We start from the raw sequence: 288,358 nt of genomic DNA on the forward strand, positions 1-288,358 counted from the left end.
AAATACTATGACAGTTAACTCAGAATTTTGCAGCTTTTTTTGGCTTTCTATCAAATCATTAATATTATTTTAACATAGCATTTCTCTGCCATTGTGTAAAAATGAAAATGTACCACATGTTGAAACAGACTGATATTTACATTTTCTTGGGAATCTCTGTAGATTTGCATTTAAATTGTTTTCCCATCTTAATTTCACATTGTAATGAATTTATCCTAGGGGTTTTAATTAATAGCTTTAACAGTGTTATCATTTAGGGGGAAAATATTTCTTAACACTTTCGAAAGAAAACATTACCTGAAATACAGTACACGTCTCATAGTACATTAATCTCTAATGCTTTCATAGTAGATTTATTCATATTGAACTTCAATTTGCATACAGCTTTGAGAATGGAAAATCTTTATTATGTGAGATGACTCCATCCCACTGAATGACCCTGTAGTTTTCTAATATGAGGGCAGCAAAAATGACTCTTCTCCACATCCTCCCCCCCACCAAAAGATCCACATTATGAGAGTTAGTGGTGCCACTGACTGGGGGCACTTGCCTCTAACTAGGTACCTGATTGGGCTAAAAAACAGCCAATGGGTCAGTGTTGTCATTTGATCATGCCTCTTCCACAAGAGTCTCACAACGCAGTCTATATTAGTTTGCATGAAAATAGTCCCCTGTTAAAAATCTTAGAATAGAATGTCAGCTGTATGGAGTTGTTCTCGGCTTGTTTTGAACTTACCATGAGATGTGACTTTTGCTAAGCAGTTTGTATCCGCTATTGCACTGACTGTAAGCTCTGTGCATTGGCGGTTCTCCATGCCGTCTCTTCAGACTTATTTGCTGTTTGCTTTACCATCATTCCATTTTCTCTTTTTCATGTTATTCATTCTAACACTCATACTCTCAACTCATCCTCAAGGGGAGTTAGAGGCTTATAGTTTACCTTATCCAGAGGATTTCTTTCAGCATGCTTCCAATAGTTGGCTCTGTGACAGTACTTCCCATAAGGCTTTATGGGAATATGACATAACTGGAATATGTTTTATGCTGCCTGTGCCATGTAACATATCTCTGTAAAGGTTATGGTCTACTATATCTATTCATCCTATTTGTACACATATATAATTTTGTACTTGAGAATATTGGCTGTATACTTGCTTGATTTCTAAGTAAGCTTTGTGAGGCATTTGGTCAGCTTCTTTAGGAAGGAATTCACAAGGTTATGTACCTGATCAGGAAGCACTTGGGGAACAATGCATCTTGGAATACTCCAATCCACATAAGAAGTCTTCCTGGAGATGTACAAGATACCGTGTGGACAATGGCTTCTGCCTGTAAAGACTGTGAGTCATGCATGGACATGTGACTTGCCCAGGTAACTACAGAACTCCATCTTGGAGCTGGACTTTGCATAGGAGTGAGGAGGAGGTCTCCACCTACAAGAGAAAGTCTATTTAAACCCCTGGGAGACCCCTCCATTTTGTTTTCAGCTGGCTAAAGAGGGAGCCACTCGACCACCAGGATACTTGGAAGAAACTGGAACAAAGGGGTGTGAATGATTGCTGGACCCAGGCTAAAAGGAGATTAGTCTGTAAAAGGGAGCATTCTGGAACTGGTGAGGATCTTATCTGTGTTCAGTTTGATTAGACATAGATTTGCGCATTTTACTTTATTTTGCGCGGTGACTTACTTTGTTCTGTCTGTTACTACTTGGAACCACTTAAATCCTACTTTCTGTATTTAATAAAATCACTTTTTACTTATTAATTAACTCAGAGTGTGTATTAATACCTGGGGGGAGCAAACAACTGTGCATCTCTCTCTATCAGTGTTATAGAGGGCGAACAATTTATGAGTTTACCCTGCATAAGCTTTATACAGGGTAAAACGGATTTATTTCGGTTTAGACCCCATTGGGAGTTGGGCATCTGAGTGCTAAAGACAAGCACACTTCAGTGAGCTGTTTACAGGTAAACTTGCAGCTTTAGGGCAAGTAATTCAGACCCTGGGTCTTTGTTGGAGCAGATGGGCGTGTCTGGCTCAGCAAGACAGAGTGCTGGATTCCTGAGCTGTCAGGGAAAACAGGAGCAGAGTTAGTCTTGGCACAACAGTTGGCAGCTGATGGGTTTCTGTGATCCAACCCATCACAGGCTCACTTTCCTCCTTCTCTTTGTCACTATTTTCAGAAAGGGCTGCAGACTACTTAGGTGCAGAGGTATAACAGTTTTTGTTGAGGCACAGTGAAAATTATTGTGCTTGCCTGGACAAAGCACAAAGTAGAAATGGAAAATAATCACCAAGTTTATTGTTTAAAACAGAGTTTGTTGCTTTGAAAGCAGAGCTTCCCTAGTTGACAACCACTCTGTCTCCTGCTAGCCTCTGAGACCTAGGCCTTACTTTATGTGAACCTTTTCTAAGGTGCTTGCTGTTCCTATCAATATGTAATTTGTTATAACAAAATAACTTGTAAAGAGTAAATTTAAGGCATGCTGTTTATTTCATAGGCAGAAACATTGGCAATTTTAAAAAAATCCCTTTTTCAAAACACAAAAGTGTCTCAACATTAAGAATTAATTAGTTATAACAACGAATCTTGAAAACTTGGTCAAAGTCTAACATCAGTATCGGGCAAATTAGTTGAAACAATAGTAAAGAATAACATTGTCAGACATATAGAAGAACATAAATTGTTGGGCAAAAGTCAACATGGTTTCTGTAAAAGGAAATCATGTCTTACTAATCTATTAGAGTTCTTCGAAGGGGTCAACAAACATGTGGACAAGGGGGATCCAGTGGACATAGTGTACTTGGATTTCCAGAAAGCCTTTGACAAGGTCCCTCACCAAAGGCTCTTACATAAATTAAGTTGTCCTGGGATAAGAGGGAAGATCCTTTCATGGATTGAGAACTGGTTAAAAGACAGGGAACAAAGGTTAGGAATAAATGGTAAATTCTCAGAATGGAGAGGGGTAACTAGTCCAGATAATTTATGAATAAGTTGAATAGGATTGGTCAGTCCTAGGACCAATCCTATTCAACTTATTCATAAATTATCTGGAGAAAGGGGTAAACAGTGAGATGGCAGAGTTTGCAGATGATACTAAACTGCTCAAGACCAAAGCAGACTCTGAAGAACTTCAAAAAGATCTCACAAAACTAAGTGATTGGGCAACAAAATGGCAAATGAAATTTAATGTGGATAAATGTAAAGTAATGCACATTGGAAAAAATAACCCCAACTATACAATCAATACGATGGGGGCTAATTTAGCTACAACTAATCAGGAGAGACAGCTTGGAGTCATCGTGGATTGTTCTCTGAAGACGTCCACACAGTGTGCAGTGGCAGTCAAAAAAGCAAACAGGATGTTAGGAATCATTAAAAAAGGGATAGAGAATAAGACGGAGACTATCTTATTTCCCTTATATAAATCCATGGTATGCCCACATCTTGAATACAGCATACAGATGTGGTCTCCTCATCTCAGAAAAGATATACTGGCATTAGAAAAGGTTCAGAGAAGGGCAACTAAAATGATTAGGTGTTTGGAATGGGTCCCATATGAGGAGAGATTAAAGAGGCTAGGACTTTTCAGCTTGGAAAAGAGGAAACTAAGGGGAGATATGACATAGGTATATAAAATCATGAGTGGTGTGGAGAAAGTAAATGAGGAAAAGTTATTTACTTGTTCCCATAATATAAGAACTAGGGGCCACCAAGTGAAATGAATGGGCAGCAGGTTTAAAACAAATAAAAGGAAGTTCTTCTTCACACAGCACACAGTCAACCAGTGGAACTCCTTGCTTGAAGAGGTTGTGAAGGCTAGGACTGTAACAGGCTTTAAAAGAGAACGAGATAAATTGGAGGTTAAGTCCATTAATGGCTATTAGCCAGGATGGGTAAAGAATGGTGTCCCTAGACTCCATTTGTCAGAGGATGGAAATGGATAGCAGGAGAGAGATCACTTGATCATTACCTGTTAGGTTCACTCCCTCTGGGGCACCTGGCATTGGCCACTGTTGGTAGATGGACCTTTGCTCTGACCCATTATGGCCTTTCTTATGTTCTTAAAGTTTGATCAAATGTGCCTTAAATTACAAAGTGAAAATGATATGGTCGCTGTTCTGACATGTTTTAATGAATTCAAACAATATGTGGGGGAAAACATTTGGGCTGATAATTTGTATACAAAGTGATATCCTGATGTCCTTTGAAGTGGTGGGATATTTGTTTCTGACTTTCTAAGTTTATAACAAAGCTTTAACTACAGCATTACATTGTACAGCAGCAAGTGCAGACACACATACAAGTTGCGGGCCTGATCATGTAAGTGCTCTACATGTGGAACTTAGGGTTGCCAGGCATCTGGTTTTCAACTGAAACGTCCAGTCAAAAAGATACCCTGGTGGCTCTGGTCAGCACTGCTGACCGGGCTGCTAAAAGTCAGGTCAGTGGCACCCTGCCTGCCCTGGCTATGTGTAGCTCCCGGAAGTGGCCGGCATGTCCGGCTCCCATGGTGCAGGGGTGGATATGAGAGCACCAGCTCTGCAGCTCCCATTGGCTGGGAACCACTTAGGAGCCAGAGGGACATGCTGGCTGCTTCCGGGAGCTGCCTGAGGTAAGTGCCACCCAGAGCCCGCACCCCGAACCTGCTCCCACACCCCAACCCTCTGCCCCAGGTGAGAATCCCCTCCCGCACCCAAATTCCCTCCCGGAGCCTGCACCCCACACTCCCTCCTGCACCTCTGCCCCAGCCCTGAGCCCCTTCCTGCACCCCAAACCTATCATCCCCGGCCCCACCAGCCAGAGCCTTCACCCCCTCCTGCACCCCAACCCCCTGTCCCAGCGTGGTGAAAGTGAGTGAGGATGGTGGAGAGCAAGTGATGGAGGGAGGGGGGATGGAGTGAGCGGGGGTGAGGTCTTGGAGAAGGGCTGGGGCAGGGGCGGGCCCTTGGGGAAGCGGGAGGGGTGATATTTGGTTTTGTGCGATTAAAAAGTTGGCAAACCTAGTCCAACTCACTGAAATCAATAAGAGTTCTGCACACAGAGTACTACAGGACCAGCCTGTGTGTGTGTCCACTGTTCTGGTAGCTGCACACACCCTATACCTTATTATCTAGTAGTTTAAAGAAGCTGAAATTTAAGATAAAACAAAACTTACTACCAAGTGCTGCCCGTCTTTTAACCTTTATCAACACTAACTTTGAATATTTTTACAGCCTCTTTGGTGCAAATGTCTTTGTTTAACTAACAGTCTATTTTATTACATTCAAAAATGTACTTGTGAAAAAGAAAGTGTGTTGTGTTGCTGTTGTAGCTCGAATAATTCCATTATTTAACACTTTTCAGTGGCTGATTTTCTCTTTACATTTAATACAGTTCTGTCTCCTAGTTACAAGTATTTCAAGAGCATAAACACCAGAGGAGAGAAGCTGTATGCAATGGTCCTATGGGGGTATATAGCTAGAAGTAATGGGATGAAGATGGGCAAAGAAGACATTTCCTAACAGTACACTGATGTGTGGAAGAGTCTGAAGGGAACTGGTCCCATTGTTTGAGTAATTTAAAATTATACTAGAGAAAATGCCTAGGGAATTACACCAAATTGCAGGGAACAGTCCTGCATTGGTAGGAAGCTGGCCAAAATAACTTAATAGGTGTTTGCTGGGTTTGTTTTCTGTGATTCTCTGAGGGGTTTATAATAGTTACCTACATGTCCTAAAACTTTTTGCCCTTTCTCTGTTGCAGAAACAGTTGGCTTGGTGGGTATATTTAGGGTCTGCCCTTTGTTTGCTTTGTGATTTTTATCTTATGGGATAGATGCCCAGAGAACTGGATGGACCCCTATAGAATTTTAGAAATTTTAAGAAATACATATACTCTAGTATTGTGTATGCTAGTACTAGTTATGAAGCATTTTAGTAATATTTTTCTTAATATTTCTCTTGTAATTTTAATGGTAGCACAATTGTATACAATTATATATATATATATAGAGAGAGAGAGAGAGAGAGAGAGAGAGAAAGACATGGGGAATCAGTTCAGGGACTCCACAGACACTGTGGGGTTTTGTATCAGAATTACTGTATAAAGGGAACTGTATTTCTTTTAATCCAGCTGCAGTTGCTTCAAGATATTCAAAGATACCTACCTCTAACTGAACTTTTGGAAAATATATAGAAGATGTGAAGTATAGTCTTGTAAAGTAATATTGAAGTTCATATGTCATGTGAGAGTGGAAAAAATGTCATTTGAAGCAACTGTAAAGCCTGCAGCAAGAAGCTAGTTTACTGATGAAGTCAAACAGCTGAGAGCAGCTGTGAGATATTATACTAGATTTTAAGGTTTAAATACTTTTATTAATGCTGTAGAAATATTTTGCTAACCATTACAAACTAGAACATTTTATAAGTCATCAGTTTATACTAATTTTTTAATGTCAGAAATCCAAGTTTTTAAAGAACCCTTTTATTTTATAGAAAGCATTTGGATGGTACAAACAGTGTCTCTTCCAACTGTTACAGCCCATTTGGAGACAAACTACCCAATATGCAAATCAACTTTGGGAGGTCTCAGTGATCCCCTTGTTCACACTTGGCGGCAGCGGCCACAAGGGCCTATTCGTGTAGCTGAGAATAGCTGGAATGCAACAGCACTATGGCCATGCCCTCTCCTCTGACCATGGTCTCTGTAACAGAAGTTATGGGAGAGGTTTTGCAGAATAACTTCGACAGTGCTGTGCCAGCGGGGGAACCACCTTATGCTGAAGTGATTCTTTGGGGTCCAGTTCCATCAGCTTTATGGTCCCTTTATATTGCTGGAGCCGTGTGAAGGGAATGGAATGGAGAATCAGGCCCATAATTGTAATTTATTTTGTGAATTACGTGCATGATGATCAGTCCCTAAAACATGATGGAGCTACATGCTTGATCCCCATTATGAAAAGAAAATTTAAGTGAATGGGAAAAAATTAATTGAAAACTGTTACTGTTATTTACATAGTCCACACTGAGGGGATGCTTCTTTTGTCCATAGAAAACCCGTCTCCATATTTTCAGCTGAGTTTCCTGGGGGATTAATCAGTAAGGCACTGTACTTTAAAAGAAGCTGATATTTTGCTACATTCTGACAGCCAGGAGGAAGTGTGCGCAGAGAAGAAAATTGTGCTATAGCAAACACATTCCAACCATTCCTTCACCCACCATTCTCCTGTTTCATGGAGTGAACTAAAAGAGAGCAAAGGAATAAAATATGTTTAGAGGAGACAGTGCCAACAGAGTTCACATCATGACACGTTTGCTGTGCAATGGAAACAGTGGCAAAATGTTGTCCTGTTCTGTCAAGCTGGGGGGACAGGACGGGGTATCTTCATTTTGCAAATTAGCCTTTGGGTTAGTCCTCTAAGTCCATAAGGATCACAGATATTGACTCCACAGCAAATGGAAGAAATAATCTCCTTGCCTCCCGTTCTGCACAGCTCCCTTTTCTGACCCCTTCTTGCTCTCCTCTGCTGAGGTAACACAGTCCAAAGAAAGTTTGGTTCCAAGAGCAGAGGTGCTAGAACATTACCTGGAGGTGAGGCAACTTCCTCCATCACTAAGGAGTCCTTGGATTGCTTTTTGGAGGATTGGGGAACTTTAGAATTCTTCTTCAGTTGATAATACTATTCAGCCAGGAAAAAATCCCCAGATATACCCTTTAGCCTGACTGCTGTATGTATGACAATCAGGATGTGTGGACCTGTTGAAGGGGTAGTGGGTGACAGCAAAAAGCCAGGTCTGATGTTTCACACTGCTGGCAAGGGAGAACTTCCTTTCTGCAGAGAAAAACAGCTTCCAATAGCTTTATTTCCCAGGACTGTAATGGTGATTCCAAGAGTCAGCACCTGCAGAAGCAACTTCTTTTTGAAAAGTGTCCTGTCAATGACAATTTTCCATAATACCTGCTGAATGTAAGTGCATTTTTTGTTTTTGGATAGCAAGAAGCAGTATTCATGGGTGAAAACTCTTACTCACTTACACTAATGCAAACACATACAAAACCAAATGCTAAAATGTGATTTGTTTTTAGTCTTCTCAAAACCAGGCTTAAACCTGAAATTTCCTGTTTTGCAGCTGGTGCAACATTTGTGTCTATCTTCCTGCTGAGATAGAAAGCAAAAGAAGCTTTTCTTTCTTTTTCTAAATGCTACCTCAGTTTAGTGTCTCACACGTGTTCTTAGGTGGATTCATAATGAGGCTGTTCTGTATATATAATGCAAACATTTTTACCAAATCTTGTGAAATATAGCAGATTGCAAATGAATATGGCTCAGCAGGAGAATGGGGAAAGACTAACTTGCATTTATTTAGACACCCTTTCAAACTACTTTGTCACTTTCTTATCTTTGTACAGTTTCCCATGTTGCAGTGGTGAAATAGACATCTGCTTGTGGGTGAAATGAGTAAGCAGAGTGTGGACTTTACTCATTTGCTCTTATTGGGTTTTTTTTTTTTTTTTTTTTTACAAAGTGCTGCCTGCAAAATTGCTTCTTGTAGGTAAACCATATTTACTTTTGTCTCTCCCTACCCCAAGTTGGGGCCTTCCCCTCCCCACATTCTTGTTTTCAACTATGCTGTATTTAAGTAAATGGATGCTCTGTTGGATGACTACTAATGGTGACAGTTGTGAAGGTTTCAAGCATTTTACCACGTGGTATCATTCTCATAGCTGTCATTGCTGTCTTGGAATTTATTTTCAGTGCTGAGAGCGTTTTAGCCATGTGACAGGCAGCACTTTTACAGAAATTGCTAAAGCATGAGTTTTGTATTCAGTTTTCCTCTGCACTCTGATAGAGACATGACAACATGTTCTATCTTTTCAAACCTAACAGGGACTTTCTTTACCCTGTGAATTCAGAGGCGGTCACTGTAAGGGTGTATGGATATATGCTTCACTTTTGACAACTCTGAGGTACTATATTAAGGAGAACAGATTTTTCTGGTTAGAAGATTGCCCTTTGAGAGCAGTCAGTTCTAGATAGCAGAAGATGGCCACTTTTCAGATTCCTCCTTCTTTTAGAGAAGACCATCTATGCTGGGGTATTCAGTCCTCTCAGGATGTAGCTCTGCACAGTGAATCAGAACAGTATCACTGCATACCTTTGTGGGAAAAAATGCTAAAAAATATCTTCAATTCTGCAATTTCCTCACATAGGCCAGGATGTTTGATCACCATATATAACAGTGAAATTACTCTGCTTTTAAAAGACATGGGCCCAGATTCTTCTGTGACTTACACTTGTATTATGCAAATATAGCTTTGCTGAGTTCAATGTAGTTAATCCTGGTTTACCTCTATGTAAGACAGAAGAAACTCAAACCCATTATAAGCCACATAAAAGGGTTACTTTTCTATCCAGATATAGTAGTTTTGCTCAAGTTCTTCTTTTTCAATGCTGAGCAGAGTCCTCTTCAGTAAGACTATTTCATAGTCATTGGAGCTCTGTTCAGGGGTCCAGAATTCAATTATTTCATCACTATGTCTCACATTCTGGATTTTCTGGAAGGACTCTCAGTGAAAGGTAGGAAACAGTGGTGATTTTAAATCCTTTTCTTTCATTCACCTTCTCTTTTCCCCTAGAATTTTAAGGGGCATTATTTCATTCTGTTGGGCACTGGTACTACATGCATGTCATACAAATTTCTTTTGAGCCTCATGTTGGCATGGAAACTTGGACCTTAATTTCTCTTCCAAAGTCTGTTATTTGTGATCAATTGGATTATGTGTATTTTTTCTTTTCTCCTGGCCTTTTATAGTGCTATTGAAAGGACTTAGATGAAGGACTTAAAGCCCCTTCATTCCATCCCTGTTGTAGAATAAGTTCTCTCTTGTCTTAAGGAACTGATTTGTCTGATTTATTTTCCCTCAGGAAACCGTCCATAGTTTCCTAAAGTAAGGTAATATTTTCTTTGATGTACAGAGCTGTGTAGGATAGAATTACACAACATAAATTTATTGCTTAGTTGCTGGAGGGAATTTAGTAACCAATTATTCTTAAAAATGCAGTATGCATGTTTGTTATTGCACTCTCAGTTTAACTCAAATTTCATTTTTTCTTGACTACTAAATCCTAGTATCATTCCAATTCAGGGATAATAAGCTAAGTAATAGGTGCAGTTACCTTTGAGAAATTAGCCCAGCACTTATATGCAATTTGTGATTTATTCTGTATTCCTATGAAGTAGACATTTACGTAATAGTGCATGTAAACATTCATAATAATTCCATAATATCTACAATACAAGGTACATGTCCTAAGTACATGAAGGAAGGGGATGTGAAGGCTGCCTAGTCTAGGGTACATGCATAGGATGTGAAATCAGACTTGGTGTGTGAACTTGGGCAAGCTATTTAACTTCCCTGAGCCTGGGTTTACCTGTTTGTAAAATGGAGATAACACTAATCTACCTCACAGTGTGTTTTGAAACTTACAAGGATACTGCTAATCAGTTAAAAGTAATTTTTGTAGTTTTTGTGACATTTCCTGTTTTTTTAAATTGTTTTTACTCTCATGTTGCTGAGTGAAGGACACACACAAGTAGGAGGAACTGGCTAAATAAGGGATAGAATCTAGTGACACAGAGGCCCAGTGGTGGTTCACTACTCTGTATTAGCAACTTTTGTCAGGCCTGACATACTCACTACACCTAATGCGTTGGTCTCATAATGTGTATCTAAAAGGTGTCATGTAAGGTATTATATACAAACTGGTAACACACTGGTCCCAAAAAATCATGGTGTGGTGTATGTACAGGGTGTGTATAAAGGTTTATAAATATGTGCTAGAAATATGTTATTAAAATGTGTGCCTGGTAGGACATAAGGCACCCCACCCCAGGCAAAAGAATGTGCTTCTGCCTGCTTGAATGTATCTCTGATATAAGTTAGGCAAGGTGTAACCAAAAGCAAAGGAAAGCACATAGACATGCAAGGTAAACAATGCCATTAGGTGAGCAAGTGGGGAAGGATGAATACTTAATCTCAACAGGGGATGAAGACTGCACCCCCAACGAGCCTTCCTGACTCTTGAAGCAGGCTCAATGAACTTTGAGACAACAGCATGGCATCTACACCCCAGCAGGAGAGAGAAGCTTGATCTGGGTTTACTTTTCAAATAGTAAATTTCAGAGGTTTACTGGGCTATAAAGACAGGGGATCTGAACCTCAAATGATAAGCAATTGAATCAACTGACTGTATAAAATATAACTGTATTATAAAAGTGTATTAAGTAAGGTTTTTTTATGAAAGTCTGTGACATGCTGCTAATGAATATCATTGTGAAATGTATGCATTAACATTATATAAGGAATTGTAGATACTTACTGATAATATGCTGTAAAGTCACAGGGAGAAACAGATTCATTACCTGTCTCCAGTGTAAACAAAGCATTATGCAGGGGGGATGGGAAGTCAACAAGAAGGGAAGAACAGCAGGAAGCCTCCCTGCCTCTTATAACAGGTCAATGAACTTTGGGAGATATAAGGAGACACAGAAAACCATTTTGGTATCCATCACTTCAGATATTAAAGGGGCCAGAGCTTTTGAAATCACAGAATATTGGATCCTTCAACTAAGCGGGGTTCAACTGAGTTTAGGTAAGAAACCTGCTTAGGCAAAGATTGTAACTTGCTGAAATTAAGTTTTTGTCTTAGAAGTATATTTTCTATCTTTATTCCTTGTACTTTACAGCACTTAATCCTATGCCTATTGCTAAATAAATTTGTTTTACTTTCACTATAAACCAATACAGTGCTGTGATTGAAATAGGAGTGTTTGACAAATCCCAGCTAAATTAGTGAGCTGTGGTGTAGTGTCTTTTTAAAGGACCAATGAATTTAACTTTAGTGGTCAGTGAGAGGGCTGGACCCTGCAGAGAGATGGTTTTCCTGAAATTCGAGTGGGGTTTTTGGGGCCACCCTACAAAGAGTAACTGGGCAGAGGAAGTCAAGGTGTGACCTGCATGCTTGTATGCTTGCTGCTGTTTCAGGACTGTGAGCTACAGCAGCATAGCATTGAAGGCATCCAGAGTTGCAGGGCAGGCAGTGACACAATCCCTTCACTGGTCTGTGTTGAATCCTAAAGCATCCCAATTCAACCACCATTACTCACTTTGAGTAGCATCTCACTCCTCAAGCAATGCAGCTGAAACGACTGGAACTATTTGAGGTGAAAGGAACTACTCAGTCAGAGTGAAGATACAGAATTTGACCCTGACTGACTTTGCAAGGAAAACAGAACTACACTCCTCTGATGGTTAGAAACCTTTGTCTAATTTCAAGCCTACTGTTGTTGATGGCCAGTTTATATCCATTTGTTCTTGTGTCCACAATGGCACTTAAATAACTCCTCTCCCTCCCTGGTATTTATCTCTCTGATGTATTTATAGAGAGCAACCATATCTACCCTCAGCCTTCTTTTGATTAGGTTTAACAAGGCAAGCGTTTTGAGTCTCCTCTCATAAGGTAGATTTTCAGTTCCTCTGATCATCCAAATAGCCCTTCTCTGCACTTGTTCCAGTTTGAATTCATCTTTCTGAAACGTGGGAGACCAGAATTGCACACAGTATTCCAGAGGAGGTCTTGCCAGTGCCCTGTATAATGGTACTAGCACTTTCCTATCTCTACTGGAAATACCTCACCTGATGCATCCTAGGACTGTATTAGGCTTTTTCATGGCTACATCACACTGACAGCTCAGAGTCATCCTGTGATCAATATCATAAACCAAGGTCTTTCTCCTCCTCTGTCTCTTCCAGCTGATAAGTCCCTAGCTTATAGCTAAAATTCTTGTTGTTGGTCCCTAAGTGCATGACCTTGCACTTTGCACTATTAAATTTCATCTAATTTCTATTACTCCAGTTTTCAAGGTTGTCTAGATCTGCTTATATGATATTCTGGTCTTCCTCTGTATTGGGAATACAGAACTTTATGTCATCTGCAAATTTTATTAGCACAATTTCACTTTTGTGCCAAGATCATTAATAAAAACATTAAATAAGACTGGTCCCAAGACTGATCCCTGAGAAACTCCACTGATAGCCTTCCTCCAGCCTGACAGTTCACTTTGCAATATGACCCATTGTAGTCTCCCCTTTAACCAGTTCCTTATCCACCCTTCAATTTGCTTATTAATCCCCATCTTCTCCAATTTAACTAATAATTTCCCATGTGGAACTGTATAAAATGACTTACTGACATCCTTGAAAGGTTGCCTAATCCTATTAGAGTAACATCTAGTCTGTCTACCAATGCGATAGTGCTTGGAAAATATATATGCACACTCCCAAATTCACGAATAGACATATGATTTTATATATGAGATGCCTTTGTTTAGCTCCCCTTTTGAGAAGGCATGAAAGATATGACCTGTAGAAATAGGTTGCATGAAACTATAGAGTACATTTAGGCCAAAATTTTCAGAAATGGATACCAAAAGCTAGGATGGTAAGTAAATGATTTGATTTCAAAGGTGGTGAACAATTCATATTAACTTCATTGGAAACACCCTTAAAATTGGTGCTTCAATATGAATTTAGGATCATAATTTGATATACCCACTATTGAAAATTTTGGGCTTGGTGAGATTCCTTCTGAAATTTTCTGCAGTTTTGCTTGACCTGTTTTTGCTCCCATAACATTTCAAGAAAAAGGTAATTTGGCTGTGAAAAAATGCAAATTGCACTTAAAAACAACCCAGTGAAATCAATTTCACGCACAATTGGGCTTGTTTTAGCAAAAATATTTCATGGAAGTGTCACCACTTATGGATTCACAATGAAATGTGCAAATTCTTTAAAGCTCAAGTATTTTAAATTTCATTCTGAATATTTCACACATCTCTAGAGAGTGCTTTATCCAGTTGAATCTTGTGCACACTATTATAGAATGTTGGAGTAAGCAGGACATGTTTGGGTGTGTGTGTAAATCTTTAGAAAGATTGTGAAGTGGTTGTTCAGAAGATTTAAATTTAGCCAGGAAGGTTAGGGACTTCTACAGGCCACTGGAGGAATACTAAGTGTGTGTGTGTCATTAATACTTTCTTCTGTTCATGAGCAGATTATAGCTATGTGAACACTCTCTAGATATGACGAATTGCCATTCTAGTGTTTGATTGGGAGTTTCTGCCAAGCTATATTGTCTGGGGGAATGGAAAATGATGAGGTGGTGTCACTTAGTGTCAACTAGGCTGTATGTGTGAAAGTGTTTGCCAGAGTTGAATGCACTTTTGGTTCATTTGGGATGGAGAAAACAATTTGGCACTGCTAAATTCATTGACGTAATCTGAATCAAGAAAAATATATGCACATGTAAGGAGTCTTTCATAAGATTGTTAGTTTGGTCTGTAACTGGCTGAGTAGTATCTAAAAATATCTGTTCGCTGTACCATGCAATGACTTTTTTCTTTAAACACTTGGATTTCAGATGAACTTGAAGGGCTTTAAGAGTATGTAAATTAGATGGTAAACAAAGCTAGCAAGCTATCAAAATTTCAATGTATTGCTGAATGTCTTTTTGGGGCCTGAAGCAGGATATTGTAGCAAACATGAATCATAAAGGCTGTACGTTGGATCAGAAGGGAAATCCGTGGAGAAATTGCTAACTTTATGAGTTTCAGAGGTGGTTTTGTGGTCAGCCCTGACGCAGTGGATACTGAGTGTTCAGCGTATATTAGCCAGATGGTGTACTTATACGAGACATACTGTAAGTAGTTGTAACCTTAAGCCATGTAGAGGTGCAGAAAGTAGTGGAAGCTTTTGTTTAATAGGTCAGTGGTAGGGAGATGTGACCAAGTAAGGAATTCTGCCTGTGGAGCTCAGACCTCACCAGAAATAATCGCAGAATAGGGTGTTAACCCTGTTTGGACAACTCAGGAAAAATCCTTCTGTGCAGCTGGATTGATCTCATTCTTAGCCATACATGCCTGAGAGCACTGAGTAATCTTCTATATGAACTAGGATTTTATTTCCAATGGGCTATTATTTCTCCAGTCAAAACAGATGTTCTCACAAGTTAAGCCACTGATAATAATTTTATTTAACCCCATGCCTTGGTCTTTAGCTATGGGATCCCAGTAGAGTTAAGAATATATTGGTCACTATATAAATATGTTGGTTGTGGGCCAGATTACCAAAGAAACAGTTGTGTGTTCACATTGGGATACTAAAGTTCACACTAACGTGCTCACTCAGAGAAAACTAATTTTGAAGACCTTGTGTAAAAATCTGAAAATACTTTAAAAAAGCATGTATGCACTTTCTCACAGCCTTAGATGCAGGACGATAGGAGGTGTCCGCATATTGCTACACACGGTTATCCAATTGGGATGAGGGCAGTCTAGCCTAATGGTCAGAGCAGGCATCAGGAACCAAGCACTAGGATCAGAGCTAGAATCAGTGGTTGGAAGCCAGAGCTAAAGGTCAGACCAGAGGGCAGGAACTGGATACCAGAACCAAGGATCAAGCCACAGTCATTTGTCAGAAGCCAAAGCCACAGGCCAAGCCAGAGATCAGGAACTGGAGCGAGCAGGATATCAGGCAAGCAGAGGTTCAAGATAAGAGGGTGAGGCAGGAACACAGCAACGCTAGAGCAAACACACTAGTAGGCACAAACATTAGGCAGCCAGCAAACTGCTTGTTTAAGAGCCAGCCTGCTGGCTCCTCCAGCTACTCAGGAAATCTGCTGCAGGCCAGCTGTACTGATGCATTTGCCTGGAGATTAGCTCTGTAGCAGGCCCTGATTCCTAATACTCATATTTTGCTGGATGCCTGCAGGTCTTGTGCTATGTTTGGTTGTAGGAACACGGGACTTAGCTCCACTTGATTGCTAGGTGCATTCATTGTACTAGATACTTGCAAGGTTTGTGCTGTGATATTGGCTGCACACCCAGTTTTATAGCGCAAACTCTGCAGACACCTAGTACAATGCAGGCATTTATCAGCTTGCAGGCACCTAAAATCCCCCTGGCTATAAATCATGTGTGTGGCCATTAGGGGCACACATGGGAAAATTCATGCCTTATAGTAGGCCTAATGAGTACTTTCCACACCTGAGTGCCCATCATCTTAGGTTCACAGGAGCTTGTGGCAATTCCATTATTATTTTTATTACAGTAATGTCAGAGGCTTCACACAGGAGCTGGGTTCTATTGTGCTAAGTGCTGTACAAATACAGAGTAAAGGATGGTTTGTGGTCCAGTGTGTTAGCATATAATAACTCGTATCAAAAGTTAACTATGTAATACGTATCCAGCATGTATAGGAGGAATTCAAGCTGCAGCAGTCTGGTCACACTTGCAAAGTGACAGGATGGCATCTTCTATTGCCATTGGACCTATGGTGGTGAGGAGAGAGCAGTATGGTAAGGGAGATCCCAAGAAGCAGCCACATTTCAGTGATGAATACATTGACAAGTAAATGAATACATTGATGATGTCTCACCCTAGCAAAGCTAATATAATAATTAGTTCTCCTGAGCAGGGCAACTAGGAGTTAATCTCTGTATGTGGATGTGGCTGACTGTAACAATGTCTTCCATGTTTCCCTGGAATTCTCATGTGGGCTGGACACTCATGTCTGGGGTGATGTTGACTGCTATAGGCAGAATATACCTCAGCTGGCTCTGTCTGTACTCGTCCCCTAGCAGGTCCTCACAGAGGTGATTGATCATGTGTGACTATCCAGGCGGTACCTCTGGAATACCAGCATCTTTAATATGTTCATGTAACTAAAGCATGGTCTGTTAGCCTTGTTCCCAGGGTACAAGCATTTCCTTTTCCTTTTTCTCATCTGAATCAGTACCAACAGATGTAGTATTTTGGCTTGTAGCAATGACTGCTCACTTTCTGCTCCTTCTCTTCTGGTTCTTCACCTTCTCTTCTTCCTATTCTCCCCAGCACTTCTGTCCTCTCCCCACCCCCGTCTCCTCTCCACCAAATTCAAATAGCATATGAGTCTCATTTCAGATGATGCCACCTATGTATGTCAGTGGCTGACCAGGCAGCCTATAGGAGGCTCACACTAACAAACTCCACCTAGCCTACCTCCACTGTATGTGTGTGTGTGTATCTATCTCATACTGTGTGCTACATCAGGTGCATGTGCCTGTCTTTTAGGCCATCCTTGGAACGTATCCCATACATTTGTGCCCAACTTTCTCACACTTGTGCTTTGGGCATGTCTAAACTTCCCTTCTTAATACTGTGCGTACATGCCTTCTCTTTATGCACCCATTTTCCCATGTGCAGCTGGATTTGTACATGTAAGATAAATGAGCTTCCAGGGTAGTATTGAGGTTGTTTTTAATGGAAGGGAGGGACTTACTCCTTTACTGTCGGTGCACTCTGCTATTTTGGATAAACTGTGCTAAAGAGAACTTTAGCCACATTTACAGACCCACAAATTAAATAGCATGAAATACTGTAAATTGGAGATGGGAGAGAAAAACAGGAAGGAAATTTGAGAACTTGGAGGCTAATCTTTTGGTTACAGTGGCATTAATACAAGAACAGAAGAGGGAAGTTTGGTCATAAAAATGTTTTTTTTGAGGTAGGAGGGGGTTGTTAGTCTGTCACATTGTTTCTTTGTGGGAATCCCCAGTGACTTGACTTCCTGGACTGAAAATAGTAGTTTATATTCTTGGTGGTGGAAAGCTAGTATTTGTCCTTAAGGTGGATTATACCATTACAGGCTTAAAGCCATGTGAAATAAGATGATGGACCTGAGTGTAAAATCATGAACTTCTGCTAAAAAAGTATAATGATTTATGCTTATTTCCAACTCTCAAAGGGCTCAATCCAACTCCCATTAAACTACATAGAAAGATCCCCATTGATTTCAGTGTGATTTGGAGCAGACCCAGAGTCATTGTAAATCATGTAGTTGCTTTCCCAGCTGAAATAATATTTCAGTAAATGTCAGCAAAGGGATGGCTTGCCGGCATCTAAAGAACTAGTGAATACAATGGTCTGTTTCTGAAAGTTCTCTGTCTCTCAAACAATGTGTTTAAGTTTATCTAACATGCACATGCTCTACAGGCTACAGGGCCACTTGTTGTTTTGTCTTTAATTAAAAAAATTACACACATGTGCTATCATCTCAGTGTAACATTTTCCATTAAGACTTCACTTAACAATGGATTTTATAATCCTGGCAGGAAAATCACAGTAAAACATCTTACATATTGAGGCTATTGTTATCTCTAACACCAGATGTCCTCTAAAACAGTTCATATACAATTAAATCTGCTCTACAAAGAGGGTTTCAGCAGCCTTCAGAGTAAGTTCAATGAAATCGCAAGACCCCTAATCTTCAGTGAACAGAATTAATATGCATAGGGCTTGTTCATGGAGCAAAATGGTCATATACTTCCTATCTTTCTTTGCCCAAAATACTACTTTTACTGTGGTTCACATGGACTGCTCTGCTTTAAAAAGCTTTTTATAGTCATTCCAAATATCTCAGAAGTGAAAACTGACAGTAACATTCTTACAAGCCTAAACCAGAGCCCCCTTGAGAAACAAAATTTCACTTAACAGCAGCCTATAAAACACCATATGATGGCATCAACCATCCATCATCTAGATGGGATCCTGTTTCAGAAACAGTTTAATCTCTTAGAAATGAGATCCATTCCATCTCTACCCTTAATCTTCCACCTAATGGATAGCTGTGACCTCCTACATGGCATAGCAAAGAATTAAAATTCATAGCAATCATTTTTGCTGTGTATGCCAGCAATATATGCACAGGTATGAGATTATTTATTAACAGATATAAGAAAATCATTTAAATATTTCAAACAAAAATTAACATTTTAAAAATGCATGAAAAGTGATTACAGTATTTAATCTTACCAGAGGCATTTAGTTACAAGTATAGAAAGGTCTTTTTCTCTTGACTCTCTGAAGGTGCTAGATTTCTAAAAGGCAGCTCATTTTACTAAGATGGAAATAAAATACTGGGCCAAATCCTGCAGCCCTTTCTTAGTTTTTATTTCAATGGGAATTTTGCTTGATTGCCCAATACATGGGCATTTGCACTGTCTCTAGAATTTTTTTTCAATCTTGAAGTATACAGGGCCTGTAAAGTCCATCCTTTAATAACTTCTTATTTTGGGGAAAATCTATCAATGTAAAGGATAATCTCATCTAATAGTTAAATAGTAAGATTCTAGCCCTTTCCTTGAGAAGCTAGTGTTGAAAATAGAAACTAATCACTACTGTTGAAAGCGTGTCACTGATTTTGCAGGAAGTATTGCTAGGCTCAAGCCAAGGGCTCAGCAAAACAAGCTGGGCCTAGGGGGCGCAGGCGGCTAGGGCTGAGGCCAGGGCGCCTGCGGAGGACACGCGGCCGCCTGCGGGCGAGCGGGGCCGGAGCCGCGGCCGACGACCTGCGAGGGGGCGCCGCGCCCGCGCGCCGCGCCGGCTCCGCGGCTCGCGCTCGGCGCGGCGCGCACTGCGGCGCGCCGCCGAACCGTCCGCCGCGAGGTCACGGAGGTCCGCTGTTCCGGGCGAGCCGTGGTCCCGGCTCGTGCAAGCATGCGGTCGGCTGCCTGGTCCGTCCCGCCCGTCGCCCCCCCGTGGAGCTCAAACGGGGAGAGAAGGAGGAAGAGGGAACCGCGGAGAGGGGGAGAAGCGGGCGGGCGCACACCGCGCTGCCTGGGGCAGCCTGATTTCTAGAGCCGCCCCTGGCCAGGCTAATTTGTTTCTGGGAAAGGTGGTAGAGTTGGGTGGGGTCATTGTGTTGTCCAAGATCCACTAACTATGATACTGTAGCCTTGGCTCTGCTTTTGGAGATGCTGATCTTACAAAAGGTGTGCTGATGTATAGTCTACCTATATTTAAGTTTCTTGTGCGATATCACAGTGGTGTCTAGGTTGGGTGTATCACAGAGCAAGACTGTATTCCATGAGTCTGTTTCCAAGCACCAGTGGTTTATTTTTTATTTGCATTTCAGTAGTGCCAAATACACCATCAGTATCAGGGATTGTGCTAGGTACTGGATAAACAGGTAGGAAGACATAACCCTTGCCCCTAAGAGATTACACTCCAATCTAAAACAAGTTGCCGTGAATAAGTATAACAAACAATAAGAGGGAAGTTAAGTAGAGGATGAAGGCAATGCTAATCTGATTGCAGTTATGTAGGCTAGGTGACATGACAACCTGATGGCCTGTCGCTGTTTTTGCCTCTGACCTAACTGTCAATCATTGGCTGATTTCTTGTAGGCATCACATCAGCAGTGGGTCTTGAGGAGGGATTTGAAGGCGGTGTAGCTTGAGTCCTGAAGGTCTATATGTTTGTTGTGACATCTTAAGAGCATTTTTTGGTTTCTTTCAATTTGGCAATTCAGAAGTAAAGCCATCTGCAAAGAGAAAAAGGACAGAAAATTCACATCAGAGAATATTATTCACTTCACTTAGGCACAGCTGGCAGACTCTACTCAGGAGGTTTAGCACGGAGACTCTGTAATAACCTACCATATTTGGAGATCTCATATCAGGCCAGGAGGAAACAACTTCCCTCACGACTACCTACACATAACCTGTCTGTGGGCAGTACATTTCTGTAGTTTCATTCCTTTAAACGACATGGGCAAGCTCATGCCTTTTAACTGAAGGAGCTGTATGGGCAGAGGTGCTTGCGATGGAAGTTACAGTTGTACCGTGGTACCAAAGGTGCTTGAGACCTGCAGTATAGTGAAGGGGACAGAGTTATGTCTTGTTGCCAGAGGTTCTTGAGTCTTGTGTTACAGCAGACAGGATACAGAAAGAGAGACATGCCAGAGGTTCCCAGGGGCTGAGTTACAGTGCAGAGAATGTCTCAGTGCTAGAGGTCCTGGAGTGGTGCCAGCAAGATGTCCAGTTACAGGCTTACATGGCTTAAGGGAAGCCCTGGCATCAGACTGTGAGGTGCTCTTTGCTGTTGCTCTGAAGTGGATAAGTATGTTCCCTAGCTGGCTGAAGCAGAGTCACTAGCTGGCAGACCATGTCTCCTTCTAGATTTGATGCATGATCCAGCATGTGAGCTGGTCTTCCCTCTCATTCCATTTCTAGAGAGATTGGCTGCATGAGAGTGAGAGGAGAGGCTCACTCAATTTTCTGACTCCTTTGCGGGGAGGGATAGCTCTGTGGTTTGAGCATTGGCTTGCTAAACCCAGGGTTGTGAGTTCAATCCTTGAGGGGGCCATTTAGGGATTGGGGCAAAAATCTGTCTGGGGATTGGTCCTGCTTTGAGCAGGGGGTTGGACTAGATGACCTCCTGAGGTCCCTTCCAACTCTGATATTCTATGAAAACTGTCAGTGCAGCACAAGGAAGAATATAGCCCAGCAAGTAAATTCCTGTTTCACAGGGAGCTTTACATACTGTGGCCTGGTTATCAGGGCTTGGGCTGATTTTGAAAGTGTGACTAGTGATAAAACTCTACTTAATATTCCAACCACCTGATACAGGTTTAAAAACATGAAAATATTATCTAGCCAATCCCTGACATCCCTGTACATACTGATGGTTTGTTTAAAACAACAAGAATGGCAGTTATAACTAGTTATTATATTCCCCCCATCTGAGAGTTGGACACAAGTGTAGATAAAGTCCACCCCATAATCCTGTCAATCATAGACTTCATGGAATTTAAGGCCAGAAGGGACCATTGGATCATATAATCTGACCCTCTTGTATAACACAGGCCATTATATTTCAACCACATATTTTTCTACTGAGTTAGACAAAAGCAATTCAGCCTTTAGGAGATTAAACTGCTGCGTGCCACAAACTGAAAACAGGAGAGACTGAAGTGCACTAGTGCCCAAGGCCCCTGCAAAGGCATGAAACTGATTAGGTGAGATATGACCAGATGATCCTAACATGCACCCCACAACCCAGGCTGCAGAGGAAGGTAGAAAAACCCATGGTCTCTACCAGTCTGACCTGGGGGAAAATTCCTTCATGACCCCAAATCTGGCAATCAGCTTGACCCTGAGCATGTGAACAAGAACCAGCCAGGTATCTAAGAAAGATGATTGTCCATATCACTTCAGAGTACTGGTCCACGCCATCTGGTGAACATTCTCCAGCTGTGGCCCATCTCTGATTCTTCAGAAAAGGGAGGGGAAAAAATCAGAATACATCTGGCCAATTTTGCACTGGAGAAAAAAATTCCTTCCTGACCCCTGCAGGCACCTGGATGAAGCCCTTGGGCATGAGATTTGATTATAGTCATTGTTTTAATGCTGAGCTGCAAATGTTAGTGTATGGAAAGCAATACTTTTCTCCCCTAGCCCATGAATAAAGAGGTTAACAGGCAGACTCAGATTCACAGATTCCAAAGCCAGAAGGGATCACTCATGACCATCCAGCTCAGTCCCCACCCTTGGCCACAGAATTTCTCCCAGAAGCTGGATTAAAGATATTTAATCTCATTTTAAAAGACTACAAAAGCAATGCTGAATCCACCACCTCCCCCAGTAAACTGTTTTAATGTTTGATTACCATGACTGCTAGGAAATTTGCTACTTATTTCAAAGCTGAATTTGTCCAACTTCAGCTTCCACCCATTGGATCTTGTTATGCCTGTGTCAGCAAGGTTGAAAACCACCCACTATAAAATCTCTTTTCCACGCGTAAGTGCCAATACACAGTGATAACGTCACTTCAGAACCTTCTTTTTGATAAACTGAATAAGCTGAGCTCCTCAAGTCTCACATCCAACCCTGGATCATTTTTTATAGTCTTTGTGGTGGGGTGACAATTCACCAGCGCAGTGCCTCCTGCTGGTCATCCTGGGAATTAGCTCTTCCAGCCCAGAGCGCCCTCTGCAGGCCAGTGTCTCACCTGCTGCTAGCCCCCTGTGTCCCTCCTGGACCCCGCTGCCCCTCTATATCAGGGTTCTGCCCCAGGAGTAACCCACAATCTGGGTCTCCCCTCCCAGGGGAACCCCAAACCCTCTATCCCCTCCTTGCCTCAGTGGCAACTGCCAGTCATCATCTAGCCCCTGCTTACTGGGGCAGACTGCAGTCTGTCACCCACTCATCATTGGCAAGGGGGTTAGGACCTGCTGCCTTTGCCTATCTCTGGGCTGCCCCTCTGAAGCCCCAGTACCTTTTCATAGGCCCTTTTCAAGGCCTGCAGTCTGGGGTTTTACTAGGCTGGAGCTCCTCAGCTCCCTCTGCCCTTCCCCAGCATGCTCCACCTCAGGTACCCTTCTCAGCTCCCAGGCAGCCGGGTACTTCTCTCTCAGAAGCTAGAAAGAGACTCTTTCTGGCTTCTGGCCCACAGCCCTCTTATAAGGGTCAGCTGGGCCCTGATTAAGCTGGCCACAGCTGTGGCTGCTTTCCCAACCAGTCTACCTTCACAGCTGCAGCCCTCTCCAGGGCTGCTTTTAATTCCTTTTCTTCAGGCCTGGCATAGCCGCCCCACCACAGTCCTCCTTTGAACTCTCTTCAGTATTTTCCACATCCTTCTTGAAGTGTGGATACCAGAACTGACACAGTATGCTCTTAGCAGTCTTACCAATGCTGTATAAAGAGGCAAAATCATGTTCTTACTTCTACTTGATATTCCCCTTTTTATACATCTAGGATCACATTAGACCTGTTTACCAAAGCATTGCACTGAAGGCTCAAGTTAAGGACCCCAAAGTCCTTCTCAGAGTCACTGCATTCCAAGACAGGCTGTCATCCTGCAGGTATAACTGCATTCTTTGTTTCCAGATGTATTACCCTGCATTTGACTGTTTTAAGACATTTTGTTGGTCTGTGTCCATTTAACCAGGTGATTCAGATCACTCTGAAACAGTAACCTGTCCTCCTCGTTATTTACTACCCAGTCTGTGTCATCTATACAATTTGCCAGCAAAGATTTTTTATAATCATTTAGATTGTTGGAGAAAAAGTTAAATAACTTTGGACCAATAACAGATCCTTGGAGGATCTTGCTAGAAATGGTCTCACTCATCGATATCTCCCCATTAACAAATACATTTTGAGATCTTCAGTGAGTCAGTTTTTAATCCATCCAATATGTGCCTGGTTAATTTGACATAATGCAAGTTTTTTAAACAAAATGTCATATGGTACTAAGTCAAATGCCTTGGAGAAATCCAAGTATACTTTCTCAATACAGCTGCTTTATCAACTAGACCCATAATCCTGTAAAAAAAGACAACATCAACTTTCTATAAAATAATTTTGACTAGCATTCATTATATTTTTAGCCTCTAATTCTTTGTTGATATTCCCTAATTAACTGTTCCATTACTTTATCCAGGATCTAAGTAAGGCTAACTAGTCTGTAGTTTCCTCAGTCATCCCTTTCACCTCTTTTAAATATTGGAACTACATTGGTGGTGCTCCAATCCTTGGAATTTCTCTTGTATTCCAAGATTTGTTTAAAATTAACAACAAAGAGCTCCTCAGATAGCTCCTTTGGGACTCTTGGATATAAGTTAACGGGGCCTATTGATTTTAAAATTTTAAATTTTAGCATATGCTGCCTCACCCTCGCCATTGTTAAAAATGGTCAAATTTCTTTTCCTTCACACCATCAGATGAGATGGATACATTTTCCTGCTTAATTCCAAATATAGAACAGAAATGTGTGTTGAATATTTCTACATCACTATTTACAAGTTTACTATCTGCGTTCAGCAGTAGACCTATATTTGACCTAGGCCTTTTTTGTTCCTGATATGTTTTAAAAATGCCTTCTTATTGTCTTTAACTGTACCGGGCACTTATATTTTATTGATTCTGTTAGCTTCCCTTATCAGTCACCTACATTTTTTAACTTATATTCATTGCCATTTACATCCCCTTTTTTCCATCTGTATATATTGATTCTTTTATGTTTTAGCACCTCTTCTACATCTCTTTTTAACCAGGATCGTTTCTTGCCTACTGTAACTATTTTCACGTCTGTGGAATCACGGCTTTTGGATGTCCCTGACCACAACAGTTCTGGTTAAAATTTTCCCCTTTAAATTTATGTTCCCAGTCAGTTATGACAACAGTTGCTTTAAGCTGTGGAAAATTGACCCTGTTAAAGTTCCAAATATACCTATTACTGGCTGGTGCCATATTCTGTTTGCACAAAGTAAATGTAACTAGATCATGATCACTGATACCAAGGCAGCTGCCAACTTTTAGGTCTGCAGTTAACTCCTTGTTGTCTGTTAGAATTTTCTTATCCTCTCTCCTCAGTTTGCCACTCTCTCTCTCTGGCACTCAGCACCACCTGTGAGGATATTCCCATTAATACATCTCCATTCATTATATGTCCAGAGTTACTCATACAGCACTATCAGAATCCTCCTCCTGCAAAACACAAATGATTTATTTCTGAGATGGCCTGAAGAATAAGTCTCAGGGTCTCGAAGGGATGGGAGTATAAGTCTGAATAAAATAACTGACCCAAACCTTCACTCAAATCTTGAAAAGAGCCTGAACCAAGCATTCTTTGAACTTTGGATAACTTAATTTCTTCTAATATTCTTAATTATTGTTTGAGATTCTGCAGTTCCTTTTTCCAGATGGGTCTAGAATCCAGAATATCACGTATAGTGAAGGATATCTTCAGCCTGCATAGAAGAGGGAGTGGATAGCAGCCTTTGATGAGACCTTGTTCTTGTGAGCGTTCCATCCTTTCTTCCTTCTGCTTTCATGCACATAGGCATACAGAGCAGAAGTAAGGGACAGATTGTGTGGGATGGGGAGAGGGAAAGAAAGAGAGAGAGGAGGTGATGATGAACATGGGATCTGAAATGAATGAGGGGGAAGGAGAAGGTATAAGGCAGCAGATAGAATGAAGGAATGGACAGAGTGGAATTAAAAAGGAATGAGGAAACTGTACTGACAGATTTTAAGCTTCAGCTCAGCCAGTAATTTATTTTGTACACAGAAAGAGAGAAGGAAGGAGAAAAACAGAGACAGGGGAGGGAAAGAGGGATGAGAAGTAGCTCTTTCCCCACTGGCTGGAAAGATGCTGAAGAGTCCTGGCTGCAGTAGCAGGAAAAGAACCATGCAAGTCCTCCTTCTGGCCAGAAGGCAGGAAGCTGGCCGCACAGGAAATTGGCTCACAGTGGCCCTGCTCTGTATGCCATCTGGAAAAAAGAGTGGAGGAATTTATTGTTTACACCGCAGATAAAAGCATTCAAATTTGGATGGAGCTTTCTAAGTCTGAGGACAATGGAGAATATCTTGAAAGGACAAACACAGCTCCATCTCTGCTTGAATTTTAGTTGGTGACTCTGAATGGAGATGGTGGCTTCAGGCTCCACCTGTACACTGGACTGATATCGTTCTTGGCAGCACTGGGACAACGGGCCCATTGTTGGTGGAGATAATTGATGCTTCTTTGTCTGAGGATAGGATGCCAGGTTTTCTCAAAGAGCTGTTGGCAATGTACCTCCTCAAGAAATGTCTCTGACTGTTGATGACCAAAAAATATATAGACCAGTATCATATCTCATAATCTGGGAAAATCATTCAGAATGTTTGGTCAAACAGCTTTGGTAATATTTGCCTTCTTTACAGTTCCTTGCTCTTAGTTGCTCTGGGTTTTGATCTGGCTATGGGAGTGAAAATGCACTAATACCCTTAATCAGTAATATTCTCCAGGCTATGGACAAAGACAATATGTCCATTCTGATCTTGTTAAATTTGCTGTCTTTTTTCATGAAGTTGAACATGAGGCATTATTGACATATCTTCAGTCCCTTTTAGCAGTGAATGGAACTGTTTTGAAGTGACTTTTCTCCTTCTGGCACAAGAGGACTCAAAGGGTGTTTTTTTAGACAAGTATTCATGCACCTCTAGGCATTATTATATAGTGTACTGCAGTGTTCTGCCTGAGATACGGGATATAGCACCTGCAATATGTGGCTGGTACCTTGTTGTATATCTCCATTATGACTGACCCCCTTGGTACGTGGAGCTGACAGCCGTGTTTGTTAGAGACTGGGTGATCAAAGTCACCTGGCTGAGGCTCAATCCAGCTAAGATTGAGATTGTTAGTAAGTTTTGGGAAGAAACCGGAAGAATTACTTAGAGTTACATCAATCACGACATTGATGATAGATGTCTGTTATTTGGAAGTCATGTTTGCAGCTTAGGGGTCTGTGGCAGTTGCAGTGAAGAGCACACTTTTCTGACTGCTCCTACAAAGGCAAAAGCTCTTATTGTACTTGTCCATGCCCTTATTACCTCTAAATTAGACTAATGTGATACACTGTTTGGAGCTGCATGTAGGGACCATTTGGAATATAAAGTTGGTTCAGGATTCAGAACTTGCTTATTAAGGAAATTTTTTTGTTAACTTATAACACCTGTGCTCCACAAGCTGCAGTAATAGCCTGTAGCATGGTGGGTGCAACTCAAGATGGTGTCTATTACCTTTAAAGCACTAAATGGTTTGGATCTGGGTTACCTGGGTTACCTCTCTTTAATCCATGCTATCACAGTTGCAATCAACAGAAGTGCAAACAGAGTGGAATATAGAAGCAAGGGAGCTACCATATTTACCTGTGGGAGCTCCTCTCCTCTGGAATGTGCTCCCTGCTCTTGTCTGCCAGAATCTGGAACTGTTAACTTTCCAGACACTTGGCAAGGCTCCTTCTTTTTAATGGGAATTTAGGAAGGAGACAGGATCAGGATAGGTGTTAATTTGTTAATGGTATTATATTAGATTTATGTGGCGTAAGTAACCCTGCTAATTTAGACATAATCGATACAATATTAAGAACGTTGGTGGTAGCAGGTGACCCATCTACACGTGGGCATTGACGCTACTAACACAAGTATACAGTGGCCAAGGGTCCAGTCCTACAGACCTGATGTAGGAGTAGTTTGCGTGGACTTCAATGTGAGTTTTACCTGCAGAAGGGCTTCAGGATTAGGACAGATCCCAAATTTAGATTTTTTACAACTTTCAGTTGAATTTCACCGTATCCTTAATTCTGCTATAGGAAATTATCTCTACTGCAGAATAAGCACTGACCATTTTCAGAACTTCAGTGCTATTGCAGCAAACCTGCCTTTTGCCAAAAATATTGCTTATATGATTTTGTTTGTCTCCAAAAACTATGAAAAAGGACTTTGTGGGGATGTCTAAGGGCAAGTCTACACTACAAAATTAAGTCGATTTAAGTTACCTTAACATACAGCCACCACAGTAATTGAACTGCTTTTGCATGTCCACACTACTCTCCTTGTGCCAGCGGTACACATCCTCAACAGGAGTGCTTGCACCAATTTAATTGTCAGAGCAGGGCATTGTGGGACAGCTTTTATAAGGCAGCAACAGTTGATGTAAACCCTGGCTTCAGGAATCCAGCTGTCATCCCTGGGCAGTGGGGTTCCAACTGTCAGTCCCGGGTGGCGGGGCTCCAGCTGTCAGCCCGGCAGGGCTCCATCTGCCAGCCCAGGCAGGGCTCCGGATATCAGCCAGGCAGTCCGGGTGGCAACAGGTGATATAAGCAAGACAGTGGTTATGCGGACACAGCGTCAACTATATCAACTTAACCGCTACACCTCTCATGGAGGTGGAGTTATTAAGTCAGTGTAGTGGATGACTTACATCGGCAGGAACGACATTGTAGTGTAGACACTTACAGAGTTAGGTCAATGTAAGCTGTTTTATGTCATCCTAACTCTGTAGTGTAGACCAGGGCTAAGAGTCAAAGAAGTTCTTGCTGTCATCACACAAGCCATAAGTAGAGTGCTTCTTTCATGAGTACACTATTGCTTGGCGTGAAATGGGCTGTTTAGGATTTTAAGAGCCAAATGTAAATGTGCTTAATGAGCCACAAGGGAACTGGGGCATGGCTGCAGAAAAAAGGCTTTTAGCAGCAGATGCAGACAAAAGTATTGGATTTCAGTCTACAGAAAAGTCAAAGACAAAGAGAAAGGAGGTTGTGGCCCTGTATGGGGGAGGTATCAGAATTTAGAAACCTAAACAGCTGTAGCCTGTTTATGTACTTTAATTCATTATTTGAGAAGAATAAATTGAATAAAAATAACCAAAGGCATATATAATAAATTCTTTAAAAAATCAGTAACTGTCCAAGAGTCTCTGAGAAAGGAAACAAGGGAACTTTGTGATAGTTTAGGATTACAAGACATTTAAAAATTTTTTTTAAAATGTATTGAAAGATTCAGTTTAGTCAGCATGGTAGGTAAGTTCTCTTCAGCAGTCAAGAAATGTTCTTTAGCTCTCTGCTCATAAAGATGAGGGCTAGTTCAGACATTTTAAGGCATCAGAAATCTGGGTGAAATTTACTATTCATTGCTTAGAGCCTGAATCTGGGAGACTTCCTGCTATTGACAACTATTTCAATTACTGATCTTCCTGGTTGGGTCAGCACTTTTTTTGTTAGAGAGATAAAAAGTGGCATATTTCTGAATTTTAACAATGCTGGTATTTGATATTGACATAAAGGGAAGTGAAAAATCACCCATATAATGTTTTTTTTATTGCCTTCACTAAGTCAACAACTCTGTGCAATTCAGATGGTTTAAATTCTGCAACAGCTGAATTTCCAGTGCTGGTGATCCACCTTTAAGATGGGATATAAATCTGAGGTCTTTCTGACTGATTATATTTATTTAAGATTCCAAAGCAATTTTGTAATGTTAGCCCCAGTATTCTCTTGTCCAAATTCCACTACAGGCAATTATGTCATGCCCGTCTAAAATTTCTCTTATGGATTCCACTGGATACATTACTTTTCTTTACCAAATTATTTTGTAGAGCTGCTGGTAAAATGTGTATTTCTATCTACCTCAGAGTGGCTACATTCCAGTGTTGGAGTGGATTTATGTTGATGAGCCAGGCCCCAGTTATATTTTTATTGTTATTTGCATTATTATTCATATTTGGGTAGCACCAAGAGACCCCAGTGAGTATTCTCTCCCCACACCTCTCATTGTTCTAGGCACTGTATAAACCCACAGAAATTCATGGTTCCTGGCCCAAAGAACTCACAGTATACCTGGAAACAAAAGAGAACAAGTGAAAATAATAAACCAAAAGAAGGGGATGTTAGGATGAGGGTAAAAAGTAAAGAGATCACACAGTTATATAGCTTACTATGTACATCTTCACTAGTTCAAGTTATTTGATTTTTTTTTATATTAAAAATTTCAGCTATGCCCAGCTGATGTTCAAGCTAGTCATTGTTGGTTGACTTCCTTCTGGTAGGGTTCACAGCAGAAGTGGGTTTTGAAGAGTGACTTGAAGGAGAGGGTAGTGGCTTTATGGATTACTTCAGGGAGTGCATTCCATGCAGGAGGGTGAATGTAAAAAAAAAATCACCACAATATTTATGGAAAAGTAAGGGATGAGAGTGAGGACAAGTGATATCCAGAGGTAGTGGGGGTAATATAGTCACTGGAGAAAGTGGAGGGATTAGAAGAAGAAAACAGGTAAAGAACCTTGTTGTGACAGAAAAAGGGTGGTGGTGGGGGGTAGGTTTTAAAACAGAGTCAAAGGTGGGGAATAGATGGCTGTGAATGTGGGTGTCAATGAGAATAGCGATGCTTGATCAGAAAAATAATATAACTGGAGGGGAACACATTTATAGTAAAATCCATGTGTCCATGAGGTTTTCTCCGAAGGTGTTCAGCTTCACATTAACAGGTGTGCGAGAAGCAGATATTGAGGTAAGCAGAGTTTAGGGTTCTTGGAACAGACTTTATGGGGGAAACAAGGGAAATAGGAGTCCAAGGTGGCTGACAGGGGTGGCTTTAGGTATTTTGCCGCCCCAAGCACGGCAGGCAGGCTGCCTTAGGCGGCTTGCCTGCAGGAGGTCCCCAGTCCCGCGGATTCAGCGGCACGCCTGCGGGAGGTCCGCTGAAGCTGCAGGACCAGCGGACCCTCCGTAGGCATGCCGCCGAAGTCAGCCTGCCTGCCGCCCTCACGGCGATCGGAAGAGCGCCCCAGGTGGCTTGCCACCCCAGACATGCGCTTGGCGTGCTGGTGCCTGGAGCCGCCCCTGGTGGCAGAGAGAGTGGAATGGAATGAATTTTCAATTGAATCTATAGAGGAGATGACAGTGGGGAGGCTAATAATGGCAGAAAAGCTGACGCCATTGATGGAGTGGAGACCATAGAAAGGTTGGGTGGTGGGTTGTATGTGAGCAAAGCCTGAAGCAGGTGAGGTAGTGGCTGTTACATCAGCTCTTAACAGTGGTCACATCGGTTATGTCTAAACGGCAATTAAAAGCCCATGGCTGGCCTGTACCAGCTGACTCCGGTTCGTGAGGCTTGGGCTTAGGGGATGTTTAATTGCAGTGTAAACTTTTGAGCTCAGGCTGGAACCCGGGCTGCAGGACCCGGTGAGGTGGGAGAGTCCCACAGATCAGGCTGGAGCCTGGTTTCGAATGTCTACCCTGCAATTATGCAGTCTCTTAGCCCGAGCCCCACAAGCCCAACCCACAGGTGTCTAAGTGCAGTGTAGACATACCCAGAGAGAGCAGTGTTTAGTGAAGACAAGGCCAAATGAATGGCCATCATACTAAGTGAGAGAACTGATTCAGGGCTGAACAGCAAAATGAGGAGGTAAGTAGAGCTGGGTGAAGTTTTTTGACCAAAAATTTTCTGGTGAAAAAATGCAGTTTTGGGCCAACAGAAACATTGTGTGAATTCATGTTGAATTCACTGAATTGTTTCAGTTGAAAAATCAAAAACACTAAAAAAATCAAAACATTTTATTTTTGAAACAAAACGTTTGGATTTTTCATTTTGAAATGGCTTATTGCTTTGAAATTCCATCAGTTTTATTTTTTAAAAAGTTTAAAAATTGCTCAAAATCAAAATGAAACATTTCATTTGACCTCAAACAAATTTTATTTCTGATTTTTTTAATTGCCAGCAAACTGAAAAAAATCTGTTATTCATACAGCGGTAGCAGTTAAGGGCAGGCTGGATAGGATGTTGGTGTGGAAGCTGAATTGACATATATGCAATATAGTATTATTACTGGTAATAACGGTCCATGTGAGTTTGATTTGAATAGTGTAAAGGTATCGTGATAAATGCCCTATGTTTTTATGTCTGCCTAGCTCTCTGTTTTCTATAGGGCCCACTGTCCTAGTAGCTAAGCCCTTACTAAGGTAAGAGTTTCAAGCTTTCATTATCCGTAGTGTGGCTATTCTTCCTTCACCTCAAGCTTGATTAATGTGCCAGTTTGTGACATTAACAGAATTCATTAAATTCTGGGTAGCTATGTGAACATAACATCTATTGGTAAGAAATTATAGGTGAACAAGCGCTTTTCCATGTATACTTATGTCAGTTGCTTTTTTTTAAAAAAGCAAACAGACAACTGCATTATTGCTGTGAGATGAATAATATATGGAGATGACTGAATGCCAGGCAAATGTGACTAGTTTAGACACAGTGAGTCTGATTCACCATTGTGTCACTTCATTTTTATTCTGGTTTAAATATGGAGAGACCATTGGTGTAAAATTGGAGTAACATAGGAGTCAGTCAGGCCTCTTTACTTTTGAAAAAATTATTGCTTATTGTTTTGTGAAGTCATGGTAATATTATAGCCCAGTAGCAGATGTGTTAGATAGCATCCAGCAGTCATTGTTTAATCAACTTTCAGAAATGAAACTTATATAAATATTGTTCCTTTTGTGCCTATGTAGATAAAATATTTAGGGCAGAACCCTTGTTCCCCTGTATATCTGTAAAATGCCTTGCATACTGTTAGACCATACAATTAATTAGGGTTGCTAGATGTCCAGTTTTTGACCGGAACACCCAGTCGAAAAGCGACCCTGTCGGCTCTGGTCAGTACTGCTGACCAGGCCGTTAAAAGTCCAGTTGGCGGCGCAGCAGGGCTAAGGCAGGCTCCCTGCCTGCCGTGGCTCCATGCGGCTCCCAAAAGCAGTGACATGTCCCTGCAGACCCTAGGCACAGGGGTAGCCAGGGGCCTCTGTGCGCCAAATCCGCAGCTCTCATTAGCCAGGAAGCATGGCCAATGGGAGCTGCAGGGCGGCACATGTGGACAGGGCAGTGTGCAGAGCCACTTGACCACGCCTCTGCCTAGGAGCCAGAAAGGGGGACATGCCACTGCTTCCGGAAGCTCCTGAGGTAAGTGCCACCAGGAGCCTGCACCTCTCACCCCCTTCCCTGCCCCAACCTCCTGCCCCAGCCATGATCCCCTTCCTGCCCTCCAAACCCCTCAGTCCCAGCCCAGAGCACCTTCCTGAACCCCAAACCTCTCAACCCTTGCCCCACCCCAGAGCCCGCACCCCCAGCCAGAACCCTCACCCACCCCCTGCGCCACAACCCCCTGCCCCAGCCCTGATCCCCCCTGTTGCCCTCCAACCCCCTTGGTCCCAGCCCAGAGCCCCCTCCTGCACCCCAAACCCCTCATCCCCGGCCCTACCCCAGAGCCGGCACCCCCGCCAGAGCCCTCACCCCCTCCTGTATCCCTCCCTCCTGAGCCAGCTTGGTGAAAATGAGTGAGTGATTGAGGGTGGGGAGAACGAGCAACAGAGGGAGGGGGATGGAGTGAGTGGGGGTGTGGCCTCAGAGAATGGGCGTGGCCTCAGAGGTGGAGCAGGGGTCAGGGCAAGGGTAGAATTTGTGTGAGTAGAAATTTGCCAATCCTAGCATTAATATAACCTGATAGGCCTTATGGGCCATATTCTCTTTGGAATACTTATGTAGTGGAAAGGGAACAATCTGTTTCTAGGCTCCTTGTTAGGGATGGAGCATGTGGGCATCCCCAGGAGACATTGTCCCAGGGTAACTGGCTCCTACTCCATTCTCTCCACAGCCCTAATACTGTGTCAGAGATAAGTAGGAGGAGTGGCCGGAGTGTTTGGTGGTCTGACTGCTCAGATGGTGGACTGTCCTTTAGAGACAGTAGCTGGCCCAGTGGGCACAAATTACAACGATCCCCAGGCTGCTCTAACCTCTGCCAGAGCCAGTTGTGTGGCAGAGAATGAGGGAAACATAACAGAGTAATGCCCTTCCCCTCCCTGTGCTGAGAGAATGCTGAACATAACAGAAACTCTGGTGCTCCATTTGTTAGTTTTGAACAGGAAAATGCACTTCTGCAAAACATAACGTTTTAAACCTGTCAAAAAAACCTCTGACTATTGTCTTTCTAACAGATGGATTGGAAATTATATTTGCTGTTTATTTCCTCAACATATCAATATGTGAGAAGCCAGTATAAATTATGATTTGATTGCAAATAAACAAACCCACGCCTAAGCAATAGGGTAAACATTGTTGCTTTTTCTTTCGCGTATGATATTATGTGAATTTAGATGACTGATGTTTCTATTTCCACCAATTATCTTTAAATAACAGAATTCCAAGCATCGTGTTACAGTACATTTATGCTTATAGCTTAAAAGGTGCTGTTGAACAACTTTAGTAATCGCATTTCTGTACCAGTAACTATTCAGATCACTTTGTCATAGAAATATTGTTTCTACTATTAAAGTTATTTCAAGTAAGAAGACACTTGAAAAGCATCTGTAAAACTGTCTCCATTCATATTCTTTGAAATAAAACATGGTGAACTCAGACCACAAGAAATGTAAGTGGTGCCATTTTATGTTTATAACAAGTTAGTCCTCATATCAGCAGAACCATTATTCTTCTTTTCAGATGGGCAAGTTAATTAGGACACAGGGCTTTGTGATCAAGATGCATTTTTCTAGACTAATCATGACCAGCCATATGCATGTGCTACAGTTTCTCAATATCAAGCCTTGTTAAAATGAGAACAGGAGAAACAAGGGAATGTAAAAACATTAATTGAATACACTCCCAGAATTGCTCATTTAACCTAGCATAGTGCATTTTATCAATGTGATGTTTATATTTGGTTCTCTTTCAATACTAAGAGCTGGAATGTACTTGTCTGGCAAGACAGCAAGTCTCTGTGAGCCCTCTTAACCACTCATACCGTAAAGGTACGTGCACTCGTCCTTGTTGGGTTTTAAGCTGAGGGATCTCATCTCTTGCTTCTTCTTCCTTCCACTGCCACTCTCTCCAGGTCCTCCTAGTTCTTGCTTGTTGCTGGCTACTTACTTTTGAGCATGCAGTAGCTGCCTAGCTCTGTTACTCATGTTACCCTCTGTCCATGGCTGCAGATGCTTTACTGAGTCAATGTCCACTTCTACTTCCTAGAATGATGCAGAGGGTGGAGTAGTGGAGGCTAGACAAGCCTCTTAAGAAGCTCAGGGTTGGCTCACCTGTTATCCCCAGTAGATGCAAACTGTATATTTTCCTTTCTCTCTATTGCCAAGTGCCACATGCAAACCCATTGAAACTGGATAGTCCAGGGTAGTTTTAAGTGTTACTATGGACAAATACAAGACCTGCTTAGAAACAATATGTTCTTATTTCAGCCTGTTTGGTCAGGACTTTTAAGACTAAGTAGCCACACTGCTTTCTTAAGAAACTGCCTACAAAGTCGATAACAAAAACCAGGCTCAGTTTGGGCCATCAGGAAATAGGACATTTTATTGGTTGATCAGTCTCTGGAATGGGCTGCAGGAATCTGACACAATCCAAGCCAGCAGACCTGGTGCTGATTAACAGAATGCACTGACAACTTGCTCTCTCTGGCTCAAGACAGAAGGAAATGAGCAGAGCCTACACAGGCAGTGCCCTCCTTCCTCCAGTTGGCTCATCAGCTTTAAGCCACCACCAAGGACAGACTCTAATGGCACCTCCTCTCCTACCTCTCATGGAGTTATATCTTGTGTAAAGGGGAGGAGATGCCCATGTGATAAATTGTAGAACCATGTTTTAAAATGATTTTATCATGCACCTTTGACCACCTCCTCATCCCTTTCTCTACCAGTGCATCTCCTTTGGCACTACTTCTAGCATTCCAGCCTTTTGAAAAGCTTCTAACAGCTGCTGTTTAAATCAAAATCTGATAGAAACATGTTTGCTCTTCCCCCCTGAAATATGGAATTGCCCCTCTGAAATGTCACTGGTCTGAAATGCAAGATAGGCAATATTCAGTCCTTCACCAGTGACGTGTCCTGGGTGTAATAGCAGGATTAGATACTGAAGCTTTGTACCACTGGAATTGTGGAAATTCACAGCTTATAAATGGGAGACATAGCACTTGCTTCTAGGTCTGGAATGTCTCAAGATATTGGACTTCAAAGCTATGACATTTTTATGTCCAGAAAGCTATTTTGGGTCACGTTTTAAATGGATTCGTGTTATTTTTTTCTCTCCCTTAATTTCCATACTGTTGGACTCATGCTACCTAGGGGCCTGTTATTTTAGAGAAGTTGATGCCCCACAGCTGCTGTTGACTTCACTTGGCATTCTGGTTGCTCAGCACTTCTAAAAATCAGTATACAAGGCATGTCACTCTACCAGTGGAGGAATAACAAAATAGTCCCAATAAAAATTGTTAAAACTTTCTATAACATTCCTAAAAAAGTTATTTTCTGCGATATGTAGCACATACCAATACTGTAGTGATACTCTAGTGCGGTATAGAGGCTTTTATGGATGCTCATTTGAGATGACCTGCATAACTCACTCATGGCTTCACCACATATGAGTATTGTGCTCATTCCAGACTCATGTCAATAAGATGTCTGTGCCACACAACTATGTGCGCGCATGTGTATGTATATATACACATAGAGACAGTGGTGCTGGAACAATTTTTATAGTGGGGATGCTGAAGGCGGAAACCATGTGTTTGGGATGTTATTACTACTTCAAGCCTGGGGGCGTGGCAGCACCCCTAGTTCTAGCACCTATGCACACACTGCACAACCTTTACAAGAATATGAGTTTGTTTTGGCACCTATCAGTCAAAATCCTGTTGGGCCGATTTCAGAAAAGTTATGTGGCTTCTATAGTGGGAAACTTTGAAAAATTCTGCTTTGATTGTGCCAAGTCAGCTGTGGTGATTTGTTTTTGCTTTTGCTGTTTTGGGCCCCTAGGAAACAGTAGTGTTGTCAAGCATGAGTAATGGACCCTCAAAATCAAGTACCAATAACTTAATTTCCAAATACAAATCAGTTTATTCAAGTTAATTCAACATCTCTCTGACAGATGAAGAGTTTGAGCAAGTCTTGGGGAGAAGACTGTTGTGCTGAAACCAGAAGTTGATGTTGTTTTCCATGATCACATGCTAACATCTAGTTATAACCAGGATAGATTTGTTTTCTAAAGTAGCATTTTGAAACTGTTTTCTTTTAGAATATATCACTACAGCTGTTGTCAGATAAGTCTGAATTCTGGTAATTGGTGTGTGCCAAAGAGAAGTGGACAGTTATTTCAAAGCTTTCTGTTCAGACTATTACATTGCTAGAAATAACAATTGTTGCAAACTGATGCATAATTTAGTAAGTATGCCATGCATACTTTTATTTGAACATAGCCTTTGAAATATAAAACTGAATTCAGACCATCAAGAAATGTCAGGCATGCCAACTGATGTTTACAGCAACATAGTGTACATGTACTTCACATATGACTTTGTGATATTTTATGAAATAGCTGTCAAGTATCATAGTTAACTCTGATATTACACATATGAATTCATTATTTTTAACTTCTGTTGCACTGTTTAAATAGGCAAGTAATACAAATAATTGTTTGCATGCTTGATTCACACCTCAGGGATGTAGGGCTGAGGCCTTTATTATTAAGGAAGAGGGTTTTCTCTCTCTCTAATAGTATAAAATCTAAAAGAGTAAATAACAAATTAAAGAGACTATTTTGTTCCATAGTATATTTTATCAACTGTGGGATATGTATTTTCCTTCAAATTTCTAGCAGATTTTGAAGAAAAAAAAGTAAACATTCTGTGGACCAAATTCTCTATTTGTATTGCAAACCATTTTGGGGGGAAATATTTGTGTCATGGCTGTGGACACAGCAGTCCCTGCACATGTTGCTGTATTAGAGTAACATAGGCACTACCATAAGCACCTACCATATTGCACAGTTTCTGACACAGAGCAGGTGCAGGTGCTTGGAAAATTGCCAGAAGAACACAGTAGGTCTTGAATCATATTTTGGTGTGATTTAGTACATAAAATGACATTTTTCTATTCAATTACAAGAGCAACAAAAATTTACACTTTGTCTCCATAGTGGAATGTCAGGTTTGTTTGTGATGTTATTTAAGATATTTTATGTATCTAGATACATCTCATTTACAATATGAAGATCCAATGATTTGTTCTAATAATTGGGTCTGTTCTGAGAGAGGATTCATATGTGTCTCCTTATGTTTCTCGAAATGCCCTGGCGGACTATAGCAATAATGCACCTCTGTGCCTGTCTCTGGTTTCAGAATCCTGGCATTTATTATGGTGAGCACCATCATTACAGGGTAGCAGTGCTGGATGAAGTAAGTCACTTCTTTGTTATTATTGTATGTAACTGACAAATGTTATTCATTTTTATTATGTGTTGCAGGTTCAATCCTGAAGTGATCGCTCAGCTCAAACAGCTATTGATGCCAGTGGAACTGCAGCCCTGTTCTTAGAGTAAGTTGTAGTTTTCTTCTCTCCCCTGTATTCTTCCCACAGGACCATCCGATAGGTATTTTCCAAGCCTGGATATGGAGGGAGCAGTACCTCTGGAGCTTTGTCTTCACTGACAAAAAAAAGAAGTGTTTTTACCATGGGATAAAAACTGGCACTGAACTGGGACCTAAGAGACCTGGATTTTATTCCTAGCTCTGTTACTGGCTTACTGGGTGACCTTAGAAAAGTCATTTTCTCTCTGTGCCTCAGTTTCCCCTTATGTAATCTCCGTTTGAAAAGTACTTTGAGAGCTAGTGATGAAAAGTGCTATATAAGTGCTAGATATTATATTATTTAAAGAGTTTAAGATCTCTGGGGATTGGACTGTGACTTCCTTTGGACTGTAGAGCATGTCTAGCACATTATGGGCCCTATAAGGAACAACAACAAAAAATAATAATAGTGGAGATGGGAGGATGAGCCATACCAGAAAAGCAGCAACAACTGTGGCTTTCCACCCAAACTAGCAGGATGCACTGGTTAGAGTTAGCCAAAAGAGTTCAGCTTGCAAAAACAAAACAAACAACCCCTCCCCCATCTCCCCCCCAATATTTGGAAGGATTCAAACACTGTTGAAACATTAAAATTTCCTAATAACATTTTTTGAAAAATTTCACTTGGAATAGACCTCACTCTTTTGTTTTCCCCCCTCACTGGAAAAAGGGCAAGAAAGTATAAAAATGAGAAGCGGGGGGGGGGGGGGGGCGGGGAAGGGGGGGGGGAAAGAGCTAACTCATCCTTATGTTTCATTTGTTAATAAGCATGATACAAATCCCACAGGCATCTGGGCCTCCTAGTGTATGTCCACAGTGCAGCTGAGAGCGAGCCTACCAGCCCTGGTAGACAGGTTGGCACAAGTGGGACTCGAGGTAAAAAATAGCACTGTGGACCTTACATCTTGGAATGTTGGGAATCATCAAGAAAGGGATAGATAATAAGACAGAAAATATTATATTGCCTCTATATAAATCTATGCTACACCCTCACCTTGAATACTGTGTGCAGATGTGGTCGCCCCATCTCAAAAAAGATATATAGGAATTGGAAAAGGTTCAGAAAAGGGCAACAAAAATGATTAGGGGTATAGAATGGCTTCCGTATGAGGAGAGATTAATAAGACTGGGACTTTTCAGCTTGGAAAAGAGGCGACTAAGGGGGGTTATGATAGAAGTCTATAAAATCATGAGTGGTATAGAGAAAGTAAATAAGAAAGTGTTATTCACTCCTTCTTATAATACAAGAACAAGGGGTCACCAAATGAAATTAATAGGTAGCAGGTTTAAAACAAACACAAGAATGTATTTTTTCACACAACGCACTGTCAACCTCTGGAACTCCTTGCCAGAGGGTGTTGTGAAGGCCAATACTATAATGGAGTTCAGAAGGGAGCTAGATTCATGGAAGATAGGTCCATCAATGGCTATTAGCCAGGATGGGTGGGAATGGTGTCCCTAGCCTCTGTTTGCCAGAAGCTAGGATTGGGGGACAGGGCATGGATCACTTGATGATAACCTGTCTGTTCATTCCCTTGGGGCCACTGTCAGAGGACAGGATACTGGGCTTGATGGACCTTTGGTCTGACCCAGAATGGCTGTTCTTATGTTATGTTCTTATGGCAGCTCAAACTCTCAAGCTCACCTCTGGGTCTGAGTGTGGGTGGCTAGTCCGAGTCTCTGACAGAGCTGCAACAACCATTCTTCTATTTTTAGCATGTTAGCTTGAGCTCCACTAGCATCAGTCAGTCTACCCGAGCTGGAAGGCTTGCTCCCAACTGTGGCATAGACATATCCGTAGACTCCTCAATGAAGTGTTTGTATTCAGAGGATTTAATTCAGGCTTTCTGGGAAGGAGGTGGTGATGCGAGTTCTTCAGTCCCCGACCAATACCTTTACAAAAAACATGAGCCTCCTCTATATTTTCTATTGTATAAGAGAGCAACCAATAGTCTAGGTACAGAGAGCTGCACCCATATCCTGTATGTTCAGGATGGAGTCTAATGAGCCACACCTGCCACAATGAGCCATCTGTAATTAACCTGCAGCATTGCAACACATGTTAAGAGAGCTGGGCCCACAGGAGAATCATGACACTCTGCTACATGAAGATATAAAGTTATGCACGTGCACATGGAGGCTAAGCTGAGATGATGGAAAATGAGGTCCAAAATCTTCAAGCAACCTTTAATAAATTCTGTGAGTTTCATCATCATCGTTGCCTCCCATACATTCCCTCTTACTGTTTTGGGTATTGATATTGGCCATATTATTGTGTGCATATTTATAATTTAAAAAGCAACACATTTTAAGTGGTATACTACATATCATGTAATTATGTTTCATATGCACATTGTTTAATTAATTAGAGCTGATGCTAAATTTTTCTCCCTTCTCCAGCTGCAACTAATGTTGCTGTTAGAATTTGGGATTGGATGTTGTGCAAGCTGCTTAATAGTTCTTCATGATCTTTATGCCACATGAGCTGGATAAAACAGGATCTCCATATTAGCTCTTGAATATGCAAAAAGCTTGTCTCTTGGGTATAGTACCTCCTGAAGGCCTGTATAGAAAATATATATTACATTAACTGCAATGGAATCAAATACAATGTATGTGCTTATACTTTGCAATTACTTTAGATAGACAAGATTCAGAATCCCCAGACCATTGTCTGTAACTATCATTTAAGTTTCGTCAATGTTTCTGTGTGCGGCTGACCAGTTTGTTTATACACCTGCCCTTTGTAACACAATCAATTTGCTTTTCATTTTGTTCTCCTGTAACTAACGACCATAGTTACATTGGTAGGTGCCTGTCTGGCCTTGATACGTGTAACAAAGAGTAAGATTAAAGGGCTAGATTTTTAAAGGTATTTAGACTCCTAAAGCACCAAGTGGGATTTCCAAGAATAACTAGGCACCTAAGTCCCATTAATCAATTCCCACTAGGCACCTGTCTGCATTTATAGATACCTAAATATCTTTTAAAATGTGTCCCTAAGAATAGGGGCAAGGAGAAGGCAAAAGGGGTGGCTAAAAGCAAAAGCAAAGACAAAAGCAAAGCTACGCAAGGAGATTTGCTGGCTGATTAGTCTGTACGTGTCTGTCAACAAAAAAGGGGTGGGAATGAAGTTACAGTAGTTCTAGACAAGTCTTGAGTTGGCAGGTATGACCGATAAGAATCTTTTCTGGTGAGGTCTGGTAGATGATTACAGATCTGGGTGTGTTAGTGCTTTGGAGAAATTTTTGAAAGAAGGCTGTCTGGTATCCTGATATTGAGCTATCCAAATGCAAAGGAACCTCTGGGGGAAAGAAATCTGCTTGGGAAGGCTTGTCAACATGTACAATATTGTGCAGACTGTCCACATATGCTTGATACCTCAGTTTTGCCAACTCGTAATTTTATTGTGATAATAAATATTTGGTATTTTTCTTAAAGTCCCAGTTCCCAGTCATGTTGTGCAAGAATTTCAGCTTTCCTTTAAACAAACAAAAAAAGTTTCTAGTCCTCAAGGTTACAGAGAAAAACTTGAAAATGTGAGCATTAAAGGTCCCCAAACCAAAAGGCAAATAAAAAGAACCCAATATTTATTATAATTTAAAGTCTCAGGATTTGTAAGCCAGTCTCATGAGTTTTGGGGGCTCAGCTTATGATTTTTGAATGTTGAAGGTTGGTAACAGAGGATGTGCAGAGATTGGAAATTCTGTTTCATGAAGGATTTCTAATTTGGCTTCATTCTGAATCTGAGCAAAAACACTGAAGTTCTCAAAGGAAAATTTGGGGGGAAGGGGAGATTTGGATTGTTCAATACAAAATAAGAAAATTCAAAACAAAAAAATCAGCATCTAAGGCCAGAAGAGACCATTAGACCATCTAGTCTGATCTCCTATATATCACAAGCCCAGTTAAATTGCACCCAGTTATCCCAAATTGAGTCCAATAACCAGTAAGGCATTCAATCTTGATGTGTAGAAATCAAGAGATTGAGAATCCACATTTTGGTTAGTAGTTTGTTCCAATGGTTAATCACCCACACTGTTAAAAATGTGTACCTTATTTCCAATTTGAATTTGTCTGGCTTCAGCTTCCAGTCTATGGTTCTTGTTATGCCTTTTTTTGCTAGATTATAGCTCTTTAATTCTCAGTAGTGTTTCATTCAGAAAATGTCAGAATAGGTGTCAAGTTGTCTAGAGTAGCTTATGAACATGAATACTAACCTCAGGGCAGACTGTTACAAACCAGGGCACAAACCCCAAACTGCTTCTGTGTTCTATAGTTAGATTTCACCAACCATCAAGTGGGAATTTATCAAGCACTATAACTGCCTTTCACATGGAATCACAGACAGTCCCTTGGTGTACTCTGTTCTATCTTGCCACTGAGGCAAGCTTGCCTTTGTGATAGATGGTCTCTTACACCAAAAATGACAATATTCAGGTTTCTCCCAGTCCCAAAGGATCAGTCACTTACCCCAGGTCAATTGCACCTTAAATCTTGCATCAAAGACAATGTTTGTAGTCCTATATTAAACTGTCTAAAGATTTATTAACTAAGAAAAGTAAGAAAGTTATTTACAAGGTTAAAGCTGTTAAACACACACACATCAATGAGTTACAGTTTTAGGTTCCAAACAGTAATAGAGGCTGCAGTAAGATGCAAATTCTATAAGTCCTCTAAGGCTAACCCAGGCCAAACAGCTGGGGGATCCCTGTTTGCCTAGAAAACTTTGCCCCTCAGAGTTCAAGCAGCAGAGAGAGAGTAATTTCATTTTGACAAAGATTTTTATTCCCTTGGTGGGACAAGGGCTTGTGCACATCTCCTCTTCATGGGTGTTGGGGGAGCAATCAACAAAGTGTTTTGTCCACTGATGTTCCACAATGGCTTGTCTGGTGTCTATGGACCTTCTTTCGTTGGAGAGGAGATGATACCTCCCACAGGTGCTGGCTTCAAATTTTCCATGGGGGTGTTCAACCTCTGCTCAGCCTCAGGCCCCACCTCCCAACACCACCCCTTCCCCCCCAAGTCCACATCCCCGCCCTGCCTCTTCCCACCCTTGCCCCCACTCACACTCCACCCCTTCCCCCAGTGTCCCACCCCTGCCCTGCCTCTTCCCACCCGTACTCTGCCCGCGCCCCATCCTCCCTCCCAGAGCCTCCTGCATGCTGCAGAACAGCTGTTCCATGGCATGCAGGATTGGCGGGGGCTGCTGGCGGACGGGAGTGGGGGAAGGAAGGGAACTTGGCTGCTGGTGGGTGCTAAGTACCCACTAATTTTTTTCCTTGGGTGTTCCAGGGCTGGAGCACCCATGGAGTCGATGCCTATGACACTTTCTTGTCATTTCACACTTGGTAGTGCTTCTCTCCTGACTCTGTTTATAGTTTCAGAGCAAACACTTTTACAGTTACCAACCAAAAACATCATTACTACCTTGGAAGTGCATATTCAGATGGAAATGATGCTGTCAATTTCTCCAATCAACTCTTGTTTGTAATACTAATACCTAAATGTGGCCACAAAATAGCCATTTAGATTGAGTCTGGTATATGCAGATTATACTATGCTTCTCTTTAATTAACATTCATATATGCTTTTAAATACTCTAAGCACTTTGTTACTCACCATGTTCCTGCTTCGATAATGTGAGGAAGTGGTCTTATCAATACAATATAGTATATATGATTCCCTATGGACTGTGTTCCTATTAATATCTTCTGTCTGGGACAAATGAGAAGACACATTTTAGAGCTAAGCAGATGGTTGAACTAACCCAAGGCTGCGTGCCTGATTTGGGAGAACTGTATATGCTTGTTACATTCTCTAGCTCTCCTTGGAACCAATGTCAAAAAATCTGGTTTGAAAAATTGGGTATGTGTCCCCAACCCTTTACTAGGATGTGAAGACAAAGAATGCCTGGTCTATTAGGCTGATTCTCTGTGAATGTATTTGTCTCCATTCATTGCTATGGATCATACTGCTGATACAGTAGGGTGGTCAATTATCTTTATCCTGTTAAAGCAGGATGTCCACCTGGAAAAAACAATAAGCTAAAACTAGCCTGAAGCAGTTAACTAATCAATTGCCAATCAGAGGCGTGAAACCATTCTGCTGGTTGTTAGACAATAATTACAAAATGCATCCCATTCAGTGCACAAACTATTAGAAACTGAAGCCCCCAGGATAAAAGCTTGAGTTTTCTTCTAATATTCGAAATTAAGATTCCAGCTGTGATTAAAATACAAAACAAACTTTCCCTCACAGAGAATGTCAGAGTCCTGGAGGCACTGAAAAACCTATGGCATGTATACAGGGGAGCAAGAGAGAGAAAATCTCTACCATCTACTGCACTATCTGTCCCCCAATAAAAAGGTGCCAAAATTTCATGCTGCAGTAACAACTATTGGGGGGGGGGGAAGAGAGGGAAGGGTAGGAAGAAGTAGAAATCCTTAAAATCACAAAGGAGGCAAATGTCAAGTTACTGTAACTTTCAGACCTAACAATTCTGCTAGTACCCTTGCAATTATTTAAGTGTAATTTGAGTGCGTGTTTGTTTAGAAATAAATATAATCCAGGAGATTATCTGGCATTTACTAGAGGAAAGCATTTCAGTCTCAGGTAATATGTATTTTAAAAATTGCCCCAGAAGCATGCATATTATAACCTTGCCAGGATAGAACTATCTAATCTCTTGGGTAAATAAATATATCTTTCCATAGCTTAGGTCCTGATCCCTCAAACTCTTACACACATGCGTAGTTTCACTGGTTAAGGCTTGGTGAGATCTTATTTACTTATACTTGAGATAGTAGATTCTGTAAAGAACTAAATTAAAGCCATTTTTAACTGTATGAGCGAAGAGTTTTTAAATGAGTGACTGTATAGGCTTGACTGTTCCAAAATAATAGTTCATTATTATATTTCATACATTTTGAAAACTTTTTTTGAAATTAAAAATTTAAACCCTTTTGAACTTCTATTTGAGGCTAAACCTTGTAAGCCAAATTTCAACTCAGGCAAATATTTATTATCAAACCTCTGACTCCCTGGGCTGGCTGAGGAGTCTGGAGGTCCTGGGGGCCCCACTTCTGTGGCAGTCTTCAGAGACCCACATTTATAAAAATCATAGAGGAATCTTGGACAATAGCAGGCTGGGCCAAGGAGACAATATTTTCTGGAAACCCCCTTAAAAATCATGATTTTTGACACTGAAGTCATGGCTGTGACAAACATACAGACTTGTTCATGATTCATGCACTCCACTCAAAATGGGAAGTATCAGAGTAGCCTGATTTAGTAACTTTTCTTTATTTCCCCCTAATTCCAGATTCCTAATTTAACAAGTCTCCTTCAAAGGAAAGTTTCTATAATACAAAAGTATAATTGTTTGTCTGTATCTAACATTTTACTTTTGGTGGGTCTATCATTTGCTTCCCCTTCAGTTTCCTATAATATTGCCAAACAGGGAGGAAAATCTTTTTTATATATACAAAAAATCTTCAGCAATCACAAAAATTCATTTATATCTATCACATATACTGTGCATCTCTCTCATCACACCATAGCACTGTGTACTTATACCTTTTACTGCAAAATGGGACTAACCTAATTTCACTCTGTCTTCTGTTGGCAGTCTCAAAGTTACATAAATGTAATCTTGCTCACTCTTGCCATTCCAGAATGATATAAGGCAACCAATCTGTCAAGAGTAACAAGATTGTCTTTAAACGCAGTGTCTTACTTTCATTTGCCCATCCACCAGCAGTTATAAAGTGATATAATAAATTTCAAATTGCATTCAATCCAGGGTCTCAATGTACTCATATTTCCCCTTCACTGGTAACAAAATGTACTGAGATTTGACTCCATTAGTTCTTGCTTTCCAAAAGTTTTACCATGCTGTCTTACACATCCATGATTCTAGCCTGGAGCTGCAGTAGATTCACAGTCCTACCATGTATCCTCCATATCTTCCAGCTCCATACTGCTGGGGCTATTGAGGTGAAGAGTAATCTAAAAGCTGCTGCTGTCATTTGCCTTGCTGAACTGAATGGACTGGACAGTGGATTGTAACCCACAGTCCGGTGTAAGGGGCAGTGTGAAGCTGCACCCCCTCAAGAGGAGCACTGGACAAATAGGGTCAGGATTTGACACAGTTAAAATCAGTGGCAAAACTCCTTTTGAATTCTATAGGGCCAAAATGTTAATCCCTGTGCCAAAGGCAGGCACAGCGTCTCTGGGACTGCTCCTTTCTTATGCAAGTGAACAGTCTAAGAAGATGGAGCTGATTTGCTCCCTCATTGTGTGCTGGGCTCTGCACTGGCCTGTAGAACAGGAAATAGATGTGTGTGAGAGTACCAGAGCCTCATCCCTTTTTGCCATTCTTCTCCACCTCCTTTCTGGCATTCCTCTCTGCAGGGAGAGCAGGAGTGAGCAGTTCCTCATGCATTTATTGCATTTTACAATGTGTGTTTTAAATGTTAGTGTATTTTACTTCTTGTTATGCATCAGCCCAAGTGCTGGGATGCTTCAGAAATAGAACTCATATAACTGACCCTGTTAACTAATTTTCTCTTTCCCCCAGAGGTCTACTCCCTACTCAGTCCATACACCCCAGCAGTACATCTTATCTGTTTTTTTGCCTCTGTTGTTCTTTTGCAACTTAAAAATATTTCAACATTTTTCTAAAAAGCCAAAGATTACCTTCCTACATATTATATTCTTCTCTAAAGATATGCTTTTGATGCACATTTGAGAAGGTAATCTCAGTGGGGTTTCATGCAATTAAATTCAAAGTAGCAGTGGGGATCTTTTAGTGAAAATATATTTTACCATGAAATCAAGTAGCCTAACCAAATCATTTAATAGGAACCATCACTGTTCTCATTCTGTTGATGTAAATTAATGTGTATTTTGAAGTTGGGAGGTTCCTTTCCCATGTAAACTAATGTTCATTAGAGAGTTATAAAATGAAACATATTCCTGGTTAATAATTGGTAACCCTCATTTAAAAATCCTATGTTATTAAGGCCAACAGTTTAAGTTAATAATATTGGTCCTCCTGTATGCTGAATAGGCCAAAGTATTACAATTACATCTTTCTTTTAGAGAAATCTGAGTACAATAAATGAAAATATGCCTGATTTTAAATAATGATTAAATTCCATTGAGCTTTGCTTGTAAATTGTTTTGCAAAGTCTGATTTATTTTGATTCTTTGCCAAAACTAAATTGTATCCAAACCTATTAGTGGTAACACTGCAGTGAGCATAATAGTGCTAATCATAAAAGGCTAATCTAAGCATGGACTAATGGATGCATCAAAGGAATATTTATTAATTGGGCCAAATTCTGCTCTCACTTACAAAGTGCAGCTCCATTGAAATCAACAGACTTGCACATCAGAATAGAATTTGGGCATCTCTAGATAACTAATCTGTTAGATTCATATAAACGGGCAGTAGAATATTTTTGGTAGTTACATTTGGTAGGGAGGAAAATAATGTTACACCTTTTTGATCTGAATGACTAGCCAACTAGTGAGAGTCAGGTATTGGATGTAGTTTTGTTTATTTACAAATTCCTGTTTCCCTGAACACAGAAAGAATCAAACCGTGGAAAATAGTGCCCTTGCTTGCAGGTCCAAACCTCTTTCAATGAGTACCCTGACCCCAAACTTCTCTCTTGGCAACTCCCATGGCCAGAGCCGTGCACAGTGCTTCCAGGGTGTGTATGGTGCTCTCTTTTCTGTCTGCCTCTATGGTGCTTGAGTGTGCTGCTTGTTTCATGCACATACCCTTAGTCAAACAATGCCCAGCCAGACCCATGCTCACATTGTTCAAATTCCTGAGTGGCCTTGGATATACTTTTGTTTTGGTCAGAGACATGAACCTGTGCTTGGTGTGTAGGCCACTTAACTGTTTCAGCCACCTGATTAAACTGGCTTCCTTACATTTATCCTGACCTATAACAACAAGGCTTAACCCAACCAATAACAATGAACAATGTGCAAAAGCGGATGTAAGAAAGTTACTCCTGACAATGGCAGACTGATTTTTTTCAGCCAGTTCTATGGGGTTCAGGCCTTTGCATTTTCAGTGCAGTGCCATAATCTGCCTGCACTTTGTAGCATTCCATCTGCTGAAAGTTTCTTTTGGAAGGATGTTTTGACCCTTGATGCCTTATTAAGGGTAGGTCCATACTTACCGCGCGGGTCGACGCGGTGAGTTTGACTTCTCGGAGTTTGAACTATCGCGTCTAATCAAGACGCGATAGTTCGAACTTGCCACGCGCTCCGGTCGACTCCAGAACTCCACCACCACGAACGGCGGTGGCGGAGTCGACCTTGGAGCTGCGGAGTTTGACCCCACTGCGTCTGGACGGGTAAGTCAGTCGAACTAAGGTAGTTCGACTTCAGCTACGCTATTCGCATACCTTAGTTCGACACCCCCCCCTCCCCCCGTAGTGTAGACCAGGCCTAAGAGGTTGATACTCTTGCCCTCTCTTACTATATGTAGTTTCCAGTGTGAGAAGGCTCCTGCCTCCTGCTTTTTCATTTGGATCTGGAGTCTAAAGCTGCCTGCTTTTAGTGCCGTGCGAAATAGTGGAAAACTCATAACGCTAAATCTGACTATCTTTCAAATTCTGTGCAGCTTTGCAAACATTCATATAAAGCTTTTTCACGTCAGATGACTAGCTGAAAAGTCAAATTTCAAACAACTTCTTGTGTTGTGTTAAGATTCAAGCTGGGAGTGGCCCTTATATGGAGGAAGTAGAATGGCTGAGGTCACATGACATTTCTCAAGGCTGAACTTTACTCCATTTGTTCAGGAGTAATTTTAATATGTTTTCTCAGAGCTTATTTGTGTGTGCCCTCTTTAAGCCAGTGAGAAAAAAAATTAGGGCAAAAATGACTGCTGGCACAACTATTTCTGCCTTGTAGTGTAGCATCTATCTAAGGCCGATACATGTCTGTAATGAGTATATCTGTATCAAAGCTGGGTAATGTGTAACTTAGTGGTTTGGCCAGGAGGCCTAAGAACTGGGGGCTTTGTATACTTTGAGATGAATTCTTACTGCTGCTGTAGCCCCTTAACTAGCAAGGGGAGAACTTCCCTGGTGCTGGCACTGGATAGATGTGTCTCAGAAGCCCCTTGGTAAAGGGTCCCCTGTTTTTTGCATATAACTCTTGTTTCAGACCTGACAAACTTACTACACAAAACACATGTTCTGCAGGATATTTATCCATAGGGATAACATGAAGTTATCTACAGAAAGCTCATAACTTATCAAGACTCATAGTCATTGTGAGGTGTGTGTAAGGATAATATTACAGAAATAATGTAACTATGTTGAAAGTATGCTGTATGGTCTTGGAGTAAAACTTAGCCAGCAGGAGATATTATGTCTCGGTGCTGGCCCACTCAAGCAGGAGGGAGTTGTCACCCTTTGAGGTACAAAGAAGGATCTCCATAGCTTCTGCTTATTTGCTCAAAACTCCCTGCAAAGCTTTACAGACATTGTGCACTGTGTGGAGTGTTTTTGTGATTGGTGTTCAGCTCGTTCTGCCTGATCCAGAGGTAAAGAGAAGAACTCGGAACAACTTGTGGACGCCGGTAGAACTACATGGGGCTCTAGAGCATCATACTGAGTATTACTGACAGAAAGAAAATAAAAGTATTTTAAAATGCTGCATCATAAGTCAGATATCATCTGTCAGGCTATAATAACCTGAGTATAGTGATCATCAATAAGACTAGTCATTCTTAATAGTGCACATAAAATGTGTCTAGTTCTCCCTTGCTAGTCAAAGCTTAATAGGCTAAAGTAAATATACAAGCATTAAATGTTACTAATAATTTGTAATGCTCTTTAGAATCCAGCTGAAGTCAATAGTGATGGAAAGTCTGCAATTTTGAGAGGAAGAGGAACAGTGTGAAAATTATAGGCACAGACTGCTCCCCAAAAAGTTATCTGTGCTTCTGAATGAAATTTGAGACACTAGATAATTTACCCAGTGCAATGCATAAAGCTTACTAATGGTTATTCTCATGGATTTGCAAAATACAAAAGGCTTTAGGTTAAAGGAATTGTATGAATCATTTATGAGATACTATCTACTGACATGGATTGGTTCCATCTGTTATTATACAAATAATAATGCTCAGCAATTACATATATGCTTTACAGTTTTTCAGTGTGCTGCAGAAACATTAATCTAGGACCTAGCCTATAATATATTTTGAAAGAGTTTGTAACGTGGTTTGGGCTCATCCATATCGGTTTAAATAATTTTAGCAGGAAATATGTTGCAACAGTTTTTAAACTGGTTCGACAAATTCCTTCCAGCCTAAGAGAGACAGATCCTTTGTGAAGACAGTCACAGAATGAGTTTTCTTTTTTCTGATGTTAATTAAAACATTGTTTCAGGTGTTGGTGGAAAATATAGATGTAAAGGCAGGTGTTAATTACCATATGAATAAGAGGTATCTTTCTTGGTACAGTACAAAGTAGTTTTAGCTCACTCATGTAGTGTTTTGTGTTTTACAAGCAGCTCATTGATTGAAGTCCAATATTGGGCTATTGTAATACAAATTGTGTTCTGATCCATATCTGTTAGATTTCCCTAGCTGTAGGGTCATGTTACCTGAGAAAGAATAATTTCCCCCTCTGTCCAGAATGAAATTGAATCTGTGAAGCAGTCAACCATTCTTTCATAAGGGATGCCTCAGACACAGGCCAGCCCACCTAATTTAATGAGCTTACAGTTTTCAGTTTCAGTATTTCATTGAACAATTTTTGAAAAAACGGAGAAATACTTTCAATTTCCCTTTAATGCCAATTAGCTTTTATTTATTTGTTTTTGAATTGCTGGAAAGTGACCATTTCCCCTCCACCTCTGCCCAAAGTCTTATGATAAATGTGGTTTATTAAATGGCTATCACCACCATTTCATTTTGTGTATGTCTATATATCATATGAGTGTGTGTATATCAAATGTATATTAGTTATTACATATTGGTGTGCATATAGACATATATATAATACATAACAAGTGTGTTTTTGTGTACATATGTATGTAGTAAAGTCTTGTAGTATGTTTTTTTTCCATTGTAATATGTGTCTTTGAAAGTATGCTACTGCTTTGTAAACCTGTTTATCTGCATACGTCATAGATTAGACATGGGGTTTACAGTAAGAACTGATTTAAGCAAGTGACATTAATTCCATTAATTTATATGCCCACAAAGTAACATATGCATTGCCATATTTGAATGGGACAGGCTGCAACTTTTGCACTACAAAATATTTGGCTTAGAAATGTTTCATTTATTAACCTGTTATTTCATAAAAGAAAGGTTTGAATACAACTAGAAGCTCTCCTCTACCAAAGCAAGGTACAATTTCCATGCATGATATTTTGTTAGTTTTTATATAATGATCTGTTAGTTAAGCAGAGAGAAAGCAAACAAAAAAAAATCCCAATCTTCCAAAGTAAAAGGTGGATGCCACTAAGGGTATATCTGCACTAGAAACCTGAGCTGACCTATGTTAGGTCGACTTACAGCCACTGCAGTGAGTACAGTGGTGGTGCATGTCCCCCAGGGCTTATCAACAGGGGCGGCTCTAGACATTTTGCCGCCCCAAGCACGGAGGGTCCGCTGGTCCCGCGGCTTCGGCGGACCTCCCGCAGGCGTGCCTACAGGAGGTCCGCTGAAGCCACGGGACCAGCGGACTGTCCGCAGGCACGCCTGCGGGAGGTCCACCGAAGCTGCGGGACCAGTGGACCCTCCGCAGGCAAGCCGCCAAAGGCACCCTGCCTGCCGCCCTAGCGGCGACCAGCAGAGCACCCAGGCACACGCTTGGAGCGCTGGTGCCTGGAACCACCCCTGCTTATCAATCCGGCTCCCAGCTGTGATTGACAAGACAGAGGATGCAAGGGATGCAGTGTCTGCACAGATGCTGCATCGCCCTAATTACACCGAGATAAGCCTTATACCTCTCGTGGAGGAGGAGTTATGATGTCGATGAAGTAGGGCACTTATATCGGTAACAAGAAGGCTGATAGTGTAGACACTGACATAATTAGGTCGACATAAGCTGCCCTATGTTAGCCTAGCTGTATAGTGTAGACCAGCCCTAATAGTCAAACACTGATAATTGCTGTGAAACAGAGCAACAAGTTCAGGTTTTTCATCAGTTCTGACTCCACCTGTTTAATAATTTATGGCCTGGAAAGCAGCTATCTAGTGACATTATCCCAAGAATTTGTTTTAGTGTTATAATTTACTTGTAGAGAGAGATTAACATTTTTGAATTGATATACTTTGCAACTTCCTGATGTTCCTTGGTTGGCTGTCTAATCTTGCCATGCTTAATCCTGTTCAACCCTGACTACTATTCTGATGTGTTCCCTTGATGTCATTGCTACCACTCTGCTGCTCCCTGCTAGTTCTCTCTTCATTGCTGCTGTATCGTCTTCATGTAACTTTCTACTTTGTTGATGTCTTCAATGGTTGCCCCTCTGATTTATGGTATAGGGCAGATGCGGTGTAACAAAATTAATATAACTCTACTTATATATGCCAGTAGAACCACTCAGTGGCAGTGGCCTTAAATGTTAGTTTATTATTTGTTAGGCTGCAGTGTCTCTGTCTATTCTCAGATGCTAAATTGCAGCGTAGAAGGAAATATTTCCCACAAGACATTTTCTCCCTCAAAAGCACAATGTGAGCTACAGACATCTCTAACTAAGTATGGATAGACACCAGACATTGGCTTCCTAAATATAGGTGGCTGATGACAAGCATCTTAACCACTAGAGGCAGCAGTGGAAGGAGATAGCCCCTACCTCTTGAAAATCTTCATAATTTTTGTAGCATTAGATAATTTAACTCTTATTTATTGAGATGTTGATCCTTGTTTGGGATTTCATTTCATGCAAAATACATACAATAAAACGATGGGTGCTTCAGCAGTTTGAGCCTGGTTGATTCAGATAAATATAATACGAGTACTTGGAGTATTTTTTTGTGCATTAAACATACACAAAAGGTGAGCAGAGTGGAGAAGATTCTTCTACATGGCTGAATGCCAGAAAAACTCAGAGCAGTCATTTCTGTGTCAACATTCAACTGGATGAATGCCGCTTACAGTTTACAGGGCGAGGGCACTTCTCATCATAGGCATGAACCATGCTGAGAAATTCTAAACAACAGAAATGAGACATCTTCCAGGATAATCCTATCTTAATATTTCCTGATGTAATAAGGCAGACATGGAGTAGATGACAGAGATTTTGTCTTTCCAGGGAGAAATTTACCAAGACTGGATCTGTAACAGCTTTCATTTTTGCTTAATAAATTCTAGCTATTTCAAAATCTGTATTTACTAGCTATGAAGAAGGAAAAAGCCAACAGTGGTTTCTTTGGCATCCATACCAAATACTTAGATATTGAATTAGACCTTGATTTAGCAAGATACTTAGGCATCTGCTTAATGTTAAGCATATGTTAGTCCTATCAGTGGGAGAACTCACATGCTTAAAGTACCTTGCTAAATTGGGAATTTAGACTTTACAAAGAATTATTTTACATCTCATCTGGAATGAATTATACTTTTTTTTTGGTTTAAGGTTTCTAACAAATGAGAACTTTTAACTAGAATTAATCCCATCTCTGAATGGTCTTGTAAATTTGGCAGCAATAACTGCATACAAACTCAAAAGGAATAAGCAGCTTGGCTCCATTTCTGCAGCAGGAGGTTGGGAGGTGGAACAGGAAACCAAAGACACTCTCCACCAACCCCTTTCAAACACAGAAACTTCTGAAAAGTTAGTTCTTTAAGTATGGGATGTAGCCACAGGAATCATTTTGTTAATTCTCTCCAAAACTGGTAGGCTGGACCTATGTATAGAGGTGTGATAATTGGACCCAAGAATCAGTAAAATTTGGGAGCTAGGAGGGAAGAGAAAGGGCAAAAAATTGAAAAATGCTAAGGCCAACTCTGAGCCCATATCCTGGTGATGGAAACAAAGCACCGCATCCTTCTGAGCAGATACAAGACTACTGCCAGCTCAGCCATACTGAAATAGCCATCTTTCAGTTTCCTTTCTATCATGCATTAGAGCTGGAATATTACTAGTATTTTGAGGAACAGCAAGAGATGTTTCCTCCTTTCTTGAATTACTTTTGAGACATCAGTCTGATGAGTGGAGATAGATTCCAGGGCAATTATCCATATTTGTTTAATGGCTGGAGCATTCAGTTATTCTATGTAATTTTAAAGGACAACCAGTTTTATTTCATAAGAAAAAAATCAAGGCAGACTCTCTAGTTTTATAACTAGAGACTACAAAGGTTTATAACTCTGTACTACAAAGGACAATAGTGTAGTGTTGTCTGAAATGTGCCTAACACATTTAGTGCTACATAAATAAGTAATAGCAGTCCCTGGCATCATGGTATTTTCAGACAAGCAAACTGTTCCAAGGGCCAACCTTGTTACATAATTTTGTTGCTTTTCTCTCCAAATGTCTTGCCTAAGCTCCAGTTTGCTAATCTTCATTTTTGTGTTGTTTCTATAGAGAAGTGTTGAAAAGGCACGTTTTGCTCTGTCCTGGCAGATACATTTAAGTTCTAGTAGTACTGGTAGCACCATGTTCTTTTACATCATTTTTTTCTGCCTTGCTGAAGTGGGAGGTATTCATACTTCATCTTGTGGTATACAGGAAGTATCCTTTGAAAGGAAGGTTTGTACTCTAGGGCCAGAATTTTCAAAATGTAAGTACTTAAAGCTAGGCACTTAAATCTATATTCAACCCCCTAAACAACTGACTTGATTTTCAGAGCGGCTGAACATTCCATAGGAATTGTGAGTGCTCTTTGCCTCCTTTAAAAACTTCTCCTTAAGCTTGAAAACTTTGGTCCCGAGTTCTACAGTGCCCGGCCCCATCTCTTTCTGAGGAAATGGTCCTGGACTCTTGCTTCTCATCTGGGATCTGAGCAAGTTCCAGAGCTTCATAATATTACAAATATTAATGAAGTACTCAATACAAATGCTGTTTGTGTAGAATACTTAAGTAACCGGCTGTGTAATATAACAGGAAGAGATCCAGAGCTGAGAAGCAGCAGAGCATAATAAATTAGGTTGTTTGTCTTGCAATAATGGAATGATAATTGTGATAATTTCAGAAGTCACTATCATTCTGCAGCATGAAGCCTTCCGTTAGCATCCTATTGTTTAAATATGTATGTGATATCTGAGAGTGACTTCTTGCTGAACAAAACTAAGCACAGCTACTGGCAGTGCTAGTTGGAAACTCCTTTATTACACCTGATGAAACTAAAAAACCCAAATGCTTGGATTAAGTCTCACTTGTTGCGGGGCTGCATGTTGTTCATGCAGCAAGTCTTGTCATGGGGAGGGGAAAGTCTGTTAATAGACAAAACCTTTTCAAAGTGTTTGGTCTGGGTTGGCAGACATGGGGCCCTTTGGAGTTTGTGTTTTTAATGACTTGTAAAGTATCTAGTAAAATAGTTATAGAAATATAAACATAGTTAATGACTAATGAGAAAATAATCTGAGGTTGCCATGGCTTTTCCCTTTCTATATTCCTCTGGCATGAGCACAGAATATGATTTAATTGGGTTATCTAATTTTGCCTTATTAACCACCCCACACTGTTCTGTCATAAGAGTTTTGCTTCACCTGTTCCCATTATCACTGAATGATAGCAAATATAATACACATGCCCTGAGGCGCCTTGTCTGCATATGGGAAAGTGCCTAAATGACTTAGGCTTTTTCTAAGTGTTGTTATTTTCTAGAGCGACTTAGATGGTTTTGAAAACTCTAAATAAGTAAGAGTCTTGAAATGATACTGTTTCACTTTTAAAAAGGTGTATGTGGACTTTCCCAAGTTGGGATTGATTCTAAATTGATTCCAAAACTTGCATTGAGTTTGTTATAAGTGCGATTAATCATGATTAAAAATTAATTTTAATTGCGATTAATTTTTTTGAGTTAATCGCGTGAGTTAACTGTGATTGATAGCCCTAATTAGGATTAAAAGCATTTTAGAATTTATTTATAAAAAATATTTGTCATAGGTTCTATGCATGGTAAACATCTGATTAAAGAAGAGTTTCCTTTAATACATGATTCCTGTAAATTACAATGTTATTTAAGTGCCAATATGTTCTAGGAGTCTTGAAATATCATATCTGCATTGTGATGGGTTCCCCCCGGGGTACTACCTGGAACCGGGGTACCACTGAGCCACCTGACCCACCAACCTGGGCTCCCTCTGACATTGTACTGCTATGACAAGCTGCAAAGCCCACCAGTCTGCACTTTCACCAGCATTCATACAGCTAGGGACACACCCAGCTACAGTTACATGCAGGGCAGGCTCTCTAACAACCAGCTTCCCAGCCTGGGACCCCAGAGCAGTACTGGTCAAATCTGGCCAGTATATGGATTTAATACCCGGTCCGCCTCTCCCTCAGTGTGAAGAGAGCAATGCACACTTGTGGCAACCAAGCAGAATTTTCCCCAACCACTCCAGTCAAAGATCACTGGTTTAGATTAAAACAAAAACAAGTTAATTAACTGTAAGAGATTTTAATGGATAGCAAACAGATCAAAACAGATTACCTAGCAAATAAACAAAAACTGCAAGCTAAGCTTAATATACTAGATAGCTTGGATATGAATTAGCAGACTTTCACATAGAAAACCTCTGAGTTAATATTTAACACCATTATAAATGCTGGATGCAAAACAGGGTTTAAGGTGGAGGCTGAAAACTCGCAACCCGTCATGTAATAACCTCGTGACCCCCTGCAGGGTCCTGACCCCCAGTTTGAGAACCCCTGTCCTAAGGCATGTTGGCTTCCCTAATGGCTCATTGCCCTGAACAGGCCTTTCCAACCAGCTATCTAGACTGAAAGCATCTTGTCTAGTGGGCGTTACCCAGGTCTAACTATATTTGAAGTACAGATACATAGTCAGTATTTATAATTTCAGATACAAAAATGATACATCCATACAAATAGGATAATCATATTCAGGAAATCATAACTTTTTCAATGACACCTCACTTGATTTATCTTGTACAAAATGCATCATATATCATAATAATATCACTATGAATAATATAGGGTGCAGTGTTACATGCATAACAGACTGCTCATCTAAGTGTAATTATCATACACTCCACCAGCCTTGTTTAAACTCCAAGCTTACAGACAACTTCCTCCCTAGCAGGCAAAAACCAAATACCAGTGATCAACTTGTTCATCTCATTCTGCATGCTATACATTTCTTATTGTTACCAATAATTGATTAGATGAACAGAGAGCACTTTCCCCCTGTTTGATAATTATTTGCAAGCCAGTACAAAGTTCCGTGAATATATACAGTGTTCACTTAATAATTCAGGCAAACAAATTTCAGCCTGGAGGTTTGTCCTCTTTGACTCTTCTGTGCTACATGACCAGTCACACATCTCACGTACCTAGCTGGATGTCTGTATCTTTTAAAATGAGTGACTAAAGAATAGTAAACACTCTTGCATGCACACAAACAAGAATATTCATACACAAACAATGTGAGTATTTATACAAAAAATAGTCAAAAACCTGTTTGTGTGAATATTTGTCAGTCATTATTAGTAAGGAGTTCAAACATGTTGAAGTGAATGTGAGTTTGGAATTTGAAGAAGAAGAAGAAGAAGAAGAGCCCAGACACTGATTGTACAGCATTCAACAAGCCTGAATACCTTTTGGCTGCCTGCTCTGAACTGCCATAGCTATTGCTGGCATACTGTGACTGCCTCAAGCCATGACAGCCAACGATGATAGACTAGCTAGCGGAGTATCTTTAAACAAATCTTCTATTAATGATGATTCCCCAGGGAACGTTGTATAATGAGAGAAAATGCTTTCCTTTGAACAGTTTTCCTTGAACCAGTTGTTTCTGAAAGCTTTTTGCAGATGCTTGGATCATGCTTTTTCAGGAATTAGAGACACAGGAGAAAAAGGGCAGGATTTCCAGAATTTGTTTGTGATTAGCAAGACTGAAAGGAAAGTTAGCTTTAGTAGTGCATCAACTGTGGCAGCAACTATGTGACTTTAGCTTGCTGATAAAAATCATGGCAGTCTGCAATGGACACTAAACTCAGGAATTATCCCAGTAATCTGGCTGCCTGTCACTTTCACGGCCTTTTTCTAATGTTTTTTACAATGTTGCCTGACACTTTTATTAGAAATGTAACAGATTTTCTTTGGAAACAATTTACAAAATACAGTGTTCATCCTGACATTCATATGACATATGCTGTGACCAGGGGTGAAAGTAATTTAAAGGATTTACCGGTACGCCGGAGTCCTGGGCGGGGATGTGGCCTCAGCTGGAAGAGGTGGGGCCTTTCAAGATTTAAAGGCCCTGGGGCTGCAGCTGTGGCTGGGAGCCCCAGGGCCTTTAAATCACCCTGGAGCTCCCAGCTGCAGAGGCAGCTGGGAGTCCCAGGCAGGGACGGCTCTAGCAATTTCGCTGCCCCAAGTACGGCGGCACGCCGCGGGGGGCGCTCTGCCGGTCGCTGATCCCGCAGCTCCGGTGGACCTCCTGCAGGCGTGCCTGCGGATGCTCCACCGAAGCTGCGGGACCAGCGGACCCTCGGCACGCCTGCGGGAGGTCCACTGGAGCCGCCTGCCGCCCTCCCGGCGACCGGCAGAGCGCCCCCCGCGGCATGCCGCCCCAAGCACGCGCTTGGGGTGCTGGGGCCTGGAGCCGCCCCTGGTCCCAGGGCTCAGGGGCGAATTAAAGGGCCCAGGGCTCCGGCCGCCGTGGAGCTCCGGGTCCTTTAAATCACCGCAGGAGCCCGGCTGCCGGAGCTCTGGCAGCACTTTAAAGGGCCCGGGACTCCCCGTAGCAGCAGGAGCCCTGGGCCCTTTAAATCACCGCCACGGAAGCCAGTCCAATCCGGCACGGTGCACGGGCTCTTGCCGGTATGCCATACCGTACTGGCTTACTTTCACCTCTGGCTGTGACCTTCCGTGGGGATCTGTTAGATTAGGACACAACAAAGGCATCTTTCTTGTGTTTGTCTGAGATCACTTGAATGAGTTTTCTCTGGAGGGGAAATCCCCAAGTTCTACAGGTCCTGGGCAGAAGCTCTTATCTCATTTCCTGCAAAAGAGCCAATGAATACAACAAGTATTATTCTCTGGAGAGCAGGCTGTAGTAATTTCTCTCTTGATAACAGTCAATGATAGTGCTGAGTATAGATAAAATAGATGTTCCGCAGTATGTTTAGGTTCAAAAGAGTATTAAGACAGCTGCTTGAGGTAATTAGAAAGTTGCATTAGTGCTACTAAAAGAATTAACTGAAAGAATCAAGAATGAAATATCCCTAGGAGAGCACACATCAGTGAGGATAACTAGAAAGTCTGATGAAAGAAAGCAGATATTCCTAAGAGAATTGCTCGAGATATGTAAAAAATAGAAGCCCATGTTGAATTCCATTTGAGTTATAAGTTGTCAAATAACTGTAGATCCAACATGAGATCATAGGACACTGACATGAGTATAAAAACTTCACACTTAATAGTATCCCATGAAAGGATTTCAGTGCATACCCTGCCTTAAGAGGGCTTGGCTAATTTTGCACCTAAACTCTGCAAGAGCAATAATTAGTTTTTATTGCAGTATTTTTTTCTTTACCATTCTGAAAGGATTATCTAACTAGAATATTAAATAATATTTTTGTGATGTGTAATTAAAATAGATCATCATAGTTTGCAAATGGCTTAATAGCAATTTTTCATACCATTTTAATTGATATTACAATTGAATCATTAAGATAATTATGAATAAAACCGCACTTTTATGGATTAAATTGGATTAAATCCCATTTGGGGGAATTCTAGTTTCCATGAAAGACTTTTTAGAGGCAGCTGCAGTGTAGGCAGGTGCTGAGTAAGCTTCGTCATACAGGTCTGCCAACAGATCTCTCTTCAGACCTGTAACCATCTTGCTATTCAAGTCTTGGGTCTCTTCTGAACTGAAGCTGCCAACTGTAATAAATTCTGTTGTGATTTTATGATATGGACAAATATGTAATGGACACTCTAAACTGAGAACGCTAAGCTCATTTCATTTGTGAGAAGCCTGATTTGAACCAGGTCCTTGAGTAGTGAGAGACTAGTGAGGGAATTCTTAGTATTTCATTGTGCATTTTACCTGCTTTAATTTCTATACAATAGACTTCAGTCTGCATGGATTAAAAAGAAATGATAAAGGTTCATTAGCTTTTACATTGCTGAGACAGGGAGGGAGGGAACCAGAAACTGAACACATGACTAAGTAAAAGTCCTGCCAACATGTATGGCATATTTATCTACTAGATTTTTTCTATCAGGCCATAGAGCATACATTGTTATGTGTCACCAGACTATTACTGAAAATTAGAAATTCTAAAAAACAAATCTAAAAAGCAGATTCTTACATGGTTAGGGAACGAAAATCTAGACATGCCTGGTCTTTCATGGTATCCTGTGTTTATTCTGGACAAAATGCCCCCAAACAATGCATATATTATGAAGAACACACTCTTGCTCCTTCTGATGGCTGCTGACCATATTATCCTGTCCTATATAAATGAGGAATGTTGTCTATTACATGTTCAGGTAAATTTGCCTTCTCTACATCCTTGCACCATGTATTAGCATACAGAGGTCTACTTTTGCTGTGAGTATCGTCTCAGTTACAGTGAACCTTGTTGTTTCAGCTCTCTTGTGATGTTGAAGTAATGGAGAGAGAAAAAAGGTAAATCAGAAGGATGATGCTCATTATTGCCTTCAGGATTCTCTCACAGCCATTTCAAAACAATGCTGGCTAAGTACCACTGCTTTCTCATTTATTTGAAGAATTCTGTGTCAGAGTTGTGCTTAATGACACAAAAATTCAAAGAATCAGAAAGTCAGAGTGGACAATGGCATTAGAATAAGTAATAAGGGGGTTCAATAATGAGGCAATTTAGGAAGGTAAAGGGAGACTTAATGGATGTAAGTATAGTGAGGCAAGGACTAATATACCTAGTCAGGTAATAGTCTCTCTCTCTCTCTCTCTCTCTCTCTCTCTCTCTCTCTCTCACACACACACACACACACACACACACACACACACACACACACACACACACACACACACACACACACACGCAGAGTGATGGAGATAAAAGAGAAGGGACTGAGAATGACATTGGAAAAATGGAGAGGGAGAAAGAGAAAAAGATATTAACAATGAAGAAATACAGGCAAGGTGGAAAGGAAGGAAGTGCTCAGAGAAAGCAATTTCTTAGCAAGTTTTTTTTGGAAATAAAGACATGTTGCATGAGACGAGGACATGATCTATCTCCTCTGCCATTCAATTCAGCTTGCAAACTGACTCTTCATTGATGTAAATTAACACATTTTATTTTATTTCACCAAATGTTTTTAAACAGCATCTGTCCTAGGTCAGAACTGCTTATATACAAACATTTAAAATATGCACAGGCAGAACAAAAAAATCTAAAATATGATGACAGGCCTGAGAGAATGAACCCCTAAGTCACAATATATAAATTGCCCAACCAGATAACCTCCAACTGAACACCCCAAATCCCTTAATCTACCACTTCAGCAAAAGCCTAGGGAAACTGATATGCCTTGCAGGATTTTTTTTTTTAAGGTCAATGAATTTGGGCTGTGCTGGCCAGTGGCCAGTCAGTGGGAAAGCTACTCTCTGGCGCCTCTTAGGCAGGAAGGCTCCTCTGCCCATTGTGAGTGACTGCAGGTGTGTCACTGGGCCTCATGGGATATGATATTGAAGGCATTTGCTAGATCTAAAAAAAATCACCATGGACTCTTAATCCTCATTCATCACTAGGAGGAGATCACATGCCACATTTGATCAGTTTGTTGCGTGACATTGGCAATAATCAACAAACGTCTCAAAATCACTGGCTCTTAATTTGTGCACGTCTCCTATCAGTATGTCCATTAAAACATATAAATCGTTGCCAAATGCCAACATTTATAATGGAACAAAGCTCCAAACCCTAATTACAGACAAAGCAAATTATCCCTTCCTGTAAAGGTAAGGAAACCAGATCCTATACTTACCTCCCCTCCACAGTCAGGACTCTACACACCTCCTCCTACACAATCATGGTCCCTAACATAGTTTCCCCCTATGATTAACTTTTTCTCCCCCTTTCTGCATTTCCTTCTTGATTCTCATTCTACTCCCTCCATTCTCTGCCATTCTTTGTCCTTCAATTTCTTTTGTGATGGGGTGTCAGAACTTCTCTTTTCCCTCCAGGTGGTGGGAGGGTAGGAGGAGAGGAAGGTGGAGAGGGGACTCCTGACCGGATACCTCTTTTCACATCAGCTACTACTGCTCCTGCCCTCCTGGCCTCAAAACTCCCCAGATTCACTTGCTTGGTGAATTTCACCATTTCACCATTCATTGAGAAGAGAGGAGGAAGAGGGGGTGAGGATAGGTTCATCCTTAAGCTGTAAGGAGGGACATGTTCTCTCTCCTCCTAACAGAGCAGGGACAGCTGTACTGCCTGTGATCTAAACTTTAACCCTGATATTATGGGTTAAAAATAGCATAATGGGAAAAACTGAAGAGAGTTTGAGAAGTCTCCATTGGGAATTTTTGCAGCAGGAACAAACTAGGAAATGAGCCTGTGTTTGAAGAGGTGTGGTTTTTGTTTACACGCTTGAGGATTAGATGAAGGACCCAGTACATCAGTGCTTCAATTAGTCTACTTCTGTTAACTTCCCCACTGACTTCACTGTCAAATGCATTTATTTTATAATCCAGGACCACAGCCAGTCTTAGTCAATTCAGAGCTCTTCCTTTTCTTCCACATGAGCTTTGCAAGAGCTGATCTTTCAGCTGTCTGTTTGCTGATGGTCTGCTGGTGCTGTGCCAAATAGTCTGTGAGGCGTCATCCTGTTCTTCTTAAGCATGAAGCATCATAGCTCTTCTGAGGCCAAATACATTTTTATAATGAATCAGTCTCTAAAATCTTAGCAATCTATGACTGTAAATGATTTCTTTGGAGGTGCACAGTCAAGGTGTGTATGTTTTATTAATTATGTTGGGGCTCAATTAAGAATCTTCCCAGGCTGATGCAACAGGGGAGGGAAGATGGAAGCACATCTTTGAGCATCAGTACCCAGAGATGCAATACCTTTGGAAGGAATATTGTCTCCTGAATTTCTGGGAGAGAAAGCATTTGCAAAGTAGATTTTGCTGCACCTTGAATGTGTTTACACCCCCCCGGCCCCGCCAATCTTCCATTCACAGTGTAGGCATTCTGGCATGCAGGGAGTAGGGCCATGCCAAAAATGGGAGCACTGCGCGCACAGTTAACTAGCCCCCTACTTTGCACATCAACGTTCTGGAAAACAGATCATGCCTGATACCTCCATGCATCTGTGGGCCAAGTACTTGGTGCCAATACAATACACTATGCAGGGGCAGCACGCAGTAATTAGCTCTTAATGTGTTGCCCTGTTTGGAATATTTTATTTACAGTCTGAAAAATTCATTATTTTCCCTACTGATGTTTCCCTTTTGGCAAGCTTCACTATTTCTTTCTGTTTCGAAAAGAGGTGGAAATTAAAATAGCTGTTTTGTTTTGTTTACTTCAGTGTGTCTTCACCAGCATGGGCACAGCTTTTGGAACACAACCTGTTTAACTGCTGCAAGGCAACACAGGGAACATGTGAGTGTAAAATATTTTGTGGCGGTCTTACTACAATTGGGAGGACTGGGGCAGCAGCAGAGGAGGGATCAAGTAAGAGTGGCATGGGTTAAGACTGCCTGGGGCATGCAGTAATGATGAGGAACATAAGGCAAAGGTTTATTTGAAACATGGTTCTTATCAGTGGGTCTTATTTAACCGCATTGCCATAGAAGATGGGCACTGCACCACCTTTAATGAATTTATCCTCACAACACCCTTGTAAGGTAGGGCAGTCTATACATAGGGAACTGAGGCACAGACAAGATAAGTGACTTGAGTTCAAGGTCACAGACAAGATCTGCAGTAGAGGAGGGACTTGAACCCAGGACTCCCAACTCCTGGGCTAATGCCGTAACCACTGTACCTGCCTTCTTTTCTAGCCCTTTTTTTTTAAACAAAGATGCCAGAAAGTCAGACCTGTATCTTCAGAATATGCCCTCTGGCACATTGAATATTGTCGCCCATGATTTGAAGATCCTTTCTCAGGATATGACATGGCTCATGAGACCCCTGGGCCTCTGCTTTATCTGGAGCACCCACTCTTCTGTGCTTAGTATTGGATCTGCTGTTTATAGTCACTACACTACCTTAGAAACAAATTCAAATCCCAGAGTGTCCCAACAGTTCCTTGTGCTCAGGTCTGAAAATTCCTTGGTGAGTCAATTATCCACCACTTTCCTCTGGTCCCCATCTTGGCCCTAGTAAAACTTAACTTTATCAGGAGCAACTTACCTAAAACCTACTTGCACTCTTCCTTAAGAATGTGTAGAGCCATAAATACCACTTGCACCTGTTGTTGAGGATACAACAGCTCAATTTAGTTGTGCAGACTCTTTGAAAATGTAGCCCTGATTGTAAGAATTTTAGTGGGTTTCACAGCTTTTTTTCTTTATTATTGTGCAGTACTGTGTAATTACTCATTTACAATAACTTAAAAGGTAGTTAAAACTTACTCAAAAGGTAGTTATTTTCCTGTCATGTTCCATTCCGTTATCATACAAAATCTTTTAATTTTACTTGACCTAAGTAAGGGTAGAAGAGCACGAATTTGTGGTGGGAACTCTAACTGAACTGTCTTGTTTTTCCACTTTACATTTTGTCTCATATATATTTTGACCTTTATGTAACAATTCAAGTTTGGGTTTTTTTATATTTTATCCATCAAATGATAAAGTTATTTTAGTTTCTACAATGAAATTGAAATCCTCTAAACATTTTTATTTGTTAGCTTGATGCTTTTTTTATTTTTATAATTTCCTGGAACATAAATTTGGAGTAAAAGCCCTTCTGGCCTGCTTAGGATTTTATTTCAGTCCAACCTGGAATACTTACACAAGTAGATATGGATAGGCAGGATGATAGAAATTTTGTGACCATTGACTTCCTGTCTTGCTTGGGCTGGTACATTAGCCTTTATCAAAGTTGGAAGAGCAGTTACGACATAGCCATTGTAGGTATTAGATCGATAGCTGGCAAACAGCCTGAAGGTCAGATAAAGTACTTAGGCAGGCAGTTTGCCAGGCTAAAGAGATGTCAAGAAAATCAATTAGACTCTAAAGAAAGAGCAGCTAGCTAACTAAAAAATTCAATCTTGAAAGTCTCTCTATATTTCAAAGGTGGCTTATTAGTGTTAGCAATATCTTTATCTCTTTAATGAAATTACATTTGCTAAGCGATTAAAACCAGACTCGAGTCATACAAGGCTAATGCAAAAATGATTGTAAACACCTGTACAATACCAGATTAAATCTCTATCAGTTGTAGCTATTTCTAATCAAGCTACTTTCAGGGTACAACATTACATCACATTCGATTAATTTGTTCTCCCCTCTTATTGATTACTTTACCTATGCATTTGGCGTGCCTAAGTACTTTCTCAGTTGAGTGGTAATGGAAAGCATAGACTTAGAGTTTGTCTAGTGGTGCCAGGTAGTTTACTTAGGAAATTATAGCTGGCTGCTTGTAGTCAATAAATAGATGGGAAATTCAGAACTGATTGTTTTTATACTCTCTTCTGCCCTATGACCACAGCAAAAGAAATTAGCACAAAACTCACTGAGTAGTGGGTAGAAATATTATTACAATGTATAGGTATTTCCTATCAAAACCTTTTGTTATTAAAGGCTTTCTCTCAAATATTGGATAGATGACATGACAATATTTCTATAATACCTCTGTGACCATTCCTGCGAATATTACACAAGACAGAAAGGCTATAAGGATTTACAGTAGTAGAACAACTCCTTTAGAACATACAGTATTTCTACACAATTATGTTTGGCACTTAGGTATTTCTTAAGTGAGAAAAATGTTGCTACATATTGCTACCCAAAGGAAAAACTGTGCCATTTATTCCTTACTTAAGTACTGGCAAAATGTATAACACCCTCCTGCCAGCCAATCATTCTGCACATAGCTTGAGTAATCAGGCTTGGCACAGAGATTTCCAAGGACATTGTGGATGTAGGAGTGTAAGTTAGCAGGGAGGCCATAGGACTGCAGAGCAGCCTTTTTGTATCTCTACTGTAGATCATGCCATTGCCATGCTGCACCATTTATACAAAGTATAACTGAAGATACAGAAGCCTGGCTTACGCCCAACCCTTACATGCTGGAAGCTGCTACCCATATATGCCAAGGTCTAGAAGCTGAAGGAAGACAAGCTTGGAATAGAAATAAGGTGCAACATTTTTAACAGCAAGGGTATAATAATAACACCTAGCTCTTATATAGTGCCATTCACCAATCAATCTCATGGCACTTTACAAAGGAGGCCAGTATCTTTATCCCCACTTTACAGATGTGGAAACTGAGACCCAAGGCAGTGAAGTGACTTATCCAAGGTCATACAGCAAGGCAGTGGCTGAACCTGGAATAGCACCCAGGTAGGATTTTGTCCCTAGTATATGGTACAGAGAACCTGTAAGCTGTTTCATCCTGCTACTTCCTGGAATGCATTCCTCCATGGACCTAAGTACACGAGGGTGTGGCATAAAGGTTTTATCAGCATGCATTTGGAATGGTTATTATGTTGGTCATCCAGAAAGATGTTTGCTAATGAGTCTGCTGTATGCTTATTGTTAGAAGGTAAATCAATTTTAGAGAAAAGTCCAGGTTTGTCCTTGTATGCACAATCCTATCTTATACTACATGAATAGATACTATCTAAATTAATTAGCTTTGTAAAATGTATCCATTAATATGAAGGAAGAAAACTCCAAGGAGAAAGCTAAAACATAGGGCTTTTGCAGTTTAGCAAAACAGGAGTGATAATGATTTGAGAACACACTGCCTGGAATCTTGGGGTAGCATTTGAAGAGAAATATGTAGCTTCCTCTTCCTTCACCAACAGCAAGTGAAGGGCTGCTAACTGACATGAATCTCAGGGGGAAAAAAAGGTGCCATTATTTTTTTCCTACTTCCACACCTTCTAGTTCACATTATTTCTTTTTGATTGATAAAGAAAATAAATATAAGCTCCTGCACTAAAGTTTTGAGACTATGCACTCATTCATATCAGTATACAAAGCAATACATCTGCCCTATGAAGATATTAGAAGCTAAATAACTTCCTTTTTGATTGTGAACTATATGAAGACAAGAAATCCAACATTTAGAAACAAAAAATACTCTTGAAACTGTCAAAGAAACATTACAGCATATAGTTAAAACAGTCCTTACGTTCTGTTCAGAAGCTTACCAGATGACTGGGGAACTAAAGTGAAGTGTATGGGTAAACCAGACACAAAAATAGCAACAGTAGGAATCTGGGCCAACACAGAAAAAAATAAATACAGCTTTCTTGCCATGACTATCTGATTAAGGGCTTCAGCTCTTTCTTCCCATTGTGTTCACATTCCTGTTTAGATGTGCTGTGTGATGTCACCCAGTGATGCCATCATATGTCATTATGCTTTAATACATCCAGGTTCTACTGTGTGTTCTGCGGCTTTTCTCAGATGCAAATGGATATATTCAGTTCCACTACTGCTTAAGTAGCATAGGGACTTACTATTGTAAGTCTACTCAAATGAAATCTACTACTTCTTCCCATAGCCCAGTGACTGGGGCACTTTCCTGCGAAGTTCAAATCCTTTCTCTGCATCAGGCAGAGGGGAAAATTGAATGCAGGTCTCTAATATGCTAGGTGAGTGCCCTAATCACTGGGCTAAGCTCATTAGGGGGGAGGTGTTACTTCCTCTGGCCTTGTTGTGAATCCTTTGCTTGCTTTGGTCAAAAGACCTGAAAGTCAAAACAGAATTTTTTGGCTCAAAATGTTTTGTTTTAAAATTTTTTCCTGTCAGTAATGTCAAAACACCTCAACTCATTTCAATTTGAATTTTTTTGGCGTTTCAATTCACTAATTTTTTTTGAATTTTTGTTGTTGTTGTTGTTTTAGGTTTGACCCAAAAAGATTATTTTTTAAAACTGCCAGCAAATTGAAAAATCCATTATTTGCCCAGATCTAGTAATAATCCGCAAGAAACACTCCTGTATTGAATACCAACGCATATTAATTTATTGGGGTAAAATTGAGATAAAATTGATTTGTAAGCTTAAATCAAATATTTTTATCTACTCACCAATAAGTGAGTCTAAGCAATATAGCTATAGGATAGAACTGATCCAGTTTTGGTCTTGACTGTTTTCTAGGATTCAAGTGCCTAAATGTATCTGCTCCTGGGACTAGCTTTCTGAAGAGGTCAGGCACCCAGCCTGCCTGTGACAGGCTCTGCTAAAGAGACTAAGCCAACCCAGATCCACCTGTGTGGAAGGTTAATTGGATAAGTAGCTGAGAGAGATTGAGAGAATCTAAACAGAAAGAGAAGAGAAGGTAAAGCTTTCCAACCAGGGGCAGACCTTGAGTAAGCAAGGGAAAGACTGCAGTGCTTTCCAGGCAGCTGAGAAGTCTGAGGCCTTACAGCAGAAGGAGCTGCTGTTGGAACTCAGAGACTGTTATTTTGGGACTTTTAAGTTTTGCCTGAGCTCTGAGGTAACAGCCTTTAAACCACTGTGCAAGTGCCTCTTTCAGAAAGCCTTATTAAATGGAGATCTACTGCTGTAAAATAGTGTGTTTGGCTTCTCTTTGACCAGGCTGTTAAAGTGACCTGATTCTTACCGCACCAAGGGAGAAACCGAGGCAAGCCACAACAGAGCCACGCTCAACCACCAGGAAGTGCTCAGGAGGTGATAGTGACCTTTTCAAGTGTCAGACCAAGAATATAGACTAAATGGCTATCCTTATCCTGCAGTTAGGGCAATCATTACTCATGCTGCCTTTAGCAAAACTAAACAGCTAAAATATAAAATCTGGGGAACTCTTTCTATAAGCATCCATTTAATGTGTTGTGTATTTGCTGGATTAACTCAACTTCACTAAGAAATAGCTTGATTATTGGATTCTGTCAGCTGTAGATAAAGAACATATTTATCTTCTAGGATAGGAAGCAGGTATTTTAAGGCTACAGCATTCATAACAAAAGGGGCCACCTTTATGACTTTGGAAATCTGATTACATGAGCTTAAATGGGAAAGCTTGGCTAGCTTAAGAGGGATTTAGTCAGCTGTTGTATTAAAAACTTCATGCTAACTCTTTCCAACACAGAATTGCTAGTGATAAGTCAACTAGTGAATACTGCATATATTCCTGCTTTTCCAGCACCAACTGCTTTGTGTGTAATTCAGCTTTGCACAGTATCATGGTTGGTTTGGGTGGTGTCTACTGCTGGACTTCATCAGTGATCACAAAGCTACAAGAATAGACATGAGAATATTAAATAAGACTTTGCTATCTAGTCAATATTGACATAGCAGAAAATAACCATTGATCTCCAAAAAGCAAGATGGGATTAGATACAGCACCACTATGTTTGAATGTCTCAATCTACAGTAAAACATACATAATTTATCTTTTTTATTCTCATAGCCCTAAAGAAGCGTCAGTCACGGACCAGGAGCCCATTGTGTTAGGTGCTGTACAGTCACAGAACTAAAAGACAGTTGCTGCCAATGTTAGATAATGTTGTTTAGCTAACATTTATATTTTAGGGGGAAAAAGATATAAGGCTCTTGTAGTACCAATTATGTCATTTATTGGCTGCTCTGTTACCTATTTGGTAACATACAATGTTGCCATATGATACCAATGTGTTTTTTTTAAATATTTATTGAGATTTAAGTAATAAGAAACACCCATAAAGAAAGCGCTATGCACCCTTATCACTAAACTTAAAATCAGAGAAGTTTACCATCCAGCAGCAAAAAAGAAGCATATACAAATAATGAGTTAACTTAGCTTGGCAGTAAACCAAAGCAGTAAAACAGATGCTTTAATCACTCAAGGAACCCACCTCTCAGCCTTCCAAGACCCCTGTCAAATAAATGATTTTTGCAGCATGCTTGGAAGGTCATCGGGTTCTGGCTATTTCAGACCAAATGGGTGAAGCAAGTTCCAGCAGCTCTTTTTTTTAGAATGAGATCCAGCTGAAGCTTCTCTGCTGCCTGCAGATGTGGCAGTACGTCATGAAGGAGAGATGTTTTCTCAGGTAAGCAGGTCCCAGGCCATTTAGGAATTCATAGGCCATGACCAATACCTTAAAGCATGCCCACAGACAAAGAGGTAGCCAGTGCAGATCTCAGAGTACTGGAACTAAATTTAATGTAGTTGCATTCTTGATCATAGAGAGGGTAGCCAGCAGTACCATTTATTTTTTCCCTCGTCACCTCAGAATTATGATTTTAATGCACACTGTTCATGTCCTTTATCAAACTAGTTTCAGAGACTGGCTGGCTTTAGCTATGTGGCATGTATTAAGTAGGTTATGAGCGAAGGACTGAATTGTTCTCCCTTCAGGAAAGGGTAGTATATTGTTAGCTGAAACACTCCATCTGTTAGTCTGCTAAACAAACATTTTCGCTAATAGATGTAAGAATATTGGAAAATATCAGTGGACTACTTCTACCTATAAACACCACAAATAATTTCTTGGAGAGGTTTTACTTGCACTTGTGGGCAGATTATTAGTAGTGTTTTAATTAAATAAGCACTGATGTGATCTATTGTTCTGTGTGATAGAAAGCTAGATCCTTACAGCAGTGGGGGATGAGTCAAAGCCCATTGCAGTCCATAGGAATTTTTCCATTGGCCTTTGGATCAGGTCCCATATGAGGAGTGATGTGTTAGCGCCATACAGCAGCAGAAGCCATAGGAGTGTAGTGTCTCAGCAATGTGCAATAATGTGGTTAGGGAAGAACAAGTCAAACTAGTTGGAATCCTTCCCTAAAGGAAGCGCATCTGGAGATGAACGTGAGGCAGGAGAGGGGTTCAGAGAGAAAAACCCAAAGTAGGTTCAAAAGAAATAATAATTGAACAACAGGCACTCAGATGCCACAGCACTGGGCCTTCTATAAGTACCTGAATAGAACAAAGCCTTAAAAGGCAGGTGGGTGACCCCATAGATTGAGTGGCACAAACTGAGGAATAGTTAGTGAACTATGGCAGAAAGTGCACCCTAACTTGTTAATTATTGAGTGTATTAAGTATCCTTATTAACTGAAATTATACCTGTCAAACAATTTCTTTGAGAAATATATATAAATGCAGCCTCTATGTCATAAAGTGAAATATATACAGAAAAACAATAGTTGTGAAATAAAATGTCTAAGCTAGGCTTCTTCTGACACTGGATACAGGAATAAGTTAGTTATTAACTGGGGCACAATGAACCATTTTGCAAAAGATAAGAAACCATAAGCAAAACTAAATCTGAAGACTACACGTTCAAGTTTGGCAGAGTTCAGTCTGCAGTGTTTGCCGTTGAAGTTGCAATGGTATGTCACTGTGAAGAGCCTGTGCTCCTGAAGCCCAGGTGCAGAGCACAAGTGACAGGAGACAGCTGGCTTCTATGGCAAGTAGCTTGCAAAGACGAGATCTGATATGCCAATTGTGGGATTATTTCTCCATGAGGTCACTTGTTCTCCATGCCTGAATCATGGGCTGGCATTGTGATGTCACCATCACTGCCTGGGGTTTGGATTTAAACTTTGCACTTAATATACATATCTTTTAGTGGCTCAAAATTAACCTGCCTATCACAGGTGGGAATACTCTGTAGCCCCCCATCGGGCCAAGCATGGTGCTGTAGGCATGCCCTGTCTTAGTCCACAAGTAGTGGCTGCCTGCTTGGCACAGAGCAGCCTGTACCATAAAGGTAGCACCAGTCCCTAAACAGTTCACTAATGATAACAACATCTCAGACTTTTTCTGCCTGGGATAGGTCAGTGGTTTGAGCATTGACCTACTAAACCCAGGGTTGTGAGTTCAATCCTTGAGGGGGCTACTTAGGGATCTGGGGCAAAAATTGGTCCTGCTAGTGAAGGCAGGGGGCTGGACTTGATGACCTTTCAAGGTCCCTTCCAGTTCTAGGAGATTGGTATATCTCCAATTATTACCTTTGCCTTTTAAACCAACAAAACTCAAAGGCAAGCATTTAGCTGCAGAGCTCGAAGGCAAGGCCCTGACCTGGCCCTGGGGTTCTGGGCTATCATTGAGGAGCTCTTCCTTAGCCTTAGTCTCACTCAAGTCCCCCCTGAGAAGAAGCAGGCAAGCCTTCTTAATTTGCATGCCTTCTTCCAATTTGTCAGTGTCTCCTCCTGGACTTTCTAGGCCTCTGGAGGACTAAGTCTTATTCCTAGCCAGGTCTATCAGGGTACCAGTAACTCTAGCAGGGGGCAGAAAAGGCCAGATAGCCCTTATCACACAGCCCTACTACTGGGAGACCACAAGTCTAATTATGTGGCTGACACATGGACACAAACTCTACCAGGTAAAAGGGACAGACTGGAGCATTTGATATGTCTGCTGCTAGTGCAACTACCCTGCAGAAAGTATTCACTTCCCCAAAGCCAGTTGGTCTCAGTTTAAAACAGTCATGTCAAACAATTTCTTCTGGAAAGTTCATGTATTGCTATTGCTGTTCATTGATGTGAGAGCCTTTGTACTACTGGAGAAGGAGGCTGCTGCTGCCAACACTTATTGTTACTATTTGAGCTCATGACAATAGGCAAACTTGATAAGAAGTAATGGCCTGTGAAGGGATAAACAGCATTAATATTGTGTGGTACAATCCTAACAAAGTTGCAACTGAACTATAGCCGTACCCAATGCATTAATTACTAAGCAAATTTATGTTTGAACACTAAGAGTATAACAGTAGGAATATAATACTAACCACCTGACCAGATGATGATGATTGTGAAATGCTCAAATAGATTAGAGGTGACAAAGGCAGAAAATGCAATAATAATAGGGGATTTAAACTATCCCCATATTGACTGGGTATATGTCACCTCAGGAAGGGATTTAGAGATGAAAATTTCTAGACAGTGTAAATGACTGCTTCTTGGGGCAGCATATCCTGGAACCCACAAGGGAAGAGTTCATTCTTCATTTAATCCTAATTGGAGCACAGGACTTGGTCCAAGAGGTGAAATTATAGCGACCATAATGTCATTCAATTTAAACGTGTGTGTGTGTGTGTAAGTAAATACCGAAGAAACTCACCACAGCAGCATTTAACTTCAGAAAGGCGAACTACACAAAAACAAGGAAGCTAGTTAAACAAATTAAAAGAAACAGTCACGAATGTGAAATGCCTGCAGATTGCATGGATACTATTTAAAAAAAGACTATAATACAGGCTCAAACCAAATGTATACCCCAAATAAAAAAAGTAAGAGAACTGAAAAAATTGCCATAGTGGCTAAACAGCAGAGTAAACGAGGTAGTTAGATGAAAAAGCATCCTTTAAAAATTGGAAGTCCAATATGAGGAAAATAGAAGCAAAAACTCAGGCAAGTGAAGTGTAGAAATATAATAAGGCAGGCCAAGAAAGAATTGGAAGAGCAACTAGCTAAAAACACAAAAACTAACAGCAATTTTTTAAAAAATACATCAGAGGCAGAAAGCCTGGATAGTAGGCTAGATGGACCATTGGTCTGACCCAGTATGACCATTCTTATTGTCCCCTTCAATTAGGTTCAGATCCTCAAAGGGATTTAGGTGCCTAACTCATTGAAATTAAAGCATTAAGTGCCTAAATCCCTTTGAGGATCTGGACCTTATTCCCCTAAGCCAACCCTGAACCTTCATACATCCAGCCATCACCACCTGTCTTGTGAAGTCCCAGTTCCTCCCTCTCCCTCTGTGTTCCCACTTAACTTCTAGTCTAATACTTGAACCCCTCCAGGGTCTCACTGCAAGTTTCCATTTGACCACACGTCCAAACTCTGACCTCTTTCCTTGGTTACCCAGGATCCCATCTTTTCCATGTTTGAGATCAGTGAAGCCCAGCTGGGCTAGCGTCCTGTGGTCTCACTCCAAATTTCCATACGCTGCATGTGTGAGTGAACACTGAATTACTTTACCTTGCCCTGTTAATGTGGGCTTGTGCTATTCTAGTGAGCTCTACCCATACAAGCACATATAGTGAATGATACTGTATGAGAATGTGGTATGCAAACAATTGATTGCCATAGGTGTGGGTAAATGAAGAGTTCACCATATATATAAACATAACCTCTGTTTTTAACATTAAATTTATCTACAACTCTTAGAGGTTTTTCCTTTAGACAACAAAATATGATTCACCAGCTTAAAGGAGAACTGCATCTATTTTGTACAGCCCAGTAATATGATAGTTTAAAAGGTAAGAAACAAAAATAAATCAGCTGTAAAGGACATTTCTGAGCCTATTGTTGGGGCCAACTGTTAGGCCAAGAAATTGTTATTGTGATGCTAGCTGTGTGAGGATCCAGCATACAAGATCTAAACTAGCGTGTCATCTGCTTCACTAATGGTTTAAAAGAAATAACATTTTATAATTCCATTTTTCAAATATTAAATATTAGGAGCCAGATCCTCAGCTGATAGAAATTGAGCTAGCTGCACTGTGTTCGGTGGAACTTTTGATTCTTAAACCATTAAGAAAGCAGGGTTGCATGTGGGCATACTGTCTTTAATGGATTTTCACATTGCCAGTATCATAAATAATATCACTCTTCAGTAAGATGGCCACTGCTAATAGTAAGGTCAGAAATGCCATATGTAAATTGTGTGTTTAAAAATAATTCTATTTACCCCTTGTGACAGATGGTTCTTACATTGTGAACTTTGAAACTTGGACTGAACAAATGAGGGAAATTTCTGTAGTATTAGGGCAAAGACAATAGTAATATTTGATATGCCTAAAATGATAGCTATGAAATTAATAACTTTATTGAAATAAATATCTAGGATGAGAACATGCTGAAGGCATTAAGAGCTACCATAGATAAAGCTTAGTTAATATAGAAATGCAATAAATGGTTAACGTAATGGATCCTTTAGCCCACTTGAGCCCCTGTTTTCAATAGCAAGTGCTGCTGATACATGAATTCAAATAGTCTTCCCTTTGTGTCCTGAAGCAGCCAAGTTCATGTAATGTGAGAAGGATTCTTTAAGGAGCTTTCATAAATGGACACCCCTTAAAAATGTCTGAGAGGAGAAAAGGGTTTGGTCACAGAGTTGTTTGCTGAAATTCTCATAGTTACGTGGGTACAAAGCTCAACTTTGTGTTTTGCCATCCAACTCTCCTTTTCTAGAACGTAAATAAAAGTAGGCTACTCTGTGTATGTCTCAGTTCTTGTATCTCCTAACACTTGGTGTGTGCCTCAGTTCTTGTCTCTAACAAGGAAATGAACATTACTAGAATAGCAATCTTTCTGATTGCTTGCAAGCCATGACAGTAATGGTATTCATTTTAAACTGCAGTTTACTGTTGCTGTGCACTAATAAGCAGCTGTCACACTTCACTCCAGATGTGGCTTAATGTGGCAGATAAATCCCTCTTTATTGTACATTACACATACATCCAAGTTATATAAATGTTATTACATTTTATATAAAAGTAAGGAATGAACGCTGCATCAGTGGAAACTCACATATTTCCCTTGTGTGGAAATAATCTCCTCTTTTCATCTGTAACCTCTGAAATGTGTTTCCTCTAGCCCATAGTTTATTTTACTATCACAAAGTGTGATTCACGGGTGTCCAGAATAACAACATCCATTTTAGAGAATAGTGGGCAAAGAACAGATAGTATTTGTGTACAACTATGGCTAAAGCAGACCATGACTTCTACAACCCACAGCTGGAGAGACAGGTTATCTTTTGGATATTTTTCTTGTTAGAGATGGATGTGGGCTGATCATCACCCTGCAAGGCTGAAAAGGAACATTAGGTTTGTTTCAAAATCAGCATTTGGGTTGGGAATGTAATGTGTATGTGGGAGGAATCCAAATGGTCACGTCCTTTAGGTGCAGGACACACACAAAGTATGCAGTTCTGACTCTAAGCTGGGGACTTTGGACTTGATCCTGTGCTCGAAGTCAAGGGCAAAACGCCCAGTGACTTAGTTATTTTTATTATTTGTACCTTTATAAATTGTACATACCTAACCTATAGGTATGTCATGGAATGCTGTCCTCCAGCATGCCCCTTTGCGGCCCCTTAATGGCTCTCTGGTGCATTGCAATCAGGGCCTCTCAGGTTCTTTCAGTCAGTTACTCAAACTATATTGGTTCAAGAGATGTACCCCTTTGTGGGGTCTGTTTTTTTAAGTCTTTCTACCAAAGTGCCCCAGGTCACCCCTCTCTGGGTCTAGATAAGGGTCCTGGTCTGATCTCTCAAAACAGAAGTCCCCAGCTCTTCTCTTGGGAACTGGTTGTAAGTTAGCCACCTTTGGCCTTTGCCAGCTTCTCCCTCAACCAACCCATCTTCCCCAATTAGTCCTCAGGCTCAGAGGGTTCAGCAGGCCAGCTTTCTCCTGATGGCATCTGCCCTGCTGTGAGGAGAAGGCAGCATTTATGCTGGTCCCCTTCTCCCAGCTTATTCCCCAATTGCTTGGGGGGTGGAGGATGAAGGATTCTGGCCCTCAGCCCTTAATGATACAGTGATGGGATTTCCTCCTAAGCACCACTCATTCCCAGATTACTTCCTCACTATCCATATCCCACTTACATCCTTATATATCTATAAAACCTTTCAAACCTTTATAGGGCCGTGTCATATGGCAGGGTGGACTGACCATTACGCACTACTGCCCTGAGAGGGCAGACTGCCATGTTACATGCCTCATTACTCTCTCGTGCCAGGGCACCAAACTACCTTGCGCAGTGGAAAGCGGGCTAAGTAGAGGTACTACATCCCTTCTTGCACAGGCTGGGGTGAGGGATGGGGTAGGGGGAGGAAGTGACAAAGCCTTGACTCTGCTCTCCCAAAGTATCTGTTGCATTGGTGAGCATATGATGCCCTGTCACCTTTTACTCCTTCTCTAGAGCAGTGGAGAGACTGGGAATAAGATTATGCCTCCCCAGCCTGCTCTGGAGCAGCACAACAGCCTGCTACCCTTGTTATAGGTTAGCTCTCTCAGTGATGCTCTAGCCTTTAGAGGAAGACAACTGAAAAATGTACAATAACACTTGGAAATGTTATCACCAGCATTTTGAGGGAGTTACCTGGAAGTCCTTCGTGTTAAAGGACATTGCTCGCTGATGTTAGGCCATTAGCCTCCAGAACCATACTATTTCCTTTCACCTACATAAAGCAAATACATCAGCATGCTTCTGTGCTGTGGTTTGTGTGTATTTCTCTGCTTATTGTGGAGCTTTTTCTTTCTTACTCCTCATTTTGATTCCTATTTGGGTTGTAGGCATTAAACATTTTTTAATAGCAGCGTTAACAAAAAAAAAAGTGAAAAGTCTAGTGAGTCAAGGGTTAATAGAGAGGTGACTTATTTTTTTCCACACTGATTTGCCCATTCTTAGAAATATTGTCCAGAAAAAAATGTTTTGTGGTATGTTTTGACAGTAACGAGGGGATTTATCTGTGTAGTTCTGACTGATCTGAAGAGTAGCTGCATGCCTTGCAGTCTGTATACCACTGTGAAAGCCAATGCTCTTTGAACTGAAGTGGTTAATTCAGTTGCCCATATGGTTTTTTTTTTCCTGGATCATTTGATATATTATGTAAACTGCTTACTAAGTTATAATGCAGTCTCAAGCTTGCATTGTTTCACAGAGAACGCTGACAAACCCACTGAATTTATTGCCCTGATTTCTGGATGAATGCTGTGGCTTGTTTCTATTGTAATTCAAAGTACTGCTTAAGTCCCTTTGCTTAGAAGGTAGAGGACTGAAATTGTTCATGTTGCAGAATTACTTTTTGACAATGATGTATGGGGAAATTATTCCACCAGAACTGAAAAAATGAGATATACATTGCAAGAAATTCAATAAACTAGCCAGCTGAAATAAGGAAAACCTTCCAGATGGACTAGAAGAGTATGGAAGTCTTCCCAAGGACTTGTATCATCCAAAAAATACTGTCTGGGGTTTTGAGAGGATATCTACAGGACAGTCACACTTGGGATTCCTGCAGATTAGCCTCTCATCAAGTCATCAGTATGCTGCTATTTGAATAAACACAGCTGTTGTTTTCCAAGAAATATGGCAAACAGCAGCAAGGAAAAAAGGAGGGACAATTAGTGTTATTGAAATGCTAGGAAACTCAAGCTGGCATATCTGTATTTATGAGAGAGTTGGTTTTCTGGAAAGCCCATTTATAATGTTGTGACTCAACAGTATGGAGAAAATAACCCATCTATTCTTAAAAAAAAGTCATTCACATTTCTGTCCACCGGATATGATGATGGAGATATTTTTTCCTGAAAACCCTTATTTAAATTCTGTGATCTTTGAATTGATTTCAAGTCTCTCTAATTTTAACTATTTGTAGTAAGTTAGCCCTAAAAGACCATGACTCTTTAATCTGTAATTGTAACATGAATAGGCTTTTTTGTTTTGTTTCAATTTCCTGTTTTCAGAACAATCTCATTGTCCTGTGTTGATAAGATTCCATTTTCCTCCTGTTTTCTGTTTTTATTCTGATGTGTTTCCCAATCAAGAATAAGAATGTTAATGTGTGAACACTTGCATTCTAGTGGTGTGGCTTGCTTCTCTCATGTGATGGACCAGCAGGCAAAGGAGGCGTCAGCCCATTTGGGGCCCTAAGTAGGAATATTCTTGCTTGCCCCCCCAAAAAACATACTCATAATTAATGGAGGGCCCCCTTGAGCTGCTTGGGGGCCCTAGGCAATTGCCTAGTCTGCTTATGCCTAGCGCCGGCTCTGCCAGCAGGCCCTAGAATATCGAAGGGAAGAGAGCTACCCGCATGACTAAAATTTGGGAGAGGACTTATCACATGACCATCAATATTTGCAGTGAGGTGCAAATTGCCATGTAAGATCTCAGAAGTTTTAAATATTTTTGTCCTCAACTCTGCAGCATACTAGGGCTGCTTTGTGCTGTGCTGATAATGCAAAGCAGCTTTAAATTAAGTGGGTCTGACCACTCAAGCATGCTCCCTGTGTAGAAGGTGATTGTGGCTCATACATCACCATCCTCCCCGCTGCTGGCACATAGCATGACAAGGAGGTTGAAGATGTTGCTGGAGTGCCCCAGTATCCTGCTGATTGAGCCCTAAGGACCAACAGAATGGCCAGAAGGCACCACTGTGTGCAACTGATTGGCCCCCTGGGGCCTTGAAGGCCATTGACAACTGACACAAGCTAGAGCAATCTGAAGGTAGTTCTAACTTATGCTGTGGACTAAACATGCACCAGTGTCCCCAGGACTGGAGGGAACATAGATTTGGCTTAAAGCCACCTCCCCCCGCATACAATCCACACATTGAACTTGTGCCAATAATTTCCAAGCACTTTCCAATCATGAAGTCTCACAACACCTCTGTTGAGGTATGACTCTTACTGAACGTTTCAAAACAACTTTTACATTAGTTCAGCCTACAGCTGTTGCTGCTTTGCCTGCTGATGAGGCATCTGATAGCACAGGTTCTGCCTGCATGAACGAATGATCCAGGAGAAGATACTGAATATCTTTGTGTGAGTGACCTGTTCAGCTTTGTAAGGAATATTTATGAGCATTTTTAGCACATGGAGTGTACTCTGCAGGCACAACACCTGCATTGATCCAACATATTGCATGAATTTCATTATGGTCAGTTGAGTGATTGGGGCTTTGGTCCACCAGCTAAATATTCTCTGAATAGGCCTCCCTTTGACACGATGAACCATGTTTGAATAACTTCTACTTTGAGTTTGACCAAATTCAATAAGTATCACCCAAATAAATTTAACTTCCAGTTAAGGTTGCTAGATTGCATCTCCCATCAATATACTCTGTAAAAATCTAGGGAATAAACTGTTAAGTATTAGGGATTGATAGTTCATATAGATTTTTTCCCCATTAAATTTGCATGTATTTGCTTTTGTGGGCTTTAGGTAGACCCTGAAGATGACTGCAGGTGACCTGCTAGTGTTTCTTTTTTTTATATGACCTAATTGCAGGCTATATAATAAATGGTCAGTTGCCTCAGCAACTCAGTTAGGCAACTGAGTATTTTCCAGCTTGTTTCCTAGTGTCCAGTTATTCTCCCTCAGCAGATAGTGGGGGGAGGGAAAAGGAGCAGGCTCCTGATCTCCCAGTTGGATCTTATTTACAGTCTAGACCCTCTCCTGTGGGTGACTTTGTCCCCAGAAGTCACAAACTACTTTCCTCCCTTCAAACACCCTCTTCTTCACTCTCCCTCCCTGGCCCTTTTGAGCAGATCCGTTTGGAACATGCTTTACAGCTGCTGAGTAGGTGGAGCCCGTTTAGCCCAGTTCTGCTCCTTCACTCCCTTAGTCTCTGTGCTAGGTCTCTAAACCCCACCATGGGGCCATTCAACATAGATGTGATTTTAAACTTAACTGCTTTCTTTTAATTTCAGGCTCCCTGAGACATAAATCAGTGGATTCCAAGCCAAATGATGGTCCATCATGCATTGTTCTGAGGTCACTTTAACTGCCAGGAATCTCCTATGGATTTGGGTAAGTGATACATTTTTATAATATGGGACAGTCTTACGAAGACTATTATTGTTTTAGGCTGAGATTTTCAAAAGCACCTAAGTGACAGGACTTTCACTTGGACTCGGACACTTCTGAAAATCCTCCTCCTTGTATCCCAGAGGAATATAGCATACAGTTATAACTATGCAGCGTATTACTTGTGCTGTGCATTATGCAGTCTCACCAGCTAGCAAGTTAAAATTGTTCCAGTGGAAAAAACATCAATGCTGCTTGTTTTCTTTGCGCTGCATTTTATTTTTAAAAGGTAATTTGCATCATCTCCACTGTGTGCTGTGTTGAGGCTTCATCTCCTTCTTAATTCCATTTTGTTTTATGCCTAACTCCACTGACGTCAGCATACCCGAGAAGCATATACAACTCTATTTAAGTCAATAGAATTACTGTACATAATGGATGAATTTGGCCCAGTCTGTCAAAATTCAGGCCTTGAGTCAATCCCGTTAAAAAGTACTTGGTACAGGTAAATGCTCAGGCAAACTTCAGATTAGTGCATGTAGAGGAAATTTATGTACCTAAACACCCAGTCTGGTGAACAGTTTTCTATGTGTATGCCTTTTTTTGCAGGCTTGATTTTGTATCCAAGTTCTGGAAATGTGACTTAAGGGGGGAAAAAGTGCTTCTTTCATGTTTCTGGCACCTGCTCTCTGTTCCATCTCTTTGCGTTTCATTCCTCCCTTACTGATATACACTCGTTGGGCTTTCCTCAAAAATAAAACAATGAAAAAATTGTTAGACGTGGGGTCATGCTGCAGCAATTGCCTTCTCAACACATCTTTTTAGTACCTTACCCAGGGATCCCAGTCTAGGAGCAATTTCAATTTCCTGTTTAAACTTTTAGTGGTGGTGGGTTTTTTTTTTTTTTGACTTGCTCATTGTGAATGTAATAAGCACATACAAGTGGTAAAACTTGGAAGAGGTTGCTGTCCAAAGTTGGCAAATGTAGTGAGTAGTCTGGTCCAGCTATATATTTACTCTGGTTCAAACAAGTTAGAGGCCTAATACTGTAGTTCATGTAGAGGACTGTTGGTGGGATTTACACACACACAGTGATAAGGGAGCATAAGTTCCAGATATCTGATCTGAAAAGGGAAATGATTATTCTTTTTATTTTAAAAATATAGTTTCATCTCAATAGCTATAACTGTGTAATGCATCACTCCTGTTAATGCTAAATGGAAAAATATATTGCATAGTTACCCTAGCTAAGCTGTAGGACAACATACATTCTCACTCACTGGGATGAGAAAACATGCCCCCTTTGACACAAGATGATGTACTGCATTTAATTGCATTATTTAGGTAAATCTAAAGTCAAATTACCTTTTCAAATATGTTTTTGCACTAGGATTAGAAACACTTCTCATATTTACAAACCTCTCACATAGCCAGGGAATGGGTTATGTACAAGCCACTTGTCTCTATTCCAAGAAAAACTCTATTCCTTTAGAATCTTTATTGGAGTATCTTGGGAATACTCCAATAGATGTTGGCTTGTTATCAGTTTGGTCTGCACTCCATCTCCTGAGAGGTGCAAAGCAGTAGGTATAGCATAGAAGATGCAGTTGGGGGACGGGCTTTAAGCTGTGTTTGGCCCACTCAAACTCGATATATCCTCATGACTACTTTAACAGCAGCCTTCCTACAGCTGCCAGTGAACTGTTCTGCTGCCCCGAATAGGTGTAGGGCTCAGCAGTACAGCCATTCCCCCTCCCACCCTGACATACCTGTTCCCAACAAGGGCCTATTGCAGCTGCTGCACCATGCAAATTGTCCCCCAGGCTGTGGCCTGAGCGATGTCAAGGGGATAGAGTGGATTTGCACCTTGTTTCAGAAAGGTATGGGTTGGAAAAGATGGGGATCAATATGAAAATTGAAAAGTGGATAAGGAACTGGTTAAAGGGGAGACTACAACGAGTCGTACTGAAAGGTGAACTGTCAGGCTGGAGGGAGGTTACTAGTAGAGTTCCTCAGGGATTGGTTTTGGGACCAGTCTTATTTAATCTTTTTAATTACTGATCTTGGCACAGAAAGTGGGAATGTGCTAATAAAGTTTGTGGAAGCTGAGAGGTATTCCCAATACAGAGAAGAACCGGCATATCATACAGGAAGATCTGGATGACCTTGTAAACTGGAGTAATAGTAATAGGATGAAATTTATAGTGAAAAGTGCAAGGTCATGCATTTAGGGATTAATATCAAGAATTTTTGTTATAAGCTGGGGATATATCAGTTGGAAGTAATAGAGGAGGAGAAGGACCTCAGAGTATTGGTTGATCACAGGTGATATGGCTGTGAAAAAAGCTAATGCAGTCTTGGGATGCATCAGGAGAGGTATTTCCAGTAGAGATAAGGAGGTGTTAGTGCCATTATACAAGGCACTGGTGAGACCTCATCTGGAATACTTTGTGCATTTCTGATCTCCCATGTTTAAGAAGGATGAATTCAAACTGGAACAGGTACAGAGAAGGGCTACTAGGATGATCCAAGGAATGGAAAACCTGTCTTATGAAAGGAGACTCAGAGCTTGGCTTGTTTAGCCTAACCAAAAGAAGGCTGAGGGGAGATATGATTGCTCTCTATAAATATATCAGAGGAATAAACACCAGGGAGGGAGAGGAATTATTTAAGCTTAGTACCAATGTGGACATAAGAACAAATGGATATAAACTGGCCATCAGGAAGTTTAGACTGGAAATTAGATGAAGGTTTCTAACCATCAGAGGAGTGAAGTTCTGGAACAGCCTTCCAAGGGGAGCAGTGGGGGCAAAAGACATATGTGACTTGAAGACTAAGCTTGATAAGTTTATGGAGGGGATGGTATGTTGGGATAGCCTAATTTTGGCAATTGATCTTTGACTTTTAGAGATAAATATGCCCGATGGGATGTTAGATGGGGTGGGATCTGAGTTACTACAGATAATTCTTTTCTGGGTGTTTGACTGGTAAGTCTTGCCCACATGCTCAGGGTTTAGCTGGTTGCCATATTTGGGGTTCTTAAGGAATTTTCCTCCAGGGCAGATTGGCAGAGGCCCTGGGTTTTTTTTGTCTTCCTCTGCAGAGTGGGGCATGGGGCATGGGTCACTTGCTGGAGGATTCTCTTGAATTCTTTAAACCACAATTTGAGGACTTCAATAGCTCAGACATAGGGTAGGGGTTCGATACAGGAGTGGGTGGGTGAGATTCTGTGGCCTGCGTTGTGCAGGAGGTCAGACTAGACGATCATAATGGTCCCTTCTGACCTTAAAGTCTATGATTCTATAAACTATTTTACAAGCCTCATTGGCCTCCTTGTTCACAGCTTTTTCCCTGTATGGAAGAAACTTGACTCAATTACTCTAGCAGTTGGTTGGGTGGGTGTGTGAAGCTGGAAAGCAAAGGAAATGGAGTAGAGGAGTTTGTTACAATATCAAATGGAAAAGATGTGGAGAGGAAATTGCAGGCTCGTTCACACACCTTAGTGAGGAACAAGGTGGCATTCTGATGCCAGAGTGAAAATGTACACAATCATATTAAATATAGTAAATTAAGTTTTGTTAATTTTCTTTGAATCATTCTGAAACACCTCATTCCATATGCTTTGATGTTCTAAAATCTTATTTGTAATTAGGTTTTGGCAGTGAATGAGGAGTAATTTCTTTCTGTAGTTAAATTATAGCCAAATTGGAAACCCTCCTGCTATCTTCCCTTGCTATGGAAAAGATTATACAAAAAGGTATTCAGACTTTCAAATAAACTCTTAAGCTGCATTTACCATAATGAGCTTCGTATCTATAATTTGCTCATGGTACAGATCCAGCACTAATAGCAGTGGCAGAAGGTGTATGGTGAGATTTACAAGAACATTTGACATTAGCCTAACTCTGCTCCCATAAACTCATCATAAAACTGTCATTGACTTCAATAGGAGCAGTGCTAGTCTAACTGTGGGTGCGTTTGAAAATGCTCAGAAGCTTTTAACACTGCATCATCTAACCCTTATCTGAGCTGCACGGTGCAGAATTTTAGATACAATGTTCGTTAGTGTACGCAAGGTTTTAATATTGATATTGGTTATGCCATAGGGCACAATTCAACATATAAGCCTACTAAACAATGGACAAATATTCTCTTTTGAGAGCACAGAGGTTCTCTATCTGGGAATTACAAAGTTTTCTTATTTTTCTTGGAAATTGCTCCTGTTGCTCCTGATCTTAAACATATTCACTCTGATTTCAAACTTCTCTACTGCTGCCAGTGTGAGATGGTTCCCAGTAAAAATTCATATTTCTTTTGGAATCCAGACAAGCAGGAGACCTTTATGTAGACTAAAAATGAGAAATTTGATAAAATGAAGAGCAATTCATCCACTTTTGGGCTGGAAGTGGAACTCTTAATGGAATCTTAGCTCTATTTATGTATTAATTTTAATCACTAATTAGGGGTAATGTTATAGATTTGGAAGTTATCTTTTGACAATTTCTAGGGAAATCATGTTTATGAAGTTATGTGGGAATTTTCATGAAGTGCCTACAGATTTCTTTTTTGTAACTAGGAACTTCTGTTATGCCCTTGGATATTAGGAAAGGCGTTTACTGTGATGCCTGTGTGAAACTGCCAACTGAAAATGGCAAGTAGATGGCCAATTGCATCTTTTGAGGTGTATGTATTTTTTTTAATATGCTTAATATTTTAAAAGGCTAGATTGTGACCTAACATTACAGTCACTGCATATTGGTGCTCCAGCAGCTGCATAGGCTTCTCTTGCATGTATGAATGCACCTCTCCATATCATGGACTAGCAGTACGCACCATATGTATAAGAACAGCATGGGGCTTCCTTAGTTACCAGAGGAAATAACACAGCCACATTTGATGTTGAGACCTCCCTAGCCCTACGCTGCCCTATGTTGTTGCCTATTATGGTTGCTGAACTGCCTCCAGCAGGGCCCTGTGTAAGTAGAATGACACAGTTCAGCCAGGGGAGCTCTGTTTGTTTATGGTACTCATCTGTGTTGGTAGCAAGGGGCCATTGGGGGGGTCACTGAGTGTTACATCTCTGTGAACATCGCATTCCAGCTGGAACGTGGTGCGTGTGGTAGCTACTCTCGCTTCTCAGCCTGCTGCCTGCCAGTGTCACACACTGTAAGTTCTTTGAAAGCAGAGACTATCTTCTTTTGTTTGTAGAGTGCTTAATACAATGGGACCACAATCCTGGATGTGGCCTCTGGCCACAAATAAATTATACAAATAAATTAATAACAACATAGAGATAAAATAAATGAGTAAAAAAGAATACACTGTTTCTAAATAAATATTTGTGACCAAAGAGGGAAGCTTTATATACTAGTGGCAGAAGGGGCCCATTGTGTGAATTCAGGTTTCAACCTAAACCATATAATTCCAGTTAATTGCAGTGTTTTATTGCTTTGAATTTAAAACCACATTTTTATAGGCTAGGCAGCAGGTGCAGATAATCTCAAAAACCCCCAAAGATCCAGTTTTCATGAAAACTTACCTAGTAATAAAAATGGGAAAGGAAAGCAATACCGAAAATACACAATACAAAGTGGAATTGTTCTAAAGAGCATGTTTCCCCACCACCACCACCATGTTGTTTTTCCTGCAGCATGAGGGAAACACGAATTTACTGTGCACTTTAAATTATTTAAAATCCAGATCTGCGTTTTGTATAATGGCCAATTTCAAAACTCTAAATTGTGTGGATGAGACTATTTAGAGCAGTGGTGGGCAACCTGCAGCCCATCAGGGTAATCCGCTGGCTGGCCGCCAGACAGTTTGTTTACATTTGCATGGCCACCCGCAGCTCCCAGTGGCCATGGTTCGTAGTTCCCGGCCAATGGGACCTGTGTGAAGCGGCGGCCAGCACATCCCTGCGACCTGCACCACTTCCCACAGCTCCCATTGGCTAGGAACTGTGAACTGCGGCCACTGGGAGCTGCAGGCGGCCATGCAAAAGTAACCAAACTGTCTGGCGGCCCATCAGCAGATTACCCTGGTGGGCTGCAGGTTGTCCACCACTGATTTAGAGGCTTATGATACCTAATTAAAGAGGCAGCTCTTCAGAGTCCTATCTATCAGGAAGCAGAGCTACACCACACATTAAGTGTGTTCTTTTGCCTTGAAAATAAAAAGAGAGTTTATGAATGAGACGCTGGATTGTGTAGCAGCTGCCCCCATCCCCCAAAAGTGCATATTTGTTGGCTTTCAGTAGCAGTACTTCTGCTGAAAGTACATGAGGATTAACTCTGTAGGTGTCTTGAGACTGGAATGTCAGGGATGTCCTTTCTATGCGCCCCCTTAATTTGGCACAGAATTGTTCACCCTGATATGATTAAATACTCAGATGTGCCAGTTTACATCCTATTTCTTTGGGTAGTCATAAATATGTGGTACCCAATGGCTTTTGACCATGACAATTCTTATTTATCGAGGGCTGGTTACCTGGCTGTAGGGGACATTGGAAACAGAAACCTAGGTCTTTAGTTCTGATGTGACACAGCATAATCTGATGTATTGTGATATGGTATGCTGTAGGTCCTCTGTACGTGTGGCTGGAGGGAGATTATTGGTACCACCTGAGAAGGTAACATCCTGAGATGTATGCTGTTTTACATCAGGATAGGCCACCTGGCAGGGGACAGGGCTGCTGGAGACTATGCAGTAGTATTGCAAGGAAGGGTGGAAAGCATTGGATTGGTAAAAGGACAATGAAAAGCACCAGTGTCCATGGCGGTTTCTCATTTTTATACCACTTTTAATCTGTGAAATTGCACACAACCAGATGATACCGAAGCCCTTTGTTAGCAGACCCAGTCTTTGCCCCAGGTAGCAAAGCTGAGCTTTCATTAAAAACAAAGCCAACAACAAATAGTGAACTCTTCCCTTTCAGACAATAGTCTTGCAAATGCAAACTGATCACTAGGGATGAAAGGAAGAAGTAGGTGGTCTGTGTGCATGCACACGCTCACACACTCTCTGGTTAAAATGAGTCAGTTAATTTTGAGATGTATCCCAAAAAGCCAACTAGCTAACTGCCCCCTAAATTCCCAGGCTGGCCCCGTGCTGTGGCATGATAATGCTTGGAGAGCAATTCAGTTATATTGAAGGTTGGGGGGTTGTTAGGTCCACCCAGAAATGCTAAAGCTGGCTCTTTCGGTTAAAATATCCTGCTCTTTTTGAGGTTGGAACTGAGCTGGCTGCTGCTGACTCAGGCAGCTGCTGGACTGTGGTTTCAGCTGTCATTGCCATGGTGATGACAACATGTGCAAGAACTCCCCTTCAATGGACGTTTCCCACTCCATTGGCTCTGCCTGCACATGGTGAAGAGGCACTATAGTTGTCCATATGCATTGTCTAAAGTGCTGCTGCTTCCTTGATTCCAATCTGTCAGCATATGGGAAAAAATTACATCAAAATGTATTTAGTGCCTGAACCATGAGAACATCTTTTCTCTCATGTGCCATGGAAAGCCAATCAGGGATTCAGAACAACTGGGCTCAATTCCTGGCTTTGCCACAGGCTTCCTGCATGTCTTTAAGCAAGTCGTTTTAGACCTAGTTTTCAGAAGTGCTGAGCAGCCAAAAGGTAGTTGCAGCCAATGGAAGCCGCTGGTCGTCTGCACTTCCGAAAATCATGTTCTTAACCTCTGTCTTGGTTCTCTTTCTGTAAAACAGATCATAATATTTTACCAGTAAAGTACACCCCTCCAGCTCTGCATCAGCATGTACAATATGTCTAGTTGGTTAAACTCCAGATGTATAAGAGCTGAGATCAGGACAGAGTCCTAAAGATAATTATTTAGATCTAGGTTCTGAAAATAGGATGCAAATGTTTTCTATTTTTCTGTAGTCTGTTTTTGCTTCCAGAGTAGTTTAAAAAAAATGGAAAACTAAACGCAAGACTGAGTTTTTAAAAATGCAGCTGGGAAGGGCAAGCAAACTTTATTTTTTTCAAGTGTTGCTTAACTGGTGTAAGCTGAGCACTGGTATTAAAGAAGAGGTATCTGAAAGGGATGGATTTATCAGATGGGAGACTACCAACTAAGCAGAATATGATACTAGCACCCAGGACTGACTATTCCTTCCATTTTAATGAACTTTAGAATATACTTTTTAGATACTAAGGTTGCATGTTTGGCTGGTCTAAATGGTTAATAAAAATAGCTGCAAAACTAGATTTCATTTAGTTGTGACACTCATTCTCAAATATTTGTCATATGCATGATTGTAGCCATTGCAATGATTTATCTTTCATATAACCCTGTTCCTAGGTTATTCATATTTACATTTTTATTGGTTCTATTAAGGTAGTAGCAGGACCAAAGCTAGCATAACACAAGGTTAGGTTTTTTTTCTTTTCTACGATTATTTATGACTTTGGGGCATTGTACAACAGGCTTTAGTAGTTCTTAACTGACCTCAAAGAGAAACAATAGATCCACTGTTGTTTAACATATTTCAAAAAATGGGTTTCTTATTTTTATTTCCTTAAATATTTTAGTTTGTGTTTAACTCATCTATACGGAAAGAGACACATAACCAACATGAGAAACTGAGATACAATGCAAAATATTTCTGAATGGATACTGGCACTGAATATTTGTATACTATTAGAAAGAATAATAATCCAGACTATTACAGTGCAATCACAAATTTTCAAACAGACACATTTATCCTACATGGATTTAAAACGTAAAGAAATATTTATATTTGATGGATCAGATTCTTACCAGGTGTAAACTGATACAGTTCCACAGAGTTTTAATGGAGCTATTTTATTTTATACGAGCTGGGAATCTGGCCCAATTGATTTCTAATTGTTAATTATGTAGGTTTTTTTAATGTTACACCATAAGATATGTCTCTTGAGGATGTCCCTACTCTCAGGAGTTTATGCTTTAAGACATGATGTAGTGAGGGATGGTGACAAACAGTGGTGGAGGCGACAAGGGAATGGATGACTAAGGGCTACAGTGGTAAGACAATACAGCTGCTGAGGTTAGTGCTGAGAGGTTAATTCTGCCTCAGGCAAGAGCCCCATCCCACACCCTGAATCCTTCATTCCTGGCCCCACCCCAGAATCCTCACCCCCTCCTGCATCTCAACCCACAGCCCCCTCACACACTCTGAATCCCTTGCCCCCACCCCCAGCCTGGAGCCCCTACTGCACCCCAAAACCCTCATCCCCAGAGCCCTCCCCTCCAACATCCCAACCCCTGTCTCTACCCACAGCCCCCTCCCACACTCTGAATCCCTCGGCCCAACCCCCAGCCTGAAGCCCCTTCTGCACCCTAAACCCTTCATCCCCATCCCAGAGCCCACACCCCCAGCCCTCACCCCCTTCACTCCAAATCCCTGCTCCAGCCTGGAGCCCCCCTCCTGCACCCTGATTTCTGGCCCTACCCCAGAGCCTGCATCCCCAGTTAGAGCTCTCACCCCCTCCCGCACCCCAACCCCCTGCACCAGCCCAGTGAAAGCAAGTGAGGGTGGGGGAGAGCGAGCCACCAAAGGAGGGGGAATGTAGTGAGCAAGGGGCAGGGCCCCAGGGAAGGGGTAGGGTGTTTGGTGTTGTGCAACTAGAAATTTGAAAACCCTAGCCGGAACCCCACAAGGTTTCTGTGCTTTGGTCACCAGTTTTGTCTTAGGCTGGATGCTCCTAAGTCTTTTCAACAGTCTCCTTTAGCCAGGGAGATGGTAGTTATTTCCTGGTGGCTGCTTTGGCTGGCAGGCAAGTGATCCTTCCTCTCAGGTAGAGAGTCAGTAGCCCCTGCCTCTTTGGCAGTCAGCCCCAAACTGAGCAAGGTTCTCTCCTTTCTCTCTCCCCCTGCCCCCCTGGCCTGGTATTGGGTGCAGGTATAATGGGGTGGGACTAACTGGGCCAAAGGCTCTCTCTAACCCCTTCCGTGCTGGTGGGTGGTTTCTCTGCTTCATCACAATGGCTAAATTAAGGTAAGAGCATTGCAAAATAATTCCTACAGGTCTTGCTTGCTTTCAGTGTTCCTGTGTGATCCCCGATGATGATAATTATGGGACTTGAGCAACTGTATAAAGGAAAGATGGTCCTGGGACTTGGTAGACTGCATTCAATTCCCTATTCTGCCACAGACTACGTGGGTGATGTGAGCAGATGTGCAGAGAAAGGCAGTTCTATTTTGAGGAGGATTTTGATATTTTGACATTTCAAATATCTCTGAGAGGGAATGGAGCCTTTGGGCAGCCTGCCTGGCAGACCGTGGAAATTGAGGAGCCACATGGGTGAACTGGTAGGAAACCAAGCAGGGTTTGCAACCTGGATGGCAGGCTAAGTTCTTTCGGTATTTTGGCAAAATCAGACAGTCTCTCAAATATTCCAATTTCACCAAATCTACAAATTCTGACTAAACAGTATTTCATCAGATATCTGAGGGGTAGCCGTGTTAGTCTGTATACAGAAAAACAACAAGGAGTTCGGTGGCACCTTAAAGACTAACAGATTTATTTGGGCGTAAGCTTTCGTGGGTAAAAAACCCACTTCACGCATCTGAAGAAGTGAGTTTTTTACCCATGAAAGCTTATGTCCAAATAAATCTGTTAGTCTTTAAGGTGCCACCGAACTCCTCGTTGTTTTTATTTCATCAGAATTTTTCCAACAAGCTCTACTCTGTACCTCAGTTCCTCATCTGTAAAAATAGGGAGGTGCTATTATCTCCATCTCACAGAGGTGTTGTGAGGATAAATACACTAAAGACTGTGAGGTGCACAGATACCACAGCAATGGGTGTCATCTTAGATGTACTGAAGAGCAGAACAGATCCTTAAGTTGGCTAAAACTAGGCAAACTTTAAGATTTACAGGAAATATTTTTTTCATTTTGTTTAGAAAAAGAAATTCCTGCCAGAGGTATGTAATATAAATCAATGTGTGGGGAATGGGCGGCAAATAGTATATTCAATGAGCAATCAAAAAGAAACCCAGCTATTTACATTTTTGTTTGTTAAAGTAGGAATTTCACATATTTCCTCAGCAGTCAAATCATACTTTACTTTTCAACTGTTTAATGATAAGGGAATTAATTGGTTAGCAATTTCACTATTCCCTAATGTAACTGATGTCTTGAGTGATTTATATTAAAGTGATTTTTGACCATGAACTAAACATCGGTCCTATTTGAAAAACTGGAAATGTGAGTGATTACTATTCCACCTGCTTCTATTCCTGGGAGGCTTTAGTATATGCCTCTTGTTTGCATTTAATTACCTGCCTCTGGAATGAAGTGGTATTTTTGTTTTCTGTTGGTGGTGTAAATGACACAAGCACTATGTTGACTTGAGTGATACTAGTTCTGTATCAGAATTTACAAAAAAAATTCAAAGAATATATTTTAGAACTCTATTGAGCACATCAAAATTCAGAGCTCATTTTATATTTGAGTTAGATATCACTAAACTTTGCATTGAGTCTGAATTATATATGAGTCAGAAGGATATCAGAATAACAGCATCTTAAAATATGTGCTGAATAGTCATTAAATTAGTAACTTATGTTACCTGTGAAGCATCTCTATGTCCAGCAGGGAAAATACTTAACTTGTATTTATCATGTATTAAAGTGTGAATAGAATTGGTTACAAAACAAAATAATTAGCTACTGTTGGAAAGGTGATTCAATATTCATGACATTTAGCATTCTTCAAATTCAAAGTTTTCAACATTAGAAAAAAGGTAAAGAAGAAATAAAAGCAGAAGGACCCAAGAGGTGCCTGCTCAAAATAGTAAGAACCCCAACAAAGCCCACTTGTAATGCAATGAAGACAGTTCAGCTCAAGTTGCTGGAAGTTCTGCAAGGAGAGAAAGTTTGGACATTGGTAGGTTTAACATTCACTGTTAAGGTGTTTTTGAGAAGCCCCTGTAAGAAATTACCAGAGCAAAGGTGAGCAATATTTGAAAAAATATATATTGGTATTAATAATCAGTGAGTAGGTTCCTAATGAATTTACCCTATTATTTCAGATAATTATTATTACTGTGACAAAGTCAGAGCTGATAGCTATAAGAAGAGAGTGTTGGAAGATTGATATATCAGTTTTGGAAAGATCAAGGCCCTTTTACCTATGACCTGAAAAGAGGTTACCTCAGGTTAATTGGAGACACCAGAGTCAAATTAAGGGCCATTGGTAACCTTTAAAAACCCCTTCTGGGGGTGAGCGTGTGGGAAGAGGGAGGGGGAAAAAATGTGGCAGCAGGGTTAGGGGCAGCGAGGAGTAAAGACTTTTGCTAGGTGGAGGACTACTCACCTCTCTGTTGGGGAAACATTGAGATTACTTTGGTTTGGGAATGGGCTGGTGACAAGAAGCCAGTATATAAATCAGCAGTGGCAAGAGGAAATGAATCTTTCTTTTGCGCTGTGGTGGTTTTTTTTTTTTTTTTTAAAGTGACCTACTCGGGCCTACCCTGAGGCCCACTTGGTAAATAACCAAAGTTAAGATCAGAAACCTCTAGAATGGGATTGATTCCAGGTGCCTCCTCCCTGCCAGAGAGAGATGCTGAGGCTGATGTGGTGAAAGAGATGCAATGACCCTACACATTTTTAAGGACCTGCTCTGATGCTCATTGAAGTCAGTGGAAAGATTTAATAATACTAAAAAAAATTCCATAAACTTCAGGGAGAATTGAATTGGCCCCTAATATTGTAATGACCTCTTAGGGGGAAATAATGAAACACTGTGTATAACTGATGATATTAAAAAAAACAACCAAATTTATAGATATTTCCTTAGAGCATAGCATCTGTGCTCATCCATTGGTTGTTTATTTAGGCTGTTTCACTCTCAGGATAAGTGACTGGGCCCATGTGTCTGGCATAGCTCCCAATGCAAACTACTTACAAAAGGTCCCGAGATCTCAGAAAATTGTCCTTTCCAACACATTGGACTGAAATACATGTCAAAGATAAAATACAACTATTGTCAGCCATTGAGGGATTTGGGGTAGCATGGGATTTACATAGTTGTACAGAATGCAGTCTCAGGCCACAGATAGTCTGGCCAAAAGCTTTTGGCAGAGTCTAGGCAGTATTGCGTTTCCCAGCAATGTCACGGATCATATCCAAGGGAAGCTGACTTTGTCGCTGTAATTATTTCTAAGCTTATCTTATTGCAAAACAAAGCAACTTGAGGACAGGTCAGTTGTGTATTTTTCCAGTAAAAGTCAAATACAAGAGACCTCCTTTCCCACATCCATGCATGGTGGGTTTAAAAAAGAATTTGAAATGTTTTTTTTTTACTGATTTGAATATATTCCCCCCCCAATAATATAATATAGGACACCTGATTCTGATTTCTCTCACACCAGTGTACTCAGGAATAACTCCACGGAATTCAGTAGAACTTAGTTGTGAAGCCAGTGTAGATGAGATCATCATCAGGTCTCAGATACTTATCTAATCTTACCTTTGTATCCTAGTTATTTATTCCACACCCATATACAGGAGAAAATACTAATTTAAATTTTGGCAAACATAACAGTATGTTCTAACAATTAAAATGTATAAAACAAACCACATTATTTCATCTAATTACTTGCCCTGTGGCTTTTCCAATATAACTAGGTGTGCAAGCACAGGAATGTAGCTACAGATCCCAATCCTCAGCTGGTGTAAATTGACCTGGCTTCACTAAGTCAATGGAGTGGCACTGATTTACATTAGCTGAGGATCTGGCCCAGAAAACTTAATGCCGGAGGTCTTTAGCCGTTTTAATCATTATTTGGGGAGAACAGAAGAGCAAAATGACTTTTGTGAGTTTTTTGGTTGGAAGTGTGCACAGTTCTCCAGCAAGTTGTCATATGGCAGCTATCATCTCCAGAGTTCATGAACAGACTGCTAAGAGCTTAGCTACATCTTTCAAATGACTTCCAGAGCTTAGGTGAGGATATAATTTGGATACTTTTCAGAGACCACAACAATGAAATCTCAGAGATCTGTTATTGCTTTCTCAGTTTTATGCTTTGAAGATGCATATTCAAGGCCCACTTGAAACATTTTCTGTTTAATAAGAGGTTGTGCTCTTTGTTTGAAATGGACAAAATCGAAGTAAAGTCAGGGACAGATTCTTTGGCCACACTATGAATACAACCTTTCCCCAAACTTGCTCCTGTACCTAGCCAGGGACAGAAATGAGACCTCTTTCATTCCTTCTTTGAACCTGCAAAACCAATCACCTAGCCCCTGGCTTTGCAATCAGGAAAAGCTACCAGTTCTCATGGCTTAGCTCTGACTTGCCATGTACCTTGGGTGGTGTCTCTGTTCTATGTAACTGTCTAATAAATAAAGGGTTTAATTGCTCCTTCCAATGAGTCTCCAAGACTGATTTTTTCACAGACTGTAATTAAAGTTACAAACTTTAATGAGGTCTGTAACTATCTTTGGAGGAAATACTCACCTGATTCCAGACATTAACACCTTTCAACAGAATATCTAAACCTACTTGTTTGGCTTTGTTTTCTATAGTACAGGGGTGGCCAAACTGTGGCTTGCAAGCTGCATGTGGCTCTTTTACCATTAAAGTGCAGCTCATGGAGCTTCCCCCCACACACTCCCCTCCACATTCTCTACCCACCAGACTGGGGAGCGAAGCTGGAGAGCTCGCCTTGCAGCCGGGTGGTAGGGTAGGGCTTCTGCCCAGCAGGCAGGGCCAGCCAGAGGATTCAGGGGGCTTGGGGCAAAGTGGGAGAGCTGCGGTGCTTGTACTCACCTGGCAGTGGTCCGGGTCTTCGGCATTTCGGTTGGGGGGGGCATTCAGTCGCTTCGTGTTTTCGGCAGCACTGAAGGGCCCCCTGTAGCCAAAATGCCGATGAAGACCTGGACCGCTGCCGGGCCAGGGCTCAGGGTGCCCGGGTCATATTGCCTCACTTGCCTCCCCCTCTGGGCGGCCCTGCCAGCGGGGGTGGGGGGGCGTCTCGGGGCTTCAGCCCCACGAAGCGTGCCTGCTGGGGCTCAGGGCTTCAGCAGGAGCGGGACTGAAGCCTCAAACCCTGTCAGGTGCCTTCCATAGGGCTGAAGTTCTGAGCTCTGGCAAGTGCGCCCCAGCTCTCAAACTTCTGAGGATTGTCATATGTGACTCAGAGGGTCAGTAAGTATCCCTGGTATAGTTCCTCATGGCATAACAGCCAAACGTTTCTAATGATAGTAAATCAGAAGGACAATATATGCAAATAGATGCTGAGGTGAGAGTGTTTATTTCATAGCCTGATAGGTAAACTGACTTCTTTAGTGTATTTCCTTTTTGTGGTTTGGTTTTTAAATATTCTTTCCTTCCTTGTTAACATTCCTTTGTTTAATTTAAATGCTAAGTAGTTTTAAGAAAATTGATCATATTCTCTTGCCCTGACTAATATTCAGTATTTAAGTACCTATGAAATTTTGTGGTTCATATTGTTTTCCATTTTGTTTGTGACTGGCAACATAACATTAACTAGAAGGTAATCTAATCTCCCATAGGAATTGTATGTATAGGTCTCAATTCACTACGTGATGATAGATACTCTTTTAAAGGATTAATATCACACCCTGTTTGCTTCCATGTTTACATTTTTAGCTCTCTGTAAACTGTTTCCTTTTGGAAAAAAGGTGAAACACAGCTTGAAATAACTTCACTGAACTTGCTTATCCCTCAAATCTGAATGTGAAGAGCATTTCCAAAAAGAATCAATCATTTTCTTAATATGTGATCCATCCAAATTGTTTTAATTCCTATATTTTTTCACTTAGATCTCTAAGTGACTGCAGCAATAAGGTACTATACACAAATATTTCATATTGCGTATTCCAAGATGAGAAAAGTATACTGGAGACAATTCAAGGGATGGGGAGAAGAGAGGAGTATATAGTGCACTAAAAAAAAGAGGGGCCCAATTTACCACTGGGTTATGCCAACTTCTGCTAGTAAATCCCAGCATATGGAGTCCATTGAAGGGAAATCCACTGTGATGCTATATGACTGAAACATGAACATTTATATCACTAGTATTGTCTTTGTTAGAATTGAGAATGGACTAGTAAAGCTGGATGGATCACTAAGAACAAGTCACTCTAACAATGGGCCATAGAAGAAACTCATTCCATCCAGATAGACCTTCCTATGGACACCTCAGCACGGATATGGACAATGGCTGCGTTTGTGAGTCATCAAACCATGTAAGGACATGTGATATCCTCATGTGACCCTGGACTCCATCTTGTGCCAGTAGCTTTCCACAAACTGGGCTGTGAGCTTTGTTTGAAACAGAAAATTTCAAGGCACATGGCAAAGGGTGTGAAAGACCCCTGGGATGATTCCATTTTGCCTCTTTCCTGCCCTGATTGTCTGGACTGTGGACTTAGAACTAAAAGAAGTATATTGAACTATGGCTGAGGACCTTCCAATCTTTTGGAAGTTACCAGAGAGACTTTACAAGCCAGCAGTTTATAACATCACTGCTACAAACCTGATATAAGAACATTGCAATTAGTGTATGTATATGATCTATTAACCATTTTAACTCTCTTCTTTTCTTTTATTAATAAACCTTTAGAGTTGAGTTACTAAAGGATTGACAGCAGTGTGATTATTGGGTAAGATCTGATATATTAACCTGGCTAAATGGCTTATCTCTTGAGATTGGAAGGACCCTAATTTGATGAAATTGCTTTTCACTAACCACTCGTTATAGAGTCCAGTGTCTGGGTGGTGAGATAAAAGCTGGAATGCCTAAGGAGGTTGCATTTTTGACTTCTTGTTAACCTGTGGTTTAATATAATCTAATGGTAGAATAACCATCAGTTTGGGAAAAGCAGCAAAGAGTCCTGTGGCACCTTATAGACTAACAGAAGTTTTGGAGCATGAGCTTTCGTGGGTGAATACCCACTTCGTCGGATGCATGTAGTGGAAAACATCAGTTTGGGGTGAGTCTGCCCTATTTTTAAGCAGTTTGTCCTGAATCTGGCATTCCCAGCTGTGGCCTACTGAGGCACGGTGACACCCACCTGCACAATGGCTCTGTAATCCCTACTGCCAGGGAGTATGGCCAGGATGCCTGGGAATGTGCTGATTCAATGCAAAACTGGATACCTCCAACTGGCAGAGATCCGATGGAGCTCCAGTTTAAGATAAGTCTAATTTTTTCCCTGGATTAACTCTCAGGGAAAAGTAGCAGTGCAAATTCTGCTTGCCATTCCCTGGAAGCAATTTCATCTTGGGTTTCAGCTGATCCCTGGAGCAGGGAGAGAATCAAGCCTGCAGCCTTTCAGCATTTGTAAATTCACTCTTATGTATCTGTAAAAGCAGCGAAGAGTCTTGTGGCACCTTATAGACTAACAGACGTTTTGGAGCATGAGCTTTCGTGGGTGAAAGCTCATGCTCCAAAACGTCTGTTAGTCTATAAGGTGCCACAAGACTCTTTGCTGCTTTTACAGATCCAGACTAACATGGCTACCCCTCTGATACTCTTATGTATCTGTGTAACATTTCTAAACTGGATGACATGTATCAGAGATGTGGAATTCTGTAGTTTTCGAAGTCTCCATCTATTGGATGCTCCAAGGTTATTTGGATTCAATTGGAACTTGCAGCTTGTCTTTTTTATTTGCATAATAAGGCTATGAATGACAGAACAGCTACAGCCAGATGTGTTGGCTCCAAGGATTGCAATTTAGGAAGAGGAATATTTTGTACAAGTGAATAAAGAATGAAAGTGTGTGTGTGTGTGTGTGTGAGAGAGAGAGAGAGAGAGGTAGAGGTAGAGGTAGAGGGGAAGCACTGTCGTTGCAATATGCATAGTTAACTGAAATCTGAGTTCTCCAGTTTGACTTTGTTTTAGGCAGCCTGATTTGAGATTGTCTCTCTGAACTTAGAAGTATACTATAGCTTCCCAAGAGGCTCTCAGTAGGCAAAGAGCTTGAATTTCTTGTATGTCCCTATGGATGCTCCACTGTAGGATGTGCCATGTGCCCAAGCGCTCTTGACTGGAGACTGAAAAAAGCAGTGTCCACAGGTCCACACCTGCACAGAACAGTATCTTGTGCTCCCAAGCCAGGACATATAAGGAGGTATGGACCTGCCAACACTATTTGTTCACAATAGCCTGCTGCTTGAGACGGAGCATTTGTAGTGTCCGCTGTTCTCAGCATACCACCTTTCTCTCGTTAAATCTTTTTTTTTATTAGTGAAGGTTTTTGTTGTTGTTTTCTTAGGGTTTAGCACAAGCCTGTTCTTTGAAGCGGGGTTTACGCCTCCCCCCATTGAAATTATTGTTTTAGTGCCTTGGTGCTTCCCTGGGTTATGGCTAAAACGCCCGACTTCAAGCTCTGCCAGACCTGCCACAGGCCTTTTCCCTCTAGCTGTCTCCTGTGCCTTGGAGACACTCATGTCCTGTTGAAGTGGAAAGTCTGCATGGGGTTAAAAAGCAGGTTTCAAAAAGGTCAAGAGAATTGGTTCAATTTCCTCTTAAATGAATAATCTTTAGCTCCAGTAGGGTCTGCTTCCCCCCATACATCGGCCTCAGCTTCTCATGATGCTCCAGTGACTGCTGGAACCACAGAAGTAGCTTCAGAGATAAAGATCTCCTTTAAAAAAAAGCCCCTCTCCCATACAAAGGGCTCTAAGAAAAGGGGTAGGTCACCTCATAAATCTGACTTTCGGGAGCAGTTGTGTCCTACAAAGGGTACCTCCAGCTGAAATTGGTACTGAGGTTCCAGTATCACCTAAGAAATTCCTATCTGAGAGGTCTTTAGATAAGCAGCACTCAGAATCATCTAGCTCAGTACCACCCAACACCTTTCAGCACCGAGGTGCACCTAAATCTACCTCACATGCTCCAGTACTGTTATCCAGGTGTCACAGAGACCTCCTGGACCATCATCGGGCTTCATCTCTGGTACTGTCTTCCATTGTATTCCCACCCATCTTCCCTCCCTGTCCCTCTTCGGGTACCCCTCTCATGAAGAGCTTTTGAAGTAGGAAGTCCAATCTCTCCTGCACTTGGATGTGATTGAGCCTGTTCCTTAGAAGAAGGTTCTATTCCAAATATTTCCTGGTTGCCAAAAGAGATTGGCTGCAGACTAATTCTAGATCTCAGGAAACTCAATAACTATGTCCTTTTGCAGGACTTCAGGATGGCAAACCTAGCCATCATAATTCCATCCCTAGATCTGGGGGCCTGGATTGTGCTCTCAATCTCCAGGATGCCTACTTTCATATACCTATATACTCCTGCAAGCACTTTCTTTGCTTCATTATATGCTCAGAACATTACCAGTACTTCTTCATCCCTGTGGGGCTATCCACAGCTCCAGGGGTCTTTACCAAGGTCATCTTAGTAGTGGTGGCTCATGTACATTGGTGGGGCATTGTAGTGTTTCCAAACTTAGACAGCTAACTCCTCAGGAGTCACTCAGCACTAGAGATTCACACTTCCAAGACACTAGCCCTATTTCAGTCCCAGGGCCTTGCCATCAATCTAAAAAAAATCTACATTAACTTTAGGCCAGCAGAGAGACTTCATTGGGGCCATCCTAGACTCCTTAACCACCACAGCTTACTTTCCACAGTGACATTCTCCACCATGTCCAGTCTAATCTCTACCCTACAGCACAGTCTGAAAACAACTGCAAGGGCCTGCCTACAACTCCTAGGCCACATGTTGGCTTCCATGTTCATCACACTGCGTCTCAGATGTCTCCAGGCTCGGCTGAGGAAAAAACAGACACCATCTTTCCAAATGAATCACAGTACCTCCGAAAGTACTAGACTCTGTTGTAGAAAGACACAAGGAAGATGTGCACGGGAACCCCATTTTCATATCCTCCTCCTTCAAATCCTCAGGATGGATGCCTCTCTTTGGTTAGGGGGCCCATCTGCAAGGGGTCTCAACAAAAGGCAAATGGTCCTGTAACAGAATGCTGGTAGGAGAGCCTGGCCAGATCCCTGTTAGCCCCTCTCCAATTAAGGTGATTAGTTGGGGCTGGCAGGGGAGACCATGCCCAGATTACTTGAGCATCGGCACCTGCGGGCTTAATCAGCCGGCCGGCCATATAAAGCTGGAAGGGGGGAAACTACAGGGAGTGGGACACAGGAAGAGGAGGAGTGTATGGCTCTAGGTCCCTGCTGGTAGGGAAAGCTAGCAGTCCCCCAGGGCGTTGGCCTGAAGAAAGTGTATGTAGCCGGTGGTGGGAACTAGCACAAAGGAATAAAAAGAGCACTGGTGCATACACTTGAGGTGGTCTCCGACTGAGTTTTAGGGAGGAGCCAGAAGGGCGCTGTTACAGCTCCCCACAAGAGAGAACACTTCACATCAACATCCTAGAAGTCCACTATGCTTGTCAGCTCTTCCTTCATGACATACAGGGACACTCTGTAAGGGTAATGCTGGACAATTTGGCAACGATGTACAACAAAGGAGGGCAAGATCCCAGTCCTTAAGTGCTGAGTTGGAAAGACTGGAATTGGTGCATTTTTCATCATATAGAAATCTCAGCAGTTTATCTACCTGGCCTCCAGAAACAATTATGGACTCCCTGAGCAGAAATTTAAGTCAGGAACATGAATGGAAGCTCAATGACTGTCTTCCACAGCAGATGCCAAACCTTGGGCCTCCCAAGGATGGACCTAATTGCAACTTCAACCAAAGCAAAATGCCATCTCTCCTACTCCAAGGAAGGACAGAGCCACTGTTCCTTGGGGGATGCCTTACTAATATCCTGGCCCTGCATCCTGCTCTATGCTTATCTGTCTGTACCTCTAACTCTCAAAACCTTACTCAAACTGAGAGAAGGAGTGAGGATTATTTTCCTAACACCATCATGGCAGAGACAAGAGTAGTACTTTGACCTTCTTTATCTCTCTGTGGCAACACCTCTCCGCCTTCCGCTCAGCAAAGACCATCTATCTTAGAATTCAAGTGTCCTGAGCCATCCCAACCCCTAGTCTTTGAATCTCAAGGCATGGCTCCTTGATGGTTCTTTGGCTTGAAGTTAAGCTGTTTGTACGAGGTCCAGTCAGTCATCTTATCCAGCAGAAAATCTACTACTCACAAAAATTACCTGCAGAAGTGGAAATGTTTCCATTACTGGTGTTGGTTCCACTATTTGTAAGTCTCAAAGTTCCACTCTCAAAAACCCTAGTTTCTTGTTGGATTTATGGAGACATGGTGTATCAATAAACTCAGAGTACAGCTAGCCACTATCACTTACTAAAGGAATTATGGTCTTTGCCAATCCAAGCATATTAAGGGCTTATACAACTTTTTTCCCTCAATCAGGAACCTTGCTCTCCCATGGGACTTTAACTTGGTCCTTAATGCCCCGAGATACTCCCTCTTTGAGCCAATAGCAAACTGTTCTCTCTCCCTTAAGATTTTGTTTCTAGTTGCCATCACTTTGGCTAGAAGAATGAGAGAACTCAGGGTACTCATTCCTGACCCATCTTAGAGTGTCTTTTACCATGACAAAGTCACATTATGCCCCCATGCTCACTTCCTCCCTAAAGTCTTGTTGGAATTTCATATCAATCAAACATTTGTTTACCAGTATTTTGTCCAAAACCTCAGTCCTCCAGAGAGAAGACTAAGCTACACATACTACATGTCAAGAGGACCCTTGCCTTTTACCTTGACGGGACTAAGACCATTAGAGCCCCTTCATGTCATTTGCTGAAAGAATGAAGGGTCATACAATTCCCATTCAAATTGTCAAAGTGGATTTTGAATTGCATCTCAACCTGCTACAAATCACTGGAATACAGCCTCCGCATAGAGTAACAGCACACTCCACTAGAGCCCACCAGAGAGATCAGTCCACATAGCAGAGATCAGTAGGACTGCAACCTGATCTGTTCATACACATTCACCAAATATTACACAATCTTACCTGCTTCCAGAGCTGATATTACCTTTGGTGATGCAGTCCTCTGAATTATCTTAGATTTGTCTCCTCAGCATCCTCCTCCTCATTGAGTTACTGCTTGGGAGTCTCCTATGGTGGAGCACCCATAGGGACATACACTCAAAGAAGAGGGAGAGGTTACTTACCTGTATGTTAACTTGAGCTCTTTGATATGTGTTGTTCCTGTGGGTGCTCTATCTCCCATCCTTCCCCTCGGCTTTAGAGTTTTCGGTTTCATGGTCAAGAGGGAACTGAGTTGCAGTTGGTGTCACTCATTACCCATGGGTCTTGAACCTGGTCCTGCATGGGTCACAGGAGTATTCTTGCTTCAACTCTCCATCTGGCAGCCTGCTGGCAGCAGTTTACCTGAAACTCACTGAGCCTAGCCCCAGTGTGATGCTCTGCCCCTGATATCCAATTGGTGGAGTCCCAGAACAGCTGATTGGCCCTCTGGCCCCACTTAAACCAGGTACAGGAAGCAGTCTGAACAACTGGGTTCTACCTTGCCTGGACTGTGTACCTTGTGCTTCCTGATATCCACTGCTGCTTCTCCAACTTGATTTCTTAGCATTCCGATCTGGCTTGACTCCTGGCATCTGACCTCTTGTTCCTAATTTATAGATTCTCTCTCTTACCTCTGACACAGCCTACTCTCTGGTTTCCAACCCATGGTTCTGATCTCCAGTTTGTCACCTGCCTCTGATCTCCCAGTATCTCAATCCAGCTGACTCTTGATTCCTGTGTAGTAACTGCAGACTCTGGCTGCCCACGACCTGGCTGTGACAGCGGGTCTGAGCCTCCTTACATGCCCTTTCTTCGGAGCATGAGGTGCTCTTCTGCATAGACCCGTGGACTCTGCTTTTGTCAATCTCTAGTTGAGTGCATGGATGTGCACACCTCCTATGACAGAGCACCCTGAGGAACAAAACCTTTCTATGTTACTGATTATTCAGGCATCCTTGTCATAGTTCTGTATGTGTTTTGAGCTGGAGGAAACTCTCTAGCTTATGTGTTGTTCCTAACATTCAGGACCTGCATTTCACACATGCTAGGTAAACCTGGCCAGCAGGGGGCACTGCAGAGCAGGCACACCCTTTGACATTACCAATCACTGAAGTGATTCAGTTCAATCAAGTTTTCCTTCTTTGCTGTCTTAATAGTAACAAGACTTTTAAAAAATGGATGTATAAGCCACATAAACCAAAATCAGAACCTTATGTAATCCTAGCCAAACCCACAAATCAAACTGAAATTGTAGTTTTGTGGAAGGTCATCTTAATTGCTATCATCCAATCCCACAGTTTCCTTTCCCCATTTCTACTTCTTCCCTTAACCCCATCACTGCTGTAATCCATGACAACATTCCTGACCTTCCTACAAGTAAGCCTGGCACCCAGCTGATTTGCTAGCATCCTTGCTGGGGGTTCATTGCTCTCCTCATTTATCCCTGGGTCTTGCACCTATAACTGGAAGACATGGAGGAGGAAAGCTCATGGGCTTTCTGGGAGGGAGGTGTTTGCAAAGTTTGAATGCATATCTTTGCTTGAGCTGAAATGCCAAACCATTAGGGGTTCACTCAGCACAACTTCTTATGTAGTTCTATCATACTGGGGGGTCCCAGATGATGTGCCTTTGAATACTATCAATATGTAGACGGTGTGGGGAGCATGAAGAAGAATTTAAATAGAACTAGTGGGGAACTTACAAACTACTTCTATCTGCATCTCCCTGGGGTTCTTCTCTGCAAACTGATTTATTAGTTGGTATTTATGCCACGGCATTTAGTAGTGCATGGTCAAAACTGGTATGTTTATGCTTAGGAAAAGATAATGCCAGAAGTCTAGTGACAATCTCTGGTAAATAAACCTCCCATTAATTTTCTATTCCACATTTAAAAAGTCTTCATACATACAGGCTGAAATCATATATGCCAACTGTATTTAGGAATTACCTTTAAAATCTGCATGCATAGTGAAATTTCTCTGGTCATTTCTCACAGGAGGTTGGACAACAATTACAAAACTGTGCCCAGTACAATCTTGTCCATATACTTCCTCCCCCATTCTCAGAAAACTATCATGTGGCATATGGATAGAGCAGAAAGGGAAGCCAGATGCCTCTTGAATCAAATGCAGGTATGAAAAATGGTTATTTTCCTTACAATCTTCATGCTAAAATTATTGGACAGAAATGATATAATTGCTTCACTTAAAACCAAAAAAGACTCTGTTAAACAATACATAGTAAACCTAATGGTGGCCTGGAAATTCTTGTCTTCAGTACTGAGTGGTTTTAGTAAGCCATAGTTGATCATTCTTTTGAGGATGCAGCATGTCAATCAGCACAAAGTGCTTTCAGTGTGTTTCAAACTATCACACATTTTCTTTTGTGGTGCCGCAAAATGAATCCTTGACAAAACGATTTACTGACCATGTCAGTCATTGTCTAACTGGGAGTCTGCTTGGACATCTTCTCTTTCAAACTGACTGGTTCCCTGCAGCATTAAAAACAGAACAAACATCTTTGCTAGTAAACGTAAAAATATCTTGACAAGTTCAACTATCTTATTTTAACTCCTTGAGCACTTGTGCATTGGTCCATTTCACAACTGGAGTTTGCTGCAGTGTGCAAATATTGGTGGAACCTGCATCTATTTGGCGCACATCTAGAGGGTATTAAAAGTGCCAGTTTTTGGTAATGTACTAAAACCCCACCTCTTGACTCCTAACTGCAATCGTTAAGTTGTAGCAGGAGGAAAAATTTGATAACAGGCTGACAAATATTTTCACTTCAGGTTTTGAAAGTTTTTAATTTATTTTAAAATTTGAAAATACAAGTGCGCCTGAAGGTCTGAGTTTAACATATGACTCTTCAAGAGGAAATATATTTATTATTTGTATTACAGGATTGCCTAGAGGTTTCTTGATTTCAACTGAGAGGTCTCATGGGAGGAGGCAGTGTACAAAGTGTGTCCCTGCCCCAAGGAATATTATAGTCTAAAAAGACAAGACAAGAGACAAAGGGTGGTGGTGTCAGGAGGGAAAAAGTGCACAGACATTAACATTTATGTGCCAACTCCCATTGCAGCCAATAGGAGTTAGGTGCTTACATACGTTTGTGAATATGACCTGAAGTGACTTGTCTAAGGTCGCACACTAGATCAGCAGGAGAGCCAGGAATAGAACAGCTGTCTCCTGATCCCCAGGCCAGTGCCCTAGTCACTTATTCATGGAGAACTACATTTTTCATCCCTTGAACCTGGCTATACAGCTTTCTGTGTAATTTCTGTAAGTCCCTCCGAAGGCTGTTTCTGCAATGCTGTCTACAGTGAATCAGATTGATGTGTGTAAAAAAACAACATATTGGGATTTCTTTTAGCTCCTAATCTGTGTCTGCCTGTCCATCTGCCCTCAAGCTCTGAGCTCCTTGTGGCAGAAACAGGCTCTTCTTGAATGTCTGGAAATAGTAATAAGTTATCAGACACTTTTTGCCTTTCAAGCTAATTTGTGATTATTTGCATTTTATTAACCTAAAATAGAAATAAGTGATCCCTATCAAGGGGAGCAATAATCTCCTTAGAATGGCTGCATAGCTATTCTCCATAGCTGTACGTAAAGCTAAGCCTATAACTGTTCTGTCTGCATTTCTGCTGGATAAGACCCCTAGGGTCTTAGTGAACAAGAGGTTTCTGACAGTTTGTGGGTAGAATCTCCACCGAACATCCTTGCAGCACTTTCTAGTCAATAGTATTTTAAGATCTGGGTGAGCTGTTTCCTACCCAATGTGACAGTTGTTTGTGGACAGGAAAGAAAATCAGTCTTCTAATTTTTGAAATGCTGCAGTTGGTTTAGTTGTTATATCATGCCGTTTGTTATGTCATGTCAGATGCAATGTAACATGACAGAACATTTTACTGGGAAATTGGAATGCTATTTTTGCTAATGGAAAAATATGCTGTAATATTTGAAAAGTGAAAATTACAAGACAGAAGTGCATCCTAAGAACATAAGAATGGCCATAATGGGTCAGATCAAAGGTCCATCCAGCCAGTATCCTGTCTACCAACAGTGACCAATGCCAGGTGCCCCAGAGGGAGTGAACCTAACAGGTAATGATCAAGTAATCTCTCTCCTGCCGTCCATCACCACTCTTTGACAAACAGAGGCTAGGGACAGTATTCCTTACCCATCCTGGCTAATAGCCATTAATGGACTTAACCTCTGAATTTTTCTAGTTCTCTTTTAAACCCTGTTATAGTCCTAGCCTTCATCCTTTTCCTTCCTATCAAAAATAAAAACATTCCTTTAAAGGTCAGCTAAGGACCAGTCCATGGGAGAGGGAAATACTTTTGCTAAGTAAATACTTATTTTAACTCCTCTTAGATACCCATGATTATTTGAACACTGTATACAAAAGCTGAGTTATTTTTGTTTTAAAAATATTTCAATAGACATTTTGGACACTAATTTGTGGCAAGGCTTTGTGCAAGTCACCTAACTTTTCTGTGATTCAATTTCCCCATCTGTAAAATGGACAGGATAATTATTTCAGATGGGTGTCATGAAATTCAGTTAATGTTTGTAAAGTTTCAGAGTAGCAGCCGTGTTAGTCTGTATCTGCAAAAAGAATAGGAGTACTTGTGGCACCTTAGAGACTAACAAATTTATTTGAGCATAAGCTTTCGTGGGCTACAGCCCACTTCTTCAGATGCATAGAATGTAACATACAGTAAGGAGATTATATATACAGAACATGAAAAGGTGGAAGTAGCCATATCAAGTCTAAGAGGCTAATTAATTAAGATGAGCAATTATCAGCAGGAGGAAAAAAAAAGTTTGTAGTGATAATCAAGATGGCCCATTTCAGACAGTTGACAAGAGGTGTGAGGATACTTAACATGGGGAAATAGATTCAATCTGTGTAATGACTCAGCCATTCCAGTCTCTATTCAAGCCTAAATTAATGATATCTCATTTGCATATTTATTCAAGTTCAGCAGTTTCTCGTTGGAGTCTGTATTTGAAGCTTTTCTGTTGCAAAATTGCCACCGTTTAAGTCTGTTATGGAGATTGAAGTGTTCTCCTACTAGTTTTTGAATGTTATGATTCCTGATGTCAGATTTGTGTCCATTTATTCTTTTGCGTAGAGACTGTCCTGTTTGGCCAATGTACATGGCAGAGGGGCATTGCTGGCACATGATGGCATATATCACATTGGTAGATGTGCAGGTGAACGAGCCCCTGATGGTGTGGCTGATGTGATTAGGTCCTATGATGGTATTCTGTTCTTTTTGTTTTTAAAGTGTTTGGAAATGCGGGGATGGAAATTTCTATTGAATTACAAAATATTACTCACATTATTTTGGTTACTTTTGCAATTTTTACCATTATTTTTGCAAATAAATCCACGTGGGGCTTTATTATGCTGCCACGCCCTTAAATTATCCATGCTACCTTGAATACAAGGACTACTCTCTTTAAGGTGGGCAACTGTCATCAGTTTTCCTTATTAATGGGGAAAATGAGACACAGATGTGGGAACTGATTTGCCTGAGGTCACACAGCAGGTCAGTGACAAAGCTCTTCTAACTCCCAGTGCATAACCAGATAGTTCACAGGTATTTTGGGGACATATGTCACCCTTTGCCTAGTATGGTGTAGCTTGAAACAAATCATGACAACTTATTGCTAGGAAAGCTGTAGAGCAAATCACAATGCCATTTTGTTACCACCCAGGTTGCAGTCTATGAAAATGTAGGAGGCATCGTGAGAAGCCTAAGTACTCTAGTCTAAATGCAATATTGCCAATCCCAAACATTTGAAACTCATGAGAGATGCCCCAAAATATAAGATTTAAAAAAAATTAATGTTCTTTTTTTTAAATTTTCCTTCTATTTCAGGAACCTTTTAAGGTTCACATTTATTCTTTTCTCTGCAACCATGGGGGCATGAATCCAGGAGCTGAGGCTTTAAGAAAAACACCAAATAATGATACATGTACTAAAGTCATGCGAGCTGGCAACACTGAACAATCTATTGTAACCCCCTGGTCTTCTCTGAGGAAAAGGGGTGAAGATTTGAATAATGCGTACTGACGTATCCCCTGGCTCCTCTGTTCACATGGGTTGGGTTGCCGTTCTGTGCTTCTTTCTGTATGTGCTATTCATGTGTTTTTGGCATTCAACTTTATTTTCTGCATGCCCATGTGGTTTGTGATGCTGTGGATTTTCCATGGATGCTATGATACAAATTTAGGACTCAATCTAGCATTAGGTAGTGAGTGAGTGGACCACTGTGCTCATGTGGTTCCCCGTGCTGTGCCCTTGCACAATGAATTGCAATCTTGGGATCTTTCTTAACAGTGGTTTAGTGCACTCTTCCACACTGCTTTTTTGGCAAACAAAATATGGCCAGGGTGATTAAGGAGTTAATTGTGTTAAGAAATGCAATGGTTCAAAAGTTGTCAGAAGATCAAGTATAAAGAGGAGAACAGAGAAACGAGAAATGAAGTACTGAGCACTGGTGATGAGTAAATTAAAACAGTGAGTTAGTATCTCTAAGTGCATAGAGAGAAAGTATAGGGCTGTAAGTGACAAATAGTTTTAAATAGAAGTATAATGTGAATATAGTCACAAGCCTCAACATTTGGATGCAGATTTCAAACATCCTAATGGGCAGGGGTGTTTGGATACATAATTTTGTTTAGCCATTTAAAGAAAAAAACTATTTGCAAAATTTAAGATCTACACCTTCAAACTTCAAATTTAGATTTAGACTCTTAGTTTGGACCTCTCTGGTTTTGAATTATATAGATAGAAGAAAGTGACCAGCATAGCAAATACTGAGAAGGCATTAAGTTAAGTAACTCAGTAGGCTATGACAGCATGGATATTCTACGAGAATGAGGACAGACGTACCAGCCTGAAATGTGAGAAGGCCACGTGGAAACCAAAACTCAGATGTCTAAAACATCTGTGGAAGATAAGTTCTATCGACCAAGTGTGAGAACTGGGGAAATCGTAATATGAGGTTTTATGGCATTTTTGAGCATTCGGATTGTGATGACTGACTAACTGTTTCAAAACACATCAAGTGCCTTTTTGTATCTATCTAGCCTTGTAACAGACCAGCAGGCAATACATTTGTAAAAGCCAAGTAAACTCACTTTGATGTTTTGCTTTAGCTCTCCCATGTTTGACTAGCCTCATCTGCCTAAGTTTAGCAATGCATGGATCTTTATTCCGGTTGATGATTCCTAATTGAAACAATACACTAAATGAGTCTAAGTAAGTATCAGTACTGGGACTTGGAAACAAGTTTGTTTTGAGTTTAGTTTGTTTACACTTTGCCAGGATCATCATTTACAAACTTCAGCAGCACATTGACAAATTCCCTTGCTGTTTTGGCAGCGCTTCCATCAATCATCAAACTAACAGTTTCAGCATTTTTCCTTCAATGGCTGCAGCAATGTATTCTGCACTGATAAATCAGGAGTGATCATTTCAGATGGTCACAAATATAACAGCATTTTAAAAAAAAATAGCTGTTAGCAAGCCTTTTTACCTTTCCCTGGGTTATTTTAACTTGTAAAACTAGAACTATTTTCTGTGAATTTGCATAGAAAGAGATGTGGTGATTTGCATTTCTTAAACTGGCCAGTCTAGTGCACCATTTTGATAACTGGTCCATTTTTTTTCCTGCTGCTTATTTTAATGACTGCAAATGGGTTGTGTTTCCTTAGGCAACAGGTGCTTATCTTTTTGGCATCAACACTCAACTGACAGCTCAGGTCACATATCTAACAGCTAATCTGAAACCTATTCTTTTCTTTTTAAACTAACAACTTTTTGTTTCAGGACAAGATGTAGGTGCAACAAAAGTGCTATAGTTTCTTGCTTTTGCAGTATATATTTTATAAGTGCTTGTATACAAATGCAAGAAATCTAAACACAAAGATGAGTGAACTTGAGCGTATGGTATTAAATGAGAATATTGATATAACAGGCATCACAGAAACTTGGTGGAATAATGCTAATCACTGGGACATGGTAATACCAGAGTACAAACTATATCAGAATGATGGAGTTGGTCACACTAGTAGGAGAGTAGCACTATATGCGAAAGAAAGCATAGAGTCAAATAAAGTAAAAATCTGAAATAAATCAGAGTACCATAGAATCTCTATGGATAGAAATTACACACTTGAAGAATAATTATAGTATAGCAGTAAGAATATACTACTGACCAGGATAGTGACAGTGATTGTGAAATGCTCATGGAGCCTAAGGAGGCTACAAAAACAGAAAACCTAATAATAATGGGGGATTTCAGCTAGCCCCATGTTGACTGGGGCTATGTTACCTTGGGATGGGATGCATAGATAAAATTTGTAAATACCATTAATGACTGCTTCTTGGAGCAGCTAGTTCTGGAACCCACAAGAACAGAGGCAATTCTTGATTTAGTCCTAAGTGACATACAGGATCTGGTCCAAGATGTGAATTTAGCTGAATGCTTGGTAATAAAGACCATAATGTAATTAAATTTAAACATTCTTAGAGGGTAGTGATGGAAAGTACCAAAGAAACCTACCACCGTAGCATTTAACTTCAGGAGGAGAAGCTACACTAAATGACGGGGGCTAGTTAAATAGAAATTAAAAGGAACAGTCACAAGCGTGAAATGCCTGCAAGCTGCATGGAAACTTTTTTAAAACACTGTAATAGAGACTCAAACTGTATGTATACCCCAAACAAAAAAACAAAACAAAACCACAAGAGAACCAAACAAATACCACCCTGTCTAAACAACAGAGTAAAAGACATCTTTTAAAAATCACAAGTCAAATTATACTGACGAAAATAGAAAGGAACATTAAACTCTAGTAAGTCGAGTGTAAAAGTATAATTAGGCCAAAAAAGGAATTTGAAGAGCAATTAGCAAAGGAAGCAAAAACTAACAGCAAAATTTGTGGTAAGTACATCAGAAGCAGGAAGTCTGCCAAAAAATCAGTGGGGTCACTGGAGGATAGAAGTGCTAAAGGAGCACTTAAGGAAGGCATGGCCATTTCAGAGGATGTCAGGAGATTCCCTGAGCCATTATTTTCAGGTAACAAATTTGAGTGGCTGCCAGATTGAGGTGTCAGTAGAGGAGGTTTTGGAACAAATAGATAAATTAAACAGTAATATGTTACCTGGACCAGATGGCATTCACCCAAAATTTCTGAAGGAACTCAAATGTGAAATTGCAGAATTACTAACTGTGATATGTAACCTATCACTTAAATCAGCCTCTGTACTAGAGGACTAGGGGGTAATAAATATGATGCTGATTTATTTTAAAAGGCTCTAGAGGCAAACCTGGCAATTACAGGCTAATAAGTCTAACTTCAATACCAGACAAATTGGTTGAAACTATATTAAAGAACAGAATTTTCAGACACATAGATGAACATGATATGTTGGGGAAGCCAACACAATTTTTCGTAAAAAGAAATCATGCCTCACTAATATATTAGAATTTTTGAGGGTGTCAAGAAACATGGACAAGGCTGTACTTGGACTTTCAGAAAGCGTTTGATGAGGCCCCTCTCCAAAGACTCTTAACAAAGTATGTTTCAGAGTAGCAGCCGTGTTAGTCTGTATCCGCAAAAAAACCAGGAGTACTTGTGGCACCTTAAAGACTAAAAAATTTATTTAAGCATGAGCTTTCGTGAGCTACAGCTCACTTCTTCGGATGCATAGAATGGAACACACAGACAGGGGATATTTATACATACAGAGAACATGAAAAGGTGGAAGTATGCATACCAACAGGCAGAGTCTAATCAATTGAGATGAGCTATCGTTAGCAGGAGGAAAAAAACTTTTTGAAGTGATAATTAAGATGGCCCATAGAAGGTGTGAGGAGAACTTAACATAGGGAAATAGATTCAATTGGTGTAATGACCCAACCATTCCCAGTCTTTGTTTAACCCACAGTTAATAGTATCTAGTTTGCATATTAATTCAAGTTCAGCAGTTTCTCTTTGGAGTCTGTTTTTGAAGTTTTTTTGTTGCAAAATTGCCACCTTCAAGTCTGTCACTGAGTGGTTAGAGAGGTTGAAGTGTTCTCCCACTGGTTTTTTAATGTTATGATTCCTGATGTCAGATTTGTGTTCATTTATTCTTTTGCGTAGAGACTGTCCGGTTTGGCCAATGTACATGGCAGAGGGGCATTGCTGGCACATGATGGTATATATCACGTTGGTATGGCCATGTACATTGGCAGTCATGGGGTGAGAGGGAAAGTCCTCTTGTGGATCAGTAAGTAGTTAAAAGAGAGGAAGCGAAGGACAGAATCAAGTAGCCAGTTTTCACTGTAGAGGTAAATAGCTGTACTGGGTCCAGTGCTGTTCAACATATTCATAAATGATTTAGAAAAAGGTGTAAATAACGATGTGGCAAAGTTTGCAGATGATACAAAATTACTCAAGATAGTTAAATCCAAAGCTGAGTGTTAAGAGACTAAGGGATCTCACAAAACTGAATGAGGGGGCAACAAAATGGAATATGAAATTAACTGTAGATAAATTCAAAGTAATGCACATTGAAAAAAACAATGCCAGCTATACATACAAAACAATGGGGTCTAAATTAGCTGTTGCCACTCAAGAAAGAGATCTTGGAGTCGTCATGGTTAGTTCTCTGAAAACATCTGTTCAATGTGAAGCAGCAATCAAAAAAGTTAACAGAATGTTAGGAATCATTAAGAAAGGGAGAGATGAGACACAAAATATCACAATGCCACTACAGTACATAAATCCATGGTACACCCACACCTTGCATACTGCTTGCAGTCTGGTCATCCCATCTCAAAAAAGTTATAGTAGAATTGGAAAAATTATGGAGAAGGGCAACAAAAATGATTAAGGATATGGAACAGATTCCATATGAGGAGAGATTAAAAGGACTGGCAGTGGTCAGTCTGGAAAAGAGAGGACCAAGGGTGGATATGATAGATGTCTATAAAATCATGTATGGTGTGGAGAAAGTGAATAAGGAAGTGTTATTTATCCCTTCACATAACACAAGAACCAGGGGTCAGCCAATGTAAGTAATAGTCTGCAGGTTTAAAACAAATATAAGGAAGGACTTTGCACACCATACAGTCAACCTGTAGAACTCCTTGCTGGGGATGTCGTGAAGGCCAAGAGAATAACTTGGCTATTAACCAAGATGGTCAAATATGTAACCCCATGCTCTAGGTATCCTTAAACCTCTGACTGCTAGAAGCTAGGACTGGATGACAGGGCATGTGATCATTGGATACATTGCTCTGTTCTCTTAATTCCCTCTGAAACATCTGGCACTAGCTTTTGTCAGAAGACAGGATACGGGGCTAGATGGACCACTGGTCTAACCCAGTAAGGCCAATCTTATGTTCTTATAACCTATCCAATTTGTTTTCCAGGTATCACAGAAGGACCTCTTTCTCTTTCTTTCAAATTAGTGATAATAAATAAGGTTTTTTTATCTTTCTATTTTAACCTTATCCCCAGACACATCATAAGTTATCTCTTTGCTTCTTCACACTGCATGCACATATACACTGTCTGGAAATAGTAAGGTGGGCTTTTGCCAAACCTGGCAATTTCAGGTGGCAATGATTAGCTCACACTGCTTGTTACCTAGCTAGAGTGTTGTGGTCATGGTGCCAACTGGAACTACAATTATAAGCTTGTACTTTATGTTGCTGTATAAGTGATACCAGTACTTGAGCATGGAGGGCTCTGTTCATCCAAAGTGATCCATGGTCTTTTGTAAAGCATAAGCTGCAGAAGAGTTCACATTTTATCTGTGTACCTGGAAATTTACACAGACTGCAAAAACATTTTTCTTCTAGTATGTAAGTCAGATAGTGGATTGGGGTGGAGACTGCAATTTAATGATTATTTCCACTTGATTGATGAGAACAGAAACTGTCTCTCTGTGGTTACTGAGACTTCTTATTCAAGCAATTGATGGCTGGATTCTGGTACCTGGGTGGCAAAATACCTATGTTGATGTAAAAAAAAAAATTTCAGTGACAGAGAAAATCTATTTAGTTAGATCATTTTTCTTCAATTAAAGTATTTTTAAGAGGGTCACCATTCAGGCCCATTCTGGTTGGGCATCTTCAAACTAGCTGTTCAATGAGAAATGTCTTCTGTAATGACATTAATGAACTATAGTCCTACAGTATTGAAGTGAATGGGAATTGGATCAGTTCCTAGCTGGGTATACTTACTGGAGTTCACTGACATGGGAGCTAGGTACATCCTACCATATGTGACCATAAAGGAGAAAGAAGATTTGCCTCAGTAAGAGGAAGGAGCCTGTATGCATTTGGCCAAATTCTGCCTTATAAGGCCATAATTCCAGAACTCCAAAACAATTTAATTTAAACTCCAAGAAGCCTTTAGGGCACACATCACTGGGAGTTACACATTTTAGCTATGATACTGATGTCAGCCCATGTTGGGGCTGACCTCATTCCCAGTGTTGGCAATAACAAAACTGTAATAGACTTTTATGGTGCAGCATGGGGCCCATAGTCTGGACTCTAAACTACAGGTATGATAATGGGGCAAAAAAAAAGTTTGGTTTTCCAATTTTCCTAATCTAATAATCTTAAAAATAAACTCAAAAATTTCTGAAAATGGCTTAGTGTTAAAATTTACAGAATCAGAAGTTTAGCATAACTAAACACATTTGATTACTGCTCCGACAACCTAATGTGCAATTGTCACTGTTGAAAAAAAATAATAGAAGGAGGAAGACTGGATACTTCTATCTGTCTGGTGAAACAGGTTCTAACAGAGCACCCTCACAGACTGTATTCTCTGAGTGACTCTGAGTTGTTTAGGAATCTGTCTCTCTAAAATGTTATTTCAGACCCATCAAATGGTGTCTGGGCACTTACATAACAGTTAAAACAGTGAGTAAACACAATGACGAAACAATGTTACCTTAAAACCCAATCACCTTCCTACCCTCAATCTTTATGTAGCAAGTAGATAAATAATGAAAGAATGATTGTGGGGAAGGGAATAGAGGGGAGAGAGAAAGAATGAGTAACTAACTCTGTAGCCTGGTGGATAGAGCACTTAGCTGGAAGATGGGAGACCCAGGATCCAGTCCCTCAGCTCTAATGACTTCTTTAGCCACAGTGGAACAGCTTCAACAGGAGAGACTGAAGGAGCCTTACATCAGAATATCTCACCTGAAAGATGGCAGAGCCCAGTTCAAATTCCTTCTCCTCATCAGTTGGAGGGGTGACTTAAACTAGGGGTCTCCCACATCCCAGGTGAGTACCCTAGCCCATGGGCTAGACGTTATGAAGGAGGTCCTCCTCACACCAGACTCTTGCTAAAATGGTGTGGGAACTTAACACCAAGACAGGGTTTGCAGCTCAGAATTCCAAGCAGAGGGTGGTGCCTATCTCCAAGAGAAGGGAGAGTTTAGGACACATCCCTCTCAGTGTCTAGCTTAGGCAAGGAGGTGCCTAGCACGCAGGCTTTTGTGAATCCCATTCTGAGACATTTATCTCCTCCCCCCCTTCATTGTATAGGGAGCTGAGGGTACCACGCTCAGGATTTGTGAATCCCGATAATTTTTGGGGCACCTAAAAGTTAGGGGTATCAACACTCAGTGTCACCACATCTAAATTTCTTTGTGAAACTAGCCCACTGCCTAGAATGACTTTTTTTCTTGTATGATTTTTTTTTTAATATAAATTTTGTGATGATGAAAGGTTCTTTGACTGCCTTGGAGACTGAAATTCTCTATCCAAAGGACAGAGTACAGGACAGGCAAAGGAAGTGCAAGTGTTCCTAGTGTTTGCTACTTCACATGTGTGTCTGAACCTTGATGTAGGAGGGACCACCACCTTTGAGTCTGAGAACATTCTCCATTCCCATTCAGTTCATGGCATCTCTTGGGAATGCCAATCAGTGCCAACTGTGGTCATGGTGATAGTTTTTCTGATGTGGGCATGTAGCCACTAGTTCATTTCACACTGAACAGCCTTGTGACTTTGGGTCACCAACAACCTAGTGTGCAGCTTCAAACAATTACTCATGTGAAACCAAGGGGACTGTTTGTTTATGTAAGTGAGTGGTACTCACTTGAAAAAGTGTTTGCATAATTAGGCTTCTGATCTGTATTCAGACTGGACTCATGATTGAAATTCTCCATATTCTGCTGCCTGTCCGTTGAGAGTGTACCATTCTTGCAGTTAAGTAAAATGATTTAATTTTTGTATGACTTCAAGTATGGAAGGATTTGTCCTCAGTGCTTCTATACTGATCAACCATCCTATCAGTATTTCCCCATTAATTACTTTCACTTTTATTTAATTCAAAGATAAGCCCTTCATTTTAAATTCAATGAAATGGTGCCTTTTAAAAATCATGTAAATATAATTTAAACCTAAGTGATACTGACAGGAGGTCATTCAGATCGACAACTTACCTTTTATAAAAGAATCCTGCCAAAACACTCATTAATTTTTGGGCCTCTTCAGGCACATTTGTTAACTCAAAGAGAATAACGTTAAAATGATGTTATCCTGTGAGACTTACTAAAGCAGGTTTTAATTTTCTCCCATCCTTTGCCAGTAGCCATTGAATATTGCTGCGTGCCAGGCACAATTTACAAAACCTAAGGAGTTATCATCCCTTGTTCCAGGTAGTTCTATGTGTGTGTAAAGAGGTGGAAGTAGTATTTTATTGTTGAAACCCTAATTTCAACAGAGGATTAATTAAATTGGCTAACGCTTGTGGCCTAGATCAAGGAAAAAAAAATCTCTCCTAGAATAAAATCCTCCTCTTGAGGAGGTGCAGCTGCCAATGACTGGTACTATTGTGTCAATAGATGTTATGTCTAATTCTTCTCTGCCTGACTCTCAAATCTGAGTTTTCTGGATTGAGCAGCTGGAGACCTACCCTAGACTCTAAACATGGACTGTGTTCATTCATAAATGAATGTAGTGTTCTCTTGGTCTCGAGACAGGAGAGAAGCTGCTCTGCCTTACTACTGCAGGCAACAATAGTCAGGCTCAGGCCCTGCTAGCTGAAGCAGAGCAACAAGCAGTCCCTAGTATGCATCCTCCTGAGTGGGATGGCTACCAATTAACAGTCTGGGAGCTCTGACCCTCTGGGCAAGGCAGAACAACAAACAGTGTTCCTGGCTGGGGCAGACAATAATCTACAGGTACAGGCCTTCTGGCCTAGGGGAAGGTATGCAGCCAACCCCAGGTGTGGGGCTGGTGGTAGGGAGACCCGGGCCCACCCCTATTCAACTGGGTCCCAGCCCATGGCCTTATTCGTGGTGGGTGGTCCCTCCACTGGGTCAGTGGGGAACACAAAGAGACTGTCTCACTTCCCAGCAGCACAACTGGACCGAAGTCTGGTTCCCCTGGGCTACTTCTGACTCAACTCTTCCTGCATTGCTCCATTGGCTCCATCTTGCCACTTCATAGTCTGGCGGCATCCTTTCCAGCAACTCCTCAGAGTTTTCCACTTCTTTGGTCAGTAGGGTGCTGGTCTGCTCAGCTGCTGGTTTGGATTCCCACGGAGGGCTTGGGCTCCTTAGAAGGGATGTCCACATCCTTCCCTGTTCCAGCCCCCAACTGAACTACAGGGCCCCCCCTTTATACTTCCTATCCCACCCAATACTTCCGGTGGGTGGGTGGGTGGGGGTTGGCTCTGCCCACCAGAAGGAGTGTAGTGGTCCCTCACTCTCAAGTCTGGAGGGTGGCCACTCCACCTCACTACAATGAGGTATATTCACAAGTGTGTTCCTGATGGGAGATTTTGGTAGACAAAGGCAGAAAGAACTCTAAATATACTGAATATACAGTACACCAAATTATCACCTGAATTGTGGCCAAATGCAAAGTACAGTTAGCTGTGTGTTTAAATCATACATTCATAGAAATGTAGGATTGGAAGGGACCTTGACTGATTATCTAGTCCAGTCCCCTGCACTGAGGCAGGATTGAGTATTATCTAGATCATCCCTGACAGTTGTTTGTCTAACCTGCTCTTAAAAACCTCCAATGACAGAGATTCCAAAACCTCCTAGCTAATTTCTTCCAGTTATTAACTACCCTTACAATTAGGAAGTTTTTCCTAATGTGTAACCTAAATTTCCCTTGCTGCAATTTAAGCCCATTACTTCTTGTCCAGCCTTCAGTGGTTAAGGAGAACAATTAATTACTGTCCTCTTTATAGTGATCTTTTACATACTTGAAGACTGTTATCCTGTTCCCACCTCAGTTTTCTCTTCTCTAAACTAAACTAAACTAAACTAAATCCATTTTTTTCAATCTTTCCTTGTAGGTCATGTTTTCTAGACCTTTAATCATTTTTGTTGCACTCATCTGGACTTTCTTCAGTTTATCCACATTTTTCCTGAAGTCTGGCACCCAGAAATAGACACAATATTTATCAGTGATGAATAGGTTAGAAGAATTACTTCTCTTGTCTTGCTTACAACACTCCTGCTAATACATCCCAAAATATTTGCTTTTTTTTTGGTGTGTGCAACGTATTGCTTTGTTGACTCATATGTAATTGGTGATACATTGTAACCCCCTGATCCTTTTCTGCATTTCTCCTTCCTAGGCAGTCATTTCCCATTTTGTATTTGTGAAATTGATTAGTACTGTCTAAGTGTAGTACTTTGCCTTTATCATTACTGAATTTAATTCATTTCATTTCAGACCATTTCTCTAGTTTGTCAAGATCATTTTGAATTCTAATCCTGTCCTCCAAAATGCTTTCAACCCTTCCCAGGTTGGTGTCATCTGCAAACTTTGTAAGTGCATGTTCTGTGCCATTATCTAAATCATTTGGGTCATCACAATATTGTAATTTGTAGTACACACTGAGGTCAGATATTCAGAAGTTTGATAATCTAAGGCTATGAGACAATTTCAACTAGAATGTTGACCCCATCTGAAGGAGGGTGAGTTTATGTTTTAGTCCTGCCTACAAAACTCCACCCAGAACATCTGAACCTGGGTTGATGCATTTCATACAGCCCAAGCCTTTCTGTGTTTCAGCCCTACAGCCTTCCCATGTCATCAGGACGTTGGAGTCCACAAACTACCTTGCAGTGAGATAATTTTGGAAGGACAGTAGTTTCTCAGTAATTAAGATACTGTAACTAGCTATTATTTTGAAGTCAGATGTCAGAACCCCCTGTAGCTGTGGCTTCAAAATTGGTTTGGCCGGAAAATTGTCAGATGTACTTGGCTTCTTTGCTTAGCAGAAAACTTGATACCAAATGACCATCATCCGATTCCAAATTTTGTTAGGAAAATCTTGCATGGTTCTAGTTACAAATACAGGGCTTAGTCCTGCCTCCACTGCAATCAGTGGTGGCAGGATGGGCAGGGAAGATTATACATGGCCTACATATTTAATTAGTTAATGTAGGCACAACACTTTAAAAACATTAAGTTCTGTAACATATAATGATTATCAATAGAATCTTTATGGTTGTTTGCCATAGCTATGCTGACCTAATCCATAGTGTAGATGTGGTACGGTCAATGGAAGAATTGCAAAAATTAACTTCACAGTTTCCGGGTAAATAACTGGCTTAATATTAGGGGGGACAGGACAACAACAAATAGCAAAAAGTTAAAAGTATTGTAAGTAAAAGCCGTGTAGTGCTGGGGTTTGTGTTCTTTTAAAAACAGTTTGCTGTTGTTATGCTTGATGTAGGGGCTTCAGTGTAAATTCCAAATGTCCTGGGTAACGTAGGCTTGGAGCAGTTTTTTCAAAATGTTTTTTCCAAGGCTTGTTCTCCTGCAGTCTTGGATGTAGCTGAATTTCGAAAATGGTCTCTCCACATCAGCTAAGCCAGGCGGGACACTGAAGATGCAGGAAGCAGCCTGGCTCTTAAACACATCTATTGAAGATAACACATTGGGATTTTCTTAATATAATCAGTGTTTTCATGTACCTGAGTGGTCCAAAATTTGGGTGAAAATCGGTAAAAATGAATAATAGCTTTTGTAAAACTGAGGAATGTTTTGATTAAAAACTAGTAACAACTGAAAATGAAGGACCTTGACTATAGCAAATCTTTTATATCACTAGTACTATAATTTGTGGTATTGAAAGTAATAACAAAATTTAAAGATCCAGAGGTGAATTAGAAATACAGCTATCTTTATTAGCAGCTAAATTTTTACTATACTAGCAAGCAAGTGACCGTAAAATCCACTTCAGACCAGTTCCGGGGAAAATGCCACCAATGCTACTCTCTCAGCAAGATGTTAAGTGACTAGGTCAATAAAACCACAAGACAGAAGCATTTTACTGTCAGAACACCTTCATTGGCTGAGTATATCTTGAGGGTCAACTACTGTTACTAGCAACTATTGAAAGTTGTTGACTTTCACAAATTAACACTTTCATGGACATCATGCTACAATATTAAAGATATTCATAGGCTTAAAGGCCAGAAGGGACCATCATGATAATCTAGTCTGACCTCTTGCTCATCTCAGATCACAGAACCTCTCCCATCGACTCCTACAATAGACCAATAACTACTGGCTGAGCTAATGAAGTCCTCAAGGCTTGATTTAAAGATTTCAAGTTACAGAGAACCCACTATTTACTCTAGTTCAAACCAGCAAGTGACCCATGCTCAATGCTGCAGAGGAGCCCCATCCCCAGGATCTCTGGTAATCTAACCTCAGGGAAAATTTCTTTCTGACCCCAAATATGGTGAGCAATTAGACCTGAGCATGTGGGCAAGACCCACCAGCCAGACACCTGGGAAAGAATTCTGTTATCGTCCAGGAAGGTGGTGAGCCTGGTTCTGCTCCATGGAATTTGGTTCCCACTTATTCGGAATCGGGGCCACAACAGCAGCAGTACAGTTGGGTATGGCGGCAGAGGCAATTGAGGCAATCAGGTATTGGCATTCGGAAACATACAAAACCATGTGCGCAAAACCTTGGGTGGTGAGTCAATTTAATGTGTTGGGATTTCATTCCAGATGTTGGAAGACTGGCCATGCAGATGGTGGGATGAATCTGTGGGCATAGGGTTGTTTTCTGTACTCAGAGGTGGGCATCCTATTTGCCTGAAGGGTTTGCAACCAGGGTCCAGTGACGGGGCAAGCCTAAGTAGTCATGGAAGGAGGAGCATGTTATTGGACCCGTTGATACCACTTCTGCATGCTGCGGGGGCCCTTTAGCAGTCATCGATATAATGGTGGTTCATCTTGGAAAACACCATTTGGGAATGTGTAGAGGGGTTGAATTAATACTCAGAGCAAAGAGGGACTTGAAGCTGATCCTTCAATTTTTCCAGGAGAAAATAAAAATTATGTGGTCAGACATGCATTAACACAGGGTCTGGCAGGGAGCTGTGAGGTAACACCTGGGTGGACAAGGCAAGGAGGATGTGAACAGGGGGTGGCCAAATTCCCTGGGGTCATAAGAGGCCTGGCAATTTCACAACCTGGGGCACCAGAATTATCCAGTGAGGATGGTGTTCCCCTGTCAGGCTTGGGTGCCCATCTGTTTTGGCCAGTATAAAATGGGGGAGTCAGAGATGTTTGGGAACCCAACTGGGTTTGGGGGGGAGGCAGCCAAGCTAATTGCTGGTGCCTCCTTATGGTGGATGTCCAGTACAGGTACTCCATAGGGGAAGTGTACAGTGACTGGATTAATGGCTTGGAAAAGGTCTTAAAATGAAGGTGTTTGATAAAAGAACAGAACAGAGGGGGTGTGGGGTGGTTTGGGATCCTATGAATGGCACAGTAGGGAGCCAACCTCTCTTTCTTATAGCCAACCTTAACCCTCTTTTATGGGGGGGGTGTGGACGGTAAGGTCCCAGTAATAGGTTGACTGGGAGATTTGGATGGAAAAAAGAGGGGGCTGGCAGAAGGCCCCCACTAACTATTGAATGAGCATGGGGTTACCTGCACTGTATATTTTTATCCAGGGTTTGGAGCAGAGCCCAGAGCTGGAGTGCGGAGCAGCTCTGGAGCAGTGGAGCTGCAGGTTTTTGCCTGGAGCTGGAGCGGACCCGGAGCACAGCTCCAAAGCCCTGTTTTTATCAGCTGGGTAGTCCCAGACATCTAATAATAAAGTTGTGGCCTGATTTAAAACCATATCAAATGTCTCCTGTCCTTCTTTCAGTACAGCCAGACAATTTGCTATTTACTCTAGTTCAAACAAGCAAGTAACCTGTGCCCCATACTGCAAAGGAAGGTGAACCCCCACACCCCAGAATCTCTGGCAATCTGACCTGGATAAAAATTCCTTTCTGATCCCAGATATGGTGATGAGTTACATCATGAGCATGCAGGCAAGATCCACCAGCCAGACACTTGGGAAAGAATTCTTTGCAGTAACGATAAGACCTCCCTGTCTAGTGTCCCATCTCTCGCTGTTGGATATATTTGCTAATTGCAGTTGTGGATGGGCCATAGAAGCTCTTCTTCAGGTCTGGGAACAAGAAGAGCTCTGTGTCAGCTGAAAAACTTGTCTCTTTCACCAGTAGAAATGGTTCAATAAAAGATATTACCTCACCCACCTTGTTGATCTAATATCCTGGAACCAACATGTGTACATCAGCACTGTAAACATAGCAAAATTATATTTTCTGCATATGATTAAGGGTCATGTTTGTCTACCTTAAGAAAGCACGTATTTCTTTGTGTTTATATAATGACTGTTACTACAGGTCAGCAGCAGGTTTTGAACCCAGATCTTCTTTAACAAAGCGCTGATGTCTACCACTTGAGATAAAGCAGTAATTCTGTAAGTAGATGGCAGTAGGCTTTTGTTCTAAGTGTCGACTATCTACTAGATGGAGATATGACACATACTTGAAGAGCATGTTACATATATACTATGAAGCTTCCCTTGAGAGTATAGAATCTGTTGATTGCAGACAGTATAATTCCCATCAGATAACACTTAATTTTTCTTAAGTTGTATTATGTAGTCCTCTGTCCTTGATGAACAATCTTTTCCTCAAATCTTAGAAGTACACAAGTTTTTATATTGCTTTTGAAGGCTATTCATCTACACAGGTCCTTAAGCTCCACTCCAGCAATTCTGATGCGTCAAAGCTTTGTAACTTTGGGTGAAATAAACACATGAAAGTAAAGTCAGCCAAGGCGAAATCTCTAACTTTTCAGTACTTCAGCATTATGTCTTTAACAGAATTGTTTTGACCCGTAACTTCAAAGAACAGTTTTTAATTTCAGTTTTACTCTGAAAAGTTATTCTCTAAACAAAGGTACTATAGGGCTTTATTTATTATCTCAAAAATGTTTATCACATTGACTTATTGTACAAGTGAAAAAACTTATTTTTCTAACTTCCAAATTCTATAAGTTCACCCTGGAATCTGAAAATCAAGCTGGGCTTTTTCATTTTCATAGCCTGTGACCTGTAACAATGACTCTACAGACCAAACTATAGTTATCCCTTTTGACCCAAGCAGTTAGCCAAAAATTTGGGATCTTGCAAATTGTTCAATTTAGAGGGAGAAATTGGTGGAGTCAAGTGTTTCTTTGATACAATCCAATGAATGTACAAAGTCTTGTTTCCCTGAATGTAGCAGGAATCAAACAACAAGAGACAGGGTGGGTCACAGTTCCAAACCCTTCTTCCAGTCAGCACTTAGCTTTTCTCAGGGCCAAGAGAGCTTTTGGGCTATGTTCCCAGTACTTCTCGGTGTATTTCTATGGTGTTTTTCACTGTTTTGTCTACACTATGGCAGTTATTTGCTATAGCAAATAGCTAGCATCCCATAGCTGTGCTGCTGTAACCCTGTAGATTTTGGAACCCTACATGATTGGAACTTAAGAATTCTGAGCAATTCTGTTGATGACCAACCAAGCCCTGATCAAGGCAATACAGGGCTTTAGGCACACCATATGTAGGGCCACCCATGCTTTGTCCACGCCCCAGAATCATACCCTCCCACTTGGAGTGGCAGGGGTAGGGCCCTTCTTCCTTAAATGTGTGCCAGCAGCCCTAGCCTTTTGGGAGCAACAGAGGTACACTGGTGCCCTGGAGAGGCAGAAATGGAAGTTAAGAGGCTCCCCAGTACTTACACTCTGGCTGTAGCATAGGGTGACCGGATGTCTCATTTTGGTGGTGTGGGGGTCGTTTGGTGCTGCGGAACACCTGGAGCGGACCCCCCACCGCCGAAGTGCTGTCGAAGCCCCGGACCACCGCCGGGTATTCGAATTGAGCCCCGGAGTTCATAAAGCCGGCCCTGTGGATGATCCCTTATCAGCTGGTGTGAGGCACAAAGATAGATGGCCTGCAGGGGGCAAAGGAGACAACAACCTCTTCAACTTTGAGCCCGTAGATGAGAGTGTGCCCTGGTGATAGGTGTGCATCATTACAATAGCACTCTTTTAAATAGTTCATCGTGGTGTGTCTTGAAAATATTAGGTTGGTGTCGCACCCTTTCCACTGACACCATTGTCTGAGTTGATGGGGGCAGCCAGTATGGAAACTGCTATGTGTGCCACACAAAGATGGATACAGCTACATTTCCAAATTTCCTTACAAGTCCTTGACTATAAACTTTTGAGGTGAAACAAATCTTGTGTTAAACTGAGGGGCTGGAGCTGTCCTCTACAGAGGACTCTCATGCCACAAAATTAGGGGAGCTGCTCAGTTGTGAGATACAGAGTAAAATGTTAGCTGTCTTCTCCTGTTTCAGAACAGTGTTGTCTTCAATTGAGAGGGGAGAGCCTGCCAACATCACACTTCCTACATGTTGGCGCTATCTTCCTTCAATCACAGTCCTGATTTCACAGTAAAACTACAAATATAGAAGCATTTTCATGAACTTTGAAAATGGATGTGACGTAAAAGAAGCACAGAGCTATTTGTTCACGTCTTTTTTGAAACTTTGTGTTAGCATATCCCACTTCCCATGCCAGTCCTTTCTTTGAAAACCAAGATCTTTCATAACAAGCCAAAAAAAGACAGCCAAGTTTTTATGATTACTGTCCTCTTTATTCATACTTGGTAATGCAAGTCCCTTCTCTCAAAAGAATATCTCAAGTTAAAGATTAAGATTCATTATGGAAGCATCTAGTGTACGTGCTACAATATGCACCTTTGGTAAAATACATCAATTGATTCTAGGAGCTTCAATATGGAAATCAAAGGTCACTGTGACTTACCTTCATTTATTTTCTGTACCTAAAATCTATTAATCACATATATTACATTAAAGCAAATGCAGGGAAAAGGCATTAAACTTTCAGATTTTTTTTTAATTTTAATATCTTGGCATGAAAGTGGTCTTAGCTTTTCTAAGATATTTTGTTTAAATAAATGCCACAGTGGATACTTGCCAGAATCAATGCAAAAATAATTCTGAGCTTATTTACTCGCCTGCCCCCGCCAAAAGCAATAGATAACTTTAATCATACTGATTATTAGACTAAAAGCAATGCAAATAGGCCAGCAAATGAGGCCTTTGCAATAGAATGTATTTCAGACTGGGACTTAAACTGAAAGTTTGCATTTGTGCATCACCTTCCATCCACTGATCACAGTGATTTTTTTAAAAAAGTAATTATTAGCCACAAAATTACCACTAGACTTTTCTGTTGACTACTCTGACTTATGAGAGGTGAGATTTTTGTATAAACTTGAAGTGGTTCCAGTGGTCTGGGCCGATCACTTCAGAAAATCTACACTGAAAATTCAAAACAGGTAATACATAGATTCATTGTCATGTACACTGGTTAACAGAATAAATCTTGTATAAATGGATTTATTTGCTGCAGCATGTATTTACTCTTTAAGAAACCAGTAGCCAGTGGTGAGATGTAGACTTGTGGCACGTTTATACACGTAAGGCCATTTCTCAACTGTAAGAGCAGGTTCCCAAAGGAAATACTAAGGCGTAAACCAAATGGGAACATAATAATGAATATTGCTTTCTTCCCGGCTCATTTTACTCTCCTGGCTCAGCAGTAACAGAATGATCTGATAAATGAATGTTGAATAGAGAGTTTTGCTTTGACTTAATCATACATGACTCAAAAGGAACAAAACATTAGCTCGCTGTTTCTCTCCCACACACTCTTGTGGAGGTGATATCCATGTGACAAACTGAAGAGCCATGTAGTACATGTACCTGTTGTGCGCCTGGGAGAACTTCACCTGCCTGATATCCACTAGTTCATCCCTCTGGGATCGGCTCTAACATTCCAAACCACTGAGCAGCTTCACACAACCACTATTTTTTTTTAATCAACCTGCCACAGACATGGATTCATCATCTTTCCTCGCCCCACACATTCCGAATTACCCCTTCCTGAAAGCCCAAGGCAAGCAAAAGTGCTGGCTTAGTGACAGTGACTGCTTTTCTAAATACCATGACTTTTAAAGTCTGATATCTTGTGACCCTACAGGACTAAGAAAAAAAGAGACCAGCTTCTCTGCTCAGGTCAGTAGTGCAAGATGGGTTTAAAATGGCTGGAAATAGAATTCTCCACCAGTTTTCCTTCATGGGAAGCAGCCCCCTCTCTCTCAATATAAGGGGCAGGAGAGGGCATTCTGGGGGCAAAAGCAGGGGCATGGCAGAGCAGAGCTAATCCTCTACAGTGTAAATGTCATTATCAATGGTGGAAGTTAGAGTAGGCTCTCGGCTTCTCTAACTTTTGCCCAAAGTGGGTGGCTATGGATCAGAGAGCTGCAATTTGCTCCATTCCTCCCACAGCTTCACTGTGCAGCTTGGACAAAATGGAGACTTGTGGCAAGGAGCTGTATCCCATTGGAATTGTGAGACTGCCAGCTTTGCAGTGAGGCCCATTGTAGTCTCTTCTAGCATCAAAAGGATCTGATTTACTGGTTTTTTAAAGACATGATATTTTTAATGTTTAGAGAGCTATTTTTAGTCATTTTTGGAGGTGTTTAACAATTACATATTTTTTCTGAGCCCTGGACAGTCGAAGTCCTGGTTCATAGATTCACAGATTCCAAAATGATAATGATCATAATCCTACCATTTCTATCTAGTAATGGAACAATACCATTGTTAGGTTTCTTTTTGTTACTAATACATTTAACAAAACAACTCCCTCTCCCGTATTATCTTAACTCTGCTAGCCACAGAGTTCACCTTGTGTCCCTTGGCTTCTCTTATCAATTTTCTACAATTCTTAACTTCTGAGTTATATCCATTACTATCAACTTCCCCATTCTTCCATTTGTTATATATTATTTTGTACAGCTGCCTTCACTTATCCTCTAAACCAGTTTTTATTTTTTCTAATCACCACAGCCTTCTTCCTCAATTGTGGATTTGGGGACATCTGATAAGGTATTCTTAAATGATTCCCAATTATCATTCACATTTTTCTGATTAAATTCTTTCTCCCAGATGATTTGGCTCCTAATTGTTTAAAGCTTTGTGAAATTGGCCCCATTAAAGCACCAAATTTATATATATATGGTCTGAACTGTATTCTGCTTCATATATTATAAATATTATCAAGTCATGCTCAATTGTACCTAAGCTAAAATTAACTTTTAGTTCTGTGATCAGTTGCTATTTTTCTGTTAGAACAGGTCTAATATAGAAATTCCTCGTATTGGTTGCAACAATTTTTGAGTTAGGAAATGATCTATAATGTTTAGAAATTTCAAGGTTGTTTTAGTGCTGGCTGCTTGAGACCTTTAGTTTATGTTACAGAAATTGAAGTTCTCCATGCTAATTAAGCTACCTGGCTTTACAGCTGGATTGATACAACAGCTAGTCCTAATAATATTTATAACTATTGTCTTAAGCATTCCTGAAATAGTTTACTGCAACTTGTGGAATATATAGAATTCATGATGCTGCACTGTGTGGTTGTACAAAGTTTATCAGTACTCATTAGGAATAATGATGAGCAAATCTATGAAAAGAGATAGGGTTTAAATTTTGAACCTTCCCCTCCTTCCATACCAACCTTTCCCCTCAAACAAACAAACAAACAAACAAACAAAATCAAGGTGTTTGGCCTAAATCAAAACCCCACATCCAATCTTGAATATTAAACTCAAGTTTGAAAAGAGTGCAGTGGTATGACAGAATTTTGAGAAAGCAGTAGATAATTGAAATCAGCAATGATCGTCAAGTGCCAATCAATTTGAGAAAGAAACAACTGAAAAGGGGAAAACTATGTAGGAAACAAACTGCTAGTTAAACAGGAAGGGGATGCTTCTCAACAAGACACTTTACTTTTCATCCTGACAGTTTTTTGTACATTTCTCCTCCGTGTTCATGCAATCAGAAATGATATCCGTTGCTATCGATGCTTTACCGTGTGGGAGGAAAGTTACACTTCCCCACCCAACCTTAACTTTCCTCCTTATGTTGGGCATAAATATGCATGAGGATAAGAACATTTTACTTGGAGATAGATACTTTGATAACAAGATGGGATTTTACAATATCCAGTGTGCTACAACTCTAAAATAGTAATCTATTACTTATTGTTTAAAATACAGTAAACATATTAGAAAACATTATGGTAAACATAGCAATGACTTTCTGTACTTACATAAATGTAAAGCACCTTATATAACACATTCCATAACCCCAAAGATAATGTTTTCCTTTTGACTCATAGAAACAGCTTGGTACTCAATCAAAATATCACACTAGCAGACAAAGTATGGAACTCTGGCATATGCTATTGCAGCCTGACTAAATTAATTTTGAAATCTTTAATTCTAATTAAATAAATATGTATACATGTATTTCAGAACACAGCCAGGGGATATAGCTTAGTTGAGTGGGGTGATAGTAAAAGAGAATATATGGCATTAGTGAAGTGGCTGCATCCTTTTGTGGTTCATTTCTAGGCTTTCACATTGAGGGGTTTTTCATATGGAAGAATTATTTAACAGAAACTGTAATACAATTTCTGGATATGAACTCCAATTGATGCATACCTTCTGCCTTAATTGTGGCATTTTTTTATTTCCTAAAAGAGCCAGTGGCCTGAAAACTCATTTAGCAATTTACAGAGAGGAAAAAAAAATCAGTATCTTCCAAAGTCTCCAGATTGTGATACGAAGAGTTACTGACGAGAAGCTTAAATCAGTGAGGCACTGAGCGCTCTGAGCTCCATTGAAATGAGTGGAATTTGTGGGCATTCAGCACCTTGCAGGGTTTCACTTTTTCTGTTGTATACTATGCATGGGATTCAAACGGGAAGATCTAAGGCCATGTCTACACTGGGAACAGGAAAGTGAAGGTGAATCAACTACACTGTGAAGTCCATGTGCATAAATTAAAGCCCCATGTGGATGCTCTGTCTTAGGAGTAAAGTGGCCTAAGTTTGTTGTAAGTAATCCTCTTTGGAGAGTTAAATGCTCTTTAATTTATGTGCATTGACTTAGTTGATTCACCGTAATCTTCTTAAATGTAGACTATGACTAGTCCTAACTTACTCAGCAAAACAAAGTGACACAGCAAACTACACTTGAACTCTTTCTCTCTACAACCCAGCTGTTACCCTGGGGTTTTATTTATGACAAAACTTCATTTATTGGGATTTTCATAGGCATAACTCTACTCTTGGCTCTCTTATTAGCAGTCCAAATATCCAGTACACATTATGTATGAACTTTTGTTGATGTCAATAAAGTTTTGCAGGGGGCTCTAGCAGCAGTCTAAAGACCGCTGTGCACTGCTGAACCAAAAGCAAGATATTGTCTGTGTTTGCCATTTTATCCTTCTGTGCAAATTTTTTACAGGCCCTTCCAATGAATTTCTACAACTGCCATTTTTTTTTGAGGTCAGCAGTCCACTTAAGCCAGCAATAACGTCCCAGTGAGATAATGGAAAAAAAGTCTTCTGTCACTTGATCTGAACTCCATGAAAGATTCAGAAATATAAAACCAAAATATAAATGGCTAATTCTTTACAACTAGGCTAAACCCCAGCATTCATTGATTTCTGTGGAATAAGTTTAGGAGACAATTACTATAATTATGCATATTAAAACAAGTCAGAAGTTTGAACACAAAATACATACTAAGTAATATTTTTAAAATATTAGTAACTGAGATTGGTTCATTGCTCTTAATGATAGGGTTGGTAGTTAACTATCTAGAATGAAACAGCTGCGGCAATAGATATTACAGCTTTGATAAATTCTATTCGGTAGTTTTATTTAGTATTTGTTTTAGATTACAGTTTATTGTTGTCATGTTACTATACCCAAATTCCACTCATTCACAGGACCTTAATTAATTAGGTAATAGGATGTGATAAATATGGTAGGGTTTGATTGTGTATTAAGCAACTCATTAAACAGGACCATATTAACATGACATAAGTACCTTTTAGTTTGTGCCAGCTGTGTCCACCCAGGGCACTTATAGTGCAGCCCTCTGGTGCATGCCCCAGTAGTCCCAACTGCAGGTTCATGTAGACAAGCCTTAGGTTTTAGGCTCCTGCATTCTGCAGAATACAATGGGTCCAATTCTCTTCTTCCTGTGTAAATCGGGAGTGAAGTCAGTGGCGTTACCAGTATAAAACTAGTGTCAGAGAAAGAACAGGCCCTTTATATTCACTTCCACTGTATGTGCAAGACATAATTACAACAGAACTCTTACCTCCTGTCTAGTGTTGCAAGAGTAAATAAATTTGCATGTGTGTCATGCTGTAACTGCTGATATTTTTTTTCCTGATACTTATTTGTATTATAGTAACCCCCCAAAAAGACTGAGGCAACATAGTAAGGGACAGCCCTGAAGAGTTTACAGTCTAAATACATAAGACAGGTAAAGGATGGGGGGAAAAGCAAGTATTATATTGAGGGCTGGATCTACAACACTTAGAGTTGCAATGCCTAAAGTTTAAGTGTCCTGCCGCCCAGTGGAATCCTCAGCCTTGAATTAGTTGCCCGGACTCCCTAGCAGGGCTGCTGGAACAATTTATGTAGCGGGGGTGCTGAGAGCCATTAAACAAAACTGTAAATCCTCTATCTGATAGAAACCAAAACAGGGGGTGTAGCAGCACCCCTAGTTCCAGCACCTATGCTCCCTATACAATGTATGGGGGGAGTTTGGTGAATAAGAATGGGATTCACAGAAGCTGGCAAGGTCAGTGGTGAGCTGCTTAAGCTAAGCAGTAGGAAATGCTAATGAGTAGCAAATACAAAGGGAGTCAGGTGCCTAACTCTGGGATGGAAGGAGGTGCAATTGTCTGCTGGAGACTCTCAGATGCTCACCCTCTATGAGAGCTACGTGCCTAAGTCAGGTCAGTCCTTTTTCATGAGCCCCAACCCCATTATAGTCAAGAGCTCAGTGGCTAGAGCACTCACCTGGGATGTGGGAGACCCAGATGCAAATCCCTGCTTTGGGGCAGGGATTTGAACTTGACTTTCCCACATCCCAGTGGCATGGCCTGCCCACTAAGCTATACAGTGTCTGTTTCTTTCTCTGGCCCAAAGAATATTCAATATTTATACAAAGGAAATGGCTTTACCAGGAGAGACCCACCCCAGAATAGCCAACTGTCTGGTGGCTAAGGCACTCACCAAGGATGTGCAAGACCTGGCTCTAAGCATATCAGCAACATCAGGACTTTGGCAGTTTTGTGCAAGGTCAGTGGCAGGAACTCAAGTACCTAGGGAATTTAGATGCCTCAAGGGTTGTGCAGCAGTTGAGTGGGGGGATGGGTTCAGGATCTCATTGGTGCCTAGAGCTATGCCTACACTATGAGCTGGGGTGTGATTCCCCCCCGCTTGTGTACACATACTCACACTAACTCTCATTGAACTCACACAAGTATAAATACCAATGCAACCTGGGTAGCACAGGAGCAGAGGCATGGTTGAGCTATGGTGAGTATGTACTTGCTGACTTCAGGTGGGTGAATTAAACTAAACAAAATTAAGGCCACTCTAATGCTGAATAACAGCATCCACACAGTGATTTAATGGGGCTTAATGAATCCCCTTCAAATTCACGCCTTCAGTTACTTTGGATTAATTTTCCTGGGTGTCCTCATACACACAAGCCACAAGGCTCTTTGCAGATGTAGCCCTGTGTACCTTACCACTTGATTAAACCAAGGATCTAGTTTAATTTACAAAAAGGTTTTTTAAAAAAAATATGAACGCCAATATAAGCTTTCTATATATACTTCCTTTCCCTACTCCCATCTTGTTTGTATTCAGGATAGAGACTGATTAGCAACACCTGCCCCAATGAATGAGCAATAATTCACCTGTAACCCATACCTGCTAACACAGTGGGGCAACGGGAGACTCCTGTTACTGTGATATGCCTACACTGTAGCTGGAGATGTTTACCCAAGTTGGAAATTACATACCTGTGCTACTCTGATCAAGTTAATGTGCTAAAAATGTATAGGCACAGGTGCTTGGATGGGCTGCCAGCCTACCCAAATATGTACTTAGGGTTTCAGATGGGATTTTACTTGGAGTACATAGCCCACCCTGCTGCTTGAGCTGCTATGGTTACACTCTTCTTTTTAGTGCACCAGCTTGATTGTCTGAGTTCATTGCTCTCCTCGTTTATCCCAGCTTGATTGTAGCTAGCATGTGTATTTCTACCTAAGCATTTCAATTCCACACTGCTGTCTTCACTGTTGCTTCACTTCATGCAGATGAAAATGAAAAAAAAGCTGAGCTGAAAAAAAAAGAGCTGAAACCATTTTCTGTGAAAAAAAAAAGTTCTGTTGAAAAAAAAACTTTTGTGAAAAAATGAAATTTTTTTTTCAGTCAATTAATTTTTTTTTATTTTACATATTGTAATATCAAAAAAGTCAAAATAAAAACAAAACATTCTGATTGATCTGAAATGATTTTTTTAAATCTTCCTTTTGTGGAGAATTTTGAAATTTTTGGGTTTCATTCTGAATCAAAGCAAAGCCATAATTTTCAATCTTAAACCCAGACAAAAGTAAGTAAGTAGTTTGCTCTCAAAAAAAATGTTGAGTTTTAGGCTAGAAAAAAAAAAAAGTTTTTTTAGCTTTGGGGGGGGTCCTTTGGCCTTTTTCATCTCTCTACTGTACATCTGATGACCACACATTAGGCCTGAGCCAGCTGTTAGCTTGTTTTCTGGAGGAAGAGGTTTGAGTTGCCTATTGTATTTAGCAGGTGGTTGACTGTTCATCTTTCTATTTTTAGTGCTTTCTAGTGGCAACATCATGTTCAGTTCCATTCCCTTCCTCCTTCTCTTCTACATTCCTTGTTCTGTAGCAATACCACGGTAAGCAGTACTTCTGGGCCTAGTACTGTAGGCTGCACAGGCATTTACCATGCTTTGGGATCTGATGCAATGACAAAACTAATTGTGTAGTTCTAGGGAATGGAATTGGTGACAAAATGCAACTGAAAGATGCTTCTTATTTCCTCTTTTCTTTGGGACTAACTAAGTTAAGGAGAGGTGCCTTGCTGTCTGCTCAGGAACTCTGCTGTGGCTGAATGCACTGAGCACTGAAATTAGAGAAGGATTTAAAATAAATTCTACTTAAGTTACTTGTGGTTATAGGCTAAATATGTGCCAGCTTTAGGTAGCCAGTTTGAAAGGAAAGTGCAGTGCCCATTACCTGCTCTGCACAACTGCTGCTGGGCTCAGTGTGTGCCTTTTTGTGTATACAGCACAAACTGCTGAACTTCAGATATAGACCCAAACTACCCAAAATCTTACACCAATTATGAATCTTGAAAATTATTTCTGTCCTTTCTGTTATAACCAGTGGCCTGGGATTTTGCTAGCAGGAGAATCTTTTTTTTATTTCCCCCCCACTAACTCCAAACAAAAATAAAATGTTTTTTAATAACTTTTTCCAACCACTTACAAGGTTTTTCACTAAGATGTAGATTTCCTCCACCCCTCCCACTCCCCCCGCACACTTTATGATTCTTTTGTCTTCATGCCACAGATAGGATGCTGCCAGCTTCAGAGACCAACAAATTGCTGCCAAGCCTGTGGGAAGGTTTTATGACATAAGAAGTAGCTATTAAGCTTGGGGTGGGCAAACTATGGCCCGCGGGCCGGATCCAGCCTGCCAGGTGTTTTAAGCTATCCCACAAGCTCCTGCTGGGGAGAGGGGTCTGGGGCTTGCCCCACTCTGGCACTCCAGCCAGGGAGCACAGTTGGGGGCCACTCCACAAGGCTCCTAAAAGCAGCAGCATAGCCCTGCTCCAGCTCCTAAGTGTAGGGGCAGCCAGAGGGCTCCACTCTCCATGCTGCCCCCACCCCAAGTGCCGCCCCCACCGCTCCCATTGGCTGGGAACTGTGGCCAATGGGAGCTGCAGGGACAGCACCTGCACCCCAAACCCCTCATCCTCACCCCACACCAGAGCCTGCATCCCCAGACAGAGCCTGTACCCCTTCCCACAGCCCAACCCTCTGCCCCAGCCCTGATCCCCTTCCTGCCTGCCAAACCCTTCAGTCCCAGCCCAGAGCACCCTCCTACACCCCAAACTCCTCAACCCCAGCCCCACCCCAGAGTCTGCACTCCCAACCAGAGCTCTCACTCCTTCCCGCACCCCAACCCCAATTTTGTGAGCATTCATGGCCCACCATACAATTTCTACTCCCAGATGTGGCCCGCAGGCAAAAAAGTTTGTCCACCCCTGTATTAAGCTAATGGAATTCATTTATGCATACTCATTTGGGCAGAATTTTTCTAATGCCAGTTGCAGAAGGTAGACTCAACCATCTGACTTATAAATGCCAATATTTAGAATGCCAAGACAAGGAAATGAAAATACCACAGTAAATTTTGAGGGGATTAATTTATTCTAGGGAGCTAAATGAGTGGACATCAACTAAGGCTCTTTCTTAATCTGTTGTTGTTTACAGTATACACATAGCCCTATTAATGCTTTAATAGAGGACAGATTAAAAACAGCTTCAACATGATCACACTTTCAGAAATCCAGCAAAGCAGCTCTGCTCCAATTTCTAGGAAATATGCTTCTCCCCACAAATGCTGTCTCCAACTGCTATGCAAAAACCTGTCTTAACTGCATCCCAAATACATCTCTTTGTAAATATATCTGCCTGGGCTTTCACTCAGAAAGTCACTATACCCTACTCTTGCCAAGTGTGAACCATCTGGTGCTGTCTGATTTAATAAAAGGGAGCCATATTAACTTTCATTTAAAAATAGTTGTTTGAAAGAAAATGTCAGTTGAAATCAACCAAAACAATATTTTTGTTTTTCATTTCGATAAGAAAATAAAAGTTTTTAATTTTTCCCTTGGGCCACTGAAATGAACAATCGGTTATTTTATGAGCACTACTTGGACACTGATTTAGTTGCCTGAATATGGATTTAGAAACCTAACTTCAGGCTCTTAGCTTGAAAAAAAACTTGGCCTTCATGCTTGCTGTGCAAGGTGGCAAAAGCAATGGAGACTCCTCACAGATGGATTCCATAATCCCTGCATGCCAGGGAAGAAATCTTGATGGTTTTTCTCTGTAGCTCCAGTAGAGAACATAATGTGGTTGTATCAGAGATGTGACTCTTCTGCACATAGGTTGAGACTGATCCCTGTGCAAGTGGCCCTCACAGTGCCTGTATACCAGTTAAATTCTGCTTAAGCCCTCAAAATCCACAGTGAGGATCCATCTGACTGAAACCTTGTGTAGCTGAGTAGCAGTGAACAACTGTTGCTCCCAAATACCTTGCAACAGTGGCTGCAGGTTAGCTGCATGGCAAGCATGCATGTGCTGAGGATTTGGTTATTCAGTCATTAGTTTATTTTTTATACAGAATTAAGTGTTATTACTTTGTGCTATTTCCTAGGAGTTGGCCTCATCTCAGAAATTCCCTACTTGTGAAATTGGTTTGGTTTCTCTCTCCAGCTCATAAGGCCACAGCCTGCTTTTGCTTGCACTCCTAGGCTTTTAACGTAATTTTAAATGAGAGTCAGAGAGTTGCATATTGTGGCTGTTTTGTTTATATTATGTAAAATTGGGTATCTGCCATCTGAAAAGTCCTACGCATCTCATGAAGTGTTAAAGTAGCACAGGGTGTGTATGTTCATCAGACAAAGTAGGTGGGGATTGCCAGTAAAGGTCCATAACTTGCCCAAACAAGTAAATTACACTCACTGTGTCCCACATTCCCAAAACAGAAATGTAATTAAAAAAGAACAAAATTAGTGTATAATTTAGAGCTGGCACTGGGCCGCTCCAATTTATTCCCTGACACTAGGATCCACTCACTTCCCTGTATCACCAACCATATTTCAGTTTTATAATGAAAGCAGTACATCGCATTGCATTTTGGATCATCCATAGGATAGAGTATTTGAGATAATGAGCAGAGCACATGGATAATACTTACACCTACCTGCTTTAATTTGATCTCCTCCCTCTTGTGTAAATTACATTGGCAAATCATAACAAGATTTTTTTAAATAGAATTGATTAAGAAATATTCTAAATTGAATGGAATTTTAAGGGATGATTCAAGCAATATAACTGGGTAATATATAGGGCATTAATTCTCAGGAAATATCTTATGCAATTATTGCAGTTTTGAATTGCATCATGCATATAAAAATCCATATGTCTGTTTTTTTATTGTTAGCATATAATAGCAGTAATAACTTCCATGGAGGGTATTTGTCTGTGTAGTGTCCAGCTGAGGTTAATGACCCTCAGGTGGGTCTGAGACCATCAGTTCTTTCAAACTGGTTATTAGTTCCCAGAAAATGCCCTGTATTTGATTACTGTTGCATAAATATAGAATATAAAAATATCCTTATCCATAAATATTATACCTAGCCACTTTTTACCACTAGATAATGCATTTAGAACTTGGTTCAGCAAAGCTCTTAAACAGCAAGGCACAGAGAGATGGAGGCTAAAATTTATAGAAGTTGCTATTACTTTGGGGCACACCAGTGATTGTGCTCCAGCTACCCCACAGAGGTGTTTGAAGCACTCTATTATACACTGTGGGGACCTAGAGGATAGAAAGAGCAAGATATCAGCCATAGCATCTGTGTAATGCACTGTGAAAAAATAAAATTGCTTAGTTTTTCTCTAAACCTACGGGGGGGGGGGGCTATATGGCAACAGATACATTTTTAATATTAAACTTGGTATTCACAGTACACAAAATTAAATATTTTGTTATAAAAATGTAACATTGAAATTAAGGAGTTGATATTAAAGTTGTGGTTTGTCTCCTAAGATAATATATTGCCCAAAATCTAATGAGGGTGACTTTCAAATACATAAATGGGAGTTTTGGATGCCTTTGAAAAATCTCCCTCTATTGCTTTTGAGACTCATATGAGATTATATTTTTGAGAGAAAAAAATGAGGGCTATTCAGATGACTTTATTTCCGTTATATAAAAATATTCTTGCAAGACATCCTGGGCCAAACTGTGTAACTGATGCAATTGGGGGTGGTGTAGTGTTGTCCTGTCCTATGGGATAGAGTTTTAGGGGCCTGTTGCCTCCTCCTGAAATGGCTAGAGGTCACTGCAAAGAAGGTGGGGGAATGGAGGATCCATGACCCAGCAAAATCGCCCTGCCTCCTCTCCATCCCATTTCCCGCAACAACATAATGAGGGAGCAGTCCCCAGTATTGCCAACCCCAACCATTCAAAAATATTGAGGGAGGCCCCCAAAATTATCAGATTGGCTTAAAATAATAATTTTGGGTCTCTCTCTTATTTGACTTCTGAGCCTTCCACTCTATTCCTATACCTTTTCTATACAACTTGCTTTTTAAAAAAAATGAAAACTGAGATTCTCACACAACAACATGACTCCAGGAGCTGGGACTTTAAGAAAAGTACCAGATATCTCAAGGTTGGTAATAAAATCTCAAGAAATGGCAACACTGATGTGTGTTCCCCTAGTGCAAGGACGGGCATTGTATATGTTCTTTGCAAGGAGAGGGTCAGGGAAAGGTTCTTATATCCTCAACCATGTGTACCTGTACTAGGGCCAGAAACAGTCTGACCGTATAAAGTGACAGCAGTAAATAGAGAGTCACTTTCTTTTGACACTGAACAATGACCTTTTATTATTATATGGAAAAGAGTATGATCCCTAAAGCTCCTCTGTCTCTTTCCACATTACTGTAAAACTTCTGCCCAGACCATTCTCCTGCCTTGCTTCCTGATGGAATTTTAAAGAAACACTGCATATATTCTCAGCTAAGCCAATTCCTGCCTAGTATAACGAAGCATTCTGGGAACATGACCTGGGGCAGATCCTCAGCTGGTGTAAATTATCATAGTTTCATTGAGGTCAATTCAATGAAGATATGACAATTGATACCAGCTGAGGATCTTCCCCCATGGGAAAACTCTTTCCCTCTCCCAGCACAACTGCATGGCAGCAGGGTGGGATTCTAATCCAGTGTTCAGGCAAGTAGTAAAAGGGGATTTGGATCTCGTATGTGCCGGTGCAGAACAGCTGTGAGGGCAGACTACTGTCAGTCAGGGGTCATATTAAGGCCCTCAACCCCTTTGTGTGTGCTGTGATATGGGGCATAATATTGGAGGGCAACAAACACTGCTCTTTTTCAAAAGCAGCAATAAACTACCCCATTTTGTTTCCCCCATTTGCTGGCTCTGAGCCATCCTGTCGTCATAATGCAGAGTGCTTCCACTGTCTGCCATGAAGTTGTCACTGCTTCATTTCCTCCCTATCTAGGGTGACCAGATGTCCCAATTTTATAGGGGCAGTCCCGATTTTGGGGTCTTTTTCTTATATAGGCTCCTATTACTCCCTATCCCCTGTCCCGAATTTTTAAACTTGCTGTCTGGTCACCCTATCCCTACCCCACAACAGGGCTCAGATATGTAAGGTTAGGATTTAACACTACATGAAAGCTACTATGGAACATGTGACTTGCCACTGTGGCAGAACAAGAGTTGAACTTGGATCCACTCATTTTTCAGTAGACTGATTAAACTCTGATCTTTAGCTCCAAATGCCCAATCATCGTAATTTAGCAGCAACCAGCACACATTGAGCACTTTCAGAGCTACATTAGACTGCAGGTTTTAGCTTTATGTCAATATAATCCATCTTCAGACGTCAAAGGTAAAAAGAAAATAACATTTTTAATTGATATGGTTCACTTTTGAAAGCTATTTTTTTCACCTTTTTAATCTAAAAACCTAAATATTTCAGGAAATTGTGCCACAAATACGATTAACCCCTTTCATGCAGAGACAGTGGACTCTCATGGACCAAAGTGTTCTAACAAAGCAGCAATTCATTATTCATGGAAAAGACCCTCATGTAATTGTCCCACTCTGCTGGGCCCTGGTGAGGCCCTGGCTGGAGAACTGTGTCCAGTTCTGGGTGCCCTATTTTAAGAAAACTGTGGACAAATAGGAGAAAGTCCAGAGGAGAGCAAAAAATGAAAAAAAAAAAGTTTAGAAAATCTTACCCATGAGGAAAGGCTAAACTGGGTATGTTTAGTCTTGAGAAAAGAAGACTGAGAAGAGACCTGACAACAGGCTTCAGGTATATGAAGGGCAGTTATGAAGAGGACAGTGATCAGTTGTTCTCCATGTCCACTGGAAGTAAGACAAGAAATTGGGCTTAGCCTGTATCAAAGGAGATAGAGGTTAGATATAAGAAAAGCTTTCTAACTATGATTATAATTAAGCTCTGGAATAGGCTTACGAGGGAGGTTGTAGAATCCCTATTACTGGAGGTTTTTAAGAACAGGTTAGGCAAACACCGGTCTTGGATGGTCTAGGTATACCTGATCCTGCCTCAGATCAGGCAGCTGGATTGAATAACCTCTTGAGGTCCCTGCCAGTCCTACCTTTTTATGATTCAAAGACATGCAGAACTAAGTGTGCATGCCCTTTGGCATGCTGGACATAAGCACACAACTGTCTGGGCTTGTCTACAAATGGAGCTATTCCTTATTAATTAAATCCCTGTGTAGATGCTCTTGTTCTGGAGTAATGCCTTATCTGAATTAGCTTAATTCATTTAGTTTATAAAGTACTCTTATTCCAGACATACAATGTCCACACAGGGAGTTTATCAGGAACAGCTATTCTGCTGCTTTTAATTCACATACTATCTTACTCTGAAGTAAATTCTCATTGTAAACAAGCCCCGAGTCTAGGGTTGCCAGCATCCGGTTTTCGACTGGAACGCCCAGTCAAAAAGGGATCCTGGCGGCTCCAGTCAGCACCACCAACTGGGCCATTAAAAGTCCGGTAGGTGGTGCTGTGGGGCTAAGGCAGGCTAGTCCCTGACTGTCCTGGTTCCAGGCTGCAACTGAGACGCGACCACACACTGTCCCTGCCCCGAGCATGGCCAGTGGGAGCTGCGGGGATGGTACCTGCAGGCAAGAGCGGTGTGTGGAGCCTCCTGGCCCCCACACCTAGAAGCCGGACCTGCTGGCTTCTTCTGGAGCACAGCATGGAGCCAGGACAGGTAGGAAACCTGCCTTAGCCCCACTGCACTGCTGATAGGGAGCTGCCTGAGGTAAACCCAAGCCCCAACTGCTTGCCCCAGCCTTGAGACCCCCCCCAACCCAGAGCCCCCTCGTACACCCCAAATCCATCATCCCTAGCCCCACTCCAGAGCCTGCACCCCCAACCCAGGGCCTGTACCCCATCCCATACCCCAACCCCTGCCTCAATCCACACCCCTTCCCACACTCTGAATCCCTCTGCCCCACCCCCGAGCCCATACCCCAGTTAGAGCCCTCACCCCCCTCCCACACTCCAGCCCAGTGAAAATGAGTGAGGGTGGGAAAGAGCGAGCCACTGAGGGAGGGGGAATGTAGTGAGCGGGGGGGGGGCAGGGCCTCAGGGAAGGGGAGGGGCAGAGAGTGTGGTCTCGGGGAAGGGGCGGGGCTGAGGTGTTCGGTTTTGTGAGATTATAAAGTTAGCAACCCTACCTGAGTCAATTCTATGCACATTTCTATTTGAATGTATATAATCCCAATTGATTTTTTAGAGTTGGTGGAGAGAATGAGGGACTTCTTTGATATTACCTTGCCTGACTGCCAGGAGTTAAATCACAGCAGGTTGTTAAGGGAGAAACCCACAGGAAATGCAATAATGACAAAGATAAGGCTCCTTGAGGAAATAGTGCCTGGACCATCAATGGGAAGAAACTACTTATCTGGCTCCATCCAGGCTAGAATGGTGTACTCTTCCCAAGGCTGGGCCTGGGACCAAGGGGAAATTAAAGCCTCAAAGACCCTAGAAAATGGAGGGGGGTTGGGTGAGGTAGGCGAGGCTATCCATGGTGTGTCAGTGAAAACACACAGACTGGCTGAGACACAGACAGGTGTGTGTGTGCTGTGAGCAGGACAGGTGGCCTCTTCCAACAGACGTTTAAAAATAAAGTTATTGGAACATTAATTAACAAAGTTTTCTTTACTAACGAATTTGCGTTAAAGGGTTCAAACAGGGACGCAGACTGTGGTGGGTACGGTGTGCAGTGATGTACAGACCGCTTCTACACTCGAGGAATGACAGGCTCCTGCTCCTACAGCGGTCTCTGGGGGGAGGACGGTTACAGGAGGGTGTGCAGGAAGGGGTGGGTTTGCAGGAAGGGGTGAGGGGTGTGTGGGAAGGGTGAGTAGGTGTAGGGGGATGAGGGCTCTGGCTGGGGCTCAGGGCATCGGAGAGGCTCATGGCTAGGATGGAAGGGCATGGTAAGGGCAGCCTGACCTTGGCATTTCTGGATGCCAGGCGCTAGAACCCTGGGGCAGCAGACACCTCCCAGACTGACCTGGGGCAGCAGACACCTCCCAGAGTGATCCGGGTGCCTAGTGACTGCACTCTGTGTGTGACCTGCTGTTGATCCTGCCCCCATGTCTGTACCCTGCTAATGGTGGCTGTCCTATGCAATTAACAAACCCCTCCCCCCCTTCACACAAAGTCTTCTGCAAAGAAACATGACAGAAAAAGGAATTAACAGCAAACTATTTTTAATACTCAACTACACAGTTGGGGGATGAAACTGGGATTTGGGATTGGGTGAGCCAGGAAGGGAAGCAATTCTCAAACTTTAGGGAATGAGAGCTGTTTGGCACATGAGCGCTCTGCTGGGGTGGAGTGACAGTTTTCACGGCCCCTAGCGCCCCTCCTTCTTGTGATTTTGGGTGGGGGGGGACAGGACTTTGTGGCGGGGGAGGGCGGTTGCAGATACAGTGCAGGGGGGCTCTCTCCTCCTGTCTGCAGTCCTGCAGAACATCCACAAGGCGCCGGAGCGTGTCCGTTTGCTCCCTCATTAGGCCAAGCAGCGTTTGAGGCGACTGCTGGTCTTCCTGCCGACACCTGTCCTCCCGTTCGCTGTGTGAGCGCTGGTACTGAGAGAGGGTCTCCCTCCACTGGCTCTGCTGGGCCGCCTCGGTTCTGGAGCAGGCCATCAGTTCAGCAAACATCTCGTCCCGAGTCTTTTTCTTTCGCCGCCTAATCTGCGCCAGCCTCTGTGAGGGGGATGCCGGGGCAGGTCAGGAAACAGCCACAGCTGTGTGATGGGGAAAAAGGAAGTGATTTCCTTGCAAAGATACATGTTTGCGAACACTGAACACAGTCTAGTCTGTCTCTGTGAACAAGACCATACACGGCACCTATCTCATGCGCTCTCAGGACAAGTTCGAATTTTCGGCATTCGCTTTCATTGCCTGGGGTCTTGCACTGGAGATCAGACAAGCGGGGCAGGACAGCAGAATCTGTGTAGCAGCCAGGCCTGGTAAGCCGTAAACTTTAGGCTGCTTAAAAGTTAATGTATAGCAGTGCCCTCCTGCTGCAGGCAATCCGGAAAGCATAAACTCTGACCCTGTTCCACCCCCTCGCGGCTGTCCCCGGGAAAGATCCCTGTATGCTGCCCCTCTGCAGCCTCCACCACGTGGCTGTTAAATGATGCTTAGTGTTATGCAAAGGAAAAGTGAAGCATTCCCAATAGTAACATTACACTAATTCCCCTAATTAGATGCAGCAGTCGCCGAGCGAGATCACCCTGAGGCGGGTCACTAAGACAGAGAGAGAGTGCATGCTGCGTGAAACCCTGCACAAACCAGGGCCCTATGCTGCCATGCTCGTGGAGGCAATGCTTCCACTGTACCTGAGGATAGCCTGGCGCGGAAGAGTGTGCTTCCACGGAGCACCCAATAAGGCACCTCTCCCCAGGAACCTCCTGTGGAGGCTTTTCGAGTACCTGTACGAGAGCTTCATGGAACTCTCCCAAGAGGATTTCTGTTCTATCCCCATATGCATTGACCTTCTTTTCATATAGTTTTTATTCCTGTTTTTTGAAAAATAAATGTTTACATGTTTATAGCACTTACCGACTGATCCTTCCCCTGATTCAGAGTCCGGGTTAACGGCCGGGGAGGGTTGGTAGGGGATCTCTGTGAGGGTGATGAAGAGATCCTGGCTGTCGGGGAAATCAGTATTGTAAGCGCTGTCACCTGCCTCGTCCTCCACAAACCCTTCCTCATCTTCCCCATCCGCGAACATCGCCAAGAAACTGCCCGTCGACACTATCCCATCCTCAGAGTCCACGGTCACTGGTGGGGCACTGGTGGCAGACCAACCGAGAATGGCATGCAGTGCCTCGTAGAAGCGGCATGTCTGGGGCTGGGCTCCGGAGCGTTTGTTTGCCGCTTTGATTTTTTGGTAGCCTTGTCTCAGGTCCTTGATTTTCACGCGGCACTGCGTTGCATCCCGGCTGTATCCTCTGAGTGCCATGGCTTTGGAGACCTTCTCGTAGGTCTTTGCATTCCGTTTTTTGGAGTGCAGCTCCGAAAGCACAGACTGATCGCCCCACACAGCGATCAGATCCAAGACTTCCCGGTCAGTCCATGCTGGGGCCCTCTTTCTACTCTGAGATTGCATGGACCCCTCTGCTGGAGAGCTCTGCATCGTTGCCGGTGCTGCTAAGCTCGCCCCAATGTCCAACCAGGAATTGAGATTCAAACTGGCCAGACAGGAAAAGGAATTCAAATTTTCCCGGGGCTTTTCCTGTATGGCTGGTCAGAACATCTGAGCTCGGACTACTGTCCAGAGCGTCAACACAGTGGTGCACTGTGGGATAGCTCCCAGAGCTACTAAGGTCGATTTCCGTCCACACATAGGCTAACTCGACATAGCCATGTCGAATTTAGCGCTACTCCCCTCGTCGGGGTGGAGTACCGAATTCGAACTAAAGAGCCCACTAGGTTGAACTAATTAGCTTCCTGGTGTGGACGGTTGCACGGTTAAATCGAATTAACGCTGCTAAATTCGACATAAACTCCTAGTGTAGACCAGGCCTAGGCCTTTCATTATGTTAACCTATTTTTCTGAATGCTTTGTGCCTTTGTGCGAAGGAATAGAGAATGCTTTGCTTTGTTTTGACTATGCTGTTTTTTTGCCACTACAAACATACGGTCACAGGTTCATGAAAGAAAATTGTTACAGGTGCCAAGACCGAGTATGTGTCATCAGCAAGGTTAGGTATAAGGGGGCTGCAATTCAGAGCTCCAAGTCTCAGTGATTGGTTCCACCCAGCGTGAGATGCAAGAAAGCCAGGACTGTCCCCTAAGGGGGACACTAAAGATGGACCAAAGGGGTCTCAGAGGCAGTTTGCCCTGTAGCCATGACAACTGGGGAAAAATTGTGAAGAATCTTAGATTTCAGTCTTTCATTCAGTAAGTTTTGGAAAAAGATTTTTTTTCATTTATTAAAATTGTTTTCATAAACTATTTTATGAAAAAAATCTTTCAGAATTGTTCTTTTGCTCTTTTTCCTTTCTTTTGCCCCCCATCACTTTTTCTCTATTTTTTTTTCCTTTTCATCACTGAAAAATTGGGGGTAGGTAGTAGGAAATTGTTGGCCAGGGAGAGGCCCTGGCCCACAATGTTTTATTGATTTTCAAATTTTGTCAGTACAATGGGAAATCTTGAATAAACAATTTATTTTAAAAAATTTCCACTTCTGAAAAAATATGAAAATGTTCCATTTGAAAAATTTCAGCCACTTCTGTTTCTTTCACAAGGATGTGGCAGCTAGCTCAGGGGAGGTGGAGGCAGAGCGAGGTGAGCTGGTGTGGGGGGGGGTGCGGGGGGGGGAGCTGCTGGTGGGTGCTCAGCCCCCACCAATTTTTCCTATGTTCCGGTGGCTCTTGGTTTTACAAGAAGGAAAGATAACAATTAGAGCTGAGTGAATAATGCATTTTTCACTTCGCTGTCAAATTGTTTTTGGGTCAAACTTCAAAGTGAAATGTTGACATTCTGATTTGCCAAAAATTTTATTTGTCCTGACTCTAAATATCTTCTTTCAAGTTCAATCATTTTTTAAAAAGTTTATTCGTTTTTCAAAATAAAATTAAAGGAAATTTAAAACATGTCTTTGAATTGAAAAATCAAAATGTTTTAGTTCAGAAATGAAACATTCTGATTTTTTGTCTGAATTTTTTTCCTCCAAAGTTAAACAATTTGGTGATATTGACACAAACGTGCAACATGTTTCAATGTCACTGAATCTGCATTTCCCCCTCCCCAAAAAGGTCTCAATTGAAAACATTTGCACAGCTCAAATAACAATAACAGTAATTCAGATATACATCCACTAAGCTTATCGATGTATCCTGTTTCCCCTGAGGATTTGTCTACCCTTTGAGCGGGAGACATGACTCCAAGCTCAAGGAGACATCCCTGCCTTAACTCTGAATGAGCTAGCATGGTTAAAAATAGAGTGTAGCTCTGACAGCATGAATGGCAGGATGGGCTAGCCACCCACCGTAATGTATTGCCATTGGGTACGTTTGTGGGGTGGCTAGTCCCTTCCCTTGCTCTTGTTGCTATGGGTACATTCTATTTTTGGTCTACTAGCTTGATCAGAGTTGGCACGGATATGTCTCCTCAAGCTGGAAATTACACCCCATCTCAAAGTTGTTTTCAGACTGTAAGGTGTTTGGAATTGAGACGGTTTGCATTTTGTGTCTTAAATGGTCTTGAGGACACTGTTAGTACTCAATAAATAAATACAAGAACAATAATAATGCCTTTTGGGAAAAGGAAGTGCTTGAAGGACCTGAAGGCTGAACAATGGTGGACTAGTCAAATGAGGTTCAAACCAGAGTGTTTGCATAGAAAAAAGCCCAAGAAATGAGAATGGGAGAAAGGCATCACTGAGATGATTATTTGCGTGACTTTAGTGCAGAGAAGGGGGAAAATAAGAGGGGAAAAAGCAAAAGTAATTAACACCCTTTTCCCAAACATGTCTTTGAATACATTGCCAACAAACTAGATATGGGTGAAAGAATTGCCTTAGCGTAATCTTTATTTCAAATAAGCATTTGATAGTGTGACATGACAGATTGACTTTTAAGATCAAAAACATAGTTTAGTGGAAGAACTATTGAAATGGATTACAAATTGGCTTATGGCCAGGAACCAGAGGATGTCAGTGAAAGAGAGGAATTCAGAGTGAGGATGGGTAACAAGTGGGATCAGTATTATAAGACCACTTTTTGATTAATGTTGAATGTGGATGATCTTGACGAAGGTGAAATTTCAAAAGAGGCTTGCAAAGTGCTAATCACACAAAGCTAGAATGTGGCAGCCAAATATAACTAAACAGAACAAAAAGCTCAGAAGGATGCCTTTAAGTTTAGCATAAGGGTGAATAAGTGGTTCATAGAGTTCAATATATGGCATGGAATATAGTGACAACAGTTCAAAGCACTGCAGTTAAAAGGGGATGTAGAGGGAACCAAAATGTTTCAGGGTGTCAGCAATAAAGAAAACTTACTTGGTTAAGAAAAAAGAGGGAGAGGTCAGGCCTAATCTAAATTAGATATAAAACTTTGGCTAAAAACAGGTTAGCTAATAAGCAAAGTATATTTAAAACTTAACTAGTAGAGAATGGGTGTAACCAATACTAACCCAAGAGGCTCCTTGTCTCCCTCTAGTGGCCATCCAACACACAGATGCTTAAGTGAGTCAGTTTATGACTCCCCTTATCTCAAGCAGTAGTTAATCAGGATTTAGATTCAGCAATCCTAGGTTCAATCCGAAAAAATGCTCTAGCTGGAGGCATTGGTATACAAACATGAGTATTTTAAAATTTTGTTTTATAAACTGTGTTTTAGACAGTCACTAGTTAAACAATTTATGTTTAAACCATGTTAGTACCATTTTTAAACCATGCTTACATGTTTTTAGACTCTGGATAGCTGGAGACTGGGGAAAACTGATGTCAAGGGACATTCTGCCTGATCAGAGGGAGTGAAATTCAGGACTGGGGTCCTTATTCCTGTTCAAGTCCATTTGAATCTTGGGTAATTAGAAAATATTCAGAAATTTTGTTAATGCAGCAGTGAAATCTGGTAGAGAGCAATCCTGCCTGGGTAGAAAGGTGGACTGGTTGGTCTAATTCAGTAGGTAATTTCAATCTCTAACTTCTGAGATTCAGATAAGATCCCAAAAATTCAGATGCTTATCCAAAGTCTCTGAACCCCTTGGGGCTGCCAAAGAGAGTTGGAATATTATAAGAACAGGTTTTCTCATGAGACGTCTAGTATTTCCTATGAGAGATGAGCCTAGAATGACCAGACAGCAAATGTGAAAAATTGGGACAGGGGTGTGTGGGGGGTGGGGGTAATAGGAGCCTATATTAAAAAAATACCCCAAAATCGGGACTGTCCCTATAAAATCGGGTTATCTGATCACTCTAGATGGGCCTGGATCCGAACACCCAGATGGACCTGGATCCAAACAGTCACTGAAATTGGAGGATGTTCAGATCTGTGTATGAACTTTGCAACTTGCCCATTTCTTCTTGCTTCTGGTCATTAAGCAAGAAATCCTATTAGACCAGACTTTCTTAGGGTATTTTAATGTTTCTGGTTAATAGCTGGAAACACAGACAGGCAAGAAACTCTGTGGGAGACAAAAATTAACTTTTTTGGACCTCCAAAAAGATCTGATTCTGCTTTCATTTTTTCCAAGCCAGTTTGTCTGTCTTTAATGTTAATGCAAATAGTGTAATGCAGTTGACTTGTAAATGCAGGACTTCTATGAAAAAGTGTGTCTATATAGACTGAGTTCGAAAATCAGTATAGTAAACTCCTGATACTACATTCCAAGCTTTATTGCTGCTTTGACACATCTTCAGGTAAGACAAAGAGTCTATTACTTAAGACTTTGTAAATCACATTAAACACAACAATTTCCATATTGTTGCAAATGTATAAAATCCATATCCCCCCCATCATGTTGTTTAATAAACATCTTGTAGGGTATGTTTACCAGAAAATCCAGTGTTTTATACTACATAGGTAAGATCTCTGGTTTTTGTTTGATTTAACACAGAATCTGTGACTTTTGCATGTGTTTGCACACATACTAAATGGCTAGGCAAAGTCCTGCCAATAGTACAGCTTTCTGTGATTATTTATGACTAAAACTTTAAAGTCCATTGAAACATACCCACGTGGTCATAATATTCATAAAAGTTGCTTTCCAATTTGTATAAATGTTTTTGTTAATATGTAATGTTGTTAGAAAAGCCATGGCATTTAAGGGTATGAAACTACCATCCAAGTCTAAGCTGGCTCCCCAACCTTATTTGATAATTTATTGGCAATGGCCAGCACTCCAGTTATAGGCCTGAATCTGCAAACCCTTACGCACATAACTTCTACATAACTACCAGGGGCGGCTCTAGACATTTCGCCGCCCCAAGCACGGCGGCATGCCGCGGGGAGCGCTCTGCCAGTCACCGGTCCTGCGGGACCAGCGGACCCTCCGCAGGCATGCCGCTGAAGGTCCACCGGAGCCGCGGGACCAGAGCGCCCCCCGCGGCTTGCCGCCCCAAGCACGCGCTTGGTGTGCTGGGGCCTGGAGCCGCCCCTGATAACTACTCATGTGAGCAAGGGTTTGCAGGACTGAATCGTAAGTGTGTCTGAGATGCTAAACTTGTTAATTCTTTTTCCATCCATTACCTCAAAATGAGTTGTAATGCTTTGCTTTCAGGTTACAAAGCATTGGAAAATAGGACATTTTGCACCAACATAACACATTTTGTAAATCTGGTAATCACATATAGTACTTCAAAATTTATTTAAACCTAAAATTGCAATTTTCCAAGATGCATTAATCCATCTTTTTTAATGCAGTGTGATTTTGATATATATTTTGCTCTAATCAGAATTGGCTCTGGATGTATGTCATTAAAGGACATCTGCTCAGTGGAAGGGTTGGAACTGATGGCTACCAATGCGTTAGGAAGGATAATTGTGTTAGTTCACTGTATGTCCAGGCAGTAGAAATGTTGCTCAGTGCACTGCTATCAGAACTAGGTGAAGGTTCTGACAGCAGCAGCACCTGCTCACAGTCGCTTCTAGGAGCCATTCCCATGACAACATTACTGCACGCAGTGTAAACTTTATTTAGAGAGCCAGAAAAACTGGAGTTGACTATGAATTCCAGGTTGGTTACAGAATGATTTGTAACAGTTTCTGGGGAGATAGTTTGAAGAAGGTATGACATCAGAGCATTTCAAAGTTTAGTTCCAAGTAAAGGAGACAGAAGAATACCTGGTAACAACAGTGACTTTTAAAAACATTTAATACTATAGAAAAACTGCTACATTATTGGAGGTGAAATGGATAATGAAACTGATTATATTTTTGTACTTGAAATGTGTTTTATATTCTATAACGAAGGAGACATTTAAAGCATAGAAAAAGAAATAGTTAGAGGTGAAGTGAAACGTTCACCATAGCTACAAACTCAGGTCTTCTTGATGTTCATTCTGTGCAGTTAGGTTTCTCCTAAGGCTCAGGCGCATCTTATTTCCTGGCAATGAAGAGTGAATAAAAAAAAGCTCCAATATTGTGCCATAGAACTGAGAAGAAAGGAAAACAGATCATTTGGAGACCCCCAGAATAGCCGTTGAAAAGGAAAATCCCAAAATTGGCCTAGCTGGAAATTTTCTGTTGGATATTCTCCAGAATTGAACCCTGTGTTTCTTACAGAGTGAGATTGTCCTCAATGTGAGCATTGTTTTGGTCGGTGATCCTCTGATGGGCTCCATTGAAATCAATGGCAGAAAACCCAGTGACTTAAATGGGGCCAGAATTTCACCCCAAATCAGCATGGTAAGAGGGAAGGATGTACTTGCGTAGTTGAAATAGAGATTGGAAGTCAAGACTCCTGGGTTCTATTCCCAATTCTATCCTTGTGTGATTTGTGTGTATATGTGTGATGTCATATAACCACTGTATATTTCAATTTGCCCTTTTGTATTTGGGAATAACAATTAACTTACCCATTGATTCAGTCCACAACAGAACAAGAGAGTTCTGGGAGCTGTAGCTCCCAGGATGCATTGGAGCAGTATGCTTGATAACAAGGCATGTTGGGAAGGAGTATCAAGGGGTATAAATAATTCTTCTCTTAAAACTAGGAGAGAACAGGGGAAGGAAAAAGACCTGCTACGAGTCTCTAAAGGCACAGATCAGGAGTGGGGATTATGCTCTGAGTGTCTCCAATCTAGGAGAGTCTGTGAAGGGTTTTTGAAGAAGCTGGTGAAAGGGACCAGAAAGAGGCCTAAAAGACTGCAGACGGTAAGGAAAATGGACCCAGAGAAGTGGGGTTTGCATTGACTAGAGAGACCGCAAGCTAGCTCCCAGGGAAGAGAATTGAGGGACTGTGGCAGAACAGAGGAAGATTTGCTGGACAAGAAGGGACCCAAGACTGGAGGTTGTGGTAGAGTGAGGGTGTAACCTGCCCTTTAACTCTGAGGGATCACCAGGGACCATTCCAGAGAGGGGAGAAATTTGACAGACTCTTAAAGAGAGGGCTGTGACCCAGTGAGAAGTCTGGGAGAAAGTTTTGTCATTTGTTTACCCTAGAAGGGGTGGAGTTTTGACTTAGCTGGAGGGCTGAAATACACAGCCAGTGAGAGGCAGCAACCACATTACATTGTATTTAGTATTACAGTGAACTTGGGCAATATCTTTTTAATATGTTCAACGATTTGTGCAAACATGCCAGTACTAGCAACATTACTTTCTACTTCTGAGGCAATTCAAGTTAAACTTCCTGCATATCTCACTTTGATCTAGACTTGGCAAATACAGGGGTTTATTCCAATCAAGATCAACATTGGTTTTTTTTCTTAGCTTTTGAAATGCTATAAGTGCATTTCTACTGACATGTTGGCATCTGTGGTGGTACTTGTAAACTGTTCCGATTGCCATACCTATCATTTCAGAAGGTATACTAGAAGGAGTTGAAGTGAGAGAGAATGCAACAGTTGCAGTTATCTTGCCTTTTGCAAGATAATTTTGTAATTACAGCTTTGCTTTTTTTTTTTTCTTTCCAATGGATGGGATGGCTCTGAGCACTGAAACTGGTTTGGCTGACTTCACTAACGAGTAAAATAGGGTTGAGGAACTTCAGCCCATTATTTTGCTGGTTTGTGGTTACAAATAAAAGAGCAATTGTACTTTTCTTACCTTCATTTACAGCATCACTAAGTGGGTTTTTTGCAGTTTTACATTTGTCTATAAATATTTTAGGAATAGAGCTCTTAATTTATATTCGATCCCCATCCTGTTGTGTCTCTCTTTTGGTACCCAGCACAGAGGCACACTTGCTAATGTTGCTTTTCCCTCATGAATATATTTAAAAGTTTGTAGCAAGCAGAATAGTATTTACTGTATTAACAGTTTCAGGGCATTTGGTAGAAACAAATGGTCTTTGTTTCAATCAGATGAACTATGAAATGCCTTGCAAAGATTTATGTGAGTGTCATTTATCTTTTAAAACCTGATCCTGTGTGGTGCTGAGCATACCTCAACTCCCATTGAAGTCAGTGGGAGCTGAGAGTGCTTGGCACCTTGTATTATATAGCTCTGTCCTCCACCCATACTTTTTAAGACATGGTTTGTGAAATCACACTAGTATGTGCACAGGTGCAGCTGATGCTTAAGTTGGGGCTGAACCTGTTTCACAAACATTGGAAACTTCCAAACTTTTGTAATCTTTGTTATCTTTGTAAGCTAGCAGGAAAGGCTGGTATTTCACTACCCACACATCACTGGAATCAGGTAGTTGATAGTGTGTCATTAGCCTGAACTGGCTTTGGAGGAATTAGCCCCCACCTGCCAGCCTTTGGTTACTTGACCCACCTGAAGGTGCTGATTTCATTATCTCTTCTGTTGTGAGATGAATGGCCACATGTTGGTGGTATCAATGTTATATCATGTTACCAAGATCTATTTAAAATGTTTAATAGCATTAGTCACAATTTTTACATGTACATATCTGAGCACATTTTGCACTTCTAATTATCTGTACTGTGCTTCATAACCTGGGTTCACTATGGGACTACCTTGCCCTGCCTCTGGTGCTAAATGGGAGAAGGGTCCCAGCTAGATCTCAGTGAGATGGGAGGGGGTCTGTGTATGGAAAAGGTAATGGGAGGGCAACTGCTAAGAAAAGGTTGAAAACCATCAAGACTGAAGTAATACATGGGTCACAGAATGAACAGGGTTAAGACCAAAAAGCAAGTACCTACTGTGACAAGGTCAGGCCAGATAGCTACAAGAGAGTGGTTGAAGGTAGATACATTAGCTCCAGGTTAAGCAGGTCCCTTTTCCCTGGGTAAAATAACAGGGATTATTCCAGAACACTCAGGAACTTTCTAGAACTAATTAAGGCAGGCAGGCTAATTAGGACACCTGTAGCCAATTGGGAAGTTACTAGAATTAATTAAGGCTAATCAGGACACCTGGTATAAAAAGGCTCTCACTCCAGTTAATGAGGTGTGTATAAGGAGCTGGGAGTGAGAGGATGTGCTGCTGGAGGACTGAGGAGTACAAGCGTTAACAGACATCAAGTTGAAGGTCCTGTGGTGAGGACAAATAAGGTGTTGGGAGGAGGCCATGGGGAAATAACCCAGGGAATTGTAGCTGTTCCAGAAGGCACTCTAGACAACTGCAGTCTACAGGGCCCTGGGCTGGAACCCGAGGTAGAGGGTAGGCCTGGGTTTCCCCAAAACCTCCCAACTCCTGATCCAACACAAGAAGATCTCTGAGGCTAGCACAATCCGCCAATAAGCTTAGGACCCACCAAGGTAGAAGAGGAACTTTATCACACTACCTGAAATTAATTAGCATTCATACACTATTTACATTTTTCTTCTGAGGAAAACGTGCCTTCTCCATTCCTTCCAATAAAAATAAAATTTGTCATAACAAAATGAGATTCTTGGAAGAAAAACATAAACCAACTGAACAAATAGTAAAGCCAGTGAGCCCATCCTCTATATCAATTATAGGTGAAGGGTAAAATCCTGATCCTATTGGAGTTTTGCCATTGATTCAGTGGGGGCAGGATTTCATGCAAGGTTTTTTTAAGGGGTTTTGAAAATGCAGGTTTTACCCCATTCATATAAAATGAAGTGCATGTGTCTAGATATTCTTTTTATTAGAGAGGGGCAAACATTAAAGCAAATATTCAAGTTGTTTCAAACCAAGTTAATTTTTTGATGTCACACCAAAGCTAACAGCAGAGGGTTGGGAATTGGAATCCTTTTCTATTTCAAGTTTAAATCAAATTCAGACTAACGGCAGTTTAGATTAATCCATAAAAATTACCGAAGACACAAACTGATTTAAAAAAAACCAGCCCTGTAAAATGGTCCATGTGTCACAAATCCAAAAAGGCATGCTTCCCCATGCCACCATCTGTCACTGCTCCTTTCAGCACATTCAAATTTATGAGGTGCCAACAAATGGGCTACTCTGTTGCACCATGGAGTGCTCTCTGCACTAGAGGGTTCTCTTACACTCTTGTTTTCTGTATTGATCTTGCAGGGTTAGGTGAAGAATGCAGATTTTAAGGGTAGATAGGTAACCATGCATCCTAGCTGCTAAGTTGCTTTACATTAAGAGTTCCCAATTCCTATACTTGATACATGCAACCCAGTTGTGCACATGTATCTGTCACCCTGCCTCTCAGATTGCAACCTCAAATGTTCTTAAAATAGCTCAGACATGACTGGCAAGACTGTAGTAAATAGCATATACTGTGGCACCATATGCTAGGATTAGGTGACTCTGATGGGTGGGGGAGAGAGTGTAAATATTTTTAAAACTCATAAACTTTTTCTTTTTTTAACTTTTGGGTCCTTCAGAACTCTTAAATTATTTTTTTCTTGGCTTTCAAGAGAAACTAATTTAAGATATAAATTTCTAGCTAAATAGGCTCCTGTGTTATGCCATGATAGTTCTTGTCAAACTTTTAGAAATGTTCAGTGAATTAAATAAAAAAAAAATCCGACCTTGGGTTTGCCAGAGTCAAATGAAAATACATCTTAAATTTTTAAAACCATGCTCTAACTGTAAAACCCACCATTTAGGAGTGGATTCTTCCGTTGGTGAAATGAGTTCTCACCTGATAATAACTTCAATATAATCTCATTTATATACACAACCTACAGATACATGCCCTCCGTGTGTGTGTCACATGCTTTTTATATATAATATGCACAATGATAGCAAGTACAAAAGTAATTTCCCCCACAGTCACTCAAAATTTTAAATAAATAAATCTGTCTCTTTTTTGTATTCACTTTCCATGAACATTAATGCATTCAAATTGTATTAGCATGAAAGTTCACAGAAAGTGAATTAGTATTTGTGAGTATTCATTGGTGAAATTCATCTCTGTGCGTGGTCCTTGCACAAGGGTGACTTTTGCGAGTGTTTGTACCTCAGGTGCTTGCTTGATCACTCAGTCAGGAAATAGTAACATATGAATTAACTGTCAAATCACAGCTTGAATAGCAAATAATGAATATGACGTTTTCACTGAATGGTTTACAGTCAATCCAGAAAATTCACAAAAATATTTTGCTGAACTCTTTCCAATAATCAATAAATTTGAGGACATTGCAGAAGATACATGAGAAAATCACAAACAGAAAGAGTCTAAAATTAATTGGCAAGTAAAAAGATAATTAATAATGTATCCATCTGTGTACATATAGCGTGTGTGGAAATGCACATGCAAGCTGGCAAGGTAGATATCTGCATCTGTCTAGTGGGGGTATAAATATGATCTAAAAACTATTAAAAAATTAGAACTTTTTCACAGACATTGTTTCATCATTTTGCAATTTGTAAAATTTGTAGTCAGCTCTAATATTACATATGAATACTGATATATTGAGGCCACTTGATTTTTTTCCCCTCTCTCCAATGATTGGTTAAGTATCAACCATTTGCAAAATATTTGTACCGTTTTCTTTACTCAGAGAGTAAAAGGCCCACATATATAGGGAAACAGGCTATGCTGGATGTGATGGTGTCTTCCAAAGGCCAATAGGAGTAGAAGGGGTAAACATTTTAAGATGGAACTTTATAAGTTTATGAAAAGGACTATATGATGGGGTTACCTTGGGGTCTCTTCCAGTCTTATGTTTAATAGCAGCTGACAATCTAAACAGTCGTCACTGGCATCAGTATCCCTAACTCACCTCACTACTAGTGTTCCAAGCCAAGGACGGATAGCAGCCATGTCAGCAAAAAGAAAAGACTGATTTCCTCCTTTGTAAAATAGAGCGAGATCCTCATCTGAGGCTAAGGAGCACACAACACAGCTCAGTATGGTTGCCTTTGTCCTCTTAGAGTCCTGGGTTATTTGTGTGCCGGTCTAGTACCCTGGCATGAGTTAGAGAAGACTGAAGTGCTGGCTATCAATGGCCCTCAGGGCCAATACAACACCTGGGGATTATCTGAGTCTATGAATGCAGCATTCACCCCACCTTTCCTTGGGTGTGTCCCATACATGAGCTTCAGGAAGAGGCTTGGATGTAGCTGCAATGCTGGTTCTACACCATGGTCATCTGCAAGATCCCCTTAATTGTGACAGACAGAGCAGCTATTGTGTAGCTCAGGATCTGGGCCATCATAGGCTTAGCACCTTCCATCTGAAGACCTCAGAGCACTTACTGACTTTAAAGAGCTAAGCTTCACAACAGTTCTGTGCAGAAAATAAGAATTATTTTCCTTTTACTGTTGGATAAAATGAGGCACTGAGAGCTTCTATTACTTTCCTAGAGTTGCACAGTGCATCATTAGTAGAGTGGGCTATACACCCCCAAGAGTACTAACTCCACGTTCCCTATTCTAAACGCTAGCAAACTTTCCCATTCAGTAACAATACCCAGCCTGTATCCAAATATGTGAAGAGAAAAGGGCTTTGCCATTTACACACCAAAACAAACATCCCATGCTGCACCGCCCGCAGCCCTTCTAGTAGACAGAAACATTAAAATTGGAAACAGAAAATGCACTGTTGGTTGCTTTGCTTTATAGGCGCCGACTCCGTGGGTGCTCAGCACCAACCAGCAGACCTGTGGATCAGCTCCTCCCCCTCCCTCCCACCGCCTCCTGCCTGCTGTGGTCAGCTGTTCAGCGGCATGCAGGAGGTGCCAGGGGGAGGGGTGGAGCGGGGGCAGGAAGAGGTGAAGGATGGAGATGGGAAGAGGTGGGGTGGGGACTTCAGGGCTTGGGCAAAGGGGTGGAGTCTGGGTGGGGTCTGGGCCGGAGTTCAGCACCCCGAGGGAAATCCCAAAGTCTGCACCTCTGCTTTCTTATTACACCTAGCCATCTAGATGCTGAATCTAACATGCAATTTTGGAATCCCCACCACAGCAAGTCACTCACTATCAGTGAATCGGTAGCTTTGTTTGTTTTCTTACTGAGTTCTGTGGTACTGTGCGTTGTGCTACTTTTCAAATGCAGCTATGATCAGTTTTGTTTTTCCACTCTTCTGCTCAGTTAATGCTAGTTTATGCTATCTCAGGATATACTTTGTCCTGAATCACAGAATCCTTCTCCCATCCCATAGATACAAATAATGTTTTTTCTGGACTACATTTTAAATGTGATCTAGATTTATGAGCAGAACTAAATATTACTTTGCATTCTAAGTATTTGATATTACTCACATATGACATTATCAATCACAAGACCTTGGGAGAGGGGATGTGACTGAAACACAGAGCATGTTATAAGGATAATTATTATTAGTGCCTCTGGGCTATTCTCTCCTTATGTGCCCTTTTGGGATCCTCCTTAAAATCCATCTGCTGCTAGCTCGCTGGCAAAAAGAAAAATAAACACCTGCATGCCTCTTGTGTGTGTGCATGCAGAACAAAGTATTGTATGGGGTAAGGTGTGCTATTCCCCGCGGCAGCCCAGAATCTATTACTTTGTTCTGTTTCTTTCTGATGAAATTCAGAGTCAAGCCCTTCAAGCTCCACTACAGAAGAAATGAAGTCCACAGAATAATTAGGAAACATTTTTGGAGGTAATTTAAGTTGTTTGGATAATTTTTTTGGTCATAAGATGGACTCAGGTGATCTCAGGACATTTTTGTAATGACTATCGTGAGTACAGGCGGGTGTAGGTATAACTATTTCACTTTGGTCCAGCTCAATGCTGCCTGTGTATGATATATTGTCACACATAAGGATAGTTATAATATTTTTGGTTTTGATCTAACAAGCTAGTCCCCAGCAGGCAATTTATTAAGCTGCCAACTTGTGATCATATAGTTGACTTAGAAAGAATCTGAATGAGTTTCTAAATATCCAACTGAAATCAATTGTGACTCTTTATTTTAGGCCTTGGGCAGCTTGAAATTGAGACAATAAATGAGAGTGCTTCATTCCAAAAGAATGAGAGTTGGCAGCTTTGCAGAAGGCTGGGAGGAGGGGGGAAGCAAGCGAAGGCCCAAGTTGCCTCTCCAAGAAAGAACAGTTGACATTACATATGTATCAAATAGGCTTGTGTTTGTTTTTGTCATGTTTGCGCTTTTGTTTAAAAGGCTAAACTCCCTTCTAGATCAATTGACACTATGCATAGACAAAGAACTGCTGTAGGCTTACTGTTACTGTTTTTCTGCCTACTTTTGTATGGTAAATCTTAGAAAAAGAGCGTAACTATAATATCTCTAAAAGACACAAGGCAGATCTTTTAAGTGTTGCCATTATTATTTCTAAGAATTTCATTAACTAAAAAGTTCATACAAATTGATCTTTTAAGATCAATATTTTTGTTTAATTTTGGAACATGCCTAAAGTCTATCATTTCTGTAAAGTAACTCCTTCTACACCGATACATCTAAATCACAGTAGACAGCTACAGTACTATCCTAGAAAATGACAAGATGAGTAGTTTTTACTTTTATCACTCTTTAGTATTTGCAAATGTAGCTATGACCCCAATCTAGAAGTGTTTAATTCAATTATATTGAACAATATTTAAAACTCTGAACAGATGTATATGCCATGAGACTAGCACACGTTTCACCATCTACATAATCTTTCTTATTGCTGTTTGAAGTTCTGCTAGTACTGTAGGTGGAATTTGTTTGGTATGAACTGGAAATCTAAATAGCTGTACAAACACAATGACAGATGGCAAAATCCCAGTTGGAACGTGTGACCAGCAAACTGGCTGCTATTTGTTTTCACTCCAGGGTAGACAGGAGACATACTGTGTCTGTAGAACAGCTGTGACAGATATTGAATTCCAGAACTTTCTAGCACTGGGGAGCATTTCCAGCAAAGGGGGGAAGGGAGGCTACCTGTGTGATTGTTTTTGTCCTCCACAAGGGGAGATTGAGAGTTTTCTTCAACTCTTTCCTAAAACTGAGGAAATAAAAGCCAGGAAGTTGTGAATGAGTAGCAATATACTGTACTTCTTACTCTGTCAACTAATTGTAGTGTGCTGTGTTAACTGACTATGAAATACATAGAATTCTGGTGGTGTTTCTTCATAGATTAGGGGTTTGTTACAGGAGTGGGTGGGTGAGATTCTGTGGCCTGCATTGTGCAGGAGGTCAGACTAGATGATCATAATGGTCCCTTTTGACCTTAAAGTCTATGAGTCTATGTGAGAACAGTTTTTTAAATGCCTGAGAGAGTTTGGATCTTCAGAATGTTAAAGAATAATCTTTTTTTTTCCTTTTTAAGGCAACAAAATTGTTTTTTAAAACCTCTTTTCTCTTACAAGATGACTGTTGGAAAAGGACATGCTGTCATGTGAAGCCAAGTCAGTAATGTTTTACCACAGCAAAGTTTTGGAATGGATTCTTTACTATTGGAACAACTTTATGTTCTTTGGAATTAAAAAAAAATCAAATCAAACATTAACACTAGACTAGAGTATTGTGAAGATTGAGAGAATGAAGCCATTGTAACACACATAAAATACTGCATATAATAAATCTGAGATTTTTGGATGCCTTTGGTTCCACGAACAGCTAGTCTTGGTAGGTGATGTGTTAAAGATCTAGTCTCACCCCCCCTCCCACCGCCGCCTTTTGTTTTAGGAGGAGACAGTTTTATTGGCATATTAAAAATAAGTGGTTTTTCTCATCCCCCTAAGGTCACATAAAACTGATGATCAAATTTTGTGTAAAATATTCTAGGGCCCTGCCATATGCTCTGATGCTCCCGGGCCCTAAAGAGATAATAGCCTGGGTTTTTTCCAGATACCAGCTATTACCCTGGGACAACTTCCATTCTGTCAGCATATGTCTGTATCATTCCCTGGGGGTAGGTCTCTCACAGAACTCCTGGAATGGGGTAGCCTGAATCCCTGAAACTTCTCTGAAACGTAAATCTCTGGGCTTAAGGGCCAGTATACCATGTTACGGGTCCCATGGCAAAAATACAAACCATTTAATTTAGCTAGTGTTATAGGCTGACTTTAAGAAAAGAACAGTGTTTTCCTAATTCAAATAAAGGCTCAGGACTTTTTCAAATTCTTGGATTTAATATAAAGCTGAATTCTTAAGAAAGGACACTCAAAGGGGGACTAAAAGTATTAATTCTTTTAAATGAAATGTAGTTTGGCCACACCTATGAAATATAAAGACATGTTAGCATGTGAAATCCAGTTATATAAAAAATAAGGAATGTATACAATCTTTGGTTCAATTTATAGTACTAAATGAGGTCTTTGGCACTTTCTCACTACATAGAAAAACTAGGTCACAGATATCAATGCAGGAAATGTTTATTCTGTTTCTTCAAACATAAGTAATCACAAAACATGATTTAGATCAACTTCTCCCATTCTCTACCTTTTATGAATTAAACAGCATTAGTACATATCCCATAGTATATGAAACTTAAATTTAGCATCCACTGAGACCCATCATAGAGGCTTCTGAGGTTGTTGTGCCTATATGGGAAGGAGTTTCACAGATTGGGAGTTCATGGAGTTGAAGAGAAGTAGACTTGTTTGGGGATCTTGAGTTAAGAACTAGAGGCTGAGGTTTATTCAAGAGTCATGGTTAGGCGGGAGGATCTGAGGCCTATGGGAGGGTATTGGAGAGGCAAGCTAGGCCTGTGATAAGATCATGGAGGGGGTGAAATGTTATGGTGGGAGTTTGCTAGATGGCCCTGGAACATGTTAATGTATTACTACACTAACAAAGCTGATTGTATTACAATCTCTGTTCATTAGAACTTCCAGGAATAATAATAATAAAAAAACCCTGCTAGCTCTAAGATGCTATTGATCTGTTCAAATTACCGATGCTAGGGAGGCTACAACCATCTACACCCTTTCCTTCACGTTTGCCTTGCCTAGTGAATCTATGCTACCCTTTTACAAACTGTTTGTATGTTTGAAAATTATATTTTTGCTATTATGATGAGCCCGCTGAAGTCTGGAAGCCAGTTTGCTAATAAACTCTCTAGGTACTGCATACTTTATACATCACTACTTCTGATAACCTGTACTTTGCTCAGTTTCTCCAGACAGATGTTGAAGTAGCAGAGATGCTGGTGGGAAACATGGTACAGTCTGTGAAGCAGATAAGCTTGCCTATAAAAACTGACTCCTAAAACTGTTACTTATTTTTAAATTTTTTTTTAAAGGAGAAAAATACTTTTTACCCTGACAAGTAGCTATGCCGCTCTAACCCCGTAGTGTAGATGCAGACTATTGGAATGGAAGGAATTTTCCATCATTGTAGGAAGCCCACCTCCCCGAGTGATGGTGGATGCTTAGCTGCATTTATACTGGGGATTAAATCACAATACCTATGGCATCAAGGGTGTAGGTTTTTCACACCCATGAGCAGCATAGCTATGCTGACCTAAGTTTTAAGTGCAGACTAGGCCTTGGAAAGTGAAACTTTTCTTTCAGTGGAAACACAAATATACAGTCAGACAACAATGATAGCAGTTTTCCACAAAGGACATCCAAGAAAGTAATTACTCATGAATCTCCAGAGGAAGTTTGATGCAGAGTTCAGTCTATTCACATATGTCCTTCAGAGACCATATTCCATAGTGTAAGAGTGTAGTCCTTCCTGCTTTCCCTAGGAAATCACCTCGGGAGATCAAAATATTGACAGTGCCCAGAAGGGCCCACAGCTCCCTGCTTGGGTGGGAGGTGAAATAAAGTTTACCACAAGAGAGCAACTTATGGTAATCATCCTTATCTATCATAGTATGCTTCTTTTTTTCTTTAAGCCATGAATTTTAAAGCACTTTATAAAGGTGATTGAGCATCATTATCCCTATTTTAAAGATGGGAGAAAATGAGGCAAAGAGAGGTAAAATGAATGGTCCAAGAGCATTGGAAGAGCCAGGAACAGAACCAAGGTATCCTGCTTTCCCAGTCCTGTGCCCTATGTGGGAGGAAAGCTGCCTCTAATAGAACCACAAAGAATACAAATAATGAGATATGCCATCCTATAAAGGTGGGGCATGTATTCAGATGGAGAAATGCATCGGTGTAGGGTATTTTCAATTGGCGCAAAACGAGCAATTCTTCTAACTCTGCTTAACTTGCAAAATTCAATTCAACAGAAGCTTGTTTTGGTAATGACAGACTGCACAACTACCATGACATATAAGAATTGGAAGAGGGTGGAGAATGCAATATGCATTATGCAATAAGTTCTAAAATGCAGAGAACAATCTCCTATTCTTATGAGCCCACAAGGGGAACTCTAAACCAGGGGTGGGGAAACTTTTTGGGCCGAGGGCCACATCTGGGTCGGGAAATTGTATGCAGAGCCATGAATATAGGGCTAGGGCGGGGAGTTGGGATGCGGGAGGGAGTGTGGGGTGTATGAAGGGGCTCAGGGCAAGGGACTGGGGTGCAGGAGGGGTGCCTCGGGGGCTCAGAGCAGGGGGCTGGAGTACAGGAGGGGGTGTGGAATGTGGCAGGGGATTGGGGTGCAGGAGAGCTGCGGGGTGTACAAAGGGGCTCAGGGCAGGGGGTTGGGGTTCAGGAAGGGTGAGGCAGGGGTTGGGGTGCAGGGTGTAGGAAGGGTTTGGGGTGTGGGCTCCGGCCCAGCGCCACTTACCTGGAGTGGCTCTGGGGTGGCAGCAGTGCGCACTGGGGTCAGGGCAAGCTCCCTGCCTGCCCTGGCCCCATGCTGCGCCGCTTCCAGAAACAGCCAGCACCATGTCCCTGTGGCCCCTGGGGGGGGCAGAGGGAGCCGCGTGCTGCCCTACCCTGCGGGTACCTCCCCCGAAGCTCCCATTGGCCGCAGTTCCCCGTTCCCGGCCAATGGGAGCTGCGGGGGGGTGGTGCCTGGAGGTGAGGGCAGTGCACAGAGCCCTCTGCCTCAGGAGCCGCAGGGCCGTGGTGCTGGCCACTTCCAGCAGCAGTGTGGGGCCCACGGCGCCACAGAGGTAGCAATCCCATGGGCCAGATCCAAAGCCTTGATGGGCCAGATCCGGCCTGCGGGCCATAGTTTGCCCACCTCTCTCTAAACTGTCAAGCCAACTTGTTCAGAAGACCAAGTAAGTCAAATTGATTTTGCATTTAGGAACATTCAAAAAAATCACAAGGATCTAGGGTGACCAGACAGCAAGTGTGAAAAATCGGGACAGGGGGTGGGGGGGTGGGGGTGTAACAGGAGCCTATATATGAAAAAGACCCAAAAATTGGGACTGTCCCTATAAAATCGGGACATCTGGTCACCCTACAAGGATCCTAGGCAAACTCAAAATAAGTGTGAGCCTGGAGAAGTCAAGGGACGTTTTGTGTCTTTTCTGCAGATGCAGAGAGATGCAGCAACATTAGGAACTCATTTCATAAACCTATGAAGGACTTGTTCAGTTCTGCATGATAGACTCACATCTGCATCTAGTTTGTTCCCAAGGATAATGCCACTGATTTTGAAAAAACACTTTGAGGTTCAGTGTCATTGGGATAATAATTTAGTGTACGGGAAGACACCCGCGCAGCATGAGATATAGATGAGGCTGGCTTGAAACTTTACTTTTCTAAGTGCCACTTGAGGCGTATATAAAATTTTATTTTTGTGGGGGGATTGCGATATTGGAAAGGGGCATATGGCCAAATGCCAGAGGGAGTGGCTCTTTATGAGAACCCCAGCATTCTCCAGGAATGACATGCTCACTCAGAGCATCTGTTAGCCATTCAAGGAAGCTGGGGGACAGGAATAGTCAAGCCCTCTTTGCCTCTCCCATCCTCTGCAGATCCAGGATTTTAAAAGGTCACCAGCAGCCTCACTGTCCACCTCTCCACTGAGCAGCCCCAAGGGGCAATGCCTTTACAATCTCAGGTACCCTGATGATATCTGAGGTTCTGGACTTTAAGTTGGGAAATTCTCTGGGTGAGAAAGAGAACATCTGTCTTCACTGCTTTTCTTTCTTTTGTTTGTCACACTCACTTATTGCACCTTTTCTTTAATTAGATAGTAAATACTATGGGGAGGGACCAGACCTTTGTCTTTGTACAGCACCTTGCATAATAAACCACCAATCCTGATTGGGGGGAGGCTTTGGATATTACTACAATATAATTTATAACAATAGTTTATACAGTATTGTCCCAGCTAATTAGGCATCGAAAGCAGCACGTGAGACCACTTCAGAATTATGACATCAAAAGCAGAAAGTCTTGGGGTTTGATTAAACTCTAGGCAGTAGCTCAAGGCTATATGTAAATTTAGGTTCAACGTGTACACAAGTACAGGGCCTGAGTTTAACAGATAACATGCAGTGTATGGTCTCTTCTTCCATGACAATACCTCCACAAAATCATTGTTTAGTAGAACAAGCTTGTGGAAACCTAATCAGATCTATAACCATGCAGCTAAAGCAGTGTTGACAACTCGCCCAATGGCTAGTAAATTGTTCTGCATAAATTTATTACATTTATTCACTTCCCAAATTGTGACAAACCACCCGCTTTTCTGTCTTGCTTTAGGAGCTGGTAAAGCACTCCACCAGTCATATGCTTTGAATGGCAGCCCACAGAAAGGGTAGATCAAATTTGGAGCTACTTTTGCAGTGGATTAGATTACCATCTTTATTTGATCTTCTGCAGTAAGAGTGGTTAAAGCTTTTCCATTCTAGATTCTTTCAGCCGTCTGTAATAAATGTAGCCAAAATGAAGACACAAGGTATCTTACAAGGAAAACTTTTTATCACTATCACATGTACAATAGACTTTTTGAGGGAAATCTAAATGTTATAAATCCATAATTTTTTTTGCTCTGTTGAATTAAGGGCTAAACTGCATTAATAATTAATTGAAAGTAATATAATGTGACATTTTACCATGCAGTGAGGAAAAGGCTAAGGGGAAAATCCAGATCTGGCATAAATGGATGCATCTTCATGGGCTGGCTGGAGCCACTTACATCAGATTTGCATGTGGCCCTAAGGCTATTTTGACAAGGCAAACTGCCAGCTCTTTGCTCTATTCCAATATTCTTCCCAGGTGAAATTCATCATTTTAACATCATACTTCCAGTAGACCACATTAACACTTAAATTAGGTAAACCAGCACCTTGGTTGCTGTTATAATTAGGTTAGAGAAAAATATCCATCAGGGGGGAAAAGATCTCAAAAGGAATAAAGGAAATCACTACGTAGAATGGTGTGTACATTCATTTTATATACACTATTTATATTCGGGCATTTATACACACCTAGCATACGGGAAAGTTGATATTCTTACCCTAAAAAATGTACAGTTACAAATGATTTTGGGGTGGATCTGCTGTCCTTATCCAGGCTCAAGAACTGCTGATTTTAGTCATCATCATCATCTTTTTGTATGGCTAAAAACAGTGATTTTAAATGTCCCAGGTTAGGCTGGTGATCCAGTGGATTGATTCAGGTGATGCAGAGTGGATGATAAAGATACTACCGTGATATGATTGTTTAGGACATTGATGAGGTGTTCCATAGTTTGAAGTCAAGATCTGCAGTCACACACAGGATTGTGTTTTGGTCCCCATTTATGGAGGAGGTAGGCGCATCTGTCATGTGATGTGTGAATGTGATTCAAACTGGACCATATCTTTCATGGGAGTGAAAAGCCACTGCATTCTTTGGTTGGGTCCTTGATGCAGTGTTTATTCAGGATGGCAGTGCCCTTTCCCCTTTGATTGCCATTCATCTTCAGGGGAAAACTGCAAATCTTTGAGCTCTTGCATTACAAGCCAAAAAGGTTTTCTGGATTGGACTTGGAATCTTGATTATTTAGGTGTTCATGTATTGGAAGAGCCTTGTTCCTTTGGATAAGATGGAACTCCTGAATTCTCATATTATGACAAATTTGGGTGGGTGGATATGCACTAGTGGGGGAAGCTGTGGTTGTGGCATTACTTTTACTGTGCCCATAATAATCTGCATGCCAGTGTTAAATTGAGAATCGACAAGTGATGTATGGGAGCTATGTGTCCAGACAGGTGAGCAGTATTCTGTGGTGGAAGAGACAAGGGCCAGTGAAGAGGTCCATAAGGCTTTTCCATCAGTTTCCCAGGTAGGTCTTGCCAGTTTCTGGATGAGATTTGCACACATCTTGATTTTTAGTTGGGGTCTTGCTTGAGAAAGGACTGCAGAATTGAGCCTTGGAAGAAGAAATCAGTTCTGTAAAATGTAATTTGTTGTACTCTTTAGGCATGTTTGCCAGACATGCAAACGTTTTTAGACAGGTTTTGTTGCTGGGTTTTTTGCTTTTATTTTTTGCTTCTTCTGTTGCTGGTGGCAGATGCCAATATCTCCTTCCTTACTGCTAATGAATCCCATCACCCTTCTTTGGATTGAGTTTGGTCAAGTGGTGATCTTTGGTGTCTCTCCACGCATTACTCCTTCAGCAGTTTTATACTCCCATTATAAATTAGCCCCCTCCCTTAATTTCACAAAATAATTACAGATATGAACAGTTTTCACAGGCAAGCATTGCTTCATTCTTATAGCCAATTAGAGCAGCAGCAACCATTTCAAAAGACAACCATTAGGAGTTTGAGAGTGATTCAGTGTTCATCAGGCGAAGAATCATTCTGAGAATAAAGAACTGATCCAAAGCCCACTAAAGTTAATTGGAATTTTTACATTTGCTTTGGATCAGGCCCTTAGGGGAATCAAATGGATAGTTCTATATTCCATCAAACATGGAATAAACCCAGAAAGTGGGACAATGGCTGCGTGAAACTTCTACTGCTCACTTCTAGATTTGCTTTGTTTTCAAAGTGCTCTTTCATTTACCTAATCCTGTTAATACAAAAAGGAAGTATAGAAATATTCAGCATCCAACGTTATAAAAATTGAAAGAAAGTTAAAGAAAAAAAGAGAGAGAGAGACCGATAAACAGAGAGAAAAGAGAACAACTGAGAACTTATGTCCTTTCATATTACATGGATAAAAAATTTTCATGGAATAATTAATGATTTTCACCTGGAAACAATGTTTTCTGTTTTTTAATACATTCCGCTGTTGTGTTTGCAAAGTATTGCTGCATACTCTGATGGCTGACATATGAAACTGACAAAAAGCAAAAGTAAAATCCTAGTCTGCTTTCATTATCTGAGTGAAATGCAGAAAGTAAACATCCCCAACAGAATAGGTGAAAAGTAAATTAGATTTTTAGTTATTTCAGTTTTCAAAATTTCAGGTGGTTTTAGCATTATACAATAGGCAAAGAAATTTGTATTCTTTTTAAATATGATTTTCAATCTCTTGACACTGAAATCAGTCTAAAAAGCTACATAGTTTACCAGATTTACATTATTCTTCTATTAAATATTTCTCCGTCAGAGTGGTATTAACAAGATTGGTCACACATTCGATATATGTCAGGTTAAATGACATTGTTCCATTTTCTCCATAAAATGCTCCAGGCCACAGTTCTACATTTTAAGAGTGATCCTTAGAATTTAGAAGATTAAAATTCACATTTTTGAACATGAGGCATTAGATGAGATATCTAAAGACAAAGTGTAATTATCTGAGAATTTAGGACATGATTGCCATTAAACTATTAATATTTTTGTTAGGTAACCTTGCTTTTTGGTTTCTTTCAGACACCCAATAATACCAGTTAGGATTTTGCTTTGTTTTTCTTATAAGCTTTGCATGTATCCATTGTCTGCCGAACTTTACACAATTTAATAATGAAAACAGGCTGTCCAGCTAGGTGATACAAGTAGGGCCCTATCAAATTCATGATCCACTTTGGTCAATTTCACAGTCTTTGGATTTTAAAAATAGTAAATTTCATGATTTCAGCTATTTAAATCTGATATTTCATGGTGGTGTAATTGTAGGGATCCTGACCCAAAAATAAGTTGTGTCTGTGGTGGGGGTGTTTGCAAGGTTATTGTGTGTGGGGGGAGGGGGCGGGGTTGTGGTACAGCTACCCTTACTTCTGTCCTGCTGCTGGTGGTGGTGCTGCTGCCTTCAGAGCTGGGCAGCTGGAAAGCGGCAGCTGCTGGCTGGGAACCCAGTTCTGAAGGCAGAGCCACCGCCAGCAGCAGTATAGAAGTAAGGATGGCATAGTATAGTATTGCCACCCTTTCTTCTATGCTGCCGCCTGCAGTGCTGGGCCCTCAGTCAGCAGCCACCACTTGCTGGCCACCCAGCTCTGAAGGCAGCAGTGCAGAAGGGGGCATGGTATGGTATTGCTACCCTCATTTCTTCTGCACTGCTGCTGGCAGGGCGCTGCCTTCAGAGCTGGGTGCCCGGACAACAGCCACTGCTCTCCTTCCACCCAGCTCTGAAGGAAGTGCAGAAGTAAGGGTGGCAATCATTCACTCCCCCTAAAATAACCGTGCAACCCCTCTGCAACTCCCTTTTGGGTCAGGACCTCCAACTTGAGAAACTCTGGTCTCCCCCATGAAATCTGTATAGGTAAAAGCACACAAGACCAGATTTCATGGGGGGAGACCAGATTTCACAGTCCGTGATGCATTTTTCATGGCCATGAATTTGGTTGGGCCCTAGATATGAGTGAGTAATGCTAGCCCTTCTCCCACATTTAATCATCTCCTGCTATCCAGTTGTTAAGGAGACACTGCTTAGAGTAGCACTCTAATGTGACTGGTTTATTATTAACAATATACATAAAATACAACTTACAACATAGTTGACATTCAGCTCCATTTATCCCCTGCTTTTGCCAACCACAAAACATATTCATAGTTACTGCATTTAACAGAATTATACTGACAATACTAACTGACCCTGCTTGGGCCAAAAGTGAAGATTGAAACCAGGGCCTTCAATACTAATGGTCAAATCCTACACAAACTGTAGTCAGTGGCAACATCGCCATTGAATTGAAAGGATGCAGGACCAAAGAAGCATGGTGCTCTATGTTGAACTTAGTGACTAAGTCCCTAGCTGGCAGCTGTAGAAGATTCATTAACCTTTTATGTGGACCAGTCACAAAAAGCAAACAAAGACCCACTCAGTGTTAATGAGAGTTAAATTTAGCTTGTGTGATCTTATGAGATCATAGCCAAAGTGGTATGGACCCACATCCAGAATATTGGCCATATACACCTCTGCCTCACCTCTACCACTGTTAACATTTTCTTTCATATCTGCATCTCCTTTTGCTTTCACTACAGTGTGTCCCTTCTCTGTGAACTCCCCAACTTTTGGTTCCCCAGCATATGCAGCATGCTTTGCCACACACTATTCCAACAAAGGTCAACCAAACCCTCATCCCCTGATAACTCCACTTGTTCCCAAGAGATTAATTTATCAATTCCCTCCATTTGTTACACTACTGTCTTCTCTCTACCACACCTCTGTTGCCATTTTTGGCACCAGAGCCCTCTCTGTGGTTTTTGCCAAAACCCTTCTTGTATGGTGTCTTTGCCTTATTGACTTTCCTTCTCACTTCAAATGTCAGCTAAAATCTTATCTTTTATCCCTTGACAGTACCTCCTAATTCTTTTCCCCTTTGCTTGTATTTGGCTCTAACTGAATTGTTTAGCTCTCTGAAATACTGTGGAATACCTTATTGTATGAAAGATGCTATACAGATTAAAGTTGTTTTGTCTTTTAGAGTTTCGGGGTGAGCCTATGACAATTTTTATAAAAACTAATATAATTTAAATCAACAAAAATGTTATTTACAATGGGCAGCTAGGAAATTTGCCCTCTGCAACAACAAAACTCATATGACTACTGACTTATATACATGTTCCAATTGCAATTTCCATCCTCCAGAAGACATTGTTACTCCTCATAAAACCGCTAGCTATGGAAATAATTGTACATGGCTATAAATACACCAATCACTTGTAGATTTTTTGGTAAAATATATAAGCCTGAAGAAAATGTTCTTATCAACTCTATGGGGCTGATCCTGTGGCAATAAGTTCAGTAGCCGCAAGATCAAGCCTTGTAACAGCTGTAACTATCTGGTTAGTTTTAAACTAGAAATTTTTTATCTCTATTTTTCCTACTTTTCAATGAACATTTAAGTGAAAGATACATATGCATCAAATTCTGCTCTGTTACATTTATGCAACTCCACTGAAGAGACAGGTATAAAATAGAACAGAAATTGCTGCATGTCGAATTTATTGGCGCCATTATTTCCTTAAGTATTTTGAGAATGAGTCTCACAGCAGCTTCTTACAGCCATGGCATTAGTAATTATATAACTTGGATACATTATTTTAAGTTTAGTCTTTAGTCATTAACTAATATGTTTTATAATATTCTATAAAATGGCTTGTATAAACTACTGTTAAAAGAATTAACATTCTCATACCAAGAATATAGTTAAATAATATAGCTCAACCAAGGAATAGAAACCTTAATGTGAAGGGTCATTGACCATACTTAACTCATGACAGTTTGTGTTCTTTTTCATAATGCTGTGATTAAAGTACAGAGGGCCAGAACATAACTGCATTGATTTCTATGGACTTACACTAGGGATGAATATTGCTCCTAGCGTCTAGTTTATTCCTTAGATCAGTAGTTCTCAACCCGCGGCCTGCTTGCAGCCCAATCAGCACACAGCTGAGGCTCATGTGACATCCTCAGGGCCATTCAGGGAGTATGTGTATTCTGTGGATGCAACCCACATCACACAGAGAGCTGTATATGCAGCCCACAATGGTAAATAGGTTGAGAACCACTGCCTTAGATGTATACATATGAGAAATCAATACAATTCCATCTATGTAACTCAGCCCAAAGTGTCCAGCTAAACACTGAGATTTTTGAGCTTTGTTAGTTTGTGATATAGCTTTTATATGGTTGAACTGAGGGTAATGTTGGAGGAGGAGAGGCTTATTAGCATACTCACCCACATACATTTATGGTTTAATTAAATGTCCTGTGTGAAACTGGAGTCAGTAGAGTTGTTGGTGTAAATGAGGACTGAATTTGACCCACTGCTTTGTCTGCCTGCATTCTTTGTATGGATATAAAATAAATGCTGCAGGACATAAAGTTTTAGTTACTTGGGGCCAGTTTTGGCACCCTTACTCTCGCTGAATAGTACCTTACTCCTTGACTGGTTCCCCTTGCAATCAGTAGGGCTACTTGTGGACTAGGGTATTACTCAACACGAGTAAGGGAATACAAATATCTCCCTCAATAACTGTCTGATATCGCTAGGCCATCTTCTGCCCTCAGTTGCATGCACAGTATTCAATGGGAATTGCCTGTACTTATCTGAAGGCAAAATTGTCCCCATGTTGTCCCTTATATCCTTATTTTGTGTGTGGGGGGGAGGAGGAGATTCCATGTATGAAGATGTATATACATTAAAGTTCAAAGCTATTGCATGTTAGCTATGTCTAGCAGCAATCTGAATTGTACATGACTAATTATGGCCACGGCTCTGCTAATAGTCAATCAGAAATTCTGAAGTCTGTGTTTTAAAAATTAGCTATTCAACGGTTAAACTTTTAAGAGAAGTTCAGCCTAAATTTCTTTATTCTCTCATTAGCTTCTTGGAGAATCCAATAGGGATTTTCTTTCAAATGCTGTTGCAATGGTCGTGATTGATTGCCTGTCAAATTTATGGATTGTACAGTGACAGTATGCAAGAGATTTCTCCCGAAGGATGGCATTTACTATTGTGAACTCAAAGTTTGTTGAACTGGTTTAAGAGGGAAGAAAAATTGGGATAACTGCTGAGTAACTTCAGAGAGAGAGAAATTCCTTCTGTGGAGATACACTGAGCTTTCATCTTCTAGGTAGGGTACTCTTCCTTACTGAGGGCTATATTCTGCCACCCTTAATCACACTGAGTAGCAACTTATTCCATGAGTAGTCATATTACTTGCCATCTCTCATTCATTTCAGTGAGGCGCTTCTCAATGTGAATCTACTCCATAGTTCACAGAAACTGATTTTTTGGATCCAAGTTGCCCTTCCTTGGTTTTACAGATAGTTTTGATCCCCTTTTTGGTTTTGCATAGGCTGTTGCTGTTTGTTTGTTTTTTTAATATTCAGTACAGATGATTAGTGACCTGGATAGACTCTTCATATTTTGCATATTGTGGACTTCTGGAAGCAACATGCTCTCGAATCTAGGTACTGTACCAAGGAACAACATTTGGAGTGGACTGTTGGATTAATCTTTCTGTGCTTTGTAGCAAATACTGCATTCTTTCAACCATGGAATTACCTTCACTGTATTTTACTGATATAAAATCAGTAAAAAAAAAATATATAATATTTTAAAAGGCTGGGAAAACTCAGTTTGGATGAGTTTGCACTCATTATAACACTATGGTCTTGAAAGTTAAACTTGAACTCAAACATAATTGGGTTCACATTATAATTAGGAGATGCTGTGACACAAGGAGCAGAATTAAAATCACTATGTGATAAAGAGGAACAGAAAGAAGGCACCCATTTATGCCTCTTTTTATAGGAAAAATATGTGGGTTTGTGTTGTGTTGAGTCACTCAGGAATTCCCGAAGAAAAGCTTCATGACCTCAAAGTTGTTTCAAGAGCATGACGGTTTAAAATCAGAGCTGGCTTTAGCAACTTGGATCTTGCAAAATGTTTTTTGACCTTCCCCCCCCCCCCCCCAAGTCACAACCCTGTGCGCATGTTCGTTTAGGCCCCAGCTCTGCAGTCAAGTTTACTGTGCCTAAGGACTCAAAGGTCTTTGCTAGCAGATCCAATTGCACAATAATAAATGCTACTATCATGATAATGATGGCATTTTCTCAAGAATAAGACAAACTAAACAAATCAAATGAAAGTTAAATCAGATATGATATGCTGTGAAGCTCATTAACTTATTTGCTTTGTTTTTAGTTTAGTTTAATCAAAATGTTTCACAAACCTGCATGTCCTGTAATAACTCTCTTCATAAAATGTGTATTTATAAATGTAACACTAAGTTGCTAAAATTTCCCACAGAACACTGGGGCCTGATCCTGCTGCGATTGAAATCAATGAGAGAACTCTGGGTTCAGCTAGAGCAGGATCAGGCCCTTGAAACTACTAAGACCATAGTCAGAAAATGATTTGCTAAATCCTGTGAACCTGAGCCCAGTTTTGATTAAGTCTGGGTGACATTATGGTTTTGTGTTGAAATCAGGCAAGATTTGCATTTTCACTTGGTTTTGGCATGAAAGCTAGTTTCTCAATTGACTTTCACGTCAACTGAATCTGGAGGAAATATTTGTACAAAACCCTGCGGAGTGAAACTTGGTAGCTTGCTACCCCATTCCCCTCTGGGATTTGCAGGATGCAGCTGGATGGGCTGCTTCTTTGCCCTGGCATTCTGGGGTGAGGGGCGAACTCTCTCCCCACTTCGATATCTTAACTGATATTGAGGAGTTGAAGGGTTAGAAAATACATGTCCAGTCTACCTCCTGTTGCACTGTCTGCCCATTTACTCTGGTTGTGAAACACCCCAGAGTGCACTGTGCTGGGATTTTTCTTTTGAAGTCACAGCTGGTGTGTATCAGCCCCAAAGTGAAATAAATTGTTGCATCAAGGTAAAATAAATTGTTGTATCAGTATGACTAGATGAGCATTTCCTGGCCCTACTTAACAGACTGTATGGGTGGTGGAGGCAGGCAGGTTGCCTGTCCCCAGAAGATACCAAGCCAAATAATGGGAGTTGGCCAGTCAGCTGTTTAGAAACCAGGATGGTGAAGTAGTCCAGCCAGTTGCCCCTTGAGATCCCAGGGTCATGTAAATGTGGGAAGGGGTAACCATGTCTCCCCATCACATAAGAGAGAGCTTGGACTGGCTGGCTGAACTGTTCAGGAAAGAAAGCTGGATCCTGAGCAGTGATGAAACGATACATTTCACAGGATTTGCTTGATGTTTTAGATTAGGGTGACCAGAGGGCAAGTGTGAAAAATCAGAACAGAGGGTATACAGTAATGGGTGCATATATAAGAAAAAGCCCCCCAAATTGGGACTGTCCCTATAAAATCGGGACATCTGGTCACCCTATTTTAGATGAACCCTAAACTCAAATGGAACCTAATGGCTATGATCATATGTGATCTATCCTCACAGGAATGGTTTGCCAATAGCCTCCATGGTTACAAGACTGCAGTAATGACATATGAATCTATCCATTGGTATCACTGAATCAAGCTAATGTAAGAGAATGGTCCCACAGGAGCAATGTCTTCTCTTTTGAAAATAAACATCTTGGCTTTGCCTCTGTTTTGCTTTGGCTAAATGTCGAGATGTTTACCTAGCAGCAGGAGGCCATTATGTTCTGATAAGGCTCTTGTGTTGCATTATTGCTAAAGCAGTTTGTTTTTTGTTTGGACCTCTCTTTTTGCATGTTTAATGAAGCATTTAAAATCTTTGCAGAGTACAAATTAAAATAAGACATTTTATTCTGCCAATATAATCCTCAGACGAAAAGATAAACCCATAGCTGCTGGCCTCATGCAGCATACTCAGAAGCTTTGGAAATGTTGGCATGTCATCAGTCATTATGCACCTGGTTTACAGCTCTTGAGAAAAGCATTTCTTAAATTGCTGCCCATGAGGGGTAGAAACATAAAGGCACAGGGACCGAGAGAGGTTGCTTGCACATGCCCCACTCAGAGATTGCAAGGGGCTGGGTCAGCTCCTTGTGCAAACTAAGGCAGCCTTGCAGGCTGCCATAACTTGTCCCCCCTGTTGCTAGTGTTTGCGGCAGCAGAATATTGCCAGTGCAAAGGATATAAACAGTTGGGCCCACAAGTGTAATCAAAATACGTTCAAGATGCCTTATCCTGTGAAATACAGGGAAGTCCTCTTGGGGCTTGTCTAGACAGTTAGTGCACTGCAGGCTGGGGCGTACAACTGCAGGGCACTAGTGTGCCATGCACTAACTGGTCATGAGGGCCCTGCTACTGCACACTAAATGTTCCCTTGTGCATTTTGATCTGCTTCTATTTGAACTGGGAGTAGATCAGAGCAACTAGAGAACTTCAATCTAGAGCATGCTAGCAGACGCCATGCAGCTAGTTGTTATACACCAGGCTGGTGTGCTATAGATTTACACCCCAGCTTGTGGTGCACTAACTCTCTGTCTACACAAGCCCTTAGTTAATTAAAATGATTAGGAAAACTCTCTGTCAGTAATTACATGGAAGATGTTGGGGTGTGCTATGCTGCTGGTGTAATCCATGTGCCTACAAGGGAGAACTCTTTAAGAGGCCTATAGCTAAGGGGTGGGTAGGAATGAGTTGTGTCTGGGTCATTTTTGCTAAGCAGATGCACAATTAGCATTCCACAACCAGAAGTTTCTGGAGTTGGGCATGCTCAGTAGGTTCTGTTGCTAGAATCCAGGAGGGCAAGTAATCAGGGCAGCTACTTTGCAAAAGGCCATATGCCACTGTGTGGGCTGGGAGAAGCTGAGCCCCAGGAGCAGAAAGCAGGCTGGTTTTCCCTAACTCTGAAGCATTTGCGAAACCCTGACTGTGTTAATTATAGAAAGCTTTCCCTCCCAATTTCCCCTAACTTCTTTTATTTTAATTGTATATTTGGAAGGTTGTTCTTAGCCAAACCGTTTTAGCTAAATTGTCTCAACTAATGTGGTTCACCAACTTTTCTCTTATTTGAATGTAATGATGGGGAAAGAGTAATTTATATCAGGGGTCTCAAACTCAATTTACCTTAGGGCCAGTGCCAGTCCTCAAATCCTCCCCGTGGGCCAATATTGTCACTGAAGAGGGTGTTCAGAGAAAAAAAAAGTTTATATTGTATTTTTTATTTCAAATGTCTTAGAAATAATAAAATTGTCATACAACTTTATACAATTCTTTGCCTGCCAGAGAGTTTTTAGTTTTTGCCAGACACTGGCAATGCTTCAGTTCTGTCAGTTTGTTGATGTTTGGCCTCAGTGACTGAGCAGTTGAAATCTTTAGGATTGCTGCAAGGTGTGAATCAGATAGTTGTGTTCGGTATTTTTACTTGTTTATATTCATTGTGAAAAAAAGGGACTCTGCCTGGTGACTAATGATGCTACCTCCATGGCTGACTCTGCCAGGCAACTAGTGATGGTATCTCTGTCCCTCTCCCCTAGCCAATGGGAGCTGCGGAGGGTGGCGCTTGCAGCAGACATTGCCAGCAGCCTGGCTGCATCTGTCTCTCCTCTGCGGACCACAGTGGGGTGGTTCTTGGGCCACAGATGGCCTGCGGGCCAGGACTTTTAAGACCCCTGATTTATATTTTGCTATCTTCAGTTTTATATTTTTCTTGTAACAGGTTTGTTTTTTCTATATTCATAAACTGAGTGGTTGGTTAACTAGCTGACTAGCTAACTGAGTGATGTCAGCAGAGGATGAAGAAGAGTCTATATGGAGTCCAGCTGGAGGTTTCTACGAGGAAGAGGAGAAAATATATTGTTGCAGGGCTTTTGACTGAGTGGACTATGTATGATTTTGGTGATCAAAGACTAACTGAGACTCAGGTGAACTCAACCTTAGCTTTTGGGAACTCTGAGTTATTTCTCACTGTTTCTGTGGGGACTGACCTTTTGAAATTTAATTTGTTTTCTTTGTTTATACATAACTGAAGACAGTATATGTGGGTTATAAAGTAGCCGTCTTATGATGTTGTAGAAATTAAGCTGATAATAATAATAATGTGTCTTTATCATAAGATTTTGTAAACTTTGTCCTTAACTTAATTCTTAATTCCTTTTGTTGCTTTTGGACTTGATTTGATGAGGTTGACCCTGTGCAATCCTTGCTGAAAATCCTCAGTGACTGAATTCTGGGTTTCTAGGAGCCTTTCTGTGGGAGTTGTTTTTAGGTACTTGGAGAAGGGCAGTGAAGTAAACTATCTAGCCCACCCAAAAGTTACACTGGCATCAATTCAGATGGAGTATAGGCCCAACTTGCTCATGATCTTTGAAGCCATCATGATGTTCTTTAGTCACACTACTAGCTGGATTCCAATTCCAGTTTGCGTTCTGCCATTATGAATTATCCTTGCAGTACTGATTGGATGCATTGGTATATATTCCTTCCTATCATTAAATGTGCATAGTGTTTTGCACTGCCATAGATACTGCATTCCTCTCTGCAGTTGTCTGCACTTCAAGTGGTGCTAAAGATTTTTGACCTCAGTGCTGAGATTTAGGGCAGCATTTGGTGGGTGCGGGGATCCCTTCACTGTCTCTTTTCCCTATTAGCACTAGCTGCGGATCTCCTCTCACATAACTTTTTATACTATACTTGTCTCCTCCAGAAGGATGCCTCAACCAGCAGCATCACCTGGGAGTAGATGGATGAGGGGACTGGTCTTCCCTGTCCTTGCCACACCTCCAGATTGTGAAGGGGTGTCACTGCACAGAATCCAGGGCCTAACAGCCTGCCCCTTCTCTCATCCACGTTGGACCCCTAACTACTAGCTTCATTAGCAGAGGATCTCTTCTGGGAGGTGCTTTTCTAGAACGCTCTGCTCCCTTGCAATGGCCTTCCAGCCACTAGCCATGTCAGAGAAGGAGCAGGAAAGTTATATATTTTTTTACAGCCTGCAATGCCAACTTGTTCTTGAAGTCTAGCTGCTTCTTGGCTGCCTTTCTCCCTGACAATAACTTCCAGTAAGTGAGGCACCATTTCTCAAGAGGGAAGATAAGGTTCTCCAATCAGCATAACAGATCACACATTTAGTCTTACTTGGGCCATGACTCTAGGGGTTTCATGCAAGTCTTCACACAACCTCCTCCTCAGAGACACTCCCTATGGGCTGTAATGGGGGGAGCAGGAACCCCTTGCTGTAGCCCAGTCCCTCTTTGCAGGCTGCTGGATGCCAGAGTCTATGATCAATTAATTATTCCCACCCAGTTCACTTAATATTCTCTGATATCACTTGATTAAACTATGAACATCTCCACTAATCTTCCTGGTCTTTATATCTACCTTTCCTCCCCTGTCCCCAGCCACACGCTTATCTCCTTGTCTCATCTTTCCCATTCCCTTTTTTTACCCTCTTATTTTCGGTGACTGCCTGTGATGGGTGACTATCTCCTTAGACCACGTCCCCTAGTGGTCAGAGAACTGGCTAGCCATACCATCTAGGGATGTAACTCCAGGGGGTTGGTAGTAGGAGAAACTGGGCCCTCCTGTTTCTCCAGGTTCCAACTCATGGCTGTGGGTGGGCAGTTCAGCTGTGTCGTCTGGGCTAGGGAGTCACCCAGCCTACTTTCTGGGTTACTTTCCACTACTGCGTGGCCTCTCTAGAAGCATGGTGAAGGCTTGTCTTATGGCCCACAAAGTGTCACCCCTAAAAGGGGGTCAGGAAATTCCCTTCCCCACTCAAGAGCAGCTATTCTGCTGTCTCTTCTGTGGTGGCTTGCGGATCTGAGTTGAAGTTGACTTCAGGGTGGTGTGGGGCTCCTGCTGGATTCTTGCAGGAGCTACTTGTGCAGGTCTTCTCCCTTTCACTGAGGGCCCTGAGTGAGCTAGGCTGCATCCTTTGAAACTCCACATCCACTGAGAGCACACCCAGCAGGTGCAGCTGGGCAGAGCCACCTGTGCCCAGAGCTGCTCCTTAACCCCTGCTTCCCTGTGTGGGGTTGGCACACCCCATCACACACCCTGACTCTCAGCTTTAGACCTGTGGGGCTGTTGTTTGTTTGCCATTTCCTCCATCCTAAGAGAACCACATTCTTGGACGATGATGTACTATAAAATCATAGCGTTGTAGGGAGAGGTAAAACCTCATGATCTGGGCATTGGCATCCTTTATGGAATTCAGGCAGTGGAGGGGTGTGTGGCCTGTGACTAGTAGGAACGTGCTCCCCAGTAAATAAAAACACAGCACATATAGCTCCCACTTCATAGCTAGGGCTTCTTTTTCTATGGTTGAGTAGTTTTTCTCGTGGGAACAGTTTTTGGCTCATGGGACTGGCTGATCCTCACATCATTCTGGGATAGCACTGCTCCAATGCCCACATCTGATGCATCTGCCTGTAGGATAAACTGTTTCAAGAAGTTGGGGTGGAAAAGTACTGGCTTATGGGTTAGGAGGTTCTCTAAGGCTTTAAATGCTCCATTGCAAATGTCCGTCCATTTGACCTTTTGGGGGCTAGTGTCCTTTACCAGGTTGTGGGGAGGGGGAATTGTTTCAAAGTCCAGTAAAAATGCCTGTAATAGCCAGCCAAGCCCTGGAACCATCGTACCTGCTTCTTGGGCAATGGTACTGGGCAGTTATCTGGTGCCTGAACATTGTCAATCTGCAGGTGTAGCTGTCCTTTCCCCATGGTATACTGGAGGTACATCACTTCACTTTTTCCCAGTTGACCCTTGACTGGATTTGCTGTGAGCCCTGCCTTCTCAAGGCTTCACCTGGTCCTTCCAGCTGTGACTATAGATGACTACATCTTTGATATAAGTGACTGCTTACTGGTCATGCAGTTTCATCACTTGATCCATGAGCTGCTGGAAAGAGGCTGTGGCTCCATGGAGGCTGAACGGCATGGTTGCAAATTGGTACAGGCCAAATGAGATAGGGAAGGCCATTTTTAATGTGACTCTGCTGACAGTGGGATCTGCCAGTACCACTTCATCAGGTCTAAGGTAGAGATGTATTCAACAGTCCCCAGCTTCTCCAGCAGTTCCTCCATATAGGGCATTGGGTACACGTCAAACTTGATATTAGGTTGACTTTGCTAAAGTCTATGCAAAATTGAGTCTGTCTGTCTTTGGCAACAGTATGATCAAGTTTCTCCACCCACTGTGGGACTCTTTGTTTCTGAGTTCAAAGCAGGCCATTGTCTTAGTCACTGGGGGGTTAAACTCTTTGCCATTCCCTGGCTATCTATTTCCATGCCCAACTTAGGGTCTGGTCCACTTGCTGTTTCCTTGCAAAATCCACATCTTCTCTTCTCCACTAGATGGTTATAACCTTGGATGCTCCTTGGTTGACAAAATATTGGGTTGGGCTTTGTGGCTGTGAGGTGGTACCCACTTCTGGGTCTGCTGTCTTCTCACAAACTCCCCTGGTCTGGTTGTTTCTGTCATTCCCAGGTTGGGGCTGGCTTTCTCTGGCTGGTTGCCATCACACAGTCCTCATGATCTCCCTGAAATGCTTCCTAAGATTACAGGATAGGCCAAAGTGACTGACAACCCCTCAAAGCAAGACTTTGTGTGGTTCCTGACCATCAGTTGCATTTCCCTCATGCAGTAGGGGTGCACATTTCTGTGAATGCATTGCAGGTTGATAGGGGAACCTGATGGGTTGCAGGCCTGCAGTAATATTTGACTGCAGCCTGAGTACACTAGGCCTGTTACCTCAGCCACATTGACCCTCATTTTGGCCAGGTCCCATTTGTGAGCTCTGGTATTGCTGTTCAAGCTTGCCTGTAGCTTTACTCCATGAATGGACAGTCATGCTGAAAATATCCCCTCTGGCCACATTCAAAGCAGCTCCCAGTTAGGAGTGCTGCTGGTTGCTCCTTCTCTGGGGAATATGGGGCTCCTGGTGGAGTCTCACTTTCTTTCTGGGACTCTGTTCTCCCTGTTGCTTGTTCTCTGTTCTCCCGGTTGCTTGCTGTCACAGCTTCTGGTTGGGGACAGCCTTGAGAGTGGCTGTCAGATTACTAGATACTGCCATCCCCTCCTTGCCTGACCTCAAGTAAGAATTGGTATTCTGGGTTCCGTTGTCTCAGCCCTTTGTATCATCCATCAGAGTCACCACCTCCCCTACTGTTGCTGGCTGGTGGCACTTTGCCCAGTCCTGTCAGCTGGCTGGAAGTATCTGGCTAAACTGCTCCACCACAATGTCTTCAGCCACCTGAACTGCAGTCTGCTTCTCAGGGTTCAACCACCATCAGCACTGCTCCTTGAAGTGCTGTGCCACCTCCCGGGGTTGTGTCCCTGGAGGATACTTCTTCTGGAAACCTTGGCAGAATGTCTCTGGATTAATGTCCAAGTAATACAAAATGGCAGTTTTCACCTTAATGTAGTCCAGTGTCTTGGCGGGGTCTAAACCCCTGTAGGGTACTTATGTGTTGCCAATCAAATATGGGGCTGTGAGGGTGTTTTCAGTAGCCATTGAACCGCAGTGACCACCTGCTCAAAAGTGACCAAGAAGGTCTCTGGGGTGTCCTCTGGGCCCTTTTTTGTGACTGACTGGAATTCTGGGGCTGAGGACCTGGGAGTCATGGTGCTAGGTTGTTGGATCCCCCCTGGGGCTGCAAAGAGTGTCAATACCTGCTAGACTAGTCATTGTTGCTATTTCTGGTGTAATACTGCTGGCTCTAATAGGAGGAGGAGGAGCTGCCGCTGTTGTGGTGATGTGAAAACTTCCTACCAGTAAGAACAGTAGGACAATGGAACACACTGCCTCAGGAGCTGCACCCCCAGCTTTTTCACTTGAAGGTTTTGAAAGGAGGCAGGATAGCCTTTTGTCTTGGATGGTTTAGACACAAATCCTGCATCTTGGCAGGTGGGTTAGACTAGGTGAATCTTGTAGACACCTCTAACCCTATGATTCTATGATGTTTGCTGCTGTTGTTGGGCAGCTATTTGTTGTGGTAGCTGGCTTGCTTGTTGTTGGTTTTTGATCATCCATTTGAGCAGCTTCCCTAAATCTATGTTCTCCTCTGTGTGGTTTGTGTCCCCCCCCCCACTTTTGTCCTTCCAGCTGGACTGGGCTATGCCCACATTCTCCATCAGATGTGATGGGGACCCTCTCCGCAGACCACGTTCCCTAGTGGTCAGAGCACTGGCTGGCCATACCAGCTAGTGGCTCAAGTTTGGAGGGGTTGGAGGTAGAGTAATGGTGCAAATCCAGGGAGTTGGCAGTAAGGGAACCTGGGCCCTCCCACTCCTCCAGATTCCAATCCAGGGCTCTGGAGCAAGCAGTTCAGGTGTGTAACCTAGGCTAGAGTATCACCCAGCCTACTCCCTTGATTACTTCATACTGCACCCCAGCCTCTCCAGAGTCATAGTGAAGGCTTGTCTTATGGCCCGTAAAATATTCCCCCACCAAAGGGGGTCAGGAGAGTCCCTACCTCACTCATGAACAGCTACTCCACTGTCTATTCTGTGATGTCTTGGAGCTCTGAGTTGAGGTTGCCTTCATGTCAGCTCCCTTGCACTCACTGCCCTAATGCACAGAGCTGTTCTGCTCCCTTTTAAGCTCCATCTCTTCTGACCGCATGACCAGTAGGTGCATCTGGGCAGAGCATCCCGTGTCCAGAGTTGCTTCTTAACCCGTCCCCAGTGTGGGGTTTGTACATCACACGTCCCACCATCCATGTATTCTCCCTTGCTCTAACATTCCCATATTTTCTCCCTCTCTTTATCACCTCAAAGCAAATCTAAATACCAACAAAAGCATAAGCCTGCAAAAATAATGTATGTAAAGGAAAAAAAATCCAGGAACCCTCTGTAGCCCATCAATTTGTGTATATAACTTGCTAGAGTAATCACGACTTTTTTTATTTGCAATCCATGTCCTTCCTCACCCCTTTCTTCATTGTTTGCTAAACTAATTTGTGTACCATGACTAACATTAAATTGCGAACTTTTGCAGTCCTGGTCTGTGTCTTCATATGTTCTTGTACAACACCTTGCAGAGTGGGATCCTTGTCCTGTTTGGAGCCATTAGGAGCTATCGTAAAGAGCCATGAGATACTTGGACGTAAAAAAAAATATAGAAGAGAAGCATTATTATTTTTTATTACTTATTTTATTATATAATTAAATATTTTATTTCTTGTACATGTTTCAGTTGTGTCACAATACCAGCCCCATGATTCCTTGCTTCCCTGACTGTGCCATTAATATTACTAACACCTAAAAATAAATGCTGTCTGTACCTTTGAAAATTAGTTATACTTTTATGCTAATTAGAAACAGCTGGTGACTTCAGGGATAATGATGGATGACGTTTCATTTGAATGACTAGAGTTGATCTAACAATTCTACTGTGGGCTCACTTTTTAAAAAAAAATAAAAACAAGCCACAGACTGCATGACAACAATCAACTTTGCTACCATGGAAAAGTAAAAGTCACACAGCTGAGCTTTATTTTAGTGCAGTTGAGAACAACACTGGTATGTTAATTCACTTTTTCTTAAATTACTGTTGGCTTGTAGTGTGTTAGGCCTTGATCCCACAATGAGCTCAATACAGGCAAACCTCTGTGCCTGTGTAGAGATCCACTGAAGTCAGTGGGAATCTGTGCATGCAGGAGCCTGCCTAGATGCAGGAACAGGGCCTTAGCATCTATTTCATTGATGTTGTTCAGAACAAATGCTTTGTTCCCTTTGTTACACCTGAGGGGATTCTGTGCTAATGCGCACGCGCAAAATTAATGATCCCTACAGATTTTTTTTTTCTCCCCTGTAGAATAATTGATTCTAATGGAGAGGCAAAGGGAAGGTGTAATTACACCTTTTGCCTGCTAAGGGCTGATGTGGTGCCTGAAGAGAAAGCAGCTGGCTCATGGGCTGCAGCAGCCAGCTCAGAGAGGGAGGGGGCAGAGGCTGTTTTCCTCACAGCACCCTGCCTGTGGGGCCAGGTGAGGAGGTATGGGATAAGGAGGGGATGGACAGAGCAGGGTACATGGGGGTGGGTGTGTCAGATTGGGGTTTAGAAAGACTAGTGGGGAGGACAGACTGGGGTGAGGACACAGGAGCTAGTGGGGTGCAACATTGAGCAAGGAGCTGAGTGGGGAGTGCAGAGCCACATGGGGAGGGATGCTGAGGGGGGGTGCAGGACCACATGGGAACATGTGCAGATATATCTGTCTGAATGGGGATGCAGGGGAACACAAGGACAGGGGCAGATGTGCGTGACTGAATGGGAGAGGTTAGGGATCAGCCAGAGTCTGCATGGGGGAGGCTTCCTAACAATCCTGCCTCCCAAAAACACCTGTTCCATACTTCTCTCACTAACAACCCTCCAGGTTCACTCCGAGGCTCCTTTTCAGAAATTACTACTTTCTCCCTCAGCTCCTTCATTACTCCTGACACCCCAAAGCCTTTGCACTGCTTCTGAGGAGTGTGGGAAATACGTTTCTCTACTGTAGTTTAAATGAATTATTACTCCAAGTGCTGTATTAATATGCCTAAAAAAATCTATTTCTCAAAAAACATTTCCTGATTTTTGTTGTTGTCTGTATTGTTGCAGACATACTTGACCAAAATTTCTCATTTTTTCAGCTAAAAACTGAATCTTCTGATGAGAAGTTAATTTTTTTTGCAGAAGGCAAACACCTTTTATTTAGTTGAAACCCCAATTTTCTGTCTAAAAGTAGTTTTGAATAACTATATCTCTTCATTTCCATGCAGAATAGACAGAATCTTTTTGTTTTGTTTTATTTTTTAAGAACTCATCTGAAGGGCCTTGGTAAACATCAAGGAACCTCCTTTATTTACATCAGAATGATGATGGGCTAAGGTGTCCCTCCTGGGATCTGAATCCATGTTTTACTCCTGCAAGTTCATTAAGAAGGGAGGATATTAAACCTGAGGCTTGGACAACTAAGCCATTCCTTTTGAGGTAGTAGTTAATGGGATATCAAGTTGTCTCTCCTTTCTCAGAAATCTTATAGCTCTTATTGACTATCTTGCCCTTCTGCAGACTTCCTGTTACTCCTTTACTTACCTAATCATAGCTCACTTCCCCCTACCTCACACTTTTTAACAGTCTCTTTCATGAATACTACTCACAGAAGTTGAATTACAACACTGTATAACTGAAGCTTTGAATTCTTTGTTTTTGTAGGCATGTGAAGCACCCTATGAAATAGATTCATACCATTATATTTATGCGCTAACAAATCTGTAGAAACTAATATGAAGATTTTTTTTTTTAAATCCCCTATGTGGAAGAGGATATATTTACTTACCAGCACTTTGAAATGTTTGTTAGGTATTTCTAGAGATCTCTTCTGAGATTTAAGCCAGCTGTTTTACTTGCACTTTCAATTTACCAATATTTTTCTTCTTTATTTTGACAGGATTACTTTGACTTTTTGATTTCCTCTCAGAGATGATATCTGCGTTTGTTCTTCAGGCATTGTTTGTTACTGTTACTGTTTTTTTTGTGGGTCACTCTTAAATCTTTCTGGAAGGAAGTGCAGATTATTGATGATCTTTCAACTTGCCTCTAAAATTTCTTGGGGAAACATTGTTTTGATTTACTATTATACAAAAAGATATTTTCTTGCACAGTCACTTTTGAAGGTCAGAAAATCTCTAGTTTCTAATTATTATTCTCTTTTCCCCTCCAGTGTGCTCCTTGGTATTTTGCTGAGGCTTTTTTAAAGAACAGAAATAATTTCCAACGTATACTCCCAGTTATTCAGATGTTTGTTTTCCCCTGATTTCTACTTTCTGTGTTTTTCTGATTAGAGGTTAGACAGGGAAAAGAAGAAAGATGCATGGAAACAAGTATTTCAATATAAAACTTTTTGCACCTGTTTTAGGAAAGATAATTTGGTAAAGCTTATAAGGAAAGAATGGAGAAGAGAGTGCAATATCAGTTGCAAGGGCCCAACTGCTATGACAGCAATTAAAAGAACCTAAAAGATCTGTCACTGAAACTGAAGGACCCTAACGTTGCCCTATAAGAGAGGTTACTTGGGAAGAAGGTCTCTTTCTCTCTCTCAATCTCTCTCGCCTTTTTGCATTTTTACAAGAGGTGAAAGCTCCCGAAGAGAGAAGTTCTCGGAGACCTCACCAGAGCAAGGAGCCTAGAAGGTGTGCTCCTAGAGAAAGGAATTCCCCTAAGGGATAAGAGCTCCCAGATAATATGATAGCAGCAGCAGCTGGTGGAGTGTAGTGCTGGAAAGGAGGAGCTGCCTGTGGAGGCAGAACAGCATGCGATGCCTCCCCTTCCCCCCACCACCAGACCAGGCAGTAGAGGAGGAGCTGCTGCTGGGAGTCTGTGCTGCTGAGTGAATAAGCAGAAGCTTCCGCTATAGAGCAATATTGCTCTGTAATCTCAGAGTCTGGAGATTTGGAACAAGTGGCAGATGTTGTGAACCCTGGAGCCTGAATCTAATGGGGGGTGGGGGTGAAGATTGTGGAGGGGAGTTAGTGAGGAGCCTCCCTTCCTGGGAGCTCTGCAGGTAGTAGAATCATCTACATTGGACTGAGGCTTGATTGTTGTGAAGTCTTGTCTCCCTAGCGTGAGTTCATGAAGCTTAAATAGAACTTTTAAGTTGAGAGTTGATGGTCATTGATTGTTTTGCAGAGGAGCTCACCCTCTCCCCTCTGTAGGGAGTTGCAATATCTCAGCGGTGATGGCTTAGGGTATGTCTACATTAGAATAAAATACTCATTGTACATCTGAGTCTTGCCTGGGTCAAGTAACATGGGCTCTTGGGGTTTGGACTCTGGGGCTAAAAATTGCTATGTAGACATTCGGGCTCAAGATGGAGCCCAAGCTCTGGGACCCTCTCCCTTTGCAGGGTCCTAGAGCTGGGGCTCCAACCTGACCCTGAATGACTACACAGCAATTTTGCTGACCCAGGCCAGCTGAGCCTGTGGGTCTTTAACTGCTGTCTAGTAAGCTGGGAAGGAGCCCTTTCTTCCCTCTTTTAGGAATAGTGGGATGGCTCCAATTTGAAGGCTGAGAGCACTATTCACCCTTCCCCTAGTTGTGGGAAGTCCTGAAGTGTGTAAGCATTACCCCTGAGATTGCTTACTCTGCATATGTATCCTCATCCATTTCAGTCTAAATTAAATGACTGCTCCAAGATGCAAACTCCCTGACTCAACACCAGAGGTTTGGTGCACATCAATTCTGATTATCCTGTTAGTTTGAAGGCTCAGGGAAGAAATCCTGCAGAATATCTTTACTGACTGTTCAGTTTATTGATAAGGATCTTTTAAAGACTTAGAAATTATGAATAGCAGGAGCAATATCCATGAACCTATTTTGTCAGAGTTGGTGGAGTATAACCCTCCTCCTTTTCAATTATTCTCAGTTTCCATTGACAGAACAAGAAGCAATGGCCTCAAGTTGCAGTGGGAGAGGTCTAGGTTGGGTATTAGGAAACACTATTTCACTAGGAAGGTGGTGAAGCACTGGAATGGGTTACCTAGGGAGGTGGTGGAATCTCCATCCTTAGAGGTTTTTAAGGCCCAGCTTGACAAAGCCGTGGCTGGGATGATTTAGTTGGGGTTGGTCCTGCTTTGAGCAGGGGATTGGACTAGATGAACTCCTGAGGTCTCTTCCAACCCTAATAATCTATGATTGGTTTTTATCTTTTTTGAAATCCCTTATGGAGGAGTTAGCAAATATTAAGAACTCTTTGAATTTAAAATTCTGTTCTGCGGATTATGGGAAGATCTGATCCCACTGTCAAGCTAGTTGCTCCTCACAGCTAAATCTGATCTGGAGAAGGAAAAGCCTAAAGTTTTATAGATAACTTGACTCAGTCTCAAGATAGGAACATACAGAACTTTGTTAACGTTCCTAAGGCTAATGTAAGAGAAAATGACTTTTCTTCTTCCTTGCCTCGAGACATTTATGTTCACAAACTCCTATGCAGATTACTCTACAGAATAATGTGGGATTTGGAGATTAATTAAATTTTTAAATCCGGCTGTTGGATCAGTTTCTTATATATGGCTAGATTGTCTGATGTCTTTCCCTCCACCCACGGAGAGTTTTTGCAAGAACAATTTACGTGTTTTATCCTGGAATTTATGCAGGTATAAAAATAAGATGAATGATATGGAGTTTAAATTTTTGGAATTTTTTTCTTTTGACTTCTTTTTACAAGAAACTTTGTTAGCTGAGTCTGAAATCATAGGTTTCAAAACCAGGAGTGACTTTCTCCAAGAATGAAGACGATTATCAAAAAGAGGTCAGGTATCAGGAGGACTTGCCATCTTGGTTTCCTTTATGCCTGAAAGTCCAAATTTTACCTTTCTAATCAAATTGTCAGGGCATTCAGGCTATATTTTATCTTTTTTCTGAGCTCCAATTTTAGTATTAAATATGTATTCCACTCCCCATATCCTCCCTATTTTATTCTGAGTCATTGTGAGAGTGCCTGATGAGCAAATAGATATGGTGGACATTCAATTCACAATGGCTCATTTAATTATTTTGGGAGGTTTTAGTTCTTGAATAGGTCATCCAAAGAACTCAGTATAAAGGATAAAAACTTGAGGAGATTTTTTGAACTTCCCCCTTGAAATCTAGAGACCGGGTAGTTAACATATTTGGACAAAAATTAAAGGCCCTATTAGTTACCTGTAAATGCAAGGGATAGAGAAGGACATTTTACCTATATGTCACTGATTGGTGGTAGTAATATTGATTATATTATTATCCCTATAATTCATTGGCCCTTCTTTGAGGATTTCTCTATATTTTCTTGCCCAGTTAGTGACCACCAACCTCTCTATAATTATGAATTATGTGCCCTTTTTGGAAAGAGTTTTATTTCCAATGGGTGAAGATGCCATAATTACCCCTTTGGAACAATGTGGCTCTAAGCAACTAAAATGGACCACGGCCATTGTGAAAAATAATCTAGGAGACTGGAGGAGTCTGATGTTCGATTTCTCAGAGGTAATTATTAAGTCTGAGAATTCCTCTAAAATTTTGTGAATCATATGAGTGTCTCGTAAAATCCTTACAACCACTTGTCTCTGAATAATAGATTTTGGTTTTAATTATCCCAAAAATGCTTTCGAAGATAAGCACACTTGGTATTATGTAGACTGTGTGAAGTAAAAGTCTGCTCTGGCGTGTATACCTAATAAGGTAAAATGCAATCCCTCTTCTAATTTACTTCAGAATTTAGTAGCTGCCAGAAGACATAAAGGTTTATTGTATGATAAAAAACAAAAATATCTTAGATCCTTGTGAAAGGATTTTGAAGCAGCAGCTACAGCTAAAAAATATTCCACATTTTGGAAGATGGTAGCCTTGGCCTCTAGTAGACAGGGCCGGCTCCAGGGTTTTTGCCGACCACGTGGTTGATGGGGAGAGGGAAAAAAAAGCCGCGATCGGCAGCAGCTCCACTGCGCCGCATTCTTCTTCGGCGGCAGGTCCTTCCCTCTGAGAGAGACTGAGGGACCCGCCGCCAAAGAGCCCGACTTGCCACCCCTTCCCCTTGGCCGCCCCAAGCACCTGCTTGCTGACCTGGTGCCTGGAGCCGGCCCTGCTTGTAGATATACTCCAGCTGAGGAACCCTATATTGATGATGAAGCCAGAATAACACATTCTGGCCAGGTCTTTGGCCCCCAACCATTTTTTAAAATCTAATTCTACCATAAGTGATGCAATGACAAATCATCTTTTTGATTTAACCTTCTGGCCTTCAGTAAAGGACAGTGAAGGCCTCTCATTTACTTTAGCACAGTGATCGAGGTGGGGGAAAGCTTCAGGAGAAGATGTTCTCCACGCTGAATTTTTTTCAGGCGGATCTTGCTTGGTAGTCCCCAGTGTTGGCTAATTATGTATGTCATTAATCCTATTGGATGGATTCTGTCTGTCTGGAAGTCTATTATCACAGTTCCTATATTTAAAAAAGGGGACAAAGACTCCTGCTTCACATAGACCTATTAGTCTCTTAGATGTGGCAGAGAAAACTCATTCCAGATTTTTGCTATCTAAACTTGAAATATGGGCTTTAGAGACTAATTTGCTACACGAAGAGCAAACCAGCTCTGACTCATGCAGAGTGAACAGAACTATTAACTAATTTCTGGCTGCACAATCTTTGTTCATGATGGGTGACTTAGAAAGAATGCAGCTTGTCTTCCAGATTCAGGGATGAGTTTGCGTGACTGGAATTTAAAAAAACCCAAACATTTCTTTACTTGTAAATTGAGCAGATTTAATCTGGAAATCATGGATATGCCATAAACATAAATCCCTCCCCCCGCAATCATACTGCGATTTTGACATAGCGACTTTTCAGATGAGAGCTACATTTCTAGGGAAACTTGTTTTTACAGCAGTAGAAAGCAGTTTAGATTTAGATTTAGTGACTTGCATACTTATTCAGTGATTTAGACTGCTTTCCATTTTCTGGCATGGATAAAATTGTATGTTAAAACAGGATATAATCCTTTCACTCACTGCAGGCAATGGCACTGTATGCTGCTGGCACCACATTAGGCTTCATTTACCCTAGAACATGTTGCATATTCACTCTTGGCACTCTTTTAGAGGCTGCAGGCAGTAACCCATGAGTAATCTGATTACCTAAAACCAACTGTATCCACATGGAATGGGGGATGACTACAGAGTAGAATACAATTAGTCTTTTTGAGATTCAGTTAGAACACTGTTGGTATAGTCCTTTTTTGTGCTCTGAAGTAGACTTGTGCAACTTCCTTCAAGCTGTTTCATTAAGAGTTGCAAATAATGAACATAATGAGCTATTAATGTTTCTCCGCTGCATTGTTTTGCTCCTCAAAAGCATTTTGCAACCAGTTTGCCTTGAATATAAATGACATTTATTCATATAATTTATGCTGTTCAGAAATATTAATTTTATTAACTTGCACTTCTGTGTTATAAAATATGGCCAAATGTTTCTCATCCCTTGCTATACAGCATAGCTCTGCCCAGGTTGACTGTGCACATGCTTTAAAGTAATTAGGAGATAATGTGAGGAACAGAACATTGTGACAGGATAATGGCCTCCTGCTGGTAGGCAAAGTCCATGGGAAGCAGAACACTTTGTCAAATATGAACACTGAGACAAAACATAGGTGTTCATGTACAAAGCAGGAGAGAGATTCTGTTACACCATTCTCTTCTATTCAAATATCTTTATTTATGTCCAATAAACATGACCTAGAAGGTAGATGTAATTATGTTGCCTGGTGGACACTGATGCAACGGATTAACATTTGCTTTTTGTATCATTAGTATTAATTTGTTTATTGCCACCAATACTCTCTCTGTGCTGTATAGGATATAGGAAACCAAGAATGTACCTTCCCCCAAAAGCATACAGACTGAAAGATAGTGTGATTGGATGTACAGGCTCTGAAAGGCTTATGAGAGGAAACTTCCTAAGCCAGTACTTTTGCAATACACCTTTTTCCTGTAAAAAAAACCACATCTAGGGCAGGGGATGTGATATCAAGGAAGCTGACAGGTGTGTGTGGCTTTTCTTTTTATGTTATGTTAAAGTCCATGGTGTTAGCTCTGGTATTAGGGCGTAAAGCCAGAGTTTTATGAGTAGAGTGGGTTAGAACTCCTCTCTTTCCTCAGTTATGAGGGATCAGGGCTTTCTCAGCCACCCTCTCTCTGATTTCCAAGAACACGGTACCTGGGAAATATAGTTCCTTCTGGTGGCCATGTCTGCTGTCCTGGAGTCTAGAAAGGCCTTCTGGGAAATAGAGGTGTGCATAATTGCACTCTTCTCCCTGAACACTGAGAGGCAGAAAGGAAACAGGTTTATGGGCTCTTCTGAAAATTATGGGCATATAAAAGCACCATTGTTATTTGTTGATGCGATTTTATTATCCTTCTTCTTTGTAATGAGTTTTGAAGCAGGCATCTCATTCAAATAGGGTGACTAAACATCCTAATATTCAGTTGTTTGTCCCATGTCCCGACGGATGTATGATCGGGACACCATTTGTCCCGATATTTTGGCTCGGGTCTGGAGGAGTACACTGGTGAGCCTCTTTTTTGCTTCAGCAACACTCTGGAACTTCGGCTTTTTTTTTTTGGCTTGGGCCCTGCCCCCCCATGTGTCCTGATATTTTGTTCTTGTCATCTGGTCACCCTACACTCAAGCAGATTTTTTTCTGACACTATGGAGACACACAGTCTTTTACACAAGACTGGATATCTTCCTAAATGATATATGCTCTAGCTCAACCAGAACTCATTGGGCTTGATATCGGAATCAGTGGGTGAAATTACGTGGCTTGTGATTACATAGAATATCAGGGTTGGAAGGGACTTCAGGAGGTCATCTAGTCCAACCCCCTGCTCAAAGCAGGATCAATCTCCAGACAGATTCCTAAATGGCCCCTTCAAGGATTGAATTTATAACCCTGGGTTTAGCAGGCCAGTGCTCAAACCAGTGAGCTATTATGCAGGAAGTCAATGATCATCATGGTTCCTCTGGCCTTAAAAAAAATCTATTAATCTGTTAAATGTTTGTGTTTTTTTTTACTTCTCTGACTTCTTGGCATGGTAAAATTACAAACAAACTCCTCTCTAACACACAAAGGTTTTCAATAGTGAAAGTGAAGCAGATTGTGAAAACCTTTTGAAAAAGTTGCCAGTGGAGAAGAGGGCGGTGCCTCTTGGGAGCGATGTGGCCTTGTACACTGACAGGGCTTGACAGTATTTATAAAACTGTTGAAAAAAGAAAAAAAATTCCTATTTTGAAAACTTAATGAGATTTTCAAACTTAAAATCATGATATTTTCCAAAATATATTTTGGGGTTATTTGTATTTGCCTTCTGGGTTTTCAAGCTTTTCTCTGAAGTGATCAAGGCTAGAAATTTACATGAAAAAGTCAAGATTCTCATAACTTGTGGAGCTAGGGCTTTAATAAAAACACTGTGAGACTTGAGATAAAAGTAGCAAGAGTTTGCAACACAGAACTTGCTTCATTTATGACAGTAACATGTGAATCTGCACTAAGCTAGCTGGTTGTGTTTTACTTGGTTTCTTTGCTTTGATGAACTTATTTAACTTTGACTCTCTAAACTGAGGACTTGAATTCAGCACATGTTTATTTTTGTTTATGTCCTTTCTCTTTCACGTATGTTTACTTGATAACAGAGGAAGATCCTAATGTATTAGTATTTGCTACTTTCAAAGGTGCAAGTTCTTCAAAAACTTTTTATAAGTTAAAAGACAAATGTTTGAAGGACCTGTTGGCAAATTTAAAATCTATTTCCCCCAACGTTACATATTTTTTTCTTATATGTTCTTTCTCTTTGTTGTTAATTATCAAAGACCTTATTTGTATGCAAGCTTTCTCTTTTCTAATCAGACTCCTCTTTTTGCTTCTTCCATTTATATCACTATAATGCATCAGGGAAGCCATTGTGAGGTCAGAAGCATTATATGATAGCATTGAAGCCTGGTATACACTTAAAACTTAGGTCACCATAGCTACAAAAAACTTAGGGGTGTGAAAAATTCACACCCCTGACTGACCTAGCTATGCTGATCTAATCCCCCAATGTACATGCAGCTAGGTCAATGGCAGAATGGTTCTATTGACCTAGCTACGTGGGGAGGTGGTGGTCCTAAAGTGATGGAAAAATCCTTTCAGTTGCTGTAGTCTGTCTCTACACTATGGAGTTATTTTGGCATAGCTATAGTGCCATTGCTATGCTGCTACAGTTCCTAGTGTAGACATGGCCTGAATGCAGCAGTAATAGGGTAAAGGGGTGGAAGGAGACAAATTGTGCCTCCATGCTAGAACTAGCAATGATGAGAGAGGAAATGCCCAGAATGTTGTTATAATAATAATACATTTGTAACAGTGACTCCAGTTATGGATGTGGTTTTGAAGATGGTAGAGATGGATCAATCTGAAAAGTTCAGACCCACATCTAAACTTGTCTGAAGTTAATGCGAGTTTAAGATCCAGTTTTTTTACTTAGATTGATCATTTAGATGAGAGGTAAAAGAAAGGAAGAATTTTTCTTTTGAATTTCATGTGAAAAAGGTAGTCCAACTGATTCTTAAACCATTCAGATGGAGCACAGAAATTAAGCATACATTCTAAAATGCATTTGACGGATACTTCATTCCAAAATTTTGAAAAAGAAAGGTATAATGTAAGTGGGAAAGTTCTAACTTCTTTACCCTTCAAGGGTTAAATACAAATACTAGGGTAACAGAACGTAAATGAAGAGGAGGGTGTGTATAAACTTCTGAGCTTTACAACTGTTCAGGACAGAATAGCCATTTCATCCCCTGACTCTGCAGTTACAGAAGCTGTTGAACATTAGACTTACTTGTTAATATTGAAAGGCATGACACAGGAAATCATTTTACTCCTTCAGCTCTGCCGATTAATGTGTGTATCCTAAATCTCCACTGGTGGTAGCTCAATATGCAGTACTGTATATCTGGCTGGTACATATTTTGTAACAAGTTTTGTGGGAGGCAGTGTCAAACATCTTATCATTAGTATGTCAGACTACTTCGTTACAGTCATCACTTTTAATAATTTAATCAAATTAATATATATATATATATACATATACATATATAAAATATTATTTGCTGTCCAAAACTATGCATTTCTACTTCTGTGGTTACTTTTAATAAATCACTACGTGTCAAGGGAACTGGTCAAGATCAACATTCATTATTAGTCACCAAAGGTTTTAGGAAATTGCCAAGAGATTTTGCAAGTTTTTTACTGATCTAATTAACCACAGTTGTGGCCCTTAATTCAGAGAGGCAAAATGTGTAACCTACATGATCCAAAACTGAATAATCTGTTAAAGAATGGTAGAACATTGCAAAAGACATTCCCAGACTTAGCTCTTCTGGAGCCTTTCCTTTGATGACAGTGCAAGAAAAGAAAGTTTGGAAATTCTATTACAGGTTTTTGCATGACCCATAAACACATCCCCTTGAACGGAATGCAATTCTGGTCAATAAATAACAGCAGTGAATGAAAAATTATTCAGTTTCATTTCAGGACTGAGTTATGAAGTAAAATATATTTTTCTACAAACTCAATTGGTATACGTTTAATAGCACTTTGGTTTAACCAGTTTAAGGTTGGTACCAGCTCTGTAACCCTCTGTTTTTAACTTTATGGTGGAGAAGGTTACAAGTTCACACTTATCTTTCAAAGGTATTACCCATCTGCTCACATTGTCTCCTGAACTTTCTGCATGTGGATCTTCCTATAGAGAGAGATTTCTGGAAGATTGAGTTGGAGACACTTTCTCATGTGGGACAGTGTGGTGAATGAGGGAATTTGGAGCTATGCCCTGAAGGCGGAGGTTGGAAACACCACATGGCTATGTGCAGCAGTTCACCACAGTAGCTTTCCAGTTTGTTTTATTAAAGTTTTTTTTATTCCTTTCTCATTCTCTGCTTTGCTGTTTTAATGAACCCCAAGATGGGTACACTTCTCATTTCCCCCTGAAAGGGTCTGATGGAGACAGCTGCCTCCACTCTACCCTCCCTCTTTCTCCTAGGGTTGCCAACTTTCTAACTACTGAAAACTGGATACCCTGCCCCACTCTTCCCCCCCCAAAGGCCCTGCCCCTGGTTCTCCCCCTCTTCCCCAGGCCCCACACCCTGCTCGCTCCTCCCCTCATTGCTCACTCCCCCTGACCTGGGACTTACCTGCCATCTGCAGAGCCGGGTTGCTGATGTGGAGCCTGCCTGCCCAATCGAGGCATAGCGGGGAGGGGGTGATGATGGTTCCTAGCAAGGGGCAGGGGTTGGGGAAATTGGGGCACAGCAGGGACACACACACACACACACACACACACACACACACACACACACCTCTCTGCCAGAGAAGCTGGAGCCAGCCAGCCACTTCTCTCCATGAGTGGCTGAGCAGAGAGCAGCTCCTCCAGCCGCAGCTGTTGCACTTCCTGCCCCGTGGTGGCAGAGGCTTGTTACTATGGTAACTGGACTTTTAGCTGACCGGACATGGCCAGAGGTTCCCCTTTAGTCCGAACTTTCCGGTTGAACACCGGACATCTGGCAACCCTGCTTTCTCCAGACCTCATGAAGGACACTTTGCAGATCCAGAGGCCACATTGTGGGCAGGGGCAGTGACTGGGAGGGATGGATGAGAAGACAGCAGACTGAGGCACACATCATTCTCCTTTAGCTCTGTGGAAATTTCCTGGGAGAGGTGAAATAGTTGGGCAGTGTTATCTTTTTCCACATACTCTCTTATCCCTGTTTGCCTCAGTCCTCTGCTGCCCTCACGCAAACACACCGGGGAAGCTGTGGCCAGGAAAATTCCCTGATAGCGCTACTGTAGTGGACCCAGGCTGCTAGGGACTTGTGAAATGCTGGGAGCAGGAACTATTGCATAAATACAGTGTTTCCATGTGGATGGCCTGGGCTATCGCACAGATCCCTGGGTGTACACTAGGGTTTTGGACTGCTCCCGTGGCCTGTTTCTTGGAGATTTCCTCATGGAGTTTGTCCCCCAAAAAAGTGTGTGTGAGAGAATCTTTATGGATTTCTCCCTCTCAGAACCCCGCCTGGAGATTTTACCATAGCATCATAGACCCAGGGCATAAAGTGCTTACAGCATATTTTCCTTGTGTTCTAAGAGAACATTCTTCTTCCCTTGTGTTCTAAGAGAATATCACATGATGGCATGTGATCTGTCCACTAGTGGCAGTCAGGGCCCGCTCTACAGTTTTCGCCGCCCCAAGCAGCGCGTCGAATTGCCGCCGCAGGCGGCGGGGGCAGTCCGTGTGCCCTTAGTGCGGCAGGTGCGTTTCCACGGCGGAGGCAATTTGACGGCAGCTTCTATGTTTAGCTGAAGCCGCTGCGGACAGCTAAACATAGAAGCCACCGCCGAATTGCTGCCGCCGTGGAAACGTGCCTGCCACCCTAACGGTGCACGTACTGCCCCCGCCGCCCGCGGTGGCAATTCGGCGCGCTGCTTTGGGGCAAAACAACAGGGACTGCCGCCCCTTGCAGAATGCCGCCCCAAGCACCAGCTTGGAATGCTGGTGCCTGGAGCAGCCCTGGTGGCAGTGGAGGAGAATTACCAAAAGTGAGCTTGGTATTGAGGACATATCATCTGACTTAAACTCCCCACTGCAGTTAGTAGTTGTACTTGAGTAATAAGTTGCTGCTGAGGCCCTGATTTTGTTAATAAGTACTGAATGTTTTGGTCAGTCTTTTATTTTTGATCTGGAAATATATAGTCAAGTCTCTGTTTGAAAAATGACAATAACACTGCAGTGAGAAAACCTTAATTTTTCAGACCATTTGCTCAGTAACTGTTTTTTCCCCCACAAATCTTGAAAATATCTCTCTCTTCTTTTGCCTTTATAAAAATCAATAAAGAATAAGCACACTCAAAATTCTAGCACAACTTTTTCAATTATTTCTGTCAACAAACCACTACACAGCCTTTATACCTCTGAGCACACATAGGCATCTATTTGGAATGGAGATATATATATTTCAATTTAAGTAAAGTAGCAGATCACAAGCCTAGAAGCATCAATTTAAAATACATTTGGGGATGAATTCATTGAGTTTTATTGCTCAAGGTAGTGAGTGACTAACAGCACTGATCAGAGAAGTTCAAACAGGCATTGTCATACAACTTTGCCAGTTCATCTTAATATGTACCCTGCATTCTAACCTCTCTTTCAATACATGTTCTTTCCTAAGCAGAACATACCCACTATGCCAAATTGTGTGGTGCTTATTTGCATAAATATCTGAGTGTGTAAATAGAAATCATCAAGTTCCGCTCATCTGTGAAATGGATAAATAGCTGCAAATGGGGTAAGTGCAATGTTAATAAATAAAATACATAAAAATTAGCCAGGTCTCCAAAAAAGAGGGATCCATTAACCTACTGCCACATATTTGAAATATCAAGCCTTGAATTACTGCCTTCTTCACTTTAAAAGTTTACTTTGGCTATGAAGTTTTGGGAGAACTAAAATGTTAGAAAATATATGTCTTTTCCAGCACTAAAGCTAGATGTTTGCTAGAGGTCTGAACTGCGGTGAACAAACACCTCTAGGCTTGTTTGGAAAAAGTGCATGAGCTCACTGGCATTTGTCTGTTATGTTTGGGATGAAAGCCAGCCTGAAAACTGCCAGCATTTATACAATATATTGGTATTTAGAGATTCATTTGTTTTATCAGAAAGTGAGAGCAGTCTGGGAGAGAGACTATGAGCCCCACACAAAACAGGAAAGCTCAGACACATTTAAGACCCCCCTTCTTTCTAGCCCCCTGCCCTTTGGAGAGTTCTGTTTTAAATAAAATACTCCCTGGGCTCTCACACTAGTTTGCCAGATGTGGTTTTTCCAGGCTTTTAGAGCTATAATTGTGTCCCAAACCAGTCTTTTTTTATAGCTTTGCCGCTACCTGTGGCCAAATAATTAAGAGTTCAATTATGCCTGTTGAGCGAGGCAAAGACACAGAAGGGCGGGGGTGGACACACCTCCCCCATGCGCATGACTGGAGGTATTATACCTTTAAAAGGCACACTTCCTCATGGGCATTGAGGGAAATGCCCTTTTTATGCCTGTGTAGCAGATGTAGTAAGTATTCTCCCCAGACTACCAATGCATATTTCACCACCCAGATAGGCCCTTCTGATCCTGATAACAGCATGGGCAGTACTAGTCCAAACCTGTTACTGGGAGACAGATTCTTTTAATAATGTCCCTGGGCAGGGTGGTCTCCACTTCAGGTGCATGTGTGCCCCAGCTGTCTTTGATTGGAGACTTTTAATAACAGTGTCTGTTCAGTCAGCATATGAGTCCTAGCTCCCCTTGTGACCTAGTCAGTGTTGGATGAACCATGCTCAGTTCATTCTCAGCTGCCTCAGCCTGAGGCTATGTCTACACCCCAAACTAGGGTTGTGACTCTCTCATCGAGCTAGAGCAAATATAAATAGCAGAGTAGCTAGCTAGCTGGGCTGACAGCATATCCACCTGACAGTGGCACAGCTAAGTTGTGCCTCTGCTGCTGCTATCCATGCTACTGCAGATACGCTGCCATATATACTTGTTGTAGCCTGCTGAGCACTAGCCCGAGTATGTGTACATGAGCAGGGGGAAAAAAAATCACACCCCGGGATTGTAGCATAGACAAACTGAGACAGAGCAACTTGTGGTGCCTGCTTCTTAGTTTAGCTAGTTTATGGATCTTTTATTTATCTTTAGGGAGCAGTTTTGATAGTTTTTCCTCAGACTGTACATAGTTTGGCGGGGGGGTCATCTCTCCCCTCACCTTTCCCCTTTTCCCCCACCAGTTCCTGAAGGATCCTTATCTTCTATTCTGGATAAGTTTATTTTTTCTCAACTGGGTTATGCCTAAATCCCCTGGATTTAAATATTGCATAACTTGTCGGGAGTCTATTCCTGCTAGTGATGTCCATTCTAGTTGCCTTTATTGTTTAGGCGACCTCAATGGCCTATCTAGGTATTAAAATTTGTATTGGGTTCAGGAGTAGGTCTAGATAGACCGAAGATAACTTGTGATGGAGCACTCCATGCCCAAATACTTCCTTTGCATAGCAGAACAGAGAACAAGAGTGCCCCATCAATTTCCTCTGCAGCCCACCTGGGAGGGAACTGTAGGTGACAACTCTAAGACTTCTAAAAAGGAGGTGCTCTAGATCCCCTCAGAGAGAAGTCAGCAGTGAGAGGGCTAGATCACCACAGAGACCTACCACTTCAGAGACATTGCATCCTAAAAAGAGTATTGCCAGGGCTCCAAATTCTCCATGTTATCTAAGAGGGCTCCATGTACCTCTAAGGCTCCTTGTACAGATCATCACATGGTACCAAAGCCACGCCTGGCACCATCCAAGCACAGTTGCAGGGCTAGATATACTCAAGTCTCCACTGCAAAGAGATCAGTCCCAACTACTATATCTATGGTCTTTGCACTAACCATGGAGCCTAAGACCATGCCACAACATGACTGAGTATCAAAAAAGGCAAGGTCATTCTCTGTATCACTGTATTCCAGCTCCAAGTCCCACCAGGTTCCCTCACAGCTACACCCAGTCTCGGAGGAGTTTTGATATTCCAAAAACTCATTTGTCTCAGTGGAAAGATCCTCATTACTGGAGCCTCCCCTATCAAGAGTACCACACCATTCCCTGATACCAACATGTTCTCCAGTGCTCATCCAAATGGATAGAATCCTCTGGACTATAACATGGCAGCTTCTTTGACTTCCAGCTCTTTTCCCAGGACTTGCTCAGTTACCAGCCCAGAGCTGTCTTTCCTGACACTTTTTTTGTTGGAAGGCAACCCCACCCTGCACCCTTCCTGGTATGAATTATCATGGGAACTCCCTCCTTTCCCCTGTGGCCCTATTTAAATTGTCATTTTGGGACCTGTGCACTACCTGTAAAGAGAAATTCTATACAGCACTTAGTTACACTGTAGGAAATGTCAAAGACCGGAACCATCTACTCCACCTCCTCCTCCATGTCAGTCTTACCCCCCAGGAGGAATCCCTCAAGGAACAGGAGAAAAGGGGTGATGAGGAAGCTACATCTCTTCCTCCTCACCCAATGAGGCAGTGATGTCTCCTTCTCCCTCATATGTAGATGAAGTCAAGCAATTCCAGCAGCTAATGAAAAGAATTGCAGATTTCCTCCAAATCCATTTGGAGGAGTTACATGAGACTTAGTACAAAATATTTGACATCCTTCCTACTGTCTCCTCTGGTAGGGTAGCTTTACCTACAAATGTGGCCCTACTTGAACCAGCTAGAACAATTTGGTAATTTAGCAACCAGCTACCATACCCCATGACCTGCTTTGATGAAAGAGCTGGTGGGTTGTCCACCCCACACACAGCAGAGTTGGTTGAAGTAGGTCAATTTAACCCTGAATGTGGCACTTGCAGGGGAGGCAGGGATCAATGAAGCCTAATGAAAGATGAAGCTCAGCTGAGGAGCAGGTTGGGCCTCTATAAAGGGATTAAGCTGAGAACAGAAAGGGGCTGCAGGGAGAGAGTCTGCAGTCATTCTTTGGGCAGAGACGTGGGTAGGAGAAAACCCAGTGGGGAGCAAAAGCCCTGGTATCCTAGCTATATGGGAAGGATTTACCCAGAAGAGTTGCAAGGAAGAAAGCTCAAGGCAGGCAGAATCAGAAAAAACCCAGGGAAAGAGCAGTAAGGGTAGAGATTGTGTAAACATTGGCTGCTGATATCAGGGTCCCTTAGCTGGAACCCGGAGTAGTGAGTGGATGGGGGTTCACCACTAGCTACTGGGAAAATGGCATTGGTCCTGGACTTGGACCAGGAAGACTGCCTGAAACAGTACATGGACAGCCTGTCCAATGTGACTCTGATATCCCAGAAGGGGAGAACTGTAGTGACCTGGCCAGAGGGAAGAGTCATGAAGATGGAGCACCCTGAGTCCAGAGAGAGAGAGAGAGAGAGACACACACACACCATGGGATGAGTAACTGAAGGAGGAAATGCTGAGCCGTGCAAGAGCTGATCCTCAGAAGTAGCCACAAGGATGTGTCCCAGCAGTGAATGTATTCTGTTATAAGGGCAGATAACTATTACGTTCCTGCTAAGGGTACAGAGTTCCTGTTCATTTACCCAGCCCCAAACAGCTTGTTTGGCTGTAAGTTATTTTTCTGCATTGCTACATGATAATTGGCAATTATCAATTCCTAATCATGAAATAACTACTCCAGTTGCGGATAGTTCAATTCCTTTATTGACCTGCCTTCATAAAAAAATGAGAGCCATTCCAAGCTATCACCAGATATGGTCAGTTGTTAGCAAGGACTTACTGCAAGCCTTCTTAGACTCAGCCAGTAATTGCAAAGAGTTCTTTCAGAAATAATTTATAGGTTATAGTCCAATGTTTCTATTCAAGGTGATCCAATCAGAACTGGGATCTCAGTCCTTATGGCTTAGGCTTCCCCTGCATTGTTTACCTGTAGAGACCAGTAATTATCCTCAGAGATAAACATAAGGCAATTGCCTGTTTTTCCACCATTCATGGATGATTTTCTATAAATTTCAAAGAGAGATGAATACAGCAATATCCTATGTTTACAGTTCATTTAAATGCTAAGATATCCTTTTGCTCTCTGAATTAACAGAATACAGCATAGATAGGGACTGTTTGATTACATCGTTGACTACTACCAATATGTATGTAAATACACAAAAACACAAACATCTCCCCATATGTCTTTAAGGGTTGAATTTTCATAATTTGTCCTGCAGGATTCAGATTCATAGACTCTAGGACTGGAAGGGACCTCGAGAGGTCATCGAGTCCAGTCCCCTGCCCTCATGCTTAACCCTTTCTGGTCATGCGATACACCCAGCATCTCAGCACTATTTGCCCACTCCTATTCAATCCCCTGCTATGGGGATCCGGATGCCTCAGACAGGGTTCCTCTGCTTGCAGAGCTACAGTCTTCCCAGGGCACTTGACAGCACAGGGGAGCATAGGACTATAAATTAACATGAAAATCCAGCATGATCCAGGATCTCCAGCTAGAACTTTGAGTTTGTCTGACAAACATGAGTGCTTTATGTTGTAATTAGCGATGCTCTGCCATTACCGCACTGCATCACGAAAGTGCCCATCGTCACAGAACAAGTGAAGTTCTGCAGCTGAGACATTCCAGACAAATAGTAAAAGTGTGCTCATCCAGATGGATTAAAAAGGCCTCTGGTAATGACAGACAAACTATATTACAGAACAGGAATGTCATGCATGATCAGGTACTTGAGTTGAAGGAAAAATAAACTAAATGCTTTAACTGTTTTGGGAAGGTGGGTTCAGCAGCTCAAGAAAGGAGATGCCACAGTTTCTGACAAGTTAATTAAGCTTTCACTTCTGAGTATTATATGTATGGTGAAGAAAAGAAGCTTAATTGTCTTTGCACTGCTTGACAAAAAGCAAGAAAAATGCTTGCATATTTTCTCAGTTTTGTCTCTATTTTCAATTCCTAATCAGTCTGAGCCTTATACTTTTATGGGCCTAAGTAAAAGCCAATTTTGCGAGCTTCTTAAATGATAGTTTTGTACATATATTTGTGTATAGAAGCAAATATCTGTGTAAAACTAATCTTTTGCATCCCTTTATTATACGTTGCCCCCTCTCCCTTGCTGGTATAAGGCACATGTAAAGAGGTGAGAAAGCTGTGCAATCCATGTCAAGGGATTTATAAACACCTGCTGCTTCTACAAAGGTTTGAAGCAATTTTCTTCCTGTGTTAAGCAGAATATTCAAATTTCAGATTTTCTTTTCTTGTGAGCCACTCTGCCCTAGATTATCTGGTAGGCTTTTATAAACAACCATTACATCTATACTTACAACTGTCAGCCATCCTGCCTTCTGCTGTGATAGCAGTTAAAAGTAATTATTGCTTCTTGCAATGATGGTCTCTCTTTATGAGAATATTTAGGCAGAGCCAAACAAGGATGCTAATTGCAGTTTATTACTCTTTGTGTAAGATTATAGACAGACCTTACGTTGTATGTGTGAATTGGGGAGCCCCACCTTGCTGTCTCAACCGAGCATGCATTGGGTTAGAAGCCAAATCTTGTCCTGGGGTTTCTTTATTGTTAACATGAATAACAACAAAATATAAACTTCAGCCTCAGTTTAACTGTGCCTCACTTTTCCCCCTGCAGACCCTTCTTTTCATAGAATCATGGAAGATTAGGGTTGGAAGAGATCTCAGGAGGTCATCCAGTATAACCCAACCCCCTCCTCAAAGCAGGACCAACCCCAACTAAATCATTCCAGCCAGGGCTTTGTCAAGCCTGACCTTAAAAACCTCTAAGGAAGGAGATTCCACCACCTCCCTAGGTCACCCATTCCAGTGCTTCGCCACCCTCCTAGTGAAATAGTTTTCCCTAATATCTAACCTAGACCTCCCCCACTACAACTTGAGACTATTGCTCCTTGTTCTGTAATCTGCCACCATTGAGAACAGCTGAGCTCCATCCTCTTTGGAACCCACCTGCAGGTAGTTGAAGGCTGCTATCAAATCCCCCTTCATTCTTCTGCAGATTAAATAAGACCAGTTCCCTCAGCCTCTCTTCATAAATCATTTGCCCCAGCCCCTTAATCAGTTTTGTTGCCCTCCACTGTCCCTCTCCTATGTGTTCACATCCTTTTTGTAGGGGGGGGGGGCAAAACTGGAAGCATTAATCCAGATGTGGCCTCACCAGTGCTGAATAGAAGGGAATAATCACTTCCTTCAATCTGCTGGCAATGCTCCTACTAATGCAGCCCAATATGCCATTAGTCTTTTTGGCAAGAAGGGTATATTGGGCTGCATTAAGGCATAAACTGGACTCATATCCAGCTTCTCGTCTACTGTAGTCCCCAGGTCCTTTTCTTCAGAATTGCCGCTTAGCTAGTCGGTCCCCAGCCTGTAGCAGTGCATGGGATTCTTCCGTCCTAAGTATAGGACTCTTGCACTTGTCCTTGTTGAACCTCATCAAATTTCTTTTGTCCCAATCCTTCAATTTGTCTAGGTCATTTTGGACCCGATCCCTACCCTCCAGCATATCTACCTCTCCCCCCATCTTAGTGTCATCTGCAAACTTGCTGAGGGTGCAATCAACGCCATCCTCCAGATCATTAATGAAGATGTTGAACAAAACCGGCCCCAGGACCGACCCCTAGGGCACTCCGCTTGATATCTTTTCTTGGTCCCAATTCCCTCTCCCTCAGAGAGGGACAATAAACTCTTTATTAGCTACAATCCAATGGCAGAAAAAAGACTTCCCATGTCCAAGTCAGCAGAAATAATTTTGCATCTTTGTGCAGGATCCAAGTACCTAATGTTATAGTAGTTGGTCTGCTGGCCTGAATTAGCCGAAATAACTGTATCGGTAGGCAGGATCCTAGCACTTGTTACTCTGGCACAGTACTAGAAGAGGTTAGTACTATGCTGTGTGCTTTTGCATTACTGGCTGTTTTATTCATATAGAGGGGCTCTCTATCATCTCAGCCATTTTATTTCTTACCACTGAAGATCAATGAACATCTCAAACCTTGATCTTTCTGTTCATGAATTTTGCCAGTTTTCTAAACTTTGAAACTGATGCAATTTCATGACATTTTACACTTTCGTTGCCATTCACACAAAACCCCCCCAAACATTCTAATCTAAGGTGTTTGGTCACAAAACCTTGTAAAGTCCCCTGTGAATTTTGAAAAACCAGCAACAGAGAACCAAAGAACCAACATGGTCTTCTACCTGTCCTTACTAATATTTTGCACTTATGCTATACTTATGTTAATTGTCATTTATTATATATATTTCAGTAGCAGGTAGAGGCCCCAATCAGGGTTGTGATAGTTGCTGTATATACATATAGTAAGAGACAGTTCTTACCTTGAAGTATTTAAAATCCATTGTAAACAGAAGACAGTGACTGATGATGGAAATGCCATGGGTGGTCAGGCCTAGTGGCAGGAGCTGGAGTCAGGTACCAAGGAGGACTAGAGCAAGACAAGAGCAGGGCTGGGAACAAGACAGAAACAATCATAGGTGCAGGCATAAGCATTGAGCAGCTGTCAGCCTAATGCTGCTGATGGAGTTAAGATGTCTGTTGGCTCCTCTGGCCAATCAGGTGATTGTGCTGAAAGCCAACTGGGATTCAGTTGCAAGTTCTCTGTTGCTCACTAGGAGGTGGAGCTAGCTGTTTCCAGGCTTAGCTGCAAGACCTAATTCCTGATAGGAAAGGCTGGTGGAGGAGACACAAGATTAATGGCAAAGGGAATTCAAGGTTGTATTGGCTATGTGCTTTGTTTGTTTGTTTGTTTCTTTCTTTAACAGGAGAGATTATGGTAGATGCCATCCACCTAGCTATTGTCCTTGGGTAGTGTCCATGTGGACTGCGGTAGAAATGAGCATTCAGAAGGACTTGAAGGAGGACAGAAAAGGAGTTTTGCAGATGTAGTTGGGGAGAGGGTTTCATGAATAAAGAGCAGTATGGTAGAAAGAACTTGTGGAAGAAGGGTGTAAGAGAAGCAGCCTCATTCAGAGAGTGAAGGGAGTGGGCCACAGTGTGGGGGGACAGAAAAATGGATAAATAGGAATGAGCGAGGCTGTGAAGAGCCTTTAAGATAAATGACCAGGGAGAAATCCTGGCCACATTGTAGTCAATAGGAGTTTTATCATTGATTTATTTGGTGTTATCCTGGCCCTACTGAAGTTTACATTTAATGTTTTGAAGGAGTTGGGGCTGGAGCTGTACCCTGCAATACTCTTCCTAGTACTGGCCCCCCTACCTCCCAGCAAGTCACTGAGACTTTGAGGCTCAGCTTTCAAATGTTTAAAACAGGGATTAATGGAGAACTTAACAACACGAGGTAGCTGCAGATATCTGAAATCTTGTTTGTTATTGAATTTTACCCATAGTATATATCATTGCCTCTGTTACAAATGGGGGAAACTAAGGTTTGTAGAAGTAAACCGGCATATTTGGGAGGGCATTTCATCTACTATGTTTCTTCAGGGAGACATCAGCCCTATTTTATTATAGCTATATTATTTCTTTAGAGCACCAATTGCCTCAGCACCCAGCTGCTGTGATAAAAAACATTGCTCATAATGAGCTGCATGGAGACCATCTCTAATAGTGTAAGCCACAGTAACCAATCATTGCCATGGGCAAATCACCACTCCCTCAGCCTCCTATTCCCTGCCATAGCAGACAAGCTCTTTTTTTTTAGCTCTTCATTCTTCTCATTTTGAGAGACTTGTCCAATGATGATGCCTTCCTTGTGTGAAATGTGCTTTTGATGCTGGCTTTCCATTTGACCCGCCTTTTGTTGGAAAACGCACATCAGAGCTGATGCTTTAAACAACATTTCAATTAGTAACTCACAACTTACTGGAAATCCAATGTGAACCGAGCAAACAGAGATGGAGAAGATGATGAGTAGAAGTCTGGCTGAGCACTTAAATGTTGGTTGTTTATTTAAAGAAGTGTATGTATGTTTGTGGATGAGTGGGTATTAATTTTATTGATGTGCTCTGCTCATCTCCTGAAATCAGGTCAGATTTTTAAGATGAGTCCAGCTACAAGAATTCATTTGCTGGAGTCTGAATCTTTAGGGAGCAACTTGCTGTAGCTCCAAACATTGTACACTGCCTACGCAATACATAAAATTGTTGTTTGCTTTCTTGCAATCTTCTGTTTCAAGCACCATCTGATGGTTACAATGCAAAGTGCAGGTTGTTCTTCAGTACAGAACAGCTGCAAATTGTTGTTCATTGCAGATCAGTTCCTACCAGGAGAAAGCTATTGAACTTAGTAGATCAAATTCCAGTCCAAAAATGTAATAGATTGAGGGAGTTAGCTTTCATTTTTAGAGCATAATACAGATCCAAATGCCCAGGGTATATGATTTCACCATGCAAATCCATTATATTACAAAGTAACCATTCATAGCAGTAGACAGTGTACTTGGCTCAAATAATTTGCCAAATAGAAACTGGGAAAGTTTTGCCTTTTTAAAAATTATCCGTCCTATTTGAAAGGAAGCACTGCATTCCTTTTCTCTTAATTTTTTTATAACATTTGTTTATTACAGCTATTTGCTTATTATTAGAGCTGCATTATTGTACATACGTTTACTATTTCTGGAGAGTGTTTTACTTAATTATTTATTTAAATGTATATAATGTTATGCCTTCCATGCTCTAAGCACAGGCATAGATAATTTGATAAAAACACAAACAAAAATTATGATTTGTATGATTATATCAGTAGTTAACTTCTCCCAAACCCTCCTATTTCCAAAAGCCTGGGAAAATGAATAAACCTTGTCATGTACTCTGAAAGTCAACAAACACAGATTTTGACATAACAAGTCTACTCTTTGGGTCCTTCCAGCTGATTCCCAGTCCTGGGTGAAACTAATGAACTTATGATGGTCTAAATCTATGGTTTTTTTAGATTTTCTACTCTGAATAGAGCTGGGTGGGAAACAGTCCTTCCCTTCTGCAAAAGTTTTGAAAAAAAACCTTTTGTTCCAAAGCTTAGACAAAAATATTAATGGGAGGGGAAGAGTGAAAAAAAATTTGGTAAGGAGAACCAAAATGGAATTTGATGGCAACAGGCTGCTTGGGCTGTGGGGCGCTCCAGCTCCGAAGATCCTCGCCAGCAGGGGCGGCTCCAGGCCCCAGCACGCCAAGCGCATGCTTGGGGCAGCATGCCGCGGGGGGCGCTCTGCCGGTTGCCGAGAGGGCGGCAGGCAGGTTGCCTTCGGCGGCATGCCTGCGGAGGGTCCGCTGGTCTCACAGCTTCAGTGGACCTCCCGCAGGCGTGTCCACCGGAGCCGCGGGACCAGCGGACCCTCTGCAGGCACGCCTGCGGGAGGTCCACTGGAGCCGCGGGACCGGTGAGCGGCAGAGTGCCTCCTGCGGCATGACGCCGTGCTTGGAGCGAGGAAATGTCTAGAGCCGCTCCTGTTTGCCAGGTGGTACAGTGTGGAGCCTGGGAAATTTCAACTCAGCCAATTTCAGCCTCACCACCAGGCAGGCTGTTGAGAAGCAGGCAGGCAGGTGGGCCAGCTGGCAGGAAACTAGGCAGGTTTTCATCAGAAAAGTTTGCTAAAAGTTTTATGTCAAAAGTGACATATCTCATAGAATGGGTTATACTGACAATGTGGTATTTTTTGGCAGGAAAATGTTCATTGGAAAACTTCTGACTAGCTCTTTAGTGTTATAATAATAGGAGATACACCAATTTCCTAGAGCTGGAAGGGACCTTGAAATGTCATTGAGTCCAGCCCCCCGCTTTCACTAGCAGGACCAAGTACTGATTTTTGCCCCAGACCCTAAGTGGCCCCCTCAAGGATTGAACTCACAACCCTGGATTTAGCAGGCCAATGCTCAAACCACTGAGCAGAGGTTGTCGTTCCTCTGCTGTCTTATTATTTCCCCTCCTTTGCTATTTCCTCCATTGTCTTGTTCGAGTTTAGTTTGTTTCTAAAAGCATTGTTCTCTGTGTTGCAAATTCTTGTAACTTTATGATGTATTATGATTTTTTTTTGTAAAACCCTGGGCTCTGAAGTTAGCAAAATCTCTGCTTTCATTTAGAAGCATAAGGAAGGTTCTAGCCCTGTTGGTGGTAGAGATAAGCTTGAAAACCTAAATGTTAAAAATCCAGGAGGCACATGGAAAGGAACACCGAATGTATTGGTTTTAAACCAATCTCTAGATTGTTGGGGCTACGATTTTTTGAATGATTGAGGTTAGCTGTACTGGTCTGATTTTTCAGTGACTGAAAACTGCTACTCAGTTGGCCTTTGTATGTTCTGGTAATCACCATGACCTGCCACCCCTGTTTGTAATACAGTATCTAGGATAACATAAGGGAAATATTTAGCATGAGGAAAATATGGCTGTCTTGAGGCACTTCTCAGCTGCATGACAAATAGGAATTAATATGAAAATCATGGATCAGAAACATCATGTGGAGGAATATCCATTTCCTCTGTTCCTACTTGGACTTTCGAACAGCTCAAAAGTCACTTATTTTTTTCCTGCTCTTACCACTTCCTTCAGAACTCAAAGTACAAAATAAATTCTCAGTGTTTAAAGACATTGTAAAGAAGTTGTAAGAGATCAATAATATGCAGGAATTTACCATCTCTGCAATCAGCTTACTTCCCAACTACATCTCATTAGAAGCAATATTTTAGACTCAGATTAACCTTTGTTCAACAGAAACTTTGTATTGCACAATCTTTATTACTGTACATTATCTAAATCAGAAATGCTGGAGCTATATACAAATTACGTATAGTAAAGTCATTAATTTCACTTGATATCAGAGTTTCCTGAAATGCTATGGGGTTTTTTGTTGTTGCTCATTTTGGGGTTTGGTCTTTCACTTTGTTGTTCCCATGTGGATCTTTGGAAGCATAGAAATAAATAAAATAAATAGCTAAGCTTAGTATCTGAAGCATTTTGTAGCCACTCAAATGCAGTAAAATAGGAAGTTGTGGTAATATCATGGTTTCCAGTGAACTAGTTTTTATTTCCGCCAAAAATCTTGAATTTGATTCCTCTTATTGAAGCTGATGAATCCAAACTGGAAGTGAACTTGAATATGGCTTGGTTAGTACAAAGTATTGGCCTAGATTCTCTTTGATGTCTCCACACACTGATCCCCTTCCCACATGGAAGTGGGGAGAGTGCTGCCTCCACAATACCATCCCCTTCATGTATTTGTGGTTGATCTGTCCACAGGGGACACTGTGGATTTCTAGGCTGGGAAAGTAATGGGACAGGGACCTAACTGTGTGGGTAGTTTAAGAGAGTGGTAGCAGGATCTAGGACATTGTATAGGGACACTGGGCTTTTCTGTTGAGCTGCCCTATTTTCAGGTACCAGAAAGCTGGAGTAATTTCTGCTGACTCATCAACCCCAGCCATCATATAAATGATTGAAGTCTCTTTCAGAAGTTAACCCTGGGAAGGCTGTGAGTTTGGAGCACCAAGTTAATATGTGCATGCTGTATTGAGAGTGCAGGCTGGCGTCTGTCCATAGGCAATAGCAATGTTTAGTTACTATTTAATTTTACATATTCATGTTTTATTTTTAAAAATCTCCAATATTGTGCATTTAGAAATGAAACCCTAGAAGTGTTGAGAAGCAAACCTGTTTGGAATTTGAAGAAAGTACGGTACATTTTCAGTTCAGTGGCTTATCTACATAGAATTTGCTGTGGATAGCAACAGCATTTATTAAAGCAAAAGTGTAAACTCATCAATATTAAATCTTAATTACAAATTAGTTTTTAATTGAATTCAGTAGCAAATGTTTTTTTCCAGCACAGCTGAAAATTTCGTAGACTTCACGCTAAAAAGTAAGTTGTTGTGTTTGAGGGATGTACAATTACCTAAGCAAGGACATTTTCTTTCCACTGTTTTTCTCTTTCAGAAGCTTTAATACCCTGTCTTTAATCTCTCAGGCAGAAACCTCTTTCCAAGAGATTAAGTATTCATTTAGATAAGATGGAGCAAAAGATTGAACACATTATTAAGGAACATCATCCATAAACTAATTTAGATCTCAGTCACACAAAAGCCAAACTCATCTTTATTCACTTAATGCATGGCAAGAATATATTTCAGGATTACAATAAAAAACTAAGTTTTGCTCCACTTGGTCAGATTTTACCAATGTTGGATTTAAAGCATTACTAACAAATCCAATTTGGGAATATTTTCTCATGAAAAATCAGAACATATCTCAGTGCTGTACTTATCAGGCAATGGATATGGGCATCCACTCCATAGAAATCAGTGGTGATTGACATCTGTGCACACCTATGTCCTGATCATGAAATGCATCCATGCTTACTCCTGTGCCCACGCAAAGGCCTGCTGAAATCAATGGAGGTCTGTGTGAGAGCAGGAATTTGCTCATATGTATGCAATTGCAGGATCAGGGCCTAGTTTGTGTTCAGTGAACATCCTTTGAAATATGCAGAGGTCTAGTCTGGGTTTGGCTATTCTGGATGCTGAATTAATTAGGACAGATTCAGAAAAGGGCCTCATGCCAGTTGCAGGGTGACCAAACAACATGGCCTCACAGCTGAGGAATTGAAACAAATCTAAATAGTGATTTCATTTTTTCTTGGACAGGATTCCTTAAAACAAAACAAAAAAAGTAATGTCTGAATTTAGATAAAGAAGAAAAGATTTATTCCATGAAGTCTATAATTTAAAGGGAAAATGCCTGTTTTAAGCCTAAATTGGCTTTACTTTGCACTTTCAAAACTAAGGGTCAAATTTTCCAACTACATTTTAAAACTTTCTGATAGAGTTATTGACAAGTATTGCATCTTTCTTTCTTGGTCAACATTGTGGAGAACATTGTGTGAGGGAACTCTCTATTTAGGTGTTTCTGATCTCCTTCCCCATTGTCAATCTGAGTAGAGACCAGGCTTTGGCACAGGGATTGGGTTGCTCATGCTGGTCAATTAACTGCTCTTGTAGATGGATGATGACTCATTATGACTCCAGACTCATTATTAGATCTTTCAACTGCCTTTGATATAATTCATCACAGGGTATTGCTTACTCACCGATGGACCCTAGAGGGAGTGGATGGGGCTGCTCTTCATTGGCAATGTTGTTGTTTTCTCTCTGAGCGTATGTGCATACTTTGAGCTCCAGTGGTAAATTCCAGCTCGAGGAGACATACCAACACCAGCTCTGATCAAGCTAGCATGCTAAAAATGGAGTGTAGCCATGCTGGTGCAGGTGGCAGGAGGAGCCATCTACCCCAAGTACGTACCTAGCATCTCATAGACTCATAGACATTAAGGTCAGAAGGGACCATTATGATCATCTAGTCTGACCTCCTGCACAATGCAGGCCACAGAATCTCACCCACCCACTCCTGTAACAACCCCCTAACCTATGTCTGAGTTATTGAAGTCCTCAAATTGTGGTTTGAAGACCTCAAGCTGCAGAGAATCCTCCAGCAAGTGACCTGTGCTCCATGCTGCAGACGAAGATGAAAAACCTCCAGGGCCTCTGCCAATCTGCCCTGGAGGAAAATTCCTTCCCGACCCCCAAATATGGCAATCAGTTAAACCCTGAGCATGTGGGCAAGACTCACCAGGCAGACACCCAGGAAAGAATTTGACTGAACTGATAATGTAAAAATCTCGCAATACACTCTTTATGGGGCTACACCTTAAAATCATTCTGACACTGAAACTTGTGTAGAACTCAACAGTTCACATATTGACCAGGGCATCTTATACAAGAGAGAGGGCAGCTGGTGGGATGGTCTCTGTGAGGGCTCTGAGATTCTAGAACTTGCTCTCCTCTAAGCCTGAAATAGCCCAAATTTGGAGATATTACAGATATACTGCAAGACAATTGTTTTTAGAGAGCTTTTGAAGAGAGCTGAGGAAATACTTCCCACATGATGAATGGGTAGAAATGAGTTTCTCTAGGTGTTTGGCAGTCATTCCTATTGGAATAATTACTTACATGCTTCTGGGATTTTATTATATTGAATAAATTAATGAAGGTACTAGGATGACTAGCACCTTGGATAGATATCTTTTTATCATTTTAAAATCTAAATAATAATAACCAGCCACTCCTAAGTGACTTAAGAGCCAAGTCTCACTTTTTAAAAAATGATTTAGGTATGTAGGATCCTGTCTCATCGCAAGTCAATAAATTGTGAGTCCTAAATCACTTGTGGATTTCTGAAAATTTGCCCCTACATGTAGAGTATTTCCTACAGATTCAAAATGCTAATTTAGTTAAATAGGTTTTGAAAACAATTTAATTCTCATTCAAAATATAGGGGAAAACATACTTTTTATCTTACCCTTACCTTAGTAAATAAATTAAAATAATTTTAATTCAATAAAATAAACTAAGTTGGAACATTGTTAGCCACTTGGGAAAGTGCGCCATCTTGCCTAGAATGCTAACCCGAGGCAAACACTGCAGCACAGTTTAATCATGGATACACACCCAAAGAAGGTATTACTGTATAAATAATTAAAAACCTTTGCATTTCATGGTGCTCTCTTCAGGTTTAATAATCCATCTTTCTAGTTCATGGACTATTGCAAAAAAAAAAGATATTTCTTTTAGCACTTATAAATTTCAGTGTGTTGGAAATAATTTCCCATTGTAAAGAATTTGGGTACCCATGTCTAGTTTCAAAGCAGTCAGAAGGGGTTGAACTTTTGGACTAAATGGTGAGAAGCAAATGTATACACTGCCAGCATCAAGTATACATAGTAATTTTTTTCATTTATTACTCTTTTGGGCTTAATGTCTTTTTTTAATTAGTTGGGCAAGACAGAAGTTTGCCATTTTTTTCCCCACTAAGTACATAAAGTTGAGTCCATCCACAGAGGGAGAGGACTATTCATTTATCTTCTGATTCAGGTGACTACAGATTTATAAATCAATCATTTGGTTATGGGAGGACAGATTTAGGCATTTCTGACTCAGTGTTTCAAAGAGTCAGGATGAGACCTGGTGGTCTGAGTTTTTCCTCACTTCTTCTCAGCTTTCTATGGCCTGCACATGTGCAACTAGAACAGTAACCACAAAAGGTATCCATAGCCCTGCTAAATATCTGCTGAATTACTGAGAAAGGAGGACAACTTCAGGACCCATTGGGGTGAGATTGCTACCCTGCTCCAACCCCTTTACTCCAGGTAAAAGGACTGGAGTAGTAAGATGCTCAAAAAGCCCTGGATGCAGCCAGAGGAGAATCTTCCCAGCACAGGAACTGAGGACGACGGCTGCAGGCTGCCTTCTGAGGGCCTCTCTGGAAGCCCTGGCATAGGAAGTGGGACCAGTGGGCAGAAAGGGCATGTTGACAGTGGGGCTAAAGCACTTTTCTATAACTTATTGGGGGCTTCTCTAGCCCCTGGAGCAGCCCAGAATTGGGAGGGCACAAAGGTGGCTTACAGTCACCTTATCCCTTTGCTATCCCTTGACTGCAAACTCTGTACTGCATCTCTACGAGGTGCAGAACGGAATCTCACTGATAATTTTTTGGGACTATGGGTCTTCTATGGTTAATCTGAAAATATCATAACTTGATAGAAATTAAATAGGATACTGAATATATTGCAACTTGGAACAGTTTTGATTTTCTTAAATTGAGGTTTGCAAAAGGCCTTCACGAGAATAGATTTCTGGAGAGAAAAACAAAATGTTGACTCTTAGGTTTTCATATTTTTCAAGACAGTAGCCTCTACAACACCATGTACTACAGTAAAAACAATTAAAAATTGTGGAGAAAATCAGGAGTTACAGAAATATGAAGAACAAAACAGTGCAAATTAGGGCACTATTTTTTAAAAAAATATCCTCAGTCCAAAGGGTATATTTAACATAACTGAATTGTTTCATTTCAGAAAAATTTAGTTTTAAGCTCAAATATGACATCACCTTGTTTTCAAAGAGCGAACTTTAAAGGCAGGTTGAAACGAATCCATCCATCTCTTATTGCCTAGAGGGACGTTGGATGTGTTCTGAATTCAACAGGTTTCTACATGTCACATGAAAAGCAGTTATTGTTTGTGCAGATTTCAAGTAATGTTGAAACAGCCATGCTCTGATCACATGCTTTTTTTCCACAGAAATCAGTCACCAGAGAACTCTTTCCCTCCTCCACCCCCAGTCTGTATTTGGATTTGCTTTCAAATGGTTCTCAGCTGTATAAAAAGTCATTAAAATGTTGGGCAATTCAGAAATGCATGAGATCCAGTTTGGAAAAAAACTCCATTGTTTTAGAAAGGCTGAGGCAACTGTTTCTAGAGAAGTCTCTTTTTGCCAAAAGAACTCATTCTTTACATTCTGTTCTTTCTTGTGGCTCTGCCAAGTTATAGGTAAACAAATTTACTACATGTTCTCTGTGTATGGTTTTCTAAGAGTGATGTGTGAAGTTTGAAGGGCAGATGGGAGTTTAACCTTTTAGAATAAATAAAACAAGAGCAATAAACATGTAATTAGAAACCAGTGAATACTTCTTTTGCTGACAGTCCTGTTTGACTATGTAGATTGTGCAATATTTCTTAAAAAAAATAAAAAACCCAATGTCTCTAAATTTATATTCTTTTAAGCAATAAGTTAGGAATAAACTGTTCTCAGTTTGGAAATGTAATCTCTTAAAGTAAACACCTGGTTTATATATTATTAGTGAGTTGGCCATGAGTTTTATTTTTTGTATATATATAATACATACTTACCTCAAGTGTTCTATCTTTTTTTTTTTTACATTTTCTGCACATGAATAGTTACTTTTCTTAAACAATTTGCATTATCTCTATAGTACCAGAAAGCACCAGAAGCCAGAAGGAAGATAAAGAGCTTTATTGTACATTAGGGTTCTCTGAAACCTTAAAGAAATAACCCAGTTACCTTCTAAATAGTTTTAATTAACAATTATTGTTCTGATACATTTTCACTCCAGATCATGACCTGTCCTGAGCGCTGGTGCAAGGGAGTAGAGGAGGTGTAAGGTGTCCCCTAAGTCCCTTCCATCAGCGCTCTGTACCACCATGGCCTGTGTGTGGGAGGAGGCAGGCTCTGCAGAGCTGCTACATATCCAACTCATGTAAATGGGTGGAGAGCAGTTACGAAGTCAAGGCTTCAGAGCCCCAGTGTATCTGGTCGTGTATTTATGTTGGTGTGCTGTGGAAAAGCAGGGAGACCAGGAGGGAGATTGTGATTCAGGGAGTCCAGGAGATCCATCTTCTTTCATCCCTTCCCCATTTCTTAACAAACAACAGGAAAACAAAACAATAATCAACACCACACAAGCACAAAACCAGACAAGCAATCTACCACCAACACATCAAGAAACAAACAAATAATTAAGACCCCTAAAGGTATTTTCCCCTCTAAAAGGAGCTTGTTTAATGATCACATTGCCTCTTTAAAAATTGGATTCATTTTATTTGTTTGTGTATGTTTATATGTGAAGAGGGTAGGGCACATTTTTATTAAGCTGTTATATTGTAATTGCTTTGATTCTATTGCACAGCATCCCAAAAGCTGAGGCAAGGGGCTGGAACAGTGATATATAAGTACAACTATTAAGAGTAATATTGTTATTGTGCATGATTCCAGCATTTGTCTATGAAAAAAGGATGTGGGCAGATTTTCTAAGCAACTAGCAGCTTAGTTGCTTTAGGTATTTAAATAAGTGGTTAGATTTTTAAAAGAACTCAGCTGTCATTTAGGTGCCTAAATTAAGTGGGAACAACAGGAACTACTGGGTGCTGAGCACTTTTGAACATCTGGCCCCCAAAATGTGCAGGGCTTAAAGAGGACTTCACATCAGTGGGCTCTTTTCAAATTCAAAATCCCTACAGAGAGCTGCAGTTTAGTATTATATTTAACATTTTCTAAAATGTCAATAACTTACAATATTATATTTTTTCCAGCATACTAACTACATGTTAAAAGTGTAAATACTCTATAGGTAGGAGATTTTTGAACATGAATTCTTAAGGGTGTTAGTCTACACAGGAAATAATACATTGATTTAATGTAGTAAGCCTTGTCTGCTTACTCACTAAAGACGGATAGCCTGATTCTGATCTCGCTTATGGGTGGACCCTGGCAAATGCAGTTGCATGATCTAACTCTTAAGCTGGTATAAAGTGAAAACAACTTCACTGAAGTCAGTGGAGTCGCATCAGTGTAAAACTGACATAAGTGAGATTAGAATCTGCTTATAGCTAGAGAAAGAGGCTGTCACGGCTCACATAACAAATTGTTACTGTTCAGACTTTATCTGAACAAGCATCTAGAAATATAGATACAGAGAATGCTGGACCTAATAACTGAAATACAGGAGATTATTTCTGAAATTTGAAAATTGTTCCATTTTAGATACTGCTGAGCACAACATCAGCAGCCACAAGAAGTAAATGTTTCCCTTACATTCTTCGGTGATTACCCCGCATTTATTTCCTTTCCTTTTTGATTCCTGGATTTAGCTATTTGGCCTTCCTCTCTACTCTGAAATGGGATCTGATATGCTGGTTTTCTTAAAGAAAATCAGCTATTTTTAGCAATGCAACCAGAGACTGATACTTTAAAACTAAATCCAATACAATTTCACCTATTTATTCAGATATATTGTATGTGTTTTGGATAAATTACATTAGAAAATAAAGTCTGTGACTGCTTCCATGCATGCTGTGGTTCAAGACATGCAGTCTCTCTCTGTACTGCCTGGGACAGCTGAGACTGCAGTGAGAGTGCTGAGCAAACAGTACAGCTGTGGAAATCCATCCCTCAAGATAGAATGGAGGAAAAGAGGAGATTCAGTATTACCAACATCAATAGGTTAAAAATCATGAGTTTGTGACTTAAAAAAAAACAACAAATAAAATTTGTGTTAGTTTAATTTGCATTCTGGAGTCTGAGCCTTTAGGTTACTCACTTCATATTTTCAACCTTTTCTCTCCAATCATGAGAAGAAAACTTATGATTTTCTTAACTGGACCAACTTCGGTTGATGAGAGAGACAAACTTCCAACTTACACAGAGCTCTTCTTCAGGTCTGGGAAAGGTACTCAGAGTGTCACAGCTAAATACAAAGTGGAAAGCTGAGATTCTCAGTCTCTTTTTTTATTCCAATAGTGGTGAGTGTTTAAAGCTCCCTTTTCTAACTTGCAGGGTCACAGGATATTAGATTTTACACCTGTCACAAATACAAGATTTAGCGTAATCTGTCATGGGCCTCAGGCCAGTGTAAATTTGCAGGGGAAGGAAGAGACCATTCTCTGGTATATCTTTTTTTTTTTTAAATAGTTCATAACTCCTCATGCCTAATAAGCAGAGGGCAGGTGAGGAAATCAATTTATGTTAAACTGTGGACTCGTGATAAATGACTGCCATTTGTTATATACATATCACCAACACACACGTGACCCTTGTACACTGTACCCTTCATCAGCTCTATTGTCTTTGACCTGAGTGTCTGATCTTGCTTTACATTCTTATCATCTCTCCCTCAGCTTACCGTTTCCTTAAAGGGCATCTTGCCGCTAAGGCATAGTGAAGTTCCAGCCTACCACTCAATAGGAGGGGTTTCATGTTGTTACATGCTCTTTTGGTTATGGGACCATTCACAGTGTGTCCCTTAGTGCATGTTCACTGCATTCCCTGTGTTTTAAAATTTTCAGAATATGCCTGTCTCTGAGATCCCATTCTTAACCCCTTCCTCAATAATAATGATAATTAATAATAATAGACCTGCTGTCCACAGGAGGTAAGAAACAAGGAAAAGATGAATTCCTAAAACTAGCTCCTTGGCTAACCTTAATTCTGATATTTCATAAGTTTTGAATGATTGACTTTGGAACTCTAATGTCCTTTTTAAGTGAGTATTTGTGTGTAATTATACTTGCTTTCAGTTAGTAATACATAAAGTTTGTGGCAGGTGACCTATGTCTTTAGGACACTGAGGGAGCCTGGCCAATTATTGGCATTCCTCACTCTAGCGTGACATTACTGCAAGTTGTATAAAGTTATTTTTGGTTATAACACAGTGATACTACATTTTAAAGAATGATTCCTTCCCCCTATATGAAACATGTAGATTATATAGCAAGAGACTCAGGTATACCAACTACTTACCTGTAATGGTCATTTCCATTGATATACATCTTATATATAAAAGAGGAAAACTAGGATAGTCCCAACAAAGGGTACATTGAATACACTGAGCAGATGAGAGAGAGGCAAACACTTGTCCGAAGCAAATACAGTCCAACTTCAGTTAAACTCAAGCAGCTCCAATGAAACAGAGTCCAGAGGAATTGCAAATTACAACACAATGCAGTGAAATAAAGTCAGGCAAACAAACAGCAGACACTGTGAGAACTCCTGGAAACAGAGCTAGTGATCTTTAGCACAGGAAAAAAAAGGAGGGTAAAGTTGGACACCAAGCTGGCAGACGTTAGTGTCATCTGTAAAATGATAGTCTGCCAGAAACCTGGTGCCAATTCATACATTTTTCTGAATTCACAAGTTACAAGCGTGCAGCTGTGAGGCTATTGAATTTCATGACTGTACATTTGCAGCTTGTGAATTTGTCACTAGACTTTCCATCTTGCTAATAGTTGTTGAGAGCTGTGCAATATATATTGCCTTTTTCCTGGAGGTGCCCAGTCTAATTTGAAAATGCTGAACAGAGAATCTGTACCGGACAAGAACAGAAGATCGCTCTACTAATGTATTTTCTTATTTAATATTTACATTATTCTGAGTGCTCAGATCACAATCAGGATTGGGGCTCCATTGCACTCAATGCCTTACAAACATGCAATGACACAGGCCTCATCCCAGCATTAGAAGTAGATCTGCAGAAACACAGGGACACAACCCCAACACTCTTTATGGTTAGCTGTTGTAAAACTTCCTACTATTTTGTTATAATACTGATATTTTTGACATGTAAAGCAGACAGTGCCTACTTAGTAGCATGTTACAAGCACTAATTTATTAACATGCAGAGACCCACATAAGTGAGTAAACATTACACCCATTTTGAAGATGGAGAAACTGACAACAGAAAATATAAGTGGTTTGCTCAAAAACACAAAGAAAGTGCAGTGTCACAAATGGGATTTGGAGTATATCTCTTTCTTAAAAACTCTAAAGGATTGGGGCTAGATTGTGCCTTTAAGGCACAGTCCTGCAGTTAGTAGGGGTACTTAGGAGCTGTACAGCACTGGGATCCCTAAGGAGAAATTCTGGTTGATTCAGCCAGTGGAGATCCCAGAGCACTAGTGTTATGTGCCTCTGGCAATACACCATATGTTAGGCAGGTAACTTTTTATCGGGGAAAACAATGCCAACTGTATTTTCTTACTGACCACAAAAGTACAATTAAATCAGAAGTGATAAGTGTGGATGTCATCTGACCTTTCCTTAAGTAGTGATGTAAACAAACAAAACAATATTCTTAACATTTCTTCTGGGCTTCTACCCAGTGCTCCTAAGACAATGAATTAGTAACGCAGGCGTATTCAGAACATTTGATTAATACTTTTGCCTTTTGACTGATTGTCTTCTGAAGCTCAGTTCCTTGGGCTGCCTGACAAGATTTTTGGCTCAACTTTAGTCTGGTAAAGAGCCCAGTTCCCTGACTGTCGATACAAACTAAGAAAACGGAACATGTCACACCAGCACCAAAATTTCCATTTGCTGACAGCCAGTGCAAGACAGTGCTGATTTTAAAGTCTTATTACTTCATTTCAAGTCAGTGCAGGGATTTGGCTTCACTTATTTAACCGGGATGACGAAGATAACATTTAGCACTTATATAGAGTTTTGCACCTTTGAAAGGTTATCAAAAGTAACTAATTAATCCTGTCACTGCTACACAGTCACACTCTTCACTAAGCAGGCTGTGTTCTGCTTTGAATAGTCAGGTTTAAGTTGTTATGTTTTGCATAATACTTTTGAATTGTATTGCCCTCCTGCTAGGATAATTCACAGGAAGAGGCGAGGAAGGAGGGAATCTCAGTGATGATGCCCTTGTGGAGTTCCTCCCCGATCATTCCATAAGAGGAGTGGGGATGGGTATTAAATTAGGGGCTATCTGCACAGAGACCCCTGTTCTGTGCCCACCTCACATACCTACCCCACCGTGGTCCCTGGTACTGTAGCTCCAATGGACTATAATACCAGGAGCTCCCCCCAAGCCTGTGGCTTCCTCAGAGATCTCTCTCTCACTTTTTTTTTTAAGAGAATGTTTCACCACCATCTAAGAAAAAGGAAGGATGGTATGCCACCCACCTCAGCTAAACTGCCACCTCCATCCCGTTGGGGCTACCCACAACTTGCCCAATCCCTGTCCTCTCCTCCATATAGGATTTAATCTTATGGAAAGCCCTATTGAAGGGTAGCAGAAAGTCCTTTCATGAAAGGGGAGGAAGTGCACATGCAGGGTCTCCTGTGCACATGGATCTTGGGGTCATGATTTAACACCTTATAGTTACATTAAAATATGTATTTATCATATTTACATTTTATGTAGGGCTGGTTGGAAATTCTCAGTTGGAACTGTTTTTTCAATGGACAATTGGGTTTTTGATTAAACATGGTTTGTGAAAAGTGTCTTCTTTTGCGGACAACAGCTGCCATGATGCATGGTGGCCGGGGCTCCTGTGACACACCCTTACACACCAGGAGGGGAGAAAGTGGTATATCAAGGGAGAAGTAATCTGGCCAGAGATCCCACTCCTAATAATAATAATAAAAAGAATGGGAGCATGCGGCACCTGAACTACAACTCCTCTGAGGGACTGTGGCTCCACTTTGAATTGAAATATGTCAATTTTTACCTGAAATATTTCTATTTTTGATATTTTGCCCCAAAAATTAAAATCTGCTATGGAAAACATTGATGGAAACAAAAAAATATTTGTTGAAATTTTCCAAAAAAAATCTATTTTCTGATCAACTCTTCCTTTACAGGTGATCATCAAGTTGAACTCATTGCATATTGGGATTTTGTCTATTCTGGTACCAAGTGATGTCAGGGATTCTGATATTGTCACTGTTTAAATCCTCTCTTATGACCTAACTTTTGCAAAACACATTCATGGTTACCAGTGTTTTATAGATAACTCCATTATTATCTTAGCTTAGTGATCCTTTTTATTAGGTTGGGGAAAATATTGCTGTTTGACTCTTGAGAATTATATGACTTCATTAGTGATTATTTTAAAGTCTTTTGATTTTCATTTTTAATGGTGCTGTTGGGGCTAGCCCTTAATTTCTACACAATTAAAATGTGGAAGCCTTTGAATACAGGTGCCAAATTTTTTTCTGCACCAGAGGGTGCTCGTGCCCCTGCTCTGACTTCACCCCTGCCCCAAAGTCCCCGCCCTAACTCAGCCCCTCCCTGCTCCTATTGGATCCCTCCCCAAATCCCTGTCCCAGCCCTGACTCCTCCCCCAAGCACTCCGTGTTCCCCCCCCTTCCCCTCCCTCCCAGGCTTGCAGTGCGAAACAGCTGTTTTGTGGGACAAGCTCTGGGAGGGAGGGGGGAGAAGCAGGATGCGGCGTCGCACTCAGGGGAGGAGCCAGAGGTGAGCTTGGGGGGCAGTGCGGGGAGCTGCCGGTGGGTGCAGAGCACACACCAATTTTTCCCTGTGGGTGCTCCAGCCCCAGAGCACACACGGAGTCAGCGCCTATGCCTTTGAATACCATAGCTAATGTATGTCTCTTGATGGAGAGAGTTGAACAATGAGGCAGAAGATTGAGATATTTGTGGGAAGAGGTGTGAAGTACAAGGCTTGAACTAGAAGTTAGGGTGTGTTGATTTGGGGTGTAAGTATTTGTAAAGGCATGTTGGGCCCCCAAGGGATCCAAGCACAAACAGGAGTTTTCAGGGTTGTTCTGAGACGGGTGCTAACAGAGGAGGGAACTCAGCTGTATGGAGCCCTGGACAGTTTATATATTTGGCACATGCCCAAAACTGGCCCTGAGTACAGAACAAAGTTAATCTTTAAAAAATATTATAGTTATTATTCTCATCAAAGGTGTTTTAATAACAATATATTAAGGGCTTTCCTGTTTAGCAAGCCTACTATATTATATATTATGCAACAAAAAAACTATATTACAGAACACCCCATTGATTTTTAGTACCCGTCTCCATCTCCCTGCTCAGCTAGCCTCAGTTCCCCATCACAGATCCTCATCTGATCTCAGTTTTATCCCTCTGCCATCCAGTCTCCCCCCGCCCAGTTTTTCTCACTGGTTCACAGTCCAAATCCCAGTCTCCTCCCTCTAGTTCCCAGGCTCTGTCTCCCTGCCCAGCAAGCTCCAGTCTCCCTCAACCCCAAGTTTCAGGTCCAATTTCTCTCTTGCCCACCTAGCCTCCAGTCCCCAGCTCCTTATCACAATCTAGTCCCCCAAAACTTGAGGGTTCCAAATAATGTACAAATATTTTATTCATTCTTAAATAAATGAACATCACCATAGCCAAATATGTCACAACCTAGACAGTATTAGTTCATAGATTACAAAAGCATAACAGGCCACTGTGATCATCTAATCTGACTTCCTGCATATCGCAGGCCATAGAACTTCCCTGAATGGATTCCTGTTTGTACTAGAGCATATCTTTTAGAAAGAAAACATCCAATCTTAATTTAAAAATTGCCGTTGATGGAGAATCCATCTCAGTCCTTCGTAGATTGTTCAAATGGTTAATTACCTGCACTGTTAAAAATGTGTACCTTATTTCCATTCTGACTTTGTTGAGCTTCAACTTCTAGCCATTGGATCATGTTATACCTCTGTCTGCTAGACTGAAGAGCCCATTATCAATTTTTTTGTCCCCTTGTAGATACTTATAGACTGTGATCCATTTGTGTTAACCTTCTCTTTGTTAGACTCAGAGTTCAATCTGTTTAATTTATCAAAGCATGTTTTCTGACCCTTTAATCATTCTCCTGGCCCTTTAACAGCCTTCTTGAATTGTTGACACCAGCGCTGATCATAGCATTCCAGCAGTGGTTGTACCAGTGCCAGACACATAGGTAATACAGCCTCTCTACTCCTGCTCTAAGATTACCTTGTTTATACATCCAAGGATTGAATTAACCCCTTTGGCCCGAATGTTGCCCTTAGAGCGTATGTTCAACTGATTATCCACCATGACCCCCACCATGACTTTTTCATCCTGTTAGAAACACCTGTGTTCTTTTTTTCTTAGTTGTATAACTTTACATATTGTTTCCTTGTACCCTGCTTGCCAAGTGATCCAGATCAATGACCTGTCCTCTTCATTACTTACCACCTCCCCAGTTTTTGAGTCATCTGCAAATTTTATCAGTGATGATTTTCTGCTTTCTTCTAGGTCATTGACAAAAATGTTATATAGTATAGGGCAAGAACCGATCGCTGTGGGACCTGACTAGCAACACACCCACTCAGTCCCCGGCACTCAAGGCAGGACTAAGTATTATCTTTGATGATTACCTATTTACAACTACATTTTGAGACTGAGCCCTGGTCTGCACTACGAGTTTAGGTCGAATTTAGCAGCATTAGATCGATTTAACCCTGCACCCGTCCACACGACAAAGCCATTTTTGTCGACTTAAAGGGCTCTTAAAATCAATTTCTGTACTCCTCCCTGATGAGGGCATCAGTGCTGAAACTGACCCTGCTGGGTCGAATTTGGGGTAGTGTGGATGCAATTCGACGGTATTGGCCTCCGGGAGCTATCCCAGAGTGCTCCAGTGTGACCGCTCTGGACATCACTCTCAACTCAGATGTACTGGCCAGGTAGACAGGAAAAGCCCTGGGAACTTTTGAATTTCATTTCCTGTTTGGCCAGCGTGGCAAGCTGATCAGCACAGGTGACCATGGAGTCCCGGAATTGCAAAAGAGCTCCAGCATGGACCAAACGGGAGGTACTGCATCTGATCGCTGTATGGGGAGACAAATACGTGCTATCTGAACTCAGTTCCAAAAGATGAAATGCCAGAATATTTGAAAAAAATCTCCAAGGGCATGAAGGACAGAGGTTATAACAGGGACCTGCAGCAGTGCTGCGTGAAGCCTACCAAAGAACCAGAGAGGCAAATGGCCACACTGGGTCAGAGCCCCAGACATGCCGCTTCTATGATGAGCTGCATGCCATTCTAGGGGGGGCCCTGCAACTACCCCACCCCAGGCTTCCCTCTGCCCCCACCCCTCCAGGGCTACCTTGGCAGTTATCCCCCTATTTGTGTGACGAATTAATAAAGAATGCATGAATTTGAAACAACAATGACCTTACTGCCTCTGCAAGTGGAGATCAAAGGTGGAAGGACTGGCATCAGCGGCCAGGCAATTTGCCTCAGCCTCCCACCCTGCCATAAACATCTCCCCCTTAATCTCACAGATATTGTGGAGCACACAGCAAGCAGTAATAACGATGGGAATATTGGTTTCACTGACGTCTAACCAAGTCAGTAAACTGCACCAGCGAGCTTTTAAACATCCAAAGGCACATTCTACCACCATTATGCACTTGCTCAGCCTATAGTTGAATTGCTCCTTACTACTGTCCAGGCTTCATGAGCCATGGGAGCAAGGGACAGGCTGGGGTAGGTACGACCATGTGGTGCTACCAACTTGGAGAGCAGCCTGAGGCAGAAGCCTCCAGCTGGCATGATATTCCAGGCAGGACTGAATCTCCATTAGATGAAACTTAAAGAAGAGAATGACCTGCAGTCATTCCCATTTTTGTCCAGGTGCCCCTAACCGACCTTACCGAGGCCAGCCAGGAGCACCCATGTCTGCCCAGATGCCCCTGACCAACCTAACCAAGGTTGGCGAGGAGCACCCACGGGACGATGATGACAGCTAGCAGTCGTATTGCACCATCTGCCACCCGCAAGGCAAGGCAAGGGGATGCTCCTGTGTAGCACTGCAGTACCACGTCTGCCAGCAGCACCCAGGAGACATACGGTGACAGTGAGCTGAGCAGGCTCCATGCTTGCCGTGGTATGTCGGCTGCATGGGTAACCCAGGAAAAAAGGCAAGAAATGATTTTTTGCCATTGCTTTCATGGAGGGAGGGAGGGGGGGCCCGACAATATGTACCCAGAACCACATGTGAAAATGTTTTTGCCCCATCAGGCATTGGGAACTCAACCCAGAATTCCAATGGGTGGCAGAGACTGCGGGAACTGTGGGATAGCTACCACAGTGCAATGCTCCGAAAGTCGATGCTAGCCACAGTACTGTGGATGCACACCGCCGACTTAATGCGCTTAGTGGGGACACACACAATCAATTGAATCGATTTCTAAAGAATCGACTTCTATTAAATTGACCTAATTTTGTAGTATAGACATATCTTGAAGGTGGGAGAGGTAATATCTTTTATTGTACCAACTTCTTTTGGTGAGAGAGACATGCTTTTGAGCTTGCACAGAACTCTTCTTCTGGTCTGAGAAACATACTCAGCGTGTCACAGCTAAATACAAGGTAGAATAGATGGTTTATCATAAATAGCTAACTTATTTCAAGGGACTATTCAAGGTGAAGTGTCTCATTGAGACCTGTCAGTTAGCCGGTTTTTAATCCATTTAAAGTGTGCGGTATTAGTTTTGTATTGTTCTAGTTCTTTAATAAAAATATCCTGTTATACCAAGTCAAATGCCTTACAGAAATCTAAGGATATCACTATTACCTTTATAAACCAAATCTGTAATCTCATTAGAAAAATAAATTGCATTAGACAAGTTCTATTTTCTGTAAACCCATGTTATTCAGCATTAAATATTATCCTCGTTTTATTCTTTTGACTGAAAAATGCTAATGATTTTCCTTAGGAATTTTTTTAAAAAATCAACATTTCTGGAGTCACTTTTTTATGAAAAAACAAACCTCCAAAAATGTTGGTCTTCAAAAATTGTTTTAAGTGAAAATTGTTGGGTGTGGGGTGGATTTGATCTTTCAAAACCAAATATTTTACTAAAAACCCAAATCTTTTACCAAAAAAAAATATGTAGTTTTCAGTTTTCAGTTTTCTTTGTAAACCTGGAAATTTCAGTCCAAAAGTGTTTTGATGAAAAATCTTTAATCAGCTCTGCTACCAATTAATTCCATGCATAAGCAGTTGTTCCATGCCTAAGTGTTTGAGACACATTAGTGGGCACTGTGGGGACGCATATACTGCTGCTTCATGTGCTACATTTGTAGTGTGAATATAATTCCTCAGTCCCAAAGGCTGTGAGTCTGGCACTTCTACGGAGTATTCAATTCACTCAAATTTTAATAAATGAATGAAGTAAAATCCACTTGTATTCTGTTAGCTGGTAGACAATTGGTAACATTTTGACCCAGGACAAATCCATTTTTAAGGGTGTATAAAAATCTGGTTTTGGAAATCAAAACCCAGGACTTTGGCAGACTGTAATTCCTTACCTGAACCTCATAATACACTTTAAGAATGCATTGCTGGCTCAGTGAAGTTTACTTTTAAAGATTTGCAGCCAAGACCTTTTGTCTCCTAAACAGGCAAAAGAATATCTCTTTATCCCAAATATAGTCCCGAAAACGAGGACAAGAGAAATAAAAAGTGCATCTAAAATTGTTAGGAGAAAGAAAACCATGTTAGTTCAAATTGTCTTTTTAAAGTTATTTATCTCCTCTATATTTTTTAAAGGTTGAAATGATTATGTTCTGGTTCTATAGCACAAATCCTGATTTGTTGAAATACAGGGGTTTCTTCTGCACAGAGCTGCAAATTGCTAAGATATGAATACCTGAATACTTTTATGGCACATTCTAAAGTCAATAGGCAAGAGGTTTCTAAATAAAAGCCTTAAAATTACCTTATGAATTATTAACTATAGCCTATATTACCTTTGAATTATAAAAGCATAGAAAAATGGGAAGGAGAATTGAAATGCATCAATCTCAGGTTCTTTAAAAATGTAATACTAATCATTTGAGCAAGGTACAAATCTTTTATTAAAGATAGAAAGGAGGTTATACTTTTATTATTAACTGGAGGATATGTTCAATCCACATGATTAAAAATCTCATTACTAACTCAGGTCAGGAAAAGTGATTTATTACTGCAATGAAATAGAAACTATTCTTCTGCCCATAGCTCTGTTTATCAAGAGCAGAGCTATCAGTTTGTATCTACTTTAGTGTATTTAATATTTCTAAAGGTAACCTTACACTCTGCTTTGAGAATGAAGTTTCTAATTCAGAGCAGTGTGCAATTGGCATACTACCTTAAGAGGAAATGCTTGCATGAAAAGTCTACATACCTGGAGATGCATTTTGCAGGAGCAGATTCAGATAAGACAAACTATTTTCTTTGATTAGAAAACAGGACATGCAGCAATTCAAGATTCAATAAGAAACAAAACAAAACAATCTCTGCATTTGATAAATGTAGCAGACTAGTTAAATACAATTAATACTGTAAGGGAATATCTGACTGTAGAGATGTTTAGAGGCTCATGGAAGATCTTTTATTATGACAATCTGCAATCTTTTATTCACATTACATAGAAGTACTGTCCCCTTTCCCCCTCCCCCCAAAAAAGAGTTCTATGGGTGTTCAATGACATTATTTCCAGAAGCGCCATCTGGTTTAGGGAGTACATATAGAAGGGATATAAACATTGTGCCCTGCCAGTACCATAGAGACCTATAAAAGGTCAGATATTTCAGGTGAGTGTCAGGCAGTGATCTGGATGTCTTTATAATGTTTAAGACTTCCATAGCATCTTGCAGCTGAAAAGAGCAAGTGGTTTAAAAATATTATTGAATTACTCCTAACAGCATCTCTGTGACATAGGTAAATTCAGTGTTAAGTTTATTTTACAGCTGGGGAAACAGGTTCAGAGCGATTAACTGATTCACCTAAGGTCTCCCAGAAAGTCTGTGGTAGAGCCAAGACGAGTATCCGAGTCTCCTGCAGTCTGACTCTTAGTGCAGTGCTTTCCCAAAGTTAGCTCAAATATTAGCGGTACTGCAAAAAAACATTTTTTTTTCTAGATAGTAATTAGGAAAACTTCTTGTTTCTAATTATTTGAGTACACATGCCAATATGAAGGTTTGGGTTAGAGGGAGATTTTTAAGTCTTATGGATGCATTCCAAGTAGCCGTAGTCTTGAAATGGACCTTTCAATCTGAACACCCTTAAACTTTGTCAGTAGTTCCAAGCCTACACCTGAACCCAGATATCACTTGTGTGTCTTGAGCTCATCTCTGATTCCAACCAGAGACTGGATTTAGAATTTGTCACATGACCTGTGTGACTCGCTTCCTTTTCTAGTTTTTCATTTTGAAGGCTGGAACCAGTTTATTGCTGGTGCACCTTCCCTACTCAGGGCTGCCTGCATCTCTGCTACCATGAAGAACATTAACTGAACACCAATAATAATAATAATGAAATAAAATCATCTTGATCCTCCTTTCAGTATTGTCTTGTGAGGCTTCCCTCTTTGCCCAGCCCATCATAGTTTGTCTTAATTTGAGCTCTGATCCTAGTAGCGGACCAGCTTGCGGAATTGAAGCCTTAGCTAGTAAACTGTTGGGTTCAGGAGCTGTTATGTCTTTATTTCCAATATAATTTTTTCCCGAATACAAGTAATCACAGGTATTTCAACAGTAGAAACTCGGAATCTAAATAACATCTGTACCAGATCCAGGGAAACTTTACCTAATCCTGCTCCCTACTGGAATGCTTTATATCTTGTCTGTTTGAAATGGTAGCCTATTATGGGACTTGATTAAGTTGATTACAAATTAAAGAACAATCCTTCTGAGGATATGAACTCTCAGAACAAGCAATGCTACCATTTGACTATAACTCCTCCCACACTACTATGACCCTTATTCCTGCATCCCTGAGCTGGGAGATCCCTGGAGCTGGCTCTGCGATTATTCCCCCAGTGTAGGCACTCCACCATTTTGGTTAAGGGCAAACCTTCACAAGATTAAAGGCAAAAATCCAAAATTTATAGAAACCCTTTAAACTAACCTGTCCACCCTGAACCCCTAGTATTGTGACATTTCTGATATAATTGCAGGAGTGTGCCATACTGCATCTCTCTCTCACAACTGTTTTGTACTATACCAGCAGGCATTTGCTTTCACTCATCTTATCCCAATAAGTGCCAAGAAAAACTTTATATCATATCAAACCATTATGTGGGCTATATATACCACAAGCAATATAAAATTCTTATAAAAAATTGAGGTTTTTTTAAGCACATTGGTACTAATTTTTGTCTCTCTCCACCTGTATAGCCAGGTGTCTTATTTATCATGTGTCCAAATGCACAGTCTTCACAAGAAGTCATAAAATCTTCTGAAAATTATTATTCTTTCATGTATACTGTGTACTGCAGTAACATCCAGGAGCCACTGAACAGATTGGGGCCCTTTTGTGCTAGGTGCTGCTGAAGCACAGAGTAAAACAGTTCTTGACCCAAAGAGTTTACAATCTAAGGCCTCAGTTCTGCACTTGATCTGCTCGCAGCATCAAAGCTCAAATTAAAACAAGATACATTAACTGATTATACCAAACAAACAGGGGGAAAGGAGGAGGGAAGTTGAGGATAACAGTGATAGGTTGTTGCTATGTGAAACATTTGCAAAATCAGATTTTATGTACTGATCTGTAAACAGAAAGCGATATTAATGATGTCATCGATCCTCGAAAGCCACTGAAATAGCTTTTCTTATACATAAATAGTCAGACTATTAAGATCTGATATCTGGAGAGTTTCCAAGGCTAAAAACATTTGCAGTGCAACTCTTTGGAAACCTAGGAATCTCTTCTCTTCTGGTGGTATAAAACTCCTACTTCTGGCCTTGCAGGTGCAGGACATGTTGTACCTTAAGTTCACCATTGAGCTTGGACAAAAGATTTCCAGTCCTGGGGTAAAGAAACATTTCTGTGGCAGATTGATTTAAGAACATGGCAGCTGCTTGAAGCTGCTCAGATGGTTTAAAATGCTAGAAATAATCTTGGAGAGAGAGATTAGTTGGCAGAGGGCAAATGAGTCAGTCAGATGTGCATAATAAATTGTAGAATCATATAATGTTTTTGTGACAAATATTGCAAAAATATCATTGTCATTTATGAAGGTATTCATGTGACACTTGGCAAAGCCATGTGATAAATGGATTTATTGAGCACCTTTGACCATCTCCTGTATACTTTGCCCACTAATCAATTTCTCCTGAGGCTTATTCTAATATTCAAACTGCTGAGCAGTTTCGAAAACGTACAATTAAAAAAAAGAAACAATCTGCCACAGAAATATTTTTTATTTGTAACCCAGATGCTTGCATTGCAGCATGTAGTGGTGTAAGTGAGGGAGAAAACAGTGGGGAGGATACATAACTCCTGTTTTTCTTTTGGGTACTTTGTGTGTCTACAGACTTGCTGGAGCCAGATGGGGTGACTCTTCTGCATAGGCAGGGCCGGTGCAACCATTTAGGCGACCTAGCCGGTCACCTAGGGCACTGGCATTTGGGGGGCGCCATTTTCTTCAGCAGCGACCACGGCACCTGGATCTTTGGCCGCCGCTGTCACCGTCAGCATTTAGGTGGAGGGAGCTGGGCAGGGGAGCGTGGGGAGTGCCATCTGCAGCAAGTAAGGGGGGGGTGGCACGCAGGGGAACTCCCCTCCCCAGCTCACCCCTGCCCCACCTCCTCCCCGAGCACGCCGTGGCCGCTTCACTTCTCCCGCCTCCCAGGCTTGCGGTGCCTAAGCTGATTGGTGCCGCAAGCCTGGGAGGCGGGAGAAGTGAAGTGGCCACGGTGTGCTCGGGGTGCTTGTGCTCGTGCGTGGAGCAGGGGTGAGCTGGGGCTGGGGGGGGGGTGCCTCAGGTCGGAGGGTGGGGAGCTGCCGCAAGTGGGGGTGCCTCAGGGCGGGGGGGAGTTGCTGTGGGCGGGCGCCTCAGGGCGGGGATGTGGGGCGGGGGAGGGCGCAAGGTGGAAGTTTCACCTAGGGCGCAAAACATCCTTGCACCGGCCCTGTGCATAGGGCAGAATCATCCAGAAATTGGGTGTGGCAGACACTAGGCACTGAAGCTACCTCAGTGAATTCTATTGTGAGCATGTAGCCTTGCAGAATACACCCAGAGTGGATGGGTCACTACAGAAACTAAATCAATTTGTTAGTCTCTAAGATGCCACAAGTACTCCTGGCTGTTTTTACAAAAATTAATTTCCCCTTGCTAAATACTGTTTGTCTACTGTTTGTAATGGGCCATCTTGTTTACATTGGCCTCATTAACACTACAAAAGTGATTTCAACTCCTTCTTGTCAACTGTTGAGAATTGCCTATTCCCAACTTAAATTGAATTGGTGAATTAGCACTGACCCCCTACTTGGTAAGGCAACTACCATCTTTTCATTTGCTGTGTATTTATACCTTCCTACTGTACGTTCCACTCCATGCATCTGATGAAGTTGGTTTTAGCCCATGAAAGCTTATGCCCGAATAAATTTGTTAGTCTCTAAAGTGCCACAAGGACTCCTCATTGTTTTGACACCCAGAGTGTCACTCCCTGTCATGGAACCAATGAAAATTCAAGGGTAGAGGGGAGGACTTTATAAATAGGAGGAGCGGGAGGAGATTGAAGGACTGATTGGTGAAGCAGTACAAGGACCAGAAAGGTCTGCTGTAAGAATTGTGTTCCAGGGACTTTACCAGTTTTGTTGGATGTAGATTGTAGGCTCCCTCACTCCACTGGAGAAGAGGAGGACTAGAATTTGCTGCAGACTCTGCAAACTATTGAGTGATGTTGCAAAGACTTTAAGAGAGTTTGAATGAGACTGCCAACTTTAAGGAGCTGGGATGCCTCACAGAAGATTTGGACACCATTCCACAGAGATTGAGCGAGTAAATCTTCACAGAGAAGAGCCCTAGGGCAGTGTATGTACATGCCCCCATAATTTTATTTTACATTGAACCTGTGATAGTAACAAGTAGTAAAACTTGGAGGGGTGGTGGTGGGGAAACCTGAAAGTGTTATCTTTAAAAAGTTATTATTGATAATATTCACAGTTGTTTCGTGAATTATAAATAAACTGTTATGCATGCATACACACATATACAGAGGGAGAGAGAAAGAGTTGACATTTAATACACACTTTTCCTTTAGAGATGAGTTATTTTTGTTCTCTGAGATTTAACTCTCTGTAATGCCAAGTCCTGAAAAGACTAAACTCTGGTCTATATCCAAACAGAAAGAAATAGTCTACCAAATATTAGCATAATGCATTTCCTAAGCCTGTTATATGTCTCTACCCAAAGCAACATCTTCCCGAAACCCAGAATGGCCATTGATCCTGAGCAAGTTCAGTGTATTTTTCTTTTTAAACCTAAGAAGTCTGATATCTGTTTGCCCAATTGAGCTAGCCTGCAGGAATTTTTGACCACTGGCTATGAGGACATTCCCAGCCTTCCAATGAGACTTGGCACTCACTTGTAGGCCTGGAAAGGCCCAAGGTATCAGACTTCAGATTGTGACATTTGAAGATATAGAAAACTGTATGTAATTGTTATGCTTCTTTGTGTGGGTGGATAAATAGTAACAACTAAGCCACCTGGCTTTAGAGGAGGTGGTAGGATGTGGAAAATAGCTCCAGTAAAATGTTTTAATCCTTTTAAAACATAATACCTCCATGACGTTGTTTACTTTTCTAGTTTCACTAGTGAATGGGCCTTAGAAAAAATTCCCTGTTCCACTTTTTTCTTTTTTTTTTAAATCACATTTTCTTCCTTTTTTCCCTTCTGCATGGTGCATAACTTTTGCAACACTTTCCATTCCATTTGGGAGGCATAATCTTCCTCTGAAACCTCAGTTGTTGCAGCTTTATGAATTGGTAGCCAAGGGATAATAAATCTGAGTGTATTAAAGCTCCTTTTTTCTTCTGTATATTCTGCATGACACTTTTGGGATTAAAACCCAAACTCTAGTCTGGAGGATGGTCATTAGAAGCTGGATAAATCTCCCTAAGCAAGACAATGTAACTGTGCCTCACATGTGGTCTAAAATATGGTGAATTTGCATGTCTGGATGCCATTTTGCACTGGTCCCATGCAGTTACTTAATGTGAATTTTCCTTAGGCTTGTTCGGTTCCAAGGCTGCTCTTTATTTTAGGTATTTTCAATAACAAGCTATGAGATGGACATAAATTAGTTCAGAACTAGTCAGTATCCATGGTCTATCAAATAACTATTGAAATGTGAGTTTGCATTAAAATATTTTCAACAGTTCACCAGCTCCATTATGGATATGATCACATTGTTTCCTGATGTATTCTGAAGGCTGGCCCACCTTGCAAAATCAGATCTGGGTTTCAAACACCCCAACATTTGGGGGGATGCTTAGATCAGCTTCCCCAGGGACCAGTGGTAAAGATTAGACCTGGATCTGCATTTAGATACTGATTACCCTTCTTATGCTTGTATGCAAGTTTTTGGTTTGATTTCGCCTTTAGGATGTTATACAGTAACTGGTACCTATATGAGACACAACATGTTCTTTCACTCTGCAATCTTAATGAAGCTTTAAGATAACATTACACTGTAGCCAGCCTCAATGTAGGGGGGAAATACATTACAGTAAAATCTTGCATTTGTAAAATCTGATAAGCCTAAACTATGACAGAAAAAAATAAATAAAACAATGCTCTAATGCTGAGGTGATGGTGTTCTCACCATTGCAAACATTGGGTGTTCACTGTATTTCTGACTTAATGACCTCTATTTTAGTAAGTGATCAAGATTGGTAAAATAATGCTTTTTCTAGGATGTGTTTATGGAGCAGGGATTATGTGACTCCCTTTGAAGGGTTAGTTGAGGAATGTGGTACATAATATGCATTAGGAAGGATTATAACAGATGCACTTGTCTTTTTTGCCACTTGCCAAATTATCAAAAAAAAAAAACAACCAGAAAATCTTTGTACAAATATGGTTAGACATGCCTGACTATGCCTCAGCATTCCAAACAGTTGACCAAACATATACTTAGACTTAAAAGGCTTGATCTTGAGAAATGCATATTTTAAGTTTTTAAGGAATAATGACACCTAGAACCAACAAGGTGTGCACATGCCTGACTTCAGCCATCTTTGAGGTTTTATTGAATCCCTTGCCTTACCTCAGCCTGAAGTCATTTGGAGCTGCAGGTACTCAGTATCTGACAGGATCAGACCCTGGGATTATATACCCTCATGAGTTGGGTCGTATCTCAATCCTAGGCTGTCAACTCTTTGGGGAAGAGACCTGTCTTTCAGTGGTTCCATAGACCATCCATAGACACTTCAGAAACAATGGTCCTAATTCTGCTTTCATTTATGCTAGTGCAAATAAGGTGTAGCTGTTAAAGTCAATGATGCTATTCTGGTGCAAGCCATTTTAAGTGACAGGACAAGCAGGCCTAGTAAACAATCATAATTAATAATAAATGTGAGTTTAGAACTTGCAGTCGACATCTTTGGATCATGATCTGACTGAGCAGCTATCAAAAGAAAGAGCTATACACTTCTGTACTATATGGCTTACATTAAACATTACATCCTCCTTTACCTGTGCCAACGATTGCAACCCAGGGACTTAGTAGCACCACATATGACATTTCTTGTATGCATATCATGTACCAGTTGTAGCTGCCACATATAAATTGGTCTTAATGCAGCTAAGTGATGGACTGAGTGTAGGCTTGCTGGCATATCAAGGCAAGTGTTATGCAAAATGATCAAAATGAATAGCTGTGCTAATGCAAAACAGCAGTTTGATATAATCCGCAAGCCCCATGTTGTAGCCAGCACTGCCACCATTGGACTTCATTGCTGAGGGCCCCTTGACTTCGAGGGACTAGAAATGTAAGGGAGAATCTCAGTTTTCAATGAAGTAGTAAGTTTCAATTGTTTTTCCTTCTGCAAATTGCCTTGCAAACATAAACTGATATAAACCAATCAATAGGGCTGAAAGTAGGTGAGCTGGGTAGAAAGAAATCAGTTGAGGCCCCTATCCTGTGCCAGGCACAGAAGTCTGCCCATGCAGAGCTCATAGCAGTAATAGGGCTAGTATTTGGATGGAGAGAAGCATAAAAATTGTGCAGGCCCACTAGAAAATTCAAACTTGTTGTTAGTCATTATGGCCTTGAACCTGTAACTGGATACACGGTAGCCACAAGATCTGTGTGGATGTAGTTGTGGGTTCTGGATCTATATGAGCTACACCTTAACATTTATATTTAATCAAGTAATGGTTATTATACTGACAATATTAGGTAGCTCATCCAATCTGCAAGTAATTATTGAAGGTTGTTTGGAGTGTGAAAAGTCTTTTCTGGTGACAGGAAGACTGAATTGCTAGTTTGTAGCAGATATATTTTTGTCTTGCTCTGAGGCCTGCAGGTAAAATTAGGAGTATAATTTTTTAGACTTCTTATGCAGGTGCTATGGATTGTATCCCATGTATCTCTTGATAATGCTGCTCATTTTTTGGTGGTACATGCTAGGTCTGTGGGTTGTTATAAACACAAAAAAGTTTCAATTCCAGTAATGAGGAAAGTGAAGTCAATGTGTCACTTCAGGTATTTAGTTTTCTGTTTCGATCCCAAGCTCAAAACGGGAGTTGAAAACACCCGAAAACAGGTCTGTAAATGAAAATTTTGTTCTCTGTGACATCAATAGAGGTGACAGCAACGGGATGTTGGTTGGGCTATGAAAAAGAATTGGACAAATTAGGAAACTGGCAAAAACAGCACTTCTCTTTCTGTTTGGACTGGCTTTTTTTTTTTAATACTGCTCTGAAATATTCTCAGTATATGACAGAGATTCTGCTCACTGAGCTTCAATTAGGCTCTTGCTCTAGGGTTTACATTCCACCCACTCAAGTCTAATTAGGATGTTACTATGGCCCATCACTCATCGCACTAACTCTGATCACCTGCGTAGAATGAGAAGCATGCTACTAGCAAATCCCTACAGCTGTATGCTGCTAATTTGTTTGGCTCAGCTGGAAAGATTGAACTGACCACACTTACAAAGTGCCTTATGCATTGTGTAGGCTGGCACTCAGAGTTTAGATATTCTGCTGTTGGTTTTCAGGCAAACAAAACATTATTTCCAGTCAAGTTTTTTCCTTACATTCAACCAAATAGGAGAAAAAGGGGAAATGGCCAAATTATCTTCTCAGTGTGCAGTTTAAATGGATGGACTAGATGGTAAGAGTACTGTTGGAGGAATAGCCTCCTTCCTTCAAAATACAGCTGCACAGGGTCTGGAGAAGCACTGCTGCCACTCTGGTCATATTCTGGCCATATTCATCTTCAAGTGCTGGTTCTTATGTGTATAGCATACATGAGTCCACGTGTACATCATGAGCCTGAGATCAGAGATTTCTAGCAAGTGGTGTCTATTGGGCTGTGCTTGCTCAGTTATTTTCCTTGTGCTCCAAACTGATAGAGACCACACATCTTGAAGAACCTCCAGTTACAGGTAAGTAACCTCCATTTTTTTTATCTGTGTTAGGTAACCCATGTTAACTAACATGTTAAAATCCTAGTGTAAACAAGGCAAGTTGTAGCTCTAACATTGCCTGGTCAAGGTAAACTCTAGGTTTAAGTTAGTGTAGGATGTATGTTGCACTACTTGCATTATAGCAATGTATTGTCCTGTGAGTGTACTGTATCTGGAAAAGCCTGTATCTATGCATTTGTGTTGTATGTTCCACAAAATTCAAGTGGGTCAAATTCACAGTTGCAATGCCATTCAAGTCAATGGAAACGCACCCACTTAGGCCAGTGATGAATTTTCTGGCAGTGTCTTCAACTCTTGGTCTCTTTTCTTCTTAAGTAGACAGTGGCTGAGAGCCCTGCTAGAAAAGAATAGGGCCTGCAGATGGGGTCTTCTGTAGGATAACTGTAAGCCCTCTGGCTGATGAAGGTTCAATGTGTCCCACCCTCCTTCAGCTGTGAGAAGAGATGACATTTCATGGCTACCAAAGAGTTGGCGATTATAGTAGACAAAAATGGTGGGGGGAAGTCCTTGGAGTTTCATCGTGGGACATGGGGAAAATTCTAGATGGAAAATAAAATTGAAACACAAAACAGTCAATAGTGGCACTTTTAAAATGGCCAAGTCCTTGTGAACACCCTATGGGTTTTGGGCTGCTGAAAGTAATACTCAGTGAACTAAAAAAAAATGTTAGGCTGGTGGTCAAATTATGAAAAGCACAGCCAACCTAAAGGAGAGAGATGCCAAAATCTTAGTATCTCAGACTCTTCATGTTATTTTGGGCTAAATCTTTATATATAAATTGGAAAATGAAATTCAATACCACCTCTCCTCATTGTTTTAAAATATTAAACTCTTGTTAAGGACAAGGTGTCTGAATAAATTTTGCTGAGACCCACTCTCAGACACTTTATTGCTGAAAGTTATATTAAATTATATTTTTTCCATGCTGTTCATGCATAAGGAACCCCAAATGGGATTCTGAAACATAAGAATGTCTTAAAACAGTCAAAATATCAGTGTGAAAACTAACTACTAAGTATGCATGGTAGGGACTCTTTAGTTTTTGTAACCATGTTAATTCCCCATCTACTTATGTAACTAAGTCTGGACATCGTGGTAGATTTTCAAAGACATAAATACCATTCAGATACCTCTCTGCTGTTGAATATCAACGGGAGCTATGTACCTGAATGCCACTTATGTTTTTGAAGATCCAACTCATTGTCACTAGAGCAGTGCAAAATCTTCACTGGAAAACCCCAACCTTGACTGGTTTGAGTTTCGTTACAAGCTCAGACCATGTTCAGCAAACCTTTTTGAAGTGAAGCAGGTCTAACTGATGTTTTTGCACTGAATTAATGTGAAAGCCATGGTTTCTTATAGCATCACTGTGAAACTTGGTGAAATTCAGTAGTTATGCTTTGAGGTTTTGGGCTTGCTTAAATCTGAAATTCAGAGAAAAACTCAGGAGGCTGTGAATCCATGGAGATCAAAACAAAATGCACATAAGTGAAAATACAGTGCTGTCCACTCCCGTCCAGTAACGAGTGGAGACAAGCCAGGACCTGCAGACATCTGCTTGGGTACACAAAGGCAACTCTTCGTCCTTTGCTTGATTGCCCAGAAACATCTCTGCAGGGTAGAATGTGTGCCCCACAGGTTGGAAGGAGGTAGGCTTGGGGACTGCAGCTTTCCTCAGCACCACCTCACTCAACCCCATGGTTAAGAAGTGTACCATGTGAGAATATTGGAGCATTCAAACTGAAAAAGATCCCTTTTGATGAGTATTTGTGCTAGTAAAACTCCAGTACTCTAGGGTTTGAGCTAAGCAAATATGGATGTTTGTGAACTGACTTTTGAATGCATATTTGCATATACTTTTGCACTACAGCACGGTCTACTGATGGCGTAAACAAAGAAGAGAAAACGCATCTCAAAAACAGTTTGAAGGAGGAAAATTTTGTGTTTGATGTGATCAAGAGGAGAATAACTAATGTTTACCCATTGCCCAATCTGTTCTATAGATCTGTGTAATCTTAAAGTATTGTAACTGACAACTAAGATTAAAACAGATCTTCTTTCCAAAAGATTTTGCAATCATTCCCCATTACTGGAACACTATAAAATGAAAAATATCTAGCACTGGTAATCCAGTCAAAGCAGAGAATGTTTTGAAATGAAGTGTGTACTGTACATAAAGCACAAATGCAGACATGACACAAATTGAGACATTCTCAATGGTTTTGTTTCTTATTCACCTGTATATTCCTGACATTGCTTGTAAAAAAAAATATTTTTTTCTAATAATGCTACTGTAATCAACCTCATAGTGTAGAACCCTTAGTCCAAATAATATCCTAGTTTGTGTGTGATTTATGGAAGCCAGTGCCAAAGTCTGCAATATTTCAGTCTTTAATGTGCACAGAATACTTTTTCTTCTTGTAACTTTTTTCATCCTTGATCATTTTTTGATAACTGATTAGGAAAAAAAATACATGCTGAGACTGTAACGTAACAATTTCCAGTAGGGAAAAAAATTCTTGCTGTGCTGTGTCAGCTCAGTTAATAATAACCATTAAACGATGGAAGAAATATTTACAAACTTCCCCCACATGTTGCTGTGAGCTGCATTAGAGAAAGGATGCCAAAAGAAGTTGCTCAGATTCCAGATGCACATGCATATAAATATGTGATTTTTTTTAAAAAAGAAAGTTTAATTGAAATTCCTTCAGCCATTTTTTGAATGATCCATTAAGGAGATTGATTCAAGAGAGGATCTACAGTTAGCAACAGGCTTGAACCAAAACCATAGTACTGTGGACAACTTTGGGAAAATCTGGATCCAAATCCAAAAACTTGCTTCTTGGACCCAAAGCTACTGCAAATAATACAGGTAATGGAATGCCACACATACAAATCCTGGTTAATTTCTTGGGTTTTTTATGTCAGCTCTTCATAGCTTAAGATGCTAGGGAAGCTTTATTGATCGCATTAAGAATCTTAGCCACCAGGAAATGTTCTTGAACTCATAACAAATAAAAGTTTTATTGAGCTTTAAAAGTGTTACTGGAATGATTCTAGCTGCTAGAAACCTTATGTCTAAGGTCAAAAGAAGACATTCTGTCCTAGATTTCTGGTCATGGAAAGTATGGAGTTTAAAAAAAAAAATCAAGAAAATATTAATGAAACAGACAATATCGTACATTTTGAATAATATCCAGCTCTCTACAGAAAGAAAATTAAAGTCCACTTAACCAGATAATAGTATTAACTATAGTGTAATATTTAAATGACAGAGAAAAAAGTCTATAATCAAAATTAAAATTGCGCTATATTTACTCAGTATTAATGTGACTTGCATGTCTGCAATACAGTAATTGACCTAATTTCTCATTTGTTCTCACTTGACATTATGGTTGTTATGAAGCCACAGAAGCAAAGGAATTCATTACTCAGAATGCAGATGCCTTAGCAGGTCACATCTTCACTACTTACTCACTACACACACAGCTTTTTTTCTCTTGTTTTCTGCACATTTCTCTTCAGCCAAGCAGCACAGCTGTAGCTTTACTGATCACCCTTTGATCTCTCTGGTGCCAGTTACTGTAATATCTGGGTGCCTCTGGGTTAGATCCTCAATTTGAGAATACTTCATCTCTGGCTTTCATATGCTTCATTCTGGGCTTTGCTGTCTCCATTGTCCCAAAGGATATGACAGTCTTGACCGTACATAGCGAAGCAGTCTCTTATGTAGCTGTGACTTGAACCAACAATGACTTTGAAGATCAGCGCCCAGACTTGGAGAGGGACTGGAGCATTGAGGTGAAATGTTCTGAGATGTAAGCAATGATGAAAGCAGGCAGCCATGTTTGCACAAGCTGGAGCCTTCGTGTTATTTTTACTTTCAGCTTCAATACAGTTGAATTACAGTATTCCAGTTTAGATGGAAGGACAGGATCACAGCCAGTTCTTCAGAATGTAAAGCAGATGGAAATCTATCCTAATAGAGCTTGAGGATTCCTTTCAAGTAGGTAGCATAATCTGACATAGTTGGCTCTTCTCTGTCCACCATTGACCTCTCCCTCCCTACTGTAGGAGGCATGTTGGAGCAGAAGGTGACTGTACTTCAGTGACTCTGGGAGAGTAGCACAGCCCTTAAGAAGTGTTACTATTGGTGTGACTTAGAGGGGCTTGCACAGACTCCCAATCAGCTCCAAGAGAGAGTGTGTGTGTGTGTGTGTGTGTTGAAAGGTGGCATAGAGCGCCTCTTTTCCCTGAGTCCAGTACCAAGTAGAGCATCTGACAGTGCTGCTTTATAAAAGAACCAAAAGGTGGAGAAATAATTGAGATCATCAAGCAGGGCTTTGCACTGTTTTAATACGACAGGACACAATTGGAAGAGCTGTACAAGGCAACTCAGTTTCTTACATGGTGAAGATGTTCTTTTGCTTTATCTTTTTACACAAAGACTGAATAATTCTAAATAAAGCAAAGGAGTTAGAATAGCTGCTAGTTAATATTTAATAAATAGGAAAGTCCAATTCCAAAGATGCCTCTACTGGTTGTATTTATTAAGCAATAAAACACAACAGGCAGAGCATTTCTAGGTGCTTACAGCACACCTCAAGTGGTGTTATAAGGCACAGGGTGAAGGCTATGTGACTTTTACCATCTGAGAATTGCAGTAATCCCCTAGCAATGCTCTGCCTCCTATTTGGAAATGGAACTTTCAAATAAAATAAGAAAAATAGGCAGGCCTATCCATATACTTGGCGTTGTTGACATGAGCATGACTGAACAGCCAGCCAGTAAGAAATCACTGTTTAGGCAAGAATTCTATTATAATTTATAGGGTAGTAAGAGGACAATAAAGCCATTTCATAACCATATGGTATATTTAGAATATTTATGACTTAGTACTAAAGTACAAGCAAAACAAGGAACATTCGGACTACACCAGATGAATTCTAAAAGAAATGTTTTGTATTAGGGAATTGCCCCATATTTGAGATACCTTCAAATATAGTAATAGCTTTTCCCTTCACAGGCATAGGAGCAATTTTGTTAAAATTAACCAGGTGGTCTTTAAATTTTGAAACTATCAAATTCTGAATTCATAAACCGTCATAGGGAACTGTAGAAAGAAGAAACATTGGCTTCTCATGTTCCCTTTTGGGTCGTAATGTGATTATCATTGAATCTGTGAGAAGAAAGAGAAAATAAGCTGCTGATATATCTGTTTTAAAAGTAGTTATTACCAGATTCACTGACTATTTACCGTGACAGATTTGGTATGAAAAATAAATCATATTTCATAACAATAAATATAAAGACATTTCAGAGATGAATAGTCTGGAAGAAACTAATGATGGTGAGGAGGATAGTGGAAAAAACCTCATTTTCAAAGTGATCTAAGGAAGGAGTCTTTGCTTACAGCCCTGTGTGTGAGTGAGTGTGTGCGTGTGCATGTGCATGCAGACAGAGAGCTAAAAGGTAATAGCTGAAATGACATACCAAAAGGTCCTTTGAAGTACTTATGAGAAAATAAAAAAGACTGGCTAGAAGTGTTCATGTTCCTTCAGTATGGGATACAATAATTTTTCTGCCAGAGTGTGGAAAATCATAAACTTATTTCAAGGTACTGAAGTGAAACAAAAACTGTTGCTCTTATGGTGACGCAAAAGACGGCTTGATGGCTAGACTGATAAAGGAAGGGTCACATCTCAGAATCCAAGTAGCCTAAGAGAGAGTGCTCACTGACAGAGAGGAGATCTAATTTGGGAAGGGTGATGCAGACAGAGGGAGTCTAAGAGGAAAGCTTTTCAGCAATAGAGGGCCAGACAAAAGAACATGACTTAACCTGGGAGGTAAGATTGTCCTCCTTAAACCTAATTGGTAACCCTAAAGAGTGCTTCTGCTTATCCAACTAGGTTGCTTATAACCTCATACTCCAATATGAAGATTTTTGAATTTGTTTTATTTCCACGGATTCTCTATTTTCATGTTATTTAAACCAGGGCTGCCCAGAGCGGGGGCAAGTGGGGCAATTTGCCCCAGGCCCCGGGTCCTGCAGGGGCCCCCATGAGAATACAGTATTCTATAGTATTGCAACTTTTTTTTATGGAAAGGGCCCTTGAAATTGCTTTGCCCCAGGCCCCCTGAATCCTCTGGGTGGAGGGACCTGAGTTGAAGCCCCGCTCAGGTTTTCAGTGGCAAACATGGACTAGGATTTCCCGTCTCATAGAGTGCTTTTGGAACCCGGGCTGCGATAGGCTTTTCTGCTGTGCTTCAATACTAAAGAACCTACCAGTAGGATGAGCGCTGTGGTTAAAGATGTCCTCTCCACTGACAAGATTTTTCTCACTGGATATTATTTTGGAAAGTCCAATCTGAATTTTTTTCTGCATAGGAAGTAAAAGAAACAATAATGAGAAAGATATAGAGGGATAAAACATAAAGTACTTTGTACACCTTCAGTTGGAGTCTCCTGCTCCATTCTCTTGTTAACTTAATGGACATTAACCTCTACACAGAATTCACTAACCAGCTAAGTATCTTAATCTGCCTATCGTGCACATTATTTTTGTTAATTCAGCTTGTCTCTACTAAAAATCAGTGTATGTTGTAATTCAGTTTTCACGTTCATTGATTGTTCCAAATATGATTTTGCTACTGCAAAGATTCCCCAGTCATAATTACAAAAATGACAATCAGTACTTTCTGTAATCTCCATATTTGATGCATGAAAGGAGACTATATTCCTGTTTTGAATAAACAACATAATAAGGTTATTGAGAATAGAGACCATTACTATATAAAATTATGTCTAAGTGGCACATATAATTAACATTGGATTGTAATTACACTAATTACAAGTCACATTAAGATACTCTAGTAATGACAAAGTGAGCACCCTATAATTGAATGGAATAAGTAGGGAAACATGCTGCTCACACTAATTACCTAAATGAGCTAATATGTCTTCAGAGTGACAGCCAGGCTCAATGTTATTACACAGGCAAGACACTTTTGTAAGTTTAAAAAAAAAATAATTTCCTTCCATCCTTCTCTTCAGCACCTATTTCAAATAATCAGGAGCTTCAGAATTTCTCTCTCTTGAGCCAAAAATAGAGAGAGCAGACAGCTAAGGCATAGCTAATTTTGTTTAGCAAAACACAGTCTTCTATGTTACACTCTGATTTTGAAGTATTCCTGCTGCTTTGAAAGTAAAATTTGCCTTGTTGTGTGTTTTGGTAGGATTCCTTGACAAGCCAATCTACTCTGATTTCTTCACTTGTCTGAATTTAAAACTAACAAAATTGTGTAACTTGAGATGAGCATGCTCTACCGCATGAAGTGTACTTATTTGGTCGGCTCCAGAGTAACAAATATGGCTTAGAACAGTCTGGCTCCTGTTGTGCCCTTGAGAGTGGTAAAATTTGAATTATTCAAGGCAATTAGTATGGGCATTGCAGTGAACTCAAATTTCAGCTCTAGCTGCTAAGTAAGACTATACACTAATATGAGAATATGAATTCTATGCATTGTGGAAAACAAAAGCATGTTGCTATTGCTTTTCCTTTAAACACTTCCAGATGTCTAGAGGGTCTGCTTGGGAAGAAAGAAAAATAAAAGATTTTATAAATGTTTCCAACAGTACCCTAGGAAAAAAAATAAAAGCAAGCACAGCTTTTGCTACAGAAAACAAATGCATCTCATCAGACTGACAGTAGTTTATATTTGCCCAAAATGATATGTTTCTTTTGTACAGATGTGGCCTGCTTTTTTAGAAGTAGTGAAGCTCAGGTCATTAAAAGTACTTATGCATTGTTCTGTTCACTTTTGCAGCACCTAACCCATAGGTAGCCTGCCGCCCAGTGGAATTTTCAGCTCCATTGTATGTACCCAGGCTCCCCATATAATGCACAAGTAGATTTAGGTGCCTAAGGAAGCGATTTGCAAAAGCTGGCTGCGGAGTAGGGCAGGGAAATGTGCGGGGAGGAGAGAAAGTCTTAGGCACCTACGAGACTTGGTTCACCTGGATGGTGGTGCACCTGACTGCTCAGGATTCTCAGCCATGAACACTTTCCTGGAGTCAAGCAGTTGACTTTGCTTAGGTTCCTAGGTAGCCCATGCCCTCGCAGCAGAAATGATCACATGCTCAATATCTCTTTCACTCTCACCCTACTGTGCTCCTATATGTCTTTTTTATTTTTTTTGGAGTGGAGGGCCTCTCTGCTCCTGTCAGTGGCCTGCCTTCAGCTCACCTGGTGCAAAGGCTGGCAGGTAACAGGTGGTAGGCATGCTCTGAGGATTTGGGCCTGAGCACCCACAGCTCCCATTGTCTTGGTGCTTGACAAAAAACAGAGGCATAAGCGTGGCAGCAATAGGCCTAAACCAAAACCCCCAGCTTAGCTGTCTCTGAACTTCAGTAAACATCTAGAGCTGAGCTTTGTGGCATGGGTGCATTGTTACCTTTAGGGGAACTGTTTCAAATCACCTTATTCATGTACATGTGTGTCTTTTTTTTCTCATTGCACACGGGAAAAAATATCTTCTGTTTGTCACATGAAAATCTGCAGTCATATTTGTTGCAAACCTATGCTAGTACATGTATGCTTTAAATACGAGGCAACATCCCAAACAGGTTCGGTTCATTAGCGAATGGGCAGTATATTACAATTAGGATGAAGACTCACCCCCCCCCCCACTACATTTATGGTGTACAACTCTGACAGCCTGTATTCCCGTGAACTCTTCTGTGCTCATATCTTCGATTATTGTAATCAGCTAAATTTTAGTTTAAAATGATCTGATTTTATCTTTATATTTGGGAAGAGCCTCAAAATCATGTGACCATGTGAAATTAAACTGTAGGAGTCACAAATCATTTAACAGATACTGATGGAAGGGAATGCTATGCCAGAATAATCCTGTCTTGATACTGCATGGCTGCTCAGATAATATCTGAGGCATTTAAAGAAAATAAATATCAAGATGTAGCTGAAGCATTTATTTTCAAAGCAGAGGATAGTGATCTTGTGATAATGTTGTATCAAAATGACTTTCATTTCCTATTATAACATATGATTGGTACAGATCTAATCATGTAAGCTGATCACTGCTAGGGCAGTAAAATGCCTCTTGACTCTGCCAGTACTGACCATTGTACTTTGACTGGTATAGAGGCAAAACTTATTATGAGCGTCAGCTTATTCAGAAAATGAGGGTTTGTTTTTTTTCTGAAACATCTGGAGCTAACTGATAATTATGGCACATTCCTTGGACTTAACTGAAATGTTGGCTATATTAACTTTATTATTCTCTCCACTGACAATAAGCTTAGGCAGCGAGTCAGTAAAACAACCCCCTCTATACTGACTCTAGAGAGATACAAATGCTTCAGTCTCTGTCACCCCAATCCATTGCAGTTGTTGTACAGAGCCAATTTTATTTAATTTCTCTCCCAAATCTCCTGTGAGCTTAATGAATTGAAAGACTTGTCAGTTAGCTGGATTGGACACTTTAACTCTATCAAAACTGTCGCTCTTCTTTGTATTCCACATATCCCTACCTTGCCTCCTTGTTCTTTTTTTAAAAAAAAAAAAACCTAAGCAAGCAAATCAGTGGAGTCACGTGCCCTGAAAAAAAAGTGCCTTAAAATTGAAGATGCCTAAGAATTTTGGAATATAATTTTTCACTTTGGGATTTAAAAGCATGGAGAATTGTGATTTAAATTAGCAGAATTATTAAATAATTTTAACAGATTTTCAGCTCTTCCTAAACAGATGACTATGTATTTGTAATTGAATCTTTGATAAATGAAAAGAGACAAAATGTTCTACTTTTCAGCACATTTGAATCCACAGCTGTTGCGCAGACTGGTGCAGAGTGTATGTTAGCTTTAGCTGTGATTTTTTTTTTTTCAAGTTGAGATTTGCTATATTTAGACCTCCGGCTATTTAGAATTGCTGGAAGTAAATATTCTAACTTTGGAAAATGAGTGAAAAGGCTGCTTAATGAAGACTTCAGTCCACCAGAAAAATACCCATGTTTGACTCTGAGCCTGCGATGTAATGTGTATGGGAGAAGAACTGTTTCTAGTAGCTAGTTCTGTAAAATGGTTTTCATCTCTTCTGTTGAATACCTATTAAGTGATGGAAAGTGATGTGAGCATAAGGATTGGATTCAGTTAGCCTCTGCATAGGTGCCTATATATAGAGAGAGTTATATATAGAGAATAGAGTTAGTTCTGATCCTTCGATTTGATATAACAAACAGGGGAGAGGGGGAATAAAGATATTTGGTAATTTACCTAGACAGTTCAATAACGTTTATCATATTTGAAAAGCATTTATCTTGGCAAAAACTTCTAATATATACTGAAAAAATATTTTTTATGGTTTGCTAGAGTAAAAAACTAAATCCTCCTTACTTTGCTGAAGCAAATATTCCCAGACGTCAATAGGCCTGATTCTGCTTTCACTTCTGTTGGTACTGAACTTGTTTCAGCATATGTTAAAGTCCCATTGAAGTAATTTCTGATCTGAATTCTGCTACTGACTCGTGTGGATGTGTCTATGCTGCCAAAAGCTGGTTTAATTCAGGTTATCTAACCCATTTTAGCTAACTTGGATTAAAATAGCAGTGAAAATACAGCAACCTTTGCTTTTATCTAAGGTCTAGTTCAACACTGGGATTCCCTATAGACTAGCCACTCAAACTGGTTAATGCAAATTAAAAGCCAAACTGCTGTGTCTTCACTATTTTAATGCAAGTTAGCACACGCGAGTTAGCTAACCTCAGTTGAGAACACGCTACCTTTTATTTTAATTTTTTTGCAGTGTAGACATACACAGTTTGGCTCAGAGCTAGGCCTTCAGCTCACTGTCTGTGTTTCTATCTGTAAAATGGGATACTACTACTTGACTTTCTGGTTATGCTATGAAGATTAATTCATTGTTTGTACAGTCCTGTGAAGTTGTAAAGAGCTATGTAACTGCTGCCTTACTGAAATCAATATTAAAGATATTGAGCAAAAATGTTGTTTGATTGTAAAAGAAACAGCTCAGGGCTGTCACCAGGGTAATCAAAATACCCAAGTTAATTTAATTGTTGTTATTTAGAACAACAGTTCTTTCACTTTGGCATAAATATAGCTCACAGCCATTCAAGATAAATAATCATCACTAAAACAGGGTAACTTGTTCCAGTTTCATTATGTCAGCATAAGCACAATAGCACGAGGGTTGAATACAAAACTTAAGACAGTGAAGCACTTCCATTGTAACCATCTATTTCAAACTCCTATAACTAAGGTGTTAAAATTGCTCAGGACTGTAATATTGTTTATAGGAGCTATACCATAGCATCTTATATAAATCTAAGGTGCTATATATAAATATCTTATAGCAGTTGTAGTGGAAATATAACTCCAGTTATTAAAATTATAACTGGTATCTTGTGCTGCATCTATAATATAGTGCAACTGCACTTAGCATTGTGTGAAAATAATGTGAAACTCTGAACAGTGGCTACTGTGGATGCACTGCTACTTTTCAATAGGACTTCCATTATGCCTTGAAATATATATCACACGGCATATATAAATTCACATAGTTAGAAATATCCTAAATATATTTTTATTCAATAGACTTGAACAGGCCAAAAAAATAAAACTTCAAGATCTACATTGAGGGCAATACATTATTTAGATTGTTTTAAAGACCATGGGTGAAATCCTGGTCCTATGGAAGTCAATTGGAATTTTGCTGCATGAAGAAGTGTATATACCACTCAGGAAAACATTGCACCTGGCCCATTGTTAGATCATTCAAGTGCTATTTCTTACTAGAGGATAGATTCTCAAAGGTACCTAAGTCCGACATTTAGGTGCCATTGATATTTTCAACAGCACCACTCAGCTGCTGTCTAACCCTCTAGTGTCCAAGTTTCTGTTGGTGGGCATGTGCAAAGCTGACTTTGTCCTGAAGCTACACAACAGATAGCGAGCTGCCCAGAACCCTTGTTCAAGCCAAAGCCTCACTGGGATGCTCACAGTAGGCGTTCATCTACCTATCTTGTCGGAGGGGCTTGATCCTGGTGGTGTTCTCAGAGCATGCCTACTGGATTGGCCCTGAACAAAAGACAGCCAGGGGCAAGCAGATTGGGAAATTTTGGAGGACTTGTGTGTGAGAGCCCCTTCCGAACACCAAACAGTCCAGTGATTAGGCCACTCACTGGGATGTGGAAGACTCCAATTCAAATCCCTTCTCTGGAACATGTACTTGAACCCCAGGCCTTCCACCTCCCTATCAGGCCCCTAACCACCAAGCCTGGGCATTCTGGGAGGTGTCTTTGTCTCTTCTGTTGCAGCTTTTCTACTTTGCATAAATAATTAAATATTTATTGGAGCAGGGGTTTTAATCTGCATCTCCCACCTACTAGGTGATTGACTTGATTTACTGACTACAGTAGGGTGTGGTCTCTCTTACAGAAAACCAGAGAGAGGAAGGGCTGACCTGGATTAGGTACCTAACTCCAGGAAAGTATTCACAGCTGAGTCCCGAGCAGAGACAGGGCCTCCCTCCAGCCTGTCAGTCAGGTGTCTAGAGGCCCAGATTAATGGGAGTTACATACCTTTATGGGATGTGGCCTAACCCCTGCTCCTTTCTTCTGCATTTCACTCCCGACTAGTTTAGGTGGTTCCCTGCTCAACGTGCTGGCATCTGTGAATCCTTTTCTTAGGTACCTATCTCTCGCTAATGAATACATGGGCACCTAGCTTGGGGTTGAGAATTCAGCTAGGGAGCAGGGTACCTAGGAGTTAGGCATTGCAATAATGCTGAGTGCTGCAATGTCTAAGTATCTTTGTGAATCGAGCACTAGGTTATTCTGTACTACTCCTTCGAGAGTCCATTTCTTTTATATTTTTACCAACCTTTATTGCATGTAACACTATCTATTAAAAAAAAAAAAACAACTGGCCAGTCCAGAGGCAAACCTTTCTGTTAAAAGAAATTGCACTGAAAAGAGTGGAAGTCTGAGAATGAAAATGTATTGGTGTGTAGAAAAACTCAGCAGCAGGTAATTGTTTTGCAGAACAGAACCATACTAAACAGTGCATGATGTGTCATGGGCTTTCCTTTCAAACCAAATAAGTAAAAATCCTTAATTTAAAACCCCAAAACTTTTGTTCTAGCTTTATCAGAGAATGTGTTGGTTCCCAACAAGAAGTGGTGTGGTATGAAAACAGAGCTAAAAGGTATCAGGAATCTAGGTTCCATAGCTTTATGTTGTAATGCATTAGCTTTTCTCCTGGAGCCAGTTGGGTTGAAACTCTATCTTGCTTCTCAACTGAAAATGAATTTATAAGGAAGTGGTCATTAGACACTGACTCGCATCACAAAATGGAATCTGATAGCCTGAGCATTCTCTGCTTGAGAGGCCTACATGCCAGCAAGAATGCTGTGTTACAACTGAGGCACATTGGTGAAGCACAGTATGTGCTAATACTATGTCTGGGTTAGCCAAACTGTTAGTCCCTCATCTGTATCAGCACCAAGTTTTCACAAATTAAAAGAAAAGAGAGAGAGAGAAAAAACAGGATCCAATTATAGACCAGTGAAGTGAAAAAGGAAGTGATAACGTCCGAGTTCTTTCGGTGTCTGCATGGCTTATACTTTATTTTTAAGAAATTTTGTTCAAGTTTTAAGCCTACCAAATAGAAATCCATCTGGTGATTTTACTGCTTCTGGACTACATGAGAGATTGAGTTGACAGATTTTACAACCTTGTTATCTCGCAATCTCTCACCTTCAGTGGTTTTCTGTGGCAGGTAAATACTGGAAAGGAAACCTAGCTTAGTATCAGAATTTATCTGAAGTGTAATAAAATAAATATTTCTCTAATTCCTTGGGTACAGTCTTAACTTTGCGATGTACTTTTCTGGGAAATAGTCCTGTGATAACTTTAAAGAATCTGTTTTTGACACGCTTCTGATAACTCAGGTTCATAGGAAACAATGATAGAGTTCTGGAGCCTACTGAATTCTTTGACTGGGTACTAAAATCTGCATGAAGAAACTTGAGCCTCTCAGAGTTTGATTGTGAGAACCTGGCCTTTTAGAAAAGATTTGGAGAGAAAGATACATTCTGAAAATAAATGGAAGGGAACATAGAGATTATGATAATGGAAGCTGTATGTTAGCATTTTAGGTGGAGAACTTGCTTAAATGCTACATGTGCTCATTAATTAGGACATTTTATTTAGTCACTTCTGTGGCTACCTGGCTGTAAGTGAAGCTCCATCGCAGATGCTTTTTGACACACTTGAGGAATTACATACTTAGACTGTATAGTCTGGGCACTGAAGTAGCTGTCCATCATGGATGCTCCACCTCGAAGAGCCATTCTATTAAATTAATAGCTGTGAATAATGTATAGAATTGGAATGAAGATACATTTTTTACTGATTTCTTTATTCAGCACTGGAGTAATGGGGTACAACTTTATGAAGTTAGTTGAGTTGCAACCATTCCTGCCAATGCTGAATCTGTCCCTAGATGAACAAGCAGTAACCTAGAGCAGGATTTATACTTCACAAATCCTCTCTCAGCCTGGAAGCTTTAAAAACACTGTCCTACAATGGTTCTTATTCTGGTCTTTTTTGAACTAGCTATTTACCAGTGTAACTTCATTGGCTTCAAGTGAGATACTCCTGATGTACTTCTTTATAAATCTCTGAAACCTACTAAAGTGGCTATATGATTTCTGTTGTGAAGAGATATTGATTAATTTCTCTATGGAGTAGAAGAAAGGAGCTGAGATGGAAAGTTTTTTAATTTTTTCAATTTATGAGAACTCATGTTTAGTTCCCCCTTTAACACAGCTGCCCTGTGGCTATTAAGGAATTGCCCCCTTTTTTTCCCTTTAAACAAAAATACCCTACTTGAAAGGAAGCAAAGCCAATCTGCAGAAACCATATCTCAGGAAACGTTCCTCTTTGAAACTGTGGGTATAGTCTAGTGGTCTGTGCGGGTGAAGGAAATCTGGGGAACAGATGTGACCATAAACAAGTGAGCAAGAAGAGGAACGTAATACAGAACCAGAGCTTGTGTGCAAGTTTTGTTTATTAGCCTGATTTGAATTAATTTGGATTTGATAAAACAATGGAGACAGGCACCTACACGACAACTGGATCCCAAAGCAGCATTTGCGTCTGCTTACTGGAAGCATTTGTTAAGAGATTTTGAGAATACTAACTGGAGGAAAATAGCAGTTGTGAAGATAAAATGTGCTGAGATCATTTCTCCTGTAAAGGGAATCTGGAGATTTAAAGCTATCAAGAGGATGAAAGATCCCCCTAAATAGATTCAGCATTAGCTATTTGGAGAGATCTTTCATCCTCTTCATAGCCCTGAAGTCTCTCTTTTTGTGGTCTTCTTATTTTGTGGTTATATAATAGTTAAATATCAGATAAGCCTTTGGAAGGCGCATGCTCTGAACTTTCCTGTAGTACAACCACTTTCTTGAACGAAATAAGTATCTGGAACAGCTGGGCTACCTGCCCTCAGGCCACAGAATGTGAAAATGACAAGGTCAGACCTTTCTGCCTTCATTGTCGATCTTGGTTTGGTGATTTTTGTGGAGATACAGGAAGAGGAGGACACACATCAGGGCCCAAATGGGGCTCTGGGTGATTGCTACTTCCTACCACCCAACACAGATGTAATGAGGTTAAGTGGTGTCCGTATAAAGAAATGAAAACTACTGATTATTCCTCAAGAAAGGCTTTTAATGACTTACGGCTATAAATGCAACACAGACAGAATAGGAAAAGAAAAATTAAAGACCAGCATTGAATAAGGATTAATATAAATGACAAATTATATTGCAAACAAGCACAAGTACAGGTAATGTTATGCATTAGCTACTTATTGCTATAAAACCATGTTCTTGACATTGCCAATTTTTACCGATGCAAAGCTATTATTACTTAGTAACTATGAACCTTACAAGTTTTATTCCTGCCCTTACTAACTATAAGTACAAACAAAGATACTATAAATTAACAACTTTCTACTATCTTCTAAACAATTTAACACTAGTATTAAACTTTTACTACTATTTTTAATACTGCAGCACTAATATAATCTGAGATTAAATTATCCTAACACTACCATTCTTAATACTAGAGTGTCAGTACAATTTGAGATCAAAACAGCTCAAGCAACCCAGACTTCTTTACTCCGTTACCTTATTTTGCTTGCAACCAGACTTTTTTACTTTAAAACCTTACCCTACTGAGAATATATTACCTTCTAGTCGACTGCTCTTTGCATTGGCCAGGTGCAGATAGTCGGTGCAGTTCAGGTTTCCTCGGCTCAGGGGGTGCGGCTCAGACCGATCAAAGAGAATAACTTCTTAGACCAAGACACACGCGCATGCGCACACCCACACACACATACACACCCACACACACACCCCTACCTGAGGTTCTACACATTTAATCTCATCTGCCCGCCGTGCTTTGAAGCAGGTCAACCAATCAGGTTAGGCCAAATTTAGTGTTATCGCTTTGGCTGTATAATTCATGCTTACTTATTTTCTTGTAGCCAATTATTATTTTAGTTTATAAATTATGCTCAAGGAGATAGTGGGCTATATAGAAGTAAGCTGTCTCGACTGTGGTTTTCCTTAGTTTTCTAGGTAACTTCCCTCTAAATGGGTTATTGGCTTGATTGTGGGTGAGGTTATCTTGATGACCTATGCCTAAAGGCCTAGCTCATCAAACCCACATAGAAATTTGTTTTTTGGCTGCAGCGTCTCTTAACCACAAGTTCCAAAGGTGGTTTCAATAAGCCGGACCCGGGGGCATGACCTATTATACCATATAGGAGTCAACATAAAATGTTGTCTGGTTGTAGGCATCTTTTGACCACAAGACGCTGCTTAATTTTGCAAAGCTTGCTTTTTAAAGATAATTTTGCTAAGCTCATTTTATAAAGCTTCCGGAAGTCTTAGGCCTAACACTGGCAATACTGTTGTTCATCTTAAGCTTGACAACACTCTTGCTCAAATTAATCACAATTTTAACCTAAGCATGAGAATCACCTGGCACCAGAAAGGCTAAAAGTCACAGGCCTAGATCATCCTTTTCCATGAAGAAGCCTGAAGAAGAGGGCTCTGGGGAAAGAAACTTCTCTGAAATTCCCCTTGGGGAGTTCCTCCCTATTCATTCCATTGGTAGCCAGATTTGATTCACCACCAGCAGAATAGTTCATGAGCCCCACCCCAAGCCTTCAGGAGCCTTCAAGCTATCTACTCTGAGACTCTGTGTATCCCCAGTGGCTTTGGCTGCCTGCATGTGCCCCATCCTTTCCCCCCTGAGCTGTAATGAGGAGGATAGCCTTTGGGTCTGACTTTCCCCAGGACCTCATTCTGCAGGGTTTCCAAAGCAATTCAAACAAGCCACCTACCTGATTCCTCGAATTTTAATATGCTTGTCGTAGGTGTATTGCTTGCTTTATTCATTCATTTGGGATAAATCTATTTGTCTCTCCCACTTCAAATCTGAGGTAAAAAAAGTCTTGAAAAGGGTAAAATGGAACAAAATGGAGCCTGGGAAGATTTCTAGGATGCTTTGCAGGTTGGCTAGGTGCGCAGAAAACTTGCAGAAGCATGAAATTCATCATATGTATTAATGCTTCTGATTTTAAAACGGTATTTTATATAGAAGTGAAAACTTCTGATTATATAGTGAACAGTTTTGTATTTGGTTGTTTAGTGTGGGTCCTGATTAATGTTCTAACCAGTGAGAAGTTGTTTGCAAAAATAACAACAAACAGAAGACACCCCTAAAATAGCACAGAATTAGGGATGGGGAAGGTTAGAGATCTACTGCCCTTTGAATGGGGGAGGGGAAAGTGTGGGGCATGCACTGTCCCTCCCACCGAACACCTGGAGACTTCCAAGGGCAAATAATTCAGACAGAAGGCTGGATCCTCCAGCCCATCTGAGATGCAGTTGTTGTAGGACTGGAGAAAGGGGGCAAAGGTGGCTTTATACCACCTCTACACCCTCTCCTTGAAGCAGGGGTTGCCCAGGGTCCCAACTGGCTCTCAATGCAATTCAGGGCAGCTTCAGAGCTGGCTGTCCATTTGTTTTGCACAGTCAACGCAGTGCAGTTAGAGGTGGTATTATTTTAACATGTCTTTTTCACCATGCTGGGGATCTGTGTTTTAGAGGGATCCTAGGGCCAGCCATTTGAGCGATGTTGGCAGAGACTAGACACTAGAAACCCAGCACCAGTCTAGTGCCTTTTAATGACCACCCAAGATCCATGCAGATTTCAGGAGATCCGTGTTTCATGCTATTTTTCATGTCCAACCTTGGCCTCCTGGAGTCCCCCCCAGTCCCTGATGTTTTAGTAGTAGAGACAGGTAAAATATAAGGACATTTTGGTCTATTTCCCCCCATTTTCCATTGGGGAAAAAAGATCAAGACATTTTTAACTAGCTCTAGCTAATAGAGTGGTCAGTAGCATCTTTTCAGTGGGTGATTTGCCACAATAGGATTTCAGATATAGCTCCCAATAGCCCAGGCAATTGTAATGAACTTTATTTAGACACATGTATTGCTGAACAAGTTAATATACATAGCACTTAAATAGTGATTTACGTCATCGGCGTGCTGTACAAACGTTAAGCCTCACCATGAGTAAGCTATGATTATCCTCCATTTTAAGTTGTGGAAATTGAGACACAGTAGGGTTAAGTGTCTAGCCTACGATCGCCCAAGAAGTCAGTAGGCACAACAGAAATTAGAAGTCCAGAGTTTCTGGAGACTAGTCCTATGCTTAATCCACAAAACTATATTGTCTGTGAATACTTTCCCATCTCCCTGTTTAATGACAATCCTAAACCTGCTTTTTGTGTCTTCATAGAGATCAAGAACCTGTGTAGCAGGCTGAGTGTCCCTGTATCAATACATGTGTTCATATTCCATGCTAAACTCTGGAAGATAATTTCTCTGAGTTTATGCTGGACTGAAGCCATAAATAGTAGTACTAGTTTTATTGAACTAGGTCATAATGATGCATATCATAGTCATATTCTGGAGGCGTGTGGAAACTAAACTCAAATGTGTGGATTTCAAGAACTAAACTATTTTAGGAGAGATCCACTATCACTTGGCTCTATCCGGAACAAGATTAATATAATAAGACAATAAATTATGTCATTTATGGAGTGAAACACTTAGAAGCTTTGTATAAAATGGCACTGGCAGCATTCCCCTTTTTACTCTGGATATCATAGTTTCTTAATTACAGCCACAGCTGAAATATTTAGTGTTTGGAAATTGGAATGAGTTCACAGAAGCACTTACATTATCAGGAAATACCAAATAGTTAATTTATTCGTAGAACTGTTACAATGTTCCTAATACAATTTTTACTGATGGACACTTGAAGTGTATCAATCCACTTAAAATTCCGAATGATTCTTTTGTGCAAGAGGTTTATGGCAAAAGCACTATAATTTAATTTAATGTTTTTTTAAAACTATGATGTTTGTTTCATAAATGAATATTTTATATGTTTAATTAAAATAAAACTCTGCTACTGATCTAGAAAACACAAAACAGACTTGAGTTTATATTTATGAAGTGTAGCAATATTGGCAAGAAACAACTTATCTTGTTTATGAGACATGTCTGCTATTACTTCTACAGATTGCAGACATTTTATTGCTGAGCTTTATATGGTTTACAACACAAGAAATGCAATGAAACTGTCACCATGAAAATAAGCCTATAAAAGAAGGGTGGTTTTTTTTGTTTTTTTTGTTTTTTTTTAACAGGATGGCATTTACAGATCAAAATATGTTTTCTGTTTAGCTCTGGTAGTTTATTTGCTGCTAAATCCTTGCAAATAGAGGGCAGACATCTAAACACAAAAGCAAAACTGATTAAGGTAATATCTAAGCAGCTATTATCTGATTAATTTTGAATGGGACTATCTTCCTTTATTCTCCTGAAAAGAGTCCAGGTAGGCTGGGATCTAGACATGGGTCTGAACTGGAACATGAGGCCTGAGCATTCACCCTGAACATTGAAGTTCTTAGCCTAGCTTTTTGATCAGTTGAACTGTAGACACTAAATCAGAAAATCACAATTTCATTTTCAACATTTGGCTGCAGTAAATACCTCAAATACTAAGGCATTTATTTAAGTGTTTCTATAGCATTCATTACCATAATATCTGAGCACCTAATTAATAATGGCACTGTGCAATGTACAAAAATGCAGTAAAACAGTGTAAAAATGCAAAAAAGCAGTGTACAAAAATGAAGTACTTAATCTATACAGGGCCCATGCAATGTATGTTAGTAAATATTATCCCTAGGTTTCAGATGAGAGATACTGAGGCAGGTAGGTGCAGTGAGTTGCTCAAGGTCACACATTGAGTCAGTGGAAGAACTATGAGTAGAACTCATTACATCTTGGTTTCCAGCCCTTGAGTTGTTCCTCCTGACCTTTCTGCCTCCCACAATGACATTTTCTATAAGAGATACAAAGACACAAAGTGTCTCTCTATATATCAATAGAAATAATCAAATACTATTAAACATATTAGTGCTGGAATAGTTTTTCTTCTACAGTGTTTTGTTTTGTCTCCCCAAACCTAGAACCAATTCAAACCATGATAAATAAAATAAAAATTGAACTACAAAGCCTGCAAATACATCTGAAATCTGCCGAACAAATCTGTCCCTTTGAACCTCATACCCATCTTTTTGTCAATGAATGTGCAGTTTTATTCTGACCAGATTCCACACTTCAGGACTTCCTTGAAAGGTTTTTCAGACTGCACAAAAATCAAGAGGTTAATTATCCTCTGACATGCTCATTTTTCATATAACAGTATTTTGACCACTACAGGGAGTGTGTGGAAGGTTTGGCTGCTAGTCAGCTTATTAAGATTCTTTCCCTAAAAGGGCTAGCCAGGAATATTTCAGAATGTTGGGGGTTATCAGTGATGGATAATTTGACTATTAATCATATGGGAGAACACAGTGGCCCAGTGTCTCCTGTGCTCTTCTTCAGTATCCTTCTACTAGAATAACTGGAACCAAAATTTTGTCCATTCTTAGTTTAATATTCAAATTCTTTATTACTACTGCCTTAACAAATACCTAAGGGTGGTCAGCCCCTTTCAAGGGGAATTAGACCAGCCTTACCTGTGACTGATTAGGTACCTACCAGCTAAGACTGATTAAGGGTTTGGAGATGGTCTCTGGTCAGCTGAAATGAATAGGTTTATATGTGGAAGTTATGTTGAATTGTTTTATTGCGTTTAAAGAATAAACTGAGCCCTGATGAAAGGGTTTGTTTAGTGTGGTGGTAGTCTTTCCTGGGTTGGGGGAGACATTCCTACAGATAGTGTCTGCATATTAGCCTTAGTTAACTTATTTACTTATCACTTATAAAATGGATACATCAGAAATCTTTCTAAGCAGATGTACCTGCTCAAGGAGCATAACTAATGGACAGCTGTTCATACTAAGAACTTTCTCCCTATACATTAAAACCAAATGATCTTTTCCCTCACCCACTTTGAACAAATAGTTGAATACTTGCTAGGACACATTGTAAGACCCTTGCCTCTTATAATCATATCAGGTTGTTTTAGCACCCAACTCCTCCAATATTTATTACTGAGCTTTGGCCCAGATCTTCAAAGGTAGTGAGACTCCTGATTTCCATTGAACTCAGTAGTAGTGTGGCTACTAGCCAATTTTAAGAAAATGTCAGCGTTGACAAATGTCTGTCCAAGTTTATTTTTATTTTAAACAAAGACCAAAGCTTGTCTCCAGCCTTTGAAGAGTGAGTAAATTCCAGGCCTGAGGAGCTTCTACAAAGAATGCTCTGCTGCCTACCCCTAACCCTACTCCAGGGATAGATAGCAAGATCATTGCAACTGACGGGAAGATATGCAAAAAATACAGCGGGTGGAGCAGTCCCAGACATAAGGCAAAAGGCATTTATATCTTTCTAAATAATCACTGTTCCTTGAGTTGCATGTAGAACCAGATAGGAGGTGTATTTAGATTTATAACCTTTTTCTAAATGGATTGTTACTAGTGTGGATGGGATACAAATACGTATTGAGAAGAAACCTTCTTTAGACATGGGGGGAAAGTTTGTTTTAAACTGTTGTGGCAATACCTTTGTGTATTTTGAATGTACATGTTCATAGAGCATTTCTCTTGTGTAAGAATTGGAATAGCATACTTTTACAATTCTGTTTATTGTACTGCAAAATTTGACATTTTTGACTGTCTAACTATAGCAGGTTATAATAAAGAAGACTAACAGCCTGAATGCTTAACTGGATGTCATTGCCTTAGTGCTTTTATGTAGAATCTACCCTACTAGGATTTTAAAATGTCAGTGGTTTAATTTTCGCTCCAGGACACTCAAATTTGAAGAACATTTAGTTTCTTAACCTGATATTTTCAAAATATTTCAAGCAACTAGTGCTATGTTCTTATTCTTTTTACTAGGAGGTGTTACATAGACCTTTGAAGATCCTCAGAGTAAAAGTAACTGAAGACATCCTCAACATGATCTCAGAACTATATATCACAATGCACTGAATGGTTATTTTTGTTTAAATCCTTTGTTTTAAAGGGACACTTGATAGATTAGGCTCAAAATTTAACCTTTTTAAATTCAAGAAATTTAAAGTTAAGGGGTGAAATCCTGGTTTCATTCGAATTGCACGACAAAGCTTGCATTGACTTTGTTGGGGCCAAGATTTCACCCTAGAACCTACAGCAACTTTGTTTCTGCTCACTTACGCTTTTACGTTATAATGGGATCATTCATGTTTAATTGTATATTTATTTACACAAAGTTGCTGAAACTATTTGGTTTGATCAAATATTTCTTATGAAGTTTTAGCCCCTCTTTCCTTTGTGAATCATTCAAAAAACAGTATATTTTCTGCTCATGTATTTGTTATTATGGAATAACTGGCATTAGTAACTTTCAGTTTGAGTTGTTGCCACCTATACCGTTACCTCGATATAACACCACCCAATAGAACACGAATTTGGATATAATGCGGTAAAGCAGTGCTCCGGTGGGGCGGGGCTGCACACTCCGGTGGATCAAAGCAAGTTCAATATAACACAATTTCACCTATAACGCAGTAAGATTTTTTGGCTCCCAAGGACAGCGTTATATCGAGGTAGACGTGTATTTGCTTTGATTATTCATCATGTGTATTATGAGCATTCAGCAAATGTTTCTGCTCTGATTGAATTAACTAAAACTGTTAAAACTTGAGAGCAATGATAAAGAAGGATAAACTTTTGCATGAACAGACTTTTGTGTTTCAAATTAATTGAACTTTCAAGATCCACCAAAGTTTTACAAAGATGTAGTAGTTGCCTCAGTGATGGTGAACAATGAAAAATGTTCACAAATCAGTTATTTTAGCTAACCATCTCTCATTGTTACATACATTTATGGTACTCCATAAATGCTTGAGTAGTAATTATACACTTAATTATGTTCAGCTATCTTTGTAGAAAATAGTACATTTCTTTAGTATTATGGAGATGTCAGTAGTGACTCCACAATGAAGGTTACACTGAGATTTTTTTTCCCTAGGGATCTCAAATAACTTCACAAATGTTTACTAAATAGTTCTTCTGTCCGCCATTGGCATAAATCCAGGGTGACCCATTACCTTCAGTGGAGTTACCTTGGATTTAAATTGACCCTAAGTTATAGAAAATGCTGTTTAATATGGCTATAGGCAAAAAATGATGTGCAATTTATTTACTGATACTCCATGTTGGAACCCTCATATTTAGTCTTATTCCACACTGTTCCGACATTTTCCCTGAGAAGTATGCAGTATAGACCAAGTGATGCATCACCTCTGTGATTACGATCATTGTATTATTAAAAATATTTATTTGTACTGCAGTAGCACCTAGAGTCCCCAATCATGGACCAGTGACCAATTATGCTAGCCTGTACTGTTTTGCTGTTTATTCTTCGGGATCTCTTCTACTGTTTGTCTTATTCTCTGTAACAGGACTCTGCAGAAAACCTTCCCGAGCACTGATAACAGGTTTATACCTCTCCAATTATCACACAAAGACAAATCGCCCTTCTTTGGTAATTTCACAATGATACCTTTCTTCCATGCTTCAGGTACTTTCTCTTCTTCCCATGCCTTGTTGAATAGCTCCTCTAGAATCCCGGCAGTCATATTCAGGTCGGCTTTTAGCATTTCTGCGGTTATTCTATCTTCGCCTGGTGCCCTATTTTCTTTTGTCTGTCTAATGGCCTCTTCTATCTCTCGCTCTGAGATAGGCCCTTGTTCTACCTCCATCTGAAAACTCGTTTCCTCTATTTCAAATACCTCTTCAGGATTTGGTCTATTTAGAGTCTCTCTAAAATGCTCTGCCCATCGATTAATTTGTTCTTTCTCTTCTATCAATATTCTCCCATCCTTTCCTCTAACTGCTGTTAACCTATTGCTGAACCCTCCTGTCAAAGTCCTCGAGATTCTATACACAGTTCTTGTGTCACCCCGCACGGCTGCTGACTGTGCCTCTCTTGACAGACTAGTAATATAATCCCTTTTATCTTTTCGAACACTTCTCTTCACAGCCTTGTTTTTCTCCCTGTATTCTTCATTCGCAGCTTTCTGTTGTTCACCACTTCCAGTCAGCATACGTATTTTTGCTATCTTCCTCTCCTCAATGAGTTTGTATGTATGATTTAGGAGTGGGAGAGGATGCGTTGATCAGATATTTGTATTACGTATGATAATGGAACAATCCCTTGAATGGCACTCGCCACTGTTCATTAACTACCTTGATTTCAAGAAGGCATTTGATAGCGTCCACCATCCATCTCTCTGGAATATCCTAAAAACATATGGATTCCCTCCGAAAGTTATTAACATCCTCAAAGATATGTATGCCGATAATAAGCGGAGCAAGTGGTTCCATGTGAGAACGGGAGTTAGACAAGGATGTGTTATTTCGCCCATCCTATTTCTTGTGGTTATAGACTGGGTGATGCGGAAAGGCACCGAAGATAGGCCAAGAGGGATCGCATGGGGACCCTCTGGTCATATTGAAGATTGTGACTTTGCGGATGACATCGCCCTGATTTCAAGCTCTCAGATGGACCTCCAAGAGAAGACTGATAGAGTAGGTAGAGCAGCAAGGTGCATGGGACTTAATATCCACGCCGGTAAGAGCAAAACAATGAAAGTAAAAACAGCCAGCTCGATGAAGACAGTAGTATATGATGTAGAATTGGAGGAGGTGAACGATTTTAAATATCTTGGTAGTTACATATCGGCTGATGGTAATATTCAGAAGGAGATATCTACCAGAATCGGTCTTGCAGCAACTGCATTCTATAGACTTCAGAACATTTGGAGGTCGGCCATCTTGCAAATGAAAACCAAGGTAGAGATCTACAGGTCGAACGTCCGCTCTGTGTTGCTTTATGCGGCAGAAACATGGAGGACCAACAAGAAGATAGAAAGTCGGCTTCGGGGTTTTGAAGGAAGGTGTCTTAGGCGAATTCTTAATATACACTGGCCGCAGCGTATCACCAATGTTGAAGTGGGCCGATTAATGGGCATTAACAACATAGTGGATGAAGCCAAACAACGAAGATGGAGATGGTTGGGGCATGTGTTGAGAATGGGTGCTGATAGACACCCTCATATTGCCCTACGATGGACACCACAAGGAAGAAGGAGGAGAGGTAGACCATTGGGGACATGACGAAGGACCATTGAAGAGGAAATGAAAGGCATGGGAATGAAGTGGGATGAAATTTGCTGCCTCGCTCAAGAACGAAATGAATGGAGGAGAATGGTTGACGCCTTATGCTCCACTGGGAGTGAATAAGAGGAAGAGAGAAGAGAGAGTACTGTTTTGCACCCAAATGTAGCTTGATACCTTAATTGAGTGGAATAAAGAGGGACATGAAGCAGCTTGTTACAAGTTTCCCCCCATTCCTCCTACTTCCATTCTTAGTTTCTTTATGGCCAAGCCTGCTCAGCCAGCATGAATATGCCTAGACATGTATTTTCCAGTTTCTTTGACAACCAGTCCTGGCTGCTAGTTTCCTCTCCACATCCTAACCAAGAATTCTTCAGCCATCAGTTCTAGTTCCCATCGCCAAATATCAGTGCTTCAGCTGTGTTCCTTGATATAGTGTTTTGGTATTTTTGATCTTCCCTAATGCCCTCTCCCTAAATCCAGGTGTGCATGTCTAATTTCATGCTGGCTGCTACACAGTGCAAGAGCTGGGTGCTTTTATACCTAGATAGATGGGATTTAGGCCCAGATTCTCAAAGGTATTGACACCTACCTCTCATTGAAATCAGTATGAGTTAGGGGCCCAAATACCTTTAAAGGTCTGGACCTGAGAGAGAATCCATCAGAAATAGCAAAACTGTGCTGCTCTGCTCTGCTTGTAGATATGGCCATCCATACTCATTCAGTCTGATCCCTTGATAGCTTGCTAACCTGCATATCCTGCATCACAAATTTATATCGAGTTGACTTTTTTTTGCATTATATGCATAATTGTATACTAATAACATTATTCAGCTAGCTTCTAAGCATAAAGTGTTAAAGCACTCATATGACAGTGAGGAAATTGGCTTTGTGGTACTTGCTGATGTACTAGGACAGCAGACAAATACTGCAGTTTTTTACCATTCAGCTAACATTACTAATAACTAAATCTCCAAACATTTCAACATAAAACTGAAATTTAAAAAATGCTTACAAGTTCAATAACATTTAATAGTGAAATACTATTTCAGATGTTTGGGAAAGTTTTACATTTTATACTGATGGGATGTCAAGGACTGGTGGATATCTTTGATACTATTTACATTTCAAATGCAGAAATTAATAAGAATCAAACACTCCTGCTTTATCCTGTCAGCAGTTTATGAGTGGTCTGAATTTACAGTAACACTGTCATGCAGTGTAATGATTATAATTCATCTTGTGAGTGTTTCAGCAAAATAAAATATTGCTACATAGTTTGGAGATTGATAGCCATGACTTTTTTTATTGATTACACTAGTGAAAGAGGAAAAACAAAATAGAAAAAGGATGCATTTTTCAAAGTTGATACTGACATGATGAGTAACTTGAAATGTAGCATTTTTAACAGTCCTGTGTAATTTGGATGCAGCTTAGAAACATAAAGAGAAGCAGTGTTGTATTATCATGCAAAAGCCAGTTCCAGATTGTTTTTCTTTTCACAAATTCTCAGTGCTCTAAATATTTAAAACCATGTCATCAACCTGTCAAAATGAATTTACCTGTCATCTCACTTGCATTAATCCTTTATCATCTAGTTCTTTCTCAGTGGCAAACAATGAAGTCTTGAGAATCCTCAAACAGAAAAAAAGTTCCTTTGAAATATCTAGAAAGTTGACTTAAATTTAAGGAGGGACCTAAACAAAGCAAACCAGATCAGATTTTCTAAACCAGATTCCTGCATCTGAGCACATTCTGGAATCTTTCCCTAAAGATCCTGGTTTCTAAATGAATTCATCATCCTGATCTTTGAAGGGCCAGGTTAAGACTTGGGAATTAGCCCATTAAAAGTGAAGAAGAAAATAAAATGTATCTTAGCTAACACTGAGACCTAAGTACCTAACCAATTCTGATACTCTAATGGTGATGTCCTGCTGATTTCTCTCCGTCCTTCTCTCTTCAAATCCAGACCATCATCTAATCCGGAGATGTTTTTCTCTAGCTCATCTCCAAAATAAGTCCCATCTTCTCCTCTGCTGAAACTCTAGCACATGTTTTGGATAGCTTCCACCTCTATTATTGTAACCTACTCCTGTACAACTTTGTCTGTCTTTCTCCCCTCCAGTTAATTCAAAGTGTAAGTGCCCAACTTATCTTTCTTCCCCTTTGCATGACTCTGGTTCACCACTTTTTACATGCCTCAATAGCTTCGACTCTATACTATATATAATTCATGCTTCTCTTTTTCCAGCAAAAGCCTCCATAATGCAGTCTCTGCCGTCACATTGTTTCATGTTACTCAATATGCTCAAGGCAGTCTCCTAAATAGCAGAGACCTAGTCCTGAAGTCCTTGGTCTACGTTATTTACAGTGCCAACATTGCAAAATGTCCTGTACAAAAATAATAGAAGACATGGGCCCTTCCCTGGGGACCTTGTATGTAATACAGGTAGATAACAAAACTAATTTGCCATCAAAGCACAGACAAGGTGGGTGAGGTAATGTTTTTCCCTGGACCAACTTCTATTGGTGAAAAAGACAAGCTTTCAAGACTACAAAGAGTTTTTCTTCAGGTATGGGAAAAATACTCAGGTCTGGTTTGTATTAGTGTTAGGTCAATGTAAGACAGCTTATGTCAATCTAACTCTGTCAGTGTCTACATTAGACACTGATATAAGTTGCCTACTACACCAACTTAAAAAAAACAACAAGGAGTCCTTGTGGCACCTTAGAGACTAACACATTTATTTGGGCATAAGCTTTCATGGGCTAGAACCCACTTCATCAGATGTATGGAGTGGAAAGTACAGGAGCAGATATAAATACATGAAAAGATGGGAGTTTTCTTGCCAAGTGTGAGGTCAGTCTAATGAGACAATTCAATTAACAGTAGGATACCTAGGGAGGAAAAATAACTTATGTAGTGGTAATGAGAGTGGCCCATTTCAGACTGTTGACAAGAAGGTGTGAGTAACAGTAGGGGGAAATTAGTATTGGGGAAATTAGGTTTAGGTTTTGTAGTGACCCAATCACTCCCAGTCTTTATTCAGGCCTAATTTGATCGTGTCCAGTTTGCAAATTAATTCCAGTTCTGCAGTTTCATGTTGGAGTCTGTTTTTGAAGTTTTTTTGTTGAAGAATTGCCACTTTTAGCTCTGTTATTGAGTGACCAGGGAGATTGAAGTGTTTTTCGTACTGGTTTTTGAATGTTATAATTCCTGATGTCCGATTTGTGTCCATTTATTCTTTTGCATAGAGACTGTCTGGTTTGGCCAATGTACATGGCAGAGGGGAATTGCTGGCACATGTTGGCATATATCACATTGGTAGATGTGTAGGCGAACGAGCACCTGATGGTGTGGCTGATGTGGTTAGGTCCTATGATCGTGCCCTTTGAATAGATATGTGGACAGAGTTGACACCAGGGTTTGTTGCAGGGTTTGGTTCCTGGGTTGGTGTTTTTGTTGTGTGGTATATAGTTGCTGGTGAGTATTTGCTTCAGGTTGGGGGGCTGTCTGTAAGTGAGGACTGGCCTGTCTCCCAAGGTCTGTGAGAGTGAGGGATCGTCCTTCAGGATAGGTTGTAGATCCTTGATGATGCGCTGGAGAGGTTTTTGTTGGGGGCTGTAGGTGATGACTAGTGGCATTCTGTTAATTTCTTTGTTGGGCCTGTCTTGTAGGTGACTTCTGGGTACCCTTCTGGCTCTATCAATGTGTTTCTTCACTTCACCAGGTGGGTATTGTAGTTTTAAGAATGCTTGATAGAGATCCTGTAGGTGTTTGTCTCTGTCTGAGGGATTGGAACAAATGAGGGTGTATCTTAGAGCTTGGTTATAGACAATGGATCATGTGATGTGGTCTGGATGAAAGCTGGAGGCATGTAGGTAAGTATAGCGGTCAGTAGGTTTCTGGTATAGGGTGGTGGTTATGTGACCATCGCTTATTGGCACTGTGGTGTCTAGGAAGTGGACCTCTTGTGTGGACTGGTCCAGGCTGAGGTTTATGGTGGGGTGGAAATTGTTGAAATCCTGATGGAATTCCTCAAGGGCCTCCTTCCCATGGGTCCAGATGATGAAGATATCATCCATGTAGTGCAAGTAGAGTAGGGGCGTTAGGGGATGAGAGCTGAGGAAGCGTTGGTTGTTCTAAGTCAGCCATAAAAATGTTGGCATACTGTGGGGCCATGCAGGTACCCATAGCAGTCCCACTGACTTGAAGGTATATATTGTCCCCAAATCTGAAATAGTTGTGGGTGAAGACAAAGTCACAAAGTTCTGCCACCAGGTTTGCCATGATAGTGTTGGGGATGCTATTCCTGACGGCTTGTAGTCCATTTTTGTGTGGAACGTTCATGTAGAGAGCTTCTACATCCATAATGACTAGGATGGTGTGGTGCTTAGTCGATGTAGTTAGGTCGACACAGTGTCAGTATAGACACTATGTTGCTTACATGAGACTGTTCCAACTGTCAGCCCCTGGTGGCTGACAGCGGGAGCCCCACTGCCACGGGCTGGCTGACAGTTAAATCAGTACAAGTGTTCCTGTGAGGATGCATAGTGCTAACAGAAGGAGCTAGTGTGGACATGCAATACTGATTTAATTACTGTGGTGGCGGTATGGTGACATAACTTAAGTCGACCTAATTTTGTAGTGTAGACTTGCTCTCTGTGTATCATACAGCTAAATACAAACCATACAAATGTTTAGCATAGAGATTTAACACGTTTCAAGAGACCATTGAAGGTGAAGGGGGCAGTTAACCCCTCTGCAGTCACAGGACAAAGGTAGGTTGGTGGGATGACAGATTGTTCTAATTTGCCATAAATCTGGTGTCTTTGAGTGCATGGTTTTTAGTGTCTAGAAACGTTATAAATATCAACTCCCAGAATTATCTTTTGAAGGTGTTGTACAGGTTTCCTTTAGGGACAAGGACTGAGATGTCCGATATGGAGTGATCATTTTGTCAAATGTGTTCACACACAGGTGATAGATTTTTTTTTCCTTTGGTTGTAGTGATTGTCTCATTTCCCCAAGATAGGTGGTGTTGGGGCAGTTGTGGTATGGCATATAGTGTGATAGGCATGTGTGGGACTGCACATCCTTAGTTGTCCTCTACCACCCCATGCTGGAACCCATATGGGGTATCATGAAACAATTACAACCCATACTCAATAGAGACCACATCCTAAAAGATATCTTTCCTGGCCCTCCTTTTCTGGCCTTCAAACAATTTCCCAGCTTCGCCACATTCTTCATCAGAAACAAGCTCTCCACACACCAAGACCCACTAACTTAAAGTGGCACCAGATGCTGCCATAACAACAGATGCAAAACCTGAAGACAAATCTCCCTGTTACACTTATCAGTACCCCCCACAACACACCTTTTAAGATCTATGGGTTCTACACCTGCCTATTACAACATGTGGTGTACCTCATCCTGTGCATTAAGTGCCCCAGTAACAACTATGTTGGTGAAACCAATCACTATGCTCTTGAATGAATTCACACACAAAAATGATAAAAGACAAAAACACTATCACCTGTGAGAGAACACTTTTTTTTTCATGAAATGATCACTCTCTATATGGCCTCTCCTCATCCTCAAACGAAACCTGCACAATACCTTCAAAAGATGAACCTGGGAGTTTAAATTCATAACTTTGCTAGACATGACAAATCATGAACTTAATAAAAACAGTGGATTTATGGCTCATTACAACAATCTATAACCCACTAACCCTCCTTTGTCCTCCTATGTAGAGGTGATAATTTCCTTCTTCACCTCAAATGGTCTCTCACCAAATGTGTTAACTCCTTATGCTGAACAATCTGTACCACCTTGTATTTAACTGTGACACTCTGAGCACCTTTCCCAGATCTGAAGAGGAGCTCTGTGTAATCTTGAAAGCTTGTCTCTTTCACCAACAGAAGTTGATCCAATGAAAGATATTACCTTAACTATCTTGGCTCTCCGATACCCTGGGGCAAACATGTCTACAACAACACTACAAATATCAAACCATAGGGCAGATTAGAGAGGCTTGAAAATAAGAAAAAGATGAGAAGACGCTTAAGATAGCAATAGCTTTTTAAAATACTTTCTGCACGTACTGGACATATTAGGGTTGCCACTGGCTCAGTGTATCATTAGACATCACAACCTCTTTATACAGTTGAGCCATCTGTCAAATGGGGACATTTAAGGGATGTTTCCCTGTTAATTCACTATAATGTTCATATAGCACTTTGAGATCCTGTGATGAGGGGTCTGACTGTGGACACACATTTCCCTAGATTTAGTTTAGAATCTTTACACTCCTCAAAATTGCAATATACATGGATTTCCCAATTCCTAGGGCCTACTCCTAATTCATCAGTGTTGTAATGCATTGTAACAGCATAATAATGAATATCTACTGTTACTAAATTGCATTAGCAGATCTTAATAACAAATTTGACACAGATAACATTAATTTCTCTCTTTTTCCTGTACAAGGATAACTTCTTCAGCTATCTACGGGAGAATCCTTAGTACTTGTTGGTCCAAATATTTGCGGACTGAATACTTTTAGGGATACCTTTTTTGGATACCTCAAATACATTTTTGGATACCTCAGAATTAGAAATACCTGCAATTAATGGCCTATTTCCCTTTTTTCTGCCATATGAAAGCAAGAAAATGGAATTTTTTCAAAATATTTATATGAATTCCCCAGGGAGTTTGAAAAGAACAAGCCTCTTTCAGAAAACACACTTTTTAAATACCTTTGCCCTGAATAGTGCTCTAAAAGTTTTTTTCTAGAGTGAATTATGGGCCTTGTGTTCCTTGTTACAGATAAGAGAGAGACTTTCCTGATCATCCTCAGGATAGAGTGATTAGAATACAAAGCCCTTTCTGATTCTTACTCTGTTAACCTTCCACTGGTTTCAATTGAACTAAAATCTTTTCCCTTTAAAAATTAAATAACTAAGAAAAAATATTAAGTAACAAATAAAAAATAGTTATGCCAGCAGAAAATTTGTGCCAGAATATTTTAAACCCTATAGCAACTTTAAAGGTAACATACGATTATACTTTTTAATCTTTTAATTCTTGTTTGCCTCCAAATTTGGGAGGGATGAAAGAGTCTAAGAATAAGAAACGAAATGAGTTGAGAGGGACAATAACTACCCTTAATAAGAAACCTAATATAGTAAAGGATATTTTCCTGTTAAAATCTGTGTTAAAGAACTACTTGAGCTTTGGCAAGAGAAATCTAGAACTATTTTTCAATGCTGTAGGTTCCAAGGTGAGTGTTTCATCTTCAGATTGTTCAAGAGTTGGTTTAAAAGTTTCTCAATGTTTACAAGGCCTCAGGCAACTGTTAGCTGAGTTAAACTTAATACCCTTTAAACCTAGTCACTGTACCTTAAATCTTTCACACTGTATATTTTGAATGATTTTTGTTGTCACCTTGTTTCAATGAGACCATTAGGCAAAAACAGATTTAAAGAATACTCTGTGGAGTGTTCCCATAGATCATGACTGTAAAAACAACAACAACAAATGTCATGAGAGAGATTTCTGACTTCTGGCTTGTCACTAACTCCAAGAATATTTCCCGTGTTCTTTCCATGATTCTTGCTATTCACTTTCTGAAGATTTCCCTTTTGGAAAGAGAATATTCACAGATTCATTTCTATTGGGAAACTTGACATCTAGAGGAGGTTCTGCGGACTTTTACTTTCAGAAATGTCATGACTCAGAGGCATTCTCTTCAGAGAGTTCTTGCTCCTTATCATGTTGTCTGATAGTACTCATTCCTATCAGGTGTTGCCTTGGTTGGCCTGAGTGTTTGGCCTTGCACATTTATTTCTGTTAACTAGATTTCTGTTTCTAAGTCCCACAGCCTGCAAATCCAAACTCCTAGTATCTCTGTTTGCAGCCAATGAAATTCCTGTTCATATGCCTTGGTTAGTTCCATTCAGGCCTCACTATGGGGGTTTATTGCCTTAGGTGGTAGCTTCCATTTTTTCCAGCCATCTCACTACATACAAGGGACAATTTGCTTCTTTAATTGCTTAGCACACTCATTGACTTTAACAAGGTCTGTGATGGTCTTTGGATCTCATTTGGTAGCACCCATCACTCCCTTCTTCTGTATAACAAAAGAGTTGGGTAGAGCTAATAATTTATATTTTTTAAAGATTTCCAAAATAATGGTGGATTATGAAGGCCCTACTTGAATCATGGTATGATCTTCAAATAATTGTGGCTGAGTTGCGGACAAGATGTGGAAAATCATAGAAAAGTTATGGACCTTTATTAATAGCGGTAAGTTGGAAAAGCCAGAGTAGACCTATTTGTTTAAGAAAAAATTACTGGAACAATATAAAAACTCAAGTATTATGTTATACCTGCTAATGGTTTTGATAATCAGACATTTTGCCGCAACTATATTAAATTCATTTAAAAAAAAGTGACCAGTACAACATAAAATTCAGAAGACTGAAAGTCTTAACACAACTGATGTAGAAATTGAGTCCAGTCACTTTAGCCTTTTACATTTTACAAACAGTGAATACACCCCACTACAATGATCTCCTTCATGGGCAGTCTTTGCTTTGTGAAGGTTTGTCCGTGCGAGACACTACACACTTGGCATCCACAGAGTTAGGCAAGATTGATAGTGATCACTTTGCAGTCTCTATCTCTGGAAAACCCTGTAGAACTGCAGGTGAATTCCAAAACTCTCCAAGATCATTTAATTCACATTCACTTGCAAAAAATGTGTAGGGGGCAAGCTGTGCTTTAGCTTCATGGTCAAACATAGGGATTGCCTTCAGAGGGAGTGCCTGTTCTGATAACGTATTCACTTGTTTCACATCAAATACCCAAACTGCTTTCATAAATAATAGTCCAGGCTGTCTGAACCTCAGTCTTCATCAAGCTGATGTAGCAACACTCTCCTCAGAGTTGCAGTGCCATTTCTTACAATATGCACATTGCAACTTACATGCACCAAATTAGGAACTAGCCCCTGTAGAACCTGATTATACACTCAAGTATAGTATATCACATTGCCTGTCACTATCCTGGACACCTTATTAAAGTCTATATCAAAATTCATCAGGTACTTCATGAGAGCTTGTAACACAGTTAAATAATTTACCGGGTTAAGAACAGGACTGTCCAAACGAAATGATTGTAGCTTTTCTGAGCAACTCATTTGGGGTACAGCAGTGATATGCAGTACATAATTATCTTTGTCATCTTTTGACTCATCAAACACAATGCATACAGAATCAGCTACCTTCATACACTCTTTCAGTTCCTTTCTGTTTACTTCCAACGCTTCGGGTAAGTAATCTTGGTGAAGCTTGTTAGCAAAAGAAAGAGCACCTGTGTTTGGAATTTGTTTCTGAATGTACACCTTTAACACTGGGTTATCTGATTTCTCCATTGGTAAATTTGCACTTGAGAATGCCTCGCCAAGTTCAAAATATGCCACATTTTGAGTGTCACAACTCTCGGCACTGCAATTAAACATAGATACGACATTGTGTAACGTTTTGCTTTTGATGTCAGATATGTCTCTGCTTTGCGTTTGGCATGACGATGCCAATCAGAATTTAAATGAACGTTAATACTGAACTTACGTGTATGGTCTAACTTGACATTGCAGGTTGTACAAAACAACTTTCCACCATCAGCATGCAGTTGCTTGGGATACTGCTTTGCATGATGTAAAGCACTGATATTTTCTGCAGTTTTTGAGTCTTTAGCAGGGTTCACCATTTGCTTAAACTCATGGAAATACTGTACTGTATGCAAACAACCGTTTAACTCCTAGCAACATATAAGTATAGCGAGATCAGCTGAGTTCATTCAAGTTTGAATACTCAAGACAAATTGAAGAAATATTGCCAAAGCTACCGTAGTTAAGGAGGGAAGTACTGGGGGGAAGTGTAGTACTGGGGGGAAGTGTATGTTGCAAACCTCAAATTGTATGCAAAATTGTGAACTGTGCAAAGTGCTAATTAAAATCAAAATTGCAGTGGAAGCCTAATATTGCAGGGTCTGGAATTTCCACAATATAATGAATGAAATAGGGCCTTATGGATTATGCTTTTTGAGAACAAAATATTTTAGGGGAGGCAATCCCATCCAGTAAATAGGGCACTGGATTAGAAGTCAGGAAACCTAAATTCTATTTCCCTATTCTGCCACTGACCTGTGTGATCTCAGGGAAGTCAGTTATCTCTCTCAACTTCATTTTCCCCCTCTGTAAAATAGGGATAATGAGGTTTGCCTGTTTTTGTATGGTGCTGTGAGACCTATTGTCTAAGTACTTGGTATTTTTATTATTGGAAGAGGTTTTCCCCTGAATGGGTAGCAAATTGTTGGAGGTCCTCTGAAAAAGTTTTCATAACTTTGAGGAAAAAAGTTCACTCTAAGAAAACTCTGTTTATTGGGTTAAACTATTCCATTTTGTTGAAAATTACAGTAAAGAGTAAGAAATTGCAAGGAATTACATTCTTACTAATTACACTGAATAATTATATATAATAATAACCATTTTACGCCACACTGACTGACACCTCTGATACAGACAAATAGTGTCAGCACAGAATTCCAATTTAACAAATAGATCTTAATAAATCAGTATTCAGGGTGATTCATTTTTATTTTTCCATTAACTTCACAATCCTAGATCAGGACTTTTTGTAAAGTAATTCTTTGTCAGCACTTCATTTATAATTTGGTATATTTTTTTTGCCACCTATGAACTGTCATGGGATTTCTTATTAACTGATTTAATTTGGTTGCTAGATACAGTGCAAGAGCCTTGGTATCTGTAGGTGACTCTTCACCAGTGATTAATGCTGTCACAGGGATGTATATCATTAAAATATGACGGACAGTATTTGGTGTGATGGTGATCTCCAGCAATTAGGGGACTTTTCAGAAGCTTTAATCACAATATTAAATGGGCAAATTAATGATTGAAAACTCTATAACAGAGACTTTCCTCAGGAAATCAATATACCTGGTATGTCCTCCAAAACATGGCAGAGAATTGATAATCTGAAAACATTTAGCAATACCCATAAAAATGCTTGATATTATAAATATAAGCATAGGCTGCCTGCTATTTATTATTTACCACTGAATTGTATGCAATGTAGAATAATATTTTTAATTCATATTTGTATAGCTAGATTAAAAGAGAGCTTCACCTGTATAGCTCAGATACAGTGAACTGAAAGAATACTTGGGGAAAGCACTTCTTGTCCCATTTTATCTGGAGTCTGAATTGTCTAGAAAAGGGATGTTCACAATTTAAATAAACATTGCTGGATGTATTGCTGAAATGAGAGTTCAGGCCTGATTCTTCTTCAACTGATATTAAAGTGACAAAAATCCTATTGACTTCATTGGAAGCAGAATTGGGCTCAGAATTGAGCTCAGCAGCATAGGTGACCAGGGTTAGACATTTTAAACTATTTTCCACCCATTATACTAATAATCTATCAATCAGAAAATAAATATATCAACAACCTTTGTTACTTTACACGGTATACATTGTCTCTTTGTTGTTATAAAATGATCAGAGTAAGATTTAAACTAGCTTACAATATAATTGAGGTCCCAGTCTTTCAGTTGACTCTTCAGGATCAGATTCTGGCATTCACAGAATGCATTCCTCAGGTGTACAGGAGTCTGCCCAGGCAGAATCAATTGCTGGATTGGGACCTTCACTTCCGATTGCTTGTATCCCAAATAATGACATTTCTTAGCTTTGATGCCAGTCTTCAGCAAAAGGTTAAAAACCAACTAAATAAAACCTTTATTTTTCATAACATCTCATGTTTGAAGGAGGATGAGTGATTAAAAATGTTATCTGTGGAATATTTGATTTGAAAAATATAATTTAATTCATTGAACAAGTTATTCAGTAAATATATTCATCCACCTCTATAAAATGGGTGACTAATGAAAATAATGCATTCACTGAATGATTTATTTGAAAAGAATGTTAAATTAACTGGAAAAAATAATTTGACCAGCTCTACCTGTGATTTCTTAAATGGAATGAATGAGCAGCAAAGTGTGTTGTTAGTATTCAGAGTAATATAGTATAGAAGGTTAAAATACTCTTGGAAAATTTGATAAGAGGCGGTAGAAAGAGAATTATCTCTTGTATGTTACTCAACTTTGTTATCTCTATTTGAATGTTGAATATTAGTGTGATGAAGCCTATATAAGTACTCCATTACAGTATTAGAAATTATTTTCAAATGATATTTTATGGAAGAAAGATCGATATAATGACTGACCTTTTTTTTTGTTTTTCCTTGGAGAGTTTCTTCTTGAGGGAATGACAACTTGTGTGAATATGCAAACATTATTTCTGACTATGCATGGAGTATTGCTCAGTTATTCTTGATGGTACTATTCAGTGAGTGCTGAGACCAATAAATATATAGCATTTGGAATCTACCATAACTGTTTTCTAAGCATGACATCTTCACATTTGCATCGGTCTTAAAATGTACTAATCTCCTTCAGAGTCCACCTTGTCCATGGTAGACCCATACACATATCCATGACAGAGTAACAGTCAGATTGTATTTCTGGTTAAAAAGAGTTAACAGGTTATTGGCTTTATTTTAAGAGGCCATTTAAGTCAGTGGAGCTGTGGGTGATCAGATTTTCTGAAAATCAGGCCACTGAATTCTGCAGTTTATGAGATGGTAATGGGTTGGGCAAATGAGCTAACATAAAGTCAGTCCAACATGCTTTTAGTGGGTTTTCTTAATATATACTAATGCACTTCCCATGACAGATATGGCAGTTTCCTCAATATCTTTGGGAGATCTTACAGTATTAAGTGTATGCATCATTGTGGGAAAAGGATTATATGTAATTCAATGGGAGAGGGCCTTCAGGAACTCAGCCCTTGAGGAACTCAGACCAGCGAGGGGTGATTAGGCAAATTAACTCAGGTTGTAATATCTCCAAAGACGGACCACTTCCTGGAAAGGCTTGCCTATATTAGTTGAAACTGGATTCTCCCGTGGCCGGCACAAAAAGAAAGGACTTTTGGATAAATAGCCTGAGTTTAAACTGACTCAGGGTCTTCTTTCCAATCAGGCAAACAGACAGGACCTTCTGTCCAGAGGGAGGGCCCCAATCCTTAGGGAAGAGTTGGAAGGACTGACATTGACCAGAGCCCTAGGGAAGGTGGGAGGAGGTGATCTTGGTAAAATTAGTAACACATATGTCGGTTCTTTTATTGTTGTAATATGTTTTCTTTGTAATGCCTTTACCTTCAGAATAAATGTGTTTGCTTAGGAAAAGCTGTGCGGTAAGTTAACTGTGGGCAATTGCTGTTTATAGCTTCTGGGGAAGGAAGGCAAAGCAGGCCTGCTGAGGCACTTTATCTTGCTGGGGAATTCACAGCATATACAGGGGACTTTGCCGTATTTGAAATACCCTGGTCAGGAGAGGAAGGGTCATGAGTCTCCATCCCAGAGAGGTGATGCCTGTGGGGCCAAAAGCCTAAGATTTGATTTCCTTGCTGGACCATAGAGGGGGAATATAGGTGCAGTTACCCTGAACTGTGACACTTCCATATCCTGATTCACCTTTGGTCTCGAAATAGAAGTACCAGAAGCAGGAAACATGAGATCTCACATGAAGTGTTGGTCTTGTGATGTTCCTAGACAAAGAGGTCAGCTAAACACAGATCAGTGCCTTACCAGTACCCTAACTTTTGTATGGATAATGACTAAAGCTCCAAACCTCTTGGGGTTCTTTCATTACTGATGATGATGATCTTTAAAACTCAGTCTTTCAGCAATAAATGATAGACAATATGAATTTCCTGCAATTCATTGTAAAGAACATTGGCAGATGTCATGTTGCTAGTAGAGCTATGTTGTATCTTATGTTAATAATAATCATGACTTTTTTTGTTACGTCTGGAAGTGATTTGGAATGGTAGGCACATATTACTGTGATCTGACAATAGTGAGGCCATAGTTAAGGCTGCATCACAATTTTCTATTTTACAGGATCTGTACCTCAGTGTCTCATTTTTCTTTTTCTTTCCAGAGCCTGTTTTTGTTTTTGTAAACAAGCCCTGGGGAATTTGAACCAAATTTCAGGCACTAATAGGTGTGTGGCATGATCTCCAATGTGTATTTTGTGGTGGATTTTTTTCAGCAAAATTTGGGAAAACTGGAAAAGCCTGATTTTTTTCCTCCCTCCCCCACCTGCACAACATTGTGCAGCAACATTGTGACATTAGAGATAATCAGCCACTCGGCACTCCTTTCCTCCTATTCATTTGCATACTTGGGGAGAGTCACTATTGCCCTGGTTGTCATGGCAACAGCTGCCTGCTAATAAATTTACCTCAGATGACTATGACCTTATTACAAATAAGGGTCCCAGGAAGAGCTGCAGTGAAATCAGACTGAGTTTGAATCAGCTCTGGCTGTGCTCCTTTGGATTTGTCCTGAGGTAAGTTACACTGTCTCTTTTCAGACTGTTGTCTTCCTTCAAACAGGGTTACATGAAAATGTGAAACACAAACTATATACATAAAAGTGAGCTGGAGCTGGAATTATCTGCTTCTTCCGGATGGGGGCTATATCTTTCTGAATATTTACCTTTAAGAAGAGTGGGTAATCCCTTAATCAGTTTTCTGTTAAACAATTAAATAGAAATGTTATTTAGAACTTGCAGTAAAATTGAGGTGGCAATAAAAATGTTTTGATCAAATAGAATTTAATTTAATTACTTCAAATATATTTGTTAACATGGCACTGAATGGTGAAATATGGAGCTGTCACAAAGATCACAATGGCAATAAAAGGCACACTGAAGACAATAAAAGTGTAAGTGCTTTATTTAATAAGACACAGGAAATATTTTCTTTCTACTAAACACCTAAGGGAATTCACAAACAAAAAATTTACTCTAGCATTAGATTAACATCGCTGTCATGAACAAACTAAACCATTAAAAATATTTGGGGAAAACTCCCTAAAACATTTTAAAAATAGGAAATACAAAGTTAAGGATTAAAAGGTTGTAAAGTCAAGTACTCTCGAGTTAGAAATGCTAGAATGAACATTTTCCATGCATCCTTAATTCAGCTGCCTTGTGTGTATGCATTATGATACAGCCTTTAATTACATGCAGAAGTGTAAAAAATTGGTGCAAGTGTAAGTGAATTGCCCAGCATCACATAAGAACTCAGTGGCAAGGACAGAATCCAAATCTCCTGGTCTTGGCCATAGCCACAAAACCATTCTTTATCTTCCTGTATGTCCCCTGGCTCATTCAGTACAAATCATCCAACTTCTGCAAAAAAATGAGGCAGAGCTCCAACAGACTTCTTTAATACACACCCCTGATTCATCCCCAGAATTCATCCTGTGCACTGATTGAACCAGAGGTCCTGTGCGTATGTGAAATTTTTTTAAAAAATGGAATCATAGTATTAAAGACTGTTTGTCACAATGCATACACACAAGAGGGCTGAATTAAAGTTGCAGGGGCAACGTTCATTCTGGCCTTTCCTAATTTGAGCATGCTTGACTCTGCATAATCCTTAAATTTGTATTTCTTAATTTTTTATTGTTTAGTTTATTCATGAGAGCAACTTTAACTTATGTTGAACTAAATTTTTTGTTTGTGGATATAATACTGTAGAATGAATTACCAATACTTTTAACAGTTTTAGCTATCAAGTTTTTTTTAGTTAGGTGAAAGGGAAATTTGAATGATTTTCCTTCCCTTGTACATATCTTATAAATTTTAAATTAGGAATATTCTCTGCAGTACAAAATGTAATGGACCAAAGGGTGGGTAGCAACTTCTCCTCTAATAGAGACAAGGAGAAATTTTAAACATGTAGGACAGAAACACCTTTTTAAATACATTTTCTATTTAGGGGAATTTTACAGATTAAACCCCCAATCCTACAAACACTTAGGCATGTGCTTAACTTCAAGCATATGAGTAGTCTCACTGCCTTTAAGCCTATGTACATTTTTGCAGCATCAGGACCTATATCCTCAAGGATATTATCTCACTGGCGGAAAACGAGGATATCAGAGAGATTAGTTTAAGTATAGTTAGATCACAGAAACCTTTCCATCTATGCGTGTTATTCTGCTCAGCTCCAGAAATATGTCAGTGAAAAACAAATAGACCTAACGTGTCCAGTCAAGGATTTGTTTTAAGCAGAAACTATAGCTTGCAGTACTTGGTTACATTTTAATTTTGTTTTCAAAGTACAAAAAGAAGCCTTTGTTTGCACTCGGAAGAGCACCTGTGGAATCCTCAAACATTTACAGGCTTGCCTTTAAAAGCTCATCGTTGTGGTTAAGATTTAATCTATCAAAGTGGTATAAATAATGTAGACATAGCCTTAGGTGCCACTTCTTTCCAGAGCAGGTAGAAAATAACTAGGCTAAGTACTTCTCTTTCATGATATGGTACAGATATAACATTGACAGGGTTCAATACTGTCCTTGAGTTATAACCTGATAACTACTTATTACTGATTATTAATAATGTGCTAAATACACAATTGGAAAGTACTGGGCTTCTGCCAAAGATAAAGACATATATAATAAAGATCAAATAGTATCTTATTAAAACAGAAATAGTCACAAATAAACTTCTGTGGGTTTTCCCTTTTTAAATACTAGGAAAAAAAAGTCAGAGAGGCTGGGAAGGATAATCAGTAGATTTATGCCCCACTTTTGACCTACTTTTAAATTCTAATGATTGTTTGATAGATGTCTTCTGTAATCTGAATAGCTTTAAACTATAAGAAAGCCATCTCTGTTTGTGAAGCTATTTAAAACAAAAAAGCCCTGATTTTTCAAGCCAGTAATTACATATACAAAAATGTTCATACAGCTGAACACCTGATTGAAGCATGTTCAGACACTGAACATGATTTTCGTATCCTGGCCCCCATTGCCTTTCTACTCACAACAGGGCTCAATAACTTTCTCTCAGCCAGGCTGCATGTCCTCCCTAACTTTGTGGTTCCTTAGTTCTCCGCCCACTCTCCAAAGTACTTCCCTGGACCTGGGGCAAGGCTGAATTCCAACTCTTTTTCCTCTGGCATGTGTCAGAGGCTCCAGTGCTTCCAACTCGTGATTTTTTTCATGAGGATCACAGTATTTAATATTTTGCTTAAAGCTTCAGTCCTTGGAACCATATTATTGAGAATCTCAACCTTCATTTTAAAGCAAAGGAAGTCTCTAGCCCTCATGTGGTAGGAAAAAGCTTGAAAATATGAACACCTAACAGCTCAAAAACTAGAAGGCCAATTCAAAGTTGTTTGGCTTGAAAAAATCATGATGTTTCAAGCCAATCTCATGATTTTTTTTTTGTGTGGGGTGGGGGGCTTACTTTTTTTGAACATTTGGGGTTGGTGATATTTTAGAGGGACTGGTGGCTCCTGGGCTCAGGTCCTGGGAGTGGCTGTTCTTGGGGGAAGTGGTGAAGGAGGAGGCAGCTTTTCCCTCTGTTGGTAGCTCCTACCAGCTCACCACAGACCACTCAGGAGAGCACTGCAAACCTCAAGTACAGGAAGCAGTACCCTAACAGGGAAAAGCAGAGACCAGGTACTGGGAATTAATGGAGGGGAAAGGGCGAATCATGCTGTAAGGTTCTTGGAGGAGGAAAACTGTGTTTGCCTTACTGCCCACCCCTTTTCCTGCTCACTCCCAGTGCAAACCCATTTACGGAATTTTCTACCCTGTTTTTTACCAGTTGTGGCCCTGAGTCCCTCCCACAGCACCTATATCTCCCTTCTCTCCTGTCAGTTTTCCACTGCTGGGTCCCTCCCCCCGCATTTTGTAATTGTCTTTCTTCCTGTTCCCTTTTTATTTCTTTTTCCTCTCCTTCAATCAATAGAGATTTGACTCCTATCATCCCCTTCCACCCTCATGTTTTTTCTCCCCAAACTGCCACCCAATGTATGTGTCTATTTGCCTCTCATGCCACCCCCATTTGTGGTGGTCTCTCTTCCTCCTCCTCTACACCTTTCCATTTGTGCCTCCCTCTCCCTGTTTTCTTTGCTTGTCTTTGTTTCTCCCTTTCTCCTCTTTTAACTTGCGTTTTCACTCTTTCCCTCCCATGCCCACTGTTCTCCTGCCTACTGCGTGAGCCTGTGTCATCTTCATTCCCTGTGTTAAGGCAGGTGAAGAGGGCCAGTCTAATGATGCCATCTTTAATAGCAGCCGTGATCGAAAGAAGAGGAGACGCTGGCCTGGTTCTCAGCAGTGCTGGCAGCAGCTCCTTGTGGAGGGAGGCTGTAGGTTTAGCAGGTGGCAGCAGCAACAGCAAGGATTTGGAGCTGAGATCTCACTGTTTTGCGTGGACCTTGTTCCAGGGTTAGGTTCTCCCCCTCTCCCCCCCCTCCCATGCACTTTGGAAGCTGCAGAGCTGGGATTCACGTCCTTGATCTATTCTGTGGATAAACCAATGACTTTTTGAGGGCTTTCAGTCTGGTACCTTTTCTAAGCATTAAATTTGCTTACAAAATAAATAGAAAAAATGACCCAGTTTTTATTGAACTCTCAAATGTAAGCCAGCCTATAGTTTGTGAGATAAAACATTCAGTTAGACAGAATTCACAAAATGTCAACGTTTTGTCTAAGAGGCCTTTTCAAAGCATAGCCCAGAAGTAAAACCACAGCTGTCCTGGTGTTTCTGCATCAGAGAGAGTCCTTAATGCAATTCACAATTATATCCAAGTCACTTTCTGGTGTCTCTTTGGGACTTAATTGGAATAGCCCTTAAACAAACAACCCCAAACTTTCTTTCACATATTTATTAAACAACTCTGCTTGTTATTTCTGGAACGTGTTTTGAAAAATGCCTTTTGGCCAGGATGTTGACATTTTATGAATGCTGACTAATATAATGAATGTGAATTTAATGATTTCAAACAGATTGGTCTATTTGGTGCCCTAAAATTCAGGAAGGTTTTTTCCTATTAAAAGTTAATGCTCTGGAACCACCATAATTTATGGGAGCATCCTCTATGGGCCTGATCCTGCAGTCCTGATCCAGGAAAAACTACGTCTGAAGTACCTTTATTGGTAGTATATATAAACAAGATCAATCTTGATGACCAAGGTTTGAGTGGCCATTTCCGTCTGTGGTGGCAGCTCAAATCATCCTGAGGTGCTCAAATATCCATTTCTGGTATCTGTTTGCTAAATACAGCACTCAAATCCAGATTGGAGGCCCTCTATCTGTGATACTGGGTTTCTAAATTGGATTCAGTGTGTTATTTTGGATTGCTGGGGCTCTGAAAATGTTTTGTTTTAAAAAGTGCCTACAGGCATTCTTGCTCTGTGGCAGAACAAACCAGCCAATCACCAAAGGGAGTAGAGATTAACTAGCAAACACTGCATGTGGCTGAACTTCACTCTTTCAGAGAAGAGGGCCAGCAAAAGTCCGTGAACCACTTAAACCCTATTTGGATGACTTAAGGGGTGAATTTCAACTACAGTCCATTCTTTCATTCCTTTAGCCTTTAAAGGCTTGTTCTGCTAGTCTTATCAATATAAGAGCGTAACATGGACACTAGCTAAATATCTTAAATAACTGCAAGCCTCGACATAACAGGCAGCTCCTCCTCCTTTACTTTATTATTATTTCAGGCTGACTAAGCCTTTGAACAGCCTTGCTATCATTTTTTTAAGCATCACCTACCATGTTGTTGCATTTAGATTTGAGAAGCTGCTCTGATGATACAGACAGGATAAAGAGACTGCTCCAAAGTACCTGTAAGAGAGGTTTCTGAAAGTCATCCTGTAAAATTGAGTTGGTCTAACTGGATGTCAGCAGTGCCTGTGGATGTGTATTCCCTAAACTGCTAAATTTTCTAATCTGGGTCTCCCCATCCTTAGTGAAGACTTACAAAGGTGCTACTGCATATCAAAGGTTTTTAAAGTTTGTAAATGCAAGTACTTTGAAGCTTTTCTCCTTGTAAATCTCAAGTGATATTCTGCACACACAACTTTGGTCTTTGACTGAACTCAGCAGTGTTCGAAGAGTAAATTTCTACATCTTCCTAAGTAACAATTTCCAAAACAATTATTTTCAAGGCTGCAGTATATGAGTGGGACTAGTGAAAATGGTGTGAAAAATCAGAAACTGTGAAATTTAGCCAATGTACAGAACAGCAAAATGGCTAAAGTGCCACAAACGGTCTGTGTTTTCTTTAACAGTTTTGAATTAATTCATTGCAAACTTTGGGCCAGAGCTTCTCCTGTGAGGAAGGAGAGGAAAGGTGGTCCTTCTGCTTCCCTGATTTTGTGCTGGGGGCCAAAATGACTGTTCTAAATTATGTTGTGTGCAGCAATCATCTGGGGACCACAGCACTGGCCAAGGATTTGATGGAGTGCTATGTACGCTGCTCAGCCTCACCTCTAGTGTGCTCTTTCCTATACTGCCTCTAGTGTGCCACTTATGTGCTGAGGGGAGTGCAGAGTGGCTAGCATAGAGCCAGCTCTGCACCACCCAAAGATTCCTCTCTATCAGAGGGAATCTGTCAATATCTCTATAGGGCAGATTTTTACATACTTTTGGGGAGTTTTGGCACTGCCTCAGTAGCACAGCAGCTGGAGCTGGGGTGAGAATGGTGCCCCTTAAATGCAGTGGACATTACACATAAACATTTTTATTCATAAATATAAACCCAATGGGTTTAATTCACCACTAGCTTAGGCAGATGCAACTCCATTAATATCACTGGGAGTTGCACTCACTTGTGCTATCAGCAAATCTAGCCCTGTATAATGATGATGTATTCACTGGGCAAAATTCGGAGGTGGTGTAAATTAGTTGTAAAATGTAAAATGATTAGCAAATGGTGTAAGCAGCATAAATCTAATTTGGTTTCGGTGGGTGTCCAAAATAGTGTGATTTGATTTTTTTCCCCCCTAGGATGTGGGATGGAAGCAGGGGGGTTGCAAGAACAGGGAACTTGCTTGGCAGGCTGAAAAGGGCATATAAGGAGTTCCTCTAAGCCTAACTTGTGGTGATACAAGCAGGCAACTTTCTTAGCAGGAATATTTAAGATAAAGCAACAGCCCCCAATGCTGTAATTTATAGTCATTCCCAGCAATACTCCCAGGGGTGAAACATAGCTCTGGAGTGAGTACAGCTTCCACTGAATTAAATGAGAGTTTACATCTGCTTACTACAGAGCTGAATTCTAGCTCTAGTCAGGTGCTTTCACTTGTATCAATTATGGACTTTTCTATTCACATACCAGGTAGGCCTGATTCTGATCTCAGATTACTTTATAGCAGTGGAGTTCCTCCTGATTTATCCTAGTGAGAGATCAGAATCCAGCTATCTATGTTTATAGCATGCCGTATTACTGTTGTGGATGGGAGCGCCCCAGTGGCTGTCGATTTTGCAAGTCCCTTGAAGCTGGCTCTGTAGAGATGAAAGGCTCAATATCCCTGTTAATAATCCCCCCAAGCCATATAGTCCCCCAGATATTTGCTAAAGGCTTATCTTTGGCTTCATGCACTAAGGGTTTTATTTTTCTTGAGAAAGAGTGCTAACTTCTGAATATTTTCCCCAAAGTATATTCAGTCTCAGGCAAAAAAAAAAAATTAACCTAAGAAATGTTATTTTACTACTGGAAAGTCAACATAAACTAGCTTTTCTACGGAAAAAGTAGTTCAATTAAAACAAAAGACCTAGGTGGAACAGACTCTGCCAACCCACCTCACATGCAGTTTTCAGAGAAGTGACAAATTAAGAGGTATTAAGAAATTATATCACTTTGCACTTCTATAAACTCTAAACTATACCAGTGTGGAAAAGATAAATAGTGTCTGCAGACAGTTCTATATGACTTTTGAAATAAAAACTAATAGGATGGAAAATTATTATGAAGGAGAAAATGTGCTGAGATGTTAAATAATCAACAATTTTTACTTGAAGTTATCTAACAGTTGACTGACAGTGTTTATGATGCTGAAAAAAACATCTTTTTACACACCTGATTAAATAAAGTTTTTTTTATAAATTGTGTAGCAACAGAAATAAAAAGAAAAGGACAAGCTTATATCTGCATATTTTGTGAATGTATTGCCCATGTCACAGCTATTTCTTATACGGCTCTTGTTTTTTTTCCGTCTAATTATTTATTTTAAAACAGGAGCGTACAAAAAGCATTTTCAAAAGCATTTAGGAGCACATGTCCTATGGAAAGTGAGGGGGATTTGTAATCTGAAGTCATAAGTGCTTTTGAAAATCCCCCAAAGACAGACAAATTTGGGAAGGGAAACAGAGGTACACAGAGGTGAAGTGACTTGCTCAGGGTCACACAGCAGGTCAGTGGCAGAACCAGGAACAGAAGTCAGGTCTCCTTACTCTCAGTCCAGTGCACCTAACATCTGAAACATGCTGTCTTACTAAGGGAATAAGTGGGTGGAGAGGAGCCATGTGCTGGGCAGCTGAGATGGCTGGATGTTCCAGGGGAAGTAAATGCTTTCCAGGGCAAGGCTCAAGATGGGACTATGGGAGTGTGGGGGACAAGGAAGTTAGGGTTGGTATTGACAAGGGTTAGCTGGGCTCAGGGGAGCTTACAAATGCTAGCAAAGAAAGATTAAGGTGTAGGTAAGGGGAAATATGCATATAGGACTCTTTGCTATATTAACCCTTTTCTCTGCACCTTTGGATGGGTGAATGAATAATGCTTTGTTTTGAAGAGTCTGCCTGAATTACTTTAACCACCTCACTGGTTGCAGATCCATGGAGTTCTAAGGTTTACATGTGCCAAACACAGGTGGGCCTGTCGTGTTTACATGGTTGGGAACTACAGCCCAGAGATCCAGTCCGAGTGGTTGGAACCTCCCATTATGAGAATCAAGGAGTCAGGCCTGTCACCTAAGAGTAGGATGACCAGATAGCAACTGTGGAAAAAATGGGATGCGGGTGGGGGGTAATAGGTGCCTATATAAAAACAAGTCCCAAAAAATGTGACTGTCCCTAAGAGGTGCATTCAAGAGGGACTAAAAGGAATCTAAAGAGCAGCTCCCCTCTTAACCATGATAGGAAAGAATTGTGATTGAGTCAGAATGACTCTCAGGGCTCCACCTGTACTGCCTGTTACTCAGAGTTAAAGGATTGATCCAGCTTCCATTGAAATCAGAGGAAATGTAAGGCTTTATAGGACTTTGTACCAGGAATAGGGACTACTCATGGAAAAACATTTTAAATGTGTGTGTAAGTGTTTACAGGGATGGGGTCTATATGAGTAACATGATCCCGTCTATCAGCGCTCCGTTACAGAATCATGAATTCAGAATCCTTTTTTAAAAATCTCTGAAATTCAGAATCCTTTTCAGACTCAGCAGACAGCAGCCAGTAGCAGGCAAGCGTGAAAACAAAGAATCAAAAATGGAAGCATGGACTGGAGATGGAGAGCTAGACCTGGGGAGCCTCTGAAAATTATTTGCATTCTGGCTGAGCTCCAAATGCTTCTGCTTCTAGGCAGTGTCACAGTGTCATGGGGGTGTGTCCGGCAATCATAGCGGGTCCACACCCCCCCCCCCCACCCCCCACCCACACCCACCCACCCCCTCTGACTCAACATGTCACCCTATCTTCTTTACACTGAATCCTCCGCAGAGAGTGCAGCAGTCACACAGAACACATTTGCTCCCCCGCGCCATGGGCGGCCCCCCGCCATATATGATGGAAAAATCCATCCTCATCATCAGCATCAGCTGATCATGCAAAAGAATGAAATCTCAGCATGACATCCATCAGCAGATGTTCAGCTAAGGACTGGTAACCGTCCTGCGTCATCCCAGCCTTGCCCTAATTTTTTTGGTTTTTTGGATGTGCAGTATGGCTGGTAAATATCCATGGCTAGCCATCCTCATCAAGCATCATCAGCCCCAGCCCCTCCCCCAGCCTGAAAGAAGAAAAGAAGCAGTTGCCCCTGGACTGGTGGTGGATGCTGGGCTACTCTCCTCTCTCTGCTCTCTGTCTGTGTCTGGCAGCTGGCTGCTGCCTGCCTTCCACTCATTTCTCACTAACAGGTCTCAATTTGTGTTATATTTTTTGCATTTCTTATTTCAATCACACAAGACAATGCTACACACCAAGAAAGGGAAGAAGAAGAAGGAAAGAACAATGGGGTTGTTACAGGAGCACAGCTTGTGATAGCAGCATACAATATAGATAATTTCTGCGGGACAGCACAGCAGGCTC

At 40.9% G+C, this 288,358-nt stretch overlaps 5 long non-coding RNA genes across 14 annotated transcripts; 2 read left to right on the plus strand and 3 right to left on the minus strand.

Moving 5' to 3' along the window:
* The first annotated feature begins 11,448 nt into the window (after positions 1 to 11,448).
* LOC120375203 lies at positions 11,449 to 67,057 on the plus strand. 3 transcript variants are annotated; one of them, XR_005586507.1, is made up of 5 exons: positions 11,449 to 11,636; positions 38,475 to 38,545; positions 40,626 to 40,776; positions 64,288 to 64,361; positions 66,912 to 67,057. It is a non-coding gene; the product is annotated as an uncharacterized LOC120375203 (long non-coding RNA). The 3 variants fall into 3 exon arrangements; XR_005586509.1 differs by lacking the exons at positions 11,449 to 11,636; positions 40,626 to 40,776 and adding exons at positions 34,966 to 34,978; positions 38,350 to 38,406; XR_005586508.1 differs by lacking the exons at positions 64,288 to 64,361; positions 66,912 to 67,057 and adding an exon at positions 40,978 to 41,075.
* Positions 19,842 to 23,276, minus strand: LOC120375201. The gene is made up of 2 exons (XR_005586502.1): positions 23,137 to 23,276; positions 19,842 to 20,401 (listed from the first exon to the last, which is right to left on the minus strand). It is a non-coding gene; the product is annotated as an uncharacterized LOC120375201 (long non-coding RNA).
* LOC120375202 lies at positions 40,822 to 68,257 on the minus strand. 4 transcript variants are annotated; one of them, XR_005586504.1, is made up of 5 exons: positions 68,083 to 68,257; positions 65,115 to 65,172; positions 46,180 to 46,273; positions 44,200 to 44,295; positions 40,822 to 41,140 (listed from the first exon to the last, which is right to left on the minus strand). It is a non-coding gene; the product is annotated as an uncharacterized LOC120375202 (long non-coding RNA). The 4 variants fall into 4 exon arrangements; XR_005586506.1 differs by having other exon boundaries at positions 68,064 to 68,257; XR_005586505.1 differs by lacking the exon at positions 65,115 to 65,172.
* A 134-nt stretch (positions 68,258 to 68,391) lies between these two features.
* Positions 68,392 to 110,341, plus strand: LOC120375200. 5 transcript variants are annotated; one of them, XR_005586500.1, is made up of 5 exons: positions 68,392 to 68,529; positions 69,036 to 69,375; positions 69,477 to 69,569; positions 81,268 to 81,367; positions 110,111 to 110,341. It is a non-coding gene; the product is annotated as an uncharacterized LOC120375200 (long non-coding RNA). The 5 variants fall into 5 exon arrangements; XR_005586499.1 differs by lacking the exon at positions 110,111 to 110,341 and adding an exon at positions 105,299 to 105,431; XR_005586498.1 differs by lacking the exon at positions 110,111 to 110,341 and adding an exon at positions 97,424 to 97,875.
* A 10,527-nt stretch (positions 110,342 to 120,868) lies between these two features.
* Positions 120,869 to 133,013, minus strand: LOC120375204. Its single transcript, XR_005586510.1, has 3 exons — positions 132,881 to 133,013; positions 131,679 to 131,832; positions 120,869 to 121,240 (listed from the first exon to the last, which is right to left on the minus strand). It is a non-coding gene; the product is annotated as an uncharacterized LOC120375204 (long non-coding RNA).
* Positions 133,014 to 288,358: the final 155,345 nt, after the last annotated feature.

This window comes from Mauremys reevesii, linkage group 11 (assembly GCF_016161935.1).
Source record: "Mauremys reevesii isolate NIE-2019 linkage group 11, ASM1616193v1, whole genome shotgun sequence".
NCBI classification, from domain to species: Eukaryota; Metazoa; Chordata; order Testudines; family Geoemydidae; genus Mauremys; species Mauremys reevesii.